Source organism: Macaca fascicularis, chromosome 7 (genome assembly GCF_037993035.2).
Source record: "Macaca fascicularis isolate 582-1 chromosome 7, T2T-MFA8v1.1".
NCBI classification, from domain to species: Eukaryota; Metazoa; Chordata; class Mammalia; order Primates; family Cercopithecidae; genus Macaca; species Macaca fascicularis.
Window position 1 is genome coordinate 19,146,661 of NC_088381.1, and position 209,632 is coordinate 19,356,292.

At 44.5% G+C, this 209,632-nt stretch overlaps 4 protein-coding genes, 1 non-coding gene and 2 pseudogenes across 37 annotated transcripts; 3 read left to right on the forward strand and 4 right to left on the reverse strand.

Annotated features, from left to right (window-relative positions):
- Positions 1 to 884: 884 nt before the first annotated feature.
- LRRC57 (leucine rich repeat containing 57) lies at positions 885 to 12,107 on the reverse strand. Of its 2 annotated transcripts, none has more exons than XM_005559311.5 (6): positions 11,837 to 11,930; positions 11,508 to 11,613; positions 11,263 to 11,401; positions 10,427 to 10,695; positions 8,252 to 8,437; positions 885 to 7,197 (listed from the first exon to the last, which is right to left on the reverse strand). In XM_005559311.5, the coding sequence occupies exons 2-6, from the start codon at positions 11,589 to 11,591 to the stop codon at positions 7,156 to 7,158; spliced, it is 720 nt and encodes a 239-aa protein (XP_005559368.1). In that variant the 5' UTR covers positions 11,592 to 11,613; positions 11,837 to 11,930; the 3' UTR covers positions 885 to 7,155. The 2 variants fall into 2 exon arrangements, with proteins under 2 accessions (XP_005559368.1, XP_045253161.1); XM_045397226.3 differs by lacking the exon at positions 11,837 to 11,930 and adding an exon at positions 11,984 to 12,107 and having other exon boundaries at positions 5,598 to 7,197.
- On the forward strand, positions 11,961 to 33,031 carry HAUS2 (HAUS augmin like complex subunit 2). Of its 4 annotated transcripts, XM_005559307.4 has the most exons (7): positions 11,982 to 12,109; positions 18,190 to 18,272; positions 20,538 to 20,630; positions 21,562 to 21,631; positions 23,832 to 23,964; positions 26,954 to 27,062; positions 29,705 to 33,031. In XM_005559307.4, the coding sequence occupies exons 3-7, from the start codon at positions 20,541 to 20,543 to the stop codon at positions 29,912 to 29,914; spliced, it is 612 nt and encodes a 203-aa protein (XP_005559364.3). In that variant the 5' UTR covers positions 11,982 to 12,109; positions 18,190 to 18,272; positions 20,538 to 20,540; the 3' UTR covers positions 29,915 to 33,031. The 4 variants fall into 4 exon arrangements, with proteins under 4 accessions (XP_005559365.3, XP_045253162.2, XP_005559364.3 ...); XM_005559308.4 differs by lacking the exon at positions 18,190 to 18,272 and having other exon boundaries at positions 11,961 to 12,003; XM_045397227.3 differs by lacking the exons at positions 18,190 to 18,272; positions 21,562 to 21,631 and having other exon boundaries at positions 11,961 to 12,003; positions 29,705 to 31,993.
- Positions 33,032 to 34,886: 1,855 nt separating this feature from the next.
- On the forward strand, positions 34,887 to 35,769 carry LOC102141996 (myosin regulatory light chain RLC-A pseudogene; annotated as a pseudogene).
- A 2,872-nt stretch (positions 35,770 to 38,641) lies between these two features.
- On the forward strand, positions 38,642 to 192,398 carry STARD9 (StAR related lipid transfer domain containing 9). 16 transcript variants are annotated; one of them, XR_012414835.1, is made up of 34 exons: positions 38,642 to 38,804; positions 46,430 to 46,499; positions 48,921 to 49,037; positions 103,865 to 103,981; positions 107,056 to 107,088; positions 107,175 to 107,236; positions 107,862 to 107,974; positions 119,302 to 119,371; positions 120,800 to 120,872; positions 130,322 to 130,389; positions 132,349 to 132,446; positions 132,839 to 133,048; positions 133,236 to 133,333; positions 134,867 to 134,944; positions 135,404 to 135,475; positions 139,094 to 139,273; positions 144,349 to 144,400; positions 144,734 to 144,871; positions 145,567 to 145,649; positions 145,775 to 145,878; positions 151,598 to 151,788; positions 152,280 to 152,751; positions 154,622 to 164,836; positions 165,022 to 165,219; positions 165,634 to 165,817; positions 166,227 to 166,364; positions 167,066 to 167,347; positions 188,226 to 188,313; positions 188,461 to 188,582; positions 189,262 to 189,326; positions 189,511 to 189,713; positions 189,971 to 190,050; positions 190,285 to 190,443; positions 191,001 to 192,398. XR_012414835.1 is itself a non-coding variant. In XM_065547831.2 (34 exons), the coding sequence occupies exons 3-34, from the start codon at positions 48,937 to 48,939 to the stop codon at positions 191,100 to 191,102; spliced, it is 14,022 nt and encodes a 4,673-aa protein (XP_065403903.1). In that variant the 5' UTR covers positions 38,642 to 38,804; positions 46,430 to 46,499; positions 48,921 to 48,936; the 3' UTR covers positions 191,103 to 192,398. The 16 variants fall into 16 exon arrangements, 14 of the variants coding, with proteins under 14 accessions (XP_065403903.1, XP_065403905.1, XP_015308199.3 ...); XM_065547831.2 differs by lacking the exon at positions 167,066 to 167,347 and adding an exon at positions 52,869 to 52,908 and having other exon boundaries at positions 189,971 to 190,065; XM_065547833.2 differs by lacking the exon at positions 167,066 to 167,347 and having other exon boundaries at positions 154,622 to 156,665; positions 158,670 to 164,836; positions 189,971 to 190,065.
- On the reverse strand, positions 44,021 to 44,646 carry LOC135971786 (eukaryotic translation initiation factor 4E-binding protein 2 pseudogene; annotated as a pseudogene).
- LOC123575031 (small nucleolar RNA U13) lies at positions 179,505 to 179,605 on the reverse strand. The gene has a single exon (XR_006700200.1). It is a non-coding gene; the product is annotated as a small nucleolar RNA U13 (small nucleolar RNA).
- A 2,648-nt stretch (positions 192,399 to 195,046) lies between the features above and the next one.
- On the reverse strand, positions 195,047 to 208,438 carry CDAN1 (codanin 1). Of its 14 annotated transcripts, none has more exons than XR_012414841.1 (28): positions 208,299 to 208,438; positions 207,613 to 208,091; positions 207,185 to 207,391; positions 206,819 to 206,988; positions 206,569 to 206,682; positions 206,408 to 206,486; positions 205,562 to 205,682; positions 205,274 to 205,383; positions 204,414 to 204,503; positions 203,697 to 203,772; positions 202,991 to 203,196; positions 202,588 to 202,708; positions 202,340 to 202,448; positions 201,978 to 202,144; positions 201,505 to 201,592; positions 201,165 to 201,254; positions 200,936 to 200,990; positions 200,606 to 200,739; positions 200,412 to 200,515; positions 200,066 to 200,224; positions 199,622 to 199,685; positions 199,361 to 199,439; positions 199,074 to 199,175; positions 197,722 to 197,829; positions 197,511 to 197,574; positions 196,921 to 197,102; positions 196,574 to 196,681; positions 195,047 to 196,181 (listed from the first exon to the last, which is right to left on the reverse strand). XR_012414841.1 is itself a non-coding variant. In XM_005559315.5 (28 exons), exons 1-28 carry the CDS (start codon positions 208,410 to 208,412, stop codon positions 196,056 to 196,058), a joined length of 3,684 nt encoding a protein of 1,227 aa, XP_005559372.2. In that variant the 5' UTR covers positions 208,413 to 208,438; the 3' UTR covers positions 195,047 to 196,055. The 14 variants fall into 14 exon arrangements, 7 of the variants coding, with proteins under 7 accessions (XP_005559372.2, XP_005559371.2, XP_045253174.1 ...); XR_012414838.1 differs by having other exon boundaries at positions 202,302 to 202,448; XM_005559315.5 differs by having other exon boundaries at positions 199,027 to 199,175; positions 202,302 to 202,448; positions 207,185 to 207,388; positions 208,323 to 208,438.
- Positions 208,439 to 209,632: the final 1,194 nt, after the last annotated feature.

A 209,632-nucleotide genomic window follows, 5' to 3' on the forward strand; every position in this document is an offset into this window, starting at 1 on the left:
GCCTATTTTTTTCCTTCAGTTTTAATTCATCTTTTGTTTCTAGACTTCAACTCTAAATCTTTCCATTTCATGTATGGATTATGAGTCTGTCCTTAACTTAAACATCTATGGCCCAGACATCCTATACTCAGTTGTACTTAGAATTAGCTTTTTAAAGACATACACTATAATCCTAGCTACTTGGGAGGCTGAGTTGGGAGGATCACTTGGGCTCAGGTGTTCAGGACCAGCCTGGGCAACATAGTGCAATTCTCTCTCTCTCTCTCTCGCCCCTCTTCTCTCTCTCTCTCTCTCTCTCACACACACACACACACACACACACACACAAATGGCCAAGAGGTAGGTGGAAAAATTCTCAACACTGCTAATTATCATGGAAATGAAATAAAACCTACAATGAGATGATCTCATTCCAGTTATAATAGCCATTATCAAAAGGGAGAAAATGCTGGCAAGGATGCTGAGAAAAGGGAACTCATTCCCACTTGGTGGCAATGTGAATGAGTACAGCTACTATAGAAAACAATATGGAGACCTCTCAGAAAACTAAAAATAGAACTACCATACTGTCTAGCAATCACACTACTGGGTATTTATTGAAAGGAAAGGAAATCAATATATTAAAGGGATACCTGCACTTCCATGGTTATTGCAGCACTATTCACGATAGCAAAGATAATAGAATCAACCTAAGGGTCCATCAGCAGATGAATGGATAAAGGAAATGTGGTATATATACACAGTGGAATACTATTCAGCCATAAAAAGGAATGAAATCCTATTGTTTGCAGTGACATGAATACACTGGAGGTGTATCCATGGAACTGGAAGTCATTGTATTAAGTGAAATAATCCAGGCACAGAAAGACAAATACTGCATGTTCTTACTCATGAGAGCTAAAAAATTTATTTCATGGAGGTAGAGAGTAGAATGATAGTTACCAGAGGCTGGGTAGGGGGTGTACAGGGTGGGGTGATGAAGGAAGGTACGTTAATGGGTAGATACAAACATACAGTTAGATAGAAGGAATAAGTTTTAATGCTTGATAGCATAGTAGGGTGACTATACTTAACAATGTAAATTTCAAAATGGCTCGATTTGAAATGTTCCCAACACAAATAAATGATAAATGTTTTAGATAATGAGTAACATAAATATCCTGGCTTGATCATTATACATTCTATGCATGTCTCAGAATATCACAAGTACCCCGTAAATCGGAACAAATATATATAAAAAAAAAAAATAGTGAAGTGAAAAAGGAAAACAAAGTAGCTTATCTAAGTGCTATTTTCTTTAGGTCACTCTTACCAAAAGTTTAGGTTATCCCAATTACATTCCTAATCAGATTTTATTTCTCGGATTGATATTCAAGTTTCTCATCTAGTCATTTAAAAGTTTATTTTTTCCATAAAGTAAAAGCAAGTTTATTTAAAAAGTAAAGGAATAAAAGAATGCTACTCCATAGGCAGAGCAACCTATTTACTATTTTTTTTGGAGCCACAATCTCACTATGTTGCCCAGGCTGACCTCAAACTCCTAGGTTCAAGGGATCCTCCAGCCTCAGGCCTCCTGAATAGCTGGGACTATAGATGCCTGCCTCTGCCTGGCTCCATTTTTTAAATCCTTTTAATGTAGTGTCTACTCCAAGCCTTCTACTTCTGTACAACTTGTAAAATTCTACTTTCATGCCTTATAGATGAGATAAATGGCATGATTTACCAAGTGCTTTCTCTGTCATGGCCACTATGCTAAGTGCTTTTATATAATTTTTTGCAACATACCTGAGAGGTAGGAGCTATTCCCTATATTTACAAGTGAGACGAAATTGCTCAAATTCATAAAGCTAATAAATGACAGACTCTGGATTTAAACCTGGATCTTTCTGACTCCAGGACCCACGATTTTAATATATTACATTGCCTTCCAAACCAAGCTATAAAAAATTCGGGCGACTTGGGCCAGATGTGGTGGCTCACACCTGTAATCCCAGCACTTTGGGAGGTAAAGCAGGATTGCTTGAGCCCAGGAGTTTGGGGTCAGCCTGGGGAACACAGGAAGACCCCTGTCTGTCTAAAAAATTAAAAATTAGCTGAGTATGGTGGCAGATACCTGCAGCTCCAGCTACTCAAGAGGAGTGGGAGGAGATAGCTTGAGCCCAGAAGATCAAGGCGTCCGTGAGCTGTGATCGTGCCACTGCACTTCAGCCTGGGCAATAGAGCAAGACCCTGTCTCAAAAAATATATATAGGCTGGGCGTGGTGACTCATACCTGTAATCCCAGCACTATGGGAGGCCAAGGCAGGCGGATCACCTGAGGTTGGGAGTCTGAGATGAGCCTGGCCAACATAGTGAAACCCCATCTCTACTAAAAATACAAAAATTAGCTGGGCCTGGTGGTGGGTGCCTGTAATCCCAGCTACTCGGGAGGCTGAGGCAGAAGAATCACTAGAACCCAGGAGGTGGAGGTTGCAGTGAGTTGAGATTGTGCCACTGCACTCCAACCTGGGCGACACAGAAAGCCTCTGTCTTTAAAAAAAAAAAAAAGTGACTTAAAAGCCAGGCAGTGGCTCATGCCTGTAATCTCAACACTTTGGGAGGCCAAGATGGGAGGATCACTTGAGCCCAGGTGTTTAAGACTAGCCCAGGCAACACTGCAAGATCTGTTGGGAAAAAAAAAAAATGAGGTGACTTGGGCTAGTGGCCAAATTAGAATCTGGGTCTTAAACCACAAGCCAGTCTACTTGATTAGCTCATATTTAAATTTAAATCTTGTTTGCTGTAACTTTGGGCATATTACTGTATATAGCCCTTGCCCTCAAAGAGTTAGTCTATCATGAAAGACAAATATAGAATGTGAGAAGTGCTATAGTAACAGATGGGTGAGCAGTTAATTTGACTTAGATGCAGGAAAGAGGCTTAGACATAGAGAATGAGCATATTAAGAGAGGGCAGGCTGGGCACGTTAGCTCATGCCTGAAATCCCAGCATTTTGGGAGGCCGGGGCAGTGGATCAACTGAGGTTAGGAGTTTGAGACCAGCCTGACCAATATGGTGAAACCTCGTCTCTACTAAAAATACAAAAATTAGCCAGGAGTGGTGGTGCCTGCCTGTAATCCCAGCTACTCAGAAGGCTGAGGCAGGACAATCACTTGAACCCAGGAGGCGGAGGTTGCAGTGAGCAAAGATTGTGCCATTGTACTCCAGCCTGGGTGACAGAGTGAGCCTCTAGGAAAAAAAAAAAAAAAGAGAGAGAGAATGGGCATTCCCAACTGAGTGAACAATACGGTTGGCCCTAAGTATCCGGGTTCCACATCTGTGGATTCAACTGCAAATCAGACATATTTGAGGGGGAAAATGCCTCAAAATTCCAAGAAACAAAACCTGAATTTGGCATGCATCAAATACTATGTTGAATCTATGCAAATGAAGTTATGTGTAGGCATATTAGGTATTGTAAGTAATCTAGAGATAATTTAAAGTTTCAGGAAGATAATATGTCATTTTATATAAGGGACTTGAGCATCATGAATTTGGTATCCATGGAGGTCTTGAAACCAATCCTCCGTGGACACCGAGGGACAAGCTCTATAAAGGGAGTCAGAGGAGAGAGACTGCACCGTGGGTTTAGACAGAATAATCTGATATGGATGCGCAGGCAAATGAGAGTGAAGAAAGGGAAATAAGTCGGGGTCCAAGTTGTAAAGGGTGGTAGTTGCAGATTCTGATAAGAGTATGGACTAAGTTCCAACTAACAATTAAATGGGAACATTTAAATTGTTAAATGTGTAAATTCTGGCCTGGCACGGTGGCTCACGCCTGTAATCCCAGCCCTTTGGGAGGCCAAGGCGATCGGATCACCTGAGGTCAGGAGTTCAAGACTAACCTGGCCAACATGGTGAAACCCCATCTCTACTAAAACAAAAAATTAGTAGGGCGTGGTGGCGTAAACCTGTAGTACCAGCTACGCAGGAGGCTGAAGCAGGAGAATTGCTTGAACCTGGGAGGCAGAGGTTGCAACGAGCCGAGATTGCGCCGCTGCACTCCGGCCTGGGTGACAGAGTGAGACTCCATCTCAAAAAAAAAAAAAAATGTATAAGTTCTGATTTATTAGATTAGAAGTACTGATAAAACACTTAGAGAAATGTTAATTGTTCAGTAGATCAATAAGATTAATAAACTAAACATTAAACTTTAGAAAAAACAAAACTCCTCAACTGATATGGATAAACTAGTATCCCTGGAGCCCTTTCAAAGTGAGAAACAGAAAATGACATATGGGAGGCTGGGTGTGTTGGCTCCCACCTATAATCCCAGCATTTTGGGAGGCCGAGGTGGGTGGATCACCTGAGGCCAGGAGTTCAAGACCAGTCTGGCCAACATGGTGAAACCCTGTCTCTACTAAAAATACAAAAATGAGCTGGGTGTGGTGGTACATGCCTGTAATCCCAATTACTCAGGAGAATGAGGCATGAGAATCAGTTGAACCTGAGAGGTGGAGGTTGCAGTTGAGCCAAGATCGTGCCACTGCGTTCCAGCCTGGAATGAGATTCTGTCTCAAAAAAGAAAGTAACACATGGGAAAAAGAACACCTAGACCAGATTTACGTCAGAAAGATTTTGTCATAGAGATTAAATAGTAAGTTTGTGTGATCTCTTGACTTAATGGATAAACTAGGTTTAACTATTATTGAGAACTGTTGATATATAGTTAGTAATAGCTTTGTGGCTAAGATAAAATCAGAAAATGACCAAAATGGTAGCTTTCTAAATGTTCATGTTAGTGATAATCTGAAATCCTCTACCTTTGTACCTTCAGATCTTCAGATTCTTTTTTTTTTTTTTTTTGAGACAGAGTCTCGCTCTGTCACCCAGGCTGGAGTGCAGTGGCCAGATCTCAGCTCACTGCAAGCTCCGCCTGCCGGGTTTATGCCATTCTCCTGCCTCAGATTCCCGAGTAGCTGGGACTACAGGCGCCCGCCACCTCGCCCGGCTAGTTTTTTGTATTTTTTAGTAGAGACGGGGTTTCACCGTGTTAGCCAGGATGGTCTCGATCTCCTGACCTCATAATCCGCCCGTCTTGGCCTCCCAAAGTGCTGGGATTACAGGCTTGAGCCACCGCGCCCGGCTTTTTTTTTTTTTTGAGACAGAGTCTTACTCTGTCGCTCAGGCTGGAGTGCAATGGCACGATCTCAGCTTGCTGCAACCTCCACCTCATAGGTTCAAGCAATTCTTCTGCCTTAGCCTCCTGAGTAGCTGGGATTACAGGCACGTGCCACCATACCTGGCTAATTTTTGTATTTTTAGTAGAGACGGGGTATCACCACATTGGTCAGGCTGGTTTTGAACTCCTGACCTTGTGATCTGCCTGCCGCGGCCTCCCAAAGTGCTGGGATTACAGGTGTGAACCACTGCGCCCAACCTCAGATTCTCTTAATAAGCATAGTTCTAGTATCACAAAATGTTTATGTCACATGAAGGCATTTCACTACTCATACAATGTGAACATAAGCATGAAACATGTCTTCCTAATCTATTTATAGGTTAAAGTTCTCCTGTCCTCCTCCTTTAAAGGATTAACCTTGCTTCCAGCCAAAGTTAATTAAAAATTCTTTATTTAGTATATTCTCTCACTCAGAGTAAGCTTGATAAACATAGGTTGTTTTAAATATTATAGTAATGGTTTATTGATAGGTAATTTGGTTAGTAGAGTTATAAATACAAAAAGGGAAAGGTTACCAGAAATAAGACATTATTTCTAACAAATCTTCAGGAAAATCTTGATTATTAAAATCCCTTTTATCTTACAAGTGTTGCATATACAGTTTTAGCTCTTCATAGCCCTCTACCAATAAGGCACCTGCAATAGTAAATAATTTGCTACTGCAGCCTTAGAGAGCATTTCTTAGAGGTCTGTTGGTGCTTCTCCTGACAAAGTGCACTTTTTTATTTTTTTTCCCCTGAGACAGAGTCTTGCTCTGTTGCCCAGAGTTGGAGTGCAATGGCACAATCTTGGCTCACTGCAACCTCTGCTCCTGGGTTCAAGCAATTCTGCTGCCTCAGCCTCCCAAGTAGCTGGGATTACAGGTACCCACCACCATGCCAGGCTAATTTTTGTATTTTCAGTAGAGACAGGGTTTCACCATGTTCGAGACCAGGCTGGTCTCGAACTCCTAACCTCGTGATCTGCCTGCCTCGGCCTCCCAATGTGCTGGGATTACAGGCGTGAGCCACCATGCCCAGCCAACAAAGCGTACTTAAAAAAAAAATTATTTTTATTTTTTAAATTTGAGATGGAGTCTCACTCTGTCACCCACGCTGGAGTGCAGTGGCATAATCTCAGCTCACTGCAACCTCCGCCTCTTGGGTTCAAGCGATTCTCCTGCCTCAGCCTCCCAAATAGCTGGGATTACAAGCATGCACCACCACACCCAAATAATTTTTGAATTTTTAGTAGAGACAGGGTTTTCTCATGTTGGCCACGCTAGTCTTGAACTCCTGGCCTCAAGTGAGCCACCCACCTTGGCCTCCCAAAGTGCTGGGATTATAGGCATGAGCCACCATGCCCAGCCCAAAGTGCACTTTTAATCAAGACAAACAGTCACACATTTATATATATCCTAAAGTCCTAGTATAAAAACTGTGACTGAACTGATGGACTAGAATAAAAATAATAAATCCTTAGATCCATGCCAGCCTCTCACAAATTATCTGAATTTCATAAAAATATGAAGTGTTAACACAGAGATGGAATGGCAACTGACTTTATGAAAGCTCGCACATTGAAACTAAACAAAATCTCAAGCTGTGGTGTGGAGCTATTCTGTTACCAGGCAGCACCCCCTCACCATATAAATAGCAGCTAGCTACTGGTTTCTTAAAGCCAAACTAATGATGGTTTTGAAGATCAACCTTGTCTATTGCCCTACTCGTGACTCAAAATGGAACACTTTTCCTGTCTCCTGACCCTTTTTCTTTTAGCTTATTTGAGAAGAGCCCTGAAATGAAAAAGGATCATTGAGTGAAATATAATCTCCTGGAGTATCATCTCCTTACTGTAGATACCCCTAACAACAACAGGAGGCTTTGACTCAGCCACATTCCAACAGAGGTTCTAAGTCAGTATCCTGTAAGGTTTCCATAGTCCTGGAGAACTTCACGCAAACTTCTTCTTGGTGGCTGTGAACCTCTCCATGTACTAAAAAACATGAAAGAATACATCAGGGGTATTTTGGCATGAGTAAATAAATAAAAGCCTAACTTTGTGGTGTTTTTTTTTTTAATTTTGGTTTTTATTGCATGTGGTTTTTCATTTCCTACAAAATATAACTGCTCTAAATGCAAAATTAAGTACATAGTTTTGGCCGGGTGCAGTGGCTCACACTTGTAATCCCAACACTTTGGGAGGCCAAGGTAGATGGATCGCTTGAGCCTAGGAGTTTGAGACCAGCCTGGGCAATATGGTGAAATCTCATCTCTACCAGAAATAGAAAAATGAGGCATGGTAGCGCCTGTAGTCTCAGCTAATCAGGAGGCTGAGGTGGGAGGATCACTTGAGCTGAGATCCTGCCACTGCACTCAAGCCGGGTAACAGAGCGAGACCTTGCCTCCAAAAATAAAATAAAAATAAAGCACATAGGGCCGGACGCGGTGGCTTACACCTGTAATCCCAGCACCTTGGGAGGCTGCGGCGGGCAGATCACTTGAGCTCAGGAGTTTGAGACCAGCTTGGCCAACAAGGTGAAACCCCATCTCTGCAAAAATTAGCAAGGCCTACTGGCATGCGACTGTGATCCCAGCTACTAAGGGGGCCGAGGGATAAGAATCACTTGAGCTCGGGAGGTGGGGGCTGCGCCAGTGAGCTGAGATTGCACCACTGCACTCCAGCCTGGGCAACAGAGTGAGACCCTGTTTCACACACAAAAATATATATATCTATCTATGTGTGTGTGTGTGTGTGTGTATGCATGTATATATATGCGTGTATGTATGTATATATGTGTGTGTGTATATATGTGTGTATATATCTCTCTCTCAAAAGACAAAGATGAAGACAAAGATGCTTTACAATAAGCTGTCTCTAGAGAAAAAGTCATCTTGGTACAACACCATTCAGCCGATGCTTTGAATCTACTTCCAAAATGGGGAAGAACAAATCCTGTTGACATTAGCTATAAACATTTCTGTGGATTACTTCACCATTGTCTTCTCTGGGGTAGTGACTAGAAATGTAGAAGTACATTAATTCATACCTTATCATAGCCTTCCAGTTCTCGAAGTTTCTTTATTTCAAAAAGATTGCCTTCCACAGCAAGCAGACAGATCTGGGAATCACTGAGGATGCTCTGGGGAAGCATGCTGAGCTCAAGACAATTCTCTTCCAGGCGAAGAATTTTAAGGCGAGGACAGCAAGATATCTTCACTGAGATCTGAGATATCTATTGAAAACCACAAAAGAATAACACGATAAAGCATAAGCACTACATTGGTTACTTTTAGTACATTAAAACAAAACAAAAAATCTTTACTTGACTATTTGTTCTAGTTTTCCCCTCTTTTACCGCCTCCATTTTCTCACTGCCTACTCACTCCAGAAGCCTCTGTTATCTAGCTTCTGTTACTACGCCCCCACTTAAAAAAAAATGCTTTTATGAAGGTCACCAGTGGCTTTTTGGGAACAAAATTTTCTGATGATAAAAGCACTGTATGTCCATTATAGAAAATTTGAGAATCGCAGGTTTAAAGAAAAAAGTTGACCTAGAATCCACCACCCAGAAATAACCACCATAAACATTTTGGTACATTTACTGCCGATGTTTTATGTGTACATAGATACTGACCACTTTACTACCAAATTCAAGGATCCATCGTCCTCAGTCCCTATTGCATTTAACTGTACTATCTATCCCTTCCTTAAAACCCCTTCTTTTTGTCCTTTTTGGTTTTTCTTCCTATCTTTTGGATTATTCCTTACTTCTCTTGTTTTTATAGGCATTTTTCAAGTAGCTGTCCGTAATACTTCATATGTCATCTTCTCTCTCAACTTTTCCTAGAAAGCTCATTCATTAAAGTCCATCACTTTTGTTATGACCTCAAGATCTGTATCTACACTCTTACCTTTATTCTGCTCCCATGTTTCCAACTTTCATTAAGGCATTTCCATTTACAAGATTCACCACAGACAACTTAGCATGTCCATTCTCAATAGCACCACTGTTCCTTTAGGCCCTCAAGCTCAATACCAAGCAATTGTCTTTGATTCACCCCTTTTGCCATTTAAATACTAAAAGTCACCAAATTCTTTGATTCTGCCTAGTATCATCTCAAACCATCACTTATTAGAAATGATGGGAACTTTGGTAAGTTCAATAACTAGCAATGCAAGTTCTCAGACCTCATCCCAGACCTACTGGATCATACACACTGAGGGCAGGGGCTAATGACCTCTTTAAACAAGCTTTTCTGGTTATTCTGATGCATACTAAAGTCAGAGAACCACTGAATAAAGGTACTAGCAGAGGTGAATGTGGAGCAAATCCTCGACTAATACTTGCTGCTTCACTGATTCAGTTTCCCCACTCCCCCCCAAGAAGCTCTATAACATATAAGAATATCCACTTAAGGTAAAAAACATGAGGCCAATCCCTCAAAGACAGACTGAATTTCATCATGATGTAAAATCACTACAATCTAGAAAAGGAATAACTACATGCAGCTAGTGGCTACTTTAATGGATCATGCAGATCTAGAAATACAGACACTAAAAAACTAAAGGCCATCCAGTCTCACAGTGTTGAATGTTTCATCACTTGTGCCTTCATGCCTAGACAAGAATGTTTGGATTGGTTTTCCAGACAAATATTAATTGAAAAGCTGCCAAAGTAATGGAAACAAATTTCAAATATAATTAAAGCTGTATAACAGTGAAATGGGCTCTCTCCAGAAAGCCTATCACTTAATATTCTTCAGCAAAAATAGAAGACACACTTAACAAAGATGTCAAAACCCCCCCACAAAATGAAAAAACTGAATTACCTCTGACACCTAATTCTGAGAACCTCAGTTTAGGCTTCATTTCCACATTCTATCCCTGACATAGCTCCTGGCTAGGTGGTTCGGGGCATATTTGAGGAGGATCTGAAGAATTCTTCAAGGTTTGTGAGACAGTAGTTTAACTTTTGAAATGATCTCTCCCTGTTACCTACCTCATCCTCCCGAAAACACCTACACAACTAACACATCCAGTGTCTCAACTAATTCCATGGCACTTTGGGCCTTGAAATTAGTTCAGCTTACAGAAGAAACCTCTCATCTAACCTCTGATACTTAGCTCTGTGATGGCAGCTTAGGAAACAAGAGGTTAAGAGGTATCAGGAGACCATAAACCCACACATACGCTGTAGGGGAAAAAACCTTAAGCTCTAGACCTGATTCTGGTTGAGGTTGAGTTCGATGACTTGCAGCTCTCCCACTGTGTCAGGTATACTTCGAATCTGGTTCTTAGAGAGATCCACCACATCCAGGTGCCGCAGGCTACAAAGTTGGAGAGGTAATGCTCCCAGTTGGTTCCCAGAGAGGCTCAGGGTCTTGAGGGCAGAGAGTTGCCCAAAGGTAGACGGCAGCTCTCTAAGGTGATTGTTGTTCAGGCTTAGCGTCTCTAGTTTTTTCAGATTGCATATCTCATCAGGCAGAACAGCTGGCAAAGAAAATGTTTTTAAAACCTGAATCTGATAGAGCTGAAAACAACTTTGATGAAGTTTCTAAAGACTATATGGCAGCCTGCTTCGCCTCTTGTTAATATATGTAAAATACCCACATGTGCCATTTTTAGGTATTGCATTTTACCAACATAGTCTTTAGAAGGTGAGGGTGCCATCAAAATGCAGGTGAGCATTTGTGTGTATAATGGACTCCTTTTGTAAAGGGGTCCAAGGCACAATTTGACAGCAATTTTGTGATATTTGGAAGATCCTCCCCTTCCCATCCATCCCCCATTCCAAGTTAGGTAGCTTTGTTTACATTACATCCCCAAAATGTTCTTCCCTTTCAAGTCCAAATTAACCCAGTAACAATCATTATAACACCCAAGGAGGCTTATTTTTGATGTAATTACAAGTAGAAAGAAGGCTTCAAGGATTCCGGCATTCTGCAACTTGAGCCCTCCTGCACGGTTTCATAACGAAAACAAAAATCAGCTTGTAAGAGAAAACCACCCCTGGTAACAGCTTATCACTAGCAAAAGCCTCCCAGGCAAGAGTCATACTCAGTTTGTTGTTGTTCAGGGAGAGGCTCTTCAGCAGAGTGAACTTTCCTATCAGCAAAGGCGGTAGGCTCTCGATCTTGTTGTTGGACAAGTCGATGGTCCTGAGATTGCTCGTGAGCTTCTGCAAGTCTGCGGGGAACTGGAGAAAGGAGTTCACAGCGTGGAGAATCCCGCACCGACTAAGTTCGCTGCCCCCGCCGTCCCTCTCCCTTTAAGTTTCCCGGTCGTGTCCCTCCCATTCTCACCTCGGTCAGCCCTCGGTCCTTAAGCTGAAAGACACCAGTTTTCTGCGCCGTTTCCACATGAGCGCGGAGCGCACTGTTTCCCATCCTAGCACCGCGGCTCAGGTCCCTGCGGGAAGGAAGCGCAGCTGTCACCGCCCAGTCCACTCGGTCGGCCTCCCGCCCCAGCTCTCATCTCCCGCCGATCCCTGGCTCCTGGGGCCCGACCCAAGAGTGGCAAGGAAGAGACGGAAGAACAGACAGCCCGACCACCAAGCCCTGCCGCCTTTGCAGCTCTGCGGAGGCCAGGCGCCTCTGGGAGCCTACGGAAGATCAAGGAACCCCGGACTCGCCTCCCACCGCTCAGCTGCCGGATGGCTCCGCAGGTGAAGACCCAGGACCCGCAGTAGCCGGGATGCGCTCCCCGGCTTAGCCCCGGGCGGGACCGCCCTGTGACGTCATCGAGTCGCGCCGTGCGTTCGCCCTGCGTTCCAACTCACTCTTGGCGCCTTCGCGGGAGGTGAGTCCGAGCCATGGCGGCTGCCAACCCCTGGGACCCGGCGTCCGCGCCTAACGGCGCTGGGCTAGTGCTAGGCCACCTCATAGCTTCGGGGATGGTCAATCAGGTGCGTGGGGGCGGCTGTGGCGTCATCAAGGGGGTGCCCACGATGGCAACAGAATATGGCTGTGAGTTGGTGCTGCTGGCTGTGGGAGTGGTGAGGGTCCTGGTTGGGGTCTGTACTATAGTAATAGATCCCCTTCCAGGCAACAGCCGCGACTTTTCTGCCGTGGGTGCTTGGAAAACGGGGATCTGAGTAGATGGTGTTTAGGGTAGACTGTGTTTTGAGTGTCTGTAGGGTAAATTTGTCCCTGGCCCGTTTGTGGGAGATTAGACTGCTGTTACTGGCCTTTTTTTCATCCAGTGATACTGCCTCCAGACTGTAGTGTAAGGCGGGGATAGGAAATACGGATCGTTACGTCCCCTTGCGGAACAAGCATTACCAACAACGCTCGTTTGTGGGAAGTATTGAATCGTATTTGGGGCGGGAGGTACTGGGTAGAGAAGAGCGCTAGAAGCTCTTTTTTCGTGTTTTTATTTTATTTTTATTTATTTATTTTTTGAGACAGTCTCGCTCTGTCGCCCAGGCTGGAGTGCAGTGGCGCGGTCTCTGCTCACTGCAACCTCTGCCTCCCGGGTTCTAGCGATTCTCCTGCCTCAGTCTCTCGAGTAGGTGGGACTACAGGCGCGTAGCGCCACGCCCAGCTAATTTTTTGTTTGTTTGTTTTAATGTTCAGTAGAGACGAGTTTCACCGTGTTAGCCAGGATGGTCTCGATCTCCTGACCTCGTGATCCACCCGCCTCGGCCTCCCAAAGTGCTGGGATTACAGGCTTGAGTCACCGTGCCAGGCCTTGGCATCTTTACAGGCAAAAAAAAAAAAAAAAAGTACTGGCTAAAAAGATAAGACCTTGGAACGTGAATGGAGGAAGAGGTTAATTTTGAGAAGGAGAGAAAAGAGACATTAACCCAAGGAGTCACAAAGTGGCAGTTTTAGGTTGGGCAAGAAGAGCATGTCGGGGGAAGGAGCCAATAGAGTGAGAAATTGAACATGTGAGGAAATGATGGAATGCAAGTGACAAAAGGGCATGGGGAAAGTGGGATCAAGGGCATTGAGAAAAATGGGGAAAGAAATTTTGATATATAGAGGAAGTTGAGGAATTTCACTAAAAAGAAAACAGAAAAGTTAAACTGATCTGTAAAAATTAGCACTATATTAGCCGGTGTGGTGGCGTGCACCTGTGGTCCCAGCTACTCCCAGGACCACATGGGTCCCAGAGGCTCAGATGGGAAGATGGCTTGAGCTCAGCAGATGGAGGTTGCAGTGAGACGCGATCGGGCCACTCCACTTAGCCTGGGCAACAGAGTGAGACCTTGTCTCAGAAAAAAAAAAAAAAAGCATTACAAACATGATGGAAGATTTATGGAAATATATAACTTTTTATAGTTAGAAGAGCCATTAGAGACTCTAATACCTTAGAGTATTTTTTAATTTAAGAAACTAAGGCTTAGACCAAGAAACTTGCCCATGGTCACTAGACTGTTGAAGGAGAATTAGATCTTAGCACTCTCCCTTTTGACACATTGTGTCCTCTCTCAAGATGAACTGTTATAAGAGGCTGTGATATTGTCTTGAAAGATTTTAAGCTTTTGTTGAACACCCATTGTCTGGGTGATCAGGAGATTCAGGTGGTCCTAGTTAACTACATTTCCCAGGGGTGGCGACAGCCCTCTACAGTTTAATCCTTCCTCCCTTCTCTCCTGTGTTTTCTTTTTCTTTTCTTTTCTTTATTTTTTTTGAGACGGTGTCTCCCTCTGTTGCCCAGGCTGGAGTGCAGTGGTGTGATCTTGGTTCACTGTATCCTCCGCCACCTGGGTTCAAGCAATTCTCATGCTCCAGAGTAGCTGGGACTACAGGCACCTGCCATCACGCCTACTAATTTTCATGTTTTCAGTAGAGATGGGGTTTCACCATTTTGGCCAGGCTAGTCTCAAACTCCTGACCTCAGGTGATCTGCCTGTCTTGGCCTCCCAAAGTATTTGGATTACAGGCATGAGCCAACGAGCCCAGCCTTTTTCTTATCAGGTTACCTAGTACTCTCACTTGTATTGTCCAGTTCTCCTGTCACAAAATAGTTTGGCAAACTCATAATAGAAAACATTTTTGAGGGCTCATGCCTGTAATCCCAAAGCTTTGGGAGGCCAAGGCGGGTTGATCACCTGAGGTCAGGAGTTTGAGATCAGCCTGGCCAACATGGTGAAACCCAGTCTCTACTAAAAATACAAAAATTAGCCAGGTATGGTGGTAGGTGCCTGTAATCCCAGCTACTCAGGAAGCTGAGACATGAGAATCGCTTGAGCCCTGGAGGTGGAGGTTGCAGTGAGCAAAGATCATGCCACTGCACTCTAACCCGAGTGACACAGTAAGACCCTGTCTCAAACAAAAACAAAAAACCCCCCAACTTTTGGTACTTGGTATCCCTCTAAAGAGCATTGGTAGGAAATACAAATGCCTAAACCAAAGGAGTGAGGCACTGGTGAGAGAATTCTAGGCATTGATGGGTGATCTCTTTTTTGGGGGTGGTGGTTGTCTTGGTGGTGTCTACTGTCTCTCAAGTAACATTAATTGACAGTTACTGGTTTTACCTACAGTTAACATGTCCCACTCTATAGCTCCTTAAGACCTCTGACAACCTTACTACACAGCTAGTCCCAATGAGGGAGCTATTTACAGACTTGTAGGTTGGTTTTACTTTAAGCAAACTTTATACATAAAAACCTTTATCTCTTTTTTTTTTTTTTCCCTGAGACAGAGACTTGCTCTGTTGCCCAGACTGGAGTATAGTGGCACAATCTCGGCTCACTGCAACCTCCACCTCCTGGGTTCAAGCAATTATCCTGCCTCAGCTTCCTGAGTAGCCGAGATTACAGGCACGCACCACCACGCCCGGCTAATTTTTTTTATTTTTAGTAGAGATGGGATTTCACCATGTTGGTCAGGCTGGTCTCGAACTCCTGACCTGAAATGATCCACCCGCCTTGGCCTCCCAAATTGCTGGGATTACAGGCTTGAGCCACCACACCCAGCCAAAAACCTTTTCCTGTTAGAAGGATTTAGCACTGATTCTTTCAAAATGATTTGTCACATCATCCCTTTAAACAGCCCATCCCTTTAATGCACATCATTTTTTGTGCATTAAAAATTAAGACTACTGAATTCCTGCTGGCAAGAATTTTTTAAAAATTGAGTGATGCCTAAGATTGTGATTTGATACAACTCTTCTGGAAAACATAACTTGTTTGAAGTTTTGTTTCAGTCCATTAGAGAGTGATTTGGTGAAAGAAAGGTAGGGCTCTCTGTAGGATAATGGGGTATTGCTTTAGTTTATTCCCCTAGGGACTGCTTTAGTGGCCTTACATTCTAGATATTTTTCCAGCAAGTGTGAGTGAGTCATGGAGTCTTGACCAAAGCTTGGTCATTGCTTATTGGCAATTAATAAGATCAGGGTCTGGATCTACAAAAAAAAAAAAAAAAAAACACGCACAGAATCTACTAATTCTATTTTCTTAATCTGTGTCCTACTCTCCTCTACACCTACTCTCCCATTTGAGAGCCTCTGCTCTTAAATTCTCTGCTATACTAACCTCCCTTTTAGTGTCTCTCAGCTAGAATTCAGTATGAAAAGGAAGGGATAGGAAAAAGAAAGGGTGCCCACAAATTACAAATTTATATATACATATGTGGTATATAATGTTACCAGGATTTTTATATTAAGTGTAAAGGTTCTGGATTTCAGCTTCTTCCTGTGCCTAGCCACGGAATAAACAAAAATACCCTGAATAGACTCCTTTTTCTCAGGATCCTTTCATTTTCAGGGTTCTTTTGCCCTCTGGGGCATGTAATAGCAATATATAATAACAATAGCTAAAGGAAAAGACTTTTCTGTATTCTCAAATCCCTGATGCTTTTTTCTTTTTCTTTTTTTAAATGTGTTAAACTAAGTCTCAATCCTCAAATAGTTATACTTTCTATTCGTTATAGAAAATAAGCCTGCACCTCCCTAAGTGCAGGGATTACAGGTGAGAGCCACTTCACCTGACCATCTTTCTTCTCTCCTTTTTTGTTATCTGCTTCTTAAACATTCTTATTTTTCCTCTGGTTTCTCTTGCATGTTCTTAGCTAAGCACCATTACTCTACTGTTGAACCTGACAGTTTACTAGTTTGCCAGATATACAACTAAGATTAGTGTATAAGCGTGGAGAGAGGGAGATATACCAGGGAACAAGTTGATTACAATGTGATACATTGTAGAAAATGTTTTAGGCTCATTTACCTCCTGAGAGAAACAAAAAAGAGTCAGCTCATATGATGGAAAGACAGTGGATTAGATGTGTTCTCACTTCCACCCTCGCACACATTGGCAGTGTGAAGTTGGAGTAATACTTTCCTGTTCCTCAATTTTGCCATCAGTAAAATATCTTGTGTTATCTACTTCAGTGAATGGCATAACTCTGTCCACTCACGTGAAGCAGAATCTTTGGAGTATTAACTGGATTTTATCCCTTATTCACCATATCAGTTAAGATTTGTCAATTCTATCTTTGCAGGAACTCCGTCTTTTCTTCCTTTCCTTTTTAACTGTTACTGACCTAGTCCACATTCTCATCCTCACCTGGAATACCATAGCAGCGATCTGTTTAAAATATCCAATCTCTCTAGTCCATTGCTCCACTAGTGTTGTTTATGTTAGCTAGTTACCAGGGTTTTCCTTCTTTTTTTTTATTGTGGTAAAATACATACAACATATAACATAAAATTTACCATTTTAACTATCTTAAAATGTACAATTCAGTGGCATTTACTATACTCAATATTGTGCAACTATTTTCAAAAACATTTTTATCACTCCAGATGTAAACCCTGTACTATTCCCTATTCCCTCCTCCCTCTTCAGTAGTGTTTTTATTTTGTTTGTTTTGTGGGTGTATTTTTTTTTTTTTTTTTGAGAGAGTCTCGCTCTGTCGTCCAGGCTGGAGTGCAGTGGCGTGCTCATGGCTCACTGCAGCCTCGGCCTCCTGGGCTCAAGTGATCCTCCCACATTGGCCTCCCTAGTAGCTGGGACTACAGGCATATGTCATCATGCCTGGCTAATTTTTGTATTTTTAGTAGAGACGGGGTTTCACCATATTGGCCAGGCCGGTCTCCAACTCCTGATCTCAGGTGATCTACCCACCTCCGCCTCCCAAAGTGCTGGGATTACAGGTGTGAGCCACCAGGCCCAGCCAGTTTCATTTTTCACACTTCCCCAGTTAAATATCGCTACCTTCCCTGCCGCCTCTGAGACAGGGTCTCACCCTGTTGCCCAGGCTGGAGTTGCAGTAGCATGATCACAGCTTACTGTATCCTCAATCTCCCAGGCTCAAGGGATCTTCCCACCCCAGCCTCCCAAGTAGCTGGGACTATAGGCACACGTTACCATGCCTGGCTAATTTTTTTTTTTTTTTTTTTTTTTTGAGACAGTCTCACTCTGTCACCAGACTGGAGTGCAATGTGGCGTGATCTCGGCTCACTGCAACCTCCGCCTTCTGGGTTCAAGCAATTCTCCTGCCTCAGCCTTCCGAGTAGCTGGGACTACAGGTGTGCCACCATAGCCAGCTAATTTTTGTATTTTTTAGTAGAGATGGGGTTTCACCATGTTGGCCAGGATGGTCTCGATCTCCTGACCTCGTGATCTGCCCACCTTAGCCTCCCAAAGTGCTGGAATTACAGCCGGGAGCCACCATGCCCAGCTGCCTGGCTAATTTTTTAAATTTTTTATAGAGACACCCTGTGTTGTGCAGGGTGGTCTCAAACTCCTGGGCTCAAGCAGTTATCCTGCTTTAGCCTCCCAGAGTGCTGGGATTACAGGTGTGAGCCATCATGCCAGGCTGTATTTCTAAATAAGTATTATGTATGATTGTATTACTTCTTTACCAGAAAATGTTCAGTTGCTCCCATTTTCTGCAGTATGATTGTTGAGCATAGCACTCAGGATCATCTGTGATTATGTGGAGACTATGTTTTCAGCTACCTCTTACCCTGTTTTCACATATATGCGAACACTGGTGGTTATTGAGCATTTATAATGTTTTTGATCTTTCTATCTAGAATACCTTTTTCTTCCCATACATTATGAGCCTCGTGAGGGTGGAGAGCTTGTTTCATATTTGAATATTCCATTGCCTAACTCAGTAAGTGTTTATAAAATTGGTTATTTTTAGACAGTAAACTTTTACTGTGAAGACCAGAGAGTAAATATATAAGGCTTTGTGGGCCATATGGTTGCAACTACACAACTAGGTAGTTGTATAAAGGCAGCCAGAGATAGCATGTAAATGGATAAGACAAGTCACGTTTCAATAAAACTTTATTTCTAGACCATGAAACATGAATTTCGTATCATTTTCTTTGTTTTTTTTTTTTTAGACAGAGTTTTGTTCTGTTGCCCAGGCTGGAGTGCAGTGGCGTGATCTTGGCTCACTGCAACCTCCGCCTCCCAGGTTCAAGCAGTTCTCCTGCCTCAGCCTCCCAAAGTAGCTGGGATTACGGGCACCCACCACCATGCCCGGCTAATTTATTTTGTTTATTTTTTTTGAATAGAGACAGAGTTTCACCATGTTGGCCAGGCTGGTCTCAAACTCCTGACCTCAGGTAATCCGCTTGCCATGGCCTCCCAAAGTGTTGGGATTACAGGCGTGAGCTACCATGCCCAGCCTTTTTTTTTTTTTTTTTGAGATAGGGTCTCACTCTGTCGCCCAGACTAGAGTGCAGTGGCAATCTCAGCTCACCACAACCTCTGTCACCTAGGCTCAAGTAATTCTCCTGCCTCAGCCTCCCGAGTAGCTGGGATTACAGGTGTGCACCACTACTGCCTGACTAATTTCTGTATTTTTAGTAGAGACGGGGTTTCACTATGTTGGCCAGGCTGGTCTTGAACTCCTGACCTTAAATGATCCATCCACCTCAGCCTCCCAAAGTGCTGGGATTACAGGCATGAGCCACTGTGCCCAGACTGTTATAAAATATTGTCTTTGATTTTCTTTTTCCCAACAATTTGAATATATAAAAATCATGCCTGGCTCACAGGCTATACAAAAACAGGTAATGGGCTGCATTTATTTCATGGACTATAGTTTTCCAATCCCTGGCCTATCTGATCTCTAAAATTCTTTGGCCTGGGCACGGTGGCGCACGCCTGTAATCTGAGCACTCTAGGAGGCTGAGGCGGGTGGATCACCTGAGGTCAGCAGTTGTAGACCAGCCAGGCCAACATGGTGAAACTCCAACTGTACTAAAAGTACCAAAAAAAAATAGCTGGGCATGGTGGCGATAATCCCATGGTAGCTGGGAAGCTACTTGGAAAGCTGTAATCCCAGCTACTTGGGAAGCTAAAGCAGGAGAATCAATTGAATCAAAGAGGCAGAGGTTGCAGTGAGCGGAGATCATGCCATTGCACTCCAGCCTGGGTGACAAGAACAAAACCCAGTGGGTGGCTCACGCCTGTAATCCTAGCACTTTGGGAGGCCTAGGTGGGCAGATCACGAGGTCAGGAGATTGAGACCATCCTGGCTAACACAGTGAAACCCCGTCTCTACTAAAAAATACAAAAAAAATTTAGCTGGGCATGCTGGCAGGCGCCTGTAGTCCCAGCAACTCAGGAGGCTGAGGCAGGAGAATGGCATGAACCCGGGAGGCGGAGCTTGCTGTGAGCTGAGATCGCGCCACTGCACTCCAGCCTGGGTAACAGAGCGAGACTCCATCTAAAAAATATATATATATATGTATATATTCTTTGCTGTGCTAGCATTGTAGAAAATGAAATGATAGAGAAAATTATGGATGAAGTCTAGGGATGCACAAGATAATACTCAATTCTGAGATAATGTGCATGGACTCGTGGAATGAAAGGATAAAAAAGAAGGGGTAACCTTTTTGAAAGAATAATTATGCCTGGATACAAATAATCCTTTAACTGAAAGATAAGAATGTGAATATACACAGTATGAATGACTTGTAGCCAACTGAGGTCATTTAGCGAATCAGATAAATGATTCCATGAAGGGGAAAAGTATTTGATTTCAACCCCAGAAGCTCAGAGAGACTGGGCCTGAGTCATTTGGAAAGATAGAGGTGATTCTCCAACAACTTTAGTCTTAGAATCCTTTGATAAACTATCAGTAATACAAATCTATTTTGTATGATACCTTAGGAAATAATACAAAGGGAGTGTGTTGTTTGTTTCTCTTATTTTTTTTTTAATATTTGAGCAAGTGATTTGTGATGGTGAAGGTTCTAAAACAAGAATTACACATTGCTACTTTTTACTTTGTACTTCATGTTCAAAGGCAGTGTTGGACATAATATATTCTCATATTTTAGACTATGAGCATGCTATTCCAATGTACCTAGAAACTTTTTGTGACATTCTGCTACTTTCCTTGTTCGTTTACCAATAGGAGATGTTAAACATGTCTAAGAAAACAGCTTCTTGTTTTGTGAACTTCACCAGACTACAGCAGATCACAGACATTGAAGCTGAAATCTACCAGGTAAATCATGTTGAGCTTTTCACTTTCTTTTCTTTTTCTTTTTTTTTTTTTTTGAGACAGAGTCTCACTCTGTCACCCAGGCTGGAGGCTGGAGTGCAGTGGCACGATCTCAGCTCACTCCTAGCTCCGCCTCCCAGGTTCACACCATTCTCCTGCCTCAGCCTCCTGAGTAGCTGGCACTACAGGCGCCCACTACCCCCACTGGCTAATTTTTTGTATTTTTAGTAGAGACGGGGTTTCACCATGTTAGCCAGGATGGTCTCGATCTCCTGACCTTGTGATCCGCCTGCCTCGGCCTCCCAAAGTGCTGGGATTACAGGTGTGAGTCACCGCGCCCGGACTGAACTTTTCTCTTTGTACTTCTAGTATAGGAAAACAAAAACAAAAGCTGGCCAGATGTAGTGGCTCACACCTATAATCCTCGTGCTTTGGGAGGCCAAGGTGGGAGGACTGCTTGAGCCCAGGAGTTTGAGACCCTGTATGGGCAACATAGGGAGATCCTGTCTCTACAAAAAAATTCAAAAAGTAACCAGACATGGTGGCACACACCTGTAGTCCCAGCTACTTGGGAGGCTAAGGTGGGAGGATCACTTGAGCCTAGGAGGTCGGGGCTGCAGTGAGCCATGTTTGCGCCACTGTACTCCAGCCTGGGTGACAGACGGAGACCCAGTCTCAAAAACAAAATGTGATCCTCCCATCTCAGCCTCCCAAGTAGCTGGGACTACAGGTGTGCACCACCACACCCAGCTAATTTTTTATTTTTAGTAGAGATGGGGTTTCACCATGTTGGCCAGGCTGGTCTCGAACTCCTGACCTCAGGTAATCCACCCACCTCGGCCTCCCAAAGTGCTGGGATTACAGGAGTGAGCCACTGTGCCTGGCCCCGGATACTCTCTGATTGAGCTAAATGTTACTTTTGTTCCCCATGTAGAAAAACCTGGAAATTGAACTCCTGAAACTAGAAAAAGATACAGCAGATGTTGTTCATCCTTTCTTTCTGGGTAAGTGGTTTGGTTTTAGTTAAGTGGATAATCACTGGAATTTCAGCTTTTTCTTGGATTACTGTAATAAGCACCAGTCAGTCAAATTATGATGCACCATCGTTTTTCCAGGTGTTGTTCCAAAGCTAACGAAGTCGTCTATTTCTGTGCTGAAATAGAAGTTCTGTTGGCTTTAGTAGTACAAACAGCATAAAAAGTGACTAAATTGGCTCTTCAAAGTCAGGAGAACTTGGAAGAAAAGTCTGAGGAACTTTCAGATTAAAGGAGACTAAAGGGACATGACAACTAAAGCACTGTACGATCATGGATTGATTTTTTTTTTTTTAATGAGATGGGGTCTTCCTATATTGCCTAGGGTAGTCTTGAATGGCACAAGCAATCCTCCCAAATCAGCCTCCCAAGTAACTGGGATCACAGGTGCATACCACCATGGCTGGCAATGTATTGAATATTTGACGAGAAAGTTTTCTTGTGGCCAGGTGTGGAGAGTCACACCTGTAAACCCAGCACTTTGGGAGGCCAAGGTGGGTGGATTGCTTGAGCCCAGGAGTTCAAGATCAGCCTGGGCAACATGGTGAAACCCTGTCTCTACAAAAAATACAAAAACTAGCCAGGCATTGTAGTGTGTACCTGAAGTACCAGTTACATGAAAGTCTGAGGCAGGAGGATTGTTTGAGCCTGGGAGGTCGAGGCTGCAAGGAGTTGTAATCATAGCACTTCGCTCCAGCGTGGGTGACAGAGTGAGACCCTGTCTCAAAAATTAAAATCCTTTTTGCTGTAAAGGACATTATTGGGATACTTAGTGATGTTTAAATATGGGCTGTACTAAATATTGGTAGTATTGTATCAATGTTAAATTTTTGAATTTGGTAATGTGCTGTAGTTATATAGGAGAATGTTCCTGTTCTTGGGAAATACATGCTAACATTTCACAGGGAAAAAATATGCTGTCTGCAGCTGACTCTCAAATGGATCAGCAAAAATAAAGAGAGAGACAGAGAGAGAGAGAGAGAGAGTGTGTGTGTGTGTGTGTAGAGAGAGAAGGAAGATAAAAAGAAAATGTAGCCAAATGTTAACAATCAGTGAATATAAATAAAATGTATATGTGAGTTCACCAATTTTTTTTGAAACTTTTCTGCAAATCTGAATTTTTTCAAAATAAGAATTTTAAAGACAGGTCAATTGGCAGCCATTAACTGAATGGGGAAAATAATGAGATAATCAGAAATAGCTTGTAAGATGACTTTAAGAGTGTCACCCTGTCACCCAGGCTGAAGTACAGGTCACTGTAACTTTAACACCTGGTTTCAACTGATTCTCTCAAGTAGCTAGGACTACTGGCATGTGCCACCATGCCCAGCTAATTTTTTTTTCTTCAATTTTTTTGTAGAGATGAGGTTTTACTATGTTGCCCAGGCTGGTCTCAAACCCCTGGCCTCAATTCTCCCAGTTCAGTCTCCCAAAACACTGCGATTACAGGTATGAGCTAGCGCACCAGCTAAGGTGACTCTTTTTTCGATGGTCTTTTATAGACTATTAGAATCAGAGATAGGAAAAAACTTTGTGTTAAGAATACAGCTCTGGGCCGGGCGCGGTGGCTCACGCCTGTAATCCCAGCACTTTGGGAGGCCGAGGCGGGCGGATCACAAGGTCAGGAGATCGAGACCACGGTGAAACCCCGTCTCTACTAAAAATACAAAAAATTAGCTGGGCGCGGTTGTGGGCGCCTGTAGTCCCAGCTACTCGGAAGGCTGAGGCAGGAGAATGGCGTGAACCCGGGAGGCGGAGCTTGCAGTGAGCCGAGATCGCGCCACTGCACTCCAGCCTGGGCAACAGAGCGAGACTCCGTCTCAAAAAAAAAAAAAAAAAAAAAAAAAAAGAATACAGCTCTGGCTATTAAGAACTGAATAAGAGGTAGAGATGAGAAACACAGAGAAAGAATTTAGCACTAGATTTGGTTATCACTAGGAAAAGAGATAATAGAAATATATTATATATACAAAAACCGACTAAAAGAAAATTGTTGAAAATGAAATTGGTATTGGTATTAATACCAATTATTAATACAGAGGAGATAGGAGGGTAATGATGGGATGAATTTCTGACATTGGTGGTGTTAAACCAAGGCAAAGAAGAAATTATTAGTGATTCTGTTATTTGTCCTATTGCTAACTGTAATTACTATTTTTAATTTGTATAGCTCAGAAGTGTCATACTCTGCAAAGCATGAATAATCATTTGGAAGCAGTGCTGAAAGAGAAGAGATCCCTTAGGCAAAGACTGTTGAAACCCATGTGCCAGGAAAACTTACCTATTGAAGCTGTTTATCACAGGTTAGACTGAAAAGTAGAAATTAACAGTTACACCTGTTTTCTCAGTTTACTTTTTGTTTTGCAGTTACTTTGCAGCAGAATTCATAAAACAATTAGTGATTCTATTTGTTAACATTATTAATGTTGATATATTAAACCAGAAAGAAAATCATTGCTTTTAAACCACTATACCTATGGCAAAAAGAAAGAATTTGGCTATCGTGTTTTGGGAATTACAAATTATGACTTTAGTGAAAGAAATTAGATCCATAATATGTAACAAAAATTGTATGTGAAGTAAATTCATTGTTGTAAAGTAAATTCATTGTTGAGTTAATGTTGCCTATATGTAAAAATTCTATTGTGGGCGTTTAACTGGGGCAGATGAAAACACTATCAACTAAGGGAGGAAAAAACCTGGATTTTGTTCTCATCGCTACTGTTTATATGCCTCAAAGCCTTGAGCAAATGATTTAAATTTTTCACTTGGTTTCCCAATAAATAGAATGGAGATGACTTCTATTGCCCTCTTCCTCACAGTATTACAAGTATCAAATTGAAGATGTAGATTATGACTAATGATAAATACCAGCCTGGGCAACATGGCAAAATCCCATTTCTACCAAAAAAACAAAAACAAAAAACAAAAATGAGCAAAGCATGATGGCACACACCTGTATTCCTAGCTACCTGGGAGGCTGAGCTGGGAGGATGACCTGAGCCCAGAAGGTCAACTCTGCAGTGAGCTGTGATTGTACCAGCCTGGGTAACAGAGTGAGACTCTGTCTCAAATAAATAAGAAGCAAGCATCTGGGGATCTCATTGCTAACTTTCTCCACCAGTGCCTCACTAGCTTAAGCAAATCAGTATCTTCTTTTTTTTTTTTTTGAGACAGAGTCTCGCTCTGTCGCCCAGGCTGGAGTGCAGTGGCCGGATCTCAGCTCACTGCAAGCTCCGCCTCCCGGGTTTATGCCATTCTCCTGCCTCAGCCTCCCAAGTAGCTGGGACTACAGGCGCCCGCCACCTCGCCCAGCTAGTTTTTTGTCTTTTTAGTAGAGACGGGGTTTCACCGTGTTAGCCAGGATGGTCTCGATCTCCTGACCTCGTGATCCGCCCGTCTCGGCCTCCCAAAGTGCTGGGATTACAGGCTTGAGCCACCGCGCCCGGCAGTATCTTCTCTTAAGTGTCAGATTTTTTATTTTGTAGGAAAACAATAGATATGCAAAAACTTATTCTTCCAAAAAGACAAAACAAGGCTGGGCACAGTGGCTCACGCCTGTAATCCCAACACTTTGGGAGGCCGAAGTGGGCTGATCACTTGAGACCAGGAGTTCGAGACCAGCCTGGCCAACATGGTGAAACCCTGTCTCTACCAAAAAATACAAAATATGCTGGGCATGGTGGCACATGCCTGTAATACCAGCTACTGGTGAGGCTGAGGCAGGAAAATCACATGAACCCATGAGGCAGAGGTTGCAGTGAGCTGAGATTGTGCCACTGCACTCCAGCCTGGGCAACAGGTGAGACTCTGTCTCAAAACAAAAAACAAAACAAAACCCCTTTCCTGTGGCTATATTCAGTATCTCTTTAGTACATTATCATTACCCTTAGCGTATATACTGTACTACATCTAAGAACTGGGCAATGATTTGAAAGCGTTTTTGCAAATGCAGAGATTCAAAGTAGCTTTCTATGTAGGCTATTTCAATGAAGTACATTTATTCTTATTGTCTTCATTTTTCACAGAGAATGAGTAGGTTGAAATGGAATGAGGCCGGGCGTCATAGCTCACGCCTGTAATCCTAATAATTTGGGAGGCCAAGATGGGTGGATCACTTGAGGCCAGGACTTTGAGACCAGCCTGGCCAACATGACAAAACCCTGTCTCTACTAAAAATACAAAAAGTAACTGAGTGTAGTGGTGCATGCCTGTAATCTCAGCTACTCAGGAGGCTGAGGCACAAGAATCACTTGAATCCAGGAGGCGGAGGTTATAGTGAGCCGAGATTGTGCCACTACATTCCAGCCTGGGCAACAGAATGAGACTCTGTCTCAAAAAGAAATAAATGGGGCCGGGCGAGGTGACTCATGTCTGTAATCCCAGCACTTTGGGAGGCTGAGGCGGGTGGATCATGAGGTCAGGAGATTGAGACCATCCTGGCCAACATAATGAACCCTGTCTTTGCTAAAAATACAAAAATTAGCTGGGCATGGTGGCATGTGCCTCTAATCCCAGCTACTCAGGAGGCTGAGGCAGGAGAATTGCTTGAACCCAGGAGGCGGAGGTTGCAGTGAGCTGAGATTGTGCCACTGCACTCCAGCCTGGTGACATAGTGAGACTCCATCTCAAAAAAAAAAAAAAAGAAAAAGGAAACAGAATGGGATTTTTTTTATCTAGGGAAATTCCTTTACTTATATGAGAAAATGATTATGATTAACATTGAGGTTTCTTTAACATTAAGTTGGATTCCAGATATGATTACTGTTATCTCTTTCCATTTTTTTATTGGATGACAGGTTGCTTAAAGTGAAAGAGAAGGACCTTTTTTTAATCACTAATATTTCTATGAATGCAGGAAGGTTGTTATTGGCTCTCTAGGTTGATTGTAATTCTTATCTCAAATTAAAAGTCCTGATTAAAGGAAAAGAAAAAGAACGCAAAACAATTAAACTTTAAAAAATGGTTAGGCCGGGCGCGGTGGCTCAAGCCTGTAATCCCAGCACTTTGGGAGGCCGAGGCGGGCGGATCACGAGGTCAGGAGATCGAGACCATCCTGGCTAACACGGTGAAACCCCGTCTCTACTAAAAAATACAAAAAACTAGCCGGGCGAGGTGGCGGGCACCTGTAGTCCCAGCTACTCGGGAGGCTGAGGCAGGAGAATGGCGTGAACCCGGGAGGTGGAGCTTGCAGTGAGCTGAGATCCGGCCACTGCACTCCAGCCTAGGCGACAGAGCGAGACTCTGTCTCAAAAAAAAAAAAAATGGTTGACTTTTTTCTTTCTCTTTCAGATATATGGTACATTTGCTGGAATTGGCTGTGACTTTCATTGAGAGATTAGAAACCCACCTTGAAACAATTAGAAATATACCTCATTTAGCTGCAAATCTAAAGAAAATGGTGAGTATTAATATAACTATCTTTAGTTATTTTATACTAGAATCTTAGAGGTATGCTCTCCCAGTTTAACTTTTTAATAGCTAATATTACGAGCTAGTTATTTTTTAAATCAAGAAGTGTTTTCTTGGCCAGGCAGGTGGCTCACGCCTGTAATCCCTGCACTTTGGGAGGCCGTGGCAGTTGGATTACTTGAAGTCAGGAGTTGGAGACCAGCCTGGCCAACATGGTGAAACTCCATCTCTACTGAAAATACAAAAATTAGCTGGGCATGGTGGTGCACGCCTGTAATTCCAGCTACCCAGGAGGCTGAGGCAGGAGAATTGCTTGAAACTGGGAGGCAGAGGTTGTAGTGAGCCGAGATCGTGCCACTGCACTCCATCCTAGGCAACAGAGCAAGACTCCATTTCCCCAAAAAAAAAAAAAAAAAGAAGTGTTTATTTAGACCTTGGATTTAACATTTTCTTTTTCATATAATTTTTCTTTAGAAGCCATTTTAAATTCTTTTATTCCAACATTTAATAAACATGTGTTGCCTTCATTGTGCTGTGGCTATGCTACATGTATTGTGAAAGATAGATATGACCAAACCCTGCCTTCAAATTCTCAATGTTTGGTGAGACAGCTATAAAATATGTATTTTCTACTTTATAGGATTGTATTTGCATAATCGATGCAGCAGAGAATTATAAAGAGATGCCATCTATTGAGCATAGAAAAGAGAGGAATTACTTCCAGTCTAGGAGGATTCTGAGTAGGATAGGGGTAGGAAGACTTCAATTAAGTTTTTGTTTTGTTTTTTAAATAGAGACGAGTTCTCACTATGTTGCCTAGGCTGGTCTTGAACTCCTAAGCTCAAGTGAGGCACCTGCCTCAGCCTCTCAAAGTGCTGAGATCACAGGCATGAGCCACCACGTCCGGCTTCAATAAAGATTTATTTAGGTGTTAGCAGTAAGCCGAATCTTTTTTTTTTTTTCTGAGATGGAGTTTCACTCTTGTTACCCAGGCTGGAGTGCAATGGCATAATCTCGGCTCACTGCAACCTCCGCCTCTTGGGTTCAAGCGATTCTCCTGCCTCAGCCTCCCAAGTAGCTGGGATTACAGGCGCCCACCACCACGCCCTGCTAATAGTTTGTATTTTTAGTAGAGATGGGGTTTCGCCATGTCGACCAGGCTGGTCTCCAACTCCTGACCTCAGGTGATCCACCTACCTCGGCCTCCCAAAGTGTTGGGATTAAAAGCCTGAGCCACTGCGCTTGCCAAAGTAAGCTGAATCTTCAGGAACAGGTGAAATTTAAGTATGGGGGAAAAGTGATACTCCACTTTGGCTGGTGCCTAAAGGTATTGAGGAGATTAGCTTAGGGTTAGTTTATGCAGTGCCTTAAAAACCAGACTAAGAATCTTAGACTTTACTGTCTGAGTATTGGGGAGCCATTGGATATGTGTGTGTGTATGTGTGTGTGTCTATGTGTGTGTGTGTTTTCTTTTTTTAGTGAAGGGTGCAGAGGAGTGACTTGATTAGAACTGTGCCTTAATCATGGAGAAAATACTGGATAGAGCAGACGGAGCCTTGCTACTCCTAAGTATGGGCAGAGAGTATCAGCATCACTTGGAAACTTGTTTTAAATACAAAACTACAGACATCATGCACCCTAGACCTTCAGAATCAGAATCTTATGTTTTAACAAGCTCCTCAGGTGATTCCTGTGCACATTAAAGTTCGATCAGCTCAGGCCAGGCGCAGTGGCTCACGCCTGTAATCCCAGCACTTTGGGAGGCTGAGGCGGGCAAATCACAAGGTCAGGAGATCGAGACCATCCTGGCCAACATGGTGAAACCCCATCTCTACTAAAAATACAAAAATTAACATGGTGTGGTGGCGCACGCCTGTAGTCCCAGCTACTTGAGGGGCCGAGGCAAGAGAATCGCTTGAACCTGGGAGGCAGGTTGCAGTGAGCCGAGATCGCGACACTGCACTCCAGCCTAGCGACAGAAAGAGACCCCGTCTCAAAAAAAAAAGTTTGATCAGCTCTGGGTTAGAAGACTAGGCAGAGAAACCAAAGGCAGAAAAACCTGGAGACTAATTTACAGTCATTCAGATAAAAGATGTAAAGCGTAGAAATACAGAAGATAATTTTTTTAGATTTTGGAGGTCAAATTTTTAGAACTTGGCTATGAATTAGACAAGGGACACATCAAAGATAATGAAGTTTCTAGTCTGGGTGACTTGAAGGTGAGTAGGATCAAGTGTGGGTTAAAGAAGTTAGTTTGTTTTTTGACACATCTTGCACATGTAGTAAATGGTCAATCACTGTTGAACTGTAGTTAAACTGAGTTTGAGATATTGAAGGTACATCCAGATAGAGATTACCAATAGTCTTAAATGTGGGCCTGAATTTTAGGAAGGGGGTTAGGTTTAGCAATATAAATTGAGGGTCATCTGCATTGAGTGATTATTGAAGACAAAAGAGGTGAACTCACAAAGAGTAGGTTGGTGCTATAAAGTGGGAAGGCATAGTTTTAAGGAACTTTTGAAGTAAGGGGCTGGAAAAAGATCAGGTGTTAACCTTTGGTATCAATTATTCATGATATAATGAATTAACAAGAGATATAATTTCTCCTGTTTCCCTTTTCAAATGTTACAGAACCAGGCTTTAGCAAAGATGGATATATTGGTGACTGAGACAGAAGAACTGGCAGAGAATATACTCAAGTGGCGTAAACAACAAAATGAAGTTTCATCTTGTATCCCCAAAATATTAGCTGAAGAAAGTTATCTTTATAAACATGATATTACAATGCCTCCTTTACCTTTTACTTCTAAAGTTCATGTCCAAACTACTAATGCCAAGTAGTCATCAACTTTATTTTTGCTTAATTATGTGTAGTCATATGAAGTCTATTTCTAGTTGACTGTAACATGGGTATTAATAGTCTTTGCTGCTAGTAATACTGAAGGAACCTGCTTTATGTTGGAGTATCAAGATCTCAGGTTCATTAAGACCAAACTGACTTTTCCTTTGTTTTTCGTGTATTTTTATTCTACCTTTCAGTAAAACTAGAGAAGATAAAAAATAGCCATGACAATTTATTAACATAAGTGAATTAACCATTTCTCAGGCAGAAAATTCTCTTTTTTAAAAAATGTGTGTTTATGGTCTGGTGTGGTGGCTCACACCTGTAGTCCTAACACTTAGGGAGGCTGAGGCGGGCAGATCGCTTAAACCCAGGAGTTCAAGACCAGCCTGGGTAACATGGTGAAAGCCCGTATCTACAAAATATACAAAAAATTAGCCGACCATGGTGGTGCATGCCTGTAGTCCCAGCTATTCAGGAGGCTGAGGTAAGAGGATCACCTAAGCCTGGGAGGTCATGGTTGCAATGAGCCATGATCACACCACTGTGCTACAGCCTGGACCACACGTTTCAAAAAAAAAAAAGTGTGTTTCTGGCCAAGCACGGTGGCTCGTGCCTGTACTTTGGGAGGCCCAGGTGGGCGGATCATGAGGTCAGGAGTTCAAGACCAGCCTGGCCACCATGGCGAAACAACTGTCTCTACAAAAAATACAAAAATTAGGCTGGGCGCAGTGGCTCACGCCTGTAATCCCAGCACTTTGGGAGGCCAACCCAGGTGGGTGGATCACCTGAGGTCAGGAGTTTGAGACCAGCCTGGACAACATGGTGAAACCCCATCTTTAGTAGAAATACAAAAAATTAGCCAGGCATGGTGGTGGATGCCTGTAATCCCAGCCACTTGGGAGGCTGAGGCAGAAGAATCGCTTGAACCTAGGAGGCAGAGGTTACAGTAAGCCGAGATTGTGCCACTGCACTCCAGCCTGGGCGACAGAGGAAGACTCCATCTCCAAAAAAAAAAAAAATTAGCCAGGCATGGTGGCATGTGCCTGTAATCCCAGCTACTCAGGAGGCTGAGGCAGGAGAATCACTTGAGCCCAGGAGACAGAGGTTGCAGTGCACCCAGATCGTGCCACCACACTCCAGCCTGGGCAACAGAGCAAGACTCTGTCTTCGAAAAAAAAAGGTGTTTCTGAATTAGAAGAGTCTTCTTGAATCTGAAAATGTCTATGGTGATTATTCCTATGGGAATGTCACTAAGTATGCAGAAAAGAGTAACATAGCCAGCCTGACTTATCCTTTGAAAGGCCTGATGATAAGGTTCGTCCTTGGCTGTTGCATCTGGGAACTTAGATATCAGGTGTCTTGGTCTGTTCTGCCGTCATAACAGAATTACACAAACTATTTTATAACGAATAGAAGTTTATTTGGTTGATGGGTGTGGAGGCTAGGCAGTCCAAGAACATGGCGCCAGCATCTAGCGAGGGTCTTGCCATGGCAGAAGGCGTCACGTGGCAAGTGAGCATGAGAAAGATATATAGGTCTAAACTTAGCCTTTTATCATGAGCGCACTCCCGAGATAGCAGCACTAATTCACTAATGAGAGCAAAGCCTTCCTTACCTAATCACTTGTTAAAGGTCTCATAACACTTTTACAATGTCAATTAAATTTCCAACACTTGAACTTGGGGGACATATTTAAACCTTAACAGGAGGGCTCCACTCACTGAAAAGAGTGGTTCATGGTAACTAACCTGTTTGTACAATGTGGTGTGTGCTGAACACCTGCTTTCTTCCTGGGAGTCTAGAATTTTGGTACATGGTAGGTAGAAGGTACCTACGTGACCAGCCCCCAGTAACTGGGCACTGTATCTCTAACAAGCTTCCCTGGTAAACAACATTTCTCACATGTTGTCACAATTCAGTTGCTGGTGGAATGAAACAACACATATGTGTGACTCCACTGTTAGGGGACTCTGGGAACTTATACCTGGTTTCCCCAAGACTTTGCCTCTGTACCTCTTCTCTTTGCTGTTTTGCTTCATATGCTTTTGCTGTAATAAATCATACCTGTGTGATGATATGCTGAGTCTTGTGAATTCTAGCACATCATGGAACCTGGAGGTAGTCTTGGAGACCCTGGCACACAAAGCAGTTCCTGAGTGTTCACTGGCAGCTGTAGAAAGAGGCAAAGAAGAAACAGCAAAGAAAAGGGCACATTGTGGTACAACTTTGGAGGTTTACCTTGCAAAATGCTCAGATATTTTACCTATCTGAGGTTATTGTGCATATAATAGAGAGTGATATACTAACAACTGCCTCAGGATATACTCTTTTTAATCAGTATTGTAACTACCCTTGGCTTATTTTACTTTTAGACTTGGGGTTCTGTTTTGCAATAAGACATGTACATCAGTTTTGTTTTTTGTTTTTTCTTTTCGAAGACAGGATCTCACTCTGTCACCCAGGTTGCTGAGAGTGCTGAGAGTATGGTATGGCCTGATCTTGGCTCACTGCAGCCTTGACCTTTCAGGCTCAAGTGATCCTCCCACCTCAGCCTCCCAAGTAGTTGGGACTATAGGCACGTGCCACCATGCCTGGCTAATTTTTGTATTTTCTGTAGAGACGGGGTTTTGCCATGTTGTCGAGGCTGGTCTTGAACTACTGGGTTCAAACGATCCTCCCACCTCAGCCTCCCAAAGTGCTGGGAGTACAGGTGTTAGCCACCGTGCCTGGCCTCATTGCACTCCTTAACACAAGAAGACTTCAACAATGATGAGTAAAATAGTTGTTTATAAGGAAGCAGGATCATTACCAAAATAAATCCGGCTAAAACAACAGGAATCGTGTTTTAAAGCCTACTTCGCTAATTTTTACTAGTAGGATAGGAGTGGTAATATCTCGAACATTACATAGGCATAGCCTTTAGTTGTATTTCATCAAAAATCTCTTCATACCCCACGTTGGTTTCAAAACATACTATGCTTTTTCTTGATGTTATTTCCTATATTCATTTTTGTGTGTCTGTGTATGTCACAAATATTGATATGCCTCGTTGTTTATTTTTGTTTTATGCCTTTTTCAAAATATAAAAATAAACCTGTAATTTCTAACTAAAATTTTGTAGTCCTAGTCTGAATTTAAAGTGATAGAAAGGACTGATGTACTCTTTAGCTTATACAGTATAGGCATACAGGCTATCAGAATCAAAAGAGCTGGAGGTAAGTTAAGCCTGAGGTCTACTTTAAAGGGAAAAGCTAATTTAATACTCTTCCAGAGTCAATCAGTGCTGATTAATTTTTCTTTAATTATTCAACTTTTAGATGTGTGGATACTAAAAACAAAAAATCAGCTCTGCATGCCTTTTTTTTTTTTTTTTTTTTTGAGATTGTCTTGCTCTCACCCAGGCCGGAATGCAGTGGCACAATCACAGCTCACTGCACTCTCAACCTCCTGGGCTCAATGGATCCTCCCACCTCAGCCTCCCAAGTAGCTGGGACTACAACTGCGCCCCACCACACCCAGCTAATTTTTAAATTTTTTTGTAGAGATGAGGTCTTGTATTGCCCAGGCTGGTCTTGAACTCCTGGGTTCAAGCAATCTTGGCCTCCCAAAGTGCTGGGATTACAGGTGTGAGCCCCTTTGCACCTAGCCTGAATGTCTGTGTTTTCTACTTACACTAGAAGAGGTGTGTGATATTTGCAAATTTATTACCAGCATAGTAGTGATACCAGTTTGTGAAGACCATTCTGGAATAATCGAGATGCTGCCTGGTTTTCCTAGCATTTTTCTTATTTTCTTTCTTTCTCTATGTGACTCTACCAGTCTGACCCCTGATTTATCCTCTGATTTATCCCTGATTTATCCCCTGATTTATCCCTGATTTATCCTAAGTGAAGTCAGGAACATAGTCTGAGGATTTCTTGATATGCAAAATCTATAACAGAGTTGAGATTTTAATAAGACTGTAATTAGTGTATTGTGGGATTTCTTCACATATCTATAAAACACATGAATTTACATAAAAGGTTTATCCCACAATTTGGGGAATCCACTAATTGAGTTTACTGAAAAATTATGCATTAGACCCTTGAACAACATAAGTTTGAAGTGCACAGGTATATGCAATTTTTTATTTTATTTATTTTTTTTGAGATAAGACTCTCATTGTCACCAGGCTAGAGTGCAGTGGTGTGATCTCAGCTCACTGCAACCTCTGCCTCCTGGGTTCAAGCAATTCTCCTGCCTCAGCCTCCTGAGTAGCTGGGATTATAGGTGCACACCATCATATCTGGCTAATTTTTGTATTTTTAGTAGAGACAGGATTTCACCATATTGGCCAGGATGGTCTCGATCTCTTGACCTCGTGCTCCACGCACCTCGGCCTCCCAAAGTGCTGGGGTTACAGGAGTGAGCCACTGTGTAGGGCCACAATTGTTTTTTTTCAATAAATATATTGGAAATTTGTTTGGAGCTTTGTGACAACTTGAAAAATTCACAGGCCAGGCATAGTGGCTCATGCCTGTAATCCCAGCACTTTGGGAGGCCAAGGCGGGCGGGTAATCACCCTAGGTTGGGAGTTCGAGACCAGCCTGACCAACATGGAGAAACCCCGTCTCTAGGAAAATTACAAAATTAGCCAGGAATGGTGGCACATGCCTGTAATCCCAGCTACTTGGGAGGCTGAGGCAGGAGAATTGCTCGAACCCAGGAGGTGGAGGTTGCAATGAGCTGAGGTGGTGCCATTGCACTCCAGCCTGGGCAACAAGAGCAAAACTCTGTCTCAAAAACAAAAACAAAAAAGTTCATAGATGAACTGTATGGCCTACAGATATCTTGAATGCAAAAGATATATGTAGATACTGGTCTATCATTTACTACTCTAAAATACACAAATCTATTAAAAGTTAAATTTTATGAAAACATAGACTGTACATGTAAGCAAATTTAAAATGCAATATTAAATTATAACTCCATAGCTGCCACTGTCTGGCCACAGCCCCGCGCTCTTCGCCGTCGCTCACCATCTTGCACAGAGTGGCCCCGGTTCTGGGGTTTGGTGCCAGAATTAAACAACCATCATGTCGAGCAAAAAGGCATACCAAGACCACCAAGAAGCGCCCTCAGTGCGCGACATCCAGTGTGTTTACCGTGTTTGACCAGTCACAGATTCAGGAGTTCAAAGAGGCCTTCACAACTGATCAGAACAGAGATGGTTTCATCAACAAGGAAGATTTGCATGATATGTTAGATTACTTCTCTAGGGAAGAATCCCACTGATGCATACCTTGATGCCATGATGAATGAGGCACCAGGGCCCATTAATTTTACCATGTTCCTCACCATGTTTGGTGAGAAGTTAAATGGCACAGATCCTGAAGATGTCATCAGAAATGCTTTTGCTTGCTTTGATGAAGAACAGGCACCATTCAGGAAGATTACCTGAGAGAGCTGCTGATAACCATGGGGTATCAGTTTACAGATGAGGAGGTGGATGAGCTGTACAGAGAAGCACCTAATGACAAAAAGGGGAATTTCAATTACATTGAGTTCACAAGCATCCTTGCTTGTGAAGAAACATGGAGTAAAAGACAAAGATGACCGAAAAGAACTTTAGCTAAAACCTTCCAATTACATTGTCTTACTCTGTTTTATTTCTCACACACTTCCCCCACCTTCATAGAACCTGTTGCATGCAACTTAGTTTCACACCTTTGCCTCTTTTTTTTTTTTTAATGTATTTATTCCAGACCTTTCTGCCACTTAGCACCTGTATAATCAGACTGGAAATGGGGATGAGGGCATAAATTGTATTGAAAAAGAGATCGCCAATAAAAATGGCCCCCCCAAAACATAACTCTATAAACTAGTACGTACTGTACTACTGCAATTTTGTAACTGCCTCCTGTTTTAGTGAGTCAAGTGTTGCCAGTATCTGCTTAAAACTCTGTGATGCTAATCATCAGAGCAGTTCCTCTCTTCAGTAAATTACAGGTTACAGTAAATTATTGTGTATTACAATAAAACGTGATCTCTTGAGGTTCTTGAGTGTTTTCACCATATTCAGTGCAATACCATAAGCCTTGAATAACATCAGGGGACCAGTACAAAGTGCCACTAGTGATGCTGGAAGTGCTCTCAAGAAGCAGAGAAAAGTCATGACATTACAAGAAAAAGGTGAATTGCTTGTTATGTACTATAGATCTGCAGCTGTGGTTGCCTACCATTTCAAGATAAATGAATCCATTGTAAGGCCCATTGTAAAATTTTAAAAAATTGTGCAACCATGACCACAGCTACACCAGCAGGCACAAAAACCTTGCGCTTTTTGTGAAATACCTTTTTTATAGTTTATTTTTATTTTTTAATTTTTGTAGAGATGAGGTCTCACGATTTTGCCTAGGCTGGTCTCAAACTACTAGGCTCAAGCAATACTCCTACCTTGGCCACTCAAAGTGCTGGGATTACAGGCGTGAGCCACCATGCCTGGCCCTGAAATAGCTTTTTATCTCATATTGAAAATGCAGCTTTTGGCCGGGTGCAGTGACTCACACCTGTAATCCCAGCATTTTGGGAGTGGGCAGATCACCTGAGGTCAGGAGTTTGAGACCAGCCTGGCCAATATGGTGAAACCCTGTCTCTACTGAAAATACAAAAATTAGCCAGGCGTGGTGGTGCACACCTGTAATCCCAGCTACTCGGGAGACTGAGGCAGAAGAATCGCTTGAACCCAGGAGGCAGAGGTTGCAGTGAGCTGAGATCATGCCACTGCACCCCAGCCTGGGCGACGGAGCAAGACTCTGTCTCAAAAAAACAAAACAACAACAACAAAAAAAACAAAATGCAGCTTTTATGCGGGTACAGGATTGCTGTAAGAAAAACATACCTGGCTAGTGCGGTGGCTCACGTCTGTAATCCCAACACTTTGGGAGGCAGAGGTGGTCGGATTGCCTTAAGTCAGGAGTTCAAGACCAGTCTGGCCAACATGGCGAAACCTCGTCTCTAATAAAAATACAAAAAATTAGCCAGGCGTTGTGGCACACGCCTGTAATCCCAACTACTCAGGAGGCTGAGGCAGGGGATTGATTGAAGCAGGGAGTTGAAGGTTTCAGTGAGCTGAGATCGCACCACTGCACTCCAGCCTGGGCGACAGAGTGAGACTCCATCTCAAAAAAAAGAAAAAGAAAAAAGAAGAAAACATACCTATATATTCTAATACGATTTGAGAACAAGCAAAGTCATTATATGACAACTTGAAGCAAAAGGAAGGTGAAGCATCTAAAGCTAAACAATTTTATGCCAGTAAAGGACGGTTTGATAAATTTGGAAAGGTTTGGTTTACAATATGTCAATATAACAGAAAAAGCAGCTTCTGCTGACCAAGAGGGAGCAAATGAGTTCCTAGACACCATTAAGGAAATGATCGAGAAGAAAGGGTATCTGCCTGAACAGGTTTTCGGTGCATATGCAAGTGCCCTATTCTGGAAAAACAAATGCCACAAAGGACATTTATCAGTAAGGAAGAGAAGCAAGCACCAGGATTTAAGTCAGGAAGGGATAGGCTAATATTTTGTGCAGTTGGGTTTATGATCAGCACTGCCCTCATCTATGCAGCTGCTAACCCTCAAGCCTTGAAGGGAAAACATAAACACCAGTCACCTGTCTTTCGGTTGTACAAGAAGACCTGGACAATAATCCTTTTTCTGGATTGGTTCCCTCTCTGCTTTGTCCCTGATGTCAGGAAGTACCTTGCCAGTAAGAGACTGCCTTCTGTTATTTTATTTTTTTTAGACGGGGTTTCACTGTCGCCCAGGCTAAAGTTCAGTGGCCTGATCTGGGCTCACTGCAGCCTCCACCTCCCGGGTTGAAGTGATTTTCCTGCCTCAGCCTCCCGAGTAGCTGGAATTACAGGCGCTCGACAACACGCCTGGCTAATTTCTGTATTTTCAGTAGAAACGGGGTTTCACCAGGTTGGTCAGGCTGATCTCGAACTCCTGACCTCAGGTGATCTGGCCTCAGCCTCCCAAAGTGCTGGGATTACAGGTGTGAGCCACCGCACCCAGCCTGCCTCGAAAATTTAACCACAGAATTGACAGTTCAAGCGAACGCAGAAAATAAAAGTATTTAGCAAATTACTTTACAAACTTTCAGAACAAAACTTAATTGATTTACTTGACTTTACATAGCACGGACACCGAGTCAAAGAACAAAAACTATTTCAGGGTAAGCGGAGCCGGGAACAACAGACTTGGCACTGCGTCCTCGCGGCCCACTCGGCTCAGGATTGGCTGAAGCTGGGCCAGCACTGATGGGCCCGGCGCGGCACGCGCAAGGGTGGGGGCGTCCCAGGAGGCCGTGGGTCGTAGCGAGGCGAGGCGAGCCCGGGCGTCCTCCCACCCATCGACTAGCCAAGGCTAGGCCGGCACCACGCGGCTCTGGATGCAGCGCGTGCTTGGGCGGGGGCGACCCGGGAGGCTTCGGGTGGAGTGAGGCGGAGCGAGCGCTGGCATCCTCCCGCCCACCACGCTAAGGAATGACCCAGTCTCAGAAGGAACCTGCCAGCTCCGGCTGCTGCGCGTGCTTGGGCGGGGGCGCGTCGGGAGACTTTAGGGAGGATTGAGGGGAGGCGGGGCCGGGAGTTCTCCCGCCCACCGGGCTCAGGATTGGCCGAAGCTAGGCAGGCACCGCCCCGCTCGGGCGGCAGCTCCCGTCCGCGCGGGGGCGTCCCCAGAGGCGCGTGGGGCGGGCGGGGCTGGGTTGGGGTTGGGGCTGGGGCTGGGCTTAGGGCGGGGGCCTGGGATGCTGCCGCGGAGCTGACTTGCTGGACTTGGTTTGTGGCAGACGGATGGCGAACGTGCGGGTCGCCGTGCGGGTCCGGCCGCTCAGCAAGAGGTGAGTTTGGGCGGGAGGGGGCGCCTGAGGCTTCGCAGGAGCTGAGAAGAGCTGGAGGTCAGCGTCTCCCGCTCCAGAGATTCTGGCGCGCAGAAACCGGTGACAAAGTGACCCGGGGGGTCGGGGTCCGGAACCCACAGAGGCCTGTCGGGACGGGACCTCAGTCGAGCTTTCGCGTTGTGTCCTGGGGATAGCGGTTCTCGGACGGCCGCGGGAGGGCTGCCCTGGGTGAGCGTCGCTGGCGTCCTGCCAGCAGGAGTTTCGAGGGACGGCGGCTCGAGGCTCGCGGCATCGGGTTGGGCCTTTGAGAAAGGCTGGGAGAGGGATGAGCATTCTCCTCTCTCTTTTGGGGGGCTTGGGTGTACCCATGAGGACTGAGGCTGAATGTTGTGTATTCCTGGGTGTGCAAGGGTTTCTCTGCGAAGATGTGGAGAAAGCAGAATGTGAAGGCGTGAGGGGGAAATTGAGGCCCACACAGGTCACGGTTTCTTTCTGTGCTCGACAGCTGACTTAATCCAGGACGGAACTGTTAAGTAGGGGAAGTTGTTCCAACCCCTTCCTTCTGTCAGAGCCCTCAGTGCCCGTTTCCTCGTGGCTTATTTTGGTCGCGCACCTCTCATCTCAGCCCTTGAGACATCCAGTGTACAGCCACGAACTTTTTTCTCTTTGTCACCAGATGAAGTGTTTTTTAAAGATCAAGTAGAGTTTGTTGACAGGTGGAGAGAGTGTAAAGAGCCATCTATGTAGTAAGACCGCCAAGAGCAAAGGACTTAGACTGTGAGGGACTAACTAGAGGTTAAGTTTTGATGGGGAAGGGGTGGTTGGTGTGGAGAGCAGTGAGTGATGGGAGGTAAATCTGGCAGAGTGTCCTTTGGGGGACCAGAAGGCACATGTTGGAATTATTTGGCAAGTTTAAAAATCTCTACGACGTAAGATAGTTTGATAGTTGGGCAGAAGGATTAAGATAGGCATTGTCTCCCATAATACAATTTGGTACTAGTGAGGATTATGTTCGTCCTCATATGGAAATGATTGTCTTTGAAAAGTCTTGTAATTGACAGACTAACGAGAAGAGCAATGAAATGGAAAGAAAGAAAAAGAGAATAGGAAGAGGGCAAAAGAGGTACACTGAAGAAAGAGGGAAAGCCTGAACTGCTGCGTTTTGATTGGTAAATGGCGTGGGACACCTGGCTTCTTCATAAGTGGATGTGGTAGCTCAGGGCTGGGGGATTTTTCATATGTGCAGATGCTACTCTGGAGGTAGCCTCTGGTATATTCTGTATTTGTAAAACTGTTCTTTTAGGGTTTTCAAGATAACAATATTGACCACTCCTAACAGTAACTTCTCAGTTCCTTGGACACTAGGAATTTATTTTTTAATTTTTATTTATTTTATTTTATTTTATTTTTTTGAGACAGAGTCTGGCTCTGTTGCCCAGGCTAGAGTACAGTGGACGATCTCAACTCACTGCAAGCTCCGCCTCCCGTATTCACGCCATTCTCCTGCCTCAGCCTCCTGAATAGCGGGGACTATAGGCGCCTGCCCCCACGCCCTGCTAATTTTTTGTATTTTTAGTAGAGATGGGGTTTCACCATGTTAGGCAGGATGGTCTCAATCTCCTGACCTCGTGATCCACCCACCTGAGGCCTCCCAAAGTGCTGAGATTACAGGTGTGAGCCATCGTGCCCAGCTGAACACTAGGAATTTATAATAGCATGAATTAGATTAAGAAAATGATGCTGAAATTGGTTTACTTGCAGCCGCAGTAGAGAATAACATATCAAACAAAACTGAAGTGAAAAAGAAAAGCACAATTTATTTACTTTAGCTCAAGTTAAGAGCCTTGAGCAGCAAGTGGTAGGATGTCAAGACTGTAGATACCCAGGTGTGAACAGATTGTAGCAGGCTGAAGATTCAGGAGCAGATACAGATAAACCCAGTGTGGCCCTAGCCAAGAGGTCCAGATCACTTCCCTCTTCTCACAGAATCCTGCAGAGATGGCAGCTATTCTTCAGAGTGTGTTATACGGTCTTCATTGAGGCTTATCTGAATGTGGGGAATCTCGTGATTATATGGTTTGTTCCAACCTTCAAATAAGTCATTGGCACACACTCAGTTGACAAAGTCATTGGATCTGATGTGCTTGGGAAGAAATCTTACAGACAATCTGGCCCAAGCTTCTATTTTTTATTTTTCCAGATGACAGAATGGTTTGGCTTAAGTTCTAAAAGTAGTTAGAGCCAAGATTTGATTCATTAGACCTACTGCTCTTTCTGAGATTACAGAAAAGTTGCACTTGTGTCTCAAGTGCGCATTTATTCAGTAGGACTAGAGTTGACCCTCAATTTTTTCTTTTCTTTCTTTTTTTTTTTTTTTTTTGGTGATGGAGTCTCACTCTGTCACCCAGGCTGGAGTGCAGTGGCACGATCTCAGCTCACTGGAACCTCCGCCTCCTGGGTTCAAGCGATTCTCCTGTCCCAGTCTCCTGAGTAACTGGGATTACAGGCGTCTGCCACCATGCCTAGCTAATTTTTGTATTTTTAGTAGAGAGAGGGTTTCACCATGTTGGCCAGGCTGGTCTCGAACTCCTGACCTCAGGTGATATGCCCGCCATGGCCTCCCAAAGTGCTAAGATTACAGGCATGAGCCACCACACCCAGCCTGACCCTCAATAAAATGATACTGCTGTATAGGAAATGGTTTTGATGTCCTCCTCTCTACCTCACAGTTTCCCATAATCAGAAATTCCATACCTCATTATGAAATTGCTGCCCCTTGTCTACCCTCAGTTAACCGTTGTGAGAACATATCTGATCTGCCAATACTGTAGGCTCTAGAAGACTATTTGCCCTTCAAAACTTACTCTTAACCCACTGTATAGCTTTTTTTAAAAAAAGTTTTTCGAAGAATATGTAAAATGAGATTTGGAGTTTAATTAAAATCAGAACAGGGATACATTAAACAAAAGATACTTTTCTGATTATCAATTTTTGAGACTCAAAGCATCCCCAAAACATTGGCAATCCAGCTTGTTCCTGAGAGACAGCCATCACAAAAGGTTTTCACTCTGAACTATTCACATTTTTGTAGCAGAAAACAGAACAAAGTTCTGCAGACATCCTCTCTTCTTTCTAAAATGTGTTCACAAACAGGGTCTTTTCATAGTTCAAAAGGAAAACAAACAGGTTTCTTTTGTGGCCAAACGGCCTGTGACTCTCACCCTGGGATCTGATTTCTAAGAAAGTTCAGGACACCAAATCCAACCAGAAATTCCCAGGACACCAGTGGCTACTTAACTATGAGGGGATGGATGCTTTAGTCTTTCTATGAGGGGAGTCATTCTCCTGGGATTGTTGTGCCTGTCAATAGTCCCAGGAGAGGTAGGTGGGAATGCAAAAGCTAAAGGGTCAGAGAAAAGAATGAGTCTTTCACGAACAACCCATAACAAGGCAGAATGGTCCAGTTTTACAAACCACCCACTATGAACTCCAAACATGCACACCCAAAACTGGAGGGGAAAGGAAAGAGCTTCTGAGGGATGAGGAGAGACAAAAGATGGTGACATAGAACAGCAGACTTGCCTATGAACATTTCTCACCTTCCTAACACTGGAAGATGTTTAATTAGAAAGTTGCTGTTCAAAATGGTACTGAAAACATATTTAAAAATAGGTCTGTAGTCATCTTAAAAATAAAAGGTCACTTCTCAGATAAGAGGAGTGACAGATATTCTCAGATGCTAACACTTGAGGTATCTTTGATGTAAATTTGAAAAATGGCCAGGTAGAGAAAAAGGAAGGAAAGGAAGGAGAGAGGGAGGTAGGGAGGGAAATTCAGAGTATGATAGGAAAGGCAAGAAAACTGGGAGGAACACATTTTTTAAGTCCATGCTTATCTATCTCAGCAGCCAAACAAAGCAGATCCACAAAGGGAAAAAAATGCAGTTATTTTCTAAGAACATTCTGAAAATCGACTTCAAACTCAAAACATAAGGAACTGCAATCTGAGAACAGCTATCACAATGCTAACTGGACTTAAAAATGACTACTGAGACTGGGTACTCAAATGGGTCAATGCTCTTCAGAGGTCATTCTTAGGCATTATCTGACACGATACTATGATCAGGCCTTACCCACCAAGTGGAGGCCAAAGTGCCTCTATTACTTGCTATGGACCTGCTCTAGGAGCCGACAAAATCACTTGGCTTTCTTGAAGTACAAGAGGACTCTGCCAGCAACAAGATGCAGGCAGGGAGGAATGGCAGAAGAAGAGCAAGACTGGTTACCAAGGGCTCTCTTCTGATGTACGGAGTTAAAAATGACTGCACAAATGTGCTAAGTAAAAGAATGGGAAGATGAACTGTAATACCAAAGACAGAAGACATTCCTCCCAGAGGAAAGAAGGGAAGTGGACCTCAAAACAGTGTCCCAGGGTAATGCTACCAGAGTTGTACGAACTGTGCTCTGTCCCAAGGGACAAATACCTGAAGGTAAAAAGGAAAAGCAGCTCTCTTCTTATCATTTCCCCCTGCTGGTTTTAAAGACCCAAGTCCAGAATCTTGCAGCACTGAACCATAGGTGGGATACAGGGAGGAGAGGCAGAGGGTAAGGAACATGAATGGTGTTAGGCCCACCAAGCCTCTGTATCCTTTCCCCAGACTTCCCCATTTCTTCCCAAGCACAACAACAACACGCCAGGCAGTTGTAGGTTGATATTGGGTTTGGGACAAAATTGCGGGGTATGAGGGTGACTCAATAAAGGAGAGCCTAGGAGGCCGGGCACGGTGGCTCACGCCTGTAATCCCAGCACTTTGGGAGGCCAAGGCAGGCAGATCACAAGGTCAGGAGTTCGAGACCAGCCTGGCCAATATGGTGAAACCCCGTCTCTACTAGAAATACAAAAAGTTAGCCCGGTGTAATGGCACACACCTGTAGTCCCAGCTACTCGGAAGGCTGAGGCAGGAGAATCGCTTGAACCTGGGGAGGCGGAGGTTGCAGTGAGCCGAGATCATGCCACTGCACTCCAGCCTGGGAGACAGGGCAAGACTTCGTCTAAAAAAAAAAAAAAAAAGAAAACTAGGAAAGCCAGAGTTTAACTGTTTTCCTCTAAGGGATGCTTAGCTCTACAGAAAATACACCAAGGGCCTTCAATCTAACTTGTTTAACTGGGAAGGGGAACAGGAGACAGGGAGAAGAAATGGTCAGATGAAGCTTATCTTCCTATCATCATTTGGCACCCAGAGGAGGAGTGGGAGGTGGAGAATGTAATGGGGACTGCTGGTATTGCCTCTTCGGTCTTTTCACTGTTGATCCTATTGGCCAAATCAGGTGCATTCAGGTGTCCCTGTTGCTGCTTTTCTTCTAATCCTTGCAGGAGAGTCAGATGTCCATCTCCAACTGGCACCACCCCCAACTGCATGTTTCTTGTCAGGGTTGTTCAAATTACTGACTTCTACTTTGGAGTCTTCACTTAAGGTGCCAGGGCTAGTGACTCCTGGGATATTGGGCAGATGGCAGGGTGGGGTCCTAGCCGTAGGAGAACTGCGAAGATCCAACAGAAACTTTCTATCATAAATGATTCGAGTTCCTCCTGGTGTGGTGGAGAAGAGCGTCCCCTCGGGCGTCGTGCAGTGGTCATGAGGTAGCTGCGCGGCGTAGCTGATGACCACGGTGTGGGTGGGGAAGGCGCGGCTCTGGCTGGGCGGATGGCCGCTGCCGGCGGAGGAGGACATGGCTGTGGGCGCGGGCTCTGGGCTTTGTGTGGCGGGTAGGCGGCGGCGCCGGGCCGGTCTGCTCCGGCCCCTCGGGCGGGCGGAAAAGCGTGCTCTGCGCGCTCCTCGCTCGCTTCCTCTGGTTCCCTTGTCCCGCTACACCCCTGCCTCTCGATCTTCCAGCCTCAGCAGCGGCGGCGACGACGATGACAGGAAGCCTATATAACTTTTTTTGTTTTTGTTTAAGTCTGTAAATAGGGATAACTACTTCAATGATTTTTATGAACATTTGATAAAACAATACAACAATTTTTATTGCTCAGACCCCTGTGCTTGGCTGTCTGGTTTTTAAAAGTTTTACAAGGGGTCAGGCACTGTTTCTTACGCCTGTAATCCCAGCACTTTGGGAGACTGAGGCAGGAGAATCGCCTGAACCCAGGAGTTCAATACCAATCTCTGTCAACAAAAAATAAAAAAATAAAAATTAGCTGGGCATGGTGGCATGTGCTTGTAATCCTGGCTACTTGGGAAGTTGAGGTGGAAGAAATGCTTACGCCCAGGAGATTGAGGCTGCAGTGAGCTATGATTGCACCACTGCACTCCAGCCTGGGCAACAGAGTGAGATCCTGTCTCTAAATAAATAAGTAAATAAAATTAAATCTAAAAACCCCTGTCTCACTGTGCTTCTCCTACCCCTAGTTCTCTAGGTCACAGCCTGGGAAGCCTGAGGAAGGATAAAAAATAAGACTGAAGGTATTGTCTCAACTTTCAGGTTCTAGGCTAGGAGTAATTTAATTGATAACTTTCATTATCAATTAAATATAATTGATATTGGATCAATTATATTTGGTAAGGAGGATTATATATAATATATATTAGTAAGGAGGATGTACTAATTAATTCTCATCTGTTAACATTTTGGTCATGAGTACTTTAGCTGTGACTTTTTATATTATGAAAAAAGATAGGCATCAGATGTGTGTGTGGGTCATCTGGATTAAGCCCATTAAAGTGAATGTAGAGATTGTTTAGTTGTTAGCAGTATTACCAGATAACTGCAACATAGGAAGATTCTTGAGGATCTTGGCCCTCCTTCTAATTTAAGAAGATATAAGGAAAGAATTTGAGAAATATATTCTCAGGGTCTCAGCAGAGAGGATTCCAATACTTTTTTTTTTTTTTTTTTGTCAATATCCATGCTCAAAATGCTACGGAAAATGAGAGATGATGCTGTGTTATATGCTGGGCCAAGGATGCTCTCTGGAGTTTCTTTTGAGAGATGAGCTCTTGCTCTGTCACTCAGGCTGGGGTGCAGTATCGTGATCATAGCTTGCTGCACCCTTGAACTCCTGGGCTCAAGCAATCCTCCTGCCTCTCAGTCTTGCAAGTAGTTGGGATTATATGTGCAAGCCACTGCTCCCTGCACTCTCTAGGGTTTCTAAGCCTGACTTTAAGGTATAATTCAGAGCCTAGGCTTCGTGGTCAGACAAATATGAGTTTAAATCCTAGCTCTGCCACTGATAGCTGTGTGACCTTGGACAAGTTACATAATTTCTCTCAGCTTTAGTCCTCTGCCTGTAAAAATGATATGTTAGCAGACTATGTCAGGAGGGTATGTAGGAGGATAGCATAAGATGAAGAACAATATGTAGTGCACCTAATACAGTGCCTCACACCTAGAAGGTACTAAATGTGAATGTGAGCTGTTCCAGAGCCAAATTGTAAAGATCCAGGGAAGCCTGCCAGCTAGGGGATTGCTTGACGTGACACTTACAGCCATTTATGGAGACAGACACTTCTCTTAAGGGTACAGCAGTAGGGAAATATTTTGTCCCACTAGCACTGGTTTCAGCTTCTTTTTTCTTGATTTAAAAAGAAAAGCAACATTTCTTCTGAGTTTGGGTCTTGTTTCTAGGGAGACCAAAGAAGGGGGAAGAATTATTGTGGAAGTTGATGGCAAAGTGGCGAAAATCAGGAATTTAAAGGTAAGCCTGAAATTGTTTTTCATTTTCTTTCCACTGAGGAGCTAATATTGCTACAGGGGCTTCCAGGCTGAAGGTGTATATGTGAATGTGTTGAGAGTTGGGGAGGGAAGGGTATATAAGGGGAATAGTGGGAAGAGCTTGTGCCAATCATAAAGCAAATTAAGAAATCAAGAAGGTGGCCGGGCGCAGTGGCTCACGCCTGTAATCCCAGAACTTTGGGAGGCCGAGGCGGGCAGATCACGAGGTCAGGAGATCGAGACCATCCTGGCTAACATGGAGAAACCCCGTCTCTACTAAAAATACAAAAAATTAGCCAGGCGTGGTGGTGCACGCCTGTAGTCCCAACTACTCGGGAGGCTGAGACAGGAGAATGGCATGAACCCGGGAGGCGGAGCTTGCAGTGAGCTGAGATCACGCCACTGAACTCCAGCCTGGGTGACAGAGCGAGACTGTGTCTCAAAATAAATTAAATAAATAAATAAAATCAAGACGGAAGTGCAGGGCATTTGGCTGCTGCAGCCAAAGTTTTATCAAATAGGGTGCAACTGTTTGGGAAATTAGTTGGTAGATGTTTTGAAAGTAAACTCGGGATGTTTTGGGGGCAATAGTTAAATCATGCTGTAGGCAATCCATATGCTATTTAACTCACCTGACCAGTTAAACTTTGTGCTAATCTTTTCAGTTGATACCACTTTATCTAGAGACATTATTAGGGATTTTAGTATGCACCTGGTAATGCAGGGTTTATTTTAGCTATACTGAGATCCAAGCAACATCTTTCAGATCCCAGAAGGGAGTCAGTCACTAACCTGGGTTTTGTTACAAATTCTGTTTCACAGATCTCAGTGAACTTTGAGTCATGACTGGACAGACACTTGGAACTTCCTTCCATACCCCTCAGTCTCCCTTCGGCCTAATTTTCTCCACCCTGTTCCTCCATTTACTAGGCAAACAGAAGATGGAGAGGTTTCTTTCTTTCTGGGCCTTGAGGAGTGGAGAGAGACTGGGGAAGCTGACCATGTGACTATTGCTATAGTCAGCTTGCAGGTGGCGCTCAGCATTCCTGAGAGCTGAGGAAACTGGCAAAAGTGAGAGTTATTTGGACCCCAGTCTTCACAGTCATGCCTGCTCTCTTGTTACTCCTGTGATGTGATCTGTTTCCTCTTGTCAGTAGTTCTCTGCTAAAAAACAATGGGGACCTACCAGACTTTCAACAGGGCTCCCCAGGGACAAAGGACCTTTTATTCTTTGCTGTCTCTTATTTATATCTCTGTTGCCTAATCACTTCAGCTGCTTTGTTCTAAGATCTCATGTTTTTGTTTCTAAGAATCAGTCAAACTTGAATCTGCCTTCTGCACACCTCCCTGGCTGCTTACTTCCCTGAGGTCAGTTATCCATGTAGAATCTCTTAATCATTCTGGCGGCCTCATTCTTCTGTCATTTGTGATGGCTGGTGTCAGGGTTGTCTTTCCCCATCCAGAGTGTATAAAATAAGGCATTTTGGTGAAGAACGCCATTCTCTCCAGTACTTGGAGGTCAGTGCAAGGCCAAACTCTGGCTCTACTCTCATCTACCTTGAGCAGCTAGATTGCTTCTGGCTCTTCTGTCCAATGTGGTGTCTAATTGGGGTTGAATATTCCAGGAATCTCAGTGAAAGCCCCAGGTTGATGGAGCCCGTCAGGCACCATGGCCACACTACTCACACACTCCAGGATCCTCTGCAGAAATACTTAGAAAAGAATATAGGTTGAGCATCTTAATTTGAAAATTTGAAATCTGAAATCCTTCAAAATCTGAAGCTTTTTGAATGCTGACATGACGCCACGAGTGGAAAGTTTCACAGCTGGTTTCATGTGATGGGTTGCAGCCAAAACTGTTTTATGCACAAAATTATTTTATGCACAAAACTGTTCTATGCACAAAAATGTATAAATTTATCTTCAAGCTATGTTTATAAAGTGTATATGAAACATAAAAGGATTTCATGTTTAGACTTGGATTCATCCCCCAGATATCTCATTATGTATATATAAATATTCAGAAATCCAAAAAACTCTGAAATCCAAAAAAATCCAAAACGCTTCTGGTCCCGAGCATTTCAAAGAAGGGACATTCAACCTGTAGTGATAAGAAGATGCCCAGAGCGGGAGAGGCTTTCTCTCCCAAGCTTTACCATGTCTCATATAGTTGGTTCTTATGTAGGCAGATATATGATAGGATGACAGACAAATTTAGTTCTCTGTGTTTTATTTGTATCTAATAAGATGGAGACAAAGTTTACCTTTTCTTTTTCAGGAAGATAATATAAACAGTCTCATGACCAGTCCAAGTCTCTCTAGCTATGGTAGAGGGTGATCAAGTGCCACTGGCCAAATTCTAATATTATGATAGAAAGACACTGGATCCTATGTTTGATTTTAGGTGGACAGTCGACCAGATGGCTTTGGGGACTCCCGGGAGAAGGTTATGGCGTTTGGCTTTGATTACTGCTACTGGTCAGTCAACCCAGAGGATCCCCAGTATGCATCTCAAGATGTGGTAATATCATTTATCATTTTTCTTTCACTCTCTTCAGTTCTTTTTTTGTGTATAATGTTTAAGATGTTTATTATAAAGATACTTCTCAAGGTTATTATAGCACAATTGTACAGATTGGAAGTACTCTAATTGGTACTTTAAGAAAATGTCAAAATAACCAACAAATTTTCAAAAGGAAGAAACTTCAATACATCAAGAAACCAGTGGCCTTTTCAAGGAATCATTTTCATGGTAACATTAACAAAAGAAGCTTATTTCAAATGTAATCTTATTGTGTATTCCTCATTTCTACATAACTGGATATTCATTGGGAAATTTACATGAAATCTGAGTCCTGGCTATTTCTTATGATACTTTGGTCTGAAACTAATGATGTTTTGGTCTGAGAAATGGTAGTGAGAGTTATCACTTCCAGAAAGAACAAAGAAGGTGGGAAAAGACTGCTTGCCCAGGACATCTAAGTTGGTTAGTGTCCATTTAAGTTTGAGCCTCCTCATGATTCAGGGGGCTGTAAGTTAGTTCAGGTAGTGTCCTGCTCCTATGATAGGTGAACGGCCGTGTATTATGTGCAGCACAAGGGAATTATAGAGGCTAGTATCTTCTTTGAACCTTAAGCTTGTACTTGTCCTCCTAGGCAGAGTGGGAAAGGGCTAGACAGCTAGTAAGCCAGCCTGCAAGGTAGGTAGGAGGCAGGTGAGTCTATCGATCTGCTGTTTGAGCAGCCAGAGCTTTGCCAGCTGAGCCTGTTGGTCACCTGTCATGTGTCCTGTGGTTCTGCTTAGCTCTCTTTCAAGTTTCCAGGGCAGCAGCAGGTCTGGCCAGTGGGTCTACAGGACCTCTCTGTTTCTCTGAAGCGGCAGTGTTATTTGGGTTTGAGCACTGTTAAAAGCCACGTACCCAGTCCACATCACGGCCAGTAAGCCTTGCTGCATTCGCTTCGGTGGCCACAGATGGTAGCCCTTGCCCCAGCAGCTATCAGGGTGCTTTGCAAAAGTCCAAACCTAAAATTGGGAAAGCCATTTACTTGGCCTTTCATGGTTCATTATCATCATATCACATATGAAAGAAAAGACTATGGGAATATATCCTTGGGAAATACTATTGGAAATATAAATATTTTGGGGGAGCCTGGATTATCATTGCCTAGGATTCTATATAACTTTGAATAAAAAGCCGAAGTATGTTTTCTGACAAGTATTTCAGTCTCTTGTAAAACTTTTTTTTGGGGGCGGTGGGTGGGGGAGATGATCTTGCTCTGTTGCCCAGGCTGGAATGCAGCATAATCTCAGCTCACGTCAGCCTCTGCCTTCTGGGCTGAAAGAGATCTTCCCACCACAGCCTCCTCAGTAGCTGGGACTACAGGTGTGTGCCCCTATGCCCAGCTAATTTTTGTATTTTTTGTAGAGACAGGTTTTCATCATGTTGCCCAGGCTGGTCTTGAACTCCTTGGCTCAAGCAATTATCCCACCTCAGCCTCCCAAAGTGCTGGAATTATAGGCATGAGTCACTGCACCCAGCTATAAAGCTTTTAATAATTATGTCAAAGGAACAACATTATCAAGTCCGAGTGACTCAGAGGAGATAGGACTGATTTTTTGCTGTTGTAGACTTCTGAAGATGATTGAATATTTCTAAATCACTGATTTAGATATTTCTAAATTTAAGTATTTCTAAATTACCCCATTCTTCCCTTCTGAAAGGAACACACAGAAATACGACCCTAGACCACTGTGGGATTTGCTGTCACAGTGGGCCTCTTCTGTTATATAAGCATCTCACCTTTGTAGTCCTAATGTGTTTGCTGTTAATGCTCAGTAGAAAAGGGCAGTGTGGACATTACCTGCCCTCCACTGAGTCTTCTCTGTCCTTTTGAATACGAGGACAGGGGCAGGTCTAGGCTTGTCTTGTGGCCCTTGATTTATTTATTTATTTTTATTTATTTATTATTTTTTTAGGCGGGGGATGGAGTTTTGCTCTTGTTGCCCAGCCTGGGGTGCAATGGCACCATCTCAGCTCACTGCAACTTCTGCCTTCTGGGTTCAAGTGATTCTCCTGCCTCAGCCTCCCAAGTAGCTGGGATTACAGGCATGCGCCACCATGCCTGGCTAATTTTGTATTTTTAGTAGAGACGAGGTTTCTCCATGTTGGTCAGGCTGGTCTCGAACTCCTGACCTCAGGTGATCCACCCACCTCAGCTTCCCAAAGTGCTAGGATTACAAGCATGAGTCACCACGCCAGGCCAGCCGTTGATTTTAAATCTCAGCACTCAAGTGTGTATGAGGCATCTGGTTACTAGTGTTTGTAACCATTCCCTTGAGCTCCTCCAAGAAGAACCAGCAAAGTAACTGACTTTCAGTAAGAAAGATGGGACTCCTATAACAGTCCACAGTTGTGGCTAGATTTGTGGCATAGACAGTGGCCTTTCCGTTAGCAGAGAGTATGAGCATTCTGATAGCTGTTTGAGACCTCCCTGGCCATGGCATATGTGTGGCTGTTCTGTATGTAAGAATAATTAACTATTTTGTATAACATTTGATAAATCAGTCATCTTGGAAGGGGTGTGTGAATGTGTTAAAATTTTATATGTTTGTGTGTGTGTGTATGTGTGTATTAGTATCAATAAGCTTGAGTATCAGTTTGGTTGTGAGGCCCATATTTTACATTTACGTGCCTTAACTGTATAAAAATCTAGTGAAAGCCCAAAAGGCCATAGAGGAGGGAGATTCATAAATGTGATTTTTCTTTTGCCTGATTTGAAATTTAGTGGAAAGATCAAATGAGATCCAGACAGGAAGCCTGTGCAGAGAGATAAAACCAGTGTCTCCTGAGGTTTCTTTTGGCTTGTTTATTAATTGTCTGAGTCCCTCATCAGTCCTAAGAGGAGTTAGGATAGGAAAGAGAAGGAAGGGAACCTCTGTCACAAGCTGGAGTGGAGCCAGAGGTCCCGGAATGGTGGCAGGACTCATATCTATATGATACAAGCAGAGTGGCTCTTTGCTTTAACACAGAAATTGGAGCCCAGATTTAACCCTAATCACTATGGCTCTGAGGCCACCATGGGTAGGAAAGGTAGAATCCATACAATCTTAGGACTTGGGGTGGGAAAGAATTTGGATATAATCCAGTTTATCCTCTCTACAGCATTTTTTTTGGGAGGGGTGTGGGGAATAGAGTCTTAGTCACCCAGGCTGGAGTGCAGTGGCACAATCTTGGCTCACTGCAACCTCTGCCTCCTGGGTTCAAGTGATTCTTGTGCCTCAGCCTCCCGAGTAGCTGGGACTACAAGCGTGCACCACCACGCCCAACTGATTTTTGTATTTTTAGTAGAGATGAGGTTTCACCATATTGGCCAGGCTGGTCTCGAACTCCTGACTTCAAGTGGTCCACCTCAGCCTCCCAAAGTGCTGGGATTACAGGTGTGAGCCACCACATCCAGCTCTCCACAGCATTAGTGATCAGATTTTGAGGGGAGGGGTCAGTCTGTTGAAGTATAATTTAGGTATAGTAAAACATTTACCTTTTTTTTAAACAATTATTTATTATTATTATTTTTAATAGAGATAGGGTCTTGCTATATTGTCCAGGCTGGTCTTGAACTCCTTGACTCAAGCAATCCTCCCGCCTTGGCCTCCTAAAATGTTGCGATTATAGGCATGAGCCACCACGCTTGGCCAAATTCACCTTTTTAGTGTACAGTAACACTTTCATGTGTGTAACTGACACTATAATCAATATACAAAATAGTCTGTCATCCCAGAAATTGCTTCATGCTCTTTTATAGTCTATTTCCTCAGCCCCTGGCAATTACTGATCTATTTTCTGTCCCTACAGTTTCATCAGTTCCAGAACGTCATATAAATGGAATCAAACAGTATGTAGTTGTTTGAATCTGGCTTCTTTCACTTTGCATGATGTATTTGAGATTCTTTTTTTTTTTTTTTAAGATGGAGTTTCATTCTTGTTGCCTAGGCTGGAGTGCAGTGGTGTGATCACGGCTCACTGCAACCTCCGCCTTCTGGTTTCAAGTGAGTCTCCTGCCTCTGCCTCCTGAGTAGCTGGGATTATAGGCACCTGCCACCACGCCCAGCTAATTTTTGTATTTTTAGTGGAGACGGGGTTTTACCATGTTGGCCGGGCTGGTTTTGAACTCCTGACCTTGTGATCCACCTGCTTTGGCCTCCCAAAGTGCTGGGATTACAGGCATGAGCCATCGCACCTGGCCAAGATTCATCTTTACTTTGTGTGTGTCACATCTTCTAACCTTAATTCTTTTTTTTTTTTTTTTTTTTGGAGACTGGGTCTCACTCTGTCACTCAGGCTGGAGTAGGGTGGCACAGTCACAGCTCACTGCAGCCTCAACCTCCCGAACTTAAGTGATCCTCCCACCTCAGCCTCCTGAGTAGCTGGGAGTACAGATGTGTGCCACCATGCCGGCTAAGTTTTGTAGTTTTTGTAGAGATGTGGTCTCACTGTGTTGCTCAGGCTGGTCTCGAACTCCTGGGCTCAAGCAATCTGCCTGTGTTGGCCTCCCAAAGTACTGGGTATTACAGGCGTGAGCCACCACACCTGACCTTCTTAATTCATATTTATTTAAATTATCTGCTCTCCCAAAAGGAATCTCATGGCTTTGGAAGCATGGATTCTGACTGTAAAGGATGAGAGACCAAGTGCTTGGAGTACAGTGTGTCTTTCATCCCTAGGTTTCTTCTTGTTACAAAGGAAGGACTGCTCAGTAATATGGCACTGATTTCAGATATCAAAATATCTGAGGGAAATATCTAAATTTCTCTTAGTGGATATGGAGGGAGTATCTAAATATCTGACTTTAGGGGGATTTAGAGCAACATCTTAAGAAGCCATTCAGAGACAGATGTTGATAAGAACGTCACCTGATCAATGTTGGTGCTTGTGTTAATCTACTTTGTGGTGTTATAAAGGAATACCTGAGGCTTAGTAATTTGTAAAGAAAAGAGGTTTATTTGGCTCACAATTCTGCAGGCTGTAAGAAAGCATTGTGCCAGTATCTGCAGTTGCTGAGGGTTCAGAGAGCATCCAGTTGTAAGAGGGAGACAAAAAGCACACGCGCATGAGAGAGATGGAAGGGAGGCCACTCTCTTAAACAGCTCCGATGTGAACTAATAGAGCGAGAACACACTCATTACTGTGGAGAGGGGACCAGGCCACTCATGAGGGATCTGTCCCCATGACCCAAACACTTCTCACCAGGCCCCACCTCCAGCATCGGGGGTCACATTTTAACATGAAATTTGGAGGGGACAGATACACAAACTGTATCAGTGCTGCCTTGTCATAGCCTTTTAGTATGTTAGAGTTTGAAGATAACTTATTAGTCATCTAGGCCAGAGTTTGTTGATCTCAGCGCTATTGACATTTTGACCATATAATTCTTTGTTGTGGGGGTCTGTACTGTGCATTGTATAATGTTTAGCAGCATTCCCGGCCTCTACCCACTTAATACCAGTAGCAGTCCCCAATTGTGCCAATAAAAAAAACATGTCCAGGCTGGATGCAGTGGCTCACACCTGTAATCCTAGCAGTTTGGGAGGCCGAGGCAGGTGGATCACCTGAGGTCAGGAGTTCGAGACCAGCCTGACCAACGTGGTGAAACCCTGTCTCTATTAAAGATACAAAAAATAGCCAGGCATGATGGCTCATGCCTGTAATCCGAGGTACTCGGGCTGCTGAGGCAGGAGAATTGCTTTAACCCGGGAAGTGGTGGTTGCAGTGAGCCGAGATCGTACCACTGCATTCTAGCTAGGGCAACAGAGCGAGACTCCATCTTAAAAAAAAAAAAAGTCCGGACATTAGCCACTAATCTAGGCCAACCCTCATATGTTACAGATCTGGCCATGTAACTTATGGCATTATACAGGTGGTTAGTGCTCAAGCTGGAATAGACCCAGACTTCCTTATGGTGGTCTTTTCATAGCATTGTATCATTCTCTGTCTTTTTATATTACTTTACAGCCTCAAAAGAGGTTCGAAGTTAAAATTCCTTAGTGCTTTGGCACTTCTTGGTCCTTAGTGGTGATATGCCTGAGTAAATAGATCAGGTGTCACCAGTTGGGGACTACTAGAGGACAAGTCAGCTACTGCAAGTTCTACTGAGAGGCAGCTTTATTTTTTAAATGCCTATTGGTAGCCAGATACAATTGTAAATGTTTATCACTTCATTCACATTCTATTAGATCTATATTATTTACTCCATTTTATAGATAAGGCAACAGGCACAGAAAGTTGATAAGACTTGCCAGTAAGTGGTGGAGCAAGAATTCAAATTCAAGACTGTTTAACTCTAAATTTTATGTCATTTCCACTAAACCTCACTGACTCTCAAAAAAAAAAAAAATACCATTTAGCCTACCAGTGATCTGATCATCTCTTTGTGTGTGTGTGTGTGTGTGTGTGTGTGTGTGTGTGTGTGTTGAGACGGAGTCTCACTCTGTTGCCCACGCTGGAGTGCAGTGGTACAATCTCGGCTCACTGCAAGCTCTGCCTCCTAGGTTCACACCATTCTCCTGCCTCAGCCTCCCGAGTAGCTGGGACTACAGGCGCCCACCACCACGCCCGGCTAATTTTTTTGTTGTTGTATTTTTAGTAGAGACAGGGTTTCACTGTGTTAGCCAGGATGGTCTCAATCTCCTGACCTCGTGATCTGCCCACCTCGGCCTCCCAAAGTGCTGGGATTACAGGCGTGAGCCACTGCGCCTGGCCTTCTTTATGTATATTTCATATAATTTCTTCAACACCCTAAAAGATAGAGGATTGTATCCCCCTTTTATAGTGGAGGAAATTTAGGCTTAGAGAAGTTATGTGATCTGCCAAAGTTACACAGTAAGATGTGAGTTCTAGATTTGAACACAGGATCATCTGACTGCAAAGTTCGTATTCAACACTATGCTACAGTACAAAAAGAAAACGAAGGACATGGGAAAAGAAAGAGATGGAAAACTGGAGAAGAGGAAAGAGAGAAAAAAGACTATAGTGAATGGGTTGTGGTTGAGGATTGTAGCACCTGTCTTGTCCATTACTCCTTGACCCTGGTATTACCAGCTTCCCGTTTTTTTTCTTTTTCTTTTCTTTTTTTTTTTTTTTTTTGAGACAGAGTCTCACTCTGTCACTCAAGCTGGAGTACAATGGTGTGATCTTGGCTCACTGTAACCTCCACCTCCCAGTTTCTAGTAATTCTCCTGCCTCAGCCTCCTGAGTAGCTGGGATAACAGGTGTGTGCCACCACACCCAGCTAATTTTTGTATTTTTAGTAGAGACGGGATTTCTCCATGTTTGCCAGGCTGGTCTCGAACTCCTGACCTCAAGTCATCCACCTACCTCAGCTTCACAAAGTGCTGGGATTACAAGCGTGAGCCACCGCACCCCAGCCAGCTTTCCATTCTTAAGGCAAGTCATTATTGGTCTAAATGCTCTTTTCAGTATTTGTTAATATTTGGACTTGCAGCAGCAGTTTTTCTTCAAAATTGGCCTGTATTTTTTCTGGCTTGAATCTGTATTAAAGTCAATTTGCTTCTCTGAAGTTAAACCTGGACTTGAAGTCAGTTATTGGCAGCTTACTTTAGACAAGTTGCTTATCCTTTTTGCATTCTAGTTTTCTTCAACTCTAAAATAGAGATCATATATGCCTCAAAGAGTTACTGTGAGGAGGAAATGAAATAATTATCTAAAGTACTGGCACCTAGGCATCAAATGAGTTTATGAGTGCTGTGCCTTGGGTCCCTGCTGTGATTACCATTATCATACATAGTATGAGAGAAGCAAGGCTCATGATATTTTTCTGAGTTGAACTAGATTTGGAAACCTCTTTTCTGAATCTGGTTACGATCCCTTCGTGGACCATCCTGCTCCATTTGGAAAACTAACTTCCCTCCCTTCCTCCTGGTGAGGAACATCTGTTGGAGTGGGAGTCCTCTGCTCAAGCGTATTGTGTTTGGGTGACTGTGTGTTTGTAAAACTTTCCATGAGGAGTATTAGCTCACCTTTACCCACCAGGGCCTGAAAGTGGCTGTTTAAAACAAATGCAGACTGAGTCAACAAAAATCATGTCTATGAACTAAAAGCTAACCACTCTTCAAGGAAAGCAATTGCTCCTATTCTTCTGGAAGTATTTATTTTAAAATGGTCTGTTATTTAGCTAAAATACTTGTAGCGTTTCCAGACCAAAAAATAAAAAAAAAAGTCATGTGAGTGAGCAGGAGATTTTTGTCTGAATTCAAAACAACTGCTGTCTCCAAAACTGAAAGTATTTTAGTAGTAATATGGTTGTGCTGCTTGTTGTTTTAATATTTGTTTGATCTCCACAATATACTGAACACCAAACAACACACAGAATACATCATTACCTACTGTCAAAGAGCCCTGAGAGAGTGAGCATTCTGCATGTGATGATTCAATAAAGGAATGTTGATCCTGAGATGGGAACGCAGAGGTGATAATGCTCCATAAATACTGAACATGAGGCGTTTTACAGTTTCTGGAACATGAGAACCAGCTGATCTTTGTTTGCATTAGGATAAAAGAAGATTTCAGTTAAATTGCAGAAAATTGTACATAATTAGGACACGAAGAGTAACTTGTACAGAATTTTTGAATCCTGATATATAGTAGCTAAATAGCTTGACTTTAGAATTCCAGAATGTTAATATTAGAAGAAATGTTAGGGACCATTCAAGATACTTGTTTTCAAATTGAATGTCTAGAGAGACAAAGTAACAGTTACAAGTCTTTTTTATTTGTTTTCTTTTTGGCCAGTCCAGAATTGTTCTTTTGTTTTTTTTTTTTTGTTTTTTTTTTGTTTTTGTTTTTTGAGACGGAGTCTCGCTCTGCCGCCCAGGCTGGAGTGCAGTGGCGCGATCTCGGCTCACTGCAAGCTCCGCCTCCTGGGTTTACGCCATTCTCCTGCCTCAGCCTCCTGAGTAGCTGGGACTACAGGCGCCCGCCACCGCGCCCGGCTAATTTTTTGTATTTTTAGTAGAGACGGGGTTTCACCGTGGTCTCGATCTCCTGACCTTGTGATCCGCCCGCCTCGGCCTCCCAAAGTGCTGGGATTACAGGCGTGAGCCACCGCGCCCGGCCCAGAATTGTTCTTGATGTGGCTGGGAAATCCTGTTGTTTATTCTAATGGTAGGGGCCATGGACTGCAACACAGTGGTCCTAGCATAACAGGTAATGTGCCACTAGCAGAATCTCAAGGAAAGATATTGTTCTTTAGATCTAACCTGTCCCTGACTCTGTAGTCACCTGGGATGAGAAAATGGCACTATTGCCATTCTAGTAGTATGGGGAAGTATTCCATACCTGTTGTTAGGAGTTCTCTAATATGACCAGACATGATTAGATACTGTTGCCATAAAAGCAGCATTTCTGTTTGGGAAACTCCAACCCGTTACAAAATGATAAGTGATCTGTTATCTGCTGCCTCAGAAAGTAAGCGGGATGAGCTGGAGAGATGAAGTGTGACCCTCACTTATTTTATGCCTCACATTTCTTGTATCTGCTGAACTTGGAGTGGGAATGAAGGCTTTGAGGAAAGGGGAAAGAAGGTGGAAGAATGACTGAAACTGAGGAGGGACCTTTGAGGAGCTAGAGGAGAGGGAAACACGAAGAACAAACAGATGAGGAGAAATTTGAGAGCTCACAGTGTGGTAGGTACTGTTAGGATTGTATCACTTTTTTACAGCAGGTATCTCCATTTTAGGGATAGGAACAGGCTCAGATTTGTTGCATTCTTGCTTAAGGTCATGCAATCAAGTGATGGAACCAGCAATCAGACCTTGACTGTGTGACTCCATGGTCCAAGCTCTCGCACACTATACCACATACAAGTCTATTCCTGTATTTCCAGTGCTGTACATCTTCCATTATCAATCAGTGGCTATTAGATTAGTTATTCGATTAATGGTTCAGTGGATGACCAACAAGATAGGACTCTGCCTTCTTGAATGTTGCCTGTTTTGGGAAGGCCGCATAGTTTGCCTAAGTTAAAGAACCACAGATGCCTATCAGTTTCCTTGTGCATCCCCTTTTTCTGATGCATGTATGTGCTAGGGGAGCTGGGGAGCATGTGGATTAGAAGCAGCATTTTCTCATGAATATTTGTAGAGCTTTGTACATTCCATCACTAGTGCTGGTTTTTTTCCAACCAAGATGGAGACAGAAGTCAAAGGGAGAGAAGTTTATAGGAAAAAGGCTTTTTGTGCAGTAATCGGATGGGGCTCTGCAGAGCTGAGTGGGGGAAGGGAGGGGTTACCATGAGTGTTTCAGTATGTCCCTCTGCCAGCAGCACAGCTGTTTGGTTCCATAAGCATGTCCATGAGCTGGATTTTAAAGGAAGTCATTCTTCTGGCTTAATCTAACTTTTTTTTCCCCTCTTTAGAAACTTGATTGTGAATCTTTAAAGAGTAATTTTCAGACTCGTAGAAATATCTGAAAGACAGAGATTCTTGACAATGTTTGCTGCTCGTGCCACATGCCTATGCAAAAATGAACAGTGGAAACTAGAGAAATTTTTTTAAAATGTCAAAGCTTATGTGGATTTTTCCCCCTGGGAGACAAGGGTAATGGAAATTCCTTGTGGTAGCTAGAGCCCTTGAGATCCAGGCTGGAGAGAGAGGTTATCTGTAGGGGAGACAGGCCCAAAGCCTGATAGTCATTTGCAGATGACCAAGGGCTGCCTAAGCATAAATGTAGAGTTCCTAAGACAATTGTCCTTGATGTCACCCCATTTTTATCTTACTTGGATCTGCAATACTGAAAATTCGTTATACTCCCCCTTTGCACCTTAAACTTGGGTTTGTCCTGGGTTTAAAGCAGTTGTCTGTTGTCAGTTAATTGCTTGAGGAAGAGAAGTATGATGATGGTGATGATTACTTTGAGAGTCTTTGGACAAAATGATTTGCAAAATCATCTAAATGAGAGGATATAAAATGAACAACAGCCCTTTGAGAAAAAGATTCATATGTCCACCACAGTAGACGGGCATGCACAGGCAGACTGCTAACAGGTGCTAAATTTTCTTCCCACATACTTGCACAGTAAGCCTGTGTCCAAGTACCCTCTTAACCCCATTTCTGTAGTCCTCTGTTTGGGGGAGCCAGTGTAGCTGACCAACAAAAGGCTCCTTCTAAGTACAACATTCAGAAAAGGGTTCAGAGAAAGTATGGGGAAAGAAATGGTTTCTCTCCAGTTCTGTACTCAGCAGAAAACAGATAACAGCATAAATGAAAATGTCAGCTAATTGATTAGCTTATTTAAAATATTTTGCTTAAAGGCAATGTAAGATAATTATAAAATATTCAAACAGTACAGAAGACTATAATGTTAAAACTAGAAAAGCCTTCCCTTTCTATACCTCCCACTCATCTTATTCTCTAAAGGTAACCATTGTTGACAATTCTTTTGGTATCCTTCTAGATAGCATCTATTTCTTATTTTTCAAAGGAGTTAGCATATTAAGGAAATTGATTCATCTGTCATAGATATTGTAAACATTTTCCCTGTTTATACTTTTGTTTTGATTCTGTTTATGATTGTGTGTGTGTGTGTGTATATTTTGTTTGTTTGAGACAAGGTCTTGTTCTGTTGCTCAGGCTGGAGTGTAGTGTTGTGATCATGGCTCACTGTAGCCTTGACTTCCCTGGCCTAAGCAATCCTCTTACCTCAGTCTCCTAAGTAGCTGGAACCTTAAGTGTGTACTACTACTCTTGGATAATTTTGTAGTGCCCAAGCTGGTCTTGAACTCCTGGGCTCCATCTTGGGCTCCCAAAGTGTTGGGATTATAGGCATAAGACACTGCACCTGGTGCATGCATATATATAGATATATAATATATAAACATTATTTATATCTATTATGTAATATATATTTTATATATATATATATATATACTGGCCCAGCCTGTATATATAATATATATTATTGTATATATTTTTGTGTATATACTATTTTATATATTACATTATTATATATACTATACATCTATATATACTATAGAATCCATCTCAAAAAATATATGTATAATATATACAATATATAGTATACGTACAATAATATATCTATAAAATAGTATATATAACTATATATAATATATACACTATAATTATATAGTATATACAATAATATATAAAATAGTATATATACTATATAATTATAGTGTATATATTATATATATTGTTATATATACTATTTTATAGATATATTATTGTATGTATACTATATATTGTATATATAATATATTTTATATATATATATTTTTGAGATGGATTCTCGCTCTGTCACCCAGGCTAGAGTGCAGTGGTGTGGTCTTGGCTCTCTGCGCCCTCTGCTTCCTGTGTTCGAAGATTCTCCTGCCCCAGGCTCCCAGGTAGCTGGGATTAGAGGTGTCTGCCCCCATGCCTGGCTAATTTTTGTTTGTTTGTTTTTTTAGACAGAGTCTCACTCTGTTGCCCAGGCTGGAGTACAGTGGCACAATCTTGGCTCATTGCAACCTCTGCCTCCTGAGTCCAAGCGATTCTCCACCTCAACCTCCCGAGTAGCTGGGACTACAAGCACCCGCCACCATGCCTGGCTAATTTTTATATTTTTAAGTAGAGACAGAGTTTCACCATGTTGGCCAGGCTAGTCTCAAACTCCTGACCTCTGGTGATCTCCCTGCCTCAGCCTCCCAAAGTGCTGGGATTACAGGTGTGAGCCACCGTGCCCAACCTGTGTGTGTGTGTGTGTGTGTGTGTGTGTGTATATATATATTTTTTTTTTTTTTTTGAGGCGGAGTCTTACTCTGTTGCCCAGGCTGGAGTACAGAGGTATGATCTCGGCTCACTGCAAGCTCCACCTTCTGGGTTCACGCCATTCTTCTGCCTCAGCCTCCCAAGTAGCTGGGACTACAGGCGCTTGCTACCATGCCTGGCTAATTTTTTGTATTTTTAGTAGAGATGGGATTTCACCGTGTTGGCCAGGATGGTCTCAATCTCCTGACCTTGTGATCCGCCTGCCTCGGCCTCCCAAAGTGCTGGGATTACAGGTGTGAGCCACTGTGCCTGGCCGGTTTTTTTTTTTTTTTGGAAACCGAGTTTCGCTCTGTCATCCAGGCTGGAGTGCAGTGGCATGATCTTAGCTCACTGCAATCTCCTCCTCCCAGGTTCAAATGATTCTCCTCCCTCAGCTTCCCAAGTAGTTGATATTATAGGTCGCCACCACCACGCCTGGCTAATTTTTGTAGTTTTAGTAGAGACAGGGTTTCACCATGTTGGCCAGATTGGTCTCTAACTCCTGACCTCAGGTGCTCCACCCACCTCGACCTCCCAAAGTACTGGGATTATGTGAGCCACCGCGCCTGGCCTATACTTTGGGATCTCTTTTAAAACTCTGTTTTGTTTCCTCAAACAGATTGAGTTTGTATTTTTGTGCCTGAACTATACTGTTTCAGAAAGTTTCAAATATACATGAAAACACCATCTTGTTTCACTACTTTTTAATGTTGGTGAGGGCTTGTTCTTTCTCAGACTGTCCTAGTTATTTTGGTTATTGCCCTTCCCCAAAATGCCTGTACTTCCCTGCTTTTGCTTATACTGGCTCCTCTTCCTAGTGTATGTTAATACATCTCACCTCTCCAGTTTCTGTCATACAAAATACTGCTTGTTCTTTAAGGTCCAGTTAAAATGATGCTTCCTCCTTGGAGTCACCATCTCTTGAATTCTCATAGTATCTTGTTACTCCCTTGTGATACATTCTGTTTACTAACTAACGTTAATGTCTTTGGATACATGGCTTATCTATTTTATTAGTCTGAGTGATCCTTGAAGGCAGACTAGGTCTCATCTGTCTTTGAACATGCCACGTTTCCTAGCACAGTGACCATTCATTCATTCATCCATTCAGTAAGCATTTAGGAAGCAACACATGGGGTTTAGTGCTGCAAGGAATACGGAGTAGTAGATGTGATTTCTGCCCTCAAAAAGCTTACAGTCTTATTGGGATTACCAGGCTTTAGGTATGTAAAGATCATCAAGAATAGCAAGCATTTATTTAAGTGTTAAATGGTACTTAGAGTAAGTACTAAGGAATCCGGAGGAATAAAAAATTCCAAAGTTTGTTTTGAATGAGTTCAGGAAAGGTCATTTTGGTTGGAGGGAGGGAACAGCTTAAAGACTCTAAGGCAGGAATGTACACATGTGTTTGAGGGGATCAGGTGACGCTAGTCTGGGTGAAACTAAGAGAGGATATAGTCACAGTGCCCATCTTTCCAAGTGTTTCAGGAGGCCAGACTCCTACATTTCAACGCTAAGCTGGTCCAGACTCCCGGAGGAGATGAAGACCAAATGGTTTATCTGGTACAATGGCAAAGTGGCTTCAGGAGCATACTGGATACTTAGCTGAGTCCAGCATATGTAGGACATGTCATCACTCCCATTCCAGGAAGCAAGAAAGGGAGGATGGGTGCTTTCCCTTAGATAATTTGGAGGAGCCATGAGGACTTTTAACCTGAGGAGAGGAAGCAGTGTATATTGGATACAAGTTTATAGGTCACAGAAAAAGCATTCTTCACTCAACAAACATTTATCTATTATATGCCAGGGATGGGCTAGGTGCTGGGTAAACAAATGAGGGGTGCGTGTGCGTGTGTATGTGAGGCAGAGACAGAGAGAGAGAGAGTTTTGCTTTGTTTCCTTCCTTCCTCCCTCCCTTTCTCCAAGTTTCACTCTGGTTGCCCAGGCTGGAGTGCAATGGCGCGATCTTGGCTCACTGCAACCTCCGTCTACCGGGTTCAAGTGATTCTCCTGCCTCAGCCTCCCGAGTAGCTGGGATTATAGGCTTGCACCACCATGCCCGGCTAATTTTGTATTTTTAGTAGAGATAGGGTTTCTCCATGTTAATCAGGCTGGTCTCGAACTCCTGACCTCAGGTGATCCACCCGCTTTCGCCTCCCAAAGTGCTGGGATTACAGGTGTGAGCCACGGTGCCCAGCCTGCTTCGTTTCTTTATCTCACTTGATACATCTGTTTTTCTACAGGAGGGTTTTCTGAGCAAAACCCTCCATTGTCAGTCTGTTAATGTATTCTTTATTTCACCTATCAGTGCAAAGATAGAGAGTGTGTTTAATTTATATCCCACAAACCCTACAGCATTAAGTCTAGTGTCAGCAGATGACCTGCAAAAAATTTACATTTTGCTCTATGGACTCTGAAGCCAATTTTATTTTATTTTATTTTATTTATTTTATTTTATTTATTTTATTTTATTATTTTATTTTATTATTTTATTTTATTTTATTCTATTCTATTCTATTATTTTATTTTATTTTATTTTATTTTATTTTATTTTATTTTATTTTATTTTGACAGTCTTGCTCTGTTACCTGGGCTGGAGTGCAGTGGTACGATCTCAGCTCACTGCAACCTCTGCCTCCGGGTTCAAGTGATTCTCCTGCCTCAGCCTTCTGAGTAGCTGGGACTACAGGTGTGTGTTGCCACGCCTGGCTCATTTTTATATTTTTAGTAAAGACAATGTTTCACCATGTTGGCCAGGCTGGTCTTGAACTCCTGACCTCAAGTGATCCACCTACCTCAGCCTCCCAAAGTGATTATAGGCATGAGCTACTGCCGCCCAGCCTAGAGCAAATTTTAATTTAGTGTTTGTTTCCTACACCAAAGGCAGTCAGAGTCTTTGTCAGGCATGGCGATAGTTTGATCTGGCTTCTAGAACATGGCTGGGTGGCTTTATCTCTTAAAGACAAAGTCAGAAATTGATAATTTACTATGAAATATTTTGGGGCATTTCCAGTTGCAGGTCTTGATGTACCTGGCTAAGGTATGTTCAAGGTAGAGGGTCATGACTGCAAGTTGTCCAAGTTCTTGGTGTTTTGAACAAAGAATTGGACAAAACGCCCAGTAAAGCAAAGAAAGAATGAAACAACAAAAGAATGAAAGCAGGGATTTATTGAAAGTAAAAGTACACTCCACAGTGTGGGAGCAGGCTGAGCACTGACTCAAGGGACCAGATACAGAATTTTCTTGGGTCCAAATATCCTCTAGAAGTTTTCCCATTGGCCACTGCAGGCTCACCTCATGTAAATGAAGTGGTAGCTTACAATCCATCTGATTGGTTGCAGACAGAGCCTGAAGTGAAGTTACCAAAGTCACACTGCTGTGCAAACAGAGGCTGGGGTGAAGTTACAAAGTCATACTTCCATGCAAACGTAGAAGATTCGGCCAGCAATCAGCCTGATTGGTTGTAGACAGCAACCATTCAGAGCTGTGGAGTGAAGTTACAAAGTTGTAAATGAAGCCCAGACCCCCACCCCTCTTCACCCCACCCTTGTTACTTTTGTTACTTAGGCATGTAAAGTCTAGGGTTTTCTTTTAAGTTTAGTTCTGGGAAGTCGGAGTGAGAGCCTTAGGTTCCCTGCCTCTGGACCCTGTTCTCCTGCCTCATATCCAGTATGGATCCTTGCTTCTACTTGCTGCTCTTTCTGAACTGCATTTTTTGGGACTGGAGTTTTGCCTCATATATTCTTTTCCAGGATCCAAAGTCAGAGGTGGTGGTTACAATATGTTGGCTCCAATTGTTCCGTGATTTACATGATTTACATATATTTACATAAGCCCACTTTCCAGTAAAAATAAACTTTTTATTTATTTTATTTTATTTTCTTGAGACAGAGTCTTGCTCTGTTGCCCAGGCTGGAGTGCAGCCTGCCTCAGCCTCCTAAGTAGCTGGTACTACAGGCACATGCTACCACGCCTAATTTTTGCATTTTTAGTAAAAATTGGGTTTCCCCATGTAAGCCAGGCTGGTCTTGAACTCCTGACCCCGTGATCCTCCTGCCTCAGCCTCCCAAAGTGCTGGGATTTACAGGCATGAGCCACTGTGCCCGGCCAAAAATAGACTTTTTAGAATTGTGAGCAGGTGTGGAGGTGAGGAGGAAGCAATTTGTTTCTTTGTTTTTGTAATCGCCTGACAGGTTCTTGCCTGCTGCCCCATAGAGCCAATTTACCGAGACCATGGAATCACAATAAAGAGTTGAATAAACACAGAGCCAGCTAAGCAAAAGCCCAGAGTTTATTACTCAAATCAGTCTCCCTGAATATTTGAAGACTAGGGTTTTTTAAGGATAGTTTGGCAGGCAGGGGGCTAGGGAATGGGGAATACTGATTGGTTGGGTCTGGGATGAAATCATAGTGGGTCAAAGCTTGTCCTCTTGCCCTGAGTCAGTTCTTGGGTGGGAGGGCCACAAGACCAGATGAGCCAGTTTACTGGTCTAGGTGGCACCAGCTGGCCATCAGAATACAGGGTCTGAAAAATACTGTTTTCTGTCTGCTTCCATCTGTCTGTCTACTTCCGTCTGTCTGCTTCTACTTGTTTGATCCCTGCTTCTCTTACCTTTCTTTTAAATCAACATCAAATTTAATGTTCTTATTTGTGGAAGCTCATAAGGTCATATAATATGTGATTATTCCACCTTGTTCATTCACTCAACATGCATTTACTTAAAAATATGCCAAGAATTGTGCTAGGCACTGGAAATAACCAATAAGAACTGACATTGTATTTGCCCTTTAGAAAGTAATAGTTCTTGGCTGGCTGCGGTGGCTCACGCCTGTAATCCCAGCACTTTGGGAGGCTGAGGCGGGTGGATCACAAGGTTAGGAGATTGAGACCATCCTGGCTAACACAATGAAACCCCGTCTCTACTAAAAATACAAAAAAATTAGCCGGGCGTGGTGGCGGGCGCCTGTAGTCCCGGCTACTCGGGAGGCTGAGGCAGGAGAATGGTGTGAACCCAGGAGGTGGAGCTTACATTGAGCTGAGATCATGCCACCGCACTCCAGCGTGGGCAACAGAGTGAGACTCCATCTCAAAAACAAAAAACAAAAAACAAACAAACAAAAAGAACTGGCCAGGCGCGGTGGCTCAAGCCTGTAATCCCAGCACTTTGGGAGGCCGAGACGGGCGGATCACGAGGTCAGGAGATTGAGACCATCCTGGCTGACACGGTGAAACCCCGTCTCTACTAAAAAATACAAAAAACTAGCCGGGCGAGGTGGCGGGCGCCTGTAGTCCCAGCTACTCGGGAGGCTGAGGCAGGAGAATGGCGTGAACCCGGGAGGCGGAGCTTGCAGTGAGCTGAGATCCGGCCACTGCACTCCAGCCTGGGCGGCAGAGCGAGACTCCGTCTCAAAAAAAAAAAAAAAAAAAGAACTAATAGTTCTTGACAGAGATAGATACCAAAGAGAGAATTACTTCACAGTGTAGTACATGTTACCATATTTTAACCAAGGATTTGAAAAAACGTGAAGAGTGAGGAAGATTGTTTTTGTCAGGGGAGGAAGTCTAGTTCATAGTATAGTGTGATTGCTTTATTTATTTATTTATTTTTGAGACAGGGTCTTGCCCTGTCACCCAGGCTGGAGTGCAATGCAGTGGTGTGATCTTAGCTCACTGCAGCCTCAACCTCCTGGGCTCAAACAATCCTCCCACCTTAGCCTCCCGAGTAGCTAAGACTACAGACATGTGCCACCACACCTGGCTAATTTTTTTTATTATTTATAGAAATGAGGTCTCACTATGCTGCTCAGGCTGGTCTCTAACTCCTGGGCTCAACTGATCCATCCACCTCAGCCTCCCAAAGTGCCGGGATTACAGGTGTGAGCCATCGTGACTGACCTGGATCGAATAGAATTTAAATCTGTAGATTCTGTTCCAAAGATGGGAAGGACATTTCTTCTTAAAACTTGAGGGTGCTGTTTCATATACATAGATTTAACCTCACAGCTTGGTGAGCTTCCAAAAAGATCAAAGGCTTCTCAAAGCATCATATGAATTATTCACTAGTCCTAACATGGAGCTCTCTCCTGGGTTTTATTCTGGATGCCATTTAATCTTATAATAAAATAGGTATATGAATCATTTGATTGAGGCTGGCTACTTAGCATATTAACTTGATGTTTGGTCATTATGGAGGGGCTGGGTTCAGATGTTTGAACTTTAGCAAAAACGTTTCTGCAGGAAAGGCAGAGTTGACAGTTTCTTATTTTTCAAGTATGAGGCAAAGGAACATGAGCTATTTATAGACTCACTTCCCCAACAGACTGAATACAATAGAAGCATGAAATCAAATGGTGACCAGATGGGCCCAGGCATCCCCCAGTTTGGTTGTCAAAATTAAAAAAGACAGAGCCCCTGGGGAATTGGTTTGAGGGCAGAAGCAGTGCATTCAAGCCCTTAAGATCACCATCTGTATACAAATAGCCCCTTAAACAGCTGGTCCTCAGGAGTGGAAGAGGTAAACGAGAGTGTGTTCAAACTCACTTTTCTTGCTTCTCTTCCTAGAAGTGGGGGATAATCCCTTTGTCAATAACTTTATTGCCCAATTCTTGTCTCTCTAGTTAGGCAGTTAGAAAAGATCCAGCTGCGTTCTGGGGATATGCACTGAATTGGTGTCAGAGGAAGATTAATGCAGCTTCCATGCAGTTGGTGGAGATCGTGGTTCTGCTGAGATGAGAAGACATCTGACAGGAATGGAAACCCATAATTACTTTTCTTTCTTTACTGTTCCTCCCCTGTTAAACTAATTTCATCTTGTTTGTGGTGGTGTTGTGGCGATGTTTAAAGCACAAACATGTAGCGGTCTCTGGCTGGTATTGCTTTTCCTTTTCTCCCACATCAGAGATTTTAAGAAAATAGAAACAACTTCCTCTTTCCATAAACATCTGGAAACATTCCCATGGAGTTTAAAAGATTCAATTTCAGGGTTTGGAAAAGTTGTACTTAATTTTGGAAAATGTTCTAACCAGCTTGCTTCAATGGGAAGGGAGAAATCAGAAAATAGCTCTTTTTGAGAACCTACAGTCTTCCAGGTACTGTACAGAGTACTTATCACTCTTCACAGCAAGCCTGTAAAGTGGGTTAGTATTCTGTTTTACAGATGAGCTTACTGAGGTTCAGAGATGCAGCCCAGTTTTAGTCCATTCTACTGTCTCACCACATCCTGCTACCTTTACACTCCTTCTCTGTGCTAACCTCTAATATTTGAAGTACGATATGAATTAACTGACAATTGGAAAATATTGGACTGTTAAATCTTGCATTTACTGTAGGAAAGGACCAAGAGTCATGAATATAGAACATGTGTTTTTGAGCCTCTCTATAGGCCCCTCTCTCTGAGATGTGGAGAACACCACCTAATTTTAGTTTTGTTTTTTGAGATAGGGTCTGACTGTGTCACCCAGGTTGGAGTGCAGTGGTGTGATCTCAGGTCACTGCAACCTTCACCTCCTGGGCTCAAGCCGTCCCACCTCAGCCTCCCAAGTACCTGGGAACACAGGTGCGTGCCACCACACCCAGGTAACTTTTGTATTTTTTTTTTTTTTTTTTTTTTAAGAAATGGGGTTTTTCCAAGTTGCCTAGGCTGGTCTTGAACTCCTGGGCTCAGGCAATCCTCCCACCTCAGCCTCCCAAAATGCTAGGATTACAGGTGTAAGCCACCACACCCAGCCTATTTTTAGTTTTGTATCCAGAGTAAGTGCTTGTATACATGTACAGCCAGGGTGCTTTCTTCTGAATACCCTGAATAGCCCTAACTGACCTAGATACTCTCTAAGGCACAAAAAGTAGCTCACACATTATAGCAAATGGATGCTTCATTTCATCCATTCTGACCCAGAGGCTGGGTTTCAAAGTGTACTTGATTGAGTAACAAGGTCTCATTCTGTCTCCCAGGCTGGAGTGCAGTGGTGTGATCATAGCTCACGGCAGCCTCTATCTCCCGGACTCAAGTGATCCTCCCACCTCAGCTTCCTGAGTAGCTGGGACTACAGGCATGTGCCACAAAGCCCGGCTAATTTTTATATTTTTTGTAGAGAAGGGATTTTGCCATGTTGCCCAGGCTGGTTTTGAATTCCTGAGCTCAAGAGATCCTCCTGCTGCAGCCTCCCAAAGTGCTGGGATTATAGGCGTCAGCTGCTGTGCCTGACTTGAATTATACTTTAAAAGTGGTGAAATATAACCAGAGGTGCCCATGGAGGGGTCTAAAGTCTGTGCACAACCCTGTAACCATTGTGCTCTTTTCCCTTCCCAGCACAACCCTGCATTTCCTGGTGCCCTTTTTTTTTTTGAAGATGGCGTCTCGCTCTGTCACCCAGACTGGAGTGCAGTGGTGCGATCTCAGTTCTCTGAAACCTTCGCCTCCTGGGTTCAAGCAATTCTCCTGCCTCATCCTCCTGAGTAGCTGGGACTACAGGCATGTGCCACTGTGCCCGGTTAATTTTTGTATTCTTAGTAGAGACGGGGTTTCACCATGTTGGCCAGGCTGGTCTCGAACTCCTGACCTCAAGTGATCTGCCCGCCTTACCCTCCCAAAGTGCTGGGATGACAGGCGTGAGCCACCGTGCCCACCCTCCTGATGCCTCTTTTTCTGAGTAGATTCTTTGTCATCTGTGGAGTACCCTAGGAAGTCCAGTTTCATATTAGAGAGGGAAAGAATAAATACAGGACTGCCAGACTGAATCTAGGAGAATCTTAATATATACACACACACGTACACACACACACATACACACATATATATTTGAATAGAATTAAATCCTATATTGTTTTCCTGGTTTTTCCTAAATCCCACCTGCTTCCAGGTATTTATTTTCTAGCAAGGATTTACCCCCTCTGATCTGTATCTTCCATATATAAGTACTTACATAGTAGGGAGGATGAATCTCTTAGGCATTTGTCAGTTCCATTAAGACTTTCAGCAGTTTACTATGTTTTATTGAAAATCAGCCTCAAGTTCCTGATTGACTGTCCAGGTTTGTGTCAGTATATTTCTTAGTTGTCACTAACAAGTAATTGTGGAGCTGAGTGCTCACCCCCACCCCCTGCAGGTCTCTTTTCCATCATCTTTTTTTTTTTTTTTGCATACACTTTGGTAAGTTGCTGAGACAACCTTGAGAAACACCTTTGTCCAGGGATATGGGCTAAGGCTGGAGTCAGGCTTTGTTTGCTTGGTTGAGGTGACTTCCTATGAAGGGCTGAGGTGTAAGAAGTGCCACAGACCAGTGTGGTTAGAGGTCTCGTGACTCTAGCGTGTAGCACTGCCCTTCTGCGAGCTAGTCTTTAGGATTGGAGGAGGGTACCATGGCTTGAGGGAAGTGTGGCTTGAGGGAAGACAGGACCCTGCCAGCCGGATGCGTGAGGTGGATGCTGTTCAGATCAACACATAACTAATCTCTTCAGCCAGACCGTGGATTGCCAAGAATGACATGGGCTTCAGCTGGGCTGGCTGAACCCAACAATGAAACCGGAATTGTCTCAGAGGCTCAGCTCCCTTGCTTCTCTTACATTAAGATTGGTCTCTAGAGACCCATTCAGACTAAACGGTATTAAAAACAGGAAATTTGCTCCTAGCAGCCTGATTGCAGAAAAAGTTTTTCCACATAGGCAAGAATGAATGTTAAGAACAAAAACTCCATTGTCCAAGCTTGTCTTCCTATATAAAAGTATTAGCAACCAAAAAACCTTGAAGCAGCTTTGACCTATTGGACTACCTCTCAGAGTGCTGACAGGACCCAGTACCAAAAAGTGATAAAGAGCTCCTGTGAACACACTCAAAAATACGAAAACAGTGCTCTGTGGAAGATACTGACCACGATACTCATAATGTTTATCTTGCCTGAAGATCAGATATGTGGAAATTAATGCAGAAAGGATTGGGGGAAACCTAGAGAACAGCTATAATTTAATTTTAGTCAACACACATTTATTGTGACTATTCTGGATTCAGTCCATAGATTATGTATTCATTTATTCAGTGTTAACTGAGCATGTACTGTGCGTTGTGCATGGGTGCCATGTCCCAGCTTCAACCTTAGATGTGTGAGATCCTCTTTCCTCTTTAGTACCTCAGGGGCTTGGTAGGGTTTTCTTATGACAGTTCATGGCATCCCTGGATCTAGAGACCAAACTCCTGGGACTGCTGCTCTTTTGCATGATTTTGCTGCTGAGGATGGTGGGGGGTGGGAAGGGGAATATATTGGAAGAAGGGAAAGGGGACAAAGAGAAAACTAAAAGCTAGAAAGGAAATGCTTTTTTTCTTCTGTGATGTCATTCTGCCCAAATAAGTCGAGTGTTGAGGAAGGCTTCTAAGCCCTCAGAACATGACCCAATTCCTCTCTCTAACCCTGGCTTCTATTCATAACCCTAATATGACTCAGTCTGTGTCATGAACACACTTCTGCAGAAGATACAGTATGGCCAGAAGATTCTTTAGTAGATCTGTGTCATTTGTTTGCTTGTGAGGAAACCGAACTATTTTTAAAACTTTTTTTTCTTTTTTATTTTTTTAAGATGGAGTGTTGCTCTGTCACCAGGCTGGGGTACAGTGGCACAATCTTGACTCACTGCAACCGCCGCCTCCCAGGTTCAAGTGATTCTCCTGCCTCAGCCTTCTGAGTAGCTGGGATTACAGGCACACGCTACTATGCCCAATTAATTTTTATATTTTCAGTAGAGATCGGGTTTCACCATGTTGGCCAGGATGATCTGGATCTCTTGACCTCGTGATCCACCTACCTTGGCCTCCCAAAGTGCTGGGATTACAGGCGTGAGCCACTGCGCCTAGCCTAAAAACTTTTTATTGAAATAAACATACAGAAAAATGCACATACCATAAGTGTGTAGTATAATTAATTTTCTTTTTCAGAAGGGTGAGCAGTCTCCCTCTGACCAGGCTGGAGTGCAGTGGTGTGATCATGGCTCACTGCAGCCTTGACCTCCTGGACTCAAGCCATCTTCCCATCTCAGTATCCTGGGACTACAGGCATGCACCAACATACCTGGCTTTTGTTTTTGTTTTTGTTTTTTTGAGACAGTCTTTCTCTTGTTGCCCAGGCTGGAGTGCAATGGCGCGATCTCAGCTCACTGCAACCTTTGCCTCCCGGGCTCAAGCGATTCTCCTGCCTCAGCCTCCTGAGTAGCTGGGATTACAGGTGCCTACCACTATATCCGGCTAATTTTTGTATTTTTAGTAGAGATGAAGTTTCACCATGTTGGCCAGACTGGTCTCAACCTCCTTAGCTCAGGTAATCCACCTGCCCCGGCCTCCCAAAGTGCTGGGATTACAGGTGTGAGCCACTGTGCCCTGCCTTTTTATTTTTTTGTAGAGACAGTGTCTCAACATGTTGCCCAGGCTGGTCTCAAACTCCGGGGCTCAAGCAATCCTTCTGTGTCAGCCTCCCAAAGTGCTGGGATTACATGTGTGAGCCACCACACCCAGCCCACAGTGAATTTTCACGAACTGAGGATATCCATGTAACCAGTATCCAGATCAAGAAATAAAACATCATCAGCACCTTAGAAGCCCTCGTACTCTGTTAAAACACATTTTAAAGCAATTTTCTGTGAATTTTTTTCCAGTGAATTCTGTGAAATGTTGAGAGATGAGCTCCTTGTTAATGGAGCTTTTCACCTTAGTTCAAGAGTGAGTTTCATCATGCTGCTTCCTAGAAGACCCTCTCCTGGGTCCACTAGCATTAAATGCTGGTGACCCCATTAAATTCTCAGTGCATCAAGGTGATAGCACTTGTTTGCAGGGGTTACTCTTTTATGTAGTTTTGTTGTGGTGGTGGTGGTGGTGGTGGTTTTTTTTAGATGGAGTCTTGCTCTGTCACCCAGGCTGGAGTGCAGTGACGCAATCTCTGCTCACTGCAACCTCCGCCTCCCAGATTCAAGCCATTCTCCTGCCTCAGCCTCCGAGTAGCTGGGACTACAGGTGCGTGCCACCACGCCTGGCTAATTTTTGCATTTTTAGTAGAGATGGGGTTTCACCATGTTAGCCAGGATGGTCTCGATCTCCTGACCTCGTGATCCACCCGCCTCGGCCTCCCAAAGTGCTGGGATTACAGGCATGAGCTACCGCGCCCGGCCCTTATGTACTCTTAAAGTGTACTGGGTGAAGGAGAGGCTGAGACACCAGCAGTGGAGACCCTGTGCAAAACAGACCCAAGAAAAATCAAGTGGTCTTCTAAAAATGCCTAAGGGTACAAGTGGATAGAAAGTTTGGACTTGGGGTATAAGTCTTCCTTCTACCACTAACTTGCTGTGTGACCTCGAGCATATATTCTTCTCTAGACATCAGTAATGACTCTACCTTAACTGTTAATCTCTGAATGTAAGAGGGGGCAGACATAAGCCAAAGATGGCCCTGTTAGGCTTTCTCTTCAACCTTTCTTTATTTTTTTACTTCAAGGACTATGTGGCCTCCTAGAACAAGCTTATTCTGAGATGGAAGGCCCAAGACAATTCCTCTCTTCTTCTGTTTTATTTCTGTTTATATCGCACTTATTTTATATAGGAACTTAACTGGGATTCAATTGAGAGTTATCAGTACCCATTTAACCTTCTCCATGTGTCCAGTCCTGTTCTTGTTTCTAGCTATGGAGATGGATTTTAATTTATTCTTACTTTGTATTATAAAATATACTGAAAGTTTAAAAGTGTGTTTTTAAAATAAATCTGTATGTTATGAAGAACAACTTTAAAATAGATTAAATTAGTGAAGCTTTGGTATATTTATCATTCCTGCTCAGTTTTGGCACTGTTCATGTTGAATTCATGCCAGTTTAATAGTTGCATGCAGGATTATATTACAGCCCAGCATTATTAGCTATTATTCATATCCAGGGCGAGTAACCAGCAAGCTTCCTGGGGAGCTATGCATGGGTTTTGGGGCAGCTCCAAGCTTGATTGTATGGCCCACATAAGAATGGAAGGTATACATGTTAAGGAGAGCCGATAAGAAGAAAGACTGTGGAGTCAGACTTTTGTAAACTGGGCAGAGTTTTAAAAGATCACCTATCATGCGGTATAATTTTTGGTTAAGACTGTGGACTATAGAGACACAACCAGGCAGCTTGGGCTTGAATCCCACCTCTGCCATTTACTGGGTGTATGACTGGGCAACTTTCTTGACCTCTCTTTGGTTCAGTTCTCGCATCTGTAATATGAAGATGATGATAATAAGTATCTACTTCATGGGTTATTTTGAGAAGTAAATGACTTAACATATATAAAGGACTGACCATTACTTGGTACATCATAAACTGAATAAATTGTTCTTGATACTTTAACATCTGTCATGACACTAGACTAGCAACTGAGCCTCTTTTTTTTTTTTTTTTTTTTTTTTTTAACTATAAGCTTTTTAATCCCATGTGAGGAAATTCTTTTCTGATGGAAGAAACTGTTTATTTTTAAATGCAAGGCAATTTGGGATGAAGATGCAATATAAAGTTTCCTCTACAGAAATTTTTTTTACAGCCAACTTTGCTTGTACATATCTATTTCCTAAGATGAGGACATCCATAGCGTGGGAAGAAAATCTCACAATAATTTTTTTTTTTTTTTTTTTGAGACGGAGTCTCACGCTGTTGCCCAGGCTGGAGTGCAGTGGTGCGATCTCGGCTCACTGCAAGCTCCGCCTCCCCGGTTCCCGCCATTCTCCTGCCTCAGCCTCCTGAGTAGCTGGGACTACAGGCGCCTGCCACCGCGCCCGGCTAATTTTTTGTATTAGTAGAGACGGGGTTTCACTGTGGTCTCGATCTCCTGACCTTGTGATCCGCCCGCCTCGGCCTCCCAAAGTGCTGGGATTACAGGCTTGAGCCACCGCGCCCGGCCCACAATAATTTTTTAAAGCTGAATCTTTGTTTTCTAGAAATTCTCTCTGTAGTATGATAGAACCACTGTAAGCTTCTTAAGTTCCTCTTGAAGAAGTCACAGAAGTTTTCCTTATAACAGTGGTTCTCAGAGTGTGGTCTGTAGAACAGCAGCATCAGTATTACCTGAGAACTTGTTAGAAATGCAAATTCTTGGGCTCTACCTCAGACCTACTGAATCAAAACTTTGTTGGGGGTGGGCAGCAATTTACGAGTCCTTCAGGTGATTATGATGCATGTTAAAATCAGAAAACCGGTGCTCTAGACAAGTGGGAGCATAATTAGAATTACAGGCATGGGGAGAGATCACTTAGACTTAGAAAATAGCTGTCCTAAATGAGTGGATGTCTTCATAATAGAGTGTAGTTTACAAAGTGCTTTCATATATGTTATCACATCCACATATATTTCATTGTCACAAAATTACTGTGGTATTTACCATTATTTCTGTATTTTAGAAGGGCTGATAGAGCCTGCCTTTATCTAGTAAGTTGTGGAGCTAGAACTGTAACTCGGAGTCATCTAAGTCCAAATCCTGGGCTCCTTCTATAGAACCACATAATCTTTCTATTCTAAAGCTGTGGGTGAGCAGTTTTTCAGGTTGGCTTTTACTTTAACAGGCCTTGAGATGAGGAATTGTGTGAAAGTAATTTATTAGGACGTATTGCCAGGGGAAAATGGGGTAGATGGGATGGGAAATTGGAACTAGCAACAGTTGGAAGGCAAACAAGGGTTCCTTGGAAGTTAACTTTGACTTAACTTCACAGGGGTGCCTTGAAGACAGAATATAGAATTTTCCTGATCAAGAATTTCCTCTTTGTTTATTTGCTATTAAACTGTTTGAGAAGAAAAAAAAAAAAAAAGAATTTCCTCATCAGAGTTTTCTTGCACCCTTCAGTCATTGGTTAAGGCTGTCCCCCATAGGATATCTGGCTCTCAAAAGGAGTTCCAGCAAAAAGAAAAAAAAAAAAAAACAATATTCATAATGATGACTTCAGGGTCCTGCAATATCAAAGTCCTTAGACCCTGAAGAAAAATAGATCAAATGGTGATTTGATTTTCTTTTCTTTTTTTTTTTTTTTGTGCTAGGATCTGGCTCTGTTGCCTAGGTTGGAGTGCAGTGGCAGGATCTCAGCTCACTGGCGCCTCGACCTCCCAAGGCTCAAGTGATCCTTCCACCTCAACCTCCCAAGTAGCCGGGACTACAGGCGCATGCTACCATGCTCAGCTAATTTTTATATTTTTTGTAGAGATGGGATTTCACCATGTTGCCCAGGCTGGTCTCGAACTCCTGGGCTCAAGCCATCCACCTGCCTCGCAAAGTGTTGGGATTATAAGCATCAGCCACCACGCTTAACCCAATTTGAAATTTTATTTTATTTTTGAGACAGAGTCTTGCTGTGTCACCCAGGCTGGAGTGCAGTGGCCCGATGTCAGCTCACTACAACCTTCTCCTCCCAGGTTTACAGTTCTTGTGCCTCAGCCTGCCAAGTAGCTGTGCTGGCCTGAATCTTTTTTTTTTTTTTTGAGATGGAGTCTTGCTCTGTCACCCAGGCTGGAGTGCAATGGCGTGGTTGTGGCTCACTGCAACCTCCACCTCCTGGTTTAAGTGATTCTCCTGCCTCAGCCTCCCGAGTAGCTGGGACTACAAGCACATGCTGCCATATCTGGCTAATTTTTGTATTTTTTTAGTAGAGACGGGGTTTCAGCATGTAGGCCAGGCTAGTCTTGAACTCCTGCCCTTGTGATCTGCCTGCCTTGGCCTCCCAAAGTGCTGAGATTACAGGTGTGAGCCACCGAGCCTGGCTCTGGAATTTTAATTTAAGTGAAGATGACAGTGGTTTCTGGCTAACTAGTTAATCAGAAATGTATTTGAATAATGACTGGGTGTGGTGGCTCATGCCTGCAATCCCAACACTTTGGGAGGCTGAGGCGGATGAATCACTTGAGTTCAGGAGTTCGAGACCAGCCTGGCCAACATGACGAAACCTTATCTCTACTAAAAGTTCAAAAATTAGCTGAACGTGGTGGCAGACTTCTGTAATCCCAGCTACTCAGGAGGCTGAGGCAGGAGAATCACTTGAATCCAGGAGGTGGAGGTTGCAGTAAGCTTAGATTGTGGCACTGTACTCCAGCCTGGGCAACAGAACGAGATGCTATCTCTAAAAAATAAAAAATAAAGAAATGTATTTGAATAAGAGTCTCGTTTGGCGATCATTTAGGTAACAGTGGCATAACCATTGCTTAATGATAGTCATTTTTGCTGCTCACTGAATATTCATTGCCCTTCATCTCCTGCTGCTAGGATTTCACTTCCCAGTCCCACTTGGTGAGGTGGGGCCATGTGATTGATTCTAGCCAGTGGGTTATTAGCAGAAATAATGTCTGAGCCTTTAATTGCTGGGATATGACCCTCTAAAGCCCTCTTTCCTTTTGGCGGCATGATCAGCAACATTGGAGATGGGTTGTTCTCTCAGTTGGGCCCTAGAGAAGCTACAACAATCAGAATCTCCTGTGTAGCATGAGCCAGAAATAAACTTCATTGTTTAAGCCACTGTGCTTCTGGGGTTTGCTGCAATATCCAAACTTATGCTTTCTTTTTCTTTTTTTTTTTTTTTTAAGACACTCTCACTCTTGTTGCCCAGGCTGGAGTGCAGTGGCGCGATCTTGGCTCACTGCAACCTCTGCCTCCTGGGTTCAAGCTTCTCCTGCCTCAGTCTGCTGAGTAACTTGGATTACAGGCACCCGCCAACATGCCCAGCTAATTTTTGGACTTTTAGTAGAGACAGGGTTTCACCATGTTAGCCAGGCTGGTCTCGAACTCCTGACCTCAGGTGATCCACCTGCCTCAGCCTCCCAAAGTGCTGGGATTACAGGCATGAGCTCCCGTGCCTGGCCCAAACTTTTTCTTTCTTAACTGATAGATTATTCAGTGTTGAGTTTATTGAATGGCTTTAACTTTGATGTAATATCAGTAGCAGTAAGAAAATGGGTCAAGGTGATCTGTATATGTACTTTCATTTTATTTTCAATGATAAATTAGTTTAATGAATTTCCAAGAATTGAAAGTACCCAGGACTCTCTTCAGTCTTGCCTTTTTCCCTTTTCCTATGGAAACCCACAAATCTATTATATTTTTTGAAGTTGGCTCTAAAAAGGACTTTTGCCCTACAGCAGGGCTTGGCAAACTATGATTGGTGGGCCAATCTTGCCACCACCTGTTTTAGAAAGTATAAGATTTTTTGAAACACAGCCGTGCCCATTCGTTTATGTAATATTTGTGGATGATTTTGTATACTTCAAAGATGGAGTTGAGTAGTTGTGACAGAAACATTATGATCCACAAAGCTGAAAATATTTGCTATCTGGCTCTTGATAGAAAAAGTTTGCCAGTGTCTGCCTTGCAGGATCCTTAATTATTAGGAATGGAAATGTTCCCAGATGATTTGCCTCAATTGTTGGAGACATTCTCGTTCTTAGAAGTTCCACCTGATGGGAGGAAAGCCTCCTTTTGGATCTCTAGTCCAGTGTTGCCTTTTAAATATACTATCCTTTAGGCAGAGACACAGCTTACCCTTCTTGGGTTCTGCCTATGACTAGGTAAAGACTCCCTCAACCTTGATGATCATGCCATCTTTTATTTATTTATTTATTTATTTATTTTTTTTTGAGACGGAGTCTCGCTCTGTCACCCAGGCTGGAGTGTGGTGGCCGGATCTCAGCTCACTGCAAGCTCCGCCTCCCGGGTTCACGCCATTCTCCTGCCTCAGCCTCCCGAATAGCTGGGACTACAGGCACCCGCCACCTCGCCCGGCTAGTTTGTTTTTGTATTTTTTTAGTAGAGACGGGGTTTCACCGTGTTAGCCAGGATGGTCTCGATCTCCTGACCTCGTGATCCACCTGTCTCAGCCTCCCAAAGTGCTGGGATTACAGGCTTGAGCCACCGCTCCCGGCCGCCATCTTTTATATTGCCACCCTCATTGTCCTTGTCCAGACCAGCTGCTGGACAGACTGCTAACATGTTCGCTTCTCATACAACTGCTATTCAGTATGTCTGCTTTGTGCTTGTTGCTGTTGGCTATTAAGCTTGCCATTGTATTACGGCTTTTTCAGGATACAAGGATGAGGGGTGGTTAGGTTATCTCACATTGTTGGTCATTAAGGCTAAGTGAGGAAATAAACTGGAAACTGTCAGCAGTCACACAGCCAAGCCACATGACACTGGAATATTATTTATGACTGCTCAGAATTCAACAGTAACTATAAGAGACTAATGGTACCTATCTCCTCTCAAGAACTCCCCAAGGCTGGGCGCGGTGGCTCATGCCTGTAATCCCAGCACTTTAGGAGGCCGAGGCAGGCGGATCGCAAGGTCAGTAGATCAAGACCATCCTGGCTAACACGGTGAAACCCCATCTCTACTAAAAATACAAAAAATTAGCTGGGCGTGGTGGCGGGTGCTTGTGGTCCCAGCTACTCGGGAGGCTGAGGCAGGAGAATGGCGTGGGCCCGGGAGGTGGAACTTGCAGTGAGCCGAGATTGCACCACTGCACTTCAGCCTGGGCGGCAGAGCGAGACTCCGTCTCAAAAAAAAAAAAAAAAAAAAACTCCCCAAGAGAGTTGATCAGTTAATCTTTGGCATACCCTTATTAGCATTATTATCATTATTGTTAGAGACAGGGTCTCACTCTGTTGTCCTGGAGTGCAGTGGCACAATCATGGTCCACTGCAGCCTCAATCTCCTGGGCTCCAGTGATCATCCTGGCTCAGGGCCTTAGCCTCCTGAAGTAGCTAGAACTACAAGCATGTTCCACCACACCTGGCTAGTCTTTATATTTTCTGTAGAGACAGGGTCTGTCTATATTGCCCAAGCTGGTTTCAAGCTCCTGGCCTCAAGTGATCCTCCAACCTTGGGCTCCCAAAATGGTAGCATTACAGGCCAGAGCCACCTTGCCTGGCCACTTACTAGCATTCCTGTTTGGATCACCTGTGAGTTGACAGTGAGCACCTAAGAGCATGAGTCTTAGGCTCATGCTAAAAATGTTTACCTTTGCTTGGGAATTGAGTCAGTGAGGCTCTGGAAAGAAGTGACATAAAACATGGTAAATTATGATCAAGGAATCATTTGTGGTTGTCTTTTTAGAAGAGACTGTGGGGACGGCAAGAACTTAGAGTCTATTCCAGTAAGGCTATCTTTCATCATTTCTCACAGGATTCTAATGAATCCATCTTTTTGTAGGGAGGAGGGAAGTGTTAGAGCTAGATGTCCATCTGTCTGTTAGGATAGCCACATAAGGAATCTATCAGATCTCACATGCCACTCGGACAGTTGTCCATGGGAACGTTAGCAAAAAAAAGCACTGACAGAAATAGCAAAATCCAGCAGGTCGCAGTGGCACACGCCCGTGATCCTATCAATTGGGAGGCCGGGCATGGTTGCACATGCCTGTAATCCCAGCTATTCAGGAGGCTGAGGCAGAGAGAATTGCTTGAACCTGGGAGGTGGAGGTTGCAGTCAGCCAAGATCATGCCACTGCATTCCAGCCTGTGCAACAGAGTGAGACTCTGTCTCAGAGGGGGAAAAAAAAAAGCAACATTCTGTATAAAAAAAAGAAATTTTTTTTGTTGATCTCAAAGCTCACATTTTCTGGTTCCCTCAGGAACTAGAGTCTTATGCTGGGAATATGGATTTATGTTTCTGTGTGCTTTTATGTATATCTGTCATCTGTATAGTGAATATACGTATCTGTTATCTCTATATAAACTCCTCCTATTTGTTATTTTCTTTTTTTTCTTTCCTTTTTTTTTTTTTTTTAGCTTTTCAGAAAATAAAGTGCTAGACAGGGACTTAGGGAACTGACCTAGGGACAGAGAGATTTCCATTTTTACATTTTTACCTTCCAACAAAGGTAATAAGAGTAGCATTTAGCAAAGAGGGGATATTTTAGGGCCTGATAACAGAGAGATCCTAAACTTTCAACTTTGGTACCCCAACCCCTTCTAGGTGAAAAGTGGTCAAGCATAGTGATTAAAAAGTGTGGTTTATTTCCCAGATTCATAATTTACTGGCCATAATCCTGGGCAAATCCATTTCTATTTCTGTGTCTCAGTTATCTATAAAATGAGGATAATAATGATACCTGAGAGTTGGTGTGAGAACTATGTTAGTAAATAAATGCAAAGCACTTATAATAGTGCTTAGTAGATAAAAAGTGCTGTGTATAAGTGTTATCTGTTGTTATTGACTTCTCTGATGTCATATCAATAACTTGTCAGCGGGCGAGATGGCTCATGCCTATAATCCCACCACTTTGGGAGGTCGAGGCGGGTGGATCATCTGAGGTCAGAAGTTCGAGACCAGCTTGGCCAACATGACAAAACCCCATCTCTGCTGAAAATACAAAAGTTAGCCATGTGATGGCTTGCATCAGTAATCCCAGCTACTCGGGAGGCTGAGGGAGGAGAATCACTTGAACCCAGGAGGCAGAGGCTGCAGTGAGCCGAGATCATGCCACTGCACTCCAACCTGGGTGACAGAGCAAGACTGCATCTCAGGAAAAAAAAAAAAAGAATGAGGACATCTGAATAAAATATGGCTTACATAATAACAGTGTATCAGGCTGGACGCGGTGGCTCATGCCTGTAATCCCAGCACTTTGGGAGGCTGAGGTGGGTGGATCACAAGGTCAGGAGTTCAAGACTGCCCTGACCAACGTGACAAAACCCCCCTCTACTAAAAATGCAAAAATTAGCTGGGTGTGGTGGTGGGCGCCTATAATCCCAACTACTCGAGAAGCTGAGGCAGGAGAATCACTTGAATCTGGGAGGTGGAGGTCGCAGTGAGCCAAGATCACCCCATTGCACTCCAGCCTGGTGACAGAGTGAGACTCCATCTCAAAAAAAAAAAAAAATTATAAGAAGACCTTTAAGTGGACAAGAAAAAGAAAAAGCAGTTCAGTAGAAAAACAGTCAAAGGATGTAAATAGGCACTTCATAGGAGACCAAAACCAAATGGCCCAAAAAATGAATGAAGAGCTCAAACTCGTTACAGTAGTAACAAGATACGGGTTTGTTTCCTTTAAACTAGGGAACAGTGAAAAAGAACAGTGATGCTGATTGCTGGTGGGAAAGTGCAGAAAAGGGCCCATAAATTTTCAGTGGAAGTGTAAAATTGTTACAGCTTTTGGGAAAGCCATCTGGTAATATGTATTAAATATTTTACCCTTTGACCTAGGGGTCCCACACCTGACACTTACTCTATAAAAATAAAACACCAGGCTGGGCACAGTGGCTCACGCCTGTAATCCCAGCACTTTGGGAGGCTGAGGCGGGCAGATCATGCGGTCAGGACTTTGAGACCAGCCTGGCCAGCATGGTGAAACCCTGTCTCTACTAAAAATACAAAAATCAGCCAGGAATGGTGGTGGGCACCTGTAATCCCAGCTACTTGGGAGGCTGAGGCAGGAGAATCCCTTGAACACGGGAGGTGGAGGTTGCAGTGAGCTGAGATCATGTCACTGCACTCCAGCCTAGGGGACAGAGCGAGACTCTGTCTCAAAAAAAAAAGCAAAAAACAAAACAAAACCCCAAAAACAACAAAAAAACAACAGTTCATAAGGATATATAGTCAAGGATTTTTTTTTTTTTTTTTTTTGAGTCCTGCTCTGTCGTCCAGGCTGGAGTGCAGTGACGCCATCTTGGCTCACTGCAATCTCTGTCGCCCGGGTTCAAGTGATTCTCCTGCCTCAACCTCCTGAGTAGCAAGGAGTATAGGCACCCACCATCATGCCGGCTAATTTTTTTGCATTTTCAGTAGAGACACGGTTTTACCATATTGGCCAGTCTGGTCTCAAACTCCTGCCCTCAAGTGATCTGCCCACCTCTGCCTCCCAAAGTGCTGGAATTATAGGTATGAGCCACCATGCCCAGCCATGGTAAGGGATTTTTACTGGAAACATTGTTAGTAAGGATAAGATGGTAGAAACAAAGTGATTGCTCATAATTGTTGAATCAGTTTTGGTGTATTCATAGGATGAAATATATTGCAGCTTCCTTGGAAGAATTTCCGTGAGATGATATTAACTGAAAAAAACAAAGAATATGATAACATTCCATTCTTTTTAGTTAAAGAATTATTTAATAACATCCCATTTTTTAAAAGAAGTAACTAAAACCCATATATATAATATATATACATATACGTATATAATATATATACATATATATAAAAAAATGTGTGTGTTTATGATTATGACTCTGGGAGGAACAAGAAAGGATGCCTGATGTTAACATGTTACCTGAGAGTGAGGATTAACATAGGAGGAAAGAGAGAAGGGAGATGAAAAGGAGATTAAAAAAAAAAAGAAAGAAAAGGAAAGGAGATAAAGCATTCCCACCTCAGCATGAATGCTGTCTCAATTATTTTAAATAGTATTTTGCGTAACTGTGGCTGTATGTGTACACATGAAAAAGAAGAGTTATGTGCATAGCTAATAGATCCAGTCTTTATGTCTATGATGTATTATGTGATAAAAAGCATATTGATGTATATTGTATGTATCTATTTCAGTAAAAATAAAACAAAGACCACAAAAATCCTTGTATATGTGGAGAAAGGTACGGAAGGAAACACATTAGGCCTCTATTTGAGTACTTCAATGAGTAGGATTAGGGGCGAGCTTTTTCTCAGACCTTGTGTTTTTTTTTTCACTTGGTACAAGAAGTGAAAAATTGTTTGTAATTTGAAAAACAGCAAAGAAAAAATGTGATTGTGTTCTACTCATTTAATAATGGCCATGTGGGTGAAACTTGTGCAAAGGAAAAGGTTAATATGTGCAATGAAGAGGTTAATAATGGGCAAAAAGACTCCAGAAATGATTTATGTGCAAATTAAAAGGCTAATAATGGGCAAAAAGACTCCAAAAACGATTAACAAATGGGAGTGGGATCAGATTTTATTACTTTTGGCCAAAGGCCATTTACAAAATATTAGTGAGACTGTTATTCAGAAACACTGAAGGGGAGACATGGTAAAGTTTCTTCCACTGTAAAGTGAAACAACGGGAAGTAAGGAACCTTGAGGAACAATTTTAAACTGTAAAGTAATAGCTTAGTGTTCAACAGATAAGATTTGCCTTTCCTAATAACTCTGCCAACAGAGTTATTTTATTAGCAGCAGAATATCATAGTGGTTGAGAGCAAGAGCTTTGTTTAGAAGTACCTACTACTAGCTGTGTGCCTTCAGTTTTCTCACATGAAAGTTACAGAATAACAGTAACTACTTCATAAATGTATCATAAGGATTAAATGAGTTAATCTTTAAGGTGCTAAGGAAGTAATCTAATACAAAATAATTCCTTAGTTAAGTGTTATTAGCTATATGGATCTAAAATGCTGGTTTTGAATAGAACACTCCAATGAAGTATTCATTGTGTAGAAGAATCCTAAGAGTTCGCCTTAAATGGTAAAAGCAGTGCCCAGCACAGCATTTTGCTTTAGTACATGCTTTACAGATACTAGTGGAATAAATAATTTTCATTCCTTTCACATAATTTTATTAGAGTGTCTGATTAGATTAACATTATTTCACATACATTGATTAATATAGAATTTCAGAAATTAATGTCAGTCAAATTAATGTTTGACTTCAGAAAATTAGGAGGAAAAGAACATTTATAGGGTGATAACTATTACCTATAATATTTTTTTTTCTTTGGAGACAGAGTTTTGCTGTTGTTGCTCAGGCTGGAGTGCAGTGGCATGATCTTGGCTCACTGCAACCTCCTCCTCCCGGGTTCAGGGGATTCTTCTGCCTCAGTCTCCCGAGTAGCTGGGACTAGGTGATAATGGTTATCACCATAGTTGGGATTGGATTCAAGAATGAAAGAGACTCCTGTGTACATAAATATACACAGCTTTCAATGGGGGAATGTGAGTATACTAACTTGTACTTTCAACAGTCATTACACATTATCACTACTTTATATAGAAAAGGAATCTAAACAATTTTGTTTATTGTACTACCATTTGATTTTTAAGTTCTCTTTCGCTGTTGTTTTCACTCCTTTGTTTTTGTTTAAATTTTTACTTTGTTCTTTTCTTTTTTAGAGACACGGTCTTGCTCTTTTGTTCAGGCTGGAGTGCAGTGGCACGATTACAGCTCACTGCAGCCTCAACCTCCCAGGCTCAAGCGATACTCCCACCTCAACCTCAGCCAGAGTAGCTGGGACTGCCAGCATGCACTATCACACTCTGCTGATTTTTTTATTTTTTGTACATACGGGATCCTACTATCTTATTGAAGTTAGTCTCAAACTCCTGGGCTCAGGTGATCCTCCTGCCTGGCCTCTCAAAGTGCTGGGATTATAGGCATGAGCCACCATGCCTGGCCCATTCCTTCATTTAGTACATACTTTATGTATTTAGTAGTATACTTTTATTATGTATTTCTTTAATTTACACTTTTATTTACTATTTATTTATTATGTACAGGGCCTTGCTGTCTCCCAGGCTGGAGTGCAGTGGTGTGATCATAGCTCACTGCATTCTTGACCTCCTGAGCTCAATTGATCCTCTTGCCTCAGCCTCCTGAGTAGCTGGGAGTACAGGTGTGCGTCACCACACCTGGCTAATTTTTGTATTTTTTTTGTAGAGGTGGGGTCTCCCTATGTTGCCCAGGCTGGTTGTGAACTCCTGTGCTCAAGTGATCCTCCTGCTTCAGTCTCCCAAAGTGCTAGGATTACAGGCATGAGCTGCCACACCCAGCCACTATACACTTATTTGAGTTGATTTTGGTGATTTATATTGGGCTAGATAATCATCCATTTCATCTCGGTTTCCAAATTTATGGTGCTAGAATATATCACTATGCATATGCATGAATGTCCTCTTCTAATTTAAAATATACTTGAAAAAAGTTGTCCTTTTTATTTTTATTTTTTATTTATTTATTTTTTTGAGATGGAGTCTTGCTCTGTCGCCAGGCTGGAATGCAGTGGCTTGATCTTGGCTCACTGCAACCTCTGCCTCCTGGGTTCAAACCATTCTCCTGACGCAGCCTGGGATTACAGGAGTGCACCAACACGCCCGGCTAATTATTGTATTTTTAGTAGAGACAGGGTTTCACCATGTTGGCCAGGATGGTCTCCATCTCTTGACCTTGTGATCCACCTGGCCTTGGCCTTTCAAAGTGCTGGGATTACAGGTGTGAACCACCGTGCCCAGCCAACAGTTTTGTCTTTTATATATGGTTCTTTTTTCTTGTCCCCAGATATATTTTTTTAATCTTTCCCCATCTTAATCTGGCATTATCTATTTCATTGTTTTCCCAAAGAAATTGCTTTTGTAAATATTTATTCTTTATAACACATTTTGTTTTCTAGTCTGTTAATTTCAGTTTTTACTCTTTTCAGTTTTTACTCTTTAATTTCAGTTTTTCACTCTTCCAAATTTTGTTGAATTTTTAAAAATTTAAATTTACATATGGTAAAGTTTAGTTTTTTCGTGTACATTTCCATGAATATTTACACATGCATAGATTATTGTAATCACCACAGACAGGACACAGAATAATTTGAACAACTCCAGGAATTCCCAAGTGCTGCCCTTTTGTATTCCAACTATCCTCCCACCCTAACCCCTGGCAACCACTGATAATGCTTTTTGTTCCTATAGTTTTGCTTTTTCCAGAATCTCATACATAGACTTACTGTAGTGTGTAACCTTTTAAGACTGGATTTTCAGCCTGGGCAACAACGTGAGACATCGCTACAAAAAATAAAAAAATAAATAAATAAAATAAAAAAGCTGGGCATGGTGGCACACATCTGTAGTCCCAGCTACTTGAGAGGCTGAGGTGGAAGGGGAGGGGTTTTAGGCTGCAGTGAGCCATGATTGTGCCACTGCACTCCAGCCTGGGTGAGAGAGCAAGACCCTGCCTTAAAAAAAACCTTTTTAGGCCGGGTGCGGTGGCTCAAGCCTGTAATCCCAGCACTTTGGGAGGCTGAGACGGGTGGATCACGAGGTCAGGAGATCGAGACCATCCTGGCTAACACGGTGAAACCCCGTCTCTACTAAAAAAATACAAAAAAACTAGCCGGGCGCGGTGGCGGGCGCCTGTAGTCCCAGCTACTCGGGAGGCTGAGGGAGGAGAACCCGGGAGGCGGAGCTTGCAGTGAGCTGAGATCCGGCCACTGCACTCCAGCCTGGGCGGCAGAGCGAGACTCCGTCTCAAAAAAAAAAAAAAAAAAACCTTTTTAAAAGACTGGGTTTTTTCACTTATAATAATGCATTTGAGATCCATCCATGTTGTTGCTTGTATCAAAGAGTTTGTTTCTTTTTATTGCTAAATAGTATTCCACTGTGTAGATATACCACAGTTGGTTTATCCATTCACTCAAGCCAGCAGTCCCCAACCTTTCTGGCACCAGGGACCAGTTTGTGGAAGACAGTTTTTCTACAGACCAGGGCAGGGTGGAGGGATGGTTTCAGGATGACTCAAGCACATTACATTTATTATGCGCTTTATTTCTATGGTTATGTTGTAATAAATAATGAAATAATTATACAACTCACCGTAATGTAGAACCAGTGGGAGCCCTGAGCTTTTTCTCCTGCAAGTCGATGGTCCCATCTGGGGGTGACAGGGACAGTGACAGATCATTAGGCATTAGATTCTCATGTGGAGGCCGGGCGCAGGGGCTCACACCTGTAATCCCAGCACTTTGGGAGGCCGAGGAGGGAAGATCACCTGAGGTCAGGAGTTTGAGACCAGCCTGACAAACATGGCGAAACCCCGTCTCTCCTAAAAAATACAAAAATTAGCCTGGCATGCTTGTGAAGCTGAGGCAGGAGAATGTCTTGAACCTGGGAGGCGGAGCTTGCAGTGAGCCAAGATCGCGCCACTGCAGTCCAGCCTGGGTGACAGAGCAAGACTGTCTCAAAAAAAAAAAAATTCTCATAAGGAACATGCTACCTAGAACCCTTGCAGGCACCTGTACAATTTAATAGGATTCACACTCTTGTGAAAATCGAACGCCTCCGCTGATCTGACAGGACGCGGAGCTCAGGCAGTAAAGTGAGGAATGGGGGAGTGGCTGTAAATACAGATGAAGTTTTACTCGCTCCTTGCCTGCCTGCTCACCACTCACCTCCTGCTGTATGGACTGGTTCCTGGTTGGGGATCCCTGGCTCAAGCTCTACCTAATTTCTTTGGGTTTATTTTGCTTTTGTCCCCTCTCATTCCTTAAAATGAATATACTGTTGTACTAATCAATGGCTAAGTTGCTCTAAGGCTTGAGGTTGGAGTTGAATAAACGAGAGGCCTTTATTCAGATCAACAGGAGGTGTTTCCTCCAGTAGAATTGTCTTGGTCTGGCATCTTTTAACTTAAAGTTAAGCTTCTCTTAAGCTGGTTTCTCTTCATCATTCTCCTTCCAGGTGACCACTTCTTTCCCTTGACCCTTTGGGCCCAGGGGTGCTGAATTTCCACTTTCGTTGGTTCTAGGTTACTGGATTATTTTTGTGGTTTCCTGCTCCTCACTGTTGACCTAAAAGGAAAAAGCTGAGGCAAAATAAGCAGAAAGTTTATTTGGGCCAAGCTTGAGCATTGCAACCTGGGAGCAGAGGTTCAAGTTGCCCTGAATATACACTCCAATTTAGCAGGTATAAGAAGATTTTTCTTTTTTTCCGAGATTCTGTCTCTACAGAAAATTTAAAAATTAGCTGGGCATGGTGGCTCACACCTGTATTCCCAGCTACTCCAGAGGCTGAGGCAGGAGGGTTGTTTGAGCCTGGGAGGTCAAGGCTGCGGTGAGCTGTGATCCCACCACTGTATTCCAGCCTGAGTAACAAAGTGAGACCTGTCTCAAAAAAAAAAAAAAAAAGTTTCAGGAACTTTAAGTGTTAATTGCCACCATCTAATCCTTAGACTTCATTCAGGTTTCATTGATTGTCCTAGTAAGATCCTTACAGAAAAGATCAAGTTCAGCATCACTCGTTGCCTTTAGTTATCTTAACTTTAGTCTAATTCAGTCTGGAATAGGTCCTCAGTTTTTCCCTGATGTTCATGATCTTAGCACTTATGAAGATTACAGGCCAATTATTTTGTAGAATGTCCCTTTTATTTTATTTTATTTTATTTTATTTTATTTTATTTTGGAGGCAGAGTTTCCCTGTGTCACCCAGGCTGGAGTGTAGTGGTACAATCTTGGCTCACTGCAACCTCCACCTCCGAGGTTCCAGCAGTTCTGCCTCAGCTTCCTGTGTAGCTGGGATTACAGGCATGTGCCACCACACCTGGCTAATTTTGTGTTTTTAGTAGAGATGGGGTTTCACCATGTTGGCCAGGCTGGTCTCGAACTCCTGACCTCAAGTTGCCCACCTGCCTCAGCCTCCCAAAGTGCTGGGATTACAGGGGTGAGCCACCACACTTGGTTTTAATGTCCCTTAATTTGGATTGTCCAGTGTCTCCTCATGATTACGTTCAGATTATGTATCCTTGATAGCAGTATCACTGAGTTTACTTTGATTGCTTGATTAAGGTGGTGTCTGCCAGATTTTTTTTCACTGTAAAGTTACTCTTTCTCTTCTTTGTAATTAATAAATATTTTGTAGGAAGTACTTTGAAACTATGTATTCCAGCCCTCATCAGACTTTCAAATTATTTGTATCTGTGATTCATGGTTATATTATATATTATATCTTTCATTCGTAGTTTCCTATTTTATACAGTGGATTACAACCTGTTACTATCATTGCTTATTGTGTTAAAAGAAAAATTTTAGACAAATTTGACAGAGCTTAATTGAGCAAAGAAGAATTTACAAATAAGGCAGCCCCTAGAACTACAATAGGTTCAGATAGAGCCTGAGGCTGCCATATGGTTGGATAACATTTATGGACAGAAAAAGGAAAGTGACATACAGAAAACAGGGGTGAGGTACAGAAACAGTTGGATTGGTTACAGCTCATTTGCTTTATCTGAACACAGTTTGAACAGTTGGCTGTACGTGATTGGTTGAAACTTGGCTACTTGTTACAAAAGTAGGTTACAGTATGTTTATACATTTAGTTAGGTTATAACCGCTATGTATGGAAAAACCTTTGGTCCACACTTAAAATCTGTAAGGAGACAGCTTTAGGCTGAACTTAACAATTGTGATGCTCAAATTGTTGCTGTTAGTGGAAAATGGTATTTAGAAACCAAGTTCTGGGTGCTAGATGTGATCATTTCTGTTGGGTTATTACTGTTTTCAGGTCCTTTCAGTAATGTTAGACAAAGCTAGGGAATATATATTTGCATATACATTTTCATATATACACACATATATATATCTAGTTCTTTATCAATCTATGTTGAAGCCTACGAGTTCTCACTGATTCTGATCTAATACCATACAATTCGTTCTTTTTTGTTTGTTTCCTTGACTCTATGTTAAAAGAATTCATTCTTGCTTTCTTCCTCTCCTAATTTATAACTCCTTTATCCAATGATGAGGCTGGCTGTGGTGGTGTGCAACTGTAGTCCTAGCTACTTGGAGGCCAAGGCAGGAGGACCCTTGAGCCCAGGAGTTCAAAGCTGTAGTGGGCTATGATTGTACCACTGCAGTCCAGCCTGAGACACAGAGTGAGACCCTGTCTCTTAAAAGCAAAAAACAAAGAATAATGAAAACTGAAAGCCAAGTTTCTCATTATCACCTGTAGCTTTCTCTCTAGCTCTTTTTTTTTTTTTTTTTTTTCCAGAGACAGGGTCTCACTTTGTTGCTTACCCTGGAGTGCAGCTGCATGATCATAGCTCATTGCAAGCTTGAGCTCCTGGGCTCAAGTGATCCTCCCACCTCAGACTCTTGAGTAGCTGAGACTTCAGGCATGAGCCACTGCCCAGTGGATGTCTCTCTGTTTTGGATCCATATTTCCTTATTCAAATAAAAGTAACTTGAATGAAGGGTTGGGGCAAAGAGATTTGTTTGAGTGTTTCTGTGGTTACTTGCCTGGGTATCCGTTGTTCCTGAGGCAGGAGATCTTTAGTTCTAACCATGAACTTTCCAAGGTTGACAGCCAGGTATTAAGAGCTGACAAATGGAAGTACAAAGATTTTTCAGAGGGAGTAATGTGACATGGTTGTTAGTACTGTTTTATCCAGAGCTCTGATGTTCTAAGGATTGAAATGATAAGGATGCATTTTATATTTTACGGTGATACAGTCGTGGGGTCAACCTCACTTAAGAGAGAAGGCCTTTATCTGGGGACATTATGTGGGGCTTCAAGGTAGGGACCGGTCTCAAAGTGAGCTTTGAAATAAGTAAGTATAGCTTAAGATGCAGATCAGGGCTGGGCGTGGTAGCTCACGCCTGTAATCCCAGCACTTTGGGAGGCCAAGGCAGGCGGATCACCTGAGGTCGGGAGTTCAAGACCAGCAAGACCAACATGAAGAAACCCCGTCTCTACTAAAAATACAAAAATTAGCTGGGCATGGTGGCACATGTCTGTAATCCCAGCTACCTGGGAGGCTGAGACAGGAGAATCACTTGAACCTGGGAGGCGGAGGTTGTGGTGAACCGAGATCGTGCCATTGCACTCCAGCCTGGGCAACAAGAGTGAAACTGTCTTTGAAAAAAAAAAAAAAGGCCGGGCGCGGTGGCTCAAGCCTGTAATCCCAGCACTTTGGGAGGCCGAGGCGGGTGGATCACGAGGTCAGGAGATCGAGACCATCCTGGCTAACACGGTGAAACCCCGTCTCTACTAAAAATACAAAAAACTAGCTGGGCGTGGTGGCGGGCGCCTGTGGTCCCAGCTACTCGGAGGCTGAGGCAGGAGAATGGCGTGAACTCGGGAGGCGGAGCTTGCAGTGAGCCGAGATCGCGCCACTGCACTCCAGCCTGGGTGACACAGCGAGACTCCGTCTCAAAAAAAAAAAAAAAAAAAAAAAAAGATGCAGATCAAATGCCAACTCTGCTATGAATATTTCCCTCACTACCTCAGGTCACAGTCATTTTCCTTTCTCCAAATGTAATATTTATGTTTACTCTTTATTCATATTTTACTGTGTACTGGTATTGAACTGTTTACTGACTCTATGGTCTGTCTCTCCAACTATATGATGAGTTTGTTGTGGACTGAAGACAGTGTTTAAAAGGTTTTTCAAACCTCTCTCAGTGTCCTATGTGGTGCTGGGTTCCCGTTAGGAACTCAGTAAATACTTTCTTCCAAGGTTAAAAGAATTGTAGTTCTGGGACTTGAATGTTTCAAGACTCATTCCTTTCAAAATAATGACTCTTCTTTCTTTCTATTGGGTATGGCATAGATTTCATTTGGCTTTGTTCGTGTTTACCTGCATTTCAAAATTTCTGTTGTAGTCTCTCCCTCCTCTTGTTCTTTGGGAACTGTTTAAATACCAATTTCCGTGGTATGCCTTGCATGGATAAATATAGAATGTGGATGAACATGGGAAATAAATCTATCTGTAATTCACAGCATAAAATGGAGAAGTCAAATAGGAAATCTAGATTCATTTGTCAAAGTTACATATAGGCTGTTGCCTAGGAAAATCTGCAATGTTTCAGGGATAGTATCTGGTCCACACTTGGGCCAGGGCCCAAATTATGTTAGTTAAACTCCTAGCTAGGCTTACAATGGGAATAGATGCATCTATAAACATTTATATTGGGTAGAGACCCAAAGATGAATGGCTTGTAGTGGGATTGAAGGAACAGCCCAGAATTTACCTGACATTTATGAAGAGTGGACAGTATTTCCTGAAACTGTGGGGTTATGTTTGCAAAGCTGGCACAGATGACACTTTCCCTTCTTAGATTGTTCACACTTTGGGTAGGCTACTGCCAAGTGGACAGTGGCTTATGTAAGGCTTGGATGCCTTGTGAGTGGAGCTATAGCATGCTTTCCCACTGTGGAAATTAAATAGGAAATTTTAATTATTAAAATGAAAAATATTAAGTTGCCTAAGCATAAACAGAAAAACACTATGTCTATAATATAACAAAACAAGGTTCAGCTTAGTATCCTCATTATATTCAAGTATTCTTAATTACTGTATTTACAACAGAATTTAAGACCTTGAAGGAACGTTAGATATATCATCTAGAACTAGAACAAAAGTCTGAAAGAGTTATTTCAACACCAAATGTTAAGAATGTATTATCTCCAAACAGGGACAATTTGACTTCTTCTTTTCCTAACTGAATACCCTTTATTTATTTCTCCTGCCTGATTGCCCTGGCCAGAACTTCCAACACTATATTGAATAGGAGTGGTGAGAGAGGGCATCCGTGTCTTGTGCCAGTTTTCAAAGGGAATGCTTCCAGTTTTTGCCCATTCAGTATGATATTGGCTGTGGGTTTGTCATAAATAGCTCTTATTATTTTGAGATATGTTCCATCAATACCTAGTTTATTGAGAGTTTTTAGCATGAAGGGCTGTTGAATTTTGTCAAAGGCCTTTTCTGCATCTGTTGAGATAATCGTGGTTTTTGTCTATGGTTCTATTTATATGCTGGATTACGTTTATTGATTTGCATATGTTGAACCAGCCTTGCGTCCCAGGGATATTTAGAAAGCCCCATTGTCTCAGCCCCAAATCTCCTTAAGCTGATAAGCAACTCCAGCAAAGTCTCAGGATACAAAATCAATGTGCAAAAATCACAAGCATTCCTACACACCAGTAACGGAAAAACAGAGAGCCAAATCATGAGTGAACCCCCATTCACAATAGCTTCAAAGAGAATAAAATACCTAGGAATCCAACTTACAAGGGATGTAAAGGACCTCTTCAAGGAGAACTACAAACTACTGCTCAATGAAGTAAAAGAGGACACAAACAAATGGAAGAACATTCCATGCTCATGGATAGGAAGAATCAATATCATGAAAATGGCCATACTGCCCAAAGTAATTTATAGATTCAATGCCATCCCTATTAAGCTACCAATGACTTTCTTCACAGAATTGGAAAAAACTGCTTTAAAGTTCATATGGAACCAGAAAAGACCCCGCATTGCCAAGACAATCCTGAGCCAAAAGAACAAAGCTGGAGGCATCACACTACCTGACTTCAAACTATATTACAAGGCTACAGTAACCAAAACAGCATGGTACTGGTACCAAAACAGAGATATAGACCAATGGCACAGAACAGAGCCCTCAGAAATAATACCACACATCTACAGCCATCTGATCTTTGACAACCTGACAAAAACAGGACATGGGGAAAGGATTCCCTATTTAATTAATGGTGCTGGGGAAATTGGCTAGCCATAAGTAGAAAGCTGAAACTGGATCCTTTCCTCACTCCTTATACGAAAATTAATTAAAAATGGATTAGAGACTTAAATGTTAGACCTAAAACCATAAAAACCCTAGAAGAAAACCTAGGTAATACCATTCAGGACATAGGCATGGGCAAGGACTTCATGTCTAAAACACCAAAAGCAATGGCAACAAAAGCCAAAATTGACAAATGGGGTCTAATTAAACTAAAGAGCTTCTGCACAGCAAAAGAAACTACCATCAGAGTGAACAGGCAACCTGCAGAATGGGAGAAAATTCTTGCAATCTACTCATCTGACAAAGGGCTAATATCCAGAACCTACAAAGAACTCAAACAAATTTACAAGAAAAAAACAACCCCATCAAAAAGTGGGCAAAGGATATGAACAGACACTTCTCAAAAGAAGGCATTCATGCAGCCAACAGACACATGAAAAAATGCTCATCATCACTCGCCATCAGAGAAATGGAAATCAAAACCACAATGAGGTACCATCTCACACCAGTTAGAATGGCAATCATTAAAAAATCAGGAAACAACAGGTGCTGGAGAGGATGTGGAGAAATAGGAACACTTTTACACTGTTGGTGGGACTGTAAACTAGTTCAACCATTGTGGAAAACAGTGTGGCGATTCCTCAAGGATCTAGAACTGGAAATACCATTTGACCCAGACATCCCATTATTATACCCAAAGGATTATAAATCATGCTGCTATAAAGACATATGCACATGTATGTTTTTTTGCGGCACTATTCACAATAGCAAAGACTTGGAATCAACCCAAATGTCCATCAATGACAGACTGGATTAAGAAAATGTGGCACATATACACCATGGAATACTATGCAGCCATAAAAAAGGATGAATTTGCGTCCTTTGTAGGGACATGTATGCAGCCTGAAACCATCATTCTCAGCAAACTATTGCAAGAACAGAAAACCAAAAACTGCATGTTCTCATTCATAGGTGGGAATTGAACAATGAGATCACTTGGACACAGGAAGGGGAACATCACACAACAGGGCCTATTGTGGGGAGGGGGGAGGGATAGCATTAGGCGATATACCTAATGTAAATGATGAGTTAATGGGTACAGCACACCAACATGGAAGATGTATACATATGTAACGAACCTGCACGTTGTGCACATGTACCCTAGAACTTAAAGTATATTTTTAAAAAAGTGTATTATCTCTGAATAGTGGGATCATTTTTGTTTATCACCATTTTCTGTTGTCTCTTTTTTTTTTTTTTTTTTTTTTTTTTTTTTGAGAGTCTCCCTCTGTTATCCAGGCTGCAGTGCAGTGACACAATCTCGGCTCGCTGCAACCTCCGCCTCCCAGGTTCAAGCGATTCTTCTGCCCCAACCTCCCAAGTAGCTGGGACTATAGGCATGTGCCACCACACCCAGCTAATTTTTTGTATTTTTCATAGAGACAGGGTTTCACCATGTTGGCCAGACTGGTCTTGAACTCCTGACCTCAGGTGATTCACTTGCCCTGGCCTCCCTAAGTTCTGGGTTTACAGACATGAGCTACCATGCCCAGCCTGTCTTTTTTTTTTTCTTTTTTACTTTGAACATACTATTTATATAATAAAACATAAGAATAATTCTCATAGTGAATACACAAATACCCTTGTCAGTAAAGATGTTATCTGGTACTGCATTTAGTAGCAATTTTTCTAAAACAGAATAAAGTTTTCTAATACTCTTTTATTTTAACAATGGAGTTACAGACCCATAGAGATAAGTAATATTTAAAATGCATTTAAACAGAATACATCATAAACATTTAAAGTTTTTTTCTTTTTTGTTTGAGACAGTCTCAATCTGTCACCCAGGCTGGAGTGTGGTGGCACAGTCTTGGCCCACTGCAACGTCTGCGTTACAGGTGTGCACCACCACAACCAGCTAATTTTTGTATTTTTAGTAGAGATGGGGTTTCACCATGTTGGCCAGGCTAGTCTCGTATTTCTGACCTCAAGTGGTCCGCCCACCTCAGCCTCCCAAAGTGCTGAGATTACGGGCGTGAGCCACCACCACCAGCCTTAAAGCTATTTTCTGTTTTTGGAGACAGAGTCTCACTCTGTCTCCTAGGCTAGAGTGCAGTGGCGCGATCTTGGCTCACTGCAACTTCCACCTCCTGGGCTCAAGCAGTTCTTTTGTCTCAGCCTCCCAAGTAGCTGGGATTACAGACGCATGCCACCACTCCCGGCTAATTTTTGTATTTTAGTAGAGATGGGGTTTCACCATGTTGGCCAGGCTGGTCTTGAACTCCTGACCTCAGGTGAGCCGCCTGCCTTGGCCTCCCAAAGTGCTGGGTTTACAGGTGTGAGCCACCATGCCCGGCTGCTATTTTCTTCTTCCTTTTTTTTTTTTTTTGTAGATTAACAAAAACTAATGTATTTCTTTTCTGTGTGAAAATTTTAGTTTTTAGGCCGGGCGCGGTGGCTCAAGCCTGTAATCCCAGCACTTTGGGAGGCCGAGACGGGCGGATCACGAGGTCAGGAGATCAAGACCATCCTGGCTAACACGGTGAAACCCCGTCTCTACTAAAAAATGCAAAAAACTAGCCGGGCGAGGTGGTGGGCGCCTGTAGTCCCAGCTACCTGGGAGGCTGAGGCCGGAGAATGGCGTGAACCCGGGAGGCGGAGCTTGCAGTGAGCTGAGATCCGGCCACTGCACTCCAGCCTGGGCCGCGACAGAGCGAGACTCCGTCTCAAAAAAAAAAAAAAAAAAAAAAAAAGGAAATTTTAGTTTTTAATAGCAATTTCAGTTTGTAATAGACATGCATGAAACATTTTTGTGGGAAGGTATTAAGGGCTGAGGACTACATGTATTTTGTTGGATAAGTAACCTCCCTCTCAGTGGAATGATTTTCATATTTATTAAAAGAAAAAGAATGACACCAAGCTCTAACAAAACCTTCAAGATACGAGGAAAGAGTTTTAGTTATTATTATTTTATTTATTTATTTATTTTTTGAGACCGAGTCTAGTTCTGTTGCCCAGGCTGGGGCACAATGGTGCGATATCGGCTCACTGCAGCCTCTGCCTCCCAAGTTCGAGCTATTCTGCCTCAGCTTCCCAAATAACTGGCATTACAGGCACCTGCCACCATGCCTGGCTAATTGTTGTGTTTTTTAGTAGAGACAGGGTTTCACCATGTTGGCCAGGCTGGTCTCTGAATTCCTGACCTCAAGTGATTTTTCCCGCATCAGCCTCCCAAAGTGCTGGGATTACAGGCATGAGCCACCACACCTGGCAAAAGTTTTAATTATTTCTTTTCTTCTTCTTCTTCTTCTTTTTTTTTTTTTTGGTGGCCGGGGAAAGAGTTTTACTCTTGTTGCCCAGGTTGGAGTGTAGTGGCGCGATTTTGGCTCACTGCAGCCTCCACCTCCCGGGTTCAAATGATTCTCTTATCTCAGCCTCCTGAGTGCTAGGATTACAGGCATGTGCCACCATGCTCAGCTAATTTTGTATTTTTTAAAGTAGAGATGGGGTTTCACCATGTTGGTCAGGCTGGTCTTGAACTCCTGACTCCAGGTGATCTGCGCTGCCTCGGCCTCCCAAAGTGCTGAGATTACAGATGTGAGCCACCGCGCCTGGCCATCTTTTCTTTAATTTAATGGTTTATGAGAGGGTTTTCGATATCAATTTTTTTTTCAAGACAGTGTCTCGCTGTCTTGCCCCAGGTAGATGGAGTGCAGTGGTGTGATGTCAGCTCACTGCAACCTCTACCTCCGTGGCTCAAGCAATCCTTCCACTTCAGCCTCCCAAGTAGCTGAGGCCTCTCAGTCTCCCAAAGTGCTGGTATTACAAGTGTGCACCACTGTGCTTGGCCATTTGTTTTCTGGGAGGCCGAGGTGGGCAGATCACTTTGAGTTCAGGAGTTTGAGACCAGCCTGGGCAACATGGCGAAACCCCATCTCTATAAAAAATACAAAAATTAGCTGGGCATGGGGGTACATGCCTGTAGTCCCAGCTACTTGGGAGGCTAAGGTGGGAGGATTGCTTGAACCTGGGAAGTTGAGGCTGCAGTAAGCTGTGATTGTGCCACTGCACTCTAGCCTGGGCAACAGAGTGAAACCTTGTCTCAGAAAAAGAAAAAAGAAATTATGGGTATATAGTAGGTATATATATATATTTATGAGGTACATGAGATATTTTGATACAGGCATATAATACATAGTAATCACATCAGGGTAGATGAGATATCCATCACCTCAGGCCTCCCTAAGTGCTGAGATTACAGGTATGAGCCACCATGCCCGGCCTGAATGATCTTTTTAACATGTTGTTGAATTTGGTTTGCTGGTATTTTGTTGAAGATTTTTGCATCAGTGTTCATCAGGGATATTGGCCTGTAGTTTTCTTTTTTTGATGTATCTTTGTGTGGTTTTAGTATCAGGGTAATACTGGCCTTAAAAGATGAGTTTGTAAGTATTCCCTTTTTCATTTTTTTGGAGTAGTTTTAGTAGGCTTGGTATTAGTTCTTCTTTAAATGTTTGGTAAAATTCAGCAGTGAAGCCATCGGGTTCTGGGCTTTTCTTTGCTGGGAGATTTTTATTACAGCTTCATTACTTGCTATTGTTCTATTCAGGTTTTGGATTTCTTCATGGTTCAATTTTGGTAGATTGTGTCTAGGAATTTATCCATTTTTTTCTAGGTTTTCCAGTTTATTGGTGTATAGTCATAGTAGTCTCTAATGGGCCTTTGGATTTCTGCAGTGTCAGTTGTAATGCTTCCTTTTTCATCTCTGATTTTATTTATGTGGGTCTTTTTTTCTTAGTCTGTCTAAAGGCTTATCAATTTTATCTTTTCAAAATACCAGCTTTTCAATTTATTGATCTTTTGTATTGCTTTTTTCATTTCAATTTCATTTATTTCTAATTTTTTTCTTCTGCTAATTTTGTGTTTGATTTGCTCTTGCTTTTCTAGTTCTTTTTCTTATTAAAAAAATAGAAATGAATTCTTGCTATATTGCAAGAGTTTATAGAGCTTGAGTCCAGGCTAGTCTTGAACTCCTGGGCTCAAGTGATCTTCTTGCCTTTGCCTTCCAAAGTGCTGGGATTACAGACATGGACCACCATGCCTGGCCACTTTTCTGGTTTTTAAGATGCATTGTTAGGTTATTTGAAGTTTTTCTACTTTTTTGATATAGATGCTTATTGCAGTAAACTTTTGTCTTTGTAGTACTTTCTCTGTATCCCATTTGTTTTGGTATGTTGTGTTTCCATATCTATTTGTTTCAAGAAATTTAGGCCAGGCATGGTGGCTTAAGACTGTAATCCTAGTACTTTGTGATGCCAAGGCAGGCAGACTACCTGAGCTCAGGAGTTAAAGACTAGCCTGTGAAACATGGTGAAACCCTGTCTCTACTAAAATACGGAAAGTTAGCCAGGCGTAGTGGTGCGCACCGGTAGTCTCAGCTACTTGGTATACCGGGCCATGAGAATTGCTTGAACCCGGGAGGTGGAGGTTGCAGTGAGCTGAGATCACACCATTGTACTCTAGCCTGAGTACAGAGTGAGATTCTGTCTCCAAAAACAAAAAAGAAATTTGAAAATTTTCTTCTTATTTTGTTCAGTGACCTACTGGTCATTCAGGAGCACATTGTTTAATTTCCATGTGTGTGTATAGTTTCCAAAATTCCTCTTGTTATTATTTCTAATTTTATTCCATTGTGGTCATAGAAGATACTTGATATGATTTCAGCTTTTTTGAATTGTTTTATTATTTATTTTTTCCTTAACCCACCTTTCAGGAAGATTTTTTAAAAAATTCTTTAAAACATGTGTTGTGGCGTAACATGGTCTATTCTTGAGAGTGATCCATGTGCTGAGGAGAAGAATGTGTATTCTGCAGCCATTGGATGAAATGTTCTGTAAATATCTATTAGGTCCATTTGGTTTACAGTGCAGATTAAGTCCAACATTTCTTTGTTGATTTTCTGTCTGAATGATCTATCCAATGCTGAAAGTGGGGTGTTGAAGTCTCCAGCTATTACTATGTTGAGGCCTCTCTCTAGCTTTAATAATATTTGCTTTATATATCTGGGTGATCCAGTGTTGGGTGCATATATATTTACAATTGTTACATCCTTTTGCTAAATTGACCCCTTTCTGATTATATAATGACCTTTGTCTCTTTTAAGTTTTTGTCTTGAAATCTATTTTGTCTGATATACGTGTAGCTAATTCTGCTCTTTTTTGGTTTCCATTTGCACGGAATATCTTTTTCTCTCCCTTTGTTTTCAGTGTATATGTGTATTCACTGGTGAAGTGTGTTTCCTGTAGGCAATAGATTGTTGGGTCTTGTTTTTTAAATCCATTTAGCTCCGTCTTTTGGTTGGAGAGTTTAGTGCCTTTACATCCAACGTTATTATTGATGAGTAAGGACTTCTGCCATTTTGTTATTTCTTTTCTGGTTGTTTTGTGGTCTTTTCTTCCCTCCTTCTTTTCTTCCTGTCTTCCTGTTTTGTGAAGGTGGTTTTCTTTGGTGGCATATTTTAATTTCTTTTTATTTTTTTGTGTATCTTTTGTAGGTTTTTTGATTTGAGATTACCATGAGGCTTGCAAATAACCCATTTGTTTAAACTGATGACAACTTAACACTGATTATTAAAACAAACTAACAAAGAGAAAAATAATAAAAATGCCCTTAATCCTAGCTACTCAAGAGGCTGAGGCGAGATGATCCCTTGAGCCCAGGTGTTCAAAGCTGCAGTAAGCTATGATTGTGCCACTGCACTTCAGCCTAGCTGACAGGATAAGACCATGTCTCTTAAGAAAAAATAAATAAATAAGTAAAGGGCCAGGCACAGTGGCTCACAACTGTAATCCCAGCACTTTGGGAGGCTGAAGCACGTGGATCACTTGAGCCCAGGAGTTCAAGACCAGCCTGGGCAACATGGGGAGACCTGTCTCTACAAAAATACAAAAAAATTAGCTGGACGTGGTGGTGCACACCTGCAGTTGCAGCTGCTCAGGAGACCAAGGTAGGGAGATCGTTTGAGCCCAAGAGGTCGAGGCTGTGGTAAGTCAAGATTGTGCCACTGCACTCCAGCCTGGGGGACAGAGCAAGACCCTGTCTCAAAAAAAAAAAAAAAAAAAAAAAAAAAAAACAAGGAGTGTAGTCTTGAGTTAGCAGCTCCTATCTTTGTCCCTAATTAAGTGTATTACTTTAATCTTCATGACAAACCTGTATTACAGATACAAAAATAAACATTTTATACCTAAAGAAACGGAAGTTTACAGAGTTTAAGTAACTTGCCCAATATCACACAGCTTTGAAGTGTAAGAACACACTATACCTTAGAATCATATCAGTGGAGTCACAGAATTGAGGGGAAAGTTGAAAAATGGGCAGGAAGACATGGGATACTAAGCAGCAGGGACCCCAGGCGGAACTACATCACAGAATTGTCTGATTTGAGCACCACACTTGGCACTTCTACCACTGCATGCCCAGCAGGCAGTGCTATTGGATCCTTGATGCCAGTATGGACAATTTATTAACTATTCTTTATTTTTATGTCTTTCTTTCAAAATTCAAATGATATTCTACTTGTCAAGTGACATGTAGTTGTCTGGCCCCATTTCTTTCTTTCTTTCTTTTTTTTTTTTGAGATGGAGTCTCACTCTCTCTCCCAGGCTGGAGTGCAATGGCACGATCTCAGCTCGTTGCACTTCCACTTCCTGGGTTCAAGTGATTCTCCTACCTCCACTTCCCAAGTAGCTGGGATTATAGGTGCCTGCCACCATGCCCGGGTAATTTTTTGTATTTTTAGTAGAGACAGGGTTTTGCCATGTTGGCCAGGCTAGGTGATCCTGACCTTAGGTGATCCACCCACCTCATCCTCCCAAAGTGCTGGGATTACAGGCGTGAGCCACTGCATCCAGCCCTATCTGGCTTCATTTCACGTGCTAGCGTTGTCCTAGGTGGAGAGGAATATCTGGCCTGTTTGGCTTCTATAGTAGAACATTGAGTTGTGCTTCCCACCGAGACTGACACAACCAAAGGTTCAAAGGAAGAGTATTTTGATGCTGGGCAACAATACAAAGGGTAAACGTCCACCGTAACAGCCATGGGTATGCAGATGCCCACATACCACTCTGCTGAAGACTGGCTGAACTAGGAAGCTGTGCCTTCCCCATAAAGCTGGCTGTTTTTTCCTGAGACCAGAGTCTGCCAAACAGAGCTCAGTAGGACTTCCAAGCAGTATTCCAAGTATAGGAGTTTTCACATGAGGACCTCTGCCTGTTTCTGATTCACTGAAGCAGGGGTAAATGACCAGCAGAACCAGCCAGCTCTTAGGGTCAATCTGAGGAGGGAGTGTATAGAAAATAAATGCACATGGAAAACACCTCCCTAACTTCTGGTCTTACTGATCTTCAGTGTGGTATCCTAAGACCCTGAATTTCTTTGTTATTGGGCAGTATTTCACTGCAGCTTTACCTGATTAACCATATTAAACATTTTCTTATGAGAGATACAGAATTATTTTGCTTGCATATCTTTGCTCTTCTACACTCTGTTTGCCTTAAGTTTAGAGACCATATTACTTTTGTATCTTCAGAGTCTAGTATTGTATCTAGATACAGTAGGCACTTAAATAATTTGACGGGCTGAATGAATGAATTTTCCTTAGCTATCTTTTTATGAAGCTAAATTGATTCCTATGAAATGGTAGTGAATTAATAGTCATGGATGTTTGAAATATTTTATATATTTTTTTAGATTAGAAAATAATTCTAAATCTGCTATGAGAAGAAGGACCACAGTGATATTTCCTCTGCTTTTGTTGTTACAGGTTTTCCAGGATTTAGGGATGGAAGTACTGTCTGGAGTTGCCAAAGGCTATAACATATGCCTTTTTGCTTATGGACAGACAGGCTCTGGGAAGACATATACCATGCTGGGGACCCCAGTGAGTATTACAATGAGATATAGTCCTAATGCCATAGCAAGCCTGAACCTTGCATTGTACTTACTACTGTGAGATAGAATATGATTTCTGTAGTCAGTCAACTTTAAAGAAGATTGAATGAGCCGTCTTCTGTTTTAAGAATGAGTTTTTCGGGTGGGCACGTTGGCTTATGCCTGTAATCCCAGCACTTTGGGAGGCCAAGGCGGGCGAATTACCTGAGGTTGGGAGTTCGAGACCAGCCTGACCAACATGGAGAAACCCCGTCTCTATTAAAAATACAAAAAAATTGGCTTGGCGTGGTGGCGCATGCCTGTAATCCCAGCTACTCGGGAGGCTGAGGCAGGAGAATCACAAATCATTTGAACCCAGGAGGCAGAGGTTGTGGTGAGCTGAGATCGTGCCATTGCACTCCAGCCTGGGCAACAAGAGCGAAACTCCGTCTCAAAAAACAAACAAAAAAGAGTTTTTCAGCATTTAATTGGAAGGTAAACTTTGAATAATTAACCCCTTTTTATTAAACCCTGAAGAGCCTTAGAATTTTACAGCTCCCTTCAACAAAGCGGTTCTCGTCAGTCCTACTGAATTTCTTGTTATCTCCAGGTTCGTTATTTGAAGCTGTTTTGCACCTTTGCTGTGGACAAGACCTGGACTAAATCTTAAGTGCAGGCTAGAGCTGTGCAGAGATTTGATTATTGTGGCCAAGCTCCAAGCCTACATGTATTAGATCTGTGTATTAGAAGAAAGCAGGAGAACTAGTTCCTGAGCCAGGGGCTTTCAAAAGTATATAGGATTTAATGAGAGCCTTCCTTTATCACAGAAAATCAGGAGGGCAGAGTTCCTTAATACCTTTTTGTTTTGGGTTTAGAAGTATCCTGGTCGGGGTGCCAGGCACAGTGGTTCACACCTATAATCTCAACACTTTGGGGTGGCTGAGGCAGAAAGATCTCTTAAGCCCAGGAATTTGAGAACAGTCTGGGCAACATAGGGAGACCCCATCTCTATAAAAAATACAAAAATTAGCCGGGTGTAGGGCCACATGCCTGTGGTCTCAGCTACTTAGGAGGCTGAGGTGGGAGGATGGCTTCAGCCTGGGAGGTTGAGGTTGCAGTGATCAGCCATGATCTTGCCACTGTACTCCAGCCTGGACAACAGAGTGAGAGACCCTGTCTCTGCTGGGTGCGGTGGCTCATTCCTGTAATCCCAGCACTTTGGGAGGCCGAGGCGGGTGGATCATGAGGTCAGGAGTTCAAGGCCAGCCTGGCCAATATGGTGAAACCAAGTTTCTACTAAAAATACAAAAATTAGCTAGATGTGGTGGCACGCAACTGTAATCCCAGCTATCTGGGAGGCTGAGGCATGAGATTCACTTGAACCTGGGAGGCTGAGGTTGCAGTAAGCTGAGATTATACCATTGCACTTCAGCCTGGGCAATGGGGTGAGACTTTGTCTCAAAAAAATAAATAAATAAAAAGAGACCCTGTCTCTAAAAGTATATATATCCTGTTAGGTGGGTAACAAAATAAACACTACACAGGAACATTCTGTAGAACATGATTCCTCTTTGATGATTATCCCTGATGCCTGGGGCCTAGCTCATTGCTCACTTTGTCCGGTGTTTAGTGTGATTTCACAGTATTTGACGTTAAAAGAATTGGGGCTGGGTACGTTGGCTCACACCTGTAATCCCAGTACTTTGGGAGGTTGAGGCAGGTGGATCAGCTGAGCTCAGGAGTTCGAGACCAGCCTGACCAACATGGTGAAACCCCGTCTCTACTAAAAATACAAAAATTAGCCAGGTGTGATGGCAGGCGCCTGTACTCCCAGCTACTCGGGAAGCTGAGACAGAAGAATTGCTTGAACTGGGAGATGGAGGTTGAAGTGAGCCGAGATTGTGCCATTGCACTCCAGCCTGGGCAACAAGAGTGAAACTCTATTTCAAAAAAATAATAATTAAAAAAAAGAAGAAATTGGCCGCTAAACCAAAAGTATAAAGCCCTTAACCGGGTACAAGTTAGCACTGGATACAAGATGAGAAAAGAAACTACCTCTTTCTAAACGTGTTTTGTTATTGTTGTTGTTGTTGTTGTTTTGTTTTTGAGATGGGGTCTCACTCTGTTACCCAGGTTGGAGTGCAGTGGTGCAATCTCAGCTCACTGCAGCCTCTGCATCCTGGGTTCAAGTGGTCCTTCCACCTTAGTCTCCTGAGTAGGTGAGACCATAGGCACACGCCACCATGCCAGGCTAATTTTTTTTGTATTAGCCAGAGACAGGGTCTCCGCAGGTTGCCCAGGCTTGTCTCTAACTCCTGAGCTCAAGTGATCCACCCACCTCGGCCTCCCAAAGTGCTGGGATTACAGGGGTGAGCCACCACACCTGGTCTAAATGTGTATTTTGAATACTCATATACTCCATTCCCCAGGTGTAGAGAGTCTAGGAGGAACATTGGTAAAGTGTTTTTATCCAAGAATAATGTAACCTTCATTGCATAAAAGCAGGTGTCTGGGTGTGCTGGCTTCTCTTCCTTCTTCTTCTTCTTTTTTTTTTTTTTAAATCAGAGTTTCACTCTGTCGCGCAGGCTGGAGTGCAGTAGCGTCATCTCAGCTCACTGGTAGCTCCACCTCCTGGGTTCATGCCATTCTCCTGCCTCAGCCTCCCGAGTAGCTGGGACTACAGGTGCCCGCCACCGCGCCCGGCTAATTTTTTAAATATTTTTAGTAGAGACGGGGTTTCACGTGTTAGCCAGGATGGTCTCAATCTCCTGACCTCGTGATCCGCCTGCCTCGGCCTCTCAAAGTGCTGGGATTACAGACGTGAGCCACCACGCCTGGCCTCCCCTTTTCCTTCTTATGGTGATACATATGCCTCTCATCTGGTACATTTCTTCCATGAGTGTCTCTCAGAGCACTGGCACATAAAAGTCATCTATATTCTCCAGTGAAGCTGCCTGAAGTGAAGAGGCTAGCACAAGGAGTCCGGGCACCCATCCCCCACGCTGAGGATGGTTCCTGGGTATTCGGTGGGGGAGAGCATCATCTTGAGTAAACAATAATGCTTTCTTTTCTTCTGTTCTCCAGGCCTCTGTTGGGCTGACACCACGGATATGTGAGGTATACACTATCTTTTGGCTGGATCCTCTCAAAGTAGGTCTCTGTACAGTTCCTACAATGAAACCCCAACCCTCTGGTTTGTGCAGGGTCTCTTCATCAGGGAGAAAGACTGTGCCTCACTGCCTTCCTCCTGTAGGATAAAAGTAAGGTAAGAACCTACCAAGCTCTGGGATCTGCAGTAGTTCTCCTTCCCCTCCAAATTCTGCCATGTTCAGCTGTCCTCTCTTTGCTTCCAGAGTCACCACAGGGATGGAGAAAAGCCACAGAAGAAATACCTTGCAGTATAAGAGCTGAGAAACATACTTAGGCCCTTGGTTGTAGAAAACTTAATTTCCTACCCATAGACTTAACAAGCAGGTCTTTCCTTCTGTGGCCCAGCTGACCCTGGCTGTCAAGTAGCCCTTGAGATGCCTTCACAGAACAATAGAGCTCAAAGCTCAAGGGTCATGTTTGAAACTCACTCAAGAAACAACCTCTGTAGCTGGGTGTGGTGAATCTGGGAGGCGGAGGTTGCAGTGAGCTGAGATTGTTCCATTGCACTCCAGCCTGTGAAATAGAGTGAGACTCTATCTCAAAAATAAAAATACAATTAAAAAAAAACACTTTTGTATATGTATGGAAAGAGACTCAAGGGGGAACCTTCGCTTGATCAGTGCCTTAGAATGTCAGAGGTGGAGCTGGAACAGGAACTAAGACCTGATTTTTAGCTCAGTGTTGTTTCTACTTTTTTTCAAAATGTAATTATGTTGTTGCCTTCTTCTACTTCTCTCTAGTTTTCTAGAAATCTATAATGAACGGGTGCGGGATCTGTTGAAGCAATCTGGTCAAAAAAAGCCCTATACCCTGCGGGTCAGGGAGCATCCAGAGATGGGGCCCTATGTACAAGGTGAGCTACTGTGGTCCTGGAGATCCGAAACCAAACTGAAGCCTGGGAAGCTCTCCTAATATTCACTAATTCATTGAACATATGTGTAATGAACACTTATTGTGTGCCAACTACTGTACTAGACACTGAATATGTATTGATAAATAGAGAAGACATGGTCCTGCCCTCAGGCAAGCTTACAATCTAGTGGGTGTGAGTCAGGAAACAAACAATTACAAGTAGTGATAAAGGCTAATAAATAAATAGATGTCAGTGGCAAAGAACATTGGAAAGTGTTGGTGACCCACCTTTATGGGGTGATCAAGAAGAGCTTCTCTGAGGAGGAAACATTTAAGCTGAGACCTGAAAGGATTATAGTCATGTGAAGAATGATGTAACAAGGTGAGAAGTGTTTCGGGAAGAGGGAATGGAATGGACTAGAGCCCTGGGAGAAGGCTTGGTGTTTTCAAGGGGCCAGTGTGGCTAAAGCATGGTGAATGAGAGGGAAAACTGTAGGGAATGCGGTGGGATCTTCAGGCGCCCAATATGGCAGAGCCTCTACTGGTTCCCTGGTAAACCAGTCCCCTTTCTCTTCCATTGGTGGTGGTAGTCAGTAGGTAGGAGAGATAGGGCGAAGTCAGACATCAGACATGGAGTAGGATTTGATGTGTTTCCTAATCAAGTACTGATGTTTGGTGCTTGGTACCATCTGTCTTATATCATTAAGGTAGATCCTGCTATTAAGTAGCAATAGTTGGGTTCTTTTATGGGCGAAGTTTTTACCCTTCCAGGCCACTTATAAGAGTTAATATATGGCCCAGGTGCAATGGCTTATGCCTGTAATCCCAACACTTTGGGAGGCTGAGGTGGGTGAATTGCTGGAGGTCAGGAGTTCAAGACCAGCTTGGCCAACATGGTGAAACCTTGTCTCTACTAAAAATACAAAAGATTAGCTGGGTGTGGTGGTGCATACCTGTAATCCCAGCTACTCAGGAGGCTGAGGCAGGAGAATCGCTTAAACCCAGGAGGCAGAGGTTGCAATGAGTCGAGATTGCGCAACTGCACTCCAGCCTGTGCGACAGAGCGAGACTCCATCTCAAAACAAAACAAAACAAAGTAATATATACATTTTATGTTCCTATAGCAGTATGCTAGTTTATTTTTTATTTTTTTTTTTAGCCACAAGGTCTCATTCTGTAGCCCAAGCTGGAATGCAGTGATGCAGTCATAGCTCCCTGCAACCTGAACTCCTGGGCTCAAGTGATCCTTCCGCCCCAGTCTCCCAGGTAGCTAGGGCTACAGGCGTGCACCTAGGCAGCTAATTTTTAAATTTGCTGTAGAGATGGGATCTCACTGTGTTGCCCAGGCTGGTCTTGAACTCCTGGCCTCAAGTGATCCTCCCACCTCAGCTTCCTAAAGTGCTAGGATTATAGATGTGAGCCAGCGCCCCCGGCTGTAGTGTGCTAATTTAAATCCTGATAAGGAGCAGGACATGAACAATCAAGAGCCGCTGTTCTCTGGTCAGGGCATGGCAAATGGATGATACAATAGGTATGCCAGTGACTGATTCTGCTACCTGTGTCTTTTCCCAAATGTTCAATCATAAATGGCAGCTTAGAAACAACAACAAAAATACCATTTCCTTTGCTAGGAACCAGTTTAAGTTTGCTCTGTAAAACTCTGTGGGTATACATATCTGTGTAAAGCAATACTTTCAAGGCAGACCATGAGTCAATGCAGCAGTATCAAACTTCTTATCTTAAAAGTCCGTGTGGGCTGGGTACAGTGGCTCACGCCTGTAATCCCAACACTTTGGGAGGCTTAGGCGGTCGGATCACGAGGTCAGGAGATTGAGACCATCCTGGCCAACATGGTGAAACCCTGTCTCTACTAAAAATACAAAAAATTAGCCGGGCATGGTGGCACATACCTGTAGTCCCAGCTACTCGGGAGGCTGAGGCAGGAGAATTGCTTGAACCCGGGAGGCGGAGGTTGCAGTGAGCCGAGATCCCTCAGCTGCATGCACTCCAGCCTGGTGACAGAGCAAGACTCCGTCTCAAAAAAAAAAGTGTGTATGTATGTGTGGGAGGAGTAACCAGAGGAGAACTCAGACATAGTTCAGATATCCGCATTATACAGAAAGCAGTGAAATCTGGAGAAAGTTAAAGGTTGTTCCAAAGTCACACAGCTAGAGTTGGAACAGAATTGAAACTGGGAAACTGTCACTGGACTGGAAGAGAGGAGTGGAACAGAATCCTGAACATCAAGAGCCTGAAGGGAGGCCTAGGAGTCTAGATTATTTGATTGGCATAGTGCCTGCAACCCAGAAAATATGATTCTTGCAAGCTTGGATCATATGTCCAACGTCAATGACAGGATCAGGACTCAAATCTCAGGGTTTATGGTGCAAAGTTCAGGACGCTTTTGAATACCTTTATGGAGTGAACCCTTGAGGGGAGGGAGGTAAGAAATGCTAAATTCTAAACCAGTGAAAAATCTCTTAGATTCTGTGTCACAAGTTTCTTGAACCACTCTGGACATTCTTAAACCTTTACAAATACAGGTGGACATTTCTTAGTGAAGGAGCCATGAGCTGAAATAGTATAGAACCCGCCTTGGAAGCTAGGACCCTGAGTAGTCACACTGAACTATGTTATTCCCATCACCACCCTCTGATGAGATCTTAGTAAACTTTTTTAAAAAAATGTTTTCTTTCTATATATATATCTTATCTATCTGCCCGTCCATCTGTCTTAAGGCTCATCCATTCTGTGAATATAACTTTAAAGTGGAAAGTGGTTTCTGGCTTGAAACTAATTCTACAGAAATTTATTGAGTACCTACAAGATGCCTATAGTATTCTGGGTGCCATGGGAAATATGAAAATATAAGCCCTTAAAGAACTTGCAGTTCCAGTTCAGAATTGTGAGATGGACCTTGATAGCTACCTAAATCCAAAGAAAGGAAAGGAGTAGCCTTTCCATTAGAAAGTTTATTAATTAGATGAGAGATTAAGTTGAAATCTGAAATGCACAATGGCCTGCCCAAAGCACACGTAAGAGGCCAGTGGTTATAGGATCTAAACTGATACCTAAGTGAGACAAAGACAGTACTGTATTTTCACTGTGGTCTTTATTTTAATGTAAAGGTACAGGTGCAAACCAAGAGGTAGGTAGTTGGAACTTGAGAAAAATTCTGTATTTCCTATATACTCAATCTGTAAGTCACAGGAGTTTCCCCCCAACCCCAGCCATTTAGTTCTTGTGCCATTTTTTTCTTGCCTTTCTGCATAAACTAGGACCTCTAGTACAATAGTAAATAAAAGTGGTGACAGTCTTGTTCTCAGAGGAAAGCTTCACCATTTTACCATTAAGTAATATATTTGCAATAGTGATTATTTTTAAGAGATATTCTATATGCTTCTCGAACTGTGGTGAAGGCCCAGTTTTTTTTATGGTGGTGTTTTGTTTTTGGATCAGAGTCTCATGCTGTCACCCAGGCTAGAGTGCAGTGGCACGATTGTGACTCACTGCAGCCTCAAACTCCTGGACTCAGGCAGTCCTCCTATCTCAGCCTCCAAAGTAGCTGATACTACAGACATGTGCCATCGTGCCAACTAACTGTTTTTTATTTTTTCTTTTAGAAATGGGGTCTTGCTATGTTGCCCAGGCTAGAAGAACCAGTTTTTTTTTTTTTTTTTTAATTCCAATCTTTGGCATACTAATACATTTATAAAATAAAATAAGGATGAATTACTAGAAAAATGAATGAAAGCAATGTCTTAATTACAAGCCCCGAATCTTCTTTACTAGATTCAACAGATATAAAATTACTTCATCAAAGTTACCCTTGTATTGTTTTTGATTTTGTTTTTCACTCTGTCACCCAGGCTGGAGTGCAGTGGTAGGATCTCGGCTCACTGCAACCTCCGCCTCCTAGTTCAAGCAATTCTGCTGCCCCAGCCTCCTGAGTAGCTGGGATTACAGGCACGCACCACCATGCCTGGCTAATTTTTGTATTTTTAGTAGAGATGGGGTTTTACCTTATTGGTCAGGCTGGTCTCGAACTCCTGACCTCAGGTAATATACCCACCTTGGCCTCCCAAAGTGCTGGGATTACAGGCATGAGCCACTGCACCTGGCCCCTCATTTTTTTGTTTTGTTTTGTTTTGTTTTTTTAAACAGAGTCTCCCTCTGTCACCAGGCTGGAGTGCAGTGGTGCGATCTTGGGTCACTGCAACCTCCGCCTCCTGGGTTCAAGCGATTCTCCTGCCTCAGCCTCCTGAGTAGCTGGGACTACAGATGTGCACTACCGCACCCAGCTAACTTTTGTCTTTTTAGTAGAGGTGAGGTTTCACCATGTTGGCCAAGATGGTGTCAAACTCCTGACCTCGTGATCCGCCTGCCTTGGCCTCCTCTTTTTTAGTGTATTTATTTAGAGTTATAAATTTCCCTGTAAGCGTGACTTTAGCTGTATTGCACCAGTTTTACTGTGTAGTGTTTTCATCATTAATCAGTTTAAAAAATATATAATTTCCAATATGATTTCTTTTGACCCATGAGTTTAGAAGTGAGTTTCTTTATTTTTTAACACTCAGGGATTTTCTAGTTGTATTTTTGTTATGGGTATCTAGTTTAATAGTATTGAGTTCAAAGAACATGCTCCATATAATTTCACCTAAAACAACATGTATGCAGACATGCTTTGGATATATTGCAAGTTTGATTCCAGGCCACCACAATAAAGTGAGTATCACAATAAAGCAAAAATCAAAATAAAAACACAAATGTTTTTGTTTCCCAATGTATATGAAAGTTATATTTATGCTATATTTTATTAAGTACAAAGTAGCATTATGTATTAAAAGTGTACATACCTCAATTTAAAAATACTTTATTGCTAAAAAATGCTAGTGGTTACCTGAGCCTTCAGTGAGTCATAATCTCTTTGCTGGTGCAGGATTCTTCCTTAGTGATGATGGCTGCTGACTGATCAGGATACTGATTGCTGAAGGTTTGGATGGCTGTGGCAATTTCTTAAAACAACTTATGGAGTTTGTTACATAATTGACTCTTCCTTTCATGAAAAATTTTTCTGTAGTGTGAAATGCTGTTTGATAGCATTTTACTCACAGTAGAACTTATTTCAGAGTTGGAGTCAGTCCTCTCAAATCCTGACACTTCTTTATCAACTAAGTTTATGTAATATTCTGTTTCTTTTTTTTGTCATTTCAACAATATTCACAGCATCTTCACCAGGAGTAGCTTCCATCTCAAGAAACCACTTTCTCTGCTCATCCGTAGGAAGCAACCCCTCCTGCATTCACATTTGATCCTGAGATTGTGGCAATTCAGTCACATCTTCAGGCTCCTCTTCTCATTCTGCTTCTCTTGATAGTTCCACCACTCTGGAATTACTTCCTCCACCAAAGTCTTTAATCCTTTAAAGTCATTCGTGAGGGTTGGAACCAACTTCTTCCAAGCCCCTCAATGTTGATATTTTGAGCTCCTCTCATGAGTCATGAATGTCCTTAATGCCATCTGGAATGGTGAATTCTTTCCAGAAAGTTTCCAGTAGACTTTGCCCAGATCCATCAGAGGAATCACTGACAGCTATAGGTTTATGAAATGTATTTCTTAAATTATCAAAGTCGAAAGGACTCCTTGGTCCATGGGCCATAGAACAGATGTTATGTTAGCAAGCATGAAAACAACATTAGCCTTCTTGTATGTCTCCAAGAGAGCCCTTGGGTGACCAGGAACACTGTCAATGAGCAGTAATATTTTGAAAATAATCTTTTTTCTGAGCAGTAGTTCTCAACAGTGGGCTTACTGTAAGCAGATATGCTGTCATCCAGGCTTTATGGTTCCATTTATAGGGCACAGGCAGAGTAGATTTAGCATGAATCTTAAGGGCCCTAGGATTTTTTTTTTTTTTGAGAGGGAGGGTCTTGCTCTATCACCCCAACTGGAGTGCAGTGGCGTGATCACAGCTCACTGCAGCCTCAACTTCCCAGGCTCATGTGATTCATTTTCCCACCCATGCGCTACCATAGCTGGCTAATTTTTTGTGTATTTTGTGGAGACAGGGTTTCACCATGTTGCCCAGGCTGGTCTTGAACTCGTGGGCTCAAGAGATCCACCTGCTTTGGCCTCCCAAAGTTCTGGGATTACAGCTGTGAGCCACCACGCCCAGCCTGGCCTTGGGATTTTCAGAGTGATAATGGCTTCAATTTAAAGTCACCAGCGGCCGAGCATGGTGGCTCATGCCTGTAATGCCAGCACTTTGGGAGGTTGAGGTGGGTGGATCACCTGAGATCAGGAGTTCGAGACCAGCCTGGCCAACATGGTGAAACCCCCATATCTACTAAGAATGCAAAAATTAGCCAGATGTGGTGGCGTGCACCTGTAATTCCAGCTACTCAGGAGGCTAAGGTAGGAGAATCACTTGAACCTGGGAGGCAGAGGTTGCAGTGAGCTGAGATTGTGCCACTGCACTCCAGCCTGGTCAACAAGAGTGAAACTCCATCTCAAATAATAATAATAATAATAAAATAAAGTCACCAGCTACATTAGCCCCTAACAGGATAATCAGCGTGTCCTTTGAAGCTTTGAAACCAGACGTTGGCCGCTTCTTTCTAGCTCTGAAAATCCTAGATGACACCTTTTTCCAGTAGAAGCCTGATTTGTCTACATTGAAATTCTGTTGTTTAGGGTAGCTACCTTCGTTATCTTAGCTTTAGCTGTATCTTTTGGATAACTCGTTACAGCTTCTCCGTCAGCACTTGCTTCACTTTGCACTTTCATGTTACTGAGAAGCTTATTTCCTTAAACCTCTTGAACCAACCTCTGCCAGCTCCAACTTTTCTTCTGCAGCTTCCTCACTTCTCTCAGCCTTCATAGCATTGAAGGGAATCAGGGCTTTGCTCTGGATTAGTCTCTGGCTTAGGAGAATGTTGTGATGGTTTGATCTTCTAACCATACTGTAAAAACTTTCTTCATATCATCAAGAAGACTGTTTTGTTTTCTTATCATTCATGTATTCAAGGAGTAGCACTTTTAATTTCCTTCAAGAACTTTTCCTTTGCATTCACAGCCTGGCCAACTGTTGGGCACAAGAGGCCTAGCTTTCAGCCTTTCTTGGCTTTCAACATGCCTTCCTTGCTAAACTTTAGCGTTTCTAGCTTTTGATTTAAAATGAGAGACTCTTTCTTTCACTTGGACACTTAAAGGCCATTGTAGGATTATTAATTGGCCTAATTTCAATATTGTTGTGTCTCAGGGAATAGGGAGGCCTGAGTAGAGCGAGAAGGGTAGGGGAAAGGTTGGTTGGTGGAGCAGTCAGAACATATACATTTATCAATTAAGTTCGCTTTTCTATACGGGCAAGGTTCTTGGTGTACCAACATAATTATAATAGTAACATCAAAGATTACTGATCACAGATCATCATAACAGATATAATAATAGGAATAATAATAATGAAAAAATTTGAAATATGTATAGCACGGTTTCATTTGTAGCCTAGCACACTGGCCAGTTTGTGTAAATTTTCTGTGTGTGCTTGAAGAGCGAGTATATTACACAATTGTTGGGCATGGTGTTTATATATTACTATTTATCAGGTTTGATACTTGTTCAAATCATCTGCGCCCGTATTGATTCTATTTTTCCACTTGTTTTAACAGATACTAAGAAAGGCAAGTTAAACTTTCCTGCTATGAGTATGGATGCCTTTTTCTCCTTTTAATTCTGCCAATTTTTGTTTTATGTATTTTGAGGCTTTATTATTACATGCATACAAAATTAGAATTGTTAAAACTTCCTGGTTCGTTGAACCCTTTTTTCATTGTGAAGGATTTTTATCTCTAGTAATGCTTTTACTTTAAAGTCTACTTTGTCAGGCATTAACTAAGCTAGCTTTCTTTGGGTTAGTGTTTGTATTTTTATCTTCTTTTCTATTTTTACTTTCAGTTTTCTTTATATATTTCAGATGTGTTTTTTATTTTAAAAAATTTTCCTTTTGCTTTGTTTTACCTTTGTTTCATCACAATTTTGGTCTTTTAATTTGATATTGTGGTCTGCTTATATTTAATGTAGTCACTAATTTTATTTGGGTTTAAATCTGTTATTTTGTGTTTTCTCTTTACCTTTCCTGTTTTATGTTCCTTTTTCTTTACTTTGTCTTTTGGTTTGATAGCTTTAAAAAATCATTCCATATTTCTTCTCCACTAGCTTATTATTTACACATTGTCTTACTATTTTGGCGGTCACTCCAGAGATTACAACATAGACCACTGACTTATCAAAGTCTAATATTTACTGATTGTTCTGCTTCTTCCCAGACAATAAACCTTATAAGACTTGAACTCAGTTTGTCCTTTCTTAAATGCCATTTTTATGGCTCTTAATTTTTAAAGAATATCCTACCTTTTATCTCCGAGTTCCTTCTACTTCAAGAATAATCTCATTTTCCCTCTAGTGTAGATCTGCTATTGACAAGTTCTATTTTGGCTTGTTTGTTTGTTTCAGATAGAGTCTTGCTCTGTCACCCAGGTTGGAGTGCAGTGGTGCGATCTCGGCTCACTGCAACCTCCACCTCCTGGGTTCGGGCACTTCTGCTGCGTCAGCTTCCCGAGTAGCTGGGATTACAGGCGCCTGCTACCACGCCCGGCTAATTTTTGTACTTTTAGTAGAGACAGGGTTTCACCATGTTGGCCAGGCTGATCTTGAACTCCTGACCTAAAGTAATCCACCAGCCTCGGCCTCCCAAAGTGCTGGGATTACAGGCATGAGCCACAACGCCTGGACTGCTTTTCTTATTATTGAAGGTAAAGTTCACTGAGTATAGAATTTTAAATTAATGGTTATTTTCTTTTAGTCATTAAACATTATACCATTGTCTTCTGTTTTCCACTGTTTTTGCTGAGAAGTCTTCCCTTAGTTTAATTTTTTCAATATTTTTCCTTTAGTCTTTGAACAGTTTATTATGATCTACTTAGGGTTAGATGCGGGATTTTAAAAAATCATGCTGGAGGTTTTGAATCTGTGCTTTTGTATCTTTGTATCAGTTTTGGAAAGTTCTTAACCATTACCTTTCCTTTTCCCCCCCACCTTCCCTCCACTACCATTATCGCTTATAATATTCCTTCTACCCCATTCTTTTGGGACTCTAATTACAAGTATGTTAGGCCTATTCTCTGTATATTCTGCGAGTCTTACCGTTTCTTCTATATTTAATTAATTAATTAGACATGTAGTTTTGCTAATGTTGCCAGACTGGTTTTGGACTCCTGGGCTCAAGGGACCCTCCTGTCTCAGCCTCTCAAGTAGCTGAGATTATAGGTGTGCGCTACCATACCTAGCCTCCATTTTTTTTTTTTTTTTTTTTTTTTGAGATGGAGTCTTGCTCTGTCACCCAGGTTGGAGTGCAATGGCGCAATCTCGTCTCATTGCAACCTCCACCTCCCGGGTTCAAGTGATTCACCTACCTCGGTCTCCCAAGTAGCTGGGATTACAGTCACGTGCCACCACCCCCAGCTGATTTTTGTATTTTCATTAGAGATGGGGTTTCACCATGTTGGTCAGGCTGGTCTTGAACTCCTGACCTTGTGATCTGCCCACCTCAGCCTCCCAAAGTGTTGGGATTACAGACGTGAGCCACTGCACCCGGCTGCCTCCATATTTTTAATCTTTTGTCTCTCTGTGCTAAATTTTGAGTATGTTTCTGATCTGTCTTCTTGCTCACTCATTCTTTCTTCAGCTATGTCTAACCTGCTATTAAACTTTATATTGAGTTTTTATTTTCACTTACAGTATTATTTCTCAGATATCCATTTTATTATTTCATTAAAGTTTCCAAGATTACAGTCTTCTTTCAGCTCCTTGAAAATAGTAAGCAGAGTTACTTTTTTTTTGAAACGAAGTTTTGCTCTTATTGTCCAGGCTGGAGTGCGATGGTGAAATCTCGGCTCACTGCAGCCCTGCCTCCTGGGTCCAAGTGATTCTCCTGCCCCAGGCTCCTGAGTAGCTTGGCCTATAGGCTCCTGCCACCACATCCGGCTAATTTTTTTGTTTTTTTGGTAGAGGTGGGGTTTCACCATCTTTGCCAGGCTGGTCTTGGAACTCCTGACCTCATGATCTACCTGCCTCGGGCTCCCAAAGTGCTGGGATTACAGGCATGAGCCACCGAGCCTGCCCCCCCACCCCCACACTTTTTTTATTTTGAGACAGAATTTCGCTCTTGTTACTCACGCTAGAGTGCAATGGCGCGACCTCCACTCTCCACAACCTCCGCCTCCCAGGTTCAAGGGATTCTCCTGCCTCAGCCTCCCAAGTAGCTGGGATTACAGGCCTGTGCCACCACGCCCAGCTAATTTTGCATTTTTAGCAGAGACAGTGTTTCTCCATGTTCTCCAGGCTGGTCTCAAACCCCTGACCTCAGCCTCCCAAAGTGCTAGGATCACAGGCATGAGTCACAGCACCCAGCCTTCAGAGTTACTTTTAGATTGACCTGGTAGCCTCAGTATCTGGGTCTTTCTTGGATTGCTTTCTATTGACTATTATTTTTGTTGGTTTCATTTATGTTACTTTGTTATTTTCGGTGTAATTGTATTTACTAATAAGCCCATGAAGTTACTTTGTTTTTGAATCTCTAATACAGAGATGCTCTAGAACAGTTGGGAAGGCCTTTGGGACTTGGTTAGTAACCAGCCATGAAGATTTACTTTCATACCCGTAGGCTCCTCTTCACCTATCTAAAGCCTCCCCATTCTATAGTGGCTAAATTTAAGTCTCACTTCTATAGAGCCTGCCCTGACGACGCCTCTGATCTCCTCGTGTATCATCTTTCCAACTTCTGTGGCACTTGGCCATATTGTCTTGTATAGTGTAACTTACCATGATTGTAAACTGTGGGAGGACAGAGACAAGTGTACTGTGTATTTTGTATGCCAAACCGAGTCTGCCACCTTGTGGGGAAAACAACACTGGCCTACCTCAGGGACTTTGTGAGGGCCAAATGAGGTAATATATGAGAACAGTTCTTATAACCTATATAGCAGAATTGTAAGGAATTATAGTTGTTGTTAGCATATGGTCTATATGAATTATAGACCGTAATCTCTGTGAGAGCAGAGACCTGTATTCCTAGAGCCTATCATATACCTGACAAGAGGTTTCCAATAAATATTTCTTGATTTAACTTATTATCTGAATGAATTTGGCCAGATTCCCTCATTTTTGTCTATTAAATAATATGAAATAGGAATGATAAAGACTTACAAGAAAAGGTTAAACTTTACCAAAAATTTCATTTAATTTCTTTTTTCTGTTTCACAAATCCGATAGGTTTATCTCAACATGTAGTTACCAATTACAAGCAAGTAATCCAACTCTTGGAGGAGGGAATTGCAAACAGGTAACAGGTTTGTTTGTTTCTATCATTCTTTTATCCTCACACTCCTGTGTTCCCATTTCCCTTTGGGGAGTGTATAATGACACTTAAAATTGTCTCTGTGTAGAGGTGTTCACAACCAGGAGGCTCTTTCCAGAACAGTAGTGTTCCCAGGTTAAGGGGTGGTGACTAAGATTTAGTCTCTTCTCACTAGTAATTAAGCTGGAATCTGTTCTGGACATAGTAATATTAGGCAGTAAGCCCAAGGAAGTTACTCTACTTTGTTTAGAGCTTCTAAATTTGGAAGAAAAGATTCTTACCTGCATTGTCCTCTCCTCAGGTTTGATAGATATAAGGACAAATATAGTGTAAAAGTTTCAGAAAACCTTTTTTTTTTCTAGTTTTGCATACTTGTAGCCCCCTGAAAGACTGTTTTGAATCTGCTATGAATAACCAGGTGTTGTAGATTCCCCTAAAAGCTATTGTAAATTGTAATAACATGCCGTTTGTAAGTTACTATGAAATACCTAGAATATTACTAGTAAATGTCCCTAAAAAGGGCTTTTTTCCCTGGGGTAAAAAAGTCTATAGAGCCTTCTATTTATCCTGTTAATAGCAGGACCAAGTTAATTGAACATAAAGGAAGAAATTTATATTTAACATTCTCCTGAGCTTCATGGAACTCTCCTGGAGACACTTGCTTCTGGTCTTCAGGATACCCTGAGCTCCGTGATTTTTCAGTGTCAAATTTGAATCATGAGACTAGCCTCTAGATTTTGGCCCTTTTCTTCAATTCTCCAGATCATCTGAGAACAGAACACGGTGAGATGCTCTTAGATAAAGGAAAACCTCTCCTGACTTTGAAGGTTAACACTGTAATGGATTTCTAAGGGAGATATGAATTCTACCTGGCTTAAGCATGATATTGATGTGATTTGAGATCTCATTTCCAAGATCTTTCTGACACTGTAGAATTAATATTTGATTAATAGAATTTGATTAAACACAGAATATTAATTCAAAACTTACCTTCTCTGTCTTTGAGGTACCTTCTCAGCAAGCTCTCTACATCCACTTGTCTTATTAAAATGGGTCTAAGAATAAAATAAAATGAAAGAATAAAATAAAATAAAATGGGTCTATCTTGGTCATGTTCTTCCAGGTTGATGATGCGCTAGTCTTCATTTCTCTTTACACTCGAATTTTTGCTTCTATTGCTTAAAAAAAAGTTTCAGTGTATTTTAGTATGAAGCTGCACTCCGTTTTATTCTCAGATAGCACCTAGCATGCTGCTTCTGCCCTCTTTGGACTATTCCTCTTTACGAAACTGAACTAAATATGATTCTCATCTGTGAATCTCAGCACTAACATTTATTGTATTCCCTATAGATCCTTAAGAATCCACCACGTGTGAACAATCCTCGTCCTAACAGTTTTTCCTTGTATACACAGAATCACAGCAGCCACCCATGTTCATGAGGCCAGCAGCAGATCCCACGCCATTTTCACTATCCACTACACGCAGGTTGGTAACCCCTTATGTTTGGTGAGATTTCTTCCTCTCCTTGTACCTTTAAACCACTTTCTTGTCTTCCTTCCTATTTCTGTTTGTTTGTTTTTGATACAGGGTCTCACTCTGTTGCCCTGACTGGAGTGCAGTGGTGTAATCTCGGTTCACCACAACCTGTGCCTCCCAGGCTCAAGTGATTCTCCTGCCTCAGCCTCCCGAGTAGCTGGGATTATAGGCACGCGCCACCATGCCCAGCAAAATTTTTTTGTATTTTTAGTAGAGATGGGATTTCACCATGTTGGCCAGACTGATCTCAAACTCCTGACCTCAAATTATCCACCTGACTCGGCCTGCCTAAGTGCTGGAATTACAGATGTGAGCCACCGCCCCCGGCCCTATTTCTTTTCCTTTTCTCCTACTCTCACATTTATAGGTCCTCTGATAGAACCTAATATTATAAACCGGATTTACACACAATCCATTAAGCTGTACACCCAGAATGGGTAGAAGCATTTTATAAAGACTAATCAAAATATCTTCTGCTTGTATTTATTTTTAACATTTTACAATACTTTCACATCTGTGTGATCAGTGTGGACATTTAAAACAAAAGGTTGAAAAGAAAATAAGCATTAAAATGAAATATTAGAAGATTCACTTCCATTATGATGGAATGAGGAGGTCAAGTCATATCCCCAGAAAGCAACTATAAAGCTGGACAAAATCCTTTCTGTGGTCTGAAAATAGATTAAAGGAATGTAACAAAGTGAGGAGCACCACACCCAAAATAAAACAGTGACCAAAAACTTCCTAAATTTGTGAAAATCATTTAGAGATCTAAGAAGCTCAAAGGACTCCAAGTAAAATAAACACAAAGAGATCCACACCTAGACACATCATATTTAAACTGTTGAAAGACAAAGAGAACATCTTTAAAACAGCTAGCGAAAAGTGACTCATACAGGAGAACAATTACATGATGAATGGCTGACTTCTCATCAGAAGCATTGAACCCTAGAGGGCAGGGTGCTGAGAGAATGTAAAAAACTGTCAATAAGAACATTCCCAGATTGGGGGGGGAGGGGGAAGGTAGAATTTATTGGCAGCAGACTTACCTGACAAGAAAACTAAATGAAATCTTCTAGGCTGAAAGAAAGTGATGTTAGAAAGTATCTTAAATCTATAGGAGACAATGAAATATCTGGGAATGGTAAATGTGTGAGTAAATATAAAAAAACCTACATTCTTTCTCATTTCTTCTCCTAACGTCAATAAAAGAATGAGATTACGTAAAACCATAATTATAACAATGCATTTTTGTACATTGTCATATATGAAAATAACAGCACAAGGGAAGTGAAATATATATTTAAGTAGAGTTTCTATATTTTACAGGAATTAAGTTAGTATTACTTTGAAGTAGATCATAAAGATATGTATTGTAATCTGGAGAGCAACTACTAAGAAAATAGCTCAAAAACATAATTTTAAAAATCAGCATTTCTTCTGCCACCTCTGAGCAAAAAAAACCCAACAGAAATTAAAATGTTACATATTAATAAAAATACTTAACAGTTAAAGGCAGTGAAGGAAGAGCAGGAACAAAGGAGATATGAGACACAGAAAAAAGAAAAATCAGACATGGATGGTTCTGAGCACATCAATAATTAAATGCATTAAGTGTGAACCGCCTAAGGTACAAATTTTCAAATTGCATAAAAGCAAGACCCAACTATATGCTGTCTATAAGAAACACACCTTAGAACCACAGACACGGGTTGAAAGTAAAAGGATGGGAAAAGATATACCATAAAAATAGTAACCATAAGTCCTAGCCAGAGTAATGAGACAAGAGAAAGAAATAAAGGGCATCCAGATCAGTAAAGAGGAAGTCAAACTTGCTATTTGCTGACAACATGATTGTGTATCTAAAAAACTCTAAAGATTTATCCAAAGAGCTCCTGGAACTGGTAAATGAATTCAGCGAAGTTTCAAGATACAAAATTAATGCACATAAATCAGTAGCCCTGCTGTATACCAGCAGCAAGCAAGCTGAGAATCAAATCAAGAACTCAACATTTTTTACAATAGCTGCAAAAAAAAAAAAAAAAAAAAAAAAAAAAAAACCACTTAGGAATATATTTAACCAAGGAGGTGACAGACCTCTACAAGGAGAACTACAAGACATTGCTGAAAGAAATCATAGATGACACAAACAAATGGAAACATATCTATGCTCATGGATGGATAGAATCAGTATTGTGAAAATGACCATACTGCCTAAAGCAGTCTACAAATTCAATGCAATCCCCATCAAAATACCACCATCGTTCTTCACAGAACTAGAAAAGACAGTCCTAAAATTCATATGGAACCAAAAAAGAGCCCACATAGTCAAAGCAAGATTAAGCAAAAAGAACAAATCTGGGCCAGGCACAGTGGCTCATGCCTGTAATCCCAGCACTTTGGGAGGCCAAGGCAGGTGGATCACTTGAGGTCAGGAGTTTGAGACCAGCCTGGCCAACATGGTGAAACCCCCCTCTACTAAAAATAGAAAAAATTAGCTGGGCGTGATGGTGGGCACCTGTAATCCCAGCTACTCGGGTGGCTGAGGCAGGAGAATCTATTGAACCTGGTAGGCAGAGGCTGCAGTGAGCCGAGATCACGCCGCTGCACTCCAGCCTGGGCAACAGAATGAGATTTCATCTCAAAAACGACAAAACCAAATCTGGATGCATTACATTACCCAACTTCAAAGTATACTAGAAGGCCAATAGTTACCAAAAACAGCATGGTACTGGGACAAAAACAGACATATAGACCAATGGAACAGAACAGAAAATGCAGAAATAAAGCCAAATACTTACAGTCAACTAATCTTCGACAAAGCAAACAAAAATGTAAAGTAGGGAAAGGACACCCTGTTCAACAAATGTTGCTGGGATAATTGGCAAGCCACATGTAGGGGAATGACATTGGATCCTCATCTCTCACATTATACAAAAATCAACCCAAGATGGATCAAAGACTTAAAAGACCTAAAACCATAAAAATTCTAGAAGATAACATTGGAAAAATCCTTGTAGACATTGGCTTAGGCAAAGACTTCATGAGCAAGAATCCAAAAGCAAATGCAACAAAAACAAAGATAAATAGATGGGACTTAAATAAAACAAAAATCTTTTGCACAGCAAAAGAAGTAATCAGCAGAGTAAACAGCCCACAGAATGGGAGAAAATCTTTGCAATCTATGCATCCTACAAAGGACTAATATCCAGAATCTACAAGGAACTCAAACAGCAAGAAAAAAAAACAGTCCCATCAAAAAGTGGGCTAAGGACATGAATAAACAGTTCTCAAAAGAAGATACACAAATGGTAACAAACATAGGGAAAAAAAAAAAGCTCAACATCACTGATTATCAGGGAAATGCAAATCAAAACCACAATACAGGCCGGGCGCGGTGGCTCAAGCCTGTAATCCCAGCACTTTGGGAGGCCGAGACGGGCGGATCATGAGGTCAGGAGATCGAGACCATCCTGGCTGACACGGTGAAACCCCGTCTCTACTAAAAAATACAAAAAACTAGCCGGGCGAGGTGGCGGGCGCCTGTAGTCCCAGATACTCGGGAGGCTGAGGCAGGAGAATGGCGTGAACCCGGGATGTGGAGCTTGCAGTGAGCCGAGATCTGGCCACTGCACTCCAGCCTGGGCGGCAGAGCGAGACTCCGTCTCAAAAAAAAAAAAAACCACAATACAATACCACCTTACTCCTGCAGGAATGGCCATGATCAAAAAAGAGGCTGGGTCGGTGGCTCATGCCTGTAATCCCAGCACTTTGGGAGGCTGAGCCAGGTGGATCACCTGAGGTCAGGCGTTCGAGACTAGCCTGGCCAACGTGGTGAAATGCTGTATCTACTAAAAATACAAAAATTAGCTGTGTGTGGTGTCACGCTCCTGTAGTCCCAGCTACTCATGAGGCTGAGGCCAGAGAATTGCTTGAACCTGGGAGGCAGAGGTTGCAGTGAGACAAGATCATGCCACTGCACTCCAGCCATCTTAAAAAAAAAAAAAAAAAAAAAAAAATTGGCGTGGATATGGTGAAAAGGGAATGCTTTTACACTGTTGGTGGGAATATAAACTAGTACCACCGTTATGGGCAACTGTGTGGAGATTCCTTAAAGAACTACAAGTAGATTTACCCAGAGGAAAAGAAGTCGTTATATGAAAAAGATACTTTCACATGCATGTGTTAGCAGCACAATTCACATCTGCAAAAATATAGAACCAGCTCAAATGTCCATCAGTCAATGAGTGGATAAAGAAAATGTGGTGGCCGGGCGCGGTGGCTCAAGCCTATAATCCCAGCACTTTGGGAGGCCGAGACGGGCGGATCACGAGGTCAGGAGATCGAGACCATCCTGGCTAACATGGTGAAACCCCGTCTCTACTAAAAATACAAAAAACTAGCCGGGCGAGGTGGCGGGCGCCTGTAGTCCCAGCTACTTGGGAGGCCTGAGGCAGGAGAATGGCGTAAACCCGGGAGACGGAGCTTGCAGTGAGCTGAGATCCGGCCACTGCACTCCAGCCCGGGCTACAGAGCAAGACTCCGTCTCAAAAAAAAAAAAAAAAAAAAAAAAAAAGAAAATGTGGTATATGTATACTGTGGAATACTACTCAGCCATAAGAAGGCACGAAATAATGGCATTTGCAGCAACCTGGATGGAATTGGAGACCATTATTCTAAGTTAAGTACCTCAGGAATGGAAAACCAAACATATCTTCTCACTCATAAGTGGGAGCTAAGCTATGAGGACACAAAGGCATAGAATGATACAAAAGCATAAGGACACAACGGCATAAGAATAAGAATGGACTCTGGGGACTTGTGGGAAAGGGGGGTAAGCGATAAAAGACTACACTTTAGGTACAAGGTACACTGTTTGAGTGATGGGTGCACCAAAATCTCAGAAATCACCACTAAATAATTTATTCATGTAACCAGACACCATCTCTTCCTCCAAAACCTATTGAAAAATTTTAAAAAGTAAGCATAAGAGAACTGGAGTGGTATTTTAATGTCAGGCAAAAAAATAGGTTTTAAGGCTGGGCATGGTGGTTCAAGCCTGTAATCCCAGCCCTTTGGGAAGCTGAGGTGGATGGATCGCCTGAGGTCAGGAGTTTGAGACCAGCCTGGCCAACATGGTGAAACCCCGTTACTACTAAAAATACAAAAAAAAAAAAAAAAAATTAGCCAAGCATGTGGTCCCAGCTACTTGGAAGGCTGAGGCAGGAGAATCACTTGAATCTAGGAGGCAGAAGTTGCAGTGAGCTGAGATCGCACCATCGCACTCCAGCCTGGGCGACAAGAGCGAGATTCCGTCTTAAAAAAAAAAAAAAAATTGGTTTTAAGACAAATACTAGAGACAGGAATATTTCATAATGACAAAGGGTCAGTCAGTACATTGAAGAAATATAACATTTATAAATGTATGCACTCTGAACAACCAAACCTCAAAATACATGAAAAAACTGATGGAATTGAAAGATTAAAATAGACAGTTCAATAATGGTTGGATATTTTGGTACCTAATTTCCAGTAGTAGGTAGATAACCAAACAGAAATCAGTGAGGAAATAGAAGATTTGAGCAACATTATCAAACTATGTGACCTAACTGACATTTTCAGAACACTTCATTCAACATCACAGAATACACATATTTTCAAGTGCACATGGAGCATTCTCTGAGATAAACCCTATGCTTCCTAAAGCTAAAGTAACCAAGATAGTGTGGTGGTAGAGTTAAGATAAATAGATTACGGGAACAGAATAGAGTCCAAAATAGACTCATACATATATAGGCAACTGATTTTTAATAAAGTTGCAAAGGCGATTCAGTGGAGAAAATATCTTTTCAGCAAGTGATGGGAGACCAGTTGGATGTCTACATGAAAAAAAACTTTGATCTATATTTTGCACTTTATCGAAAAGTTAACTCAATTGAATCATAGATCTAAGTGGGAAACCTGAAACTATTAAACTTTAGAAGATAACTTAAACCGAACGTTTGTGATTTTTGATTAGGCAAAGGTTTTATAGATATGGCACTGAAAACACAAATTGAACAAAAGTACAAATTGAATTTGAAATTTGAAGTTAATCAAAATTTCAAACTTTTGCACTTTTATAATTTTTTTTTGAGACAGGGTCACACTCTGTCACCCAGGCTAGGGTGCAGTGGCACAATCATGGCTCACTGCAGCCTCAACCTCCTGGGCTCAAGCGATCCTCCCACCTCAGCCTCCGAAGTAGCTGGGACTTACACATGTGTGTGTGTGTGTACACTTACAGTGTACAAAATCACTTTTTTATTTTTATTTTTTGTAGAGACAAGATCTTGTTATATTGCCCAGGCTGGTCTTAAATCCCTAGGCTCAAGTGATCCTCCTGCCTCAGCCTCCCAGAATGCTGCGATTACAGGCATGACCCACCATGCCTGGCCTTTTGCACTTTTTTTTTTTTTAAATAATGATACTGAGTCTTGCTCTGTCTCCCAGGTTGGAGCACAGTGGCATGATCTTGACTTATTGCAACCTCCACCTCCCGGATTCAAGTAATTCTCCTGCCTCAGCCACCTAAGTAGCTGGGATTACAGGCACGCATTACCATGCCTGGCTAATTTTTGTATTTTTAGTAGAGACGGGGTTTCACCATGTTGGCCAGGCTGGTCTCGAACTCCTGACCTCAAGCAATCCAGCTTGCCTCTGCCTCCCAAAGTCCTGGGATTACAGGCATAAACCACCGTGCCTGGCCCCTTTTTTCTCTCTTAAAGACACTGTTAGGAGAATAAAAAGAAATGCAGGCCAAGTACAGTAGTTCATGCCTGTAATCCCACAACTTTGCGAGGCCGAGGCAGGTGGATCACTTGAGGTCAGGAGTTTGAGACCAGCCTGGCTAAGATGGTGAAAACCGTGTCTCTACTAAAAATACAAAAATTAGCCAGGCTTGGTGGCATGCACCTGTAATCCCAGCTACTTGGGAGGCTGAGGAGGAGAATTGCTTGAACCCAGCAGGTGGAGGTTGCAGTGAGCCGAGATCGTGCCATTGCACCCCAGCTGGTTGAAAGAGCAAGTCTCCCTCTCAAAAAAAAAAAAAAGAAAAAGCAACAGATAGGTAGAACTTTGCTAAACATACATCCAATGAAAGAATTATATCCAGAATATATGAAGAACTCTAAACACCATAAGAAAACAACTCAAAACAATGGCAAAAATTTTGAACTGACATTTCACTAAACAAAATATGCTAATGACAATTAAGTACTTGCAAAAATTCTCAACATCCTTATTCATTAGGGAAACACAAATTAGAACCAAACGAGATACCACTACCCACCTTTTAACATGGCTAAAATGCTAAGTATCAGCAAGTTGCGTAGGAGCAGGAGTTTTCATACACTGCTCTACTGGTGGGAATGTAAATGGTGTAACAACTTTGGAAAAGAGTTTAGCAGGTTTGTATTTTTGTGTTTTTTTTTTTTTTTTTTTTTTTGAGATGGAGTCTCGCTGTATCACCCAGGCTGGAGTTCAGTGGCACGATCTTGGCTCACTGCAACCTCCGCCTCCCGGGTTCAAGCGATTCTCCTGCCTCAGCCTCCTGAGTAGCTGGGACTACAGGTGCCCGCCACCATGCTGGGCTAATTTTTGTATTTGTAGTAGAGACGGGGTTTCACCATGTTTGCCAGGATGGTCTCAATCTCCTGACCTCGTGATCCACCCACCTCCGTCTGCCAAAGTGCTGGAATTACAGGCATGAGTCATCATGCCCAGCCTAGCAGTTTCTTAAAAAGTTAAATATATAACTACCATATGACCCAGCAATTCTACTCCTAGGTGTTTATCCAAGAGAAATGTCCACAAAAAGATGTACACAAATATCCATAACTGTTATTTATAATTACCCCCAAATGGAAACAACCCACACATCTATCAAAAGGCAAATGGATAACTATGGTAATCCACACAGTGGAATAATAGCAGTAAAAATGAATAAACTATTGATGCATGCCTTAACATGGATGAATCTCAATTATGTACAGTGAAAAGAGCCAGACATTGTATGATTCTATTTATATGAAACACTCTGAAAAGGCAGACTTTCAGACATAGAAAGTTAAGTGATTGCTTCAAGCTGGGGATGGGAACAGAGATTGATTGCAAAGACTTGAGGGATTTGGGGATTATTTGAAATGTTCTAAAACTACATTCGGTTGATGATGTATAACATTAACAATTTCTGGTCGGTGCAGTGGCTCATGCCTGTAATCTCAACACTTTGGGAGGCCAAGGCAGGCAGATCACCTGAGGTCAGGAGTTTGAGACCAGCCTGGCTAACATGGTGAACCCGTGTCTCTGCTAAAAATACAAAATTAGCCGGGCCTGGTGGTGCATGCCTATAATCTCAGCTACTTGGGAGGCTGAGGCAGGAGAATCAATTAAACCTGAGAGGCAGAGGTTGCAGTGAGCTGAGATCGCGCCATTGCACTCCAGCCTGGGTAACAAGAGCAAAACTCTCTCTCAAAAAAAAAAAAAAAAATCCCAAAAATTAATTTCTAAAACAAAGTAACAAAATCCACATTGAATCAGGGTGGGGGTCAGAGTAGTTTCTTCTTGGGGGCTGGATGCCACTGAATAGAACTTATAGGGCAGAGTTTCTGCCCTGGCCAGGTGCTCTGACTGAGGTTAGCAAGAGGCCATCAGAGGCCACCCACATGCTGTGGCTCTCTGCTAGTAAGAGTCAGAGCCCCCTGGGAGGGAGTTGAGCATTTGCGTGGTAAATTGTACTGAAATTCCTGATACCCCTGAAAGTTATGCTCAGTGAGCTTCATGGAAGTTTGCTTAGTCTGTAAGTTCTGCTGGTGTTTTTGTTTTGTTTTGTTTTTTTTGTTTTGTTTTGTTTTTTTTTTTTTTGAGACGGAGCCTTGCTCTGTCACCCAGGCTGGAGTGCAGTGGCCGGATCTCAGCTCACTGCAAGCTCCGCCTCCCGGGTTTACGCCATTCTCCTGCCTCAGCCTCCCGAGTAACTGGGACTACAGGCGCCCGCCACCTCGCCCGGCTAGTTTTTTGTATTTTTTAGTAGAGACGGGGTTTCACCGTGTTAGCCGGGATCGTCTCTCGATCTCCTGACCTCGTGATCCGCCCATCTCGGCCTCCCAAAGTGCTGGGATTACAGGCTTGAGCCACCGCGCCCGGCCTTGTTTTGTTTTTAAAGTGATGATCCAGGGCCCTATTGATTTTATCTGTCAGATATTGAGAGCTCATCTGGTTTGCATCATATTAGAATACAGATTTGTTGAGTGAATTGGATAAAAATCCAAAATATCAACTTGGTTAGAAGAACGTCTAAGGGGAAAACAATACAAATCGTTCCAAATGACAGGCTTTAAATGTGCTTTCTCCTCTAGGCAATCCTGGAGAACAACCTCCCTTCTGAAATGGCTAGCAAGATCAACCTTGTGGACCTAGCAGGCAGGTAATTAGGATTTCAAAGCTAAGGGGAATTACTCTAGTTCTTGCCTGTTTTACAGGGAATAAGCTCTTTCTTAAAAAGTTAAATATATAACTACTTTTACACATATAAAAATATATAACTACTTTTATATTTTATAAAAATATATAAAACTCCAATCTTTTTCACATTTCAGTCATCCTGAGAATATTACAAAAGAAGCTCTTCGAATGCTAGGTCAAGAAGTTATTTTCTGGGGGCTGAAAAGTTCCTGTACATCAGGGATTCTCAATCTTGGTTGCACGTTAAATCAATCACCTGAGAACCTTTTCTTTTTTGAGACAGTCTTACTCTGTTGCCCAGGCTCCAGGCCGGAGTGCAGTGGTATGATCATGGCTCATTGTAACCCTGAACTACTGGGCTCAAGTGACCCTCCTGCCTCAGCCTCTGGAGTAGCTGGGACTACAGGCACGTGACACCACATCTGGCTTTTCTTTTTTTTGTAGAGACAACATCTCATTATGTTGCCCAGACTGGCCTTGTACTCCTGGCCTTGGGTGATTTATCTGCCTCAGTCTCCCAAAGTGCTGGGATTACAAGCATGAGCCACTGCACCTGGCCACCTGAGGACCTTTTAAAACTCCCCATATCTATACCTCAGATCAGATACATCAGATTATTAGTGAGATTGGTGGGAGTGCAAGCATCAGGAGATTGTTAAAGCTGCCCAGGTGATTCTAATGTATAGGAAAGATTAAAAAACCGCTGCTTTCGGTGAGGGTAACTGAATTAGTACACCTCTTTGATTTACTATTGATTTTATTTTCTCTTTATTTAATATTGATTTCTATGCAGTTTTTTTTAAAATAAAAGTTTTAGGCTGGGCGCCGTGGCTCACGCCTGTAATCCCAGCACTTTGGGAGGCCGAGGCAGGTGGATCATGAGGTCAGGAGATCGAGACCATCCTGGCTAACACGGTGATACCCCATCTCTACTAAAAATACAAAAAAAAATTAGCCGGGCGAGGTGGTGGGCGCCTGTAGTCCCAGGTACTCGGAAGGCTGAGGCGGGAGAATGGCGTGAACCCGGGAGGCGGAGCTTGCAGGGAGCCGAGATCGCACCACTGCACTCCAGCCTGAGCACAGAGTGAGACTCCGTCTCAAAAAAAAAAAGTTTTACTTGGTGGTGCACATCTATATTCCCAGCTATTCAGGAAGCTGAGGTGGGAGGTTCACTTGAGCCCAGGAGTTTGAGGCCAGCCTGGGCAACATAACAACATAGCTCAACCCCATCTCTAAAGAAAAGAAGTTTTAAAAATCTTGAAAGGTTGAGACGATACTGCCTTGTAGGTATTAGAAGAGAGCATGAATTATAATTACATATGTATTTAGAAAGAGTTAGTCTTGAGGGGGATAATGTGATCACAAGAAAGTGTAAGGTGAAATAAGGCAAATTTTCTTATTTTAAAACATAATTAATATGGTACAGTATTCCTTTAAGAGCTGAGTGCTGTTTGAAAGAAACTATTAGCCAATTGGAAGTGTGAATTTAGCATTTCCTTAATATTAATATTTCCTTTAATATTAACTTAAAAAAGAAATTCAAAACTGTTGTCAGCTAATGACACAAATCCCATAAAGCTATAAATACATGAATTTAAAACAATAAAGATAGAGAAGTGAATATACCAAAAAGTCATGCTAATATCATAATTGTAAATGAGCATTACATTTAGCATAAAGTGTTCTGACAGTCAAAAACAGAAACCTAAAGAGTTATTCAATTTTTATTGCCTGAGAAGCAGAAAAAGTCTCGTTCATTACAAGATGGTAACAATTTTTCTGGAACTGAATTCTGAAAGGAATTTATTATGTGAGTCTTTTGCAGCATGATATACAGAATAATGGATAGTATTTTTCAACAATATTATAAAGATAATGTCTTTTTTGCTTTTGTTTTTGTTTCTCATTGACTGTGTTTTAGTGAAAGAGCAGACCCCAGTTACTGTAAGGACCGCATTACTGAAGGAGCCAATATCAACAAGTCCCTTGTGACTCTGGGAATTGTCATCTCCACCTTAGGTATTTTGCTGGTAGATACTAGGACTGGGAGGGAGACTTTGGAAAGTAACTCATGTTTTCATGTTGTCACAATAGGGTAGATACAGGGTTCCTTTTGGTAAGGTCACCTTCTGGTTTGGGGCAATAAAAATTGATATTTGTCCTTGGTTTTAGAGTAGAATGCTATCTTACTACCATCAGTTCTAAAAGAGGGGAGTCTAAAAAAATTATGTGGCTCAAACATTTCGTATCCTAAGTCTGAAGTCTTTAGGAATCCCTAAAATACCCTATTGTATGCAGAAAGGGATTAGGAAATACGATGGTTAAGTCTGTGTTCTCCAACCATTGTTTTGTTTTAATATATTTGCTTCCTAATTCCTTCTTTCTTCCATTTTCTTTTTTCGTCTTTTAAGCCCAGAACTCCCAAGTTTTCAGCAGCTGCCAGAGCCTCAACAGCTCAGTCAGCAATGGTGGTGACAGTGGAATCCTTAGCTCTCCTTCTGGGACCAGCAGTGGAGGGGCACCCTCCCGAAGGCAGTCTTATATCCCATACCGAGACTCTGTGTTGACTTGGCTGCTGAAGGACAGCCTTGGAGGCAACTCTAAAACCATCATGGTTGCCAGTGAGTGGGATGCCAGAACTGGATCTGTGTTGGGACTGGTACTGTATCTCAGAGAAAGGGCCATGGCCACCCAGGTTTCTCATTTTATCAGGGGTCTTATACAGCATGGGCAGTAGTATCGAGGCAAGTGAATAAGGGCTGGGATGGATGGGCTGGCATGTTTTTAAACTTTCTCCTTCTACCTCAGCGGTGTCTCCTGCACACACTAGCTACAGTGAGACCATGAGCACACTGAGATATGCATCCAGTGCCAAAAACATTATCAACAAGCCACGAGTAAATGAGGTGAGACCTTTTCAGAAGTCCTGGTCTGGTATAGTTTACACAAAGCTCTCATTTTTTTGTTCTCTTGTTGATTTCTTTCTCTTTGTACTCCCCTCAACTTTCCAGACTTGTCCTCCAAATGATGAGGGAGTAGAATTCTTCCTTGTACTGTCATCTCCTTCTCTCCTATCTCTGTTGCCCTTCATTCAGTAACCTTTTATGAATAACTTATTTTAGATACTTCTCTAAGGCCATTCCTCTTAAGGTTCCTTAGTTTACCATTACCGCTCTAAGAAAGATCATTTATTTTTTATTTTATTATTTTATTTTTAGAGACAGGGTCTCACTCTGTCACCCAGGCTGGAGTGCAGTGGTGCAATAATGGCTCACTCTAAGAAAGTTCACTTAAAAATTTGTGCTTACTGCTTTTATTTTGAATTTTTGTTGATTCATTCCTGTGTTTTTGTATTTGTTTGCCTGTTTTGAGAAGGGATCTTGCTCTGTTGCCCAGGCTGGAGTGCAGTGGCACTATTGTGGCTCACTGCAGCTTCAACCTCCAGGGCTTAAGTGATCCTCCCACCTCAGCCTCCTGAGTAGCTAGGACCACAGGTGCGTGCCACCACATTAGGCTAATTTTTTAAAAAAGTTTTTGTAGAAACAAGGTCCCACAATATTGCCCAGGCTGGTCTCAAACTCCTGGACTCAAGTGATCCTCCCACCTCAGCCTCCCAAAGTGCTGGGGTTGCAGGTGTGGGCCAAGGTGCCCAGTCTTATGCCTGTGTTTTTTTATGCAAGTTGTCTGTGTTTCATTTTTCTCTTTGCAAATTGCAGTGACTTCTCTGTTTAGATATTAAAAGGAGAGTGTAGGAATTCACTGGTTTTTGATTATCGTTTAATGTTTTTTCTCTCTATTGTTTTTCTCCTCTGCCCACACAAAACCATTCATTGGTTTTTCAAAGCTAAATGAGAATTTTTCAAATGTTCCTTCACAATTTCAGTGAGAAGTTCCAGAGCAGGGATCATAGGTGGTGGCCAGACACACACTACATATATATATGTATACATGTATATACATACATACATATATACATATATGTATATATACACACACACATATATAACCCATATGTAGACTGTTTTAAAAAGGCAATGTAATTAGGCAATATTAGGCTTAGTCACAATACAGGAAGGTTAGCACCTACTACCTACACATGCCCTAGCTTTTGTGTTACCTGCTTGACCTCTAGGGAAGTGATTCTGAAACTTTAGTGTGTATCAGAATCACCTGGAGGGTTTGTTAGAGCACTGCTGGGCCCCAGTCCTTCAGAGTTTCTGATTTAGTAGGTCTGGGGTGGGCCAAAGTGTACATTTCTTAACAAGTTCTTAGATGAAGTGGATGCTGCAGGTCCTGGGACCACAACTTGAGAATGATTGACCGCTGTAGAGCCTACTCCAAAGGAGTAATCTACCTCTTCCAAGCCAATTGCAAATAGCATTTCACAGCTGAGTGGGACTTGATAACAATCAGTGGTGATGGAGTTCTCTGTGTTTCAGGATGCAAACGTAAAGCTGATTAGAGAACTCAGAGAAGAGATTGAAAGACTGAAAGCCCTGCTGCTGAGCTTTGAACTGGTATGCAGACAGTCAGAACCTTTCCATACTTAAGTGAAATTCTCCTTCTGAGCCTCTCTTCTTCTCCATAGAGTCTGGGCCCTGCTGCATTCCATGTTCTCAGTTGACTCTCATGAGGCAGAGACAGGAGCAAAGACAAAACAGAGATTTATCTGATTTCTTGGTGTAGCTTCAGGTGGTGTGGGCATTTTTTCACTTTATCATCTCTTGTCTTATGCCTGAATGGTCCTTGCCCTGTGTACGCAGGTACGGAGAATGGGGCCCTCTAGGACAATTTATTTTTATTTTCCATCTTTGTACCAATATGAGCCCAAATACATAGGTTCCTGATTTATTTCTCATTTTAATGATAAAGTCTTTCCTTTATCTGCACCGTATATTCCTTCACAAGTGTAAGAGTGGGACCTACCTGAAGTTCAGACCAGGAAAATATCAAAGCACATCTCTATCTTTGTGCAGAGAAACTTCGGTTCATTGAATGATGAAAAGGATGAAAACCTGAAGGAGCTGGTTCTCCAAAATGAGTTGAAGGTGGGTGTGTTGGGTGGACTCAGTAGTGCTTTACATCACCCTGGGAGCTCCCTCCATTATTCCTGAGCCAGGTAGGGTTGCTCCCTTGGCAGGGCAGAGAAGAGCTGTCTAATTTGAAGACAGTGTTTGTTTCCTTTAAGCCTTGACCAGGGGATGTGTTTGCCTAGGGGAGTGTTAATGGCTTTCTGACTTTCTGTATTGTTCTCTCAGGGATTCATAAGTCCTTTGGATAGTGAGAGTAGCCTGGGGGGAAAACACTGTTTTCTTGTCTGTAAATCAGTCAACCAAGATATATTCATTGTTTGAGGACCAAATAGGTTCTCAGCATGATGCTGCAAGAGGTACAGAGAGGTCCCTGCCCTCAAATGGTTTGCAGTCTAGTTGGAAACACATTTAAAGAATGGTGTGTTTCATGAACCATGTGATTTAGATGAAAAGGATCTAGGGAAGGAAGAAATCATTATGGTTTGGGATTTTCAGAGCAGACATCATATGTTGGTGCTGGAAGGCAGAGAACTGACCTTGAACTAGCCCTGGAAGGTTTGCTAGGGTTGTTACACAGGGAGAAGGGGTAAGGCATTGGGTGAGGGAGGGATAACATAAGCAAAGCCTTGAAACTGGGAGAAGGAAGGGGTGGTGTGAGAGGCCACGTGGAAGGAGACACTGTGAGGAAGACTAAGCTGGTTAGAATGGGTGTTCATGGTAGAGGGTAGTGCAGGTAAGGTTACGGCAAGTTTAGAAGGTTTGAACTTGGTGTAAACAGGATTAATAGCTTCTTGAATCAGGTTGGTGACATAATAAAGGAGTATCTTTGGGAAATTAATATGATAGTTGTATGCATGGTGAATTGAAAGGTGGGAAGACTGGAAGCAGAGGACCAACCAGGAAAGAGGCTACTGTAATCCAGTGAGGGCAAGGACAAGACATTTTGGAAAAGTAGAATAAATGGTGATTCCCAGAGACATTTTTTTAATTAATTTTATTTTTTTTGAGAGGGAGTCTCACTGTGTCACCCAGGCTGGAGTGCAGTGGCATGATCTCAGCTCCACCTTCCAGGTTCAAATGATTGTCCTGCCTAAGCCTCCCGAGTAGCTGGGACTACAGGTGTGCACCACCACACCCATGTAATTTTTGCATTTTTAGTAGAGACAGGGTTTCACCACGTTGGCCAGGCTGGTCTTGAACTCCTGACCTCAGGTAATCCACCCGCCTTGGCCTCCCAAAGTGCTGAGATTACAGTCATGAACCACTGCACCTGGCCCCCAGAGATATTTAAAAGGAAAAAATGGTGGGCTGTTGTTTTTGTTGACAGATTAGATTTATTTTTATTTTTTTTATTTTTTATTTTATTTTTTTTGAGATGGAGTCTCATCCTGTCACCCAGGCTGGAGTGCAATGGTGCAATCTCAGCTCACTGCAACCTCTGCCTCCCAGGTTCAAGCAATTCTCCTGCCTCAGCCTCCCAAGTAGCTGGATTACAGGCTCACACCACCACACCCGGCTAATTTTTGTATGTTTAGTAGAGATGGGTTTTCACCATGTTGGACAGGCTGGTCTTGAACTCCTGACCTTGTGATCTGCCCACCTCAGCCTCCCAAAGTACTGGGATTACAGGCACGAGCCACCGCACCTGGCCTATTTTTTATTATTTTGGGATGGAGTTTTGCTCTTGTCATCCAGGCTGGAGTGCAGTGGTGTGATCTTGGCTCACTGTAACCTCCGCCTGCTGGATTCAAGCAATTCTCCAGCCTCAGCCTCCTGAGTTGCTGGGATTATAGGTGCCCACTGCCACGCCAGGCTAATTTTTTGTATTTTTAGTAGAGAAGGTGTTTCACCATGTTGGCCAGGCTGGTCTCAAACTCCTGATCTCAGGTGATCAACTCGCCTCAGCCTCCCAAAGTGCTGGGATTACAGGTGTGAGTCACCACACTCGGCAGATGGGTTAAATTTAAATCCTACAACCAAATGTTTCAATTTCTAATATTCTGTTGCATCATCCTTATATGTCATTAAAGTATCCTGGCCACGTTAACATTTTGTCACCCTTACTAAACCTCAAGACTAAATAACACGTCTAGAAGTTTCTCTAAAAAATTCCTCCTTCAGTCATGTATTCTGATTTTTGGTTCAGAAAATATCATCCCTCTATACTAAGAGATGAAGTAGGGGAGCCGAAATCATTCCAAACTCATGAGCATACTTGCATTATGCAGGCCAGCTGAGCTGGACTTGAACCTTCCCCTTGTTGGCTGTATCATCTTAGGCAGTGTAGGAGTAGGTGATGAAAGCTAGCCAGCGGGGCAGCTGTGCCAGGTTGGCTGAACTGTAAGCCAGAGTGCCCTACCACTCACCAATGCCAGGGGTCCCTATCCAACCCAGCCCTTTACAGGTACCCTGTAGTTTCCTGGTTTCCAAACTTCAACTCAATGATTATTAAAATAATGTTTCTAGGGCACATAAAGTACTTGTACCTAAACCTGGCATAATTTTTTTTTCTTTTTTTCTTTTTTGAGATGGAGTCTTGCTCTGTTGCCCAGGCTGGAGTGCAGTGGTGCCATCTCGGCTCACTGCAAGCTCCGCCTCACGGGTTTACGCCATTCTCCTGCCTCAGCCTCCCAAGTAGCTGGGACTACAGGCACCCACCACCACGCCCAGCTAATTTTTTGTATTTTTAGTAGAGACGGGTTTCACTGTGTTAGCCAGGGTGGTCTCAATCTCCTGACCTCATGATCCACCTGCCTTGGCCTCCCAACATGCTGGGATTACAGGTGTGAGCCACCACACCCAGCCAACCTGGCATAATTTTTTTGTAAGTATTCCCTTTATGAGAGAAATACTTAGCTAATCTAATTTTTTTTTTTTTTTTTCTGAGCTTCCTCAGTTCTTCCATTCCCAGGATAAGCTCATTGCTTAGGCATCAGTTTCCACTAAGAGAATAAAAAGGACCCTACATTTATCACTGTGCATGTCCATATGGTGGTCTTAGCTTAAGCCTGGGTATATTTACTTTTAAAATTCTGTTCCTGGTACACATTAAACACTCAGTATTTTACTGTTATTGTTTTTATTGTCTTATTACATGATCTTCCAGACAATTTCCATATAGTCTTAGTTCCACCTGGGGAGATTCCTGTCAGTGCTTTGTGGTTCTGTGAGCCATGTGCAAGCTTATATGATAACTCAAAGTACTGTACTTTGGGAAAGAAGTGTGTTAGGTCATAAAAGGATTCCCAAGTATGGATCATATAAAAGTGGGGTGGGGAAAGGGAAATTATAAACACAGATGTCTAACATCCCAATTAATTTTTAAAAAATAACTTGAAAATAACATGTTTTTTTCTAATTATAAAAACAATACATGTTCATTGCAGAAAACTTTAAAAATAACATTTATTGAGGGGTCTTCTGTTTATACAAGTAACACTTGCTTATTGTAGAAAACTTGGAAAACACAGCTTGCAGTTGGAGGAGGTAAGGGCTTCTGTGGGGCTTTGAATAGTATCCGTGAGGATCATAATAAAGTAGTACCCTGGGGAAATAGGAATAGATGTAATGACTTCTGACCTTTAGTCTGTTCCCCATGCCGAGTGTCTCAGATCACTTCCTATACCTCTGCAGATAGACCAGCTGACTAAAGACTGGACCCAGAAGTGGAATGATTGGCAGGCCCTCATGGAGCATTACAGTGTGGACATCAACAGGAGGAGGGCTGGGGTGGTCATCGACTCCAGCCTGCCACACCTGATGGCTTTGGAGGATGATGTGCTCAGCACAGGTGTTGTGCTGTATCATCTCAAGGTGAGGAGGCTGGTGTATCCTTTTCTTCCTAAGCCACTGGCCCCAGAGGTCAAGGAGGGAAAAGCTAGGAGTAGCAGCCATGTTTCTGTGGATTGAAATCAAGACAGATGCCACAGAGCTGACTTCAGGTTTGTTCTCAGGAAACTGGTCTACCTGACAAATTGTGATCTGTTTTGCCTTTGTATGTATAGAGCAGAAGACTGGAAATCAGAATAATTGTTTTTCAACTGCAGCTACTGTTGTTCTCATGTAACTTACTTTTGTTCTCTTTGCCTTAATTTTCTCGTTTTAAAGTAAGAATGATGCTTATCATATTCCTTTTCTGGCTTACTGAAGCATAGGGGTACAGTCATGGAGAGTGAAACCCTAACCTCAAGATACCATTAGTGCTCCTAAACTCTACAAATACAGACTGCTCAAAGGTGGCTTTCAGGCTGGGTGTGGTGGCTCACACCTGTAATCCCAGCACTTTGGGAGGCCAAGGCGGGCAGATCACTTGAGGTCAGGAGTTCGAGACCAGCCTGGCCAACATGGTGAAACCCCACCTCTACTAAAAATACAAAAATTAGCTGGGCATGGTGGTGGGTGCCTGTAATCGCAGCTACTCGGGAGGCTGAGGCAGGAGAATCACTTGAACCCAGGAGGCAGAGGTTGCAGTGAGCTGAGATCATGCCACTGCACTCCAGCCTGGATGACAAAATTAAGACTCTGTCTCAAAAATAAATAAAATAAATACAAATAATGTTTTAAAAAGGCGGCTTTCAGAGACTAAAGGGGGAATTCAGAAGATTTGAAAGTTTTCTTCTGACAGTTCCCCACTTCAACCCCAAATTAACAAACAGTACACCTCCCACTTCTCCATCACTACATTTACCTGAAAAAGGAGACAGAGAAAGTAGGTAAAGGAAGCTTAAAACATAGGGAGGGTCCAAAGAGCTAGAGTGGTGTGATGGTGGGGGAAGAGGGGATGAGAGGCATCCATCTAGAAAAAGATTGAAGTGAAAGCTTCCAAACAGCACCTGGCCCACCTGGCTCTGTGTCACCTGGAGGCCAGTCCTCATATTCTGAGTGAAGTGGTTTTGAGAGTTAGAGGCCTATGGTAGAGAGTCTTTCGTCTTGTTCTCATCAGTGTGTTCTGTGGGAGGACAGTTCCTATGGACAGCAGAACGTACTTCACATGCTCAAAATCCCTGTGCTCACTGAAAAGCTAGTTTTCATTCTCATAATTATCCCCAGCTGACATTTAAAAAGAACAAAGAGAGAGTTTCTGGGGAGTATGTAATGCTGCTGTTATCCCTGGAGACACTGGACTCCTTCCTAGTGCTGCAGAGCATATGGAAGTGAGATGTTAGCAAAGCTCATCGGGGTTCTTAGGATAAGCCCTTTGGGAAGTTGTCAGAGACTGAGCTTCTCAGACAGAAAATTTAAAGTAGCTTATTTTCTGGTACACGGGGCATAAATTTTCTTAGTGAAAGTGCCTGAGGCAGAAGTGGCTGACAACTTTTACCTTAGCAAGAGAACTAACCACCAAATGGCTGTATAGATCCTCCCATTAGTCAGAACCACAGAGAGAGGTTGGAGGTCAGGAAGAGACCAGATTGATTAAAATGGTCAGTATCTGAGTAGAACTGATCTGATATATAGATTGGATGTGGAGTGAATAGATGAAGCTAGAAATCAAGTAGTAGAGCTTAGGGTAGCAGCAGAGGGTTAAAGGACATGACTATTAGATTGAATCGTAGACATGGAGATGAACGATGACCTCATCTGAAGATAGGATTGCTGATTTTTTTTTTTTTTTTTTTTTTTTTTTGAGACGGAGTCTCACTCTGTCACCCAGGCTGGAGTGCAGTGGCGCGATCTCGGCTCAGTGCAAGCTCAACCTCCTGGGCTCAAGTGATTCTCCTGCCTCAGCGTCCTGCGTTGCTGGGATTACAGGCGTGCACCACTGTTGGGAATAATGCTTAAAATGTTAAGGAAATTGAACACTTAAAGGATTTTTAGTAAAGCAATTTTACTTTTGCACAGAGGGGTGCTTCTCTTTGACCAGTTGCCATGAGAACACATCTGAACAAAGGGGCACGAGAACCTTTATTTCTGATGCAAGTTCTGCTCCTGTACCCTTTCCCCTTCCCCGTTGGCCAGGGTCAGGTCGTACATTCTAAACTAATCCCGGTTGGCTAAACATTTGAACCTTTTTAGATAAGGTGGGCATGTAAGGGAGAGAGGGGAAAGGGGAAGAAGTGTCTGCAATGAGCTAGACAGCTAGTTTTTTGTTTTTTTTTAAATAAGGAAAGGAATGTGAGCTGGTACTGATAATGCCTGGTACTGTGGCATGTCTGGGCATGTAATAAAGGCAGAAAGGAAGAAAAAAGTGAAAAAGGAAAAAAAAAGGGGGGGGTGGGAGATTACCATGAATTGAAGAATAAACTATTGATCAGGCTAATTTTTGTGTTTTTAGTAGAGACGGGGATTCACCATGTTGGCCAGGCTGGTCTTGAACTCCTGACCTCAAGTGATCCACCGACCTTGGTCTCCCAAAGTGCTGGGACTACCGGCAGGAGCCCTCACGCTCCGCTGGATTGCTGATTTTTATTGCTTAGTCTGTGCATAGTGAGGATTTTACTCCCTTCCTGGTGCATTTCCAGAGGACCTGGGTGATGAGATTTTAGTCTACTTCTAATCCTGCCATTTCTACATTTTATGTACTTTCCCCACCTTTTGTTTGTGTAGCTATTGACTTAGGTAATAGTACTAACAGTAATGGCCCAAGATTCTGTTTGTTGTTGTTTGTTTGTTTGTTTGTTTGTTTGCTAAGTTTGTTACCTAGAACTAGTCTCTGGCAACCTGGAAGCTGTTTTTCCCTGGGTCACCTTGGGGAAGTGTCTTGGGTGGGAAGAAGACAGAGAGAAGGACAGGGAGAGCCCAGGTTACTGATATGCTGGACTTCATCCTCATAATTGCCTTTGTGCCACTAACCCTCCTTACATAAAGAGGCAGGGTGGGCAGTGAACGCATATGCCAGCCAGCTCAGTCCTCATCTGAGATGCCATCACCTTTTGTTGGTAATTTCTACCCTGCAGATCTAGAAGTTATGATGTGCCGTAGCCTTTATCTTTTTGGAAGGGCTGTCCCTGAACACACATGAAAAGTTTCTACCATTTTCCCTTGAACTGCCCTCTGATTCTGTTTGACAGTGTTTGTGGAGGCTAGCATCTATTGACTGCTGTGGTCCTCAGTGCCTGAGCAGGAAAGGCTGGCTCTGGCTGTTTGTGTGTTTGCAGGGAGGAGTGACAGAGGGGGATGCAGGGAGGACAGAGCCTCATTCATTACTGCCAGGATTCTTCCTTCTCACAAGCTATTTTGGAGGAGTGTCAGGGACCTCCCTGCTCTGGCTGCTGACAGTGAAGCCTAGTGGGGAATTCTCTGGTCTCCTTAAAAACATTGCTGGGCCAGATGCGGTGGCTCACACCTATAGTCCCAGCAGTTTGGGAGGCTGAGGCAGGCAGATCACCTGAGGTCAGGAGTTCGAGACCACCCTGGACAACATGGCAAAACCTCGTCTCTACTAAAAATACAAAAATTAGCTGGGCATGGTGGCACACACCTGTATTCCCAGCTACTCGGGAAGCCGAGGCAGGAGAATCACTTGAACCTGGGAGGCGGAGGTTGCAGTGAGCCGAGATCATGCCACTACACTCCAGCCTGGGTAACAGAGTGAGACTCCATCTCAAAAATAATAATAATAATAATAATTACTGGTCAGGTGTGGTGGCTCATGCCTGTAACCCCAGCACTTTGGGAAGCCAAGGCTAGCAGATCGCCTGAGGTCAGGAGTTCAAGACCAGCCTGGCCAACATAGTAAAACCCTGTCTCTATTAAAAATACAAAAATTAGCCAGGCATGGTTGCAGGCGCCTGTAATCCTAGCTACTTGGGAGGCTGAGGCAAGGGAATTGCTTGAACCTGGGAGACGAAGGTTGCGGTGAGCTGAGATTGCACCACTGCGCTCCAGCCTGGGCATCAAAGTGAGACTCTGTCTCAAAAAACAAACAAAAACTCATTCATTACTGGGGAGGTGTTATGGTAAAGTTGGAAAAGCCTGCAGGGGCTTAGGATCCAAAGAGACCTGAATTCTAGTCATAGCTCTCCTATTTGGTATGTGGGTTTCTTAGGCAGTTTATCCCCTGTGAGCTTCAGATTCCTCATCAATAAAAAGGAGATGAGAATACCTACATTTTGAGTTGTTAAAGGATAAAGTAATATGATTTGTGTAAAGTACTCAACATAATGGCTAGGACATATCGAATGGTTAGTCAATAAATGATAAAGATATGTCTAAAATTTAGCATCCTGGTTGCCATGTTGCTGCCTTTTCCTAACAGAGCTATGTGGGTCTTAAGCAGATTTGCCGTAATCCAAGGTCTAAAAGGCCTTGTCTTCAACTAATCCACTGATTCATTTATACTAACTCCAGTTTCCCCCTCTTCTCTTATACTCTCTTCCAGTTCTTTTTTATTCTCGAGGTGCTTTTCTCCTATTTGTGCTTTTACCCTTCTTAGAATCTGGTGTCTGTTAAACTTCATCTGCGGACCAAGAAGGTAAAAATCCTGTGTTTCCATAAATCTTCACAAAATGCTTGTTTCATTGAGACTTACTGGATCAAACTTGGACCACACCAACCTTTGCCTCTTAGGGAAAAGCCATACTTTTGCATTTATTTTCTCAGACTAGAGAATTTTTCTGACCAATGGCTGTAACTATTCCCTAACTTTAGGCTGTGGGACAGAAAGGAGTGTGCCCACACTTGCTGGACTTTGCAAACAGCTTGGGCTGCTTTGTGGTATATTTTTAAGCTGTACCATCTCAGGGGCTTCCTGGCTGTAGAGTGAGTGGGCAGAAGGTCAGAACAGCCTGGACCAAAGTTGAGAAGTGGAACAGACCAGGCTGGGATGGGATGAGAAGTGGTACAGATGAGGCTGGGAAGAGAGTGAGAACATTCTAATGTGGACTGTCCTGTAGGGCAAGGCTCTGTCCCTTTTAATTCTCATTAAAATGGCTTTTTTCCCCCTTTAGGAAGGGACAACAAAAATTGGAAGGATTGACTCAGACCAGGAACAGGACATTGGTAAGTGACAGAGCATAGGAGTCCAACGTTTTGGGGCAAGTATTTGTGCCTGAAAGGTTTCTTCAGAGGACTCTGATGATGCTCTGAGAAGGGAATCATTGGCGTATTCAGGGCCTGCTTCTCTTTCCGCTGCTAGGTTTCAGGTCTGGGATGTGATAGGGAGAGACCCGCACAGTGGGAGGATTTCAGGTATGGGTGGTTTCAGGTCGGCTCTTCCTCTTTCATTATGGTATGAGGTCTTCCAGATGTTGGATTCTGATCTCACAGAAAGAAATGGAGAGGATGTTTCCCTGGATCGTCCTCCCACCCAAGTGACCACCACCTCTTTTGTAGTCCTGCAGGGTCAGTGGATCGAGAGAGACCACTGCACTATCACCAGTGCCTGTGGTGTAGTTGTTCTCCGGCCTGCCCGTGGGGCCCGCTGTACAGTCAATGGCCGAGAGGTCACTGCCTCCTGCCGTCTGACCCAAGGTAGGACTGTCTACAGCCCTGTTTATCCCAAGACAAGTGATGGACCATTTCCAGTCTCATGGGCCCAGAGAGCTCAGTGAAGCAGGCTTTAAAAACGAATCACCCAGCCTCTGCACCCTGAAATCTGAAGATTTTCTAATATGATCCTATTCCCATAAACAAGCCTTAATTCCAAAGTCTTGGAGTGAAGAATGACTCTGAAATTGGTACCTGTGTTCAATAGCTCTGTCTCCCTAGGAAAGTCTCTGAGCCTCACTTTCCTCATCTATAAAATGGGGATAATAATAGGATCATTGTGAGGATCAAATGAGCCTTATAGTTCTTAACAGTGTGCTTGGCACTCAGTAAACACTCATTATCATTATTACTATAATTACCGCTACTGTTATTAATCTATGCAAATTCTGTCTGTCCTTTGATACTGAACTGAGATTCCTCCTCTTCCATCAAGTGTTCCCTGACTACTCCACCTGGAACTCAACTTCCTTTCCCTTGGAGTAGTAGAGTTCTTCCTGTCTATCTTATTAATTCAAGATGTATGCTGTGAGATACAGAATTAATACATATCTTATCAACTCAGCAAAATTATCAGTTATCGAGGGCATGACTTTGTCTCATAGAACAGTACCCTACACATAGTATGTACTCCAAAACATGAGCTGTTGATTGAATTCTCACTTGTCTCTGTGCTGCAGGAGCTGTCATAACCCTGGGGAAGGCACAGAAGTTCCGATTCAGCCACCCAGCAGAGGCTGCTGTCCTGCGGCAGCGAAGGCAGGTTAGCAGGGCTGTGTTTTCTAGGTTATTGCTGGCCTCCCTGTTTCCACTTTTTAGAGGAAACACCAAGCTGGGAGAGGTGGAGGTGATGACAGCAGCCTCACTGCGCTTTTTTCCGTGTTCAAGGTTGGAGAGGCTGCTGCTGGTGGTGGCTCTTTGGAGTGGCTGGATTTGGATGGAGATCTCACTGCCTCCCGGCTAGGTCTCTTCCCTTTGCTTTGGAAGGAAGGGTAAGAAATAGCTGCTCATACTGATGTGGAACCTACTGGGTTCACTTCTTAGTCCATTACAGCATGGATCAGGGTGGGGGTGGGGGGTGATTAATGTAGCAGCCAAGGTCTGAATGAGCCCTTGTCTGAATCAACTTGGGCAAGTCATTTGATGATGCTGAACTAGCTGCTAAGTTTGTAGTTGGCAGGGAAGTGGTCTTGGCCCTTGTTCATTTCTTGTTTGGTATTTCAACATTTTCATCACTGAAAGAGGTATTTTATTTGATGTTCCTATGGCCACCTTTTCTCTCTCCACAAAATTTAGCTGTGATGTGTTTGTGGACATCTTTGTTTTGAGCTTACCTTCCTATATACTCCTTTAAATTCTGGCCTACCTGTGTGTGAGCTCGTAGTATATGTCACATAGTATATGTGAGCGCATAGCTTCCAGAACATACAGCTTTCTCTGAGTTTTTAAAGATAGTATGTGACTGAGAATCCTTTCTTTCTCATAACCAAGAATCCAGAACTGTGCATGAGAGAGGCAGAAACTAGAGGAACAATAGGAAAATATCTTTGGGTTCTACCCTCTCATACCCACTTTGCCTGCATTGTAACTATGAGACACTGAGTCAGAGTTCTACATGTGATTGATGGCAACTACTTTTCTACTTCATCCATTTCTACATAAAACACCATTCCCAGATCTAGAAGCCTTGCAGATTTGGTACTGGGAATCCTTCTATTCCTGTACATCAAAGTGACCTCTGCCTTAGAGATTTCCTTTAGAAAATTTCAGCAGGGGACTTGGTGCCTGTGACATCACTGGTGCTGGGAGGCTGCCAAGCACCTTGAGCACAGGGTCTCAGTAGAGTTACGGTGGCCCATAGTTTCTTCAGAAGGATCCAGCAGTTCTTTCCTCAGGCCAGCAGCATTTGATGGCAGATGAAGACAATCTTATGTCTAACCTTGGCAGTGAGGAGTGTTGGATACAGGAGCAGAAGTGCTCTGGTTCAGGGCCGGGCGTGATGGCTCATGCCTGTAATCCCAGCACTTTAGGAGGCCGAGGTGGGCAGATCACAGGGTTAGGAGATCAAGACCATCCTGGCTAACATGGTGAAACCCTGTCTCTACTAAAAATACAAAAAAAAAAAAAAAAAAAAAGCCTGGCGTGGTAGCACGCACCTGTAGTCCTAGCCACTTGGGAAGCTGAGGCAGGAGAATTGCTTGAACCCGGGAGGCGGAGGTTGCAGTGAGCCGAGATTACGCCACTGCACTCCATCCTGGGTGACAGAGCAAGAGTCCATCTCAAAAAAAGAAAAGCAATGTTCTGCTTCAGGAAACATGAACAGCAGGCAAGTCCTCATAGGAGAGCTGCTCAGTGAAGGATGCTACAACAGAAATTTAATGAAGGATGATCCTAGTGTTGAATAACCGAGAACTCTATGGGATGGAGAATAAGGTAGAAGAAGTGACACAAAGTGGATTCAGGGCTTAGGCTGGAGCTTTTGTTTTGTCAGAGCGACTTTCCTTCTTTGTAGTGAAGTCATGAAAGTAGCTCCTATTTTAGGTAAGGTTTGTGTTGGGAAGACTCATTGAAGATCTGTTTTTCCCACAGTTCAGAGGTTTACAGAAAATATCACTGCAACTTAAATAGCTGAGAATGGAAGAGATGCATTGCAGCAGACAAAATTGGTTCATGTCCTGGCTGTGGTACAGAAAAGATACGTGACCTTAGGCAAGTCACTGAACCTCTGAGCCTGTTTCCCTACCTCTAAAGAGACAATACTGCCATCTGTTTTCCAGGGATTCTTGTGATAAAGATCGAAAGAGCGAGTATATATGCATGGTGTGGACACACCCCACAACCCCTATTGCTGCCAGCAAGGCTGCCTCCCTTTCTCTTTCCTGTCCTCCTGTCTCAACCCAGCTCACCTGTCCACCCCAGAGTAGATCATGGTGTTGTGCTCTTCTCCTGCCTTTTAAAAGTCTTCTATGGCTCTCTAGCCCCACAGGCACTGACATGACCTTTCAGACACATAAGCATGTGTCCTTTCATTCAGAGAAGACAGGAATTTCAGAAATCACGCCCTCTCCCACACACTGCCTCCACTCTTGAGCCACCAGCTCTAGGAGCCCTGGGCTGGTTCTGCCCAGCTACCGTAGTCAGCATCTGTGCCAATCCGTGGTGGAGGTGGTGTGGTGTGGTGCTCAAGTCTGTGATTGGGCAAAGGGACCCGGGAGAGGAACCTGCACGACTAGAGAAAAATATAAATTGTCAGCTGGGCTCCCACTCTGGATTTGTGGTTGTGTGTCTACGAGTCTCTCCCTCTGCTCTTGGATGGGGTTGGCTCCAAAGCCTCCCTTTATCCCAGGCTTCCTTTCCCTCATTTGTCTCTGGAGCAGCATTCATGAGGAGCCTGCAAAGCTGGAGCTGGCTCCAGAGCCAGGGGAAATCGACCAGTCTGCCTTTCTTTTCTCCTTGCAGCAGTAATCCAGACCAGAGAGGAATTTGTCTTTGAATACCGTTGCCTGTGTTCTTGGCATTTTCCCATTTGGAATTTTAGGGGGTTAACCTTAAGTGCCTAGAGCCTGGGAGCCACTGTTGCTGCTGCCGCTGCCACCACTGCTGCCACTGCGGCTTTAGTAAGTAGATGCTGCTGCAATCTGCTGCAGAAGCTGCCAGACCCCGAGACTGGGGGAGGGCTGTGAGAGAAGCAGCAGGAGGGTGCAGTGGAGTCCTCACAAGCAGATGACTAGGCAGCAGCCGGGGGATACTGGAGCCACCAGAGATGAAGGGCAGAGGTCCCTTGGCTGGCAGGTAAATGAAGACTTGCCCTTTGTAATCTACCCAGACATGTAGCATAAGGTTGCTATTTTCTTTTTCACCTGCTTTCTGGGAACTTGACAAAATGTGCTTAGCAGAGGGGCCATTCTGTCTGATCGTGTGGCCTCCTGGGTGAACGCGCTGCATCTATAGAAATCACAGCAGACAGCCTCTCCTTACAGGTCCTATTGCTCTGCAGGAAACAATATCATAGCTGCCACTTTCTTAGGTGAACGGTAGGGAGCGCCCCTTCTAGGGAGAAGCAAATTGTAAATCTGAAGGTTGAGGAGAAAGCCAGGCAAGGAAGCTGAGTAATCTCAGAGTTCAGATAAAGATCCTGTCTCAGCCTCCTGCATCTGGTGGTCTGTGGGTCTTAGCTGGGTTTGTCTAGGACCCTTTGATGGGCTCATGTTTGTAATTCAGCCATTTCTTTAGTCAGACAGAATTTGGAACAGTAATACAAGCATGATACATATAGATATATGTTTCCTGTTAACTGCTTTTTCTATTTGTTTGGCATTAACAGGTTTCTATTCCAGTTGCTATCCTGAGCCTCCGCGTAACAGAGTACCCTTCCTCTTTCTGTATGCTCCACTGTGTATATCTGGCCTTTTGCCCACAGCAATCAGTGCTAGTCTTCTGAGCACACTCACTCAAGTGTCTGGACATGTTCTAGTCCTTGGACCTGTTGCAGATTGAATGACCTCATAGCCTCCTTCCCTGGGAAGAAACTGGTTGTGTCAGTTCCCACTCCCATTCCCCCGGGCTATTCCACCTATCACTCTTCACCCATCCATCTTTCACTGTCCTCCAAAGGCTGCATTATGAAATCTTAATTTCTTCCAAGGCAGGGGCGGCAAACTTTTTCTGTAAAAGGCCAGATAGTATTTTAGGCTTTGTGGGCCATATGGTCTGTGCTGCAACTACTCAGTTTTGCCAAGGTGGTGCAAAAGCAGCCCTAGACAGTAAATAAATGGGTGTGGTTGTGTTCTAATAAAACTTTATTAATAAAAACAGGCAGCAGACCAAATTTGGACTCACAGGCTTTCATTCGTGGACCTCTTCTGTGATACCCATGTGATTTCATTCTGCTGTACGAAGTGGTAGATCTCCTAAAAAATGGTTCCCTTACAGCATACTGGTCATACTGCCTGAGATATGGTTCCAGCATCAAACCAATAAGCTTCTCCAAGCTTCCAAGTCATGACATCCTGGGATTGTAGGGAAGGCTGGATAAAGCAGGCTTGATTCTAACTTTTTTGTCAGCCTCTGGCAGAATCTGACTGCTCCCAGCCACTCCCATTCTGTGCCCATCCTGGGGTATCCATACAGTTGGCTCCTTTAAATACCTAAATAACAGGGATGAAGATACCCTGCAGAAAAAGCATTTGAGGTCCTTGCATGACCCCAGGGAAAGGTCGGCAAGTGAGTAGAAGCTGTCAGTTTCCAGAGTAAGCCTCTGAATCATCTGTGGTCATATAGGAACCTGGTGGCAGAGTAAGGCATGACTAAAATCTAGAATTTTTTAGGCCGGGCATGGTGCATAGTGGTTCATGCCTGTAGTCCCAGCACTTTGGGAGGCTAAGATGGGGAAATCACTTGAGGTGAGGCGTTTGAGACCAGCCTGGCCAACATGGTAAAACCCTGTCTCTACTAAAAATACAAAAATTAGCCAGGCGTAGTGGCACATGTCTGTAATCCCAGCTACTTGGGAGGCTGAGGCAGGAGAATCGCTTGAACCCGGGAGGCAGAGGTTGTAGTCAGCCAAGATCTTGCCACTGCACTCCAGTCTGGGTGACAGAGTGAGACCTTGTCTCAAAAAAACAAAAAAAGCCGGGCGCGGTGGCTCACGCCTGTAATCCCAGCACTTTGGGAGGCCGAGGCGGGCGGATCACAAGGTCAGGAGATCGAGACCACGGTGAAACCCCGTCTCTACTAAAAATACAAAAAAATTAGCCGGGCGCGGTTGTGGGCGCCTGTAGTCCCAGCTACTCGAGAGGCTGAGGCAGGAGAATGGCGTGAACCCGGGAGGCGGAGCTTGCAGTGAGCCGAGATCGCGCCACTGCACTCCAGCCTGGGCGACAGAGCGAGACTCCGTCTCAAAAAAAAAAAAAAAAAAAAAACTAAAATTTTTTAAAGCTGTTTATTATGGAAGACTTCAAATACAACACAAATTATCAACTCATGGCTAATCTTAGTTCTTTTATATCCACACTCACTTTCCCTCATTCCCTCTCACTGGATCTAGACAAATTCTTGACATATTTCACCAGTAAATGCTTCAGTATCTATCTCTGAAAGGTGTGGTAGAGTCTAAAACTCTTGGATCCTATTCCAGGGCTTATTCACTGAAAACAGCTCTCAAGTGGAGACCAGCTGTGTTTTGGGTCACACACACAGGCATGGTGTGTGTGTAAATTATCAGCTGGCTTTTGCTACCAGATCACAGAGGATTTCTGTTTCAGGGAATGGAGATGCAGTAACAATCTCTGAATATGTAGGAGAGAGTGTTTCTGGAGCTTCTGCTTTACTGAGTGTTTCCAACATATTTTTAGCAGACACCTTTTGATTCTTTTTAAAGGACCAAACTTCTGAATTTAGCGAAAATGTTTTTGTGTCTTTTTAAAAAGAACAATTTTCCTGGTGATTTTCCTTATCTACAGTGGATCTGTGTTTCTGCTAAACCCACAACTCTAAGAATACGTCAGTTTAATGACCATTCTCCCCTCCTGCACTGTGACATCATGACCTGCCTGTGACACCATGCCTGTTTGTCCAAGGTTGCCAGAAGTCCAAAGCACTCTCTACCCTGTTGATTGCAGGGGCTCTCTTGGAAGGCCTTATACTGCTGTCAGTTTGTCCTGAGCTTGGTTTGCATTTCCTGTTGGGTAACCTCAGCTGCTTCTGTGACAGGAGAGCACTTGAAGAGCAATGTGACGAGGACCGTCAGCCACCGAGGGATGGAGAGACATCCCACAGGGCCCAGATTCAGCAGCAGCAGAGCTACGTGGAGGATTTGAGGCATCAAATCCTAGCAGAAGAGATTCAAGCTGAGAAGGAACTGGAATTTGACCAAAGTTGGATTAGCCAGCAGATTAAAGAAAGTAGGTGTCCACCACTTAATGTGTTTGCCTGACCTCCTTATTCTTTCATTTTCATGCTTCCTCAGCCTTCTGTATTCTCTCTTTGGTTTTCTTTGTGATATGATGGAATCTTTGGTATTAGATGTTCTCTTTTCTTTTAGACACCAGAGGTTCTTATAAGAAGAGGGCTGGAAGCAAGAATAAGGAAGCTAATTTCCTTATTGTCCTCAGAATTATGGACCTACTACTTACCACTCCTCATTTGCTTATGTGTCCATATACTACTGCCTGCCCTAACATGTGCCCACTGTTGTGCTGAGGCTTGAGGGTCTTCATTCCCTTACCCTGTGGTAAGGGAGCCCTGTAGCCCTGCAGCCCTCATCCTGCCACATCACCTTGGCCAGCTCTTTCACTCCACACAGGTCCAGCCATGGCTGGAGGTGTCTGAGTCCAGGCAGCCACAAGCAGGGAAGGAGATGCTGAACTTCTCTCTGGGTGTTTTTGGTTCCCAGACCAGCAGTGTCTGCTCAGAGAAGAGACCTGGCTGGCCAGCTTGCAACAGCAGCAGCAAGAAGACCATGTAGCAGAGAAAGAACTTGAGGCATCTGTGGCACTTGATGCGTGGCTTCAGACAGATCCTGAGATTCAGCCATCCCCATTTGTCCAAAGTCAGAAAAGGGTGGTGCAACTGCAGCTCCTGCGGAGACACACTCTTCGGGCAGCAGAGCGGAATGTCCGGCGGAAAAAGGTCTCATTCCAGCTAGAGAGAATCATCAAAAAGCAGAGGCTGCTGGAGGCCCAGAAGAGACTGGAGCAGCTCACGACATTGTGCTGGCTCCAGGATGACAGCACCCAGGAGCCCCCATACCAGGTCCCCAGCCCTGATGCCACAGTCCCACGGCCTCAGTGTAGAAGCAAATTGACGAGTTGCAGTTCTTTGAGCCCCCAAAGGCTCTGCAGCAAGCACGTGCCCCAGCTACACAGGTAGAGCCAGTAGTTGTCACCTGGAAGCACTTGGTTAAAGTTTACAACCTTGTTGCCCAGGTAGTGTTCTGTTTTTCCCCATGCCTCATTTCCTCAGTCTGTGAAATGGAAGGATGTGTATAGTCCTCTCTTCCTCATGGCTTTTTCTGTCTTCTGGCTACTCTTCTTCCTTCTGTGTATATCGTTTTAGATTCAGGCCATTCCCATCTTCCTTACCCTCCAAGCAGCAATTCTTGCTTCTTTGGTAATATCTTAGGAGTAAGGATCTCGGCCTCATTTTTCATCTGTTCCTTAGACCTGGACTATCCATATATGTTTCTTTGTAAGTCACACCTCAGTCTTGTCATGCCTGTAACCAGACTCTTGACTCCTACACCACCTCCCTCCCTGACCCACCACATCAAGTGAGCTTTCTGACCCCACCTCCCACCTGGTGAGTAAGCTCTCTTTTTGACTCCCAGGTTCAAGTTGGGACCTTCCTTCTTTTCTCTATTACCCCTTATATGCCACTAAGGCCAGGCTGTATTATCTCCCAGACTCGTTGGAGCAAGGGTTTCTGTCTTATATCTCTTTATATCCTCAGGACCTAGCACAGGTTCTCGTCCATAGGAGGTTCACAATTAACGTCTATTGGTGTTATGTTTGCTCACCTCTCTGGTCTTCAAAGTACTCGGTGGGCTTTCTAAAAATTTAATATGAAAAAAATTTAAACATATGCCAAGTTGGAAGAATAGTATATGTATCACTGATACTATTCAGCGATTATTAGGCTTTACACACTTGCCTACCTTCCCATTTTCTGAAGTTTTTTAAAGCAACTACTAGACACCTTGTCCCTTTAGTTCTGCATTTCTAAGTATATACTTCTAAAAAAAATGGACTTTTCTTGTAACCACAGTGTTGTGACAGCTACCAAAATTAAGATTATTTGATGTATTCTAAAACCTAGGCCATGTTCAAATTTCTCTGCTTGCCTAAAACTATTTACAGTTTTCTTTTTTCTCTCTCTCTTTTTTCTCTAACATGGTTCAGCATTAAAATGGTTGGTTTTTCAAATCAAGATCCAAGCAGGATTTACATGCTGCATTTGTTTGTTGTTTTTCAGGTTTCTTTTAACCATTCTTCTTGTTTTATTTGTAATCATTATTTTTACTACTTCATATTATTGATAATTACAGTTCTGTAGAATGTGTATCACTCTATAGATTTATCTTTTGCTTCCTTATAATACCATTTAAATTGTTCCTCTATTCCTCATATTGCCTATTAATAGGAAACTTTCCCTGTAAGTGTGATTAGCTTCAGTTCAGTTTTTTTTTTTTTTTTTAAATTTTCTTTTTTGAGACGGAGTCTTGCTCTGTCACCCAGGCTGGAGTGCAATAGCGCAATCTTGGCTCACTGCAAGCTCCGCCTCCCAGGTTCACGCCATTCTGCTGCCTCAGCCTCCTGAGTAGCTGGGACTACAGGTGCCTGCCACCACACCCGGCTAATTTTTTTAAATTTTTTTAAATTTTTTTATTTTTGTAGTAGAGACGGGGTTTGACTGTGTTAGCCAGGATGGTCTCGATCTCCTGACCTCGTGATCCACCCATCTCAGCCTCCCAAAGTGCTGGGATTACAGGTGTGAGCCACCGCGCCCAGCCACTTCAGTTCAGTTTTTTAATAAGATGAAGAAATTGAGGAACAGTGTGGGCCTGGAGCTTCTTGGAGAGCTAGGACTAGTGTCCACAATTTCCTTTAATACCTAGGGAGCTTTTCTCTGGCTCTGAAGTCAATAGGGGACAGTGACATTGGCCTTGTTTTTAACCTCCTTCTGTTCACAGGAAGTAGTACCTCACGTCTTCTGAGATAGCTTTCCTTGTCTTCACAGCATTTTCCTAAGTTGGGATCCCTCTACCACATTACCACCTATGCCTGACCCTACTCACCAAACATCAGAGAAAACATCATCAGAAGAGTGTTTGTCACAGGCTGCTTCCTACCCTCCAAGGACAGGGTGTCTCCGCAAGAACGGCCTGCATTCCTCAGGCCATGGGCAGCCCTGCACAGCCAGAGCAGCCTTGTCCAGGAAGGGAGCCTCAGCTCCAGACACTTGGCTCACCGTGAGTCCCAACTCTGTTGGCATCCAGGAAATGGAGAGGGTGGGTAAGCAGCCCCATCAGATGGTGATCCAGGGCTTAGCATCTCTGAGGAAATCAGCTAACAAGCTAAAGCCAAGGCATGAGCCAAAGATCCTCACCTCTACTACCCAGACCAGAAGGGCAAAAGGACTAGCAGACCCTAGCCACACACAAGCTGGGTGGCGAAAAGAAGGTAACCTTGGGACCCACACGGCTGCTAAGGGAGCCAGTTGCAATTCCCCATATCCTCATGGACCCAGGCAGACTGCTGGGCATGGAAAGGCAGTCAAGACTTTTTGTACAGAATACAAACCACCTTCTCTAAGCAGGGCATCAAAAAGGCATCAGAGGGTTCTGGCAGCTAGGGTCAGAAATATTACCAAAAAGTCCTCTCACTTGCCTCTTGGCAGTCCTTTGAAGAGACAACAAAATACGAGGGACCTAGACACCATGGCCCCACTCACAGATTTTAGTCCAGTAGTGGATCATTCAAGAGAAGACAATGATTTTTCTGACTCAGATAGCAACTACTCAGTGGATTCTCTCTCGTGTGTCTATGCCAAAGCCCTGATAGAGCCGCTAAAGCCAGAGGACCCTCAGGAGAGGAAGTGGGATTTCCCGGAGCCAGAGAACTCTGAAAGTGATGACAGCCAAATATCTGAGGACTCACTGGCTGAGAAGAGGTACCAAAGCCCACAAAACAGGCTAGGGGGAAATCATCCCACCAACCACCATGGCCACCCCAGGACCAGAGCTAGAGCTTCTGTGAGGGGCTTCACTGCACCCTCAGACAGTGACCTACTTGCTCAAACTCACAGAAGCTTCTCCTTGGATAGCCTGATTGATGCTGAGGAAGAACTAGCGGAAGATCAGCAAGAAGAACCTTGCCCTGGTTCAGCCGATGAGATACCCACAGAGACTTTTTGGCACCTGGAGGACTCCAATCTGCCTGTAATGGACCAAGAGGCAATATGCAGGCTTGGTCCCATCAACTACAGAACAGCAGCTAGGCTGGATGCCGTCCTGCCAATGAGCAGTTCGTTTTACCTTGATCCTCAGTTCCAACCCCGTTGTGAGCTCCAACCCCATTGTGAGCAGGCAGAGTCACAGGGAGAGCCAAGCTACTCTGAACAGGCCAACTCTCTCCAAGGCATGCAGCTTTCAAGAGAGAGCCCACTGATGTCCATGGATTCCTGGTTTTCCTGTGATTCTAAGATCAACCCCAGCAGCCCCCCAGGAATAGTGGGTTCTTTATGTCCAAGTCCTGATGTGCAGGAATTTCACCACTGTAAGGGGGAGAGACCTGGATACTGGCTAAATACTGAGGAACTAAAGCCATCAGATGCAGAAACGGTTCTGCCATATAGCTCCAAACTGCACCAAGGCAGTACTGAGCTGCTCTGCATTGCAAGAGATGAGCACACAGCCTCTGCTTCTGATATGTCGAGGCTGTCTCTCTGGGGAATTCAAAAGCTTATTCAACCAGGAGCTGATGGCACTTTTCAGGGCAGATGCATCCATGACACGACCCAGCAGGGCAGCTCTGAAGCATCCCACAATTCTAGTGTATCAAACGTGCTGTCTGCCTCTGCCACCACATTGACTCATGTAGGCGGCACCCACGAAAGGGACTGGTCTGCCCTTCAGCAAAAGTACCTCCTTGAACTCTCTTGCCCTGTTTTGGAGGCCATAGGAGTGCCCAGGCCAGCTTTCCCCTACCTTGAGGAAGACTCTGGTTCCCTGGCCCAAGCTTCTGGTGAAGGAGGAGATACTTCATTGCCAGTTGGCCCTAAGGTATCTAGCAATCTGAATCTCAACAACTTTCCAATCCATCTTTCCAGAATCAGGCGTTTGAGGGCAGAGAAAGAACAGGACAGTTTAAATGCCAAATTAGAAGGTGTTTCAGATTTCTTTAGCACTAGTGAGAAAGAGGTGAGTTATGACGAAACTTATTCAGCAGACTTAGAATCATTGGCTGCTTCTCGATCTACAAATGCACAGGTCTTTGCAGTAGGGAACACGATACCAGGTTCCATGACAGAAGCATGTGAAGTCAAGCAGAACAACTTGGAAGAATGCCTTCAGAGTTGCAGGAAACCTGGACTGATGACTTCCTCTGATGAGTATTTTTTCCAGAAGAACGCTTGTCACAGTAATGTCACTACAGCCACCAAAGCAGACCATTGGCCTCACGGCTGGGCTCCTCTCAGGAAAAATAGTGCAGTCCAGCCAGGGCAATTAAGTCCTGACAGCCAGTACCCACTAGAGGAAGAGAAGACAGATTGCCAGGAGAGCTCTAAGGAAGCAGTTAGAAGACACATAAATATCTCCTTTGCCTTTCCTTCAGGTCCAGAGCTATACCTTCACTCTGCTGCCTGGAATCCATTGTCATCTTCCCTGCAGCCCCCACTCTTGGAAACATTCTATGTGACCAAAAGCAGGGATGCCCTGACAGAAACTGCCTTAGAGATTCCAGCTTGCAGAGAAGTAAGGGTACCTTCCCCACCCCCCAGGGAAGCCTGGGGCTTTGGTCACAACCGCCAAGCTCTCCAAGATGCTTATTTGAAGACTAATTTGCCAGTGCTGTTACAAAACCAGAATTCTAAGGTTGCCTCATCTCAGCAGGTCACAGCTGAGATACCAGTAGATCTGAATACCGGGGAAGTCATCAGAGAATCAGGTAAATGCCCTGGAAATATTACAGAAGAAAGCCGTGATTCAGTTTATTCTTCTGTTACTCAGAACAGACATTTTCTCCCCTCTACCAGCACAAAAGTATGTGAATTTGAAAATCAAGTTGGAATTTTAAATAAACACAGTTTTCCAGCACTTGAAGGAGGAGAGGTCACTGCTCAGTCCTGTTGCAGTGTTTCCTCAGACAGCACTGAGTCTGGGAAGCCTCTCCTCCTCTTTCTCGAATCTGAGGCATGTGAGGAAGAAGAGCTGGATCAGAATACAGTTCTGAGGCAGACCATCAATGTAGGCCTTGAGAAAGACTTGCCATGGGAAAGTGCTGTTTCTTTGAAGTCCAGATCAGTACATCATAGAGTAAGCAGCCCAGGGATGGTGGCCCAGGATGAGAGTCCAACCCCTAAGTGGGAAGGGAAAAATGAAACTAGGCTTCTTGAAAAAGCTCTTCATCCCAAAGATAGCTCAGAAGAGTTTAAGCTTCCAGGCACAAAGCCTGCATATGAGAGGTTCCAGTTAGTTACATGCCCTCAGGAAAGAAACCCCGGTGAATGCAAGGGTCCTGGAAAGTCACAAGGAATGTTAAATCCCAACGGAGAACCTTCTGAAAAGAAACAGAATAAAAGAGTTAATAATACTGATGAAATGGCTAGGCTAATTAGGAGTGTAATGCAGCTGGAAAATGGCATCTTAGAAATTGAATCTAAGCAGAATAAGCAGGTTCATGCTTCCCACACACCAGGTGTCGACAAGGAGTCAGTGTTCCAGGACCAGAAGGAGCAGGAGAAGACTGACCATGCCCTTAGGCCAGACAGCTCTGGAAACCTTTTGACCTCTAAGGATCAGCCATCTTCTCCAAGACAGACAGATGCTACTGTCTTTAGGGATAGTGAAGCTGGAGAGATGGAGGTTAACAGCACTGGGAACCATCCCCAGGTCCAGAAAATCACCCTGAACCCCTTCAGGTCAAGGGAAGGTGTACAAGAGAGTGGACCTATGAGACAGCACACCCACCCAGCTGGATCAGACAGACCTGCCAGGGATATTTTTGAGTCTTTAGGGAAACACACAACTTGCAGAGAGTTCACCAACACTTCTTTTCACCCACAGAGAATGAAAGCCTTGACTAGAGCTCTGCCATTGCAGCCCAGGCTAGAGAGGTCTTCTGAGAATAATGGCCAGTTGGTAAAAGCATCAGCAAGTCTCAAAGAGCAGCCTTGGGGCTTAGGAAGTCTTGAGGAATTGGAGACTGTGAAAGGTTTTCAGGAAAGCCAAGTTGCTGAACACTTAAGTAGTTCCAACCAAGAGGAGCCAAAAGCTCAAGGTAAAGTTGAAGAAATGCCTATGCAAAGGGGACGCAGCCTACAGGAAGAAAATAAAGTGACTCAGAAACTTCCTAGTCTCAGCCAGCTTTGTAGGGACACATTTTTCAGCCAGGAAACTGTCAGCCCGTTACTAAGCTGGACTGAATTCTCTACAGCTCCTCCTCACCAAGACCTGAGTAATACCTTGCCCTTGAATTCTCCAAGGCGGCCAAGAAGCTGTCTTCATGTACCTGGTGTTCTAGGCATCTCTTCACTTGACTGTGTGCTGGATCTCACAATGTTGAAAATTCATAACAGTCCCTTAGTAACTGGAGTACATCATCAGGACCAGAGTACAGAGACCAGAGGCCACAGCCCTGAAGGAAATGTTAGAGGGGGTTCTTCTGAGGCACACACTGCCTGGTGTGGGTCTGTGCGATCCATGGCCATGAGATCTCATAGTCAATCTGGTGTACCAGAGAGCATTTCTCTGGGGACAGAGGACAAGATCTCAGCAAGCACCAGCCCCCAAGACCATGGAAAGGACCTCAGAATCACCTTGCTGGGTTTCAGTACCAGCGAAGATTTTGCTTCTGAAGCCGAGGTGGCTGTGCAGAAAGAAATAGGAGTCAGTTCACTGAACAAGGTCTCTAGCCAGCCTGAAAAGAGGGTCAGCTTCTCCTTGGAAAAGGATAATGACCAAGCCAGCAAGCCAAGGCAGAAGGCAGAGAAGGAGACTGAGGACCTTGGACTGACCAGCAGTGTTTCCTTAGCACCTGTTTCCTTGCCAAGGGTGCCCAGTCTGGAGCCTAGGCTGTTGGAGCCCTCTGACTATGCATCCATGTGTCTGGCCATCTTGGAGGAGATCAGACAGGCAAAGGCCCAGAGAAAGCAGCTTAATGACTTTGTGGCCAGAGGCACAGTCCTTTCTTACTGTGAAACTTTACTAGAACCTGAATGTTCTTCAGGGGTTTCTGGCGGGCCTCAGTGTAAACAAATAGAACTGTCATCATCAGACCAGACCAGGAATGAGGGTGAAGCACCGGGATTTCATGTGGCATCTCTATCTGCTGAAGCAGGGCAGACAGATCTGTCAACTGATGAGAGGAAAGTCCAGGCCACACCTCTGTCTGCAGACAGCTTTCAATCTCTGCCCAATACGGAAACTGACAGACAGCCGTGGGATCCTTTGCAGGCTTTCTCCCATGCTGCCCCTGCTCTAGACAAAAAACATTGTGCTGGAGAACTGAGGCAGTTCGCGGGAACAAGTGAACCGTTTATATGTCACTCTGGTTCTTCTGAAATCCTAGAGAAAAAGAAAGATGCAACCAGAACGCTTTCCTCTGTTGATCCTTTGGCCCCAGACAGTCTTCTTTCTTCACCTGTGGAGGGGGTCAGGAGGGTAGTATCAAAGCAGGTAGTGGCTGCCTTATCTTCTCAGGCCCCTTGTGATGATCCTAGAGTGACTCTGCATGAGCTAAGTCAGTCAGTTCCGCAGGAGACCGTAGAGGGCATACCCGCTGGCAGTCAGGACAGCAGCCCAGAGCATCAGGAACCCAGAGCTCTAAACACCACATATGGAGAAGTTTCAGGTCATTCGTTAGTGACTGCACAGGAAGAAAAAACAGCCCATTTTGAAAGTCAGTCTGTGACCTGTGATGTTCAGAATTCTACAAGTCCCTCAGGGCCTAAGCAAGACCATGTCCAATGCCCTGAGGCTTCCACTGGCTTTGAAGAAGGTAGGGCAAATGCCAAACAAGATACCGTTCTGCCTGGAGCTCTGACAGGGGTTGAACTGGAAGCTCCCACACAGCAGTGTGTGAAGTGGAAGGAGAGTGTTGGGTCTGGGTTGACAGAAATCTGCAGGGCTGGCAGCAAACATTCCAGACCAACTCCACTGCCAGATCAAAGACCAAGCCCAAATCCTGAGGGAATTGGAGAGGGAGCCCCATGCAGATATCCAAGGGAAGCTTTACATGGCCCTGTCTTCTCAAGGAACCCTGAAGGCAGCAGGACTCTCAGCGCGTCTAGAGGAAAAGAGAGCAGAACTCTTCCTTGCCGACGGCCGTGCAGTTCTCAACCTGTTGCTACTCGTTCTTATTCCTGCCATTCCTCTACTCTACTGTGTTGTAGAGGTGGTGACCTGGGGAAGGAGCCTTTCAAGGCTGCTCTGCGTACTGTCTACCCCCCCTGTGGAGTACCTTCCAGGGCCTGTGAAGTGGATGAGACAGGAGAGACCTCTTCTAGGGGACCTGATGTGCTCTTGACACATGGCCTTGAGCCCAAAGATGTTAATAGGGAATTTAGTATAACAGAGAGCAGCACTTGTGAGCCCTCTACTGTGGCTGCTATCCTATCTGGGGCTCAAGGCTGCAGATCCCCTTCTGCCTCTGATGTGAGGAGGACAAGTTCCTTCAGCCACTCAGCTACTGATGGAAGCTTACGATTAATAGGCGCTCCTGAGAAAAAGGTTGCTGAGAACCAAGCAAGCACAGAACTTGAGGCTACCTCTTTCCCTGCAGGCATGTACTCTGAGCCACTGAGGCAGTTTAGGGACAGCTCTGTAGGTGACCAGAATGCACAGGTGTCTCAAACCAGTCCAGAACCACCTGCAACAACTCCGGGACCACACACCCTGGATTTAAGTGAAGGGTCTGTGGAGAGCAAGTTGGTGGCAGAGCCACGACATGAATGTTTTGAAAATACCACCAGATGTTTTTTGGAAAAGCCACAATTTTCCACTGAATTGAGAGATCACTATTGCTTGGATTCCCAAGCCAAGTTTGTAGCAAGGTTAAAACATACCTGCAGCCCCCAGGAAGACAGTCGCTGGCAGGAAGAAGAGCAGCGCAGAGACCAGGCTTCAGGTGGTGGTGAAGGCTTCACCCAGGGTATGAATCCGCTTCCTTCTGATGAAGGTGGCTTAGATAACTGTCAGATTTTAGATGCTAGGAGACAGGAGGTGGCTGTGGCCAAGCCTCCTGTGTCCAAGATTTTATCACAGGGCTTCAAAGACCCAGCCACTGTGTCCTTGAGGCAAAATGAAACACCACAGCCTGTTTCTCAGGGGCCTGGCAACCTCTATACTGGCAGAGAGCAGCCAGCCCTCAACCACAGGGGCTCACTTCCCATGACTGCAATCTTCTCTGGCCCCGAACGCTCCAAGTCCTCCCCCACACCACAGATCTCAGTTGTCAGCTCTTCTCGTTCTCTTCAGGAGCTAAACTTGAGTGTGGAGCCTCCTTCCCCTACAGACGAAGATACACAGGGGCCTGACAGATGGTGGAACCCACATCTCAGGGGCTATTCCACAGGAAAGTCAATGGCAAGAACATCTCTGCAGGCTGAGGACAGCAATCAGAAAGCCTCATCTCACCTGGATGATGGCACTACTGATCACAGGCCCCCGAAGCCTGCCACCCCTCCTTATCCAGTGCCTTCTACCCTCTCACACATGCCAACCCCTGATTTCATGACCAGCTGGATGTCTGGTACTTTGGAACAGGGCCAACAGGGAAAGCCAGAAAAACTGGGTGTCCAGGTTAGGCCAGAAAATTGGTGCTCTCAGATGGACAAAGGAATGCTGCACTTTGGCTCCAGTGACATCAGTCCCTATGCCCTGCCCTGGCATCCAGAGGAGCATGCACGTATCGGCTGGAAGCAATATGTTTTTGGCAGTACAGTCAATGTTTCCTGCAGCCAGAAACCCCAGGGCCTGACACCATCAAATGTGGCCCGGTGCTCCAGCATGGACAATGGCCTAGAAGACCAGAACTCCCCCTTACACTCTCACCTCAGCACTTATGCCAATATTCGCGATCTGTCAACCACACACAGCAGCACTGAGAATGCCCAAGGTTCAAATGAGGCCTGGGAAGTATTCCCAGGGAGTTCTTCAGTTTCTTTAGGAGACCCCCACATCCTGACGAGCTCTGAAGGAGTAGCCCCCACTTTAGGTCATGACAGAAGACCCCAGTTCAGGGGCCCTTCTGGTGAAGCAGACTGTCTGAGGAGTAAGCCCCGCTTGGCTGAAGGAAGTGCTGCAGGTCCAGCGGATGAGATTATGCTGCCGTATCCATCAGGGGCGGGCTGCCCTGTGGGACAGACCAGGACGAACATATTCGAACAGGGCACACAGACCCTTGGCAGCAGGTGCCACCAGAGCAGCACTGACATCTCCTTTGCTCAGCCTGAAGCTAGTGCGGCATCAGCCTCTGATCTGGCCTCATGGACCAGCATGCACAATCTGTCTCTCCACCTCTCACAGCTCCTGCACAGTACCTCAGAGCTGCTTGGGAGTCTCTCCCAGCCAGGTGTGGCCAGAAGGGAGCAGAACACCAAGAGGGACGTCCCAGATAAAGCCCCACAGGCCCTGATGATGGATGGCTCTACTCAGACCACTGTGGATGAAGGCAGCCAGACTGACCTCGCCTCACCCACCCTGCACCTCCAGGCTTCAGAGGCCGAACCTCAGGGGGCCAATGTGATCCTTGAAGGGCTGGGTTCACATACCTCAACTGTGTCTCAAGAAGAGGGAGATGTGCCAGGGGTACCTCAGAAGAGAGAGGCAGAGGAAACAGCACAGAAAATGGCACAGCTCCTGTATCTTCAGGAAGAAAGCACTCCCTACAAGCCCCAGAACCCTTCAACACCCTCATCCCACTTGAGGTTTCAGAAAGCCCCGCCTAGGCAGCATCTTCCTTCTGTGGGCCCCTCAGTTTCTGATGCTTTCCTGCCTCCCAGCTCCCAGCCAGAGGAGTCGTCTTGCATAGCTGTCAGCAGTCCCAGTCCCAGCCCCTGTCATTCCCCAGGGCTCCTTCCCAGTACTTCTGAGTACCCTGGGGACCCTAGGGTCCAGAAGAAGCTGGGCCCCACCAGCGCTTTGTTGGTGGACAGGGCCTCCTCCCCAATCCTCACTCTTAGTGCCAGCACCCAAGAGCTGGGTCTTTCCCCAGGCTCTTTGACCCTCTCAGCCCCTTCAGCTCACCCTGTTGAAGGCCACCAGAAGCTTGACTCCAGCCCAGACCCTGTTGGTGCCCCGAGGACTCCGATGGATAATTATTCCCAAACCACTGATGAGTTGGGCGGCTCCCAGAGAGGTGGAAGTGTATTACAGAGGAGTAACGGGAGGTCCTTCCTTGAGTTACACTCCCCGCACAACCCACAACAGAGTCCAAAACTCCAATTTAGTTTCTTAGGGCAGCACCCTCAGCAGCTTCAGCCCAGTACCACGATTGGGGTCCAAAGTAGACTGCTGCCACCACCACTGAGGCACAGGAGCCAGACGCTGGCCGACAGCTTTGTGCCTGAGGAGGTGGCTTTCCCGGAGCGTGGCCCACTGAGCGGTAGGGAGCCAAGTCAGTGGCGGAGCAGGACAGAAAATGGAGGTGAGAGTTCAGCATCTCCAGGGGAACCACAACGCACTCTGGACCGACCTTCTTCATGTGGAGGCCTCCAGCACCTCAGCCCCTGCCCTGTCTCTGAGTTGACTGATACTGCAGGGCTCCGAGGTTCCGCCTTGGGCCTCCCTCAAGCCTGCCAACCCGAGGGGTTACTGTGCTCCAGTTGCCAGATGTGCATGGCCCCTGAGCCCCAGCACCACAGTCTGAGGGACCTCCCGGCGCATAACAAATTTAGTAACTGGTGTGGGGTTCAGAAGGGCTCACCTGGGGGGGTGGACATGACTGAGGAGGAGCTGGGGGCCAGCGGTGATCTCAGCTCTGAAAAGCAGGAACAGAGCACCCCACAACCTCCTAATGACCACAGCCAGGACCCTGAGTGGTCCCAGGGGGAGCAGATCCCCCTGCAAGTTGGGGCCCAGAACCTCTCACTCAGCGTGGAACTCACAGAAGCGAAATTGCACCACGGCTTTGGGGAGGCCGATGCCCTGCTCCAGGTGCTGCAGAGTGGGACAGGGGAGGCGCTTGCTGCTGATGAACCTGTGATATCCACCTGGAAGGAGCTCCATGCACGGTAAGGGCCCCCAGCCTGGAGTTGGGAGGGGAAGGGGTGGGCTGTGAGGAAAGAGAACCCCAGAAAGCTAATAGCTTGCTGTTTCCTCTGCCCTGGTTCATCTCTGGGATTTTCCAGGGGTCAGAGATAGCTCTTAAAGTGAAGGACATTCAGGGCCAGCTTCAGCGAATCATGTTTTGCCTCAGGCAAAAAAAAGCCATTGAGACCCTCAGGAGAGAGCGGGCTGAGCGACTTGGGAACTTCTGCCGGACGCGAAGCCTAAGCCCGCAGAAACAACTGAGCCTCCTGCCCAACAAAGAGCTCTTCGTCTGGGATCTTGACTTGCCCAGCCGACGCCGAGAATACCTGCAGCAACTGAGGAAGGATGTTGTGGAAACCACCAGGTAGGGTGGACCCAGAACCCTGCTGGAAGCAGGCTCTGTTGCGGGAGGGAAGTGTGGAGAGCAGGAGCTGAAGTTTTAGCATCCTGGAGGGTTCTCTATCTCAGACAGGGTATGTGGAAAGAGGACATAGAAGGGAATGGAGTGAGGGAGGGGTTGGGCAGAGAGAAGGCATAGGAAAGGATGGACAGAAGGGCTCTGACATGCTATGCAAGTCTGCAGGCCTGGGTCTCAAGGTGGCTTGGTTCTCTCTGTACAGCAACCTCTCCTGAGGCTAAAAAATCAAACTTTAAAACCCTGTGGGCAAATGGAGGATGGGTCTTTTAAGAAGGTGGTATCACCCAAGCTAGCCTTGGATGGACAGACCAGGACTGTTACCCACCCACCGTGTTCTTTCCACCCCGTGATCTTCCTCAGGAGCCCAGAGTCGGTGTCAAGGTCGGCTCAGCCACCCTCTGACATAGAGCTGATGCTGCGAGACTACCAGCAGGCCCATGAGGAGGCCAAGGAGGAGATTGCCCGGGCCCGAGACCAACTGCGGGAGCAGACTGAACAAGAGAAGCTGAGAATCCACCAGCAGATCGTTTCCCAGCTGTTGAGGGTGTGGAGTGGGGCAAGCCTCTGATTTCAGGATAGGCCTGGACCTCAGACTGGTCCACCTTCACCATGGCTACCTCTGAATCTTGGGACATGCATAACATTTGGAGGAGGCTGTGGGACCCCTGTTGTCAACTCAAAGCTGGGCTCACTCTCTTTTTACATCATCACACCAGCTCCTTTCCCTGGCCACGGCCTGGGAGAAAGGCTTTGGTGTGAAGTGCAGGGTATGGGGAAATATGAGCAGCGGTGGCTTTGAGGAAGCCAGGGCATGTGAGGCTAAGTCAGGGAGGCCCTGGGAGGTGGACAAAGGAGCAGTAGAGGTGAGCAGGGAAGGGGTGGCTTTGGGTAGGAGAGGGCATAGCCAGTGAGGGCACTTCAGAAGCTGGTAAATGGTGATTTGTCCTTCCCAGGAAGAGGATAAACTACATACCTTGGCCAACTCCAGCTCCCTGTGCACCAGCTCTAATGGAAGCCTCTCATCTGGTATGACCTCTGGCTATAATAGCAGCCCAGCCTTGTCAGGCCAGCTCCAGTGCCCAGAGAATGCGGTGAGTAGGCAGATGTTGGGAATGAGCCAGGGGCCCAGACTGCCAAGGCAAGAGTCTGGGCGGGATGCTGTGCCTCCTGCAGTCTGGGTGGGACGCTGTGCCTCCTAGAGGCCACTGCTGACATGAGCCCTTCTTATGTGCCGGCCTTTGGTTTTCCATTTAGTTTGCCCCTTGCCTCTTCTGTTTATTCATTCGTTCAACAAATGTTTATTCTGTGGGTATCGTTTTAGGATACAGCGGTGAGCAAAACTGTTCTTGTCCTTAGGCTGTTTGAGGGATAAATATTAAACAACTGATTTTATAGTTCAGTTATTGTTGCAGTAAATTGTTTGAAGGAGGGTTGCTAAACCAGCATAAAACCAGGGGTCTGACTTAGTCTGGAAGGTCACAGAGATATTCCGAAAACAATGTGTTTAGACTGAGACTGAAAGGATACGAGGTAGTTAATGCAGTAAAAGCTTAGTGGTGCTGTTATTGGGAAAGATGTGGGCCTAGCAAGTGAGGCCTTGAGGACGAAGAGTTTGAGGAACTAAATGAAGGTTAGTGTGGTTGGAATGTAAAGAGTGAGATGGGAAAATGACTTGAGAAGGAACTAGAAAATCATGTGGACTATAATGAGAGTTCTGGCCCCTTTCTAATCCATTTCATTGTGTGACTTCCCAAAAGTGAAAAGGCTGCTGAGAGATGACTGCTTGCTTTAGGGCACTGCCAGTGAAGACGAACAGAGGTGGATGTAATGGAGAGAGAGATCTACGGGACTTGGTGACTGGTTGGGTGTTAGAGGAAGGCAGAGCGGGGAGTTGAGAACAGCACACGCACTTTCGACTTGAGCAGCTGAAGGGCGGCCATGTGAACAATGACAAGGAACACTGGAGGGAGAATCAGGTTTTGTGTAGAAGATGATGAGTTTAGGTTTGTACTTACTGAGTTGACGGTGCCTGTGAGAAATCCAGGTGGAGCAGTTGGAAATCTACAGCTCATAGGTAAGATCTGGCTGGGGATGAACATTTGAAATTCATTTTACAAATACAGCGTCATTTAATAAAAATAATATTTAAACAGTAGCAAAGGACATCCAATGTCAGGTGCATGTTTGAGTCTCCTATTTCCTTTCCCCAGAAGCAGTCATTTACCCCAGTTTGGTGTGTATTTCCAGGGATGATGTATATACGTCTTTTTGTAAAGCAGATGAATGGGAGTATACTGTACTCACTTTCTCACTTTGCTTTTTCTTTTTAAAAATATCTTTGGGATATCATTGCATATCAGTAAATCTAGTGCTGACTTATTTTATTTTTTTAAGAGCCAGGGTTTTGCCATGTTGCCCAGGTTAGTCTCAAACTCCTGGGCTCAAGCTGTTTGCCCAGCTCGACCTCCTAAAACGCTGGTATTACAGGTGTGAGCTACCGTGCCTGGCCTTCTTTTTAACAGCTGAATAGTGTTTCCTTTTTTCTCTTTTATTGCATGTTTTTAAGTTTGATGTTTTACATAGATAATATATTCATATAGTAGAAAGGGTACAAATATATACATATACAGGTTGAGCATCCCTAATCCAAATATCAGAAATTTAGGATACTCCAAAATCGAAAACTTTTTGAGCACTGTGACACCAGAAGTGGAAAATTCTACACCTGACCTCATGTGACAGGTTGAGTTGAAACACAGTCAAAACTTGATTTCATTCTCAAAATTATTTAAAACACTATATGAAATTACCTTCAGGCTGTGTGTATAAGGTATATATCCAACATAAATTTTGTATTTTGACACAGATCCTATCCCCCACATATCTCCTTATGCATATGCAAATATTCCAAAATCCAAAAACATTCAAAATCCAAAACACTTCTGGTCCCAAGCATTTTGGAGAAGGGGTACTCAGCCTGTAAAAGGGATACAGGGAAGTACCCGTCCCTGCCGTCAGTCTACCTCATTCCTCTCCCTTACCCCACCCAAGGAAAGCAGTGTTGTTTCTTGGAAGGTGTCCTCCTAGGGGTCTTTATGCATACAAAATAAAGCATAGTATGCCACTGTCCTATACGTTATGTATCTTTTTCACTCAGTATAATTTGGAACTCTATTTGAATATGCAGAGAACTTTCTCATTTTTTTCATTGCTGCGTAGCATTCCATTGTAGAGTTGCACCGTAATTTAACCAGTATTCTAACTTGGGTTGTTTTCAGACTTTTGCTGTTATCAGCAATAGTACAGTGAATAACTTTATGCATGTATCATTTTGTACATAAGCAAATATATCTGTGGGATACATTCCCAGAAGGGCACTTGTACAAAGAGTATTTACATTTAAATTTTTGATAGAGACTATTTTCTCTCACAGATGAGCTGATTTATACTCCCACCAGTAATAGCTGAGAGTTTACCTTTTCCCACACTCTCACCAACATGTTATCAAATGTTTGGATTTTTTGCTGAAAATTATATCTCATTTTTCTCATATGCTTAAATATTTTTATTTCCTTTTTCATGAACCATCTGTTCATATTCTTTGCTCATTTCTCTTTTTCTCTGACCAATTTCGAGAGTTCTTTGTATTTTAGCAAGAATAGCCCTTGGACTGATCTGAACTATAAGTGTTTGTTTCCCAGTGCTTCATTCTCTTTTGTCTTTGCTGATTTTGTTTGGGGCCACGCAGGCAGATATACTTGCCAGTTTTCCTTTTATGGTATCTAGGTTATAAATAATAACTAGAAACACATTCTTCAATCCAAAATTATAAAGAATTTCTTCCATGGTTTCTTCTAGAACTTCTGTGGTTTTAGTTTTTCATATTTAAATCTTTGTTCCTTTTGGAGTCATCTTCATATGAGGTCTGGATCTGATTGTGTTTTTTCCAGATGGCTGTCCAGTTGTTCCCGTAATGCTTGTTAGTTTATCTTTGCCTCACCTGTTTAAGGGGTCCCTTTTGCTTACACCAAAGCTTAGAATAGATTCTACCCAGCTGGGCGCAGTGGCTCACGCCTGTAACCCCAGCACTTTGGGAGGCCGAGGCGGGTGGATCACGAGGTCAGGAGATCGAGACCATCCTCGCTAACACGGTGAAACCCTGTCTCTACTAAAAATACAAAAAAAATTAGCCGGGTGTGGTGGCAGACGCCTGTAGTCCCAGCTACTCAGGAGGCTGAGGCAGGAGAATGGCGTGAACCCGGGAGGTGGAGCTTGCAGTGAGCTGAGATCGCACCACTGCACTCCAGCCTGGGTGACAGAGCGAGACTCCGTCTCAAAAAAAAAAAAAAAAGAATAGATTCTACCCTGTGGTAGTGTTAGTCCACCACTACCCTCATTGCTCTTCTCTTTCTGAGTTTACCGGAGTATTCTTTCTTGTTTATTAAAAAAAATTGTCTTATTTTATTACAATTTACACATAATGTAAATATTTGTGAGGTACAGTGTGATGTTTCAATACACGTATACATTGCGTAATGATCAGATCAGGCAATTAGCACATCCATCACTTTAAACGTGTATCATTTCTTTGTGGTGATAACACAAAACCCTATCTTCTAGCCAACTTGAAATATACATTACATTGTTATTAGGTATAGTCGCCCTGTTGTGTTTAGAACACCAGAACTTATTATTCTTCCTTTCTAACTTTGTACTCATTGACCAACCACTCCCCATTACCCTCTTCCTGATCCCCTCCCCAGCCTCTGGTAATCACTATTCTACTCTCTCCTTCTATGAGATCAACTTTTTTGTTTTCTTTTTTTTTGAGACGGAGTCTCGCTCTATCGCCAGGCTGGAGTGCAGTGGTGCGATCTCAGCTTACTGCAAGCTCCATTTCCCGGGTTCATGCCATTCTCCTGCCTCAGCCTCTGAGTAGCTGGTACTACAGGCACCTGCCACCATGCGTGGCTAATTTTTTGTATTTTTAGTAGAGAAGGGGTTTCACCATGTTAGCCAGGATGGTCTGGATCTCCTGACCTCATGATCTGCCCGCCTTGGCCTCCCAAAATGCTGGGATTACAGACATGAGCCACTGCACCTGGCTACTTTTTAAATTTTCATTATTTATTTATTTTTGAGACAGAGTCTCATTCTGTCACCCAAGCTGGAGTGCAGTGGTGTGATCTTGGCTCACTGCAACCTCCGTCTCCCAGGTTCAAGCGATTCTCATGCCTCAGATTCCTGAGTAGCTGGAATTACAAGTGCCCACCACACCCAACTATTTTTTGTATTTTTAGGAGAGATGGGGTTTCACCATATTAGCTAGGCTGGTCTCAAACTCCCGACCTCAGGTGATCCACCTGCCTCAGCCTCTCAAAGCACTGGGATTACAGGTGTGAGAGATCAACTTTTTAAGATTCTGCATATGAGTAAGATCATGTGGTTGTCTGTCTATACCTGGTGTCTTTCACTTAGTATAATGTCCCTGGGTTCATCCATGTTGCCACAAATGACAGAATTTTATTCTGTTTTATGACTGAATACTATTCCATTATGTATATATACCACAGTTTCTTTGCCCATTCACCTGTAAACATTTAGGGGGATTTCATCTCTTGGTTATTGTGAGTAGTGCTGCAATAAATAGGGGAGTGTAGATATCTCTTTGACATAGTGATTTCATTTTCACTGGCTATATACATAGTGGTGGAATTGCTGGATCATATGGTAGTTCTGCTTTAGTTTTTTGAGAAACCTTCCTACTGTTTGCTATAATGGCTGTATTTACATTTCTACCAACAGTGTATAAGAGTTCCCCTTTCTCCACATCCTTACCAACATTTGTTGTTTTTTGTCTTATTACAGCCATTTAGATGGAATGAAGTGATATTTCATGTTAGTTTTGATTTGGATTTTCCTAAAAACTAGTGATGTTAAGCATTTTTTTCATATACCTGTTGGCCATTTGAATGTCTTTTTTTGAGAAATGTGAATTCAGGTTTTTGCCCATTTTAAAGTTGGATTGTTTGGGATTTTTGCTGTTATTTGAATTCCTTATATATTCTGGATATTAACCCTTTGTCATATGCATAGTTTGCAAATACATTCTCCCATTCTGTGGGATGTCTCTTCACTCTTTTCCTTAGCTGTGCAGGATCCTTTTAGTTTGATGTAACCTCATTTGTCTATTTTTGCTTTTGTTGCTTGTGCTCTTGAGGTCTTATCCAAAAATTCCTTGCCCAATCCAATGTCATAAAGCATTTCTCATATGTTTTCTTCTTATAGTTTCATATTTTCTGGTCTAAGATATAAGTTTTTGAACCTTTTTGTATATGGTAAGAGATAGGGGTCTAGTTTCATGCTTCTGTATGTGGATATCCAGTTTTCTCAGCATCATTTACCACAGAGACTGCCCTTTCTCCATTGTGTGTTCTGTCTTTGTCAAAAATCACTTGGCTGTAAATGTATGGATTTCTGTGTTCTCCGTTCTGTTCCTTTAGTCTATGTGACAGTTTATATGCCAGTACCATGCTGTTTTGGTTACTATACCTTAGTAGTATTTTTTGAAGTCAGGTACTGTGTGATGCCTCCAGCTTTGTTTTGCTCATAATTTCTTTGGCTGTTTGGGGTCTTTTGTGGGTCAATATGAATTTTAGAATTGTTTTTTCTATGAAGAATGTTGTTAGGCCGGGCGCGGTGGCTCAAGCCTGTAATCCCAGCACTTTGGGAGGCCGAGACGGGCGGATCACGAGGTCAGGAGATCGAGACCATCCTGGCTAACACAATGAAACCCCGTCTCTACTAAAAATACAAAAAAATTAGCCGGGCGTGGTGGCGGCGCCTGTAGTCCCAGCTACTCGGGAGGCTGAGGCAGGAGAATGGCGGGAACCCGGGAGGCGGAGCTTGCAGTGAGCCGAGATCGCGCCACTGCACTCCAGCCTGGGCGACAGAGCGAGACTCAGCCTCAAAAAAAAAAAAAAGAATGTTGTTAGTATTTTGATAGAGATTGCATTGAATCTGTAGATTGCTTTGGGTGATATGGACATTTTAACAATACTCTTCCAATCCATGAACATGGGATATCTTTCCATTTATTCATGTCCTCTTTAATTTCTTTCACCGGTGATTTATAGCTTTCATTGTAGAGATCTTTCACCTCTTTCTTTTTTTTTTTTTTTTTTTTTGAGACAGAGTCTCGCTCTGTCACCCGGGCTGGAGTGCAGTGGCTGGATCTCAGCTCGTTGCAAGCTCTGCCTCCCGGGTTCCCGCCATTCTCCTGCCTCAGCTTCCCGAGTAGCTGGGACTACAGGCACCCGCCACCTCGCCTGGCTAGTTTTTTGTATGTTTTTTTAATAGAGATGGGGTTTCACCGGGTTAGCCAGGCTGGTCTCGATCTCCTGACCTCGTGATCCGCCCGTCTCGGCCTCCCGAAGTGCTGGGATTACAGGCTTGAGCCACCGCGCCCGGCCTCTTTCACCTCTTTCATTAAGTTTATTCCTAGGGACTTTATTTTTTTGTAGCTATTATAAATGGGATTGTGTTCTTGCTTTCCTTTTCAGATAGTTTGCTTTTGGTATATAGAAGCACTACTGATTTTTGCATGTTGATTGAGAAATAAAAGTAAAATTCTAAGCCTCCAACTGACTGAACAGACCACCTCTCAGCCAGGGAGGCCCCAGAGAAACCTTAAAAGCTGAGTGCATGACCAACAGAAGATGCTGAAATAAATGCCCTGGCCGGGCACGGTGGCTCATGCCTGTAATCCCAGCACTTTGGGAGGCTGAGGCAGGCAGATGACAAAGTCAGGAGTTCAAGACCAGCCTGGTCAACATAGTGAAACCCCATCTCTACTAAAAATACAAAAAATTAGCCAGGTATGGCTGGGATTACAGGCGCCCGCCACCATGCCCGGCTAATTTTTGTATTTTTAGTAGAGATGGGGTTTCACTATGTTGGCCAGGCTGGTCTCCAACTCCTGACCTCATGATCTGCCTGCCTCGGCCTCCCAAAGTGTTGGGATTACAGGCATGAGCCACCGTGCCTGGCCTGTTGTTATTATTTTTAATCTGTCTTTTATTCTTCATAGCAAAGATAGGAGTGGTTTATCTACTACAGTTATAATTTTAGAGTATTCTAAATTTGTCCGTGTACTTAGTTTTACCAGTGAGTTTTATACCTTCAAATGTTTGCTTGTTACACATTAGCATCTTTTTCTGTCAGATTGAAGAACTGCCTTTAGCATTTTTTATAAGGCAGGTCTAGTGTTGCTGAATTTCCCCAACTTTCGTTTGTCTGGGAAAGTCTTTTATCTCTTCATGTCTGAAGGATAATTTTACTGGATAAAGTATTCTTGGTTGATATTTTTTTTCTTCAGCACTTTGACTGTCATACCCCTCCCTCCTAGCCTGTAAGGTTTTTGCCGAGAAATTTGCTGCCAGACCTATTTGAGCTCCTTTACTTGTTATTTGCTTATTTTCTTTTAAAAAAATTACAATTTAATTTAAGTGTTTTGTAGAAATGGGAGTCTCACTATGTTGCCCAGGCTGGTCTTGAACTTCTGGCCTCAAGCAGTCCTCCTACTATAGCATCCCAAAGTGTTGGGATTACAAGCATAAGCCACCACACCTAGCCTATTTACTTCTTTTCTCTTGCTGGTTTTATGACCTTTTCTTTGTCCTTGACATTTGAGAATTTGATTATTATATGCCTTGGAGTAGTCTTATTTCGTTAAATTTAACTGGGGACTTTTTACCTTTTTATACCTGAATATTTGTATCTTTCTCTAGGTTTGGAAAGGTCTCTGTTATTATTGCTTTGAATAAACTTTCTACTTCCCTCTGTTCTCATTCTCCACTCCCTCTTGAATGCCAGTGACTCATACATTTGTTTTTTTTATTTTTTTATTTTTTGAGACAGAGTCTTGCACTGTTCACCCAGGCTGGAGTTCAGTGGCACAATCTGCCCACTGCAGCCTCTGCCTCCAGGGTTCAAGCAGTTCTCCTGCCTCAGCCTCCTGAGTAGCTGAGATAGGCACCCACCACCATGCCCAGCTTTTTTTTTTTTTTGTATTTTTAATAGAGACAGGGTTTCACCATGTTGATCAGGCTGGTCTCCAACTCCTGACCTTGTGATCCGCCCACCTTGGCCTCCCAGAGTGCTGGGATTATAGGCGTGAGCCACCGTGCCTGGCCACATTTGTTCTTTTGACACTATCCCACGGATTCTTTAAACTTTCTTTTGTTCTTTTTCATTCTTTTTTTTTTCTTTCCTCTTCTGTATTTTCAGATATCCTCTCTTTGAGCTCACAGATTTATTCTTCTGCTTTATAATTTCTGCTGTCGAGACCCTGTAATGCATTTTTGTTTGTTCAATGTATTTCACCTCCAGGATTTCTGTTTGATTTTTTAAAGATTATTTTAATCTCTTTGTAAAGTTTCTCACATAGATTTCCGAATTATTTCTCTGTGTTTTCTCCAAGTTTGTTGGGCTACCTCAAAACAACTATTTTGAATTCCCTGTATTAGATTATACTTCTCCATCCCTTCAGGATGGGTCACTGGCACCTTATTTAGTTGGTTTGGTGAGGTCATAGTTCCCTCAATGTTATTGATGCTTTCCAATGTGTGTCAATATCTGGGCATTGAAAAAAAATGATATTTATTCCAGTTTTTGCAATCTGGCCTTGTTTGTACCTGTCCTTCAGAGGGCCTTCCAGGAATTCAAAGGAGCCTGACTGTTGAGTTCCCTAAGCCTGTGGTCACTGTAGCCCTCTTAGCACTAGAGGGCACTCTAAGCCTGTGTAGCTGGGACTCTGTTATGGACTCCAATGTCCCTGGCCCAGATGGACCTGAGTAAGACCCAGGGAGAGTTCCCCACCTTGTGTGGTAATGCTGGCCAGGGCCCTGAACCAGGTGCTGGTTTTGTTGTTGTGGGCTTGGTGCTGGGTTCCAAGGAAAAGTCCCACGCACATTTCCTTCTCCTTCCCCCCAAGCAGATGGTGTCTTTCTCTGCACCATGTTGCCTAAAGTTGGAGGGAAAGGTGATGTGGGCATTCCTGTGGCTGCCACAATTGATGCTATGCAGGGTTACACCTGAAGCCTATGGCCTCCTGGACCAGGGTGGAAATGGGTCACGCTCAAAGTCCAGGCCGCTACCATGCTGAAATTTATTTGGGGCCCAAGAACGCTTTAGTTGGCCAGTGATGTGAGAATCACATTCATCCTGATGGGTGGTGAGTTCTTTTCTGGTGCTTAGTGTGGGTCCACAGTCTTTGTCCATGGGTACAGGCCTGTAATTAGGCTGTGGGGTTTTTTCTGGTTCTGCGTATTACTGTGGCAGACTTAGTACTGGGCTCTAAGGCAAAGTCCCATGTCCACTAACCTCTTCTTCTCCCATGTGGACAGTGTCTCTCATCACTACCTAGGGTTGGGGGAGGGTTGGTGCAGATAATATGAAACTGTCCTTCCTATTCTCTTTAATGCATCTTCTTCTCCTTGTAAAATCTAGTACTTTTATCTATCAACTGGTTTTCCTAGCTGTAGTGAAGATACTTTCTAATGTGGATAGTTGTTCAAATTGATGTTTCTGTGGGGAGCTATCACTGAAGGGTCCTATTCTGTCATCTTGCTGTGCCTCTGTGTTACTGATCTGTTGTTTTTTTTTTTTTTTTTTTTTTTTGAGATGGAGTCTTGCTCTATCACTCAGGCTGGAGTGCAGTGGCGCCTTTCTTGACTCACTGCAACCTCCACCTCCCAGGTTCAAGCGATTCTTCCTGTCTCAGTTCTCCAAGTACCTGGGACTACAGGCCTGCTTTATCCTCCACGCCTGGCTAATTTTTCTTGTATTTTTAGTAGAGATGGGGTTTTGCAGTGGAGGCTAGGCTGGTCTCAAACTCTTGACCTCAGGTGATTCGCCCACCTCAGCTGAACAAAGTGCTGGGATTACAGGCATGAGCCATTGCACCCAGCCTGTTGTTTGTTTATTTTATTTTTTATTTTTTGAGATGGAGTCTCACTCTGTCACCCGGGCTGGAGTGCAGTGGCGCGATCTCAGCTTACTGCAACCCCCGCCTCCTGGGTTCAAGCGATTCTCCTCTCAGCCTGCTGAGTAGCTCGAATTACAGGCGCCCGCCACCATGCCTGGCTGATTTTTGTATTTTTAGTAGAGATGGGGTTTCACCATGTTGGCCAGGCTTATCTCAAACTCCTAACCTCGAGTGATCCACCTGTCTTGGCCTCCCAAAGTGCTGGGATGAGCCAGCCACTGCGCCCGGCCTGTTGTTTATTGTTTATATGAAATTTAGGATCTTACCTTGTCTAGTTCAATTGCAAGAACTTGTTACTGTTTTTATTTTATTTTATTTTATTTTTTTTGAGACGGATTCTTGCTCTGTCGCCCAGGCTGGAGTGCAGTGGTCGGATCTCAGCTCACTGCAAGCTTCGCCTCCCAGGTTCACGCCATTCTCCTGCCTCAGCCTCCCAAGTAGCTGGGATTACAGGTGCCTGCCACCACGCCCGGCTAATTTTTGTATTTTTAGTAGAGATGGGTTTTCACCGTGTTGGCCAGGTTGGTCTCGATCTTCTGACCTCATGATCCGCCTACCTCGGCTTCCCAAAGTGCTGGGGTTACAGGCATGAGCCACCGCGCCCGGCCCTTGTTACTGTTTTTAATAGGATCATGTGGATTGACTTAGGGAGGAACCACATCTTATGCTATAGAATTTTCTAACCAAGAACATATTAGTTTCAAACTTTCTTTTTGTGTTTTTAAAGTTTTTTCATATGTCTCTCACATTTCTTGTCAGATTTATTTCTAAGTATTTTAAGGTTTTTGTTACTTTTCTAAATAGGTTTTTCCTTCTTTTATATCTTCTGATTATTTTGTATGTATTAAAGCTATTGATTGCTGTGAATTAATTTTGCATCTATTTTTTTTGGTTGATTCTCTAGACCTGCACTACTAATTTAGTAGTTGCTAATACATGTACCTATCTTAATTACTTTTTTTTTTTTTTTTTGAGATGGTGTCTCGCTCTGTTGCCCAGGCTGGAGTGCAGTGGCGTGATCTCGGCTCACTGCAGCCTTCACCTCGATCTTTAAGTGATTCTCCTGCCTCAGCCTCCCAAGTAGCTGGGATTACAGGCGCCTGCCACCATACCTGGCTAATTTTTGTATTTTTAGTAGAGTTTGGGTTTCACCATGTTGGCTAGGCTGGTCTTGAACCCCTGACCTCAGGTAATCCACCCATCTCGGCCTCCCAAAGTGTTGGGATTATGGGCATGAGCCACCACACCTGGCTTTTTTATAGCTTTTGAGCTGAGATAGATATATTTTTGCAATACTAAGGAAATATCCAACTATTCCTAGCTTGTAGCATATTCTTATCCAGAATGGGTATTTCAGAGTCTTTGGAGATGATTTCATTCATTCATACATCCATCTATCTATTTTTGGGCTAATATTGAACTATTCTTGCAATCCTGGAATAAATCCTATAATATATATTTATGATTCTGATGTACTGTTCTTTTAATGTGTTGTTGGAGTCCACTTATATTTTAGAATTTTGCATCAATATTTGAATTTTTCTGTGGTTTTTGCTTTCACAATATATTCTTTAGGTTTTGTTATCAATGTTATACTCCTTTTATAGGAAAGAAAGGTGGTACTTTTCCTTTTCAAGGCTTATGAATAGTTAAAAAGGTAATAAAAACTTTATACCTATTAAACTGGGAAAATTTAGGAAGCCAGATGATGCCAGATTTTGGCAGGACTTTGAGGATGTTGGAACCATTATAGGTTCCTATGACTCAGCAATGTTTGCATAGGTTATGAGAGAACATGTAAGGAATTGTTTATTGAGGCATTATTTGAAGTGGCAATGAGTTGGAGGACATTCCTGAATCCATGACTGAGAATGGATAGGTAAAATGTGGTAGTTGCACACATGAAATATTAATACTATGCAAGAATTGAAATCAACACATTAAACACCTAGGCAGAATACTGAGTGAAAAACTTTTTTTTTTCTTTTTGAAACAGAGTCTCGCTGTGTCGCTGAGGCTGGAGTGCAGTGGCACAATCTCGGCTCACTCCAACCTCCAACTCCTGGGCTTAAGAGATTCTCCTGCCTCAGCCTCCCTAGTAGCTGGGATTACAGGTGCCTGCCACCATGCCCAGCTTATTTTTTTGTATTTTTAGTAGAGACAGGGTTTCCCTATGTTGACCAGGCTGGTCTGAAACTCCTGATCTCATGATCTGCCCATAAAATGAGACATGTTACTATTTGTAAATTAAACAACATATATAGTATATAAATACAATATATAAAACAATCACTTTTTGCAAGAACATATACAAACAAAAATATATACTCTAAGCATATCAATGATTTTGGTGGGACAGCGAAATGGGGATGAAAAGTAAAAAAAATTTGAGAGCCAGACATGGTGGCTCACACCTGTAATCTCAGCACTTGGGGAGGCTGCGGCAGGAGGATTACTTGAGCCCAGGAGTTTGAGTCCAGACAGGGCAACATAGGAAAAAAAAGAAAGCCAGGCGTGGTGCTGCATACCTGTAGTCCTAGCTACTCAGGAGGTTGTGGTGGGAGGATTGCTTGAGCCTGGGAAGTCGAGGCTGTGGTGAGCTGTGATCATGCCACTGCACTCCAGCCTGGGTGACAGAGCAAGACCCTGTTTCAAAAAAAAATTTTCTTTTGAATCATCTTTTAAAGTTTGATGTAATAATCCTTTTAAACTGACAAGGCTTGGTGTTTCAGCAGGGGATTAGTTCTTTGAAAAACTTCTTCAATGGAAAATGGTCTGTTAAGATCAGGGTTTAGTAAACTATGGCTCTTTGGCCAGATCTGACCTGCTTCCTGTTTTTGTAAATAAAGTTTTACTGGAATACAGTCATGCCCATTCATGTACATGGTCGTGTTCCCACTACAGTGGCAGAGAGTCGAGTAGCTGCAACTACTCAAATGGCCCACAAAGCCTTAAATATTTAGTATCTAGCTCCCTACAGAAAAAGTTTGCCAACTTTTGGTTTAGATTTTTCGTCTCTCCTGGAGCCAGTTTTGATTCTAACTTGTTTATTTCTGTGTATATTGTGATCAATTTCTTTTTGCTGTGATAGTTTCTCAGTCTTTTCTTGCTTCTTGGTCAGTAATTTTTTGGAATGTGTTTTATCTGCTGTTACTTTCTTTCTTTTTTATTTTTTATTTTTTCATGTAAGACAGGTAATGTGCTCACGTAACAAGGTTTGAGAGAGGCACTTCTCAGACATCTATGTGAAAACCCAATTATCATGCTTATGAACTACAAAAGGATCGTGTCTGTGGTTTTCTCATGGTTAGATTGAAGTTATGCATTTTTTGGCAAAAAATACCATAAAAGTGATTTGCCCTTCTCAGGGTTGACAGATTAGGCAAAGAAAAATACAGGATGCTAGTTAAATTCAAATTTTAGAGAGACAACAAATAGTTTTATAGTGTAAATATGTCTTATCATATTTACATATCATGCAATACCTTATTCTCAGTGCATTGTATCAGAGATTACTGGATACCAATCTGTCCTATTTCTGGTGATGTAAACTTTGATGTTAAGGTGGTATTTGGGAGTCTCTCCACTGAATGTTGCTATTTTGCCCTTTATGATTAATAAACATGGCTGAATGTGGTGGCTCACGCCTGTAATCCCAGTGCTTTGGAAAGATGAGGCAGGAAGATCACTTGAGTCCAATATTTTGAGATCAGCCTGGGCAGCATAGTGATATGCCATCTCTAGAGACACACACACACACACACACACACACACACACACACATAGTGATACGCCATCTCTAGACACACACACACACACACACACACACATAGTGATACGCCATCTCTAGACACACACACACACACACACACACACACACACACACACACACACACACACACACACACACACACGCTATGTTGGTGGTGCATGCCTGTGGTCCCAGCTACTTGGGAGGTTGTGGTGGGAGGATCGCTTGAGCCTGGAGGGGAATGGAGGTTACAGTGAGCCATGATTGCACCATTGGCCTTGGATAGAGGAAGACCCTGTCTCAAAAAGTCTTGGAGACTGGCTGGGCGCGGTGGCTCACGCCTGTAATCCCAGCACTTAGGGAGGCAGAGGCAGGTGATCATGAGGTCAGGAGTTCAGGACCAGCCTGGTCAGTATGGTGAAATCCCGTCTCTACTAAAAATATAAAAATTAGCCAGGCATGGTGGCACACGCCTGTAGTCCCAGCTACTTGGAAGGCTGAGACAGGAGAATAGCTTGAACCCGGGAGACGGGGGTTGCATTGAGCCGAGATGGTGCCACTGCAGGCCAGCCTGGGAGACAGAGCAAGACTCCATCCCCCGCCCTCTCCCCCCAAAAAAATCTTGGAGACTATGGAAAATCCTGTTTTTCCTCAAACTTTCATCCACTGATTTTAGTGTCTACTAGTGTGTCTTATCTGTAAAAATTATTGTGATATTTTAGTGGCAATTTTGTATTCTCTTCATTTCTTCTACATTTATTTATTTATTTATTTGTTTATTTATTTATTTATTTATTTTGAGACGGAGTCTGGTGCTCTGTTCCCCAGGCTGGAGTGCAGTGGCACAATCTCGGCTCACTGCAAGCTCCACCTCCCAGGTTCATGCCATTCTCCTGCCTCAGCCTCCCAAGTAGCTGGGACCACAGGCACCCGCCACCACGCCCAGCTAATTTTTTGTATTTTTGGTAGAGACAGGGTTTCATCGTGTTAGCCAGGTTGGTCTCGATCTCCTGACCTCATGATCTGCCCACCTCAGACTCCCAAAGTGCTGGGATTACAGGCGTGAGCCACCGTACCCGGCCTCCTTCTACATTTATTAATTGGAACTTTTCTCTAAGGAAGTGCAGTCCCTTCTTCCACCACTTAATTTATTCAACTATTTAGTTTTTTTCATTTTGGAATCATATTCTTTGGGGAATGATTCAATACGGTACTGTCATTATTAATTTCATTGTTCAACTTGTTCCTGCTTTAATTATTTGGAGTTCCTTCAGCTTGGGTCTTGTGTCTTTTTGACATGCCTTTTTTTTTTTTTTTTTGAGATAGGGTCTTGCTCTGTTGCCCAGGCTAGAGTGCAGTGACACAGTCATGGCTCACTGCAGCCTTGACCTCGCTAGGTGCCAGTGATCCTCCCACCTCAGCCTCCTGAGTACCTGGAGTACAGGTGTGGGCCACCACGCCCGGCTACTTTTTGTATTTTTGTTTTCTAGAGATGGGGTTTTACCTGTTGCCCAGGCTGGTGTTGAACTCCTGGGCTCAAGGGATCTGCCCGCCTCAGCCTCCCAGTGTTGGGATTACAAACATGAACCACCGTGCCTGACCCTTGAGCACTTCTTTAATTGATTTTTTATTGTTGTTGTTATAATCCATTGGCTTTAGTATATTCATAGAGTTGTGTATCCATCAGCAATTTTAGGACATTTTCATTACCCCCTAAAAAACCACATGCCACTAGTTATTCCCTAAGTTCACCATTCCCCAGCCCTTGGCAACCACGAGTCTACTTTCTATCCCTATGGATTTGCCTATTCTGGACATTTCATATAAATGGAATCATACAATATATGATCCTTTTTGATGGCTTCTTTCTCTTAGCATAATATTTGCAGGATTGTGTTAGTTTCCTGAAATTGCTGTAACAAATTACCACTCATAGAGTGGCTTCAAACAACAGAAACTTATGCTCTCATAGTTCTGTAGGCTAGAAGTCCAAAATGTTGGTGTTAGCAGCACCGTATCCCTCAGAAGGCTCCTGGGAGAAGGATCTGCTCCAGGCCTCTTTCCAGGCTTCTGATGGTTACCAGCAATCCTTGGCACTCACTCCCATTTCTGTCTCTTCCTTCATGTGACAGTCTCGCTCTCACTCGCGCGCGTTCTGTCTCTCTCTGTGTGTGTCTGTCTCCCTGTCTGTCTGTCCCAGTGTTTAAGAGACAGGGTCTCTGTCACCTGGACCTGACTGCAGTGGTGCAATCACAGCTCATTCTTACCTGCAACACCTGACCTCAAGTGGTCCTCCCGCCTCAGCCTCTCAGGGTGCTGGAATTACCGTCGTAAGCTACCACATAACTTGTTTGTTTTGTTTTGTTTTTTTGAGACAGAGTCTTGCTCTGTCACCCAGGCTGGAGTGCAATGGCACGATCTCGGCTCACTGCAACCTCCGCCTCCTGGGTTCAAGCGATTCTCCTGCCTCAGCCTCCCAGGTAGCTGGGATTACAGGCATCCACCACCATGCCCAGCTAATTTTTTGTATTTTTGGTAGAGACGGGTTTTCACTACATTGGCCAGGCTGTTCTCCTGACCTCAGGTGATCCACATGCTTTAGCCTCCCAAAGTGTTGGATTATAGGTGTGAGCTACTGCGCCCAGCTCCACATAACCTTCTTATAAGGACATTAGTCACTGGATTTAGGGACCACTCTAATCCAGTTCTGTCTTATATTAACTTGGTGACATCTGCAAGGAACTTATTTTCAAATTAGGTCAAATTCACAGATACTGGGGGGGTTTGGACTTCAACATATTTTCAGTGGAGACAGTGATTTAACCCCCAACAAGGGGTCCTTCATGTTGTAAAATATATGAGAGCTTCATTCCTTTATATGGCGAGTAATACTCCATTGTATGAATAAACCACATTTTATTTATCCATTCTTCAGTTGATGGGCCTTTAGGAAGTCGTTTTCTGCTTTTTGCCTACTAATAAATATTGCTGCTACGAACATCCCTGTAAAGCTTTTGTATGGATATGTTTTCTTTCTTTTTTTTTTTTTTTTTTTTTTTGAGACGGAGTCTCGCTGTGTCGCCCAGGCTGGAGTGCAGTGGCCGGATCTCAGCTCACTGCAAGCTCTGCCTCCCGGGTTTTTACGCCATTCTCCTGCCTCAGCCTCCCGAGTAGCTGGGACTACAGGCGCCCGCCACCTCGCCCGGCTAGTTTTTTGTATTTTTTAGTAGAGACGGGGTTTCACCGTGTTAGCCAGTTGGTCTCGAACTCCTGACCTCGTGATCCGCCCGTCTCGGCCTCCCAAAGTGCTGGGATTACAGGCTTGAGCCACCGCGCCCGGCCAAAATGGGCTAGTTTTTTGTATTTTTTAGTAGAGACGGGGTTTCACCGTGTTAGCCAGGATGGTCTCGAACTCCTGACCTCGTGATCCGCCCGTCTCGGCCTCCCAAAGTGCTGGGATTACAGGCTTGAGCCACCGCGCCCGGCCAAAATGGGAGGGCGTGCTGCATGGGCCGGGAAGCAAACCCGGGCCTCCCGGGTGGCAGGCGAGAATTCTACCACTGAACCACCCATGCACCATGTTTTCATTTCTCTTGGGTATGTATCTAGAGTTGAGTTGCAGGATCATAGAGGAACTGCCAGACTGCTTTTCACAGTGGCTGTCCTATTTTACCTCCCCACGAGCAGTGTGTGAGCAGTGTGTTTCCTCCGTCCTCACTGACGGTAGCTATGACCTATTTTGGATGACAGCTGTCCTAGCAGATGGGAAGTACTATCTTATTGTGGCTTCAGTTCCATTGCCCTGATGGCTAATGGTGTTGAGCATCTTTTCACGTGCCTTTGCCCATTTATACATCTTCTTTGGAGAAATAGCTAGTCAGATATTTTGTCTATTTTAAGATTTGGTTATTTGTCTTCTTAAGAGTCCCTTAGCAAATATATAATTCACAGAAAATGTCCTCCCATTCTTTGTGTCTGTTCACTATCTTGATGTAGTGCCCTCTGAAGCCAAAAGTTTAATGATGTCCAGTTTATTTTTTATTGTTGTTCCTTGTGCTTTGGTTTCATATCTAAGAAACGAGTGCCTAATCCAAGATCACAAAGATTACACCTATGTTTTCTTCTAAGAGTTTTATGCTTTTAGCTTCCACATTTCATTCTTTGACCCATTTTGAGTTAATTTTTACATATGGTGAGAGCTAGGGGTTGAATTTCATTCTTTTCCATATGGATGTCCAGTTCTCCCAACAACATGGGTTTGAAAGATTATTATTTCTCCCACTGAATTGTCTTGGCAGCCATGTCAAAGATCAGTAGACTACAGATGTATGACTTTATTTCTGGACTCCTAATTCTATACCATTGATCTACATAGGTGTGAGCTGTTGCACCCAGCCTCACACTGTCTTCATTACTGTAGTTTTGTCGTACCTTTAGAAGTCAGGAAGTCTGCATCTTCCAACTTTGTTCTTTTTCAAGATTACTTTGACTATTCTGGGTTTCTCAGATTTCCATATGAATTTTAGGATCAGCTTGTCAATTTCTGCAAAGAAGTCAGCTGGGATTTTGATTGGGATTACTTTGATCGGTAGATCAATTGGGGGAGCATTGCTATTTTAACAATATTAAGTCTTTAGCTCTGTGAATATGGGATGCCATTGTGTTTATTTAGGCTTAATTTCAACAATGTTTTGAAGTTTTCAGAGTATAAGTTTTATGCTTATTTTATTAAATTTATTCGTAAGTATTTTATGCCTGTTGACGTTATTATAAATGGAATTGTTTTCACTTCATTTTCAGTTTCTTCATTGCTATTATGCCGAAATAAAATTGATTTTTGTATATTGTTCTTGTCTCCTATACCCTTGGTGAATTCATTTATTAGTTCTAATGTTTTTTTTAAATAGATTCCTTAAGATATTCTATATGCAAGATCATGCCATCTGCCTTTGTTGTTGTCTTGCCAGTTGTGCTGGCTACAATCTCCAGTACAATGTTTATTAGATGTGGTGAGAGCGGAGGAGGAAGGTGTGCATCTTTCACCATTAAGTGTGATGTTAGCTGTGGATGTTTTATAGCTGACCTTTATCAGGTTGAGGAAATTCCCTTATATTCCTAGTTTTTTGAATTTTTATCATGAAAAGGTACTGGATTTAGTCAAATACTTTTTCTAGCGTCTACTGAGATAATCTTACGGGTTTTTTTCTTTTATTAACACAGTGCATTGCATTGATTTTTGTATGTTGAGCCAGCCCTGTGTTTCTGTGATAAATCCTACTTGCTCATGATATCTTTTTTATGTGTTGCTAGATTTCAGTTTACTAGTGTTTTGTTGAGGATTTGTGTGTGTGTATTCATGAGGGATATTGGTCTATAGTTTACTTGTGATGCCTTTGCCCAGTTTTTGTATCAGGGTAATTCTGGCCCTATAGAATGAGTTGGCAAGTGTTCCCTCCTGATTTTTTGAAGCATCTAGGAAGGATTGGTATTAATTCCTTAAATGTTTGGTAGATTTTACTAATGAAGCTATCTTGAAATTTTCTTTGATCACTAATTTAATATCTTAAATTTGTAAATAAAATATATGTACTAAGTTTCTTTTTTTTTTTTTTTTTTCTGTCACCCAGGCTGGAATGCAGTGGTGCTGTCTCGACTCACTGCAAGCTCCGCCTCCTGGGTTCACATCATTCTCCTGCCTCAGCCTCCTGAGTAGCCAGGACTACAGGCGCCCGCCACCACGCCTGGCTAATTCTTTTGTATTTTTTTAGTGGAGACGGTTTCACTGTGTTAGCCAGAATGGTCTCGATCTCCTGACCTCGTGATCCACCTGCCTCCTCCCAACGTGCTGGGATTACAGGCGTGAGCCACTGCGCCCAGCCTGTACTAAGGTGTTTTATTTGTCCTTGAGTCAGTTTAACTTTTGCGTCACTAATTTATGTTATTGAATTTGTTGGCATATAGTTCATAGTATTAATTCATTTATTTTTATTTCTTTTCCCAGATGTTTTTAAAGCTAAAATTTCCCTCTGAGCATTGCTTCAGCCATTTCCCATAGCTTGTGACATGTATTTTCATTTTTAATATAATTTTGCGATTTCGGTTTGTATTTCTTCCTTGATTCAATTGTTGTTGAGAATTTCTTAAAACATTTTTGAGGCCAGGTGCAGTGGCTCATGCTTCAAACTCCTAGACTCAAGGGATTCTCCTGCCCAGCCTCCCGGGCAACTGTACTACAGGCACAGTTACCTTTTCAATTGTGTTTTCTTGTAATACCGTTGTACTCCTCCATCTCCCAGTGTGTCTTTGATTCATAAAGCATAAGGGATCCATTTTGGTATGTCTGTGAAATGGGTCTCTATGCAATCTTTTTTTTTTTTTCAGATGACTGCCCATTTGTCTCAGCAATACTTATTAATTTATGGATATTTATTTTTGGAAGTCATGAGTTCAGCACTGGGAACAGATTAGGTTACCTAGGAATACATTGTGGAGTGAGAAAATAGGGCCTAGGCCTGAATTTTGAAAGGTTCCCAAAATGTCAACAGTTGAAGAGGATGAATCAACAACAAAAAACCACTCAGAGAGATGAGAAGCCTCTGGAAGTGATTCTGTCAGTAAAAGGGAGAGACTGGCTAAGTCAAAGCTTGCTGAGAGATTCAGGAAGTGTAGGACAGAAGTTGTTCACAAGATCCAGCCACACGGACACCGTGGACCTTGGTGACTGCTGTTTGGAGGAGAGACGAGGGCAAATGTTAGATTAGGGTGGGTTCAGAAGTCAGCAAGAAGTGGGAGATGGCAAACAGCGAGACTAGTTGCAAGAAGCTTATCTGTGAAAGGCAGGAGAGTGAAGAGGAAGGTTTTAAAGATGAGAGAAACCGACACAGGGGCTCACGCCTGTAATCCCAAAACTTTGGGAGGCTGCAGAGGGGAGGATCACTTGAGCCCAGGAGTCTAAGACCAACATGGGCAACAGGTTGAGATCCTGCTTTTACAAATTTTTTTTTTTTTTTTTTTTTTTTGAGATGGTGTCTCGCTCTGTTGTGCCCAGGTCGGAGTGCAGTGGCACAATCTCAGCTCACTGCAACCTCTGCCTCCTGGGTTCAAGCGATTCTCCCGAGTAACTGGGATTACAGGCGCCGCCACCACACCCAGCTAATTTTTTGTATTGTCAGTAGGGATGGGGTTTCACCATGTTGGTCAGGCTGGTCTCGAACTCCTGACCTCAGGTGATCCACCGCCGTGGCCTCCCAAAGTGCTGGGATTATAGGCATGAGCCACTGCTCGGCCCCCAAAGTGTTTTAAAAATTAGCCAAGTGTTGTGGCTAATAGTAAGGATCCAGTGAAGAGGAAGAGGTGGAGGCAACAAGTGAAGAGACTGGTGATCAGTAGTGAAGGGCTTCTGACACGGCAGCGTGAGAACTAAGCCTGAGGCAGAAGGGCCTGCTTTGTTGCAGCAGGTGAGGAGATGAGGATGGAGAGAGGACTCTCTTTGTTTCCTCCTTTATTGTGATCAGAGCAGCAATAGGTTAGAGGTGATGATGGAGGTAGGATGGTGGGTGCCTGTGAGTTCCAGCAGAGGTCAAGGGTCATGTTGTTGAGGGGCCTGCTGAGGTGGAGGTGTGGTGACCACATTGCAGATCCAGAGGGTCACCCCATCTAATCCCCAGTTAGGACCTTTAGCTTGGCTGCCGCACCTGGGGTAGGGGCCAAGCGTTCAGCTTTTCATAGCCCGTTACTTTTCCTCCCATCCCATCTTCCACATTTATTACCCTGCTAAAGCCCCTCTAGCCATGGCCTCATTCTTGTTGCCCGGGTGGTTCAGAGAGCCTCTCATGCACTGATCCCTGGTACCCCCAGCTTGGAAGGCTGGCAGAGCACCCCATACTCTCAGGCCCTGGTGGTTCTGATCCCTGTTGGAACTCCCCTGTAAGCAGCCTCTGCCTGTGTGGCTTCGAAGGTGAGCAGAGATTATCTAGATACTAATTTCTATCGCTGTGGTCTTCTTGGGGGGATGTCCAGCCTCTGGTATTCCCATCTGGGAAGACCATTGCAGTTGATTCATCTTATTGGAAGCTGTGAAATGCAGTTTCGAGGCAGAGGAGATAATTTTGTGCTTGCCTTCTGGCTCAGTCCTGAGTATCCTCTCTTCTGCAGGGGTACACAAACTTGCCTGATTCCAGGGATGTATGGATAGGGGATGAGCGAGGAGGCCTTTCTACAGTGAGGAAGAACTCCGCCTACGGTGAGTTGCGGGGAGTGTTGGGGATAGCCAGCTGCCTGGTTTGGGGACTCGGGGGCTGATGGCTGTTAGATCTTAGTGGGTCACTGGTCTGCGGGAGAGCTGTTGCTGTCCTGAGGCCATCACAGGGTCTCCACCTATTTCTTGTAGGCCGCAGAGCCTCCCTGGGCAGTTGCTGCTGTTCACCATCCAGTCTGTCCAACTCGGGGACCTGCTTTTCCTCCTCCTATCAGGATTTGGCCAAGCACGTCGTGGACACTTCTATGGCTGATGTGAGTAACTGCTCCTGCCTGTCCCTGTCATTCCTTTACCTAGACCTCTGCTGGGTGTGCGGGAAGAGAAAATAGGAAAAAAGCTGGACAGATGAGGAGCCCAAGGCTTATGGGCATCTTCAGTGGTTCTTCATCTTGAGAAAAGGGGAATTCAGGCCAGGTGTAGTAGCTTATGCCTGTAATCCCAACATTTTGGGAGGCTGAAGCGGGACGATCACTTAAGTCAGCAGTTTGAGACCAGCCTGGGAAGCATAGCAAGACCCTGTTTCTACAAAAAAATAAAAACATTAGGCCAGGCGTGATAGCTCACACCTGTAATCCCAGCACTTTGGGAGGCTGAGGTGGGAAGATTGCTTGAGTCCAGGAGTTCAAGACCAGCCTGGACAACATGGTGAGAGTCTGTTTCTACCAAAAAATACAAAAAGATAGCCGGGTGTGGTGGTGTGTACCTGTAGTCCTAGAGACTGGGAGGCTGAGGTGGGAGGATCGCTTAACCCCAGGAGGTTAATGCTGCAGTGAGCCGTGATTACGCCACTCCACTCCAGCCTGGATGACAGAGCTAGACCCTGTCTCAAAAAAAAAGAAAAGGAGAATTGAGCAGAGGCAGGCCAGACTGACTAACCCAGGGGCTTAGTTTTTACGATGCCTCCTAATTTGGGTGTGGCCATTGTGTCCCCAGGTAATGGCTGCTTGTTCGGATAATTTGCACAACCTCTTCAGCTGCCAGGCAACAGCTGGCTGGAAGTAAGTTTGTGTGGGGTCCTTTGTCCAGTGTCTGTCTTGGTCCTAAGCTTGTCACTCTGCTCGGCTTCTCTCCTCCCTTCCCTTACCTGGATTCCTCGAGTCTTCACTCTGAGCCCCTCCTTTGTGACCCTTGGAGCCCATTTTTGACTCCCTCCTATTTTCTGTGCTTGGTGTCTCCCCCCAGCTACCAGGGTGAGGAGCAGGCGGTGCAGCTTTACTACAAGGTGTTTTCTTCCACTCGGCATGGCTTTCTGGGGGCAGGTGTGGTGTCCCAGCCGCTGTCTCACGTGTGGGCGGCTGTCAGTGACCCCAGTCTATGGCCCCTGTATTACAAGCCCATCCAGACAGCAAGGCTGCATCAGCGAGTGACCAACAGCATCAGCCTGGGTGAGCCCAGGGAAGAAAGGCTTCCACGGGGCCTGGCTTCTGGTGTGCCCAGTGGGGTCCTGCTGGGTGATAGAGGTGGTGGAGGGTTGGAGGCAGCCCTGTTGGGAGGCCAGGTACTCAGGTTACCTTGATTGCTCAGCCTAGGTTGAGCTAGGTGTCAGGTGATGGGGTGATGGCGGGGGGCTCCCTGACCGGGAAGGCTTTAGGACTAGGTCTGTCCATGGGCCTCCTGACCCGCCTTATCCCTGTCCCTCCAGTGTACTTGGTGTGCAATACTACCCTGTGTGCATTGAAGCAGCCGCGGGATTTCTGTTGTGTCTGCGTAGAAGCCAAAGAGGTGCCTGCCTTGGTGGTAAAGACGTTGTGGGAAGAACTTGGGCTGAAGTGTCATGAGAAAATCTATGTGGGCATCAAGTCCTTTAGGGGAAGGAGGGCAAGTTGGGGCTGGAGCCAGAGTAGGGGTGACTTGAAGGCTGGCCCAGTGTTGCCTTTCACCATACTGTCTACAGGGGAGCCTGTTCCTGTTTTGTCCACACCACACAGGCAGACTCCCACTTCCCTCTGTCCGCAGGGTCACCTGTCTGTCATGGCAGCCCAGTCTGTGTATGATACATCCATGCCAAGACCCAGCAGAAAAATGGTTCGCGGGGAGATCCTGCCCAGTGCCTGGATCTTGCAGCCCGTCACTGTGGAAGGGAAGGAAGTCACCAGAGTCATCTACTTGGCCCAGGTGATAAATCCTTTGTGGCCGGCCTCACAGCACAGGCTGACTTGGTCCCACAGCCCCCTGGGATTTTTCTCTCTCGCTGTTGAACATCCTCCAGTGCCCAGGCCCTTTGGCCTGAGACCTGGAGACTCAAGGGCTTCCTGAGCTTGCAGTAAAGGGAGTCACTGGGGAATTGGAGAGAAGGGAATGAGACAGGCATTCATCAATCTTTTCTGAAGCTGCTGTTACCAAAAACCTAGTGACCAGCATCCTGTGGGTGATCCCAGTGTCCTTAGGAGATAGATGAGTCATTGTGAGGCAAAAGCAGCAACCTCAGCAGAGTGATGACCTGTTTGGTTCACCTCTCCCCTCCCAGTCCCTTGACTTGTACTTTGTCACTAGGAGGTGAACACCAATGCTTAGATCTGAATAGCAGAGCCCAGGGGCCTGTAAACACTGAGCCACAATCTGAGGTGCTTCTCCCATCACCACAGGCTGGGGGAACTCCATGGGGCTGGAGTGCGCCTGGCACACTCTCTCAAATCTATTTGCACCTTAAATTCTTCTCTCTCTGCTTTCAGGTGGAACTTGGTGCTCCAGGCTTCCCACCTCAGCTCCTGAGCTCTTTCATCAAACAGCAGCCACTGGTAATAGCCAGATTGGCTTCCTTCCTTGGTAGCTAGCATCTCACCATCAAGATGGTGCTGCTGAGATGCAGGCCCAGGCTGCTCAAGAGAGACACTGTGGCAGCTCCTTGTTACTTTCCATACCCCAGTGCAGGAAAAGCTGATGCTACCTGCTGTGGCCGACTGGGGCAGACAGCACTGGCCCACGGATGCCAGCAAAGCCCGGTCAGTACTTGGTCACAGCTGGCACCAGTGCAGAGCAAATGGCCTGAGCTCCTGGCCCAGGCTATCCAGAGTGAATGCAGCTCAGCTCCTTTTGGATTTCTCACCTCTCTTTCCTGTTTCTGGGACTCTGCAGCAAAGAGGCCACTTAAGGACCGGGACTGGGCACAGCCAGCAGAGCCAGGGGACTGCAGTGCTTTGGCAAGGTGCTTCTGCAGGCTGGTAGGGAAGCAGGCAGCCACTGGCCAAGACTCTGCTCTGAATCTACCTCCAGCATTCAGCTCTACTGTGTGATGGGACGTTAAAAATACCAAAACAGAAAGAGGGTTCAAAAAACAGCCGCACAAACCAGAACACGGATTCAGAATCTTTTCTCCCTCTTGAATTTTTGCAAAATACTTTCTTATTGATTTTGTTTTTTTTTTTTTTCCTCCCTTTCTCTCCCAGGAGAAGACACTTGGGTCTTGGCATGAGTCGGGGTGTTGAGCGACGATGCTCTGATACGGAGCCGTCACTCTAGAGCTCGGTCAGATGGAAGACACTGTAGAACCAGGTTGGACAGATTTGGGGTCAGGGTCGGGGGCTGAGCTCTTTTGAGGACTGGTGGGAGCGGCAGCCAGATGATGGTTGCTGACAAGGCAAGAGGAATTTCAGAGATTAAACATTGTCCTTTGAGGGAGAGGAGGTGAATGAACTCCCAGAGGAGGGGAGTGGCTCACTGGGAGGAAGCTCAGTTCCAGAACTGACCTCAGTGCACTTGGGAGGTGTGAAGTCCTGAGCATTCCATGATTTCTGCTCTGGCCCCACCTATCCTAGGATGGGATTGGAAGGGATGGAGAGTGGGTTCGGTGTTCTTGTACTTTAGTCTGGCTGAACATGAACTCTGAATATTCTGTTTACCTGGAAGTGGCAGGGGTGGGAAAGATTCACATCTTTAGTTCTCGTGCCCAAAATCTTTGGTAGATGGAGGGTAACTGGGGATTCAGAAGATGTGGTCGAAGGTATATTTCTGTCTAGTGTGGCAGAGATGTATTTTTCTAAAGTGTTGGCAGGGCATTTTTCCCTCTTACCTCAGACTAAGTTATTTATATATTGTTGATTGAAGGTTTTTTAAAATTGCTTTTAAACTTCTTTTTCTCGGGTAAATTTTTTTTGGTGACATGATATATTTAACACCCTATTTATATACTCCTTCCTCTTTTCATATAAATCTCTTACTAAGACTACTGACCAAAAAAGTCAGAACATTTTTAAATTGAAAGTCCTCTGTGTACTTTATCTAGTGAAGAGTAGATGAAATACTGCACTGGGATAGCCTAAGTGTGTGATTCGAGCTTGGCAGAGGTAGCTGGAGATCACACTGGCAATACCCACTCGTAGCCGTCTCAAAGATTCAGTTTACATGTAGGTACAGTTTCCCATGAACTTGGCATTGCTTTGCAGGGTAAATAGCAAGCGGGTAAGTTGCTCAACTGTGGCCCAAGTAAGAACTGAAGGGGAGGATCCAGAGCCATCACTGCCACACCTAACACTGACCACAGTGCCCTGGGGCTTCTCAGGCAGAGCCACCTATGGGAATCTGAGTCAGGGGATAACCAGGAGGTGACCCTGTCCACCTTACTAGAGAAGCCAGCTGGGCGCGGTGGCTCACGCCTGTAATCCCAGCACTTTGGGACGCCAAGGCAGGTGGATCACCTGAGGTCAGTTCGAGACCAGCCTGGCCAACATGGTGAAACCCAGTCTCTACTAAAAATACAAAAAATTAACCAGGCATGGTAGTGCATACATGTAATCCCAGCTACTTGGGAGGCTGAGGCACAAGAATCGCTTGAACCTGGGAGGTGGCGGTTTCAGTGAGCCAAGATTGTGCCGCTGCACTCCAACCTGGGTGACAGAGTGAGACTCCGTCTCAAAAAAAAGCCACACACCAGACCTGACTGAATCAACAACCGAAAAGATTGAGAGGGATCTTGTAGCAAAAAGCAAAAGTGGAGTCAGATTTTGGTTTCACGGGGTGGTTCTCATACTTTTGGTGTATCAGCATCACCTGAAGGCTTTCTTATGCCCCCAGGCTGGGCCCTACCCCAAGTTACTGGTTTGGTCGCCCCGGGGAGGGACCAGAGCATTTGTGTTAACAAGAAGTCCCAGGGGACCCTGAAGTTTGCTGGTCTGGGGACCACATTTTATAAACAGCTGGCTTTGACAGTTAGCAGACATACAGAAAAGAATCTGATGAGTTCACTGACCCACTAGCTGCCTATCTCCATAATCCTTAGAGTAGCTTCCCACAGACCAGCAGGAAGTTCCCTTCATCGGGAGCATGTTCAATTTCCATTCAGATTCCCAAGAACTCGTTTTTAACTCAGTGGGCCTTAGCCAGGCCTGGGTTATGGCCCAGGCCTTCAGTCTCAGCATCCTTAAGGGTTTCAGGTTTTCCTCTCCTGCTCATCACATGTCACACACCTCAGCTGGGTCGTCTGGAACAAGTCAAGAGGTAGCCATGAGCGTGACACTGACCCTAAGCTTCCTGGGGGCAGTGCTGTGGTTTAATCACACTCCATGCTGGTCTCTGGGCATAGAAAGCTTTTTTTTTTGAGACAGGGTGTCACTCTGTAGCCCAGGCTGGACTGCAGTGGCGTGATCATGGCTCACTGTAGCCTTGACCTCCTGGGCTCAGGTGATCCTCTGACCTCAGCCTCCCAAGTAGCTGGGACCACAGACATGGACCAACACTCCTGACCAATTTTCTTCTGTATTTTTTATAAAGATGGGGTTTCCCAGTGTTGCCTGGGCTGGTTCAAACTCCCGAGCACAAGTGATCCTCCCACCTTGACCTCCCAAAGTGCTGGGATTACAGGTGTGAGCCACCGTGCCCGGACGAGAAAGCATTCCTTAAACCTTTTTTGGTTCCCGGGCATTCAGAACAAATTGGATTTAAAGGATAAAGATAAAGGCCTTTGAAAATGAAGAGATCGGGGGAAAAGGTTCAGATGCAGAAACTTTAAGTAGCTGAGCTGAGGAGAAGGGAAAGGCATGGTATTTGGGAGAAGTATGATTACAAGGTGGTGACTGAGAAAAACTCCCATTTTTCACTTTCTGCGCTGATGGGATTTCCTGGCTCTACCGTGGTCACACAAGTGGATCCCTGTAGGTCCTCCTGAGGATTGGATTACCAGCCCAGCTCCTGGTGGTAATGCACATGACCATAGTAGTGCTTTTTTTTCCTCAAGGAGATGGGGGTCTCACTCTTGCTCAGGCTGGAGTGCAGTGGCACAAACATAGTTCACTGTAACCTCTAACTCCTGGACTCGAGCAATCCTCTCGGCCTCCCAAAGCGCTGGGATTACCAGTGTGAACCTGTCAAAATCAATGGCTCAGTTATAGAGCTCGATACTGCTGTCATCGAGAAGCAGTGCTTTTGCCCTGAGAAACTCCAAGCCAAATCAAACACCCCGGCCTTGACAAGCGTAACAACACTGCCCCACCATGTGGTTCAATAGGGAATATCCTGTGTGTGGAAACTACATTATCCTAACCCTTTCTCCCACAAATAAAGTTACACAGAAGTCAGTACCACTGGCAATAAATTAATAGATATTGCTGCCAGAGACTAGCCCTCTAGAGTGGAATATACAGGCATTTCTAAGAGGCAAGGTAGCTCACTTTAATGGACAGAGCAAAGCCATAATTACGGCGCTCCACCTAAAGCCCACCTGAGACTCTGCAGCCTTCTAAAGCGTTTAAAAGACAGGTGAAAATGACTAGACATCAAGCCCTTGTTAAAGAAAACCAGTTTATTTTAAAAAGCTCTAAATGCCCTGTGCTTGGTCCCTGGTCAGAGAAAGAGGTCTCAAGAGTTACTGCCTGCACAGGGGCTGAAGGTACGGGGTGGGGGGAAGTCAGGTTTCAGTTGGTTGAGTCTTACCTCATCTGTTAGGCTTTTTTTTTTTTTTTTTTTTTAGGGCAGTCTTGCTCTGTCCCTCAGACTGGAGTGCAGTGGGGCCATCTCGGCTCACTGCGACCTCCGCCTCCAGGTTCAAGCAAGTCTTGTGCCTCAGCCTCCCGAGTAACTGGGAGTACAGGCACGCACCACCACGCCCAGCCAATTTTTGCATTTTTAGTAGAGACGGAGTTTCCCCATGTTGGCCAGGCTGGTCTCGAATTCCTGACCTCAAGCGATTCGAACTACCTCAGGCCTCTCAAATTGCTGGGATTACAGGCTAGTCTCGAATTCCTGATCTCAAGCGATCCGCCTACCTCAGGCCTCTCAAAGTGCTGGGATTACAGGAATGAGCCACCACAGCCGGCCTGTGTTAGGCATTTTTAAGGAGATGGCAGTCCAGCTCCTGGTGATAAGAAAATGTAGACTCCCAAGATTCATATTTTTTTCTTCGTAAGTTAAGCGGAAGTCATTTGCCTCTGTCATGAGTTCCAAGACCACAAAGTTTTAAGAGCTGCTGGGATAGCAAATGAGGCTTGAATTCTGTGTTGACAAGCCCACACACCTCATTTCATTTAGTATCCAAGAGATAAACACCACCTCTTCTACTTCAGGACGGACATCTTGGCTTTTCTGCCATAATCCCGAATCAGGCCAACTCTCCTCCTCCTCAGATTTGTGTGGTGGGATGCCAGGCAGCGACATCCTTCTTTCACAGAGCAGGAAGTCTGACTGTAGACCCGGCTACTCCCCAACCAGTGAGGGTCCGCAGTGGGCACTTCGGCCTCCTTGTGAGGCGGGGGTCCAGGGTTTTGGTGAGATGCCCCAGGCAGGGCCACTTCTCAGCCCTAGCTCTGGGCCAGCACAGTGCCCCGGTTTGGCTGCACCAACTCACAAGCTCTCAGCTGGGGTTCTGGCAGGGGGGGCTCGGCTAGAAACAGGTTAGACAGTGTTGCTAATTCTTCAGCAAAGTCCTGGAATATGTAGAAAGATGAGGAAAAAGGCAGCATGTAATTCTCAATGGCTCATCCTTTTTCACTGAAGACCACAACCTGGCTGGCTACATTATTTTTTCTCAACTGCCCTCCACACTGAAATGGACATGAAACCTTGTCTGTTAGGACTCTGGGAGGCTGAAGTTATGGCAGGGAGTGAACCCTGATGGGGGAGGCACAGGCTTTACCAGTTTTTGAGTACTACTGAGTGCATCTACTTCCATCTTGAAATTATTAGTCCCATTAAAAGATGAATTATTTTGCCCCAAATTAAAAATCCACTTAGTTTGGCCCCATCACTTGCTTCCTTTCAGGACAGATGGGATACGTAACATCTGTTCTCTCTACACGTAAGACAGGAGACTCCTTACCCCTGGCCACTGGGCCTGGTGGAGGCTGCCCAGGCAGGCCTCTATCTCCATCCTTCCCATCAGACCCTTCTCCACCAGCTCCCGGAGCAAGAATAGCAGCAAGTCCCACTGCAAAACACACCGAGAAGGTCAGGGTTGCTAGGGGGATGGCAGAGTGACCCTAATGACACACATTGAGATCTCAAAGGACAGAGCTGCTGAGAAGAGACTTGAGATGGATAAATGGAGTCCATTTCTGTGTGGAACAGAAGAGGGAAATAGAGCAGCTCATAGTTTGAGGCAAGGGTGGTGCATGTCCGGAGTGTGACTGCAGAGGGCTGAGATGCCTCCTCCTCTGTCTGACTCACCTCCCTGGGCCTTGTGTCTGCCAGAAGCCCCACGTTTCTTGGGCTCAGCAGCAGCTGCAGCGGAACTGGCCCCTGAAAGTCTTCCTTCCACAAGGAAAGCAGCATGTGCAGAAGCCTTCGAGCCTGCCCTCTCTCCAGCCTGTACTGTGCCGGGGGACCTAGGATGGGAATTTGGTCTGCAACTGTGGAAAGAGAGGAAAGCGAAGCTTTAAGAGATGGGGGCAGGCTGGGCGCGGTGGCTCACGCCTGTAATCCCAGCACTTTGGGAGGCTGAGGCGGGCGGATCATGAGGTCAGGGGTTCGAGACCAGCCTGGCCAACATAGTGAAACCCCATCTCTACTAAAAATACAAAAATTAGCCGGGCGTGGTGGCGGGCACCTGTAGTCCAGTTACTTGGGAGGCCGAGGCAGAGGTTGCAGTGAGCCGAGATTGTGCCACTGCACTCCAGCCTGGGCAACAGAGCAAGATTCTGTCTCTCAAAAAAAGAGAGATGGGGATGGAAGAGGGCTCTGTTTCTAATCTTGCTTGTACCCAACCGTGAGATCTAGGGGGTCAGGCAAGAGAGGGATTTGATGGAAAGGAGCCATACCGAGGAGGGAAGCTAACTCCACAGAGCACTTTGCCAGATGCTGCTCAGCAGGTGGGCACAGGAACTGCAGTGGGCGGGGGAAGAGAGAGCATAGGTATCACCACGCTTACTGCTGCGAGAACCAGCGCTAAGCCAGTGTGGCTCTAGTTATCAGGTCTCACACGAGGACAAAGAAAAAAGCAGCCCTTGAGTGGCAGATGCCACATCTCACCTGGCGGCACCGCAGTGTCTGGCCCAGCTGGCCTAGGAGCTGTTCCAGATGCTCTGGGGAAACTCCCTCGTCAGGGTCCCGTGGCCCCACGGCCAAGGAGAGCACGTCCTGTGGAGAGCAGGGGGAGACATTACCCTGCGCTGGGGACCAGGATGCCACAGAATTTGGCTTGGGACAGGGATCGGCCAGTGGAGAGAGGCAGAATAGGGCCCCAGGGTATGGTGAGTGAAGCCAAGTTGCCCCTAGGCCTGGGACTTGGGCAGGACAGCACAGCCAGGGGAAGCACCACGTGGACAACGAGAGAGGGAACAGATGGAGGAGGTCAGCTGAGGGACAGCAGGCTGCCACAGCATGGGAAACGTCACTCAACTTGGGAGTAGCTAACCAACTGTAGCTACTGTAGTAGCAAACTGTAGCTAACCAACTCCCATAGGGCATCTTATTCTTGAAGCATGTAAGGAAACTGGCCTATCAGATACCGTCTTAGTATCTTCTGTCTCTGAAGCCTCTGTTCATCTTCTCTGGAGAGCTGAGTTTTCAATGCAGAAATCCTCTGCATATTGACAACCAGTATCAAATGGCCACTAAGCCTCTCCCTCCTACATCATCTCCATTTTTAGTCATTGCACCTTAGTCCCTATTCCAATCTCTATTCCTAGATCATACCCTAAACCAGAACCAGACAGTAAATATTTTAGGCTTTGCAGGCCATAAAGTCTCTGTCCCAGCTATGCAACTCTGCTGTTCAGTAGTTGCACAAAAGCAGCCATAGACAGCTCGCACACCAACGAATACGGCTGCATTCCACTAAAACTTCACCCACAAAACAAGGGGCAGGCTCGCTTCAGTCCATGGGCTGTTTGTTGACTCCTGCTCTAGACAGTCCTTGAATTTTAAAATCAAGTTAGGAGAACCAATGGTTTATTCTTACTGCCTATAACTAAACGAGCATCACCTCTCGCATAGAACATTTCTGAAATTGTCTCCAAATACTGGGCGACTGCTTCCTAGAGACTCATTTGCTATCAAACCATTCACCACCCCACTCTCATTGCCATCTGCATAATAAGCATTTAGTCAAAAATGTCTTATCTACCCTTTTCCCCTTTTGGATGATTAAAAAATCAGAGTGACAATTAGGAAAACCATTCAATTCAGCTCTGCCCTACCTAACCCCATTCAGTAATGAGTGAAATGGGGACTAGTGGACAGCACAGACAGCTTCTACATAAAAATCCTGGAGCTGATGTGAGAACAGCAGGGAGAGGGAGCAGGGAAGCCAAAGGGAGTAGGGTAGCCGTGTACTTTGATCTCGGAGATGAGGTGGGAGGGGAGGGGAGCATGGTGCTCACAGGCGCGGGAGCAGCCCCTCCGCTCCCCCCGGGCAGCAGGTTCAGGACCCTGGGCTCGAAGTGTGCGACTCACTGCTGCTTTCACCTCCCTCCTGATCAGTGCTGCGGGGCAGAGGGAGAATGGGAAAGGAATCACGGGGGAGCCCTGCACAGGCTCGCCATGCTGACCCACGCCTGTTGCTGTTTCCTCCTGGCTCTCGGCCCCATCTCCCCCAGAATGCCTGCGACTCTCTGCCAGTCCACTTTTTAAACACTCGATTCAGCCATTCCCCTCTCCTGGACCTTACCTGTGATATTGGCTGATAGCCAAGCACAGGCTTTCTCTGTTGCAAGCCCCACAGCAATGTTCTCTGCACTGCTCAGAACCTGCGAACCAGAACTAAGAGTCAGGGGCTAGGGAAGGGCTGGGTGCAACAAGGGATGCCAGAGTTGGGCACCGACCCTGCCCCCCACCACCAGCTTCACACAGCTGTGTCTGCACACAACTACTCCGTGCACCTCTCCCACAACCGCCTGGCCTGCTAGCTGCAGGCCTCCCTCCCACGTACGGCTGCCGGGGTCTCCTCTGGAAGCAGCGCCCGCACAGCCCCAGGGCTCTTCCTTTGGCAGAACCTAAAAGGAGACAGACGGGGTCAGTGGTCTCTGGGTATTTCAGCCTGGCTGTAGAAGTAAATGCCCAGAGTGCACCAAGCATCTGGTCTGGGAGGCTGTACCTTGGAAGGAGGCACCGTTTGCCCTTCCGCCCCACCCCGGGTGCCAGAGAAAAGAGAAGCCCAACTGCCAGCCCCACAGCATCATACATGCTCCAAACTTAGGTCTGGATTTTGTGCCACAGAAGGCCTACAGCCAGTGCAGGGCTTACAGAGGATGGGGGCGAGGAGAAGAAAAAAGGAGGCGTGGAGAGACGGGAAAAAAGAGTAAGTGTGAAAGCGGAAAGAAAAGACGGAGAAAAGCCAAGAGGAGAGTGGATCAAATGGACCAGCGCTGCTTACTCCCGCCCCAGGGCCAATGCCTGGGCCCCGTGGGGGCATAGCTGGGAACACAAGATCTCCAACAGTTGGGCTGGGTCTCCCCCTTCCTCTCCCTGTGTCACCAGCTGCTCTTGGAGAAGTGACTCTGCCTGGCGCACCAGATCTGCCACCAGTGTGGCCCTGCAGCAGGGACAGCAAGGTGGGGGTGGTTGGAGGGTTAATCGGAAAGGGGCTGCACATTAAAGGGAACGTGTCCGCCACTTCAGCCCCACACCCGCCCTCTGGCTGACCTCCTCAGCTTAGCAACTGAGGAAAAAGGGGAAAAAATGGTAGGGCGATGAGACCAGGATCCTTAACCCACTCTTACTTGATATGTTTGACACAGTTTGATCCAATTCTCTCTGCCACAAACTCTACAGTCCGGCGCAGGGAGGGTGGCTGGTTGTGGAAAAAGGCCTGGGCGAGCCGCGCCTGGCGGGAGAAGGGAGAGGCAGCGAGGCTTCCTCCGACCTCCCCCCACCTCCCCACTTTCCCCAGTGGCTGTCTCCGCCCTGCCCTTACCTGCAGCCCCTGGCTGGTCTGGGAAGGCTGGGCTCCCAGGCCGGTGGTCGTGGTGGGGGTGATTTTCCTCATGAAGCCCCCACTCCGTCCACTGCTGCCTGACACCCACAGCGCCAGCAGTTTCCGGAGCTCCCCTGCGTCAGTAAGTCCGAGTTCTCAGTTCCAGCACCCTCTCCCCAAGTATCAGAATTGATTTGTGCAGTCAAGAGGCTCAGACACCCAGGGATGACTATGAACGGAGCAGTATTCGAGGGAGCTGGGCCAGGGGGCGCCTTCTGGGTGCTCATGGAGGGGGCAGACCAGGGGCCCTGCAGGGAGATGGGTGCTTACCGATGTAGGGGCAGCAGGTGTAGAGCAGCTGCTGGTCCACCACAGGCGCGGCGTCCTGGGGAGAACAGGCTGGGGTCGGTCAGGCTGCCCCTCCCCCAGCGCGCCCAGGAAACAGGCAGTTGGCAGGGCGTTTACAAGGGTTCCATCTGCCCCTGGCCGGGCCTCCCCACGCAGCCCACTTCCTTTATTCCTGAGTTTCCCATGGCTCTGGCTGGACCCCAGCACTCACCAAGCCATGCTCTGGGGCTACTGTGTCCACCTCAAAGGCATCTGAGGGACCCTCTTCCAGAAAGAACAAGTCCTCAGGGACTGTGGGAATCTGGCAAGACAGGAAGACAGTCACAACTCAGGTCAACTTCAGAGACCCCCACCCCACCCCACCCCACCTCTTGCATGGTCCCAGGGAGAAGGTGCCAGCTTCAAAGCAGCCTCCTCTGAGACAATGGGAATCACCAGGCCTTTCCTGAACCTTTGTCTTCCAGCCCTTGCCTCATTCGTACTCGGACATTTGCCCACTCCGCATCTTCAGCTGCAGAACCACTCCCAACCTGGACCCTCACTCTGCCCACCTGGAAAAGCCAGCCCAGGACAGCAAGTAGCAGCAGCTTGTTCAGGAAACACATCTTCCCCTCACTCTCCTGCGACAACACCAAGCTCCTGAAACAGTGGGCAGTACACAGGATTGAGCAGAAAGGGGAAGGGAATGGAGGAGGCAAACGCTGTCACTGGAGGCTGGCTCGCAAAAGCAGAACTAAAAGGGACTGGGGCCATGTCGGCAAGCAGGATCCCCCCAGCGCCCCCTCCTGCATGGGGACTGTCTCTTGGTGGGGCCACCTCGGGAACAGCATGAAGCCAATGAAAGTGCAGATGATGTCCCACCATCCACCTCAGGGGAGCCAATCCTGCCTCTCCCAGGGCTCAGTTATGGCCGGGGCACCACACACACACGCAGACTGCTCGACCCTCTTTATTAATAGCAGGCTTGACCAATGTCCCCTGACTCCCAAGTCCTTTCGTCAAGCCTTAGCCTTGTTCCACTCACCGGTGCAGGCGCAGCAGGAGAATGAAGATGTCCCGGTAATAGTCCAGCAAGGGAACAACATGGTCAGCAAAGGAGAGAAACTCCACCAGCCAGGGCACGGTGAGCACCGCCCGGCGGGCCTGCAGCCCTCGCTGCAGCAGAGTCCGCACATCCAGGACCGGAGGGACCTGGAAGGGCCAGAGCTCAGTCAGGTGGGTCCCTAGGAAGGGCTGGGAGGTGCCCTCTAACCTGCCTGGTTTCCAGAATAGCCAAGGAAACCAGTCAGCTTCAGTGCCTGGCTGGTCCTCCCTGCTCCCTCCTCACCAGAATCCCCCGCCCATTCACCTGGCTCCTGAGGGCCAGAATGGAGTCCTGAAGCTCACCGGTCGGGGGAGGTTCAGGCCCCCGGTATGGCAGGAAAGCCACAAAGCCCAGGAATTTAGCCAAAAGTCTCAGGCTAAGAAGCACCACAGCAAACTGCCTCCGCTCACCCTGCATGGAATCAAGGGAAATAAAAGGTCCAAGCATGAGGCTTCTAGAACAATTCCCGGTCTGTTACAAAATTCTTCTTCAACATACTCCCTTCCCTCCTGGGTCAGACCCCATGATTTCCCTTGTTCTGTTTTCAGACCTGCCAGTCTACATCTGACTCCCCGTCTTCATCACTGGGCTCATGCTGGGGCAAGGCCAGGCCATTGAGCTCCCGGATCTTCAAGCTCAGACTGTCCATGAGATGCTGGTTAAACTGGAAGCTGAGAAGGGGTGGGTGGGGCATAAGTACTGGAAAAGGTACAGGAAGAGCCAGAATCTAGAAGGGGCACTCCAGAGGGAAGGGAGCAGCCGGACAGACAGGGAGGCCCAGGAGCAATGAAATCACCCACATGGGTGACAGAATAAGTGCAATGAAGCCAGCAAGTACGAGCTGGAAGGAGCCTATCTCCAGGCAAAGGAGACTGGAGAACTATTTACCCTTTTGGGAAGCCAAACCTTTCCTGGCCTTTGCCCCATTCCTTGCAAGACACAGCGGAGCCTACCTGCTGGCACTAAGGATGAAGTCCCTAAAGAAGCCTTGACAGCCTGGGAAGGTGGGGGGTGGGCAGGGCCCCCCACTGCTCTGAGGAGCCATAAGCCGTTCCTGTAGGCGCCACAACCGCCCCAGCTTGTCAGCTCCCAGCATACTCAACACATCTGGGGCCTCACCCAAGACGGTGCCCCCAGCACCACCAGGGCTCTGACACATCTGGGGTGGAAGAGGAAGGAGAGAAATTAAAAAATCAGTAAGTGGGAGGGAAGGACTGAACAAAAAATGAGAAGTAATGAACATTTAAGGAATGCCAACTGTGTCAAGTGCTTTAGATTTTCTGAGGTGTGAATTACAGTATTGTTTCACAGGTGAAGAAACTGAAACTCCAAGGTTAAGCATGTGCCTAGGGTCACTAGAGCTAGGATCTGAAACAAAGCTTGATTACTTACTAAGCCTGGGCTCTTTACCACAGCACAAATCAAAGGGAAGGCAGCAGCAGGCTGGGGGAGGTGCAGGGCCCAGGACATGTCAGAGAGTGTGCCCTGGCTTTTCTTTGGCCACTCGAGTTTCAGCCACTCCGCAAGGAATAGAACTCTTGTTCAAATTCCAGCCCAGGACCTGCCAGGCTGTCCGCCCTATCCCAAAGTGCAGCCGTTACGTGGCTGCCTATGATACCTGCTGTTTCATGTCGATTAATCTCTTGCTGGGGCTGTTACCTGGAGTAGTTGTTTTTGGAAAAGCCGAACAAAGTGGCTGTGGCTGCAGGCTGCAGACAGCTGGCCCATCATGGCCCTGAGGAATAGAAGGCGGGAATGAAGGGTGTGGAGAGGAGAGGGAGAGGGAGAAAGATCTCAGAGAAGCAGCGAACACCTGGACTTTCCAGCCCTTTACCAGGGACTTGAGCAGACCTCAGCCAGAGCCTGCCTGCACAGGGACACTGAAGGCAAGGGACACTCCCTCAGCACCAAGGTCCTCTGAGGCTAGAGGTGCACTTAACCCAACGAGAAATCATGCCACCCTCCCGTCTTCAGCCACACTGACAGGCGGCGAGCTTCATGAGCAATGTGACTGGACTGGGGTTCGCGTGCTGAGCCCAGGCATCTACCTACACAGTGGCCAGACTTGCCCAAACTAGAGGATGGAGAAGATGGAGGCTGGATGTGTCTAACCAGTGACTTGGGCCAAAAAACCTCAAGCAGCCTGGGGTGAGAGCTTTGGACTTTCTAAGCAACTGCCACTATAGAACAAGGATAGGAGACATCCCTTTCGAGTAGAGGCAGAGTTATCAGTAACTAAAGAGATTTTGGAGGCTAGAAGAAAACAGCTCATGGCTGGAAGGAGCAGGGGAAAAGCCTTCCCTCCTCCATCCCTCCTGCCACCGACCAGTACTGAGCTACTCATTGCCAGGCGCAAGACAAGGTCTGAGCACCCACCTGATTCTGCTGCCCAAGCCCTTCTCAAAATCCCAGCCAGGCTCCTCATGGTGATCTTCCCACTCTCGCAGCACCTCATAAAACACATCCCTGACGCATAACAACACCTGATCAGCCGAGGCACTCACTCCCACCAGTGCCTTCCCACCCCTGGAAGAACTGAGGACAGGACTATCCACAGCCCACCCACCACTTTTTTTTTTTTTTTTTGGAGATGGAGTCTTGCTCTTGTCACCCAGGCTGGAGTGCAATGACGCGATCTCGGCTCACTGCAACCTCCGCCCCCTGGGTTCAAGCGATTCTCCTGCCTCAGCCTCCGGAGTAGCTGGGATTACAAGTGCCCGCCACCACAGCTGGCTAATTTTTGTATTTTGAGTAGAGACGGAGTCTCACCATGTTGGCCAGGCTGGTCAAGAACTCCCGACCTCAGGTGATCCACCTGTCTCGGCCTCCCAAAGTGCTGGGATTACAGGCAGGAGCCACCACGCCCACCCGGCCAGCAGCCCTTTTTTAATTTCTCCAGAGTTCTCTACATGATGACAGTAGTGCTACAGACCAGCAGCACACTACAGGCTTCATGTACTTCTGTGGGCAGTGACAGTTCATCCTGGCACATTCTTGCCTGAGAACCCCGAGACTAAAGCCATACACCTGTAAGACGGCTGGCTAAGCTCCGGGGTTCACAGGCACGCAAGAGAATGAAGCCAGGTGGTCCCTATGATGGCCAGCAGGAAGGAGCTGGGAGAACTAACCCACCACCTGTTAGTGCCAAACTCCTAATTTCTATGAAACCGAAACAGCTGCCTCTTCCAGAAAAATGTCATCTCATTCCCTCCCCCAAAAGTCCCTTTTCTTATCACCTCTGTTTTTTAAAAGTATGAAAGGCTCGGTCACTGGAGAAGTTGGCACGATTGTCAGTCTCTGGCTGAAAGGAGACAGCTTGAGCAGAGGGAGGCATTGCCAGAGAGACCTAAAATACAGCAGGAACATTAGGAACCGCAGGGTCATGCTGAGACAACTTCTCCCTCTTATTCTTGCCCAGAGTAAGCTCACATTACACTTAAGTGTCGTCAGCAGGGTTGCCTGAATTTATGAAAGCTAGGAAGGGTTAGGTCCAGGCTAGTGGGCATCTAAGTTGGGGTCACTACCTTGGCAACACTGCCCTCATAGGCAGCTCGAAGGCGGCCTTGCAGAGCTGGTGAGAAGCACAGCAGCCGCTCATTCTCAGCCAGCAGCTTCAAGGTCCCTTTGTCCAGGTTGGAAAGAACCCTGCAGGGATGAGAACACCTATGACTGAGACCGGAACACAGACTGCAAGCAGGAAGCAAGCACCTGCACACCACACAGAGGATCTCTAAGGCATGGTGCAGGTGTGCGAGCCCAGATATGTCCTGCAAGGTCGTGGGCCAAGGATCAAAGACAATGAAAGTAAAGGGGAGGATATCAGACTTTACAGAGCAGGGACCAAGACAGCAGGACAGGTACATTACCCAGAAACCCAAAGCTCAGCTGCCAAGGCCACAGGGGTCCTTTTTTTTTTCTTTTTGTTTGAGATGGGGGTCTCTGTCACCCAGGCTGGGCTGCAGTGGCGTGATCTCACTACAGCCTGGACCTTCCAGGCTCAGGTGATCCTCCCACCACAGCCTCCTAAGTAGCTGGGATTACAGGTGCACTCCACCACATCCAGCTTTTTTTTTTTGTAGAGATGGGATTTTTGTAATGTTGCCCAGGCTGGTCTCAAACTCCTGGGCTTAAGTGACTGTCCTGCCTCAGCCTCTCAAAGTGGTGAGAATGCAGGCGTGAGTCACCGCACCTGGCCCCATCTCATTCTTTTAGGTACTACATTCATAGCCTTAACACAAAATGAAAGATTACAGGTAGGAGAAGGTCCAGGGCCACTGCCCCCGTGTTAGCATCAGCATAGGTCCCAAGCAGCCAGAGAGCTAAGCAGATGATAAGAATGAGGCCCAAATGCCTCAGCCAGGGAAACTCACTGAAAGTGACACTCCAAAACCTGCACTGCAAAGAAGACACAATCGTGGATGCTTTGGAACAGTGGACTTTCCAGGGAATCTAGAAGGACAGTACCAAACTGTCAGTTAAGAACGGTCCTGTTTCTAGACCCCACGTCTCAAAAGGAGGCTTGCTCACTGACCTAGGACACCTGGACTTAGTTCAGGGTCACTGTCCTTGGCAGTCACCATCCTCCGGGCAGTGAGCAGCTGAAAGACGAAGAAAAGCTCCAAGAAGAGGTTTGGTACGAGGTTCTCTAGATAGATACAAAAAGAAATCCCATGCCATGGGGCACCACTTGGAGCCAAGGTTCAGTTCCAGGTGCCTTACCAATTCTCTTACCCAGCAGTTCTACAAGTATCTCCACTCCAGCTCCCTCTGCTCTCACTCACCAGCAATGCACGAGGAGTAAACAAGGGCTACCAGCTCCAGGCGCTGGCGGGAAGATACTCTGGCAGGGTCTGCAGGTTCATCTGTGAGGCTTCCTGCCCGGCTGGGGAGGGGCGACCCCAGTTCTGGGGTGGGACAGGTAGGGGTAGGTGACTGCTGCAGCTGCTTAGAGCTATGGGAATAAAGAAATTTCATGAGCAGTCAGCTTGGCTCCCCTGCCACGGCGACACTCAGGTCCCTCCAGAGAAGATACCAATAGCCCAGAAGACAAACCCAGAGTCCCCAAGAGGGAAATCAATTTCAGGGAAAACCCCTGAAGATCCCCCATAGCGAGGAAGCCGACATCCCCAGGAGCGGCCAGGCCATACCGCTCCTTCCTGAGCATCTCCCGCTCCTCTTGCAGACTTCTGCACCCTGGGGGAAGGCCAAGGCCCCAAGGGCTAGTGTCCAGGGCTGAGGGTTGGGAACTGGGGACACAGCTGATTGGGGGTGAGGTGAAGCAGGTCTTGGGCTTGGAGAGTGACCGCTCTTCGCTCACCGGAGTTGGGTTGATCCTGCGAGAAGGCTTCGTCCTGCTGAGAGTAGCCACAGGTTTTTCTCAAATTCCTATCTTCAAACATCCCCCCTCCACAACCGCAACAGCTAGACCTCTTGCAAAAAAAACCCCACAAAAACCCTCGCCATCACCCCCAGCCTCTACTCATCCTCGCGCTCCACTGCGGAGCGCCGAGCCCGAATGACTGACTCCCCCAGAGCCTTCGTGGTACCCATCTCCCGCATGAGAGCCGAGTCTCACCCTGCAGGGCCGGGGGGAACCGAGCCTACGGGAGGGAACTCCTCCAGGTTGCTGAGGTTTGGTGGATCAGAGAGCGTGAGGCTGGGGCGGCTGGGGCTGCCAGAGCCCCTGAGCCTCCGGCCCCCGGCTCCGGGCAGGTTCTCCCCGCTGACCCCCTCCTCCAGGCCGCGGCCTCCACGCTCGCGGGCCGGCCCCGGGCCCCGCCTCCTTCCCCCGCGGCGGGCCAGAGGGGCCTCGGCGGCGGTGCTCGCGGCCTCGGTCGGAGGGAAGAGCTGGCTGCGCGCCCCGCGGCTGCCCCGCGACGGGCCTCCCGGCCTCCCTGGCAAGGCTGCCGAGGCGCCCGGGGCCTTGGCGGGGGTCGGGGGCCCCTGCGGGAGGACGCGGCTGCTCTGCTCCCTCAGGAAGTTCAACAGGAACGGTACGAATTCTTTCCGCAGGGGCCGGAGTGAGCTCAGCGCGGCCGCCTCCCCGGGGTTATCCTAGGGCAGAAGCACAGGCCGAGGGGCGAGAGGGTCAGCCGCCGGCCCGGGGGCTGTGAGCAGCGGGGGCCGCGGGGCGAGCCTCGGGTGGGCGGCCCGGGCAGCGGCGCCCAGTTGGAGCGCACTCGGCCCGGCTTGGCAGCCCGGCGCCCTCGGGGAAGGGGACTGAGGGCTGGGCTCCCTGCGGGAACCGGCTTCGGGTCAGACCTGGGGGCGTGTCAGCGCTGTTACCTCCGAACCCCGGGTGCTGCGCGCGATCCACCGCACGACGGCTGCGACCGACACCTCTTCTCGCAGCAGCGACTCCAAAACGGCCGCCATCCCGGTCCGGGCTCTCTGGGGCGACTGCGCAGGCGCCGGCGCGCCACGGGCGGCCAGGGAGGGGCGGGGCCGGCGGCGGGGAGAGACCGTTGGGTCGCGGGGCGGGGAGGGACCGGCCTGGCGGGGCGGGGCCGGGCCGCGGGGCGGGGCGGAGCTGGCTGTTGCCCAGGCCCACGGTCAAGGCCTCGCTGGGTCCTCAGCCCGGGCCGACAGGCCGGTTGCTGGGAGGCGAAGTGCGGATCGCAGCGCCTGGGGAGGCCCACCTTGGCTGCCCGCCCTGGAGCGACCTGAAGGGAAGGATTCGAGCTGGGAGTGGGGCTGCCGCGGGTCGGACGCCCCTCTGGGGAGACCGAGGAGCCGGGAGAGAGGTAGAGGGGAACAGAGACAGCCACCAGCTTCTATCTTCTGCTCTAAGCACATTCCTTCAAGAGTTTAAGTTTCCTAGATCCAACTGGCACCACCCCAGAGAAATTATAAAGTTAATCCAATCTTTCATTTTGACTTTTTCTCAAAGGCCGATTTTTCAATCCCTTGGCCGAGCAGTACCTATCGGCTTTTCAGCGCTCACCATCAACTGATTGACCATTTAGGACAGAATTATTTCTAGGAGGTTCTTAATAATCTCCAAGCCAGAACCCTTAAAGTGCCTCGGACCCCCGTGCACACAGAATCTCTTGTATGTAGCTTTATTTACTTAAATGGGTTTACATGAGGTTAATACTTCAACTATTTTGCAGTTTAGATGTCAGTAAGTATATCATGGTTAGCTTCTGGGAGCTTGAGGGTTTTTTTTCCTTTTTTGTTTTTTGTTTTGTTTTGTTTTTGAGACAGGATCTTGCTCTGTTGCCCAGGCTGGAGTGCAGTGGCGTGAGCAGGGCTCACCACAGCCTTGGCCTCCTGGGCTCAAGCAATCCTCCCAACTCAGCCTCCCTAGGGCTACAGCCCAGCTAATGTTTTGGCGCGGAGGGGGCAGCAGATCCAAAGTGCTGGGATTACAGGCGTGGGCCACCACGCCCAGCCTGAGTAATTTGTTTTAATCTCCTTTAATTTTATTTTGAGATGGAGTCTCGCTCTGTCGCCCCCAGGCTGGAGTGCAATGGGAGGCCAAGGTGGGCGGATCACGAGGTCAAGAGATAGAGACCATCCTGGCCAACATGGTGAAACCGTGTCTCTACTAAAAATACAAAATTTAACTGGGCGTGGTAGCTCGTGCCTGTAGT

Bases quoted from the DNA above. Each gene is read 5' to 3' on its own strand.
- LRRC57 (XM_045397226.3), bottom strand. From the start codon at position 12,087: ATGAGGTGGCCTAGCACTAGCCCAGCGCCGTTAGGCGCGGACGCCGGG. The intron at 8,438-10,426 runs GTCTAGAGCTTA...GGTTTTCAATAG, and splicing joins TCAACCTCAACCAGAATCAG to ATATCTCAGATCTCAGTGAA. The intron at 7,198-8,251 runs GTATGAATTAAT...CATGTTTTTTAG, and splicing joins AACTGGAAGGCTATGATAAG to TACATGGAGAGGTTCACAGC.
- HAUS2 (XM_005559308.4), top strand. From the start codon at position 20,541: ATGTTAAACATGTCTAAGAAAACAGCTTCTTGTTTTGTGAACTTCACC. The intron at 23,965-26,953 runs GTTAGACTGAAA...TTTCTCTTTCAG, and splicing joins ATTGAAGCTGTTTATCACAG to ATATATGGTACATTTGCTGG. The intron at 27,063-29,704 runs GTGAGTATTAAT...CAAATGTTACAG, and splicing joins CTGCAAATCTAAAGAAAATG to AACCAGGCTTTAGCAAAGAT.
- STARD9 (XM_015452713.4), top strand. From the start codon at position 38,758: ATGGCGAACGTGCGGGTCGCCGTGCGGGTCCGGCCGCTCAGCAAGAG. The intron at 152,752-154,621 runs GTAGAGCCAGTA...TTGTCTTCACAG, and splicing joins CACGTGCCCCAGCTACACAG to CATTTTCCTAAGTTGGGATC. The intron at 188,583-189,261 runs GTGAGTAACTGC...TTGTGTCCCCAG, and splicing joins TGGACACTTCTATGGCTGAT to GTAATGGCTGCTTGTTCGGA.
- CDAN1 (XM_045397238.3), bottom strand. From the start codon at position 208,412: ATGGCGGCCGTTTTGGAGTCGCTGCTGCGAGAAGAGGTGTCGGTCGCA. The intron at 202,145-202,301 runs GTGAATGGGCGG...TGGCCCTTCCAG, and splicing joins TTCTGGCCCTCAGGAGCCAG to GTCCCTCCGGTCCTGGATGT. The intron at 196,182-196,573 runs GTAAGGAGTCTC...TACATATTCCAG, and splicing joins ACCAGGCCCAGTGGCCAGGG to GACTTTGCTGAAGAATTAGC.